This window comes from Mustela nivalis (assembly GCF_964662115.1).
Source record: "Mustela nivalis genome assembly, chromosome: 11".
In the NCBI taxonomy this organism is placed as follows: domain Eukaryota; kingdom Metazoa; phylum Chordata; class Mammalia; order Carnivora; family Mustelidae; genus Mustela; species Mustela nivalis.
The window spans coordinates 34,330,343-34,618,700 of NC_139030.1; positions in this window are offsets into that span (position 1 = coordinate 34,330,343).

Sequence of the window (288,358 nt, forward strand, 5' to 3'; positions counted from 1 at the left end):
CAAATTAATAGGCATTTTATTGAAATTTATGAGTTTGTGTCTTAACATAGGACAAAGTTCTAATTTTGCTTGTGCACCTATAAATGAAATTCAAATTCAGCATAAGGTGGAGTAGGAAAATTTAGGGGAAATTTAAGCTTACTTTCGTGCTTGAAAATCATCCAATAAATGATTGCTTATCTCATTTGTGGTGGATTTTCTCTTGCCAACTCAGCACCTTTACCACTTCCTTTTGAGGCTGGGAACTACATTTTCAAGAATGTTCAGCTTTTTGAATGGTTCTAGATTAGAGTCTTCCAAGTTCCAAAAGAACAACAGAAGCAGTTCTTTTACTGTTGACTGAGGAGGTTAGTTGCCATTTGGTTGAAGAACACATGATGAACTCTCCTGAAGTAATCACGTTTCTGCAAAATGTCAATCATCCTTAAAATTCAGTTCCACTTCTTATCATTTCTTCTAGACCTACAATTAGACAGAAAGCTCCATATGCCACAAGAAGATGGATACAAAATATGACCTGGGAAGAGATACCAAACTTGCCAAAACGATCACTATCTGCATATTTCTAAGCAAAGAGTCTGGGTTCAGTGTTGTCTTGAGTACCTGGGAGAGGCTCTCTGAGTTTGCTCAGTTGATTGACTAAACCTGAGTGGCTTTTGTCAGAGTCTGGGATTGATTTTACTATCCTAACACGCTAATAAGTTAGCCTGTTACAGTTTCATGGAATACATAAGACCCTTGTAATAAAGAGCTTTCTTACTGCATAACAAGCAGAATGGGCATAACTTTTGCATCATTATTTCCCCTGTTCTCAAAGTCTCAGAAGGATAATAGTCTCAGAGGGCACAAGTAGCTGATGTGCATGCTGTGGGTTTGTGTTCACGATGAGAAATGATGAGCTTGGGGAATCTACCTGTTCTGCGGCAAGTGTATGCTTTGGCTGATGGAGACATTACTTTATACCTGGAATGATTGCTGAAAACACAACCATGGGAAATGGCTTGGGTAAAGAGCAATCAGGGCCTTGTATTCATGGAACTGCCAAGAGCATGTGGTTTTGCTCAGAGTCCATGGTGGAATGCCTTTCCCATAAGTCTACTCGGTCCTACCTGTTCTTGGCAAAACTCAGATTTGCACATTTATATGCACTTCATTGATCATTCTGATTAATCTGAAGGATTGAGGCTGAGGCTAAATCCATTCAGTTTGTTTCAGAAAATATTTAATTAAGGATACTATCAACATAACTCCAAGCATCAGAATGCAGTATTGCGGTCCTGCAGTATTGACCTCCTCTCTGTCCCCCAAGGTCCTGGGCTCACTCAAGGGAGAGTAAGTCCCAGGAAGATCAGTCTCATTTCAGACTGGCAGGATGTAATCTAAGTCCAGTCTATTACCTATTATGACCCTTTTCAAAGGAATTTAGACTGACTTGCTGATCTTTGGTTTCATTGCTATTGGTACAGGGACAATAGATGGCACAAAGCCCATCCTCATTCCCAATGGAGAGACATTCTGTGGACCATTCTCTTCCACAGATAAACATAAAACTTGAAGAGCACTGTAACTTCAGTCAGTTTGGGATTTGTTGGTAAACCTGATTGAATGACAATTACCTTGCTTTGGTTTAACCACATGGGTCGTGTAATCAAGTAGTTACTGCCTTGTTTGCTACACAGCCCAACATAGTTGTATCAGTCTTGTGTTTGTAAACATATGAGGAGAGATAGGTATACTGAAGCTTATGTTGAGAGCACTGGGAATAAGAGAATGGTTACAGATCAGTCCTGTCCAAATGGATTTTTCTGCTTTTATCGCACATAGGGAGGGATGACAAACCTGGAAGCAAGTTAGATTGCCAGTTGCAGTTGCTGCTTGACTCAAAGCACAGTGATTGTTTAAAATGCACATACTCAGCAATTAGTGGGAATGCTCATATTGGTTCCCTGATTTATTTAGTCATGAGGAGGGTCCAGTGGAAGGCCCTGGAGCCGCTGCTTCTTGCCATCATAATAAAGTAGAGCTTTCCTACAGTGATTTCAGATATTTGTTGCACCATCACATACTTGAAAGAAGTAAGAATGGAGATTCAAGTTACATTCCTATTAAACATGTCTATCTTGTATAGAAGGCAACAGCACTTGGAGAAGGAATTATCAGGTAGTGGCTTCATTAGCAGGTAGTGTTCTGGATATGATTTCTTTACTTAAGCAAATTAACTTTGTCTGTAGTTCATAGGATACAGCTACTGATCATGCAAATGCCCTTTTTTCTTTATAACTTAATAACAAAGACAAATCAGAAACAATTGAATAAGAGGAAAAAGTCCACAAGAGAAATTTCAGAGGAGGGTACATTCCACGTAGAGACTAATTAATTACGGCTATAAACTGAGGCTGGCCTGGAACATACCAGGCAAGGTGGGGAGTGGCACAGGATAAGGTTGAAAAAGTAGGTTAGGGCTTGATGGTATAGGCTTCATTGGAAACAATTTAGGTAAAGCATTTTAGATTTTAAGAATAATAGGCAGGGCGTTAATATGATCTGATTAATAATTTAGAAAATTCCTTCAGCTGTCACAGATAATGGACTGAAGTGGGACAAGAGTGTCAGGCAGAAAGCAGCTAGAAGGCTGTTTGAGAGTGCAAGTGAGAGATGATTTTGGTTTGGATTGAGGTGGCGGTGGAGAGGCATTGAACTACATGGATTATGGAAATATTTTCAAAAGCAGGGTTAGGAGGATTTGATGATGGATTTGTAGGTAAGAAATCGGGGATGACTCTAGGTTTTTGGCTTGAGCAACTGAATGGTTAGTAGTGCAGTTCACTGAACCAGAGAAGACATGAGGAGTGAGGCCTATTTTCTTAGCATAATGCCCTCTAGGTTCATCCATGTTGGAAATAGAAGGATTTCTTTCTCTTTAAAGACTAAGTAATAGAGGCACTTGGGTGGCTAACTCAGTTGAGTGTCTGCCTTTGGTTCAGGTCATGATCCCACGGTCGTGGCAGGAGCCCCACACTGGGGTCCTTGCTCAGTGAGCTCCTTTCTCAGTGGGGAGCTTGTTTCTCTCTCTCTCCTTGCTGCTCCCCCTGCTTGTGCTCTCTTTCTGAGAAATAAATAAGCAAAATCTTAAAAAAACAAACAAACAAACAAACAAACCCAAAACTTGTCTTTAAGAAAGAAACTATGCAAAACACAAGTAGAGGTCCTGATTGAGCCCCATGTCAGGCTCCTGGCTCTGCAGAGAGTCAGTGTCTCCCTCTGCCTCTCTGCTGCATGGTGGTATTTCATTGTAGTTTTGATTCTTATTTCCCTGATGATTAGTGATGTTGAACACATTTTCATGTGCTTATTGGCCATTTGTATACCTTCTTTGAAATATCCATTCAGGTCCTTTGCCTATTTACTAATCAGATTATTTGTTCTTTTATTTTTGAGTTATAGGAATTACTTATACATTTTGGATATTAGCCCTTCATCAGATACATGGTTTGCAAATATTTCTCCCGTTCTGTAGATTGTCTTTCATTTTGTTAATAAACTAAGTTAAAGCTGTCCAAAGAGACAAAGAAGGTTATTATATATTAAGAAAAGGGTCACTTCAACAGGAAGGTATAACAGTTATAAATATATATGCACACAACTTCACAGCACCTAAATATATAAAGCAAACATTGACAGAGCTGAAGAGGAAATAGACAGTAACACAGTAATAGTAGAAGACTTCAAATATCCCACTTCCAATTCCTGATTCCAATAGTGGATAGATCAGGCAAAAAGGAACCAGCAGACTTGAACAACATGATAGACCAAATAGAGGAGGTAGCAAATTTCAGATACAGCTGAGACAGAGAAGTGGTCTCTGACATTGATAGAACAGGGATTACCGCGACTTTAGCAAATGGTGTGTTAGTGGTGTTGTAGGGATGGAAGTGGTAGAGACTGATGTGAGTTAAGAAGAAAACAAGAGGAGTTGAAAGATATGCATAAAACTTCATTAAAACAAAAAATGGAGTATACAACAGCCCCACAACAACAATAGCAAGAATAAAACAGAAACAGAGCACTTAGAAAAGCAAACAGAAAAACCAAAGCAACAAAATCCAAAACCTTTCTTCACGTTAAATACATCTTTGAACTATATCCTAATTTTCCTTTTACTACTTTTCTTTTCCCCAAAGTAACCTATATTCCAGCCACTCAGTTTTATCACCATGTCGCTCTAGTTTCTACGTCTCCCATTCCAGTAAACTGCTCTGTTCATGGTCATCAAGGACTGCATAGTTGTATTTCATTCTCCTCCTAAAACTTTCTCTTGATGTCCACAACCTTCTATTACATTGTTTCTCCCTTACTACATTTTTTCTCTCTTTTTTGGCTTGTCTCTCTTCTTTCCTTCCTCAGTCTGTACCTAACCTTTTTTTCCTTTAGTTTTTATACATTCTTCAATATTAATTGCCCACCTTATTATGGTTTCAATGACTTCAATTATCCTCTCAGCATGAGTGATTCATACATTTAAGTCTTAATCTAGTTTCACTCCCAGCCTCACACCAACATCTCTAACTTCCTTACCAACATCTTCACTTAGATAGCCTGCCAGCAGTGTGTTACAGACCTATTCCTCTTCCAAACTTCTATGCAGTGAAGAAGCAAGCTTTCATGAAGATAATATTTTTGCATGGAGTTGAAAGTTGTTCCAGGATCAAAATAAATTTTATAAGAATAAGAACTCCTTTGGAAATTTAGATCTTTAATGTTTAAATGTAAAATAGCTATTAGTAGGATTCCTACCAAATGCTAAGAGCCATTAGAAAGCATGCTTTTATAGAGAAATTAATCACATGTTTGGTAAGACATTAATGGTGCAAGGAGGGATTATCGGTATACGTTTTAATTAATGACAACACACTTCACACCAGAGTGGAAACGTGCTTTGGAATGTCTGATTAAACTCTTGAACATTGCGCATTTAGGTCACAGCATTTTCATTGTGTTTTAATGTAAGACACCATAATATATACATATGTATATAGCAAGTAATGTAATGATTATTATTTTAATGAAGTTATATTATAAAATATATTATAAATTATATTTGCCTCAAATATTTGGTTAATATTACATAGATATAATGGTTATTCAAAGTATTTTTGTTCATAGGTAAGCAGTTTTGCATTGGCAAAAGAAGACATTTTATTCATAATAAGATGAAGGCATCCTAAGGCAGGAGAAGCTTATGGGATATAAAATTATTTTTTATTTTTCACTCATTATATCAAATTGAGTATGAGCCACATAATGAAAAAATGCTTGGGATGGATTTATTTAAATACCAAAGATGTTATTAATCTTGCAAGAGAGGATCCATTTAACTTTTCTATTACATATACTTTTTTTTTAAAAGATTTTATTTATTTATTTGACAGGCAGAGAGAGAGAGGAGGAAGCAGGCTCCCCACTGAGCAGAGAGCCTGACGTGGGGCTCAATCCCAGGACCCTGGGATCACGACCTGAGCCGAAGGCAGAGGCTTTAACCCACTGAGCCACCCAGGCGCCCCTACATATGCGTTTTGAGTTCAGGGCTTCAGAGATCCTTTTTTTGCATGGTATACAAAGATGAATTCAAAGCTAGTAAATGATGGGTTGAAGGGAGGTTAAAGGTGGGTTGAAGGACATAGAAATACAGAATCAGGAGCAGTTTTAGGGAGGAAGTGATATTTAGGAGGCCTTGAAGCATGAGGAGAAGTTACACAAGAGGACATTGGAAAAATAAGTTCCAGAGAGAGAAAATAGAATAAGGACTGAAGTGGAAACTGAGTGTCTGCACGGAGCTGAGATTAATTTTCTTGTCGGAGTATCTCCGGGTATGATAAAGATGAAGATAAATTTGGGGAAAATATGAATAGATTTGAATACCTGGCTCTGAAGTTTGGACTTTTGGAGATAGTGGACAACCATAACATTCTTGAGTTGGGTGGGAAAATAAAGGGACTCAAGCTTTATAAAATATAATCTCACTAGTAGCAGGAGAGGGAAGAGATGGGTAACTGGTTTCCTTGCAGAATTAGGCTCTGTACATGGAGGGTACTGTGGCGTTACTGCATTCCACACGGCGGAAATAGCTGTACTTTGCTCAGACCTGAAACTCCCATTTCCTACGGCAATCCCATATGGGCTCAACTATGTGCCTCATTTTCTCTGTAGAGCCCTTTATATGCAAACTGTTTTCTTTGTGCATATTTAACTTCCTATTAATGACAAACCAACACAGCTTTCATTGATTTTAGCTTTCTCCTGTTGATGCCGAGACTTTGACCATCCTATTTTGCAAATTAGATTCGTGTATGAAAATGTTAATTTTCCAGGAATGTTGTTTTTTTCTGTGAGAAGAGGGCTTAAGAACTAAGCAGGTGTGTGTTTGACTTCCATTTCTTGCTGTTATTAGAAAAGTCACAATTCCCTGAGCTCCATCTCCTGACCGTGAGATGGGTGAAATAGTACACAACTCAAGGTTTTTGAGAATTGTCAATGAGATAAATTATGTGAAGAATTTAGCATACTGGCCTGTTCATAGGGACGATCAGTTGATGATGCTCGTTTTCCTCCTCATCTTAATTGACCTTTTGCGCAGTTCAGCATTACTGATGATTTATATTTTTAACTCTCGTTCGTCTTCTGTAACACCTCCTTTTCTTGGTTCTTCTCACACCCCTCTGACCTCTGCATACTCTGCTCTTTGATTAGCGTTGCCCTCTCCTGTGTACTGACCTTTCCTGGAGTCTCATTCTTCGTCCTCTTCTCTATGCTATTCCTAGGTGATCTCTCTGATGCCCACAGTTTCAACCAATTTCAGTAGAAGTTTTTATGTTTATTTAGTAGAATCTTTTTCTCTTTAGTTTCATATCCATTTTTCCTACATCAAGCTGAATGTACACGCCTGGATATTATTCCGCAAATATTTGAAATTTAACACGTCTAAAAGTTAGTGGGTTTTTGTCTTCCCTTCCTGGTGTATTTCTTCTTAAATTCTGAGTAGACGGTGTCACTGTTAACTGACTTTTCCTAGGACAAGCCAGTGTCCTAGGAATTTTTCTAGGTACTTCCCTCTGCCTTACCTTCTGCTTGTGATCAATTGTTACCTCTTAAATTGTTTTAAATATGCCTTTATTTTATTTTATTTTTTCCTGAAAGGGCTGTATTTCGGGCCCTCTTTGGATAGATTACTATAATATCCTTCTGACAGGTTTACTTGCCTCCTATCTTTTTTTCTCTGCAAATTATTTTAAGTCTTTTTCTTGAATGCAAATGTTATCCCCATATCCATCAGGATAAAACTCAAACTTCTTATCTTGACATACAAAACTGTTAGTGGTCAGACCGTGCCTACTTCTTTGGCTTCATCAGTCTCACTAAACTATTGCATCACTCAGGGTACAATATTAAAATGTTTTTGCAGAGATTGTTTTCTCTATTTAGCATAACCTTCCCTATCTTGTCTCTAAGTCTTTACATACAGATTAAGCTCTCAGCTCAAAATCAACTCATTTAATATTCAGAAATTCTTATTAAGCATCAGATCCTTATTAAGCATCAGGCACTGTGCTAGTCAATCCTTTGTGAGTAATTCCTTTATTACCAGGCACTTTTCATTCTGCTCTGTGCATGTCTTCATTATCAAACTGAATTGTCAAAATCTGTGTATTTATCTGCCTCTTTGACTGAACCATGTCCTTCCAGAGGGCAGGAAATCTGTCTTATTCTTCTAGGTGTCTTCAGCTCTTGACACACTCATAGATAATCATTAAATGTTGGACAAATAAATAAGTGGTTATTTTAAGCAAAATGTTAATAACATTTCTTAGGGATATTTGCAACAACATCATTTTCCTTGAGCTTGGTAGAACACAAATATTGTTTCCTGAAATTCTAAACCTACTGGGCTAGAAAATGAGTGTTTTAAAATAGATGGAACACCACAGCATTCTAGTTAATTGGCGTGAATAATTTCTGACAGAAGGTTGAATATCAAATAGCTATCTACTTTGCCTCTCTTTTGTATTTATCATATATATTTTCATAGAAATTAGCAATAAACCAAAGAGATGTTTATTCACAGATACCATTGCTTTTCATTTGGGGGTGGATAATGAAAACTAAGAAGGCAGGCAGGGTTTCCAGGGAGTAATTGATGTTGATGTTTTGTGCTACCATGTGGATATTCCAAAAAAAGAAGAGGCTCTAAACTGTCATTACATGCCTAATAGTTACAAGCAAGGGCCATGCGGATCAATGATTCTTTAATGAAATGCCGTGTAGCTCACACTGTCACTCTCTTATTCTTACAAATAAGAAGCAGGAATGAACTATTGAATTCATGGACAAGGAGGGCTGTTTGGATGGTATAATCCCAAATCCTCAAGGGAATGGAGGGTTGGTAGTGCTGAAGTATTAATTTTGAGGTGACATAGCTAAGTAGTATTAGAGGGAGGAAGAAGTCAGACATCCTACCTAAGATTTCTTTCAATCCTTTTAAGTTCTGTCAGAAGATCATACTCTGAACCATGTGGGAGCAAGGTTGATATTATATTCATTTTAAATAAGTACATTAATCAGTCATTAATTATATGTATTTATATCAAGTAACTCATAGTTGATGTTAATTTTATATCATAAACCAAGATTTCACTGATTTTATTCACAGGTTATTTCTTCATTAACTTAAAAAAATCAGATAATGTTAAGTTTTCCTTCAACTCTAGACAGGCAATGTAATGTAATGTAATGTAATGTAGTTACTGACAAATGTGAGGCTGGAAAGTTAGACCTGGAAAGGTGAATTGAATTCCTGCTTGTTATGGTAAGATACTGTGCTAGAAAACTTCAGTTATCTCACATAATCTCACAACTTCAGGTCTATCCTATTTTACATGCGAGGAAATGAGATGTGGTAGGATAAAGTTATGTGTCTGAGCTACCTACTTAATAATTGTCAGGACTAGGATTCAAACCCAGACTTAGTATCTTCTCTTGAGGAAGGAGGAAAAGCTCATGAAATGCTTCTAGGATGCTAGCTCACAACTAGCAAAGACTACCTTGAAACTTTAATCCTTCTTTGCAGGCTTATTCAAATGGCCCTATCAGGCCTGCCCTTAGGAGCTTAAAATGGTTTCTTACCGAGGGCCCTGGAGAAGGTCCTGAATGGTTTGAAGATTGAAAGATGGGAGGAAGTTCTTCTATTTGTATATTACCAGGAGCATAATAAGAGTGAGAAAGCTGATAGTAGAAATGACAATAATGTTGGACCTCCCAGAAATGCTAGAGTAATGGTTTTCCTTCTTTGGGTGCAAAAATCTGTGCATAAACAGGATGGGAAGTAGTCTCCAAATGAGATGGAGGGTGTGTGTTTGTGTGTACATGCCTGTGTGTGTGTGTGGTGGTGGTGGTGGTGGTGGTTGTAGAAGTGGCCTTGTTTATAAAACTGGGTTGGGATTTGAAGCTTTATATGATTAGGATTATAATTATACCTTAGATCTTGAATGTTCCAAAATAAGGTGTAACTTAGGAAGAAGATTAGTAGCAGATTAAATTGCATTGCACACATTTAAGCACATCCAAATGCTCAACACCCGCATTAAAAATATATTCTTTTAATTACAACTTAGAGTTTTTTTTAAAAAAGAAAAATGTTTTTATTATTTTCATTAAAAATGGAACAGTTTCATTATATATAAAGAACTAAATATGGACAATTACAAGGAAGAAAGTAAAAAAATAGCCATTATTTGACAGAACAGTCACTTTAAATATTTGCTGAATAGCACTGAATATATCTTTGTGTATATGTAGATAGAAAGATAGACACTTAGGTAAAAGTAATCTTGGAGCAGATGGGATAATTCTCTACTTGTAATTTTTTTTTTGAGATTTTATTTTTATTTATTTGGCAGAGATCACAAGTAGGCAGAAAGGCAGGCAGAGAGAGAGGGGGAAGCAGGCTCCCTGCTGAGCAGAGAGCCCAATGTGGGGCTCCATCCCTGGGATCATGACCTGAGCAGGAGGCAGAGGCTTAACCCGATGAGCGTGCCCCATCTACTTTAATTTTTAATTAAAATGTAACATTTCATATACATTTGATAAAAAGTCTTGAAACAGAAGTAATTTCTTAACTTCAGACTAAATATTTGTTTTTATTCACAAAGCTATATTAGGCCTTGAAGTATCTCTCTGGAATTAAAATAAATTCTAAAAAAAGTAAGAGATTGGGTCATTGTGTTTTGTTAAATATAGTTTTTCAACATTAGAAGGTAGCTACAGATTGTCAGCTGCAAATAAAGACATTAGCATATTTAGACTTTTCTTCCCACCCTTCATTTCCTTTTATCTGGTTTCTTCAGACACTCCTGAGCTGATTTTACTTTTGCTGTATTTTTCAAACAACTTTAAATTTCTGCTATAGTGTATGTATTTTTGCAAGCCACCCTTTTTCACATAGGAGCAAGGCAAAGTATAAATAAATCACAGGTAATTCAGAATGTTGATAATCGTGACTCATGATTTAGCAGTAATTTTTCTGTGTAAAGGTTTCTTCTGACATATCTTAATTACTGAAGGCGAGTTTAGAATAACACAGAAGTCTCTCTTTTTAAATCAGCATTCACCTGTTCACTAATAAGTCCCGTCATAAATTGTTGTGTCTCAATTTACCATTTATGAGCAGTACGAAAAAAATTTGCCTTTCTTTGCTTTGGTATTGAAATTATATGTTCTAGTATAGTGAGGCCATGAGGTGAGTGACTTCTGGCTTACTATTTTTTTAAATTATAGGTTGTTAAGTAAGATTTGTCAGGATCAGGTCCTAAAAATGAGTTATTTTTCACATATCAAAATCTAAGTTGAAACACTGGCTTGCTTGTTAAGATTAATTAACTAGAGGTAATACTTGCACATTGGCTCATTAAAAGAAGAAAAATTGGCTCACTCTAATCACTCACAGAATTTTAGTAGAAAAGTTAATGATGAATGTAAGCAAACCTCATATAAATACAACCCTTTTACTGTTTAGGAAAAAAACAAAACATGTTTTTTTTTCCCCTCCAAGGTAGAGGTAATTATCTAGTATGCAATTCTCCTGCAGCTGTTTTCTCATCTTTATATTACCTCTCTTTCCTAATGTTAGAGATCAGAAACTTAACTGTTTCTGATCTTGTATGCTTGAGCAGTTTTGGGTGTAATAATAGTGGTATTAGACATAAAGTGGCTCTGGCCTAAGTAGATTTAACTTGGACAAGTTTCTTAGCCCTATGAGCCTCAGTTTCATCTGAAAAAAAAAAAAAAAAAAAAAAAAAAAGATGGAGGTAAACTAGTGGGTCTCTCAGTATAAAATTTTTATTCTTAAGACAAGCTTAAATAAATGAGCCATGTTGAAAATATAAGAGCTCTTGGGTGTTCCTTGTGTCAAGTTGCAGTGCAACTATTTTAAAACATTCTTGAAACAAAACTATATTGACTTGCTTTAACTGGAGCTTTAAGTGGTTTTGTGGAATTGAGTGCCCAGTTTTAAGATGGAGGGTCATCACTGATGATATTTCTGTGATTAGCACCATCCTGCATCACTGAAGCCCTCTAGTACTTCTATTGGAGTGACGGTTAATCTTTTCCAATTCCCATTGTGGTGGGAGCAGGTGAAGCATTAATTGTGCAAAAAGAGGAATCTGGTTATTTGATCAAACAATAATCATGCCTATTCATGTCATAATTGGTATAAATCCTGGGACTTTCAGCTGGGGTACAAAACCAACAAAACCAAGTATTTTCTACCAACTTTTAGTATAATGTGGTAATTGCAGGTGTTTTTTTTTTTTTAAGCAATAATAAAGCTTGTCTTAATTTCTATTATGGTTATTAAGTCCCATATATCTTATAGTTTATGAAATTTATAGAACTGTCAATAGGTTGAATGTAAATATAAATTTTGCAATGTTGAGGTTCGTTCTTTCTTTCTTCTGTGCAAAAAGGTTTTTATTAAAGGGGACAGTATCCATGGGCAGAAAGAGCTGAACTGTGACCATGATGAGAAATTGATTATATACTTTTAAGTTGCGGTGGGTGGTAGAGATAATGGAAGTCTCTAGAGGGATTTTCCTCTGTTAAAGAAGACCCAGAATCCTGGAGGTGTGTCTACAGTGTTGAGTTTTCATATATATATTATTTGTCTTATATATTTCAGTGAGAATGTTGTGTTGCCCTCTTCTTAGGTGTTTCATATGTAGAAAACTAAGAGTTTCCAGTTAGATGCCATCTTAATCACAAAATCAAACCTATGAGTCTTAATTTCTCTCACTTGGTAGAAAATGTCAGACTAGATCATCTTTAAATGTCCCTTAACTCCAAACTACTGTATTTGTTTAATTTATGCTCAGAGTAATTGAGCCATCTTTATTTTTCTCAATTAGTGATAATGTCACTCATTCTGAGTTTATCCAAAATACTGCATGTACACACTATGTCTTTGCAACCACTTTAAGATTGCTTTAGAGATGTTGGTAGATGGATACAATTAGATGTAAACCATTTAAAATGATTGAAAATTACATGTCCTTAAGTCATTATTAGAAAAACAGTCTTTAAAAGTTTCGTTCATTATCTGAGTTTAGCAGCCATGGTTCTTGTGTCTACTTTGGGATTTCAGTGCTTTAAATCACTGCTTATCATGGGACCGAATATTATGCCCAATAGGATGTCTTTGTTTCTTCAAATGTCTTTGTTTCTTCACTGAAGACCGTGACAGCTTCTTCTGGCAATCTTAGTGCAAAGTGATTTCAAAATAATGTTTAGCCTGGAAAGCGATGTTCTTCCCTGCCTGGTGAGTGATGAAACGTGGGCATGTTTCTTCCTGCTGTCGCGTTGCTTCAGCAGAGCTCTCTCATTGTAAATAAGAGAAGGATTAATGAAATGGTGAAATCCGCATCTCATTTCAGAGATTACTTTTTCAAATGCAGTCTTTGTTCCAGAAGCTTAATATTTTTTTGGATTCTTTCTGTTGACAGAGCGGTGGTATGTGGCATATCAAAGAGCACAGATGGTTTTGAGTCCACGATAAATCTCTGTCTACCTCTGGTGCTCATTTTCTCCCTTTGCAAAATTTTGTAATACATGTAATTTTTTGAAAGGTGGCATAGTACTTACGAGGAAGGGCTTTTTGATTAGACAGGCTGATTTTGAATTTTGGCTCCAAACCTTAAGAACTGTGTGATCCCGTTTCGTTTACTTAATCTAAGACTCAGTTATTTCAATGGTGAAAATGGGGTTAATAGTACTTTATGCACTTGTTCTGAGCATTAAATTGGATAATCCATGTAAAATATTTAGCACAGTGCCTGGTACAAATACGTATTTATTAACTGTTGGCTATTATTATTAACTCTTACTAAACACAGTGCAGACCCACGTAGAAAGCACTCAAACTATTATGATTGAACAGGTAGGAGGCTCAGTAGGTGTACTCTTAAGCAGTAATTATAGTTAGTCTCTTTTCTTTGTGTATCTATTATCTAATATGTTCTGAGAAGATATTCCTGATAGGACATCTATTTAGGCATTAAATTATGGTGGAGATGACTCATGTTTGGCCTGTTCTGTTTTTCCACTCCACTGGATTCTGTGTGATTTTCTTGAAATTAAATTGCCTTTTTTATTTCCCAGCTGCACACCAGGTTGATGTATGGTGTCAGTATTTCTTAACCAAGAAATATCCAGTGAGTCTTTATTCTGATGAAGGAAAATCCTTAAAATTCTGTAGCAGTTCTCTTATCTGGGACATTTAACAAATTCTAATTGCAAAGGACATATGATACTGATTTCACAAGTAGTACAGATCTGAGAACAACTGTAATATAATAAAGAGGGCACTTCCTTGTTTTTCCTAGAAAATGAATGCAGTGTACAGGAAACTTTTCCCTGAGTGATGGGTGATTTCAATTAGTTAAAGCAAATGTTTTTCCATAAAATATACACAATAGTAACCAGTAACATAGATAAACAACCCACAATTTTGCTTATTTGTTTCATAGACTAATAGGTTTTTTTAAAGGTAAAGTCTGGTATAATATGTTTTTGGAAGGAACATTTATCAGAACAGTTCCTCTTATTACCGAATCAATGTGGTAAGTTAATTTTTTTCCCTAAGGCAAGGTGATTAAAATTTTCACAGTGTGTATGTATGTATATGTATATATATGTAATACATTAGAAAACATGAGGATTTGACTTTTAGTTATTTATTAAATATTTTATTTATTTGATAGAGAGAGAGAGAGGGAGAGAGAGTATAAGCAGGGGGATTTGCGGAGGGAGAAGCAAGCTCCCCACTGAGCAGGGAGCACTACTCTGGGCTCTATCCCAGGACACTGAGATCATGACCTGAGCCAAAGGCAGACACTTAACCAACTGAGCCACCCAGACACCCTGAGCATTTGACTTTTAAGAATGTGTTATTATCCATTTTTTTCAATTCTCACTATTAATGTGAGACCACAGTGTTGTATATACTGTCATTACAATGCACTATAGCATGGAGGTTGATAGAGAGCATTTCTAATTACTGTTGCATTAGAGATACAAATAATCACATTTTTTGATCTATGTACATAGAAAAATGAACTCATACAGTCACATATTTAGATATGTAAAACTTTCTTTAACTCCAACTTCTTTGGGAAAAAGTCCCTATTAGCTAATTTAGTGAGAGGGGCAGACCTAGAAATAGAGTTTGTGTGAGCTCAGGACTGCCAATCCCACAGTCTTATTCTTAAAGGGTCGCCTCCTCCATTCTTCTGCCCTCCAGTTCATCCTTTCTTTTTTCTTTTCTTTGGGAAGATATATAGGTGTATGACATACAAGTGGGCAGAACACTGTATCATGATTGTAGGATTCTCCTCAAACCCTGATCCTCTGGCTTAGTGGGCTAAGTGAGAACATGTTGAGGATCCTTTATATCAGAAGGATCCTAGAATCAAAGTGATCTTCTGTGTTATGTTTACTCTAAGTGTGATGGTCAGGTCGAAGATGTAGGGCTCCTGGATGAGCTCTAAGACCTAGATCAGGACTGACTTAGGTTCTGGAGACCTTTGTGGGAGTTGGAGCTCCCAGTAGGAGTTGATTCTTCTGTACCTGCATGGGAGTGCATACTCAGAGACTCCGAAAGGGAGCTGGGAAAGGAACACCAAACAGGTCCAGACCTTTACCTTCAGTACTCATGACTGTGAATATCACATCCTGTAGTACTGAGATCCACCCAAATGTGCTTGCTTTTCACACTGATCCTTCCTGGAGGGAGGTCTAGAGAAGGGAAGGGGCAAAGAGAGGTTCTTAAGATCCTTTCTGCAATCTGTAAGCCTCTGACATCCTTTTATGCATTCTGTTCTGTTTTGTAACTCTGCAGATTTCTTTTCTAAATACTATTTTAAAAGTTCAATGACATATTTGATATCATACATATATCATTATGACTTTGTTGTATAAAAATGAGCTTTTAAAGACTTTGTTATTAAAGATAAATCATTTTATGAAAAAAGGGGAAAAATACAGTAGTTGTTTATCTCTTTTAAATACTATAGATTTTTTTCACTTATTCCCTTACTTCTTGGTATTATAAAAATGAGAAGATCCTGCAATGTTCATGTTAATCTCTCATGGTTTCTCTTATGCCCTAGATTGTAGAATCAAATTTATCTTCTGTTTTAGATACATACAGAGTTATCTCTCTGGTCTTGGAATGTATTATTATTTCCCAGGGCAATAAATCAGGGAAGCTGACTGAAAGCTCTGAAATAACTAGATAACCAAGTTGTTGAGTCACTAACAAGCATATGCAATTCATCACTTAAATGATACATGCCACAACAGGTAAGACTTTGTGAATGATGTGCTATTGCCCTCTTTTTATTTATTTATTTTTAGTTTTATCAGGTAAGTCGCTAGGGCAGAGAATATGAAGAGGAGGATATAAAAGGGAGAGAAATAAAAAAGGAAAGCTTTATATTATTGATTTCAGAGGATAACAATTTGTTATTTATAGAGCTAGAAGGGGACATTCAGGCATTAGCTCTTTATAACATAGCACTGAAACTGTGCTAGGATGCTGTTTTAACCAAGAGTCAAGAGTAACACTTTTGACTGCTATTAACAAAGCACACGTGGGGCACCTGGGTGGCTCAGTTGGTTAAGCCTCTGCCTTTGACTCACGTCATGATCTCTGGTCCTGTGGTTCAGTGGCATCTGTCGTCCTGCTCCTCAGGGAGTCGGCTTCCCTCTCTCCCTCTGCCTCTCGCTCTTGCTTGTGTGCTTTCTCTCAAATAAATAAATAAAATCTTAAAAAAAAATAAGACACTTGTGATGTCTGTTTTGGTACATATTAAAAAATTCACCTCAGCCAATTGTTCTCAAACTTTCATTTGCATACACATCAAAGCAAGGCTGTTTAATATTCAGATTCTCAGGCTCCCTCTTAAGAGTCAGTACTTGATTCTGATTCACTTCTGGGGTGGGTTCCAGAAGCTGTGTTTTAAACTAGCATGCATGAGATTCAGTGTGGGTGGTTGGCACGTTTCTTTCTCGTCTGAGTCCTGCCAGAACTCTGGAATGTCTGTAAAGCAGGACAGTTGATCTTAACAAAGTACAAGTAACTACTATAAAATAATATCAACTTATGGCTTGGTACCATCTCCTACTTACTATTAAATCCTGGTGTTGTGATTGCTTGTGTAACTTTGATGGTGTCCTGTTTGAGGCATCTTGCTGTTCCTGTTTTTTGTGCCTTGGGGGTCTGTCTTTGTTGCTTAGAAACAAATCAATTGTGGTTAACTTAAGCAAAAGAAGAACTCTATTCAGAATAGAGCTCACAGAATTGTTGGGAGTCTGAAGGACCAGTTTTGGAAAGGGAGCAGGACTTAAGGCAGTTGTGGGTGGGGCTGGGGAGACGTGTCAGGAAGACCCACCTGTGAGGTGGCCCTGCGGGAAGAGTTTGGACCTTGTCTTGCAGTTGCCCGAGTCGCTGAGAAGAACATCAGTGCAAACAGCGCTGTCTGCCTTGCTCTAGAGTCAAAGTTTGGGGAGAGTGTTTGCAATTTATTCTGCTCCCCATTCCATGGCTGGTGGTACATAGACAGGAGGGAAATCCTAAAAGCAGAATTTTAGACTGTTTTGAAGACTTAAATCAAGCATCAGAGAGTACCTGATTTCTGCAGTTTTATTTCTTACAGTGAGGCTGATGAGAAAGCATAGATATCAACTCTGTGATTTATTACTCAAGCTGAATAGTACAGAGTGAGTGGAAAAAGCAAAATGTCATCTGTGTCCAGAAACTCAACTTTTAAATCAATCAATTACTTAATTTTTTAATTAAGTAATTAATTTACTTAATTAATTTCTCTATTTTAGAGAGAGGGAGAGAGAGAGAAGGTGCATGTGAGTGGGGGAGGGGCAGAGGCTGAGGGAGAGAATCTCAAGCTGACTCCCTGCTAAGCATGGAGCTGCACATCAGGTTTGATGTCAGGACCCTGAGATCATGACTCAAGCCGAAATCATGAGGTGCTGAAGCCGAGTTGCTTAAAGTGACAACCACCCAGCTGCCCCCAGAAACTCAACTTTTAATATTTTTCTTCATGTCATTATTCAAAACATAGAATTTCTCCTATTTTAAGATACATATTCATGCAAGTTTTTTTCCGTTCTATTCTGTGTTATGTGTGTCTTTTATAAGAATACGATGCCTAAAATGACTTATATGCAAGGAAAATGAATATATTACTAGCCATATTTATTTTGTTATTTCATACACTTCTCTGGATAGTACTGAATATATTTATCCTAGTTGAAGAAGCATGATCTTATGCTATCACTAAAAGTGTATGACTATTTTCTTTGCTTCTTCATTACATATAAATACACCAGTCAATTCATGAAATAGGCATTTAGAAAACAAAGTTTGTTCTCATTTGTTAAACAGAAATCCATTAAAAATTTTTAAAGCCTTGTTAATTTTTTTTTTGAAATATTTCTTGACTGAGACAATACTGGATGCATGAAATAATTGAATATTTTTTGGTTGATTAAAAAATGCAAGTTCCTTAAGATCTCTGGCTTTACAGAGGAAAGTAAACACTCCCTAAGGGCTTCTTCTTCTTCTTCTCCTTCTCCTTCTCCTTCTTCCTCTTCCTCTTCCTCTTCCTCTTCTTCTTCTCCTTCTTCTCCTTTTGTCCAGAGCTATGCAATGTGGGTCACCATCTCTGTCTTCCTTCCTGTCCAAGAGGCAGTCATTATGATTATGATCACATTTATTATGAATTACCTTTGCCTTTTCTAGATCTTCATGTAAGTGGAATTGTATATTATCTTTTGGATAAGACTCTTCCACTTAGCATAGTATTTTTGAAATTCATCTGTATTGTAGTGGATTTCAGTAATTTGTTCCTTTTTATTTCTGAGTAGTGTCCATTCTATGGATGCATCTCAGTTTGCTTATTAATTCTCCCTTTTATGAACACTCTGGCTGTTACCAGTCTTTGGCTATTATCAATGAAGTTATAATGAAAATTCTTATATAAGTCTCTGTGTGGACATTATCTTTTCTCTTTGGATTTCTTTCCCATTGGATTTCACGAGGATAGGAAGCAGCATTAGGGTAGCTTGTATTGTAGCCATACTTTGAAACTGTGTGTGTTTCTGTGAAGGCTTATTCATTGTGATGCAAAGGAATCTCTTTCAGCCTTATCTCATGAACTAGGAAGTCAGTCCTCAATGAGACATTAGGGAATGTAACTTTTAGGTTCTCTGGGAAGCAGTGCTGAGACAGTGAGGATTGCAAAGGGTTTGTTTTACTTAGGGTTGCCGTAACTAAATATCATAGGTTAGGTGGCTTAAACAGCAGAAATTTAGTTTCTTCAGTTCTTGAAGTCAGAAGTCCAAGATCAAGGTGCCAGCATGCTTGTTTTCTCCTGAGGCCTCTCCTTCATTTGCAGATGGCTGTCTTTCCTCTGTGTCTTCACATGGCCTTTTCTCCATACACACACAGCCCGGGTGTCTCTTCCTTTTCTTATAAGGACTTCAGCCCTTTTGGATTAGGGTCCCATCTTTATGAACTTATTTAACTATAATTACTTCCTTAAAGGTCCTTCTTATTTCCAAAGACAGTCACATTTAGGATTAGGTCTTCAACTTTTGAATTTTGAGGAGACAGAGGTCATAATTCAGTCAGAACAAGCTTTATTGAGAGGTTAACACCTGTGGAAGATAAAAGGGAGTGATGTATTAAATAGGCAAGAAGAGCTTTCAAGCTATGGTGAAAGTCTATGAAAGGAATGAGGGAAGAAAGCAGAAGATGGTGGGGGAAATGCCTTAGCCAGTAATATCAATCCTAGGAAACTGAATGGAGAACTTTGAAGCTAATGCTTGCCCGTTAGGACCTTGAATTGGGAAGAAATGGCTGGAACCTAGTACCTCTGCTATGGTCTTTGGCTGAAGGCTTTCTGGGTAGAATGTAACCTTTAGGTTATAAAATATATCCATTTTATAATCAGATGGTTACCTTGTTGATGTGAAATTTTCCTCTGTAACTCTATAGATCATTTGATTAATAATAAATATTACATATTAATATATTAATGTATTAATATTAATATATTAATAAATAATCCCAACTCATGTACATTCTCCTCAGAGTATTTCATAGATAAGGACTAATCTTATATCACATATAATTATTCTATTTTGTAGGCGATCTAATTGCCAACATTTTATAAGATCATTAGACCAGGACATATGCCTTCTTTCTTTCCCCAGAAGAATCACTGCTCTCCTACCAAAAGAGGAGGGAAATGAATCACAATCCAGTTGCTTTAACTTTCTTCAACCAATAGATTGTCTAATACTTAAAATCCAGTTCATATTATTATCTTAAATGCTTAGGAAAGACAAGTTCATAAGATAGAAAGTAAATTAGTGGTTTCCTTGGACTTGGAGTGGGAAAAGAGATTAACTTCATGGACATGAGAGATCTTATTGGTTGGATGAAATCTACCAAAACTAATTTTTGATGATGGTTGCACCACTTGGTGAAATTACTAAGATCACTGAATTGTAAACTTGAAATGGGTGAATTTTACTATATGTAAAATCATAAAGTTTTTTAAAAAACTGAATGCTGGAAGTAAAACACAAAGACAGATTAAAAATATGTGAGGTTTGGGAGAAAAAAACCTATCTGAATAATGTTTAATTAGTGCAATTCAGTATATCAACCTTGTAAATCACAAGCTGGCTTAATAAACAGTTTTATCTTAAGATAATTCAATCCAATTATATTATTATATGCTCTATAGTTTATAGGATAAATCATTTTCTTTAGTTGATCAAAAAGGTTATGAAAAATTGAAATGAGGGCTCTAATATCTTTGCCTTCCTGTCTCAAATAAACAATGATAAGGATATAGCAATTTGAAAAATCATCAAAGTAGGTCATTTTGAGAAAAATTGTAACAGGTATAAATAGCCTTTGAAATTCAAATTATAGCAGTGAGAGACATTTGGTATGTCATGATATACAATGGATTGAGGAAATGCTCTGGAAGTGTTCCACATGTAGTGCATATGGCATATATTTGAATCCTATATTGAGAGACTGTTCTACATTGTTGATAATAAATTGGATTGGTTAAGTAATTAAACTGTGAGTTTTTTGGAGGTGAAAGACATTGTTTTCATGACACGTTTTATTTGTACTGTTCTGTATATATTTAATAATAGTACGTTACTGAGCCAAATTCTCAAAGTAATTCAATTATGGTAAATGATAATACTCAACTAAGAGAGTCATTAATCACTTTTAATCTATCTCTTGCAGGCATAGGATTCTTTTTAGGGCATAGACTTTGTAATGATTTAGTTTTAGGCAATCATGTACAAGTATATTTAGTTTTAATAATTCATGAAGTACTAAAATATTGAACAACTTTAATCAGATCAACAATAAATTTATTAGCTGGGAAATATAGCATAGATTCACATATTTTAATTTGAGACTATAAAGTTTATGATATGGTAAGTGTTTGGAATGACTAATTTTCATTCACTGTTTGAATTTCTAGGCCTTGAGAGAAGTCTAGAGAGGCCCTGTTCTTTGTTACTTCTCCATTCATCTCTAGTAGCAAAAAGCATTTTTGTGGCATAGGGAGTTTTTCTTCCTCTTCACCTCCTTGCTTTACCTTATTCTTTTTATTACTATTATTATTATTATTAGTTTATGCCATTCCAGAATACTGGCTTCAGGTTTTTGCCCTTTGTCTCTCTTTCTCAAGGTTTGAGATTGGCACCAAGACCTTATTTCCTAGGCCTCCTGATGTTCTTCACTGGCTTTAGGGTCCAGGACAGGGAGCACTGGCAGGACCACCTGCATTAATTGTCTCCTGGTCTCCTCTGCAATCTGGGACTTACTGGTTCTGCCTTTTGGTACTGAATGTTTGAGAGAGACTAGAGTTAGGGGTTATAATAAAATGCATGGATACATCTGTACACATAAAAAGATATCAATTCATGATTGCTTGCCAGGCTTGATTGCTGGATATCTATGGGTTTCCCTGATCTTGTATTTTTTGTTTGGGGATCTTTAGACCTCTAATGGACCATAAATAAATCTTCATCATGGGCATAGTTATCTCTAGCCAAGTGTATTGGAGGGTAAAATCCTTCAATAAAATATGAAGAGATCCTTTGTTATGTGGCAATTAAAAAAGAAACGAACAGCCCAAGATATAGAAAAACATACTGATTCAGGAAGGAATATATATATATATATTCTTTCTTTTTTTTTTTTTAAAGAGAGGAATGGGGAGGGGCAGAGGGAGAAGAAGAGAGAATCTTAAGCAAGCTTCATGGCCAACATGGAGTATGATGTGTGGCTGGATCTCACAACCCTGAGCTCATGACCTGAGCTGAAATCAAGAGTTGGACGCATAGCTGACTGAGCCACCCAGGTCACCACCCCCCTTTTATTTTCACGAAGGAATATTTTAAAATCTGCTTGGAACATTCTGGATCTGAAAGCCGTATTTGCTCAGACATATTGAGAAACATTGGTTATATGGAAGTCTTAAGAAAATAGTGTGTTCAAAGGAAATTCTTACAGCGTGGAAGGCCAAAATGAAAACTGAAAAGTCAAGTTGAAATTAAAAAGCAAAACAAAACAAAAAACCTTGTCTTGGAACACCTGGATAGGTGGCTCAGTCAGTTGGTTAAGGATCTGCCTTCAGCTCAGGTCAGGGATTCAGTCCCACCTGGTTGGCGGGGTTGGGGGGCCCTGCTCAGCAGGGAGCCTGCTTCTGCCTCTGCCTTCTGCTGCCCCTTCTTGTGTGCTCTCTTTCTCTCTCTCTCTCTGACAAATAAATAAACTCTTAAAGAAACAAAAACAAAAACTTGTCTTTAAGAAAGAAACGATGGATAATACAAGTAGAGGTGGACAGAAATTGTATGAAGTAGAAATAGAATGAGCAAGGCCAAACTTGGGGACATTTTGATCATTTATAAAGCCAGCTGAACTTATGTAAAGTGAAGGCAGTGTGGCCAAATTTGAGGAAGGGAGATCTAGGTCTTGCATTATGGTTGCATGGGGTATTTGGGGAACCATCAAAATAGACAGGATACCCACGGTCAAGGAAAAGCAAACACTGAAAAAAGAATTTAGAAAATGGGAAGGGAGGCGAAGACTTTAAGGTAGATCTTAGAAGAAGGCATTTTTAAGAACAGCCTAATCCAACAATGCAGGGGCCAGTGTGGTGTTAGAGTATAAGAACGGGGAAGGACCCTTCTGTTGGGTAGCAGGAGCTGGAGGCAGAAGGAATTCCTGAGTAGGCAGTAGTGACAACAGTCAGGGTGACAGAAATCCAGTTTAAAAATCCTGACACACAAAAAGAGGAGGCAATGGGGAGTGAGAGGAAGGAGATTCTGTGAATGTATTTTAGGTAATTGCGTATTATTAAGAAGTATCTTTGTCAGAAAAAGAGCAAAGCTGTGTGTCTTGACTCAGTGCACATAATTTAGAATTGAGGTGAAGAAATATAAAAGTAGGGACGCCTGGGTGGCTCAGTTGGTTAAGCAGCTGCCTTCGGCTCAGGTCATGATCCCAGCGTCCTGGGATCGAGTCCCACATCGGGCTCTCTGCTCAGCAGGGAGCCTGCTTCTCCCTGTGACTCTGCCTTCCACTCTGTCTGCCTGTGCTCACTCTCGCTCGCTCTCTCTCTGACAAAATAAATAAATAAAATCTTAAAAAAAAAAAAAGAAATATAGGAGTAAAGGGGAGATGAGAGACTCTCAGACATATTGGAAGCTGAAGTTACATGTGTCAGTGCTCAGGTGGGAGAATTGGGGCCTGTAGTAACCATCATTACAAAAACGGAAATATTTTCAAAGTACATAGTCTTTCTAATGGCAGCCTCTAATCACATTTTAATTTGGGGAGCCCTAAGTGATTGAGAAAAATTCTTTCAAGACCCAGAGAAACCTGAAACCATGATGCTTTTCTCTTTTTCTTACCTTTTTGCCAATTTGTGTGATCCATCAATGAAACAAAGTGTGTTGTTGCATCAGATAATTGTATGTGACGATGTGACGTGTGAAAGACCTCATAGTAATGTTCATTTGGTTCTTGAATTTCATTCTGTTTTATCTTTACTGATAAACTATAAGTGAATATGAATCTTGTGTGTCATTTGTGCTTTGATATCAACCTTCCATCTACTCTAGGAATTCAGAAGTTGGGCTATTAGGAAATAACAGGTAAGAGTTGCTTACAAGAGGTTTTTTTTTTTTTTTTTTTTTTTAGAAGAAGCTTAAACTCTAATCAAATTCTGGAATGAAAGCCTTTTGGCTTTGACTAAACTGTGAAAGAAGAAAGGAGAGGACTTTCACTTCCCTGAATTAATCTATGGGAACAAAGGATTTAGAGTATTTTATTCACAAAGGAAAAATGATGTAGTGCCCCAAGTGTCAAAGAAAGAACGAGAAAGAGAAATTGAAGCATCTTGGCAAGCTTTCTCTCTTTTCCTTAGATCCTTTTCAGAGGAAGAGTTAGGATGTTTTAATAAAAGATCTCTTTTGCAGTTTTTGCTCATTTTTTTCTTTATTTACATATTAAAATAGTAAATACAATGTCAAATAATCCACTCTAATAATTCTCAGTTTTTTCTCATCAAACCCAACAACCTATTGCTCAGTGCCTAACGCAAGAACAGGCAAATAGGTAAACAGACAAAAGTTTACAGGTCAAAAAACTCTAGCAAATATGAAACATGATATCTTAACTCTTCATTACATGGTTTAAATGATGATTTGAAAATCATATTGTTGGTTTGTGTCTTCTCCTGGAAGAGCATTAAGGTATAAATAAAACTCCTACATTAGCAGCGTAGTCTGTTCAATATACTCATACTTGGTCTCTGTGGCAAGAGCACAGGCAGAGCTAACTCAAAATTCTCCTCAGGCTAAATATGTTCCCCTTTATATTCTTGTGCTCTGTCTCACTAAAAATTATTAAACATATAATTAGCTAAAGGATTTTAACAAGGTAAAAATGATGCTCTTAAATTGAGATTTAAATTGAAAGTTTAAATGAAATTATGAGTTGTCCTTCCTGGTGCAGGAGAGATGCTTTTACAAATGGAAATTTCCTTTATAATGTAAATTTCCTATAGAAGAAGGGAAATTTATGCTCTGTTTTTAGAGCTTTTCCTTCATCTGTTCTTCCTCAATTTCTTTCAGCTCAAAATAATCCTTACACCAAAGAAGCATATTTTGGGATGGCATATTTTGGTCCCTTTCAATATATTTAAGTATATTTTATTTATATATAAATATACATATACATATAAATATTATGATCCAGAATATGCATCTGTGCTCTCTACAGTCAAGCACATCCTTTCTGAAACATAAAGAAAATAAATCATTAAATAGTTCTTATCCTCTTCAAACTTCTTTTTTTTTTTGGTAGAGATTTTAAGAATTCTTAGGATAGCTTTTATCAAAGCAGAAATTGCACTGGACCAAGTTGAACAGGCAAAGATATTATTCAAGTCTGTTGCCGGTGGCAAATGGTAGCAGAACCAAAGGGCAGGAGGAGTTTTAAGCACTGAGATAGGCCAGTGGAAAACTGCTTGAGGCTGTTAGTTGGGGAGGTTGATCAATGGGGTGTGCTGAGCACATTCAGTTATTTCCTGAGTTTGCGAATGTTTTTTTTTCTCCGTGATTAGGCCATCTGTGTTTATGATTGGTACTGGCCAAAGAAGTGAGGCTCCTACCCTCCTAGAGACTGATGACCACATTTCAAAAAGGTTGGTTCCCAGGTCTTCGAGAAAGGTATTCTTGGGCTATAAAACTGTCAAGAGGCCTTTAGAAAGATTCACATCTCACAAAGGCAAAGAAATAATTTACAACTACAAGTTTGCTAAAGAAAATGCTCTAAGAAAAGAGAGGCCAGGCCCTAGAGTCAGGAGGACGACTTGGCTTAGACTGAGGGGATCAAGACTCTGGTTTCTTTGATCAGAACCCTTTGCTTATAAATATGAAGTTCCTAATTTCACAGACATTTCAGTATCGAAGAAGCATTACACATGTGTTTTGATCTTCGGTAACTTCTCTTCGTGTGCTGGACTAGAGGATACAAAATGTAACCAAATGGTAATTACTGATAATACTGGTAATGGTGGATAACTTTATGGGAACTTCATTAGTAATGAAAAATTTTTAGACTATTTCTACAGTGAAGTTTTGATATAGTAATCACTGAGGGTTTTTCCTTTGCCTTAGTGCTTTTTTTTTTTTTTGAGAAGTTTTGCTTCAGTTTTCACCAATTAAATATTTTTATTAGCATGTAGTTTAATACCTTTGTAGTTGTCATTGAGATAAATCGGTTGCTTTGATGTGAGAACTATTGAATTTCCTTTTATTAACCTACACAGATGGATTTAGCTAATACCAAAAGCTCTGAATTCTCTGAGCTTTTCAAACTCTGCTTCCCTACATCTAGTATATAACACATTAGTTCTAAAATTTTTGTTCTTGCCAGGACAAGTATATCACATTTACTCCACATTTAATAGACAAGAGACATTTCAGTGACTTAGTCTGATTGTTTTGCTCATTTTTCTTGTTTTAACGTGGCTCTTTCTTTCTCTCAACTCCAAGTTTATAACAGAAATGGATTTTTAAAAATATTAGTATATCTGAATCTTATTGGGAAAATATAATTAAAAATAAAATCTCCTGACAACCCAGTGAATCTTTTCCACAAAATGTAGATAGAAAAGAATGAAACAGTTTTATTATTGTATAGTCATTAAACCCAACTGTGGTGTGCATCACAGGCAATATGCTAAAGAGATTGCAAAAACAAAAAGAGCTACTACTTTTTATATAGCCCTGCAGACACAATCCATTACACACATGTTAATTGTCTTTATCCAAGGAAGAATAAAACTGCATTTATCTTCTTGACAACCAGGAAGTTACAACGTGGAGGCAGGCACCTAGTCTAAACTCCTACAGAGACAGAGAGATAGGGCTTTATCCTTCCAAATGTTCACATTTTAAAAGGACAGCTTAGGCACCCAACAGAGACCTTCCCGGGGTGCAAAACTGTCAAGAAACTCATTTAGCTTTTTTATTTTTTGAGGCTCATTTCACTTTTAAAAAGATTTGCATATATCTCTATCTCAAAGAGACAGAGAAAACATTTATCATTTTAAGTCTTTTAAAGTAAATGCTAAAGGTAAGGGAAGTCTCGAGAAGTGTAACCAAACCAATGTGAGTCTGTTCCTTGGAGAGTCAAGAGAAACTGCAGAGTGAGTGGCATAAAAAAAACTTTATTTGCAGCAAATAAGCAGATCACAGGGAATGGCTTCCAAAGCCCTAACTCCCTGAAAGAGGGTCAGTGGGCACCTTTTGTTTAGGGTTAGGATGGATATTTAGATAGTGAGGCCTTGTCATTGGATGTAGAGGTGGGTATGAAGTTACCCATCCACCTTAGGGAGACAAGCCTGTGCATACATTGTATGTTATGTAAATGAGGATGGGGTTCCTCCCTGCGTGGAAATTTTAGTATTATAATGAGCTGAAGGTAATGGTAGGTCATTTCAGAGGTCACTTCACTGTCCATCTCTGCCCCCTGACTGCTGGCTGTCTGGGGTTAAGTTCAAGGGTTTGGGAGGGCTGGACCAGCAGGAGGTCTCAGCAGGAAAGTCACCATCACCTGAGGGGTGGTTTCAGGTTCCGTTCACCCTACTTAAGAGGTAAACCACAAAGAAGAGCTTAAGGGAAGCTTTTAAATTTAAATATTTTAGATTTATGTCCACCCTTATAATCTGTGTGATATTCTTTGAAACTATTTTCTCCAACCTTAACCTTATGGAAATAAAGGTAATATATTTAGCCATATTTTAACAGATACAGGAGGTAAAACTCCCAAATCTAGTGTTTTCTTGACTAAAGGTATTCTTTGTGAATTATTGAGGCCACCTTTACATTTTATCAGAAATTATTTTTAAACTCACAAAGTCTGTTTCTTTAAAATGCAATAAAAGGAATTAGATGTATATCTAAATTTTTATAGTGATTTGCAAAAGTAATTCATCAAGAGAATTTTTATTTGCCACAGGACTCTTATTTATTCTAGCTGTACCCAAATTACACAGCAAGATTCTTACAGCTTCACATTTATTTATGAAATGGGAAAATTTGAATGGACAAGGACTTTCATTCATTCACAGATTATGTATTGAAGGTCTACTATATATAACTCACTATTCAGGGATCAGAGAAAGATTTAGTGAACAAAGGGACTAGATGTTTCCAGGTGCTAATATTTCCCATGATCTTAGAATGTTCAGGGAGTCAGGATCAAAATAATATTTGCATTTATATAATGTATTGGAAAGAAATATGTGTTCCTTAAGAAAAAATGTGAATAGATATTCATGCATTTTCGTATTTAAGGTTCCTCTGTTTGCAACTTTTGCAGATATATCCCCCTGAGGTGATCATTTGCAGTGTTGCTGAGGCATAGATTTGAATTTAAGGTGCTGCTAAACAGGAGTGCTTCAACAAGTAAATTACCTCGTAAGTGAAGTTATGATGTGCCACAAAAGCAGATCATAATTTGACTTTGTAATTCTCTACTTGTTAAGTGTGTATATAATAATTCTTGTGAAGTTATTTAGTTTTTGAATTTTGGAGTAAATTTATATCCATTATTTCCACATTTAAGAGAGTTATAGAACATATCATTTTGTAAGCTGAGATTTTCTTATGCTTCTGGTGTTTCATTGCCTCCTTTTTGTTTTTCACTTAGCATTTTTATAAAGCCTTTTTTGAAAATTTAAATGGTCAGATGGAAGGATAAGAATGTCCTTTGAGGGTTTTTTGTGTTGTTGTTTATTTTGAGGTTATTGATAGGTCAAAGCTGTAAAAACTTTAAGGAGTGAGCAGAGTTCGGAGTAACAATGGGATTGGCAGTACTGATAGGATAAAGGAAGCCCGTGGAGAAGCTCCACCAGGACTGGAATCATTGCTCAAAGGAAGATTATTATCTAGGAATAAAAGACTTAGAATTTGTGTGTGTGTTTTTTTTTTCTTTTGGCTTTTAATACAGGAGATCATGTACCATAAGCATAAAACATGCAAACTAGTAATTATTCTGAGAAAAAAGGCCATATAGTTTTATTTAAAATGGTTTTATTCTGTTCAATGAGTTCTTAAAATTTACACAAGGATAAGGAAGATTGGGTAGTTTTTTTAAAAAAAATATTGGCTGTCACTCTTTGGCTTTAGACCCTCTAGTCATTTTTCACTGCGGTTACAATGAAGTCCAAAGTCCCTAATGAGGAATGAAAGGCCTTCCATGGGGATAGCCCTTAGCCACCTCTTTCCACCTGCGCTGCTCAGTTTACTCTTCTCAGCATCACCCGCAGGCCTGCTGAACGTCCTGCAGTTCTCTGTGCCCTGCTGTTTCAGGCAGCTGCGACTTTGCTTATCCTTTCCCCATCCTGCCGTCCTGGGCGTGAGTCACACAGGAAAGGTTTCCTGGGTGATAGGACACCTTAGCCACAAAGTAGTTTAAAGAAGGGGTTCTCAAGCTCCAGAGTCTGGAGAGTGCTCCAGACTTTCCTGGTGAGCTCGCTTGTTGAACTACAGATTCCTAGGCTTCCAGGGAATTTCAGATTCAGCAGGTGGACCCCAGAAACCAGTATTTTAGCAAACACTGCGGGGGATTCGGTTCAGGTGGTTCGCGATTACACTTTGAAATAACCTGCCTTAGAAGATGAGTAACCCTCAGCTGGGCAGGAAGGAGTCTGGATAATGGAATAAAATGGCATTCCAGGTGCAGGAACACCTTGAACAAAGCCATAAAAAGCAGTGGTATGCTGGAACTTGCTCATATGGCTTGTGTGCTGCTTGTTAAACATGGACATTATTAAAATTAGATTTATATGAATTTGCAGTTAAATAAGTTACATTAAAAGCAACAGTAATAAACAGAAAACTCATCACTTTCTAATTACTTCACCACATTTACTAGTATCTATGCTTTGTTAAGTTTATTTATGTCTGTTGGTCCATGTGGTGGGACCGCTGTGTAATTATGTGTTACTGTGTTTGTTTTCCTAACGCCATGTTCAGTGACTCCATGTTAGTAGCTTGGAATAGGCTGTAACTGGGAGTACTTGCCATGTAGAAGTCCGCAAATGTTACAAATCAGGTTCTACCTACATCCCCTCCTTCCCCAAGCCCATTTTTACCACATCGCTGCATAAGAAGTCAAAAAAGAGGTGGCTGTATCTAGTACAATATAAACAGTGTGGTACTTCTGGAATTTTAGCTGGATGTAGCTAAATATGGAGCTCAAGAAACGGGTATTGCCGTATCACAGTGTGCATTGTAACCCAGTTTTGAGACATATGGACTTTATTCTATTGAAGACGGGAAACCATTGTTTCAGTTGAGACTACAGAGTGCTGTCATCACATTTAATTTTGAAAAGGTGGCTCTGTGGAGGATAATTTTGAAGCTGACAAAACTGAAGACCAGGAGACCATTCAGGAGGCCATATTCATTTAAGAGATGGTGATGAGGGGCGCCTGGGTGGCTCAGTGGTTAAGCCGCTGCCTTCGGCTCAGGTCATGATCTCAGGGTCCTGGGATCGAGTCCCGCATCGGGCTCTCTGCTCGGCAGGGAGCCTGCTTCCTCCTCTCTCTCTCTCTGCCTACTTGTGATTTCTCTCTGTCAAATAAATAAATAAAATCTTTAAAAAAAAAAAAAGAGATGGTGATGAATCAGACCATGGTATCGAGGAAATATTGAGAAGTTAAATTTAATAGTGATTAGGGAGATCATGAGAAAGAGGAAAGGGTAATGTATGACTGACTTTTCCAATGTAGGTGACTGAGTGGGTGTGGTAACAAGCCAGGGAGGTAGAGAATACAAGACCAAGAGCAAGTTTAGGTGAGGATTTGATGTTTACACTGGAGATTTGTTGTTAGACATATTAACTCTCATTGTGGTACATTCCAAATGTTTTCATGTTATGACACCTCCCAAGAACGATAATGTCGCATACAAGATAAAAGGAAGAGGCTGTTTATGGTTAGAGGCAACCAATTTCTGGAGGTTCTAGTCAGCCTGCCTCCTGCTTAGCTTGTGCTCAAAGCTGAGGAGATCTGTACTGTGGCCCACATATTACCTGCTGGAGACATATGATTTGGGAAACTTCCATATTATACTCATTGTCTTCTTGTATCTTTAAACTCATAAGAAAGATTAGGGCAGAGGGTTGAGGATGAATGTGCATGTGTATGTAGGTATGTTTGTATTACATGATATAATCCATGTTGTAAAATGCTCACAGAGGTTATGTAAGTTACATATTTAATATTGGTGTGACGTATTGGAAGGTGAGAGTTAAGAAAGAGACACATATAAATTAAGACCTTAGCATTTCTTTCAGATTTAGAGCAATTGCAGTCATTTTGATTGAGGGCTCTGTCACCACCATTGTAGCCTAGTGTTTCTTTGTTATCGCTGAAAAGGAGGAAAATGCAATTGAGAATTGAGTTCCTTTAAACTAATTGGGAGTGCAAAAGGAAGGAAGTTAATGTCTTTTTTCCAGATAATCTTAATTGGCAATTATAGTAAAAAGAAAATTGAATATTTTTAGTATAAATTGAGGGAGAAGACTGCCCAAGTTCTGGCTTATAGCTCGAAGACTTCTAACGGCAAGAAATACCCAAATGTCCCTTTCTTTTAAGGCCTGAGAAAGTTGTTTTTATTAACTATAAAGTACCACAGCATATGATTTAATTTTCTTTCTCAGACCCCTACACAGTTAAGTCTATGTGTGTCATCATATTTTCTATACTAAAAATGACGTGGTAGAATGCCTGGACTATTATTCTATACTTATGGCAACAGTGAGATAAACTGTATGATAAAATCATGTTGTATAGATACACTGTGTGATAAAATAAAAAATCCAGGTTGTATAGAAATAGTATCCACATGGCTATAAATTTAACATGTTGAGTAAAAACAAGAAATCATTTCATTCTTTAGAAGCTCCCTTTAGGAGTCAAAAAGCAGATTCTGGAGGAGAAGACAAGCACATAGACAGTGTGGTGGTAGTACAAATACGGCAGGTACAGAGTGTGGAGAAGACACTCCTTACTGACTGAGCCTGGAGGGGAATGGAGATGAGAAGTCCTAGGAATGTGAGTCGGGACTGAGTCTTCCAGGCACATGAGGGCATCAGAGAACATTGTTCCTATAAAGCTTCAAGTGGTGCTTTATCATTGGGTTTTATGAGATGATAGGATGTGAAATGGGATATGCAAACAAGCACCACAACATGGACGCCAGGAAAAAATTGCCAAAAAGTTTAGAATTCCTCCTGAAAACCAACTGAGACCCATTGGTGGATATTTTAAGGGGACAAATATGAATAGTTTTGAATTGTAGAAAGATTACCTAGACCAGAGAGGGGAGAATAGGGAGAGGGGAAAGACAGAGCCAGCAGGGCAGGAGACCAGTTGAGTGAAGAATCCTGTAAACCAAATTAAAGCAATGCTTGTATGGATACTGAAGAAGGGACAGATTCAGACCTGGTTAGGAAAGGGAGTTTGGAAACTAATTATGTGAGAAAATAAGAGAGAAGGGGCAAATTGAGATTCATTTGGTCTTATCTATTGGGTGCCTCATTGTACTTCTTGCAGGCAGAGATGATAAAGAGGTTGGCAAATCACAGTGCATTATATTGACTGCTGTCACTACCAATGCCTCCATTTCTAAAATATTGCCAATATGCAATCTTATGAGAAGTTAATTATTGATATCACATGACTGGAATAGTGATAAAACAAGAAAATTAATTTTGTATTTCTGATGAGAACTGAACATTTATATGAGGAAATATATGTAAATACTTAAGGTAACAAAGTTGTTACTTCTGCATATATTATTTTATTTTTATAGCTACAACTGATTGTACTCAGAATGACCAAATAAAAAGAAGTGGTACCATATAATGATATGTTCAATAAATTAGGGCAGTTTAGTTACATGAAGAATACATTTCAAAATAAACCAACATGTGAGAATGGGTAGGTTTATTTAACATGATGGACTTGTAGGAGTTAAAACCAGTTTTACCTGTAATTTTGAAATCTAGATGCACTTCACCATTTTCATATTGTGATGTATTGGACATCTTTTGGGTATTGCTAGTGATTGCCCAAGGAGTAGAGAAGTCAAATAAATACTGCAAAAGTTGTGCACATGTAGCTAAAAAAATTGGGAAAATATATAAATGATTATAGATGTACTGTGGCTATAATGCATACCCTAACACATTAGGCCTGTGAAACGTTTCTTCATTTTGTGATCTCATTTAAAATATACACATAGAAGATTCTAGAATGAATCCCTTGTTCCTTTTGCGGACCACTCAGTGAGGAATAAAAGCAATTTTTTTTTTGTTTCTAATCATTGCATATTTCATTTAGTAGATTTTAAAAAAATGTTATTGGTGTGAAAGAGTAAATATTTCTTTCCTAAAAATGGTTATGTTTACTTTTAATTTTGGACCAGAATATTTTTCTTTTTCTCATACTGGGTTAGAAACTAGGATATTCTTCATTAATTTCGATAAAATGTCAGAAATGTTATATTTTAAAAATCAGCAGTCTGTAGTTATGACTGCCAAGGTCAATGCAAAAACATAAGGATGATTAACAAGAAAAATCACACTAAAAACTTATACAGAAGTTTTTCTGTCTAAGAGCTGTGAAAACCTGAAGCCTAATGATATGTCAGACTACTCTTTTAACAAACCAGCACAGAATGCCTTTAAAGCAATGGGATGTTAGTATGAAGTAATTACTGAGAAGCAAGTTGAGGTGTTAAGTTTGATACATTGTGGTCTTTTCTAGCAGGTCCAATTTGCCTCCATGGTAACCGTTTCTACTTCTCTAGCCCGACTACCATCCAGATCTCAGCATTTTCTTTTAATGAGAGATGTTCTTTGGTTGGATGCAATTTCATTTGCCACCATTTAGTTGGATTTTTTTAAAAACAATAATGTAATGGTTAGTTGTATAAATTGTTGATATTCAGGGCATTGATCTATCAAGTTTATGTTTAGACTTGGATTTCTGGCCCCTTTCACTTTATCTATTTTACTGGAATATTAATTCAGTTAAAAAAATTTTCATAATAGCTTTGAACACTTTAGACAAAACAACTGTTTCTTGGTCATGCCATTGGTTTTATGAGTTACTGGTTCCAAATTTTGCTTCCAGAAAGCTGAGAGGACAAGAAGCTATGAAGAATATTGTTTATTTTTCATATTAACACACACTCAGTGTTTTCTTCTTTAATAAAATATCAATAAAATGTTTTTAAAGTTAATTTATAAATTTTCCTCTTGCATTTCCCCCAGATATTAAAAAAATTAGCATTTTTTTTTTTTTCTCTGTGAAAAGAAGCTACATTTTGGAGGCAGATAAGTGTGGTGTGAGTCTTGCCTTTGCCAGGTACCACTGTGGTCTCTGGTTAAGTTACCTAAAGTCTGTTTTTCACCTTCCTCATCTGCATTGTTTAGGATAATAAAATTTGTTCTATCAAATAATATGTGTGATAGCTTCTAGTACAAAGTAAGAAGTGAACACATGTTATAAAAAGGTAAGTCTATTTAAAAATTTTTTTTAAAGTTTATTTTTTAAAAGTAATCTCCACACCCATCGTGGGGCTCAAACTCTGGACCTCGAGACCAAGAATCTCATGCCCCTCCGACTGAACCAATCAGGCGCCCCATCTTTATTTTTGTTCAAAGGATGGGGAACAAAGTTATGATTATCCAGCATTCTTCAAAAATCATTGCATTCTATCCCAATTTGTATTTTTACCTTATTTTTAGAAACAAATTATTTGAAAAAATTTATGAACACATTACAATAATAACAAGTATTAAATTTTTTTACAAGGAGAATTATAGTTATACTTTCAAGATCTTACATGAAATTAAGAAAAGTATTATGTGACACAGTTAAACAGGAATTAAAATATAATAAAGTGATGCATGCAATATTCAGTTCTGAGAAGATTTTTTTTCTCTTAGAATATATAAAATCATGAATTTGAGTATTTTTATTACCATTATAAAGGTAAAACATGTGCTACATGATGCAAAAAAGAAATGAGAACCGTCATTGCCCATGCTTGTATGATCGAAAGAGAAATGACATTTAAATCTAGATGAATGTGAAGGGAATTTCAATTCTATACAAGTAAAGAAGAAAAGATTTTTTCCACTAGCTCAAAAGCTCTACATAGGAAACTTAAAAAGATTCAATTTTTTCACAGTAATTGAATGGCTATGTAATTTCAGTTTTACCCTATAACTACACAAGTGAACCTTGGTTATGGGATGGAAAAAACTGAAACTATTTAAATTTTACTTCTATCCATTTTCTTCTTCCACAGGCAATTATATAAAATGTATTTTTATGTTTCTATAGAGGAAAATGCAGTATTAACTTTTTTTGCAATATTAAAATTTAATCTTTATTCAATGCAATATTATACATAAAACTTATATTCTAATTCTATTAATTTAATTAAAATAGAAAATAGTTTATGTAGAATATATAACAAAATTCTTAAGGGGGTTAGAAAGTAGAAGAGAAAAAGCTCATTAATGTTTGTTAGTAAAAAATACTTTAGGTAACTGAATAGAGGAATAAGCATATTGATGCCTATTCTTTTAAAAAGATTTTATTTGTTTATTTGTCAGAGAGAGAGAGAATGAGCGAGAGCAAAAGCAGGGGTAGCCGCAGAGGGAGAGGTAGAAGTGGGCTCCCTGCCGAGCAAGGAGCCAGATGTGGGGCTCAATCCCAGGACCCTGGGATCATGACCTGAAGTGAAGGCAGACATTTAACTGACTGAACCACCCAGGCACCCCTGTTCTTGCATATCTTAAAATCATTAGTGTATCCTGTACTGCACTCTTGGTCTTCTTTGCAAAAATCCATCTGTTCTGCTTTGTTTTCTTTTTTAAAATGGAAACACCATCCATTTGTTTGCTTAAATCATAAATCTGTGTTATGTTAACTTCTTTCTCACCTCTCACATCCTATTAGTCTGGTTGTTAATCCCCCTCAGCCCCCCACCCCAAAACTTTTCCAGTCCTATTCACTTTTTTCTATTCCCACTGCCATTGCCCTAATTTAATTCCACTTTTTGGCTTTATGAATAATGCTGTTATGAACATTCATGCCCACATTTTTGCATGGCCATGTTCTCATTTCTTTAGGTATGTACCTAAGAGTAGAATTACTTTGTCATATGGTAACTATGTGTTGAACATTTTAAGAAACTGTCAGACTTACTCTAAAGAGATTGCACCATTTTGCATTCCCACTGCTAAGTATGGGATTTCCAGGTTTTCCCACGGCCTCATCAATGCTTGTTACTGTTTATTATAGCCATCCTCATAGGCATGGGAATGGCAGCTCTTTCTGATTTTGATAATGATGTTGAGCATCTTTTCATGTGCTTAATGGATACTTGTATAATGAATACTTCTTTGGAAAAATGTCTAAGTAGGGCTTACTCCTTTTCTTTTCTTCCTTTTTTTTTTTTTTGGAAGTAGGCTCCATGCCCAGCATGAAATCCAGTGCTGGGCTTGAACTCATAATCCTGAGATCAAGACCTGAGCGGAGATCAAGAGTCTGATGCTTAACTGACTGAGCCACCCAGGTGCTCCTAAGTAGGGCTTAATTCTTTTTTTTTTTTGTTTGTTTGTTTTTTTTTAGGGCTTAATTCTTAAATGTGAGTGTTTAACCGAGGATCTGTAGGTGTAGAGAAAAGCCTGATGCACAAGAATTGAGATAAATATAGAAAAAATGACCTTTGGAAAGCATAAAGAAATAAGCCAAGAAAATGTACTCTAATAAGCAACCTCAGAGATGTGTGAGATCTACTGAAGCCACAAAAGAGGTGCTCTGGAAAAGAAAGTTTGAGCAGCAAAGACTGTTTTGGGTATATAGTCGTAAACCCTCTCAGATCGGAGAGGAGAGCTCTGAGACGTGCAGCTGGAGGTGGGAGAGGCTTAGGACGACCTTCAGGCTGGAGTGGACCAGAAACATGTGCTTTCCAATTAATTTGTGTGTTAGTGTACAGATAGTTCATTACATCCTGTTTGTGATTAGCTAATCTTGGAGGCTGAGAGGACAGCCTGTATTTTGAGATTTTTCTTTTGCAGGATGTGGTTATAATTTTCTGTCTTTGAAATATAGAAATATATCTAATATTAATGTTAAGTAGTCAGCTAATAAACATGTTTTGGCTTAAAATGTAAAATTTATGAAAGTGAATATCGTAGGGGTGCCTGAGTGGCTCAGTTGGTTAAAGGTCTGACTCGATTTCAACTTGGGTTCCGGGATCGAGCTCTGCATCAGGCTCCATGCTCAGTGGGGAGTCTGCTTGAGATTCTCTCTCTCTTCCCTTCTCCCTCTAAAAAATAAATAAATCTTTAAAAAACAAAAGTGAATTTTGTACTAATCTGCACATTAATGAAATGAATGAATCCTCGGCTTTTAGAATAGCCTAATGGAAAGGGACTGGTGAAGATTTAGCCTTTTTCTGCTAGTCAGGTAATAACAGAAGGGGCACTCTTACTCAGGGGTTGGACCACTGTGGGACATTAACTTGTTTGATCATAAGTTGTTTAAATACCAAATATAGTTACTGGGGCATTTGCACTTCCTGTTTTCATATTTCCTCTCTGTGCTCCCATTCACTAATTTATCCTAGTCATTTAGCTAGCAGGAGTAAGGCTACGACTACAACCTTGGGAGTCTGATTCTAGTTCCTGTGTTCTTAGTATTCTTTTTTTTTTTTTTTGTTTTTGTTTTTTTTTTTTAACTTTTTATTTTTTATAAACATATATTTTTATCCCCAGGGGTACAGGTCTGTGAATCACCAGGCTTACACACTTCACAGCACTCACCAAAGCACATACCCTCCCCAATGTCCATAATACCACCCCCTTCTCCCAAACCCCCTCCCCCCAGCAACCCTCAGTTTGTTTTGTGAGATTAAGAGTCACTTATGGTTTGTCTCCCTCCCAATCCCATCTTGTTTCATTTATTCTTCTCCTACCCACTTAAGCCTCCATGTTGCATCACCACTTCCTCATATCAGGGAGATCATATGATAGTTGTCTTTCTCTGCTTGACTTATTTCGCTAAGCATGATATGCTCTAGTTCCATCCATGTTGTCGCAAATGGCAAGACTTCATTTCTTTTGATGGCTGCATAGTATTCCATTGTGTATATATACCACATCTTCTTGATCCATTCATCTGTGGATGGACATCTAGGTTCTTTCCATAGTTTGGCTATTGTGGACATTGCTGCTATAAACATTCGGGTGCATGTGCCCCTTTGGATCACTACGTTTGTATCTTTAGGGTAAATACCCAATAGTGCAATTGCTGGGTCATAGGGCAGTTCTATTTTCAACATTCTGAGGAACCTCCATGCTGTTTTCTTAGTATTCTGCTGCTTCTTTTTGAGGAAAAGCAACAGAACAATTAAAAGTGTTTTGTCTTTGTTTCAGAGTGTCCTTTAATGTCAACTTTTGCTAAGATACCTACCCTGTGGAAGAGTATCTGTTAAAGGTAGCAATGGAAATTGGGAGAAGGGCCATTGATTCCTCTGTGCTCTTTTTCTTTCTATTCACCACACACAGTTAATAGGTCTTTTCTCTTCTTTAGTGCCTGCTAGTATTGAGTGAACTTGGGAGAAATAAAAGGGAGCTCTGGAAAGTAAATAAGTCACCTCAGAAGTCATTTTCCAGCACTATGTGATAATGACTTCAGGCTCCTCAGAATCAGGAATATCTGTTTCCAGGGAAGGTTTTTATAGCTATTAAAGAACTAAAAGGAGGGCTGCCTGGGTGGCTCAGTCAGTTAAGCATCTGCCTTCAGCTCAGGTTATGATCCCAGGGTCCTGGGATCGAGCCCCACATTCAGGCTCCTTGCTTGGGGGGGAGGGGGAGCCTGATTCTTCCTCCACCTGCTGCTCCCCTGCTTGTGCTACTCCCCTCTCTCTGTCAAATAAATAAAATCTTTAAGAAACCAAAAAGAACTAAAAAGAGAGAACACTTGATTTTGCTGTATAAAACTAACACTAACGATAGTTATCAGTAAAAATAATGAAAACTGGGTATCATCTGTGGATAATTACCTTATGTGTAACACCTATGGTGAATATCATTAATATCTGTCAGATTATTCCTGTAGGTTTCATTTGATTACAACACTAAATTATGTTCAGATATGCCCAGGTTTTTTGGTTGAAATTTAAACTTGGATATCCCATTCTTTCATCACCATCTCCTTTCCTGCTAGGTTAATCATCTAGATCAAACTCATTTTAATTCTTTGAACCTGAGTTTGCCTATTAGGAAAATAAACTCTTTTATGAAGGGTTAATGTAAGAACCAAATAACATGTAGCCAAAGTGCTTGGTAGAGGCAGGCTCATTGGGTTCACTGTGTAAGTATTTTCATTTTTCCGTTTTTTTAGGTGTTCAGATTCTTGACCTTTCAAGTTTACTTCAGTTCCTCTCTTGCCTTTATCCCTAAGCTCCTCATCTCCTTGTCCTTCCTACAAATTACTTCATATTTCATGTAATCGGACTTCTCTGCTCCTATGCCTGAGTGCTCAGTGCAGCAAAGAAAATTACATGTTGATGGATTGGTCCCCCTACAAGTTCAGTTTCTGTATTGTTTGAACTCCCAATACCCTTTATCTATCCTTGCACTTTGTTTAGTTCCCTTTTATTTGCACCTACTTATTATTTCAAAAGTGCATGTCCTCTCAGAATCCCCAATCTAAGAGTCACACCTTATTATTCTGATATGGTTTGAATGTGTCTGTCCTCCAAAATTCATATGTTGAAATCCTAACCCCCAAAGATGATGGTATTGAAAGGTGAGCTTTTGGGAAGTGCTTGGCTCATGAGGATAGAGCTGAATTCTAAGTAATAAAACTGCCTTTTGTGCCTGAATTATCTACATATTTCCTAGAATGGCCCCCAAGTAACACAAGTATTTGCCTTTTCACCCTAAAAAGAAAGATGATGGGGCCCCTGGGTGACTCAGTCGTTAAGCGGCTGCCTTTGACTCAGGTCATGATCCTAGGGTCCTGGAATTGAGCCCCATTTCGGGCTCCCTGCTCAGTGGGGAGCCTGTTTCTTCCTCTCCTACTCCTCCTGCTTGTGTTTGCTCTCTCACTGTGTCTCTCTCTGTCAAATAAATAAATAAAAATCTTTAAAAAAGATTCATTTAAGAAAAAAGAAAGATGATAGAATTAATTAAGTTTGTTTTGGTCTTTTCTAAATGTAATTTATTCAAAATAGTTGTGTGATTACCAAATTTGAGAGAAAAGAAAGACAGATAAGTCAAAAGAAAGGTAGTCTTTTAAATTTAATTATGTATAAGTAAAAAGACTATTATAAATATACTTCAATGATTGTATGGCATTCTAGTTAAGGAAGCATACTCATGTTTATGCATAAATACTGGTACAATATCTATCCATAAAATAATTTTTTCTAGATCTCTTCAATCAGGGTTAATCATAGTACTTTATAATACAAAGTCCTAACAGTTTTTCAAAGGTTGACACTGTTCATAAGATGTTCTTATTTCTGGGGTGATCTTTTACTACATCCTTATAGATTAATTGTGTATTATAACTTACGATTCTACTCTTACATTCTATTAGTGCTGATTAAAATCATGCATTAGCCAGGGCTGTTAGTTTTATTACCATGGCAAGGATAAATTGACTAAATTTTAAAACCTGCACTGATGAGAAAATTTTAAAGGGACTGCCAAGAATGTTTTCTAGTCCCACTTCATTCCAACATAATCCTGGGGAAACTGGAACCGAAGCCTGGAGGAGGCTTTTCTGAGCACCTGCAAATATACTTCAAACATAGTTGCCTTCAGCAATGAGATACAGTGTTTTGGTTATTATAGACTTATTATAAGGATAGATTAAAGGTTTCTTTTGTTTGAAAGCCACAGCTTTAACAGAGGAAAAAGTGTTCCATGGCCTTATGCTTTCCATCTGGAAAATATCTGCCTATCTCTTTAGTGATTGTGGGACTCATTTTACAGTCCTATTCATTAAAAAATACTGCAGAGTCTTATCTATTAGCCAGAAACTGTATTAGTTCTTATAACCTACAGTCTTCTGGAAAAACTGAAAGGAAAAATGGCATTCTAAAATGCAAGCTTGCTAGATTCACTGAAGATCTTCGACTATCTTGGCTCTAGGTTCTCATTTGAGCCCTGATGACAATTAAATCTACTCTTTCAGGATCTCACAGGTTGTCTCTATTTGCACTGTGACAGCTCTCCTAATGAGTCTCAGTATCTCAGCTTCCATGATAGCCATCACCCTATATTATAGAGACATAGCTAAAATTGCTAAAGCAATATTCTCAGAATTATCATCAGCATGAGGGGAACTAAAAATATTTATAACTGAATGAAAAGGAAGGTACTGCATGTCAGTGTTTGCAAGGTAATGTTAAAATGGTGCTTAAGAGGAAAATTTAGAAACTCAATTGCATTTACTAAAAAGGGTAGAAAGGTATGTGTTGTCAAGAATCTAGAAAAGAACAATGTAAATAAAAAAGTAGAAGTAAGGGAAGTAATGATGTGAGTAGGAAAAAAATGACATAGAAATATTTTTGAAATAATAAGTTAAAAAACCAAAAGACAGTCATTGGAAAAAAATAATTGTGTATAAATCCTCAGTAAGAATGATCAAAGAATGAAGAGAAAAAGCACAAGTAAATTATAGTTTTGCCAAAAAAAGGCAATATGACCTGAAATATGTTAAGTTTAAAAGAAATCTTAGGAGATGTCTATGAACAATTTTATGCCAATACAGTTGAGTGGCTACAAATAGATAAATTTGTAGTAAATATAAATGAATTAGAAAAAAATAGAAATCCAAGTATATCAATAAAAGTTAAATAGATTGAATCTGTAATCAAAACCTTACTCAGTAAAGACACTATACTTTGATAGTCTTCAGGATAAATTTTATCCAACTTTCCAGAAAAGGATATTTCTTTTTTATATATGTAATATTTTAATTGAGATATAATTGACATATAACATTGTATAAATTTAAGATGTATGATGTATAGATTTGACAGACATATATTGCAGTATGATTACCACTGTATCATTAGTTAATGCATCCATTACCTCATATGATTATCATTTCTTTTTTGTGATGAAAATATTTAATATCTAGTCTCAGCGATTTTCAATATATAATACTGTGTTATAATGATAGTCACATTGCTGTGCATTAGATCCCCAGAACATATTTGTCTTCTAACTTCATGTTTGAAAAATATATTTGTAATATTTTTGTTATGAGTTTATATACAAATGTAGATGTATATATTTTTTCAGGGTTTAGAAACAGAAAAAACTATTCATTTTTATGAGGTAACTATTACTTTGGTATCAAAACTGAGAAATTATAGTGCAGGCAAGTAAGATTGTAGATCAAACTTATTTATGAACTCAAACAGTCAGATTCTAAGTTGTATACTCACAAATCAAGTTTAGCCTTATGTACAAATTAATATATCTTTTTTTTTTAAAAGATTTTATTTATTTATTTGACAGAGAGAGATCACAAGCAGGCAGAGAGGCAAGCAGAGAGAGAGAGGAGGAAGCAGGCTCCCTGCTGAGCAGAGAGCCCGATGTGGGGCTCGATCCCAGGACCCTGAGATCATGTCCTGAGTCGAAGGCAGCGGCTTAACCCACTGAGCCACCCATGTGCCCCCAAATTAATATATCTTAACCCGATAATACATACCAAAATGCAAGATTTCAATATCAATAGATTGAAGAGGGTGAAGGGTCACTTCTGTAAATGCAAAAAAAGGAATTTATAAGTTTACCATTCATCAAGAGAAAAACCATTAGCAAATTAAGAGTAGAAAGGAATTTCAATAACTTGAAAAACTATGTAAAATTTTTTTTATATCAAGTGTACCAGTGGTGAAACTATAAGCATGTAAAGTCAAGAGTAAAACAGAATTGCTTTCTATTATTTCTTCAACATTGGAATAGAGGTCCTAACCAATGCAATAAAAAAGCAAATGAGGTATGCTATTGGAACAGAATGTGTCCTCTTGTCTTCAGATCCTGTAATATTCCTGTCCACCAACAACTGCCAAACAGAATTTATACTGTATTATATTATTTATGTTATATAAAACTAAGTTATATAATGCTATATAGTATGTATACAATGTATAGTATATAGTAGTACTATAGTATAATACAGTATGGTTTAGCATAGTATATGTATTTCTCCTTGAGAGGTGACAGCCATTCCTAATTAACATGGGAGAGAAGTGGGTCAAGAGTAGATAATTCTGGAGATGACTGAAGTCAGGATCTTTCCTTACTAGTTATCAGACTATTTAAAACTATCGAAATTAAGATTGTATGTTGTTGTTATTGCAAGAATGGTCATAAAAATCCAATAATGAGAGACAAAAATCAGTACTATATAAAAACATGTATAAATAGATACAGATGTTGACAGATATAGATATAATGTCATAATGGCATAAGAAGAACCATAAATAAATGGAAAGAAGGTCATCTAATTATTTCATGCCTAGATAATTGATTACCCATGTTTTAAGAAAATGACACAGTTGTCTCAGGTTATAACAAAGGAATTTTCTAGGTGGGTTGAAGATCTTAGTGGGAATATTTTTTCTTAAAATTTTAAAATAAATGTTGGGGGAGTACCTGGGTGGCCCAGTGGGTTAAGTCTTTGCCTTGGGCTCAGGTCATGGTCTCAGGGTCCTGGGATCGAGCCTGGCATTGGTGGGGGGGGGTCCTCTGCTCAGCAGGGAGCCAGCTTCTCCCTCCCCCTGCCTGCCTCTCTGCCTACTTGTGATTCTCTCTCTCTCTGTCAAATAAATAAAATCTTAAAAAAAATAAAATAAATATCAGTAAATATCTTTGTGGCATCAAATTCTGGGGGATGGTTACCTCTGAAACAGATATAAAAATTTATGTGAAGAAACATACAGATCATTTCAAATAAGTTCATACTGTTGTATTTAAAAAAAAATTAATTTAAATTCCACTTAGTTAACATATAGTGTATTATTAGATTCATCATTTGCATGTAACATCCAGTGCTTATTGCATCATGTGTCCTCCCTAATGCCCATCACCTAATTACCCCATCCCCCCACTGACCACCCTTCCAGCAACTCCGAGTTTGTTCCCTACAGTTAAAGGTCTCATGGTTTGTATCCCTCTCTGATTTTTTTATTTTTCCTTCCCATCCCCTATGTTACTCTGGAATTTCTTAAATTCCACGTGAGTGAAATAATATGGTATTTGTCTTGCTCTGACTTATTTTACTTAGCATAGTACTCTGTAGCTCCATCCACATCATTGCAAATGGCAAGATTTCATTCTGTTTGATGACTGAGTAATATTCCATTGTGTATATATATATATATATATATATATATATATATATCATATCTTGTTTATCCATTTATCTGTTGATGGACATCTGGGCTCTTTATTTTGGCTATTGTGGACATTGCTGCTATAAACACTGAGGTACATATGCCCCTTTGAATCACTATTGTTGTAACCTTTGGATAAACACCTAGTAGTGCAATTGCTGTGTCATAGGGTAGCTCTATTTTCAACTTTTTGAGCAACCTCCATACTGTTTTCCAGAGTGGCTGCGCCAGCTTGCATTCCCACCAATGGTGTAGGGGGGTTCCTCTTTCTCCTCACCCTCACCAGCATCTGTTGTTTCCTGAGTTGTTAATTTTAGCCATTCTGACCAGTGTGAGATGGCATCTGACTGCTTTTTTTTTTATGTTTACCTGATGCCAAGTGATGTTGAGCATCGTTTCATGTGTCTGTTCATCACTTTTTAAAAAATTTTACATATTTATTTGAGAGACAGAAAGAGCATAAGTGGGGCAGGGGAAGAAGGAGAGGAAGAAGCAGACTTCCCACTGAGCAGAGCCCAATGTGGGGCTTGATCCCAGGACTCCGAGATCATGACCTGAGTTGAATGCAGATGCTTAACCAACTGAGCCACCTAAGCACTCATCTGTTAGCCATTTGTATGTCTCCTTTGGAGACATGTCTGTTTATTCCTTTTGCCCATTGCTTGACTGTCTTTTGGGTTTGATAAGTTCTGTATAGATTTTGAATACTAGCCCTTTATCTGATATGTCATTTGGGAATATCTTCTCCCATTCCATAGGTTGCCATTTAGTTTTGTTGATTGTTTCCTTTGCTGTGCAAAAGCTTTTTATCCTGAAGGAGTCCCAATATTTTGCTTTTGTTTACCTTGCCTCTGGAGACATGTTCAGCAAGCAGTTGCTGTGCCTGAGGTCACAGAGGTTTCTGCCTATGTTCTGCTCTAGTATTTTGATAGATTCCTGTCTCACATTTAGGTCTTTCATCCATTTTGAATTTATTTTTGTCTGTGGTATAAGAAAGTGATCCAGCTTCATTTTTCTGCATATGGGGTGTCCCATTTTCCCAACACCATTTTTTAAAGACACTGTCTTTTTCCCATTGGATATTCTTTCCTGCTTTGTCAAAGATTAGTTGACCATAGAGTTGAGAGTCCCTTTCTGGGTTCCCATTATGTTCAATTGATCTTTGTGTTTGTTTTTGGGCCAATACCATACTGTCTTGATGATTAAAGCTTTGTAGTACAGCTTGAAGTCTGGAATTGTGGTTCCTTCAGCTGTAGTTTTCCTTTTCAACATTCCTTTAGCTATTCAGGATCCTTTCTGGTTCCATACAAATTTTAGAATTGTTTGTTCCAGCTCTGTGAGAAATGCTGTGGTATTTTGATAGGGACTGTATTGAATGTATACATTCCTTTGGGTAGCATGGACATTTTAACGATATTTGTTCTTCCAATCCATTAGCATGGAATGTTTTTCCATTTCTTTGTGTCTTCCTCAATTTCTTTCATAAATGTTCTATAGTTTTCAGAGTGCAGATCTTCTACCTCTTTGGGTAGGTTTATTCCTAGATATCTTAGGGTTCTTGGTGCAATTATAAATGGTATCAATTCCTTGATTTCTCTTTCTGATGCTTCATTTTTATTGTATAGAAATGCAACAGACTTCCATGCATTGATTTTTTTATCCTGTGACTTTGCTGAATGCCTGTATCTGTTTTAGTAATTTTTTGGTGGAGTCTTGGAGGTTTTTTACGCAGCCTATCATGTCATCTTCGAAGAGTGAAAGTTTGACTTCTTTGTCAATTTGGATGCCTTTTTTGTTAATGTTGTTGTTTGATTGCTGAGGCTAGGACTTCTAGTCCTATGTTGAACAGCAGTGGTGAAAGTGAACATCCCTGTCATGTTTTTCCCTGTTGAAGATTATATTCTCTGTGGGTCTTTTGTAAATGGTCTTTGTAGTAAAACCATATACATCTTTTGTATATAGTCTTTATAGTAAGACCATATATACACTCACAGAGTATGTTCTCTCTGTTCATATATTGTGGAGAGTTTTTATTGTGTTGTATTTTGTTAAATGCATTTTTATTAAGAAAGGATGTTGTATTTTGTTAAATGAGGATCATATGGTTCTTATCCTTTCTTTTATTAATATCATGTATCACTGATTGATTTGCAAATATTCAATCATCCCTGTAGCTCAGGCATAAATCCCATATGATCATGGTGAATAATCCTTTCAATGTACTATTGGATCCTATTTGCTAGAATCTTGTTGAGAATTTTTGCATTTGTGTTCATCAGGGATATTGGTCTATAATTCTTTTTAGTTGGTTCTTATCTGGTTTTGGGATCAAGGTAATCCTAGCCTCATAGAATGAGTTTGGAAAATTTCCTTCCATTTCTATTTTTTGGAACAGTTTGAGAAGAATAGGTATTAACACTTCTTTAAATGTTCGGTAGCATTCCCCAGGGAAGTCATCCGACCCTGGACTGTATGTTGTTTGTTGGGAGATTTTTGATTACTGATACAATGTCATTCCTGGTTATGGGCCTGTTCAGGTTTTCTATTTCTTCCTGTTTCAGTTTTGGTAGTTTATATGTTTTTAAATGTATCCATTTCTTCCAGATTGTCTAATTGGTTGGCATATAATTGATCATAACATTCTCTTATAATTGTTTGTGTTTCTGTGGTGTTGGTTGTGATCTTTCCCCTCTCATTCATGATTTTATTTCTTTAGGTCCTTCCTCTATTCTTTTTGATAAGTTTGGCTAGGGGTTTATTAATCTTGTTCATTCTTTCAAAGAACCAATTCCTAGTTTCATTGATCTGTTCTACTGGTTTTTTTTTTTTTTTTTAAATTTCTACATTGTTGATTTCTGCTCTCATCTTTATTATTTCTCTCATCCTGCTGGGTTTAGGCTTTATGCTGTTCTTTTTATAGCTTGTTTAGGTGTAAGATTAGGTTTTTGTATTTGAGACCTTTTTTGTTTCTTGAGGAAGGCCTGTATTGCTATATGCTTCTCTCTTAGTATTATCTTTGCTGCATCCCAAAGGTTTTGAATTGTCATGTTTTCATTTTCATTTGCTTCCATGTATTTTTTTAATTTGTCTTCAATTTCCTGGTTGATCCATTCATTCTTCAGTAGGATTTTTTTTTTTAATTATTTATTTATTTATTTGACAGAGAGAGAGAGGACAAGCAGGCAGAGAGGCAGGCAGAGAGAAAGGAGGAAGCAGGCTCCCTGCTGAGCAGAGAGCCCGATGCCAGGCTCGACCCCAGGACCCTGGGATCATGACCTGAGCCGAAAGCAGCGGCTTAACCCACTGAGCCACCCAGGCGCCCCCAGTAGGATATTTTTTAACTTCCATGTATTTGTGAGCCTTCCAGATTTTTTTTCTTGTGGCTCACTTCAAGTTTCATAGCATTGTGCTCTGAAAATATGTATGGTATGATCTCAGTCTTTTTGTACTGTTTGAATCCTGATTTGTGACCTAGTTTGAATCCTGATTTGTGACCTAGGTCTATTCTGGAGAATGTTTTATGTGCATTCAAGAATGTGTATTCTGGGGTACCTGGGTGGCTCAGTGGGGTAAGCCTCTGCCTTCGGCTCAAGTCATGATCTCAGGGTCCTGGGATTAAGTTCTGCATCGGGCTTTCTGCTCAGCAGGGAGCCTGCTTCCCCCTGTCTCTGGCTGACTCTGCCTACTTGTGATCTCTCTCTCTCTTTCAAATAAATAAATAAAAGCTTAAAAAAAAAAAAAGAATGTGTATTCTACTGCTTTGGGATAAAATGCTCTGTCTTATCTGTGAAGTCCATCTGGTCCACTGTGTCATTCAAAGTCATTGTTTCCTTGTTAATTTCTGCTTAGATGATCTGTCCCCAGGTGTGAGTGGGGTGTTAAAATTCCCTACTATTATTTGATGATTATCAATGAATTTCTTTAAACTAGTTATTAATCGATTTATATATCTGGCTTCTCCTAAGTTAGGGGCATAAATATTTACAATTGTTAGATCTTCTTGTTGGGTAGACCCTTTAATTCTGATATAGAATTCTTCTTCACCTGGGGTGCCTGGGTGGCTCAGTTGGTTGGGCCGCTGCCTTCGGCTCGGGTCATGATCTCAGGGTCCTGGGATCGAGCCTGGCATCGGGCTCTCTGCTCAGCAGGGAGCCTGCTTCCCTTCCTCTCTCTCTGCCTGCCTCTCTGCCTACTTGTGATCTCTGTCAAATAAATAAATAAATAAAATCTTTAAAAAAAAAAGAATTCTTCTTCACCTTTTTCATCTCTTATTATAGTCTTTTTTTTTTTTTTAACATTTATTTATTTATTTGGCAGAGAGAGAGAGAGAGTGCACAAGAAGGTGTAGTGGCAGGCAGAGGAAGTGGGAGAAGCAGGCTCCTTACTTAGCAGAGAGCCCAATGTAGTGCTCTGTCCCAGGACCCTTGGTTCATGACTTGAGCTGAAGGCAGACACTTAACCAGCTGAGCCACCCAGGCACCCCTCTTTAAAGGTTTGAAATATATTTTGTCTGATATAAGGATGGCTACTCCAGCTTTATTTGCTGCCCATTTGCACAATAAATGATTCTCTGCTCCCTCACTTGCAATCTGGAGGTGTTTTTGGGTTTGAAATGAGTCTCTTGTAAGCAGCATATCCATGGGTCTTTTTTTTTTTTTTTTAATCCATTTTGATACCCTGTGTCTTTTGATTGGAGCCTTTAGTCCATACAGAATAATATTGAAAGATAAGAATTTAGTGCTGTTGTGTTACCTGTAAAGTTGCTGTTCCTGTAGATTGTCTCAGTTCCTTTCTAGTCATTATTACTTTTTGTCTTTCTTTCTACTCAGAGAGTCCCCTTTAGTATTTCTTGCAGGGCTGATTTAGTGTTCATGAATTTCTTTAGTTTTATTTGTCTTGGAAACTCTTTTTCTCTCCATCTATTCTGATTGACAGTCTTGCTGGATAAAGTATTCTTGGCTGCATATTTTTTCCACTTAGCACATTGAATATATCACGTCAGTCCTTTCTGGACTGCCAGATCTCTGTGATCAGGACTGGTGCCAGCTTTATGTGTCTACCCTTATAGGTTAAGAATATTTGTCCTGTGTTACTTTCAGGATTTTCTCTTTTTCTGTGTAATTTCTAATTTTCACTCTAATATATCATGGTATTGCCCTGCTTTTGTTGATTTTGGGGGGGGTTCTCTGTGCCCCTTGGACATGCATGCCTTTTTCCTTGCCCAGGTTAGGGAAGGTCTCAGCTCACATTTGTCCAAATAAGTCTTCTGCCCCTTTTTCCCTGCTCTTACTCTTCTGGGACTCCCATAATATGGCTATTATTTCTGTTATGAAATCCCTGAGTTCTCTACATCTACCTCCATGCTCTAGTAGTTTTCTTTCCCTGTTCTTTTCAACTTCATTTTTTTCCTTAATTTTGTCTTCTGTATCACTGATTTGATCTTCCAATTCTTTGCTCCTCATTTTCTTGTCCCTCTTTGGAATTGCATCTCCATTGTAGCATTTTAAATTTTGGTCTGACTAGATTTTAGTTCTTTTATCCCCATAGTAAGGGATTCTCTAGTGTCTTGTATGCTTTTTTCAAGCCTAGCTATTATCTTTATAATCATTGTTTTAAATTCTATTTCAGACATCTTACTTATATCCATATTGATGAAATCCCTGGTTGTACATACCACCTCCTTTCTTTTGGGGTGAATTTCTCCATGTTTTTATTTTTTCCAGAAAGGCAAAGAAGAAAGAACAAGAACAATAACAACAAGAATGAAAAAAACAAGACAAAAAGTAGATTCTGGGTGTGTTTTAGTATGCTTGTTAAAAGAAACTAGTTTCTAAATATAGAAAGAAAGAAATATATAAATAAAATACAATGAAAGAAAACAAACAAAAGGTTGATATCCAGGATCTATAAAGAACTCCTGAAACTCAACACACACAAAACAGACAATCATATAAAAAATGGGCAGAAGTATGAACAGACACTTCTCCAATGAAGACATACAAATGGCTATCAGACACATGAAAAAATGTTCATCATCACTAGCCATCAGGGAGATTCAAATGAAAACCACATTGAGATATCACCTTACACCAGTTAGAATGGCCAAAATTAACAAGACAGTAAACAACATGTGTTGGAGGGGATGTGGAGAAAGGGGAACCCTCTTACACTGTTGGTGGGAATGCAAGTTGGTGCAGCCTCTTTGGAGAACAGTGTGGAGATTCCTCAAGAAATTAAAAATAGAGCTTCCCTATGACCCTGCAATTGCACTACTGGGTATTTACCCCAGAGATAGAGATGTAGTGAAAAGAAGGGCCATCTGTACCCCAATGTTTATAGCAGCAATGCCACGGTCGCCAAACTGTGGAAAGAACCAAGATGCCCTTCAACGGACGAATGGATAAGGAAGATGTGGTCCATATATACTATGGAGTATTATGCCTCCATCAGAAAGGATGAATACCCAACTTTTGTAGCAACATGGACGGGACTGGAAGAGATTATGCTGAGTGAAATAGGTCAAGCTGAGAGAGTCAATTATAACATGGTTTCACTTATTTGTGGAGCATAACAAATAGCATGGAGGACAAGGGGAATTAGAGAGGAGAAGGGAGTTGAGGAAATTGGAAGGGGAAGTGAATGATGAGAGACTATGGACTCTGATAAACAATCTGAGGGTTTTGAAGGGGCGGGGGGTGGGAGGTTGGGGGATCCAGGTGGTGGGTATTGGAGAGAGCACAGATTGCATGGAGCACTGGGTGTGGTGCAAAAATTAAATCCTCCAATACTGTTGTATTTTTAAAAACACTTCAACTGATATATCTAACATCCAATTTGTAGATAAAGCTATAATATATTTCCATTATGTTATACACATTTTTTTTTCTTCCTGTGTGTTTCCTTTGAAACCCTTAAAACAACAAAATAAAGACCGGATCAATCTGGGATTGCTTCCTGGATAAGGAAAATAATTTTGCCTCTTCTACAATTATATAATTTTGTTTAATCAGTTAGATATAATTAAGGCAAAATGTGAACAAGTGTGTGGAAAGTGTAGCTTTAAAATAGTCAAATTGGATTTTTAATAGAACAAATAGTTATCTGTTGTATATTAGCTGCTTAAGGAAATTGTAGCATTGCCCTGATATCTGTCTTTAATCTAAACTATAGCTATTTTATTATATATTGAAAAGACAGAAGAAATACTGAATATTAGAAAAAGGTAAATGTGTGTTTTTTTTTAAAGATTTTATTTATTTATTTGACAGAGAGAAATCACAAGTAGATGGAGAGGCAGGCAGAGAGAGAGAGGGAAGCAGGCTCCCTGCCGAGCAGAGAGCCCGATGCGGGACTCGATCCCAGGACCCTGAGATCATAACCTGAGCTGAAGGCAGCAGCTTAACCCACTGAGCCACCCAGGCACCCGAAAAAGGTAAATGTTTTGAAGGAAATTATAGTAACAAAATTGAAATATAAGTACTTTACAATTCATAGCTTATAAATTATGTAGGCTGATGTTAGTCTATGAATTGTAACTCCATGAATACATTAATGTTTCCTCTGTCTTTTAACTCAGAAATTTAAGGTGAAATAATATTTTGTTTAGTATAAATTATATGTGCAGAACAGGGAAGTTAATTTTCTTTCCAACCATTTCCTCTGAAGTGGATAATAAAATCTACCTCATGAATTTTCTCCTTAAAATGTATTTCTCTGGGTCAAAAAGTATTTGATCCAAAAAATGTAGACATTAGCTATCTCAGATAAACATTATCCATTTAACAGTTTATTATACAGAAAAAATCAGTTTATTATACATTAAATTCTGTTGATAATCAGAATATTGGTAAGGATAAGAAAACAAATCAAATTTAGGATAATAATTACACAATCCAAGGATGGTGATAGTTACTGTACCACTTTTGTGTCTTCAAATTGAAGGAGCTAGATAAAAATCTGTATATACAAATACATATATTTTGGAAGTACATGGTTGGTGCAGCAAAAATTTGTGAAGACTCTGCTTTTTCTTTCCATTGGGTAGATGTGCAGTTTACGCTGTATGTTTTTGTCAGTTTATTTTCACCTTTTGTGTAAACAACTTTATCTGACTTGTCACCTAAAAAATATTTTACGGTTTGTATTTGTTTTCTATTGCTGTGTAACAAATTTCCACATGCTAGTGGCTTAAACTTCACACATTTACTATCTTATGAATTCTGTGGGTCAGGAATCCAGCACAGTTTCACTGGCCCTCTACTCCAGATCCCACAAGGCTGAAATCAAGGCATCAGTGCGAGTGGGTTCTATCTGGAACTCAGGGTCATCTTCCAATGTCATTCAAGTTAGTGATAGGATTCAGTTCATCACAGTTGTAGGACTCATGGCAATTTGTAGGAGTTGTAGGACTTATGTTTCCAACAGGAGAATTATGACTTCTGTCTTCTAAAATGAAGTTTTATGTAGCCTAATCAAAAGAGTGACATCCTGTCATGGTTACAAGTTCTACACACACTCAAGGGATAAGAATAATGTAGGGTGTGTACACTAGAGGCAGCCTTAGGATTCTGTATACCACAGGGTATTTTATATTCTGATCCTTATTTTAACTAATGTAAAAACAAAAACAACACTAACAATCTTTTTCTCCTCTCTTTCTGTTATTGTTCCTGAGCAATTTAAAAGACTGTTTTCTTATAATAACTTGTATGGCGAGTGGTGGGTGCATTTCTGGTCTCTAAATTAAATTTGGAGAAGCAGATAAGTATCTTGTGGCTCATGTTGCTTTAGCAATTTTGTGTAATGGTTTCTACATTTAGAGGTGCATGAAATGCTTTGAACCTTGTCTGTCAATAATAATAAATCACTTGATAAGGATTAATATTTATTGATGTAAGTAAAATTTGAACTTTTAAATAAAATTGTTAGTGACTATATTTGAAGAGCAAAATTAATGAAGTAAAATATTATGTTGTTTTGGAGATGTATAAAAAATGAGCTCTAAAATTTTATGGAATATTATAGTGAGAAACTTGGAGGAAACTCTTATTTTTAGATTAGAAGCCACAAAAATTTTGTTACTCTTCTTATTAAGTGATAATAATCTTCTTCTTCTTCTTCTTCTTTTTTTTTTTTTTTTACAAAATAATGAATGTGAAGAGTATTTGTCATGGAAATATAATACCTGTATGATTTTTCTCTTCCTTTTTTGAAGAGCAGAGAATTGAGTTTCATTTTCTAAACTAGAATAATTTGACCAATTGTAAAGTTGGTCGAGGTCACAAAATAGAGATATGTAAATAAAAATTCTGTATTTTGTATTGTTGCCCACTTTTAGGATCTGGTAAATTAATGGGGAGATTCTTCAAAGAAAAGAAAAAAACATTGAAGGGTGTATGAAGCAAATTTGGGTTCTTCAGACATAATCCTATAACAGATAGTACTGTCTGAAGAAATGGATTAAATAAAGGAAGCAGTTTAGACTTAAACTTTTTAGATTTAAACTAGTGAATCCAGGTACCAACTCTTGCCAATCTGGGTAGATTATAAATTATGTCACATTATGGAACCCATACAGTGCAACAAATGTGAAGTCTTCCTATGTCCAACATCCTGATGTCTTCCTCTTATTTCCAGGAGCGATTAAAACAGTTCAGATAAGAAATTCTAGATGTCATTCTACTGTCTTTTTAGATCTGCTTCAACTAATAGATTATGTGTTTAGTCCTGGAAGATTTCAAGTGTGAGATTGATGAACAAGAATTCGCAAGTGTTACTAAAAATAGCATAAAGAAGTTTAAGTAATGATTGCAGATCTGGCTTTCTGGAATTGTCCAAATTATATTTCTATTAGAGAAAACTTAAGTACACAGAAATGTAGACTTTCACAATTTGAGGCAGTTGCAATTGATGATATTAATCATTAATTATGTAATTTAGATCCTATTGCATTTAGTGACTTTTGCTTTAAAGCAAATTATAATTTTGATCTGAATTCTTCTTATTTTTAAGTAGCATTTATACTCAAACTGGCACGATTTTTAAGATTTACCTCTCAAAATGTATAGCTTACTTTTTGTAAGCAATAGAAGAATATCCATTATGGTTGACACAAAAAAGGCGTAGTACATGAGGAGGAAATGAGTAATTCTATCTGAATAAATTCCTGAGAGTTTGAGAAATACTATATTTTCCATTCTTATAACACTTTTTATAATGGATATTACCTATTTAGACTGTGTTCCATTTTTTTCTTTCACAAAGATTTAGATACTGAATTATTTTTGATGGTTATATATGTTTTTACTTTTCACTGTATAGAACCTGAATCAGAACTTTACTTTGGCACATCATTATAATTCTTTTTGGTACACAATTACAGTTAAATATTTTAGTTAATAGATAATATAGAACCAACTATAAACATTTATAAAGTCATGTTGGTGAAAATAAAGATGTCTCAAAGATTTTAGGAAAAATAATATCACTCACCTCTTACATCATGTTGGAATAACATTTAAACAATTTACCAGAAATATAGTAGGTGAAGTTATAGACTTCAGTCAATTATAAGCAATTGGGTTTAATTTTTTTAACAATGAGATTTGGTAAATGTATCATGTGTTTCCAGAAATTAGAAATAATGCCCTAAATTAAAACAAATTATTTTGAGATATATCATGTTAACAGGGAGACAGGGAATTAATATTTGAAATAAAGTGAAGATATTAAAATGTGCAGAGCTGAGTTTCAGTAAAAATAAGGAAAAAAAAGGGAATAATAAGAATACAACAAAGCGATTACTTTCCTGCATATTGAATAATATCTTCAGCAACCAAAACTAATTGGTTTAAGTAAAAAATGAGCTAATAAGTAGTTTAAAGATAGAATATAGAAATGTAGATAATTGCTCATGCTCCTTTGAAGTAGTTAAGTGGTATTCTTTTTCATGTTTTTCATTTCCAAAAGGAAATATGCAAGCTATTTATGTCTGATGAATTAATCTGAACTCAAAATTCATCAAGCTCCCCGCCCCCTTCTTAGTATATTCAGTTGCTAAGTGTAAATGACTGGAGTCAGTTTTTAAAATGGATTTGAAATGGGGAAAGTGGAGGAGTATTAATGATAGTGCAGTTGACTTTGATTAGGGCATAAGTTCAGAAGAAGAATAGCAAGGCCCTGAATTAAGTACTATAAATAGAATGTTTATATTAGCAAGCTGTAATCATTCTGAAACATACAACTCAAGGAAAGGATCTACAAGTTAAGATGTAGTCAACTTTTAAAATAGCAGTACAAGTTATTTCTAACGCCTTCATTCTCTATTTCACCACAGGCTCTGGTAGTTATATTTGACACTGCTTTATCCACCAAAGCACCCTCATCCCAATTTTCCTATCTTTATTTTATATATAGGACATCATTGCCAAGGTACTTTACAATAAATTTTCTTGTCAAGATTTTTTTTTCATGAAAAGTAGATATATTTCTGATTCTGTCACTTACCTGCTATGAGATGTTCAGGGAAACTTTCTTTGGTGAGATATTTGAGCTGAGACCTGAATGGTAAAAATCAGCCACGTCTACAAAGATCAGGATGAAATAGTTGTAAGATCGGAGGGAAGAGAAAAATGCAAAGGTGAGAGGGAACTTAGAGTGTTAATAGGTCTGTGTTACTGGTTACTGGAGTTGCGATGAGATGGGGAGAGTCCGGGGTGAGATGAAAGGAGAGGCAGGGCCTGATCATTTTGGCTTTTGTCCGTGAAAGTTAGATTCTGAATTTTATTCTTAGGGTAATGAGAAAGTCAGCCACGAAAAAGTCAGTACTTTTTTTTTTTTTTTATTGTGAAATACACCATACACACCAAAGAGTATGTATCTACAACTTAGCTTAAGAAATAGAATGCTACCTACATTATCAAATGACACTGAAGCCCACCTATTCCCTACCCTCCTTCCCACCAGCCTGAATTTGATGGTTTGTTTCCCCAGACGTTCTTTCTAGTTATTTCATACGCTGCAAATCGTCGTTTAGTTTTCTCTCTTTTGCACTGTAGATATTGAATTGATTCTATATATGTATTCTTTTCTGACTTGCTTTTTTGGCTCAGTATTGTGTACTTGTATTTCATTTGTTTTTCCTGCTGGATAGTAGTTGTTGTTTTATGACACCATAATTTCTTTATTCATTGAATTATTATTGATATTTGATTTATCCCTTCCTTTGTTTTTTGTTTTTGTTTTGTTTTGTTTTTGCTCTGAAGAAAAATGAATAAACTGTGAATAAACTATGCACTATGTACCAAATAAACTTTCACTGTATCCTGATGCTCACATGTAAGCGTTTTTCTAGAGAATTGTTGAATGTAGGGCATGGGCATTTCCACCTTTAGGAGGAAATACTGAATTGTTTTCCCAAATGATTTTATCAGTTTACATATGTTATCAGCAGAAGATGAGAGTCTCATTTTTCTATATTCTCTCCAGTACTTGGTATTGTCAAATTTTAACTTTTTACAATCAGTGAAACCAATCCAATAAAGTAGAATATTAACTCCTTATGGTTTTACAGTGGATTTCTCTGAATATCAGTAAGGTCAATCATATTTTAGTGTTTTCCTTTCTTTTAATTTTTGTCTTTTTTGGGGCTTCATTTTATTTTATTAATTTGTAAATGTGTGTGGTTTTAAGGCATATTCTAAATATGAGCCTCTTTAATTTTATTTGCTGCTGTCATCTTTCACTCTGGCTTTTCATTTTAATTCTCTCAATAATTTCTTTTGGTGAACATAAATTCTTAATTTTAATGTATTCTATTTATGACCCATTTCTTTTACAGTTAATGCTTTTGTAATCTTGTTAGAAAGACTTCTAACACCCCAAGTCATGAAATTTATTCTTCTATATAATGATTTATTTATTTTTAAAGATTATTTATTTATTTGTCAGAGAGAGAGAGAAAGAGTGAGTGAGCATAAGCAGGGAGAGCAGCAGACAGAGAACAAGGGAGAAGCAGGCTCCTCACTGAGCAGGGAGCCCGATGTGGGGCTCAATCCCAGGACCCTGGGATCATGACCTGAGCTGAAGGCAGAGATTTTAACCCACTGAGACACCCAGGCACCCCACCAAGCATTGAATTTCTAATATCTATGATTTAAAAATAATTCTAGATATATATATCTAGATTATTATTTTTTAAGCTGCCTAATATATGTTGATAATTTTTTATTCTTTGTCTTATTTTTCAATGTCTTTATTTCCTTAAACATGTTAAGTATATTTATTTTTTATATTTATTTTTTAAAGATTGTATTTATTAAGTATATTTATTTTACATCTCTCATAATTCCATTTTATGAATAGTTATCATGATCTTTATTTTGTATTGTGTGGCCTTTACTAACTCTTATTCATGATTTCTTGTTTCCTTGTTAATTTAGAAATTTTTAACCGTGAGTTTACATGTTAGGCAATATAATGGCCTTTAAAAATGTGTATGTACTAATTCCTGCTGCCTGTGGCTATGTTATTTTGCATGGGAAAGGGATTTTGCAAATGGTATTAACATTATGAACATTAAAATGGGGATATTATCCTGGTATATTTGGGTGGGCCAAGGCAAATCACATGAAATTTATAAACTGATGAAAAGGGAGGAGAGATGAAGCATGAGAAGGGATAGACCCAGCATTATTGGCTTTGAGGATGAAAGGGAACATTAACCAAGGAATTCCAGTGGCCTCTAGAAGTTGGGGAGTGACATCAAGGGCAGCAGCAAGGAACTGAGTCCTTGGTGCTAAAAGGATAACCACTATCCTGATTTGCATTTATATTTACTTAGGTTTTTAAAAGATATATTTATCTATATTGTGTTAAAAGTAAATTCTTTGATTTTAGTTCTGTTGGTTTTAATTTTTTAAAGATTTATTTACATATTCGTTTGAGAGGGAGCACATGAGCAAGGGGAGGGCAGAGTGAGATGTGGGGGGAAGAGAGAGAGAGAGAAAGAAGAAGACTTCCCACTGAGTGAGGAACCTGTTGGAGGGCTTGATCTCACCACTCTGAGTTCATGACCTGAGCTGAAACTAAGAGTCAGATGCTTAACCAACTTAGCCACACAGGTGCCCCTGGTTTTTAATTTTTAAGAAAAATATATAAGACTTCCAGTTTCTGCTCTGACTTGGGATTCATCACATCTAGCCTCACAACAAGAAAAACACTGAATAAACCAAAAATAGGTCCATCAGAAAATTGAAGTGGCAGATTTCTGCCCTGTAAAATGAGAGACAGGTGAATTCAGAGAATCAGCTTATGGGGAGTAGAAACCACAGTAATAACTGGTAGGAAAACATAAACAATAATTAACAGATTGCTGGAGAAATCACCCAACCAGCTCTCTTGGAGCTAAGAAGTGATTATAGCAACATTATCATATATAAGTTGTTAATATATGTCAATTACTTTTCTGGATACCAGTCATGAACAATGTGAATGTGAAGTAAAAAAAATAATACTACTTATAGTAGCACCAAAAATGAAATTTTTATATATATATATATATATATTTCATATATATATGAAAAACTTTAAAACTAATGAAAGGAGTCAAAGAAGATCTAAATAAATACAGAAGTATTCCATGTTCATGGATAGAAAGACTCAACATTGTTAAGGTATAAGTTATTCCCAGTTTGATCGATGGATTCAATAAAGTGCCAATCAAAACCTCAGCAGATTATCTTGTGGATATTGGAAACTGATACTAAAGTTTGTATAGAGGAGCAAAAGAACCAGAATAGCTAACACAACATTAAAGGAGAAGAATGAAGTTGAGGGACAGTTAGGTCTGATTTAAAAATTTCATGTAAAGCCATTTAAAGATTTCATGTAGCATGGAAGGACTAGACATAGATTAATGAGAACTGAGTAGAGTGCCCAGAAATAGAGTCACACAAATATAATGAACAGATCTTTAACAAAAGAAAAAAAGCAATTCAATGGAGAAAGGATAATCTTGATAATATGTAGTGCTGAAACTATTGATGCCTACATGCCAAAAGGAAAGAAAAAGGAAGGGAAGGGAGGGAATGGAAGGAAGGGAGGGAGGAAGGGAAGAATGAAGGAAAGAAAAGAGAAAGAGAAGAGAAAAAGAAAGAAAAGGAAGGAAGGAAGAAAGAAGAAAAATCTAGACACAGTCCTCACACCTTTCTAAAAACTTGATATGGGTCGTAGATTTCAATGTAAAACACAAAATTTATGAAACTTATAGAAAGTAACGAGAAAATCGAGGTGACTTTGGGTCAGTGATAATTTTTAGGTACAACACTGAAGTGAGATCCATGAAAGAAAAAAATAATTTGGACTTCATTAAAATTAAACACTTCTGCTCTGCAAAAGACAATGTTAATGGAATGAAAAGACAAATCACAGACTTGGGGAAAATATTTACAAAACATTTATTTGATAAAGGACTTGTATCCAAGTATACCAAAAAACTCAACAAGAAAACAAGTAATTCAATTTAAAAATAGTTTGCTAAAGATCTGAATCTCATTGTAGATGGTGAAATAATAACAAAGGAACATATGAAAAGACACTCAGCATCATCTGTCATTAGAGAATTGCACATGAAAACAACAATAAGATAACATTACATACCTATCGGGAAGGCTAAAATCCATAAAGATGACACAGCAAAATAATTGGCAAGAATGTGAAACCACAGGAATTCTCATTCATTGCTGGTGGAAACGCAAAATTGTACTGCTACTTTGGAAGATAGTTTGGCAGTTTCTCACAAAGCTAAACATAGTCTTACCATAGTCTTACCATCCAGCAGTTGCATTCCTAGGTATATACCCAAATTAGTTGAAAAACTTGTGTCAGTGCACAAATTTGCTTATGAATGCTTATGTAAGTTTTATTCATAATTGTCAAAAGCTGAAAGCAACCAAGATGTCCTTCAATAGAAGAATGGATAAACAAACTGGTAATCTATGCAATGTAGTATTATTTAGCAATAAAAATAAATGAGCTAGAAAGATAATTATCATATGATCTCACCTATATGAGGAATTTGAGAAACAAGACAGAGGATCATAGGGGAAGGGAGGGAAAAATGAAGCAAGATGAAACCAGAGAGGAAGACAAACCATAAGAGACTCTTAATTTCAGGAAACAAACTGACTTTGCTGGAGAGGTGGGCAGGATGGGATAACGGGGTGATGGACATTGGGGAGAGTATGTGCTATGGTGAGTGTTGTAGATTGTGTAAGATGGATGAATCACAGACCTGTACCCCTGAAATAAGTAATACATTCTTTGTTAACAAAATAAAATAACAAACAAACTATAAATGAGCCATCAAGCCATGAAAAGACATGAAAGAACTATGAATGCATATTGCTAAATGAAAGAAGCCAGTATGAAAAAGCTATGCACGGCATTATTCCAATATTCCGAAAAAAGAAAAGCTGTTGAGACAGTAAAAAGATTAGTAGTAGTTAGGGATTTGGGGGGAAGAAGAGAGGGAAGGAGAGAGGGAGAGAGAGATGAATAGGTTGAACACAGGGCACTTTTAGGGTGGAGAAACTATTCTGTATAGTACTGTATAGTACATTTGTTAAAACCCACAGAATTGTACAAAGAGTTAACCTAATTTAGTCTTGGACCTTAGTTAATAACAAAGTATCAGTATTGTTTCATCAATTGTAGGAAATATAACACACTAATCCATGATGTTAATAATAGGGAAAACTGCACAGGTGAAGGGATATGTGAAAATACTGCAGTATTTCCTCAATTTTTCTCAAAATCAAAAACTGTCCTGCAAAATAAAGTCTGTTGACAAAATAAAGAAAAAAAAAAAGAGTATCAGACTATGTCTTCTACGGTATTTTTACTCAATGTTTGGCAAATGAAAGCAATTAATTATTTTATATATTTATACATTTTATATTGTTTACATATTAGGTATGTTATATAATATTTCACTAATGACTAGATCACAATTTATTAATTCTTCTGTTGGTGTTCTTTGGATTACTTCAGGGATTTTTTATTATGTTCAGTGCCGCTATGAATGTTCTTGCACATGTCCCCTGGTCTACATTAATAAGAGTTCTCTATATTTAGAGTCAGTTCACTGTAATACTATTTTAACTTATGCTTCCACCAGCAAAGTGTAAGATACAGTATTTTTAATACCTGTAATGTTAGGCATCTTAATTTTTGCCAATCAAGTGATAAAAATGGGGTTTATTTTTTGTATTACCAGTCTACTAGTGGAAATGACAATATTTGTATACATTTATCACTATATGCTTTTTCCTCTTCTGTAAAATGCCAATTTATACCTTTTCTTCATTTCTAAATATGTTCTCTTTTTTGTAATGATTTGTTCTTAATGTGTCCTTAATATTACTTTTCCTCAGTTTTAAAAAGTATCTTTAAATTAATAATTCTAAATTTTAAATTGTTAAAATTAAATAGTTTAAAATTAAATTAAAATTAAATTAGTTAATATATCATATCACTCTTTTTTTAATAGATATCACCTTTTTATTTATTGAGAAAGCATGTGAACAGGGGTCCGGGGGAAAGGAGAGAGAGAAAGCAGAATTTGCAGTAAGTGTGGAGCCCCACTTGGAGCTCAGTCTCATGACCCTGAGATCATGACCACAGCCAAAATCAAGTCAAACACTCAACTGACTGAGGCACCCAGGAGCCCCAGTATATCAGGTCTCTTTTAGTTAGCACTCCTTTCTATCATGTTTTTTTTTTTTTAAATTAAAAAAAATTTTTTATAAACATATAATGTATTATTAGCCTCAGGGGTACACGTCTGTGAATTGCCAGGTTTACACATTTCACAGCACTCACCATAGCACATACCCTTCCCAATGCCCATAATCCCACCACCCTCTCCGCCCCCCACCCCGGCAACCCATAGTTTGTTTTGTGAGATTAAGAGTCACTTATGGTTTGTCTCCCTCCTGATCCCATCTTGTTTCATTTATTCTTTTCCTAGTCCCCTAGCCCCCCATGTTGAATCTCCACTTCCTCATATCAGGGAGATCATATGATAGTTGTGTTTCTCCACTTGAATTATTTCATTAAACATAATACCCTCTAGTTCCATCCACATCATTGCAAATGGCAAGATTTCATTTCTTTTGATGGCTGCATAGTATTCTGTTGTATATATATACCACATCTTCTTGATCCATTCATCTGTTGATGGACATCTAGGTTCTTTCCATAGTTTGGCTATTGTGGACATTGTTGCTATAAACATTCGGGTGCACGTGCCCCATTGGATCACTAGGTTTGTATCTTTAGGGTAAATACCCAGTAGTGCAATTGCTGGGTCATAGGGTAGCTCTATTTTCAACTTTTTGAGGAACCTCCATGCTGTTTTCCAGAGTGGTTGCACCAGCTTGCATTCCCACCAACAGTGTAGGAGGGTTCCCCTTTCTCTGCATCTTTTCCAGCATCTGTCATTTCCTGACTTGTTAATTTCAGCCATTCTGACTGGTGTGAGGTTTGTGGTTTTGATTTGTATTTCCCTGATGCTGAGTGATGTGGAGCACTTTTTCATGTGTCTTGGCCATCTGGATGTCTTCTTTGCAGAAATGTCTATTCATGTCCTCTGCCCATTTCTTGATTGGATTATTTGTTCTTTGGGTGTTGAGTTTGCTAAGCTCTTTATAGATTTTGGATACCAGCCCTTTGTCTGATATGTTGTTTGCAAATATCTTCTCCCATTCTGTCAATTGTCTTTTGGTTTTGTTAACTGTTTCCTTTGCTGTGAAAAAGGTTTTGATCTTGATGAAGACCCAGTAGTTCATTTTTGCCCTTGCTTCCCTTGCCTTTGGTGATGTTCCTAGGAAGAAGTTGCTGTGGCTGAGGTCAAAGAGGTTGCTGCCTGTGTTCTCCTCAAGGATTTTGATGGATTCCTTTCTCACATTGAGGTCCTTCATCCATTTTGAGTCTATTTTCATGTGGGGTGCAAGGAAATGGTCCAATTTCATTTTCCTGCATGTGGCCGTCCAATTTTCCCAGCAACCATTTATTGAAGAGGCTGTCTTTTTTTCCATTGGACATTCTTTGTCGAAGATTAGTTGACCATAGAGTTGAGCGTCTATTTCTGGGCTCTCTATTCTGTTCCATTGATCTATGTGTCTGTTTTTGTGCCAGTACCATACTATATTGATGATGACAGCTTTATAATAGAGCTTGAAGTCTGATGTATTTTCAGACCACAATGTTGATGATGACAGCTTTGTAATAGAGCTTGAAGTCTGGAATTGTGATGCCACCAACTTTGGCTTTCTTTTTCAATATTCCTTTGGCTATTTGAGGTCTTTTCTAGTTCCATATAAATTTTAGGATTATTTGTTCTATTTCTTTGAAAAAAATGGATCGTATTTTGATAGGGATTGCATTAAACATGTAGATTGCTTTAGATAGCATAGACATAGACATTTTCACAAAATTTGTTCTTCCAATCCATGAACATGGAACATTTTTCCATTTCTTTGTGTCTTCCTCAATTTCTTTCATGAGTACTTTATAGTTTTCTGAGTATAGATTCTTAGCCTCTTTGGTTAGGTTTATTCCTAGGTATCTTATGGTTTGGGGTGCAATTGTAAATGGGATTGACTCCTTAATTTCTCTTTCTTCTGTCTTGTTGTTGGTGTAGAGAAATGCAGCTGATTTCTGTGCATAGATTTTATAACCTGACACTTTACTGAATTCCTGTATAAGTTTTCGCAGTTTTGGAGTGGAGTTTTTTGGGTTTTCCACATATAGTAGCATAACATCTACAAAGAGTGATAGTTTGACTTCTTCTTTGCCAATTTGGATGCCTTTAATTTCTTTTTGTTGTCTGATTACTGAGGCTAGGACTTCTAGTACTATGTTGAATAGCAGTGGTGATAATGGACATCCCTGCTGTGTTCCTGACCTTAGCAGAAAAGCTCTCAGTTCTTCTCCATTAAGAATGATATTTGCAATGGGTTTTTCACAAATAGCTTTGAAGATATTGAGGTATGTGCCCTCTATCTCTACATTTTGAAGAGTTTTGATTAGGAAGGGATGCTGTACTTTGTCAAATGCTTTTTCAGCATCTATCGAGAGTATCATATGGTTCTTGTTCTTTCTTTTATTAATGTATTGTATCACATTGATTGATTTGTGGATGTTGAACCAACCTTGCAGCCCTGGAATAAATCCCACTTGGTCATGGTGAATAATCCTTTTAATGCACTGTTGGATCTTATTGGCTAGTATTTTGGTGAGAATTTTCACATCTGGGTTTATCAAGGATATTGGTCTGCAATGCTCTTTTTTGATGGGATCCTTGTCTGGTTTTGGGATCAAGGTGATGCTGGCCTCATAAAATGAGTTTGAAATTTTTCCTTCCATTTCTATTTTTTGGAACAGTTTCAGGAGAGTAGGAATTAATTCTTCTTTAAATGTTTGGTAGAATTCCTCTGGGAAGCCGTCTGGCCCTGGGCTTTTGTTTGGAGATTTTTGATGACTGTTTCACTCTCCTTACTGGTTTTGGGTCTGTTCAGGTTTTCTCTTTCTTCCTGGTTCAGTTGTGGTAGTTTATACATCTCTAGGAATGCATCCATTTCTTCCAGATTGTCAAATTTGTTGGCATAGAGGTGCTCATAGTATGTCCTCATAATTGTTTGTATTTCTTTGGTGTTGGTTGTGATCTCTCCTCTTTCATTCATAATTTTATTTATTTGGGTCCTTTCTCTTTTCTTTTTGCTAAGTCTGGCCAGGGGTTTATTAATCTTATTAATTCTTTCAAAGAACCAGTTCCTAGTTTCGTTAATTTGTTCTATTGTTTTTTGATTTCTATTTCATTGATTTCTGCTCTGATCTTTATGTTTTCTCTTCTCCTGCTGGCTCTAGGCTTTCTGTGTCATTCTTTCTCCAGCTCCTTTATGTGTAGGGTTAAGTTGTGTATTCAAGACCTTTCTTGTTTCTTGAGAAAGGCTTGTATCGCTATATATTTTCCTCTCAGGACTGCCTTTGCTGTGTCCCACAGATTTTGAACCATTGTGTTTTCATTATCACTTGTTTCCATAAATTTTTTCAAATCTTCTTTAATTTCCTGGTTGACCAATTTGTTCTTTAGAAGGATGCTCTTTAGTCTCCATGTATTTGGGTTCTTCCCAAATTTCCTCTTGTGATTGAGTTCTAGCTTCAGAACATTGTGGTCTGAAAATGCTCAGGGAATGATTCCAATCTTTTGGTCCCAGTTGAGACCCGATTTATGACCCAGGATGTAATCTATTCTGGAACATGTTTCATATGCACTAGAGAAGAATGTGTATTCTGTTGCTTTGGGATGGAATGTTCTGAATATATCCATGATGTCCATCTGGTCCAGTGTGTCATTTAAGGCCTTTATTTCCTTGTTGATCTTTTGCTTAGATGATCTGTCCATTTCAGTGATGGGGGTGTTAAAGTCACCTACTATTATTGTATTATTTTCAATGTGTTTCTTTGATTTTGTTATTAATTGGTTTATATAGTTGGCTGCTCCCATGGTAGAGGCATAGATATTTAAAACTGTTAGATCTTCTTGTTGGTCAGACCCTTTGAGTATGATATAGTGTCTTTCCTCATCTCTTATTATAGTCTTTGGCTTAAAATCTAATTGATCTGATATAAGGATTGCTACCCAGCTTTCTTTTGATGTACATTAGTATGGTAAATTGTTTTCTACTCCCTCACTTTAAATCTGGAGGTGTCTTTGTGTCTAAAATGAATTTCTTGTAGATAGCATATTGATGGTTTTTTTTTTTTAACCCATTCTGATACCCTATATCTTTTGACTGGGACATTTAGCCCATTTACATTCAGGGTAACTATTGAGAGATATGTATTTAGTGCCATTGTATTGCTTGTAAGATGACTGTTACTGTATATTGTCTCTGTTCCTTTCTGTTTTACTAGTTTTTTGGTCTCTCCTTGCTTAGAGGACCCCTTTCAATATTTCCTGTAGAGCTGATTTGGTGTTTGCAAATTCTTTCAGTTTTTGTTTTTCCGGAAGATTTTTATCTCTCCTTATATTTTCAGTGATAGCATAGCTAGATATAGTATTCTTGGCTGCATGTTTTTCTCGTTTAGTTCTCTGAATATATCATGCCAGTTCTTTCTGGTGTGCCAGGTCTCTGTGAATAAGTCCGCTGCCTATCTAATATTTTTACCATTGTATGTTACAGACTTCTTGTCCCAGGCTGCTTTCAGGATTTTTTCTTTGTCGCTAAGACTTGTAAATTTTACTATTAGATGACAGGGTGTGGACCTATTCTTTTTTATTTTAAGGGTGGTTCTCTTTGCCTCCTGGATTTTGATGCTTGTTCCCTTTGCCATATGAGGGAAATTCTCTCCAATAATTCTCTCCAATATACCTTCTGCTCCCCTCTGTCTCTCTTCTTCTTCTGGAATCCCAATTATTCTAATGTTGTTTTGTCTTATGGTGTCAGTTATCTCTCAAATTCTCCCCTCGTGGTCCAGTAGTTGGTTGTTTCTCTTTTGCTCAGCTTCTTTATTCTCTGTCATTTGGTCTTCTATATCACTATTTCTCTCTTTGGTCTCATTTATCCTAGCAGTAAGAGCCTCCATTTTTTATTGCACCTCATTAATAGCTTTTTTGATTTCAACTTGGTTGGATTTTAGTTCTTTTATTTCTCCAGAAAGGGCTTTTATTTCTACAGACACAGTTTCTCTAATATCGTCCATGCCTTTTTCAAGCCTGGCTAGCAGCTTGAGAATGGTCATTCTGAACTCTAGATCTGACATATTATCAATGTCTGTATTTATTAGGTCTCTAGACTTTGGTACTGCCTCTTGTTCTTTTATTTTGTGGTGAGTCTTTCCACTTTGTCATTTTGTCCAGATAAGAATATATGAAGGAGCAAATAAAATACTAAGAAGGTGGCAAAGACCCCAGGAAAATGTGCTTTAACCAAATAAGAAGAGTCCCCAAATTTTTTTTGGGGGGAAGAAAAGGGTAAAAAGAAGTTCAGAAAAAAAAATTTAAAAAAGAAAACAAATAAAGAAAAAATATAAAAAAGAATAAAAATATATATATTAGACTGGTGACTAGAACAGGGTCACCCACTTAATTTTGGGTGTATTTTGGCTTCTTAGAAGAAACTACTTCCCCAAATTTTAAAGAATGAAAAATATATATAAGGGTAAGCACAACAAAGGGATGGAATATGACTAAAAAGATGAAAAAAAATTTTTTTAATTCCTAAAAAAGTTGATAAGGTAAGTTGGTTGGGAGAATAGAGAAAAAGAAAGTGGAGAGAATTTACTCAAGCTGGGGACTAGAACAAGCCTGGTGCTAGATTTAGGGTGTATTTTGATCTATTAGAAGAAGTTGTACCCCAAATTTTTTAGAAGAAAAAACCCTATGTGTATACAAAAAAATAAAGTTAGATACAATGAAGGATAAAATATGACTATAATAATGAAGGTTCAAAAAAGTTTATTATTATTATTTTTTTATGAATGGTATTATTAATATAAACTAGTTAAAAAATGTTAAAAGATGAAAGGGTAAAAGTTAAAAAATATTAGCAGAAAAAAATATTTAAAAAGTTAATTAACTTTGCAAGGCTAAAGAATCATGGGGAGAAAGCCATGAATTCCATGCTTTGCTTCTCCTCCTCTTGAATTCTGCTGTTCTCCTTGGTAAGTGAACTTGGTCTTGGCTGGATTTCTTGCTGCTCTTCTGGGGGAGGGGCTTGTTGTAGTGATTCTCAAGTGTCTTTGCCCGAGGCAGAATTGCACCACCCTTACCAGGGGCCAGGCTAAGTAATCCGCTAGGGTTCGTTTGGGAGCTTTTGTTACCTGAACGCTTTTTGTAGAGTTCTGGAGGATGGGAATGAAAATGGCGGCCTCCCAATCTCTGGCCTGGTGTCACGGAGAGCTCAGGGCCCCACTCCTCAGTGTGCCCTCAGAGAAAAGTGCTCAATCACTCCCATCTCCCTGGCCTCCAGTTGCGCTGTGAGCTCACCCAGACTGTGACCAAGCATCTCTGTCTCTGGCACACAGCTCCACCTGGAGTCTCCAAACCCTGCAGATTCTGACCTCTTCCAGGGGGGGTCTCTCCGGATCTTGTGGGGACCCCACTCACAGAGTATTGGCCTGTGCCACGGATTATGGTTCAAGGTAACCCCGAGCTGAGAGCTCACTCCTCAGCTCCGTCTCTGTAGCCAGCTTCCCCACTCTAATACCTGCGAGGTCTCCAGCACTCAGACACCCCCAATCCTTCTGTGACTGCGTGGGACTTGGGGCCACATTGTCCCTGTGTGGGCTTCACCCTGATTTAGCCTCTGGAGTGATGTCCTTCAGCGGAGCAGACTTTTAAAAGTTCTGATTTTGTGTCCCGTTGTTCTGCCACTTGCTGGGAGCTGGCCCCTCCCGCCACGGTCTATCTTCCCATTACTTTGGATTCACTTATCCGCTGGTCTTACCTTTCAGAAAGTGGTCGATTTTCTGTTTCTAGAATTGTTGCTCTTCTTCTCTTCAATCTCCTGTTGGATTTGTAGGTGTTCGGAATGGTTTGACAAGCTATCTAGCTGACCTTCTTGCTACCTGACGTCATCTCAGCCTGCTACTTCTCCGCAGTCTTGACTCCTACCCTCTCCTTTCTATCATTTTTAAGAAATACTTCTGGGAACTCCTGGGTGGCTCAGCTGGTTAAGTGTTACCCTTGAATTTGGCTCAGGTCATGATCTCAGGGTTGTGAAATTGAGTCCTGTGCTGGGCTCTGCACTGGGCTCTCTGCTGGGCCTGGAGCCTGTTTAAAATTCTCTCCCTCTGCTTTTGCCCCTACTTCTGCCTCTCTTAAAAAAAAAAAAAAAGAAATACTCTGTATCACAAAAACAGAGATATTTACTTATTTTTTCTGCTAATAGTTTTAAAGCTTTGTTTTTGACATAAATAATTGGTTCATTTGGATTTTTTTTTGGTATTTAATATAAAATAGGAGTGCAATTTATCTTATTTTTCTCTTATTTAGATAACTTTTCCATCTCATTTATTTAATAAATACCTTCTTTTTCACCTATTTGGCAGAACATCTTAGTTACGTATCAAAGTTCTGTGTATGTGTATGTCTGCTTCTGGACCCTTTACTGCATTGTTTAATTTGTCTTTGTCTAAAGTAGTACAACAGTGTCTAATTACTACAGCAGAAGACACAGATTCTAACAGGGTGATTCTGTCTCTCTGTTCTTCTGTCATTGGTGTTTTACATGTCCATATAATTTTAAAATCATTTTATCAGTTCTAATTAGAGAATACCCCATTCAGATGCAGACTGAAATTGCACTGTAGCTAGAAATCAGCCTGGGGAGAATTTTATGTAGTAAGTGTTTCCATCCATTAAGACTCTATCACTTCCTTTAATTTCTTTATTTTATATTTTTCCCCATAGAGCTTATAAATATCTTCCACTAGATCTATTATCCATCAGTATTTGATCTTATTGTAAATAATATTTTATTTTTGCCTTTTAGGTGATTCTTACTTGTATTTAAAGATGCAATTGATTTTTGTGTTTTGATCATATGTCTAGGCATTTTGCTAAATTCTATATGCATTATATTGTGTGGAAATATGAATGAGTAAGTGTGCACAGAATGGGAAGCAGAGTAGAGGGAACTCCATTTTCTTGAAAAAGATACTTTTGAGGGTAGACTTTTTAAAAGCATTTTAAATTCTAAAAAAAAAAAAAAGGAAAGCTTATAAAAGTTCAAACTATAGTAAAGCACATATAGGAAGGGAACTCAATTCTGCCACCTCATCCTATGGTAATAATGATTATTTGCAGTGTATCCTTTTCAGACTTGTTGTTCTCTCTCTTATGACTCCCTTTATGTATATAGGTTGCTACTAAATAGGAATAATAATTTACATATTATTTTATTTCAAGTACTTTTTGGACTTTTAAAATGTCAAATTGATGTACACTTTTATTATAACTCTAAACTATTATCCATTCCCTCATTCAGAAGCACTCTAGTTTAAGGATCATAAGTTTTATTATGACCCATAATATGATTCATCATAAGTCTTAAATCATCTACTGTAGTGTCAACTTAGCCTAAAAAAAGAGAAAATGCTTTGGACAATAGCACCAGTCTCCTTGTCTGGGCTGATATATTGCGCACAGTTCAGCATAATATTATGAACCAGTTTATTTCATGGTAAAACCTTTTTTTTTTTTTTTTTTGATGTTATGTTCAAACAGTAACCTTGTCAAAAATAACATAGAGGGTTCGACTTATCTTAAGTCCAGCTTCAACCCTTACCGAACATACCTTTTGATGCTGGTAATTTCCACTGCATTATCTCCCACTGCAAATCCCATCTGATTTGCATCTACCATAACTAAACTGCTTCATGGTAGCCTAGTAGTGTTTCCTCTTCATTCATATTCCCTTTTTCAAAACTAGATTTACCTCATTCTAGCTTTTTCATTTCCTCCTACTGCGGATTTCATAGCTGGACTTTTCTTGCTTCAGTCTTTTTCTGTCAGTGTGATTTGAGTATTTTTATACTACTTTGCTTATGATCACTTGATGCAATCTAGCCCAGGTTTGTTCACTTTTATCCAAACTGATATAATTTTTAAAGACCTTTAAAATTAAGAAACACCAAATTGTATTATTTTAATTGTTTCCAAATAACCTTGATAATGAATTCTTCCAAATTGGTTTTTAAATACAAAACATTAAAAATATTAATTGTAGAATGATACTTAATTTTTTCTTCATTTGAGGCACTGAGATAGGAAAATCTTAATTTCTTTTTTTTTGTAAAAGAAGAGACCTTTAAAACATAACCTATGTTTATGTTTAGAAATATATGTAAACTTTTATTTCATGGGACACTAAGTGTCCTTATTTCCTGGCAAATATCAAGAAGTGAATTGAGAAAGAGAAAGATAAGTTATTTATGTGAGATATTTATCTTTGTTTTAGTGATTTTTTTCAGTTTCTGATTATTTGAGAGACTTGAATGACTTTTTATGATTTTTCTGATCTGATAAGAACCAATTTAATACAGAAATTAAAAGTTCACTTCAGGGGTGCCTGGGTGGCTCAGTGGGTTAAAGCCTCTGCCTTTAGCTTGGGTCATGATCCCAGGGTCCTGGGATTGAGCCCTGCATCGGGCTGGGCTCTCTGCTCAGCGGGGAGCCTGCTTGCCTCTTCTCTCTCTCTCTACCTGCCTCTCCCCCTGCTTACGATCTCTGTCTGTCAAATGAATGAATAAAATTCTTTAAAAAAAAAAGTTCACTTCAAGTTTATTGCTTTTATGCTCATAATAGCAATTCTTCTAATTTTAGAGAGCTCTAATCAATGCATTGTTTTTTTAATGACTACTACTTTGATATATGTGTATCACTCTATTTTTCTCTTCCTCTCCAGAAATAGATATTTATCTAGTCTTTGATTAATACATAAATTTATAATATTTGAGTGTTAATTATTCATGACCATTTACTAAAGTTTTCATTACTGGACTTTGCTTATAAATGTAGACTTGAATTATTTACAAATTGGTCCTTCTTAAATTTACCTTAATTATATAGCCTATCTGATAGATGATACTCCTGTATTTTAATCACAGTCGAGGTCTAACAATATAAAAAACACAACATGCCTTTATTTTTTCTTACTTCTTATAGATTAAATATAGGCTTGTGAAATATTTTGATGTCAGAAAATTTATTTGAATTAGTATATTAGCTTTTTCTGAGCTACCTGTTTCAGTCAGTTATTACCTCAGTAATATTGCCACAACTAAGTGACTTAAAAGGATACTTGTTCCTTACTTTAAACTCTGCATGTGTTATGTTTCTGGCTGTGGGTGTGTAAATCAGCTGAGGAAGTTCCTTTCAAATGTCTTTGGGTCCCCAAATTGGAGAGAAGTAGCTCCTTGGGGCCATTTTTAATTTTTATTTATTTTTTGGTTAACAGAAGGAGTGCAAAGCTCCCAAGGTGAGCAGTAATCTCTTATGCCCTGGGCTTGAAACTGACAATCTTTCCCTTCTGCCTACATTTCAATGGTCAAAGCAAGTCATATGACCAAGTCCAATACCCATGAGGTGGGAAAATGTACTTCCATGAATGTTTGAGATAAGGAATAAATATTTGCTGAAAATCATGTAATCTACCACATTGCCCTTCTACTATTGATTAATTACTACATTACTTACAATAAATGCAACTGGTATGCTTTTGTGACCAATAAAAATTTAAATTCAGAAAAAAATCCGATTATATATTCACAAAGAATAATTTGATCTGTGTTTGTTTGTGTTGATCCTTAGAACAAGTACTTTTTCTGAAATAATATGCACCAGGATTTTCTCTGAAAAATGTATACTATATATTTTTAACTTCAAATAGTCTGAATTTACAGCTTGATCTGTGAACTTTGTGCAGAGATTAAAATAGTCATGAAAATAAGATGAAATTATTAATGCTTAGTAAATATTGTGCAAAAGAAATTAGTTTTCTAATGTTTACAGGTCCTATCTTGGTTTGTAATCTCATACTAATTTGCTGGATGTAATTATAGACTCAACCAAATACATATTACTTATAACTTATACAGTGCAAGTCCTAAGCAGTATCATGTTGATAGACTATTTCATCATTGTTGTTTTTTTTTTTTATCATTGCTGTTTTGATGTGAATTCAGTCATATTAAGCAGCATTGTTGTTCTCCCTTATCCAAATTATCTAATTTATATAAGATTGTGTAGAAGAGAACAGTATTTCTTTCTTTTCTCCATCCCAATGATAAGATAAATTGAGTCCTACTTGAAAATGGAAAATGATGGCCTTTAATAGAAATCGTTCCAGAAATTCTCTGTACTCAGCTTTTAATTGTTGGTATTTCTCATGACTTTTTTGGAACTTCTCTTTGTAATTTCTCTGGGTAATATCACCACCTTCTTTGGCTTATCTTTGATAAATACCTTTCTGTGCGCTGATGACTCTAGTACATACAGATCACACCTCCTTCCCAAGTTCAAAATCTATATTTACAAAGATTTACCGATCATCTTAAATGAATATATTATAAACAATGCAAATTCAACATATTAAAAATTGCTTCAATTTCTTGGTTGAACACAGCGTTCCCTTTTAAATTCTGTTTAGGTCATGGCATTGCTGTTCACATAGTCTCTTAAGCAAGAAACTTTGTTGGTCCAGAAATAAACCCCCAGGCCACATCTGAACTTTGGGAAGAGTATCCCCTCTTCCTAACCACTCTGTGATTTACTTAATTCCACCGTAGTTCAGTTTCTTTAGTTATCAGCTAGTAAACCCTCTGTTTTCCCTAACGTTCTCTCCTAGTGAATTACTGATATGTACAAACTAACTCATAACTTAATGGCTCAAAACAATATTGTGTTATTATTGCTCAGGTTGATGGACTCAGTGAGATAGTTCTTACATGGATCCTCTGAAGCAGTTCCAGGCAGATGTTAGATGGAGTTGAAGTCTTCTAAAAGATTGCCTGGGCTGGATGTTCAGAAGACCCAGTCACATGGCTGACAGTTGATGTTTAGTGGGGGCTGTTAAGCAGAATGCCTACATGTGGCCTCTCCAGGTAACTTGGACTTTTCACAGCTTGGCAGGTGGGCTCTGAAAAGGAATGTCCCCAAAGCAATTTTTACAAAAGGTAGGAAGCAAAAACACCAGGGCAGGTGCGGGCTCTTCCTGCAAGCACCATAGTATAATTTCTGTCATATTACATTGGTCAAAGCATTCATAAGATGGTGGAAAAATAAACTCTGGTCCTCACTGGGGGCAAGTTCATTTTGTAGAAGAGCATAGAAGATGAGAGATGTTTTTGCAGCCATTTTTAGAAAATAGAATCTTCCACAACTTAAAAATCTGAGACTCTGGGTAAATTTATCCAAAGCTCAGAGGTTGAAAGATCAGTTAACCAAATGACTTGTATTTTATTTTGCCACTTTTACCAGTTCATCTAAAACTTACTTATTTAAGTAATTTTTAAAGTCTGCAGTAGTACTTAAAGGGCCATTGGATCTGAGGATTTTGGAAATTCAGGATTCTGGATCCATCAGACTCCTCCCTGGCCCTCAATCTTAACCCTTTATGCCCTCCTCTTTATCTCCTCCTCAATCTTTATGCCCTCCTCCCCCCTGCTCTCATGGTCTCCCTCTCTACCTTTCTTTTCTCATCTCCTATCCCTTCTGCTACTTTCTCTCACCTCTCAGCATTCCGTCTGGCATTCCTTACAGTGACATCTCAAGCTTATATGCTCAGTGTTGATCGTCTTTTCTGTCCTCCTCCCAGCAACTCCATTTACGATTTTTTTTTTTAGACATAACACTCCCATAGTACTTATCACATTGCTTATTTATATTATTTACTTTTTTTATGTCTCTTACTAGACAGAGCAACTGGAGGTCAAAGACAGTGTCTTATTCATCTTTATAGCTCCATTACCAGGCTTGACTCAGAGTAGGCCATCAATAAATGTTTGCCTATTGAATTACTTATGATTCAGAAACATCTTTGATAGCTTTTAGTGCAGGTCCAGAAAGAAGAAGATGAAATTTAACAGCAGTAAATATAAATTTCATTATTTAGGCTCAAATGGTTTGCTTTAGTGCATTTGTGAACGACTCTGCTTGTAGGCTATTCATGTGAAAAAATTCTCATGGGATTTTGGTAAATACAATTTCAATATTAGTCATGCATTAAAAAATATAGTACAATGTTAGGCATGATGAAGACCCTGGAAATAATTTCATTTAAGGAAATATAAAAAGGCATGAAAATATGTGACTTGAAGACTTCAAGAAAATTTGATCATTTTTTTTTTTTTTTCAAGCAACTGGTAAGCTAGCATGTGGGGACTCTGCTAGCTACTGAGTATGTCTGTTCTACTTATACATTCTGGAATGAGGGGAATAACCACAGGACAGATTCATGGACCCACTGAGTTCACTGTGAGATGGGTCTATGTTGAAACTCCAGTGGTCACCCAACCTTCATAAGACCCTACTCTAACCATGGACCACAGTGATGTTTTGGGTCCTCTGGAATTACTGTCAGTTCAGACAGTGGTCTCTGAAAGGTCTGAATATTTCTTTTGCCCCAATCTGAGCTTACTTTAGTAAAAGCTTATAGGTCACCTTGGGGAAGACTGGGAGAGTGATTACCAGTATAAATTTTTGGCAGTGTTCTAGGATCCTTCCTCAGAGGGAGGGCCTCCATTTCATTCATGGAATTCTGGGTCTGTAAAGTGGCTTAAATCAGGAAATTAATCGAGGGGCCATGACCCCTGTTTTTATGATTCAGGTTAGACTTTTGTTCACTTAACCTAGAACTTTTCTGCTTATACAGATCAAGTAAGAATTTAGTGGGCTTTTCCTTTCAGTTCTAAGGACACTATGATCAGTAAGCAAATGCCATACTAATTTGCTCACTCTGTGTAATCTTTTTTTTTTATAAAAGATTTTATTTATTTGACAGAGAGATCACAAGGTAGGCAGAGAGGAGGCAGAGAGATAGGAAGAAGCAGTATCCCTGCTGAGCAGAGAGCCCGATGCAGGGCTCGATCCCAGGGCCCTGGGGTCATGACCTGAGCCAAAGGCAGAGGCTTTAACCCACTGAACCACCCAGGCGCCCCATCTGTGTAATCTTTTAATCCATGTTTCAGTCAGTCAGCCAACAAAACTGTTAGAGACCCCTCTGTTATCCCCCTAATGGGACATTAGATGCCAAATCTGGTTCATGAGTCCATTCAGTAAATTCAGCCTGATCCAGTATGGAAAGTACATACTTTCCACCATTGTCCCATTCCCTTAATATCCATTCCCACACATGTTCCCTGGATTTTTGTCTGTTTTGAAAATTAAGCCATACTTTTGGAGTGTTAACACATCTTCTCATTGGTCACACTTTGTACCACTCGAGAGCCAAAGGTGTAGTTTTAGTCTGAATGCTAGCAAGTTCGAGACCCAGGAAGAGTAGATGTTTCAGTTTGAATCTGAAGGCAAGAAAAAAATAGATTCAGTGCTCAAAACACATTTCTTTAAGACTCAGTAAATTATTCAGAGGATGAGGACTTGTGCCTAGAACCTTTGAGATGCATGCCTATCATCAGCTAGTCCTTGTTTCCCCTAATAAACACCCAGCAATAAGTGCAAGATATACTTTATAAGAAAAACAATGTATTCTGCATTATTTTTACTTTTCATATGTTTGAGGATCATAGCCTAGAGGATCATGTAAAAGTTACAATGGCTTAAGTAATTTTAAGAGTCAAGACCAGAGGAGGGATGATAAGAGCACTTAATTGGAGGAGAAACTAAAAGGTGTATAAGATTCTTTCAAACTCCAAAGTTCTCAAAATGATATGGGAATGCCAACAAGCATGTTCATTGTAATGCTTATGGCTCATTTCTTAATTCCTTATAATAGGTAGACACTTTAATAAATACTCACTTTTGGAAACAAAACACCAATTTACTTCTAAGTCACAATATAAATGTGTTGCATTTATTAAAAAAACCCAATTTAACACCCCACCCAAAAAAACCAACCCACAAATAATTCAACTGAAAAATGGGCAGAAGACATGAACAGACATTTTTCCAAAGAAGAATTACATATAGCCAACAGACGTCTATACTCATCTTCAGGAAAATGCAAATCAAAATGATAGTCAGATATCACCTCACATGTCAGAATGGCTAACATAAACAATGCAAGAAGCAGGTGTTGGTGAGAATGTGGAGAAAAAGGAACCCCATGTACTGTTGGTGGGAATGTAAACTTGTGCAGCCACTGTGGAAAACAGTATGGAGTTACCTCAAAAAATTAAAAATAGAACTACCCTATGATTAAGTAATCATAGTACTGGGTATTTACCCAAAGAATACATTAATTCTGAAGGATGTAGGTACCACTGTGTTTATTGCAACATTATGTACAATATTATGCCAAATTATAGAAGCAGCCAAGTATCCATCAGTAGATGAATGGATAAAGAAGAGGTCACACACACACACACACACACACACACACACACACTGAAATATTATTCAGTCATAAAAAGGAACGAAATCTTGTCATTTGCAGCAACAGCATGGATGGAGCTAATGCTAAGCAAATAAGTCAGAGAAACACAAATACTGTGTGATCTCACTCATATGTGAAATTTAAGAACAAATGCACAAAGGAAAAGAAAGAGACAAACCAAAAAATAGACTTTAGAGAACAGATGGTTATGGGGGGGGTGAGTGTGGGTGGGAAGATGACTGAAAGAGGGGATGGGGATTAAAAGTACATTATCTTGATGAGCACTGAGTATTCTATAGAATTGTTGAATCACTATACTGAATACCTGAAACCAATTTAACACTGTATGTTAATTATACTTAAATTTAAAAAAACCCCTAACTCATTTTTTTAGGTCTACTTTTGATATATATTAGTGGGTTCAAGTATTTGCTTTCAGACAAAATATTTATGAAATTTTTAATTTTTTCCAGGTTTAATAATTTAAAAAAGTTAATTGAAAAAATGTGGATGAGAGGTGACTGAACTAAAAATCTTCAAAAAATTTTTTAAATAACTTTGGGTTATTCTGTCGTAGTTTCAAAATTTAACAATGGAAGGGTAATATTCAAATTTTTCTTCATTATTTAGGAATTAGAGCTGGCTGGTCAGAGAAAAGCCTGTAGACTAAGATTGGGAATTGGATTCTGTGAAAACAGTGATTGCAAATATTAAAATTGCAGTTAGGATGGTGGTTTGATAAAGAGCTTGTTTGCCCTTCTCAACCTCTGATGGAGTACTAATAAAGACAGAGAAAAGTAAAACATACATGAGCCCTGGAAAAAAAGGGGTAAGGGCTTACTACAAGAAAGAAAGTGATAATCCCATGTTTTTAAAAATTGAGGATGGCTTAAGAAACAGGACAAAACCTCCATCCTCTGAACCAAAACAAAGATTTTTCTGGAGAATAGGTGGGAGAATATCTCCATGGTTTTAACTAAAGGATAAAGAAAGAATCTAGGTAGCAGGTAGCGGATCAAAATGGAAGACTCAAGAATTAGAAGATATGAAAGGACTTGCGGGAGATAGCATCCTAAAGTGGAAACTGTCCTGGAATTAAAAGCACATTCTAGAAATTACTATTGAAAAGGAAGATTATGTTTTGAAAGGGAAGCATACTAACTATAATCTGAGTCTATGTTCCAAAATCAGTCAAGAGGAAAAAAAAGAAGGGAGTGAGGAGATAAAAGGCGTATCACCACTTCATCTTCTGTATGGTGCTGACAAGAGCAACTGCTTCATTTTTCACTTTATACTTAGAGAATATAGACTGTCATGAGTTTTTATTTATTTATTTATTTATTTATTATTTTTTTTAAAGATTTTATTTATTTATTTGACAGAGAGAGATCACAGTAGGAGAGAGGAAGGGAAGAGATCACAGAGAGAGAGGAAGGGAAGCAGGCCCCCTGCTGAGCAGAGAGCCCGATGTGGGACTCGATCCCAGGACCCTGAGATCATGACCTGAGCCGAAGGCAGTGGCTTAACCCACTGAGCCACCCAGGCGCCCCCTGTCATGAGTTTTTAAATGGACACCAAGAGTTACTTTTTTCCTCTTTTCAAGAGTTATATCCCACTGGTATGTACAAAACTGTGGAGTTTTTTTATTTGTCCTTCTTGATTGTCCACTTTTTAGTTTTCCTTATGGTAGCATACTCTTTCTATACCCACCATCTGTCTCCTTGTGGAACCCCATTTTACTTGATGTTGGTTGCTGAAAATTCATGAACACAGATGCCCCGGCCATATGCAACTCTATATTCCTTTACTCTGTTATATATTTATTCTCCACCATGGCCCCAAAGAGTTTGTCATTAAGGAATATTTCAGTGTAGGAGGGGAAGATTGAATCTGTATGCTGACTGTGATTGATTTACTGGAAAGCGCTCAAAAAGTAAGACCCTTTACCAGACGTTGCATTGGTCTTCTCCACTTCCTTGCCACAGTTGTCTTTGCTCAGATCTGGGCCTCACTGACAACAAAAAGAGAATCTCACACTGGTTTTTCAAAGATGTCCAAATGTAGTGACTGTAAAGTTATAAAGGAAGTTTGGAAGGCAAATAGGAGTCAAGAAAATTGGGGTATAAATTTAGCTTTGGACAACATGGAATTAATAGCGAAAACATATAGGACATAAAAAGATGTAGTATAGTTATGAACATATATGTGGGCAGTAAGATAGCTTTAACATAGAGCAAAACCTGACAGAACGACTAAAATAGATAAATGAGCCAACAACAAATGGAGGTGATTTTAAGATACTTCTCTGAGAAGTTGATACTAAGAAAGAAATAAGCAAAGGCACTTGAATAACGGAGGTAGTGTGCTTTTGCTTATGTATAAACTTATGCCCACCGAGGAGAGAGAGAGAGATATTCTTTCCAAGCACATAGGAGATATTTATAAAAATTGACAATAAACTCATTCAAAGAGAAGGGCTCAGTAAATACCCCAGATCAGTTCCATAAAGAGTACACTGTCACCAAGCCCAACACTGCTAAACAAACCTTGTTTTAAAAAGGAGCTGAGAAGAAGAGGGGCACCTGGGTGGCACATTGGGTTAGGTGTCCGGCTCTTGGTTATCGGCTCAGGTCATGAGCTTGTTGTCCTGGAATGGAGCCCCGCAGGGAGAGTCTGCTCAAGCCCTGTGTTGGGCTTGGGGCTCAGCGGGAAGTCTGCTTGACTCCCTCTTTTCTGCCCCTTCTGCGTGTGTTCTCTCTCCCAAATAAATAAATCTTAAAAAAGTAAAAAGGAATTGAGAAGAAGAGTTATGAAATTCCTAGAAGAATGAGGCATAGCTAAGTCAGCTTATATTTAGGATTTGTGCACTTTCTGTGCTTGTGTTCTATATCAGTAAACATGTATTTAAAGAACTAGAAATTGCCCGAAGTTTAAAAAAGTCAAATTAAATCCCACTGGAGTTTTGGTTGCAATTACATTAACCTTGCAAATGATTTGGAAAGATGAACATCTTTAAAAAGTAACATTTAACTTTATTTTGAAAAACTCAACCTTTCAACAGCAAATAGCTATTCAAAAACTTGTAGTTAATAGAAGCGATCTTAGAATGGCATTCTTATAACCATATAACTTGATTATTTTGTTTTCTTGATATTGGATCATTTAAAAGTTATTTTGGTTAATGCAACTGTTGAGATAGATCATGGTACAGATGAATTCAATGTTGTAGCTTTTATTGATCCATTCAAACTCATATGAATGGCAAGTCAATATTAACATTTTATTTACTGAATGTATTTGAGTAAAATAAGCCCACATGCTGTATCTAAAGACGAAACTTAATTTATATTTTCTGCATTTCTTACATGGAGAGGGGTTGATTTTATTGTCAACCAGATAATAGCCCCATACCCTTATAGTTTGCTTATTTTACTACTGACTTGAAGGAGATTTTGAATTTTAGAAAATGCCTGTCATAGGCATATCTATTCTATGAGGCTTATTTATTTCTTTACACAAAGAACATTTTTGAAAATGAGATTGGAAAACTGAGGAATAAAGCAATCACAATACCAGAAACAAGTGGCAGAGCTTTCACAGATTAGGTAGGAAATGAATTGATTGTTGATCTCTGTCACTTCTGAGAGTATAGTTTTTTTATTAATTCAGAAATACATTCAGCACGTAATCCTGATTATAATAGTAAATTCCTGTTAATCATAATAGCTTATTGCATCATTTAAAGGATACTTATTATTTATGGCTTGTTTTTTTGGTCAAATATGATTAGCAACTTCAGGTTACATAAATTCCTAAATTTCTAAATACAAAGAAGAAGAATGTAACCTGTGTTCTTTAATATATTTGTTAGCATGTAAAATGTTCATGGTCTGTTCTTTACAAATATCCTTTCAATGTACAGTAACAAGATTGTGAAAGGCTGTTATTACCAAGAGAGATACTAGCTTGATCCAGATGATAGGATAAATGTAATTAGTATAATTTTAATAATAAGATTCTTTGGTTTATTGTTATTTAAACCATTTTATATAACCCTGAGCTACATATTTTTTCTTCTTAGGAATTAAATTCTCTTTCTAAAATGTGCGACTGGAATTTATAATACTTATTGTTGTATTGCATTCATGACAGAACAAAGTTAATTCAATTTCTTTTAATTTTTCCCTTCTCTATTTTTACAAATAGTTGCTGATATGAAATTAAGTTTCCTTTAGTTTTTGGTTAGAATTTTCTGCTGTGGATTATTTAGTTTATTAATGATAAGTATATATATGGTACTTTCCATCTTTTCTAGGGAGAGAGGATAAGATGACTTGGAACTACTCAAGGCATCCTTCTGCATCCTTCCTTTATTGTCTTGAGAAAGGGGTTATAATATAAATATGTTATATTTAGATGCCCAATAATATAAGTATGTGGCATTTAGAAGCCCAATGCTTGGATCAATCCTCTTGAAAGGGACTGGGATGTTGGGTCCCTGAGGACCTGTCTAGACCCAGTGACGCTGTAGGATGGATGTCTACGCTAGGAGACAGTTACATTGGTGAAATGAGACGTTAGCATTGAGGAGAGTGCTTTAAGGCATCCTCAGGATTTCATGGTATTCTGCACAGGTGTAGACCCTTATGAAAAAGTTGGAGAGAAAAGGAGTGTGATTAATCTTAGGCTCTTCCCTCTCCTAGACCCTCTAAATCTCTTTTATCTCTCATTGAAAATAACCTAGAAATATATTATTGAATTTTTCTCTTTTTTTTATAATTTTCTCCAGTTGTCAGTGAGCTTTCCAGAAAATGAAATTTCTGTACATGGATGTTTAATTGTGTCAAGTGATTTTTTTAAGGTCAATTAGCTTTACATTTAACCTGTGTCTCAAATTTGTTTTGAAGAAATAAGTATCTGCTTTGCTATTGTGTTTTCTCTTAAAAAATTAAATTGTAATTTTGATGGTGTATATATAAAGCTGAGGTGCTTCTAATTCAGGAATATTTCATTAAGTATCTTTATGTAAAGAGGCATGTTTTGATGACAAGGTTGATGTGGTTTCAAAGCATTGTTCCAAATATCAAAATTCCAGCCAACCAGAAGATGTCACTATTGTGTACAGAATGTATAAAGAAAGAAGGAAAAAAGCCAGTAACTTTTGTACAGTTCCATTTTGTCTCTCCTAATCTTGCTAAATTTCCTCTGGAGCTCTTTGAAAGAAAACACTGGGGTGAAACATTGTCTTCAAGTTGACAGGCAGCGAAAAATTACTACCTTCATTGGACGGGCATGCCAGTCAGTCATACTCCTACATCTTTTCATTTGAAAAAAAGAAATTAAAGTACCTTGGCAGAAAAGTTCCACCTCAATTAATAATTTTGTGTGGTGCTAAGTGGGAATTAATAACCACACAGTGTATTTGTTTTACATCTAGCAAAAGAGTGTGTCTATCATAAGTAAATTTAGCAGACATTAATTAAGAAAAATCAAACTGTTTTGCAAATGTCTGTGATTAAAGTAATAGTTCATTTAAAGCAAAGAATAAGCTGCCAAAACATACATTTTAACTTAAGATTAATGAATGTCACTAGTAGAATGCATTCTTAAACAGTACACTAGTCTGTTAAATTAAAAAGTTCTTTCTATAATGAAAATGATGGCATCCCCGTACTTGCTGCTGTGTAAGACATTCACCATAGAAGTTTACTTCAGTTCTTGCAAAGTTATTTTTCTGTTCAGGCAAAGAACCAAGATTGGTCGGAGCTTGTTTGTGGGCATATTTACTGTAGGAGCAAACAGTGAGGGAAGGCAGGTAAACAAGAACTGGATCCCACTTGCCTGAAAGGTTTAGCAAAGTGATGTGATCTGAACAGCTGGATTTAATTCGGGTCACTGGTTGGTATGACAGGCAGGATATCAAAGGTAAGGCAATTAGGCAACATCAGAAATGTTTCCTACCGAGTTATTTATTTATTTATATATATTTCACAAAATGTTATGTTATTTTACCCTTCTCTTGATTTAGTCCCTAATCAAAGTCTGTCTACCATTAGTAAATGCATTTATGCACTGAGAAAGAGCGACTTGTATTTTCAGATTTCAAAAGTATTACCTTTTCTGTTTAAGTTGGTGAAAGCAATCACTAAATCTTTTTCTAAAAATACATAATATTTTCATTTATAGATAATTTATATTTAGCTAATAATGCTTATCAAGTGCTTGCTATGTATCCTGTATTATTTCAAGAGCATTATGTGGAGTACCTTCTCTTCACAAGTCTGTGAGGTGGGTTCTAGTATTATGGAAGCACCGAGGAGGCAGTCAGTCATCCAGTGCTACTGTGCTAATGAGAGGCAGAGCTGGCATTCAAACCCAGGTGGTCTGGCCTTAGAGAGCTGTTTTAGCCACAGTGTTCCATATTGTTTCATTCAAAAATGTGTGAAATAACACCATTTAGTTGTGGTTCTAACACCATTTAGTTGTGGTTCTGTCTGTATCATAAAACTTGTTGTTGCAATTTTCTTCTGAGAATTAAGGGCAAGTGGAAAGAAGAGTTTTCACCATCTTCCCTATCCCACCAACGTAGATGGATATAATTGATCCTGTTAAAATCTGGACACTGATTTTGTTTTTTTTTCTATTCATCTTAAACTATCTTGAGTATTTAGAAGAGCTAGCAGTTACTATTTCTTCAGGATATAATTTTCTATTCTTAAAAAAGATGGTAATTTTTTAAAGATTTTATTTATTTATTTAAGAGACAGTGAAAGCGAGAGAGATCACAGATGGAACAGGAGATGCAGAGTTGCTGCTGAGCAGAGAGCCCAATATGGGTCTTGATTCCAGCACCCTGAGATTTTGACCTAAGCTGAAGGCAGTCACTTAACCAACTGAGCCACCCAGGTGCCTCAGGGTGGTAATTTTGAATTATTTTGATACCTTTTTCTCCATTTCCTGTGGATATGATAGTAAAGGATGATAATTCCTTTGAATTGTGATCTCATTTCTGAAGAGAAGGATTTGAACTATTTTCAATTCTAGGTTTATGAACAACAGTACCCATTTGAAAGGCTGGGATCAAGGTGACTGTTTCAGCCCTAACTTATATTAATGTTTTAGCTCAATTAGAGTATTGCAAAATGTATTGACTCATGTATGACCTGGAACCTAACATGACAGGGAGCTACTTTATCAGTTTAAAGCTGAACTTAAAACAATGCATTCTAACATATATTTCTACAAATAATGTTTATTGTAAAAGAGAAAAGACATACCTTAAAATAAATATCTATGCTAATTTTTTGTGGCTTATTGATTCTAACAATAACGAGAATCTTTTGAGATTTCTTAATTGAGATTAGAGATTGAGATTAGAATAATTTATTACCCAGAGGACAAAGAATGCAATGGATTTTGTACTGACAGATATAATGGAGACTTTCAGAAGATAAAATCACTAGGCAGTTCACTTGAACCGTTTGCTTTATTTTTTTAATTTTTGTTTTTTATTGCAATATAATTGAGATATAACACTGTGCAAGTTTAAGGTATATATATATATAGTTGGTTGGTATGATAGATCTATATATTATAATATGATTACCACTATAAATACCTCTATCATGTAATTATAGTTTCTTTTTTTTTTGTGGTGAGAATATTTAAGATCTACCTAGACTCCACAACTTTGAAGTATAGAATACAGTATTGTTGACCATGATCATTGATACTCTGCATTAGATCTCCAGAACTTATTCACCTTCTAGTTGCTAAATTTATACCCTTTAACATATCCCCAATTCCCTGCCTCTCAGCCCCTGGTTACCACCAATCTACTATGAGTTTGGCTTTTTTTTTAGATCCTTACATGTAAGTGATAACCCTATAATATTTGTCCTTCTCTGTCTGACTTATTTCATTTAGCTTAATGACCTCAAGGCCCAAACATGTTGTTCCAAATCGCAGGTTTTCCTTCTTTTATGGCTGAATAATATTCCTGTGTGTGTGTGTGTGTGTGTGTGTGTGTGTGTGTATACATGTAGATTGTTTTCATATCTTGGCTATTGTGAATCATGCTGCAATAAACTTGGGCGTTTGGTTAGTTTTTTTATACTTTTTTCTCCATTTCCTGTGGATATGATAGAAGTGAGATTGCTGGGTTGTATGGTAGTTCAGTCTTTAATTTTTTCAGGAACTTCTATACTGTTTCTCATAGTGGCTGCACAAGGGTTCTTTTCTCCACATCTTTACTGATACCTGTTATCTCTTATCTTCTCAACGATAGCCTTTCCAATAGGTGTGGGGTGATATCTTACTGTTGTTTTGATTTGCATGTTTCTGATAATTAGTGATGGTGAGTTCACCCTTCCATAGCTTAGCTGGTAGAGTGGAGCACTGTAGACTGGACATGAGAGGCATTTGTTTTAATCATGTATAATGCTTTAGAGTATAGCAGGAAAATCCCAATTCAGAGTGCCTTACTTCTTAGGAAATTTATATATTTACAGAGTAATGTCATTTTAAATAAACAGATTAATACAACAAATACTTATTAGTCTTCTTATTATCAGGTCAAATAACTTAATGAGGGATATGTGACAGTAAAACTCCTGTTCTTATAAACCAGAATGGAAGGGGCAGGGATTGTGGCTAATTCTATCTTGTAAGTTTACAGAATATATAATTCTTATTGCTTCTTTCTGTTTTTAGAGTAGGTAATCTTGGGTAAGCAGTATAGTTCCTTATAGAATTTTTGGCCTAGTTGGGGAAACAAATCATAACTTTATTCTAGATTTATGAGAATATGATTAATTATCCAAGGCGGAAAAAAGATGAAACTAGATGAATTATATAGACAATCAGGTTTTTATGCATTCAGGGGTGAGGTAGAGCTTGCTGTGAACTAAGGAAATCTGGAACAACTTCATGGATGATAGGGAGCTTGCAGAATTGTTAAGGTTTAGAAAGAAGAAATAGCCAAAGGTGTCTTCCAGACAGATGCACATGGAGAGAGACAGCACTGAGTAGGGAAGGTGTTATAGCAATCTAGTAAAGTTAAACATTTCTGGGAGATAATTTTTGGTTGATTTAATGCAAACCAATTTTTATTGGTAGAAATTCTCTTTAGAGGACATGTGATGCTGGAAATAAGGTCTAGGATTGCATTGGATTAAAGAACTTCATATTAATTCCAATTCAGTATTACTGAAAGGAAAATTCTCTTTTTATTTCATTTTCCCATAGGAAAGGAATATATATTTCCTATCAATTAAATGACTCTGGTAATTGAATTTTATATATGTGCTCAATAATTTATAGTTACAGTATTTCTGGGATTACATTTGTGATAAAATTTGCTCTGAAATAGAATCCGCTAGAATGATCCCGGCTTAGGAATTGATAAGGCTAATGCTCTTCCCTCTGTATCAAGGATATTGTTTGAACGTTTCTTTTTGGAACTGGAGAAGATATTAGAGTAAAAAGTATGAACATATTTATGGAGTTGTCCTGAAAAATGCGATTCTACTAATCTAATACCACTCTTAAATACTATAATGAGAATAACATTCTCCAAATGAGGGAGAATTCTTGATATAATAATGGAATTAATCTAAGAACTAGGAAACAAATTTTCAACTCTGAGTTGAAGTTTGACATTTATTTTTCTGTCATAGGGAGCAGTTTCAATTTTATTTCATAGTTACATGATTAGAAATATGTGGTAGAAATAATTTTGATAAATGACAACATAGTGCTAGTTATAGTGCAGTTGCACATACTAAATATTAACGAATTGTTGTGAGCAGCTGATAAATTGAAATAATTTTAAAATAGGTGATTAAATAAAATAGTTTTTTTCGTCAAAATAATTCAAGATTTGGAAAGTGGTCTTTTTTGGTGGAGTAAAAAAATTTCATCTGGATCTCAAAAGTAAACTTTAACAAACTATTTTTCTCTGATAGTACGCAATAAAATTTAGTTATTTAGATGCTTAGATGAGAACTGCAATGAAGGTTACACAAAATGCCATATTTTGAGAAATTGGATAGTTTATCCCAGTTTAAGTATGATTACAAGAAAGTTGTGATTTTAAGCATATTTTTCTTAGCTAAGTATTTCTAGAAATATAAATATTCAAAAACTTTGGTCAGCATTCAGGCAGGAAGTTATTCCTACTTTAAGATAGTTGCTGTGATAAGTCACAGAACCAATTCTGTTAAATTATACTCCACGTAGGGCATTTTGATGGCCATTAAACAACTGTGGCATTTACAGAAAGTATCTTTTGGTGTTTCAGGAACTGTTACAGTCCTTGATGCTCAGCAGTCATACGAACAGAGATTTTGTAGGACCAGAAACAGAAATCCGATCACCACTGGCTGGAAAAATATAAAAAGGGTTTTTTGGAATCTTGTCTATTCTAAGAGTATTGTTTAAGCATACCCTCAATAAATACAGTATCTATTCCTCTAAAGTATAGCTTATTCTAACCTTTACTGAAATCTCTGTAAATTTTATGCCTGGTTAAATATTCTTTATTTTCTAAGATTTTTATTTGAAACTACGGACTCTCTTTCCCATCACACGTATATGGTTTGGATATATGGCCTGTGGTTTCTCTCTGTTCTCATATTTAATCATTTTCCTCAATCACATGGTTATTTGTTTTCCTCTATGCATAGTGTACAGGGGTTTCAATGAAAGTATTGAATATACTTTCTGTGGAAAGTTCCCTGGGAGAACAAAAGCATATACTGCATGCATATAAACATTGCCTTCCCTTATAAAATGGTTTACCAAATTTTGACTAAAAATAAAAACCTAAAACCACTTTGATTTTACTAGAAGTTGGTGATCCTAGGGACTTCCCCAATATTCAAGTAAGAATTATGAGGCACATATGTTTTATAGAGGAAAACCTCCATATTTTGGCCTTTTGTTTCCGTGTGGAGGGACTTCATGGAGTGTAAAATGGCCAATTTCTTTCTCACATATCATTCACTCCTCTGGCAGAGAATAACACAACTTAGTGAGTTTGGGAGAAGAAACTGAGCGACAGAGGTCTCTTGGTTCTTCAGTCTGACTGTCATGAAGTTCTTGAATTTGGGTCTTTTTCTGCCTTCTTTGGGCGCAAGCCTGAAACAGTCCTGCACTGCTTTTGCCTGAAGACCTGTTAGTAAAGTATCATGATAACCTGGCAAAAAACTGCAGGTCTAAAACCATTTTCTCCAGTCTTTTTCATTAGAAACAAAGGTTAATAGCATGAAACTTGAGTGTATCTCCCAGTTGTTTTCAAACCTAAGGGAGGAACAGCAGGTATTATTTATTTGACTCCTTTAAGCCCTGAACTATCATAACATGCCCCCGCCACACCGCCTCTTTTTGGTTTTGTTTCAGATGATAACCACTCAAGCTCTTATTTTCATCTCACTGGGAGAAATGTTTTGTTCTCTCAGCACTCCTTCCATGGTTCTAAATGGTGAACTTAACTTAGTAGAAATGAAGTACTATTAAAAATCCCTAATGGGGTGCCTGGGTGGCTCAGTGGGTTAAGCCTCTCCCTTCAACCCAGGTCATTATCTCAGGGTCCTGGAATTGAGCCCCGCCTCAAGCTCTCTGCTCAGCAGGGAGCCTGCTTCCTTCTCTCTCTCTGCCTGTCTCTCTGCCTACTTGTGATCACTCTCTCGGTCAAATAAATAAATAAAATCTTAAAAAAACAAACAAACCAGACTCTAATGTTTTGCCTCAGAAAATGAAGCAATTCAGTTTGGTCATTACCAAGTGAACAAAGAATGATTCTTTAAAAGTGATTTAAATTTTTTAGGATTTTATTAATATTTTGTGTTTACTATTAGTTCAACTCACAAGTAGTAGCAAAGTTTGTGCATGTAATTTCACAAAAAAGATTTTGGCCCTGAGACAAATCGAAAAGTGAGTATGATGAATTAAAATATTTTCCTTTCCTTTTTAACCACTCTTCATTTTCCTTTCTGCATTTCTGTCTGTATTTGTCTCACGGATAGAGATTTGAGGAATCTTCTTGTGCTTAAAAAATGTAGGCTAGCAGTAGAGTGGCTGTCACATATTTCACTTTGCCAGGTGTAGTTTTGGTATATGCTTGTTGTCTCAATATAATTAGTAGCAGTTCTCTTCACTCTGAAAATATTGCAGTTAGAGTGATAAATTATACAATCACCCCAAGAACAAGGTGCATAGTTAGTTACTGGTATTTGTGTGTGGAATCATACTTTTAGGTGCTTTAGTGTTAATTGTTTCATTCATTTATCTTCAGAATTTATCTTCAAAAAAGTTTCTGTTACCTTGAACTGGAATTTTTTGTTGTTTTTTAGCTTAGTTTTAATATTAATTTTTAAATTTTAAATCCCTTCAAATCAGTATTTTTGTATCTTTGGGTAAATATCTAGTAGTGCAATTGTTGGATTGTAGGGAACTCTTTAACTTTTAACTCTTTAACTCTTTTAACTCTTTAACTCTTTAACTTTCTGAGGAACCTCCATACAGTTTTCCAGATTGGCTGCACTAGTTCGCATTCCCACCAACAGTGTAAGAGGATTCCCCTTTCTCTGCATCCTCACTGACACCTGTTGTTTCCTATGTTGTTCATTTTAATAATTTTTACTGGTAATTTTGATTTGTGTTTCCCAGATGATGAGTGATGTTGGGCATCTTTTCATATGTCTATTAGACATCTCAGTGTCTTCTTTGGAAAAATGTCTATTCATGACTTCTGCCCATTTTTAAACCAGATCTTTTTTTTTTTTTTTTTTTTTTTTTTTGGATATTGAGTTTGATAAGTTCTTTGTAGATTTTGAATACTAATCCTTTACCAGTTATATCATTTGTAAATATCTTCTCCCATTCCATAGGTTGTCTTTTAGTTTTATTGATTATTTCCTTCACTGTGTAGAAAATTTTTATTTTGAGTCCCAATAGTTTATTTTTGCTTTTGTTTCCCTTGCTTCAGGAGCTATGTCTAGTAAGAAGTTGCTACAGCTGATGTTAAAGAGGTTGCTGCCCGTGTTCTCCTCTAGGATTTTGATGGTTTCATGTCTTATGCTTAGGTCTTAATCCTTTTTGAATTTACTTTTGGATATGGTGTAAGAAAATGGTCCAGTTTCATTCTTTTGCATGTTGTCCTCTAGCATCTTTTTTTTTTTTTTTTTTAAGATTTTATTTATTCACTCAACAGACAGAGATCACAAGTAGGCAGAGAGGCAGGCAGAGAGAGAAAGGAGAAAGCAGGCCCTCTGCAGAGCAGAGAGCCCGATGTGGGGCTCGATTCCAGGACCCTGGGATCATGACCTGAGCTGAAGGCAGAGGCTTTAACCCACTGAGCCACCCAGGCGCCCCCTCTAGCATCATTTTAAAATTTAATTTGTGGTGATGAAACTTTTTAATACAGATTTTGCGTTAGACTTAACCTGTAAGTAAGCCCTGCCATGCAATTTTAGTGCCCGATTTTTACTTGTGTCCAAAATTGCATTTTTATCAAGTGACCTCTAAAGTCTCTTGACTTTCTGGGGTACCTGGGTGGTGCAGTCATTTAAATGTCTTACTTGTGGTTTTGGTTCAGATTGTGATCTTAGGGTCATGAGATTGAGCCCTGTGTGGGCCTCCATGCTCAGCATGTTATCTGTTTGACATTCTCTGTCCCTCTCCCTTTGTCTCATCCACACTCGCTCTTTCTCTTTCTCTGGAATAGATGAATCTTTAAAAAAAGTCACTTGACTTTCAGAGTGTTGGTAAAAATATCTGACTCTTTTTGTTTTTTTTAAGATTTTATTTATGTCAGAGAGAGAGAGAGCGAGAGAGAGCACAAGCAGGGGATGCTGCTGGCAGAGGAGGCAGAGCAGGCAGAGGGTGGAAGCAGTCTCCCCCGCCACTCCCCATCCTCCACCCCCACCTCCAGCAACGAGCTGGATATGGGACTTGATCCCAGGACCCTGAGATCATGACCTGCACTGAAGGCAGATGTTTAACCAATTGAGCACCCAGGCATCCCCAAATCTGACTTTCAAGGTGGAATGTTCTGGTACCAAAATAACAAAAGTTATTCCATTTCTACACTTGTACTCATGATGAGTTCCTTTAGAAATTATTAAGAAAAAGATATTTTTTGCAGTTAGAAATCAAGTCACATTACATCTTAATATAAGTCTAAGTTTTTTGATAAACTATGGCTTTAAACTGGTAAGAAACTGACACAGAGTATTGGAGAAATGTGCTGCCTTTATTATTGTATAGTACTGAGAAAGAATAGTGGCAGAAGTTAATGCACAAATGATGTTTTGTAAAGAGAAGGTCAGTTTTCTTATTAGCCTCATTTATATATTTCACAGTAGTTCAAATAAAGAAATTTTGGAAGAATCAATTCGTCATGGCCTTTAAAACTCAGAAGAACCAACAATGTAATATGCATGTATATGTGTGTGTTTACTATATTTACATCTTGAGAAGATGTTGCCCCCAAATTCTGTCTTTATATATAATGACTTGAATCAAATAATTATTAATAAATGTTAAAATAAATAACAAGAAATTATTTTTTATTGATTTTTACTGTTAATTTGTATTCACTATTAAGTAGCCTATCAAAATAATGTGTTACTCGATCAACTTCACTGTTAAAAAAACATGATAACAATAATGTTGAATGAGATCCCAGCATGCCCCAAATCAAAGAAGTTAGTTTAGTGACATTTATGTGAAATCTGTGTTTGACAATGTAGCTTCAGAAGATGTTCAATATATCAAATCAATTTTTTTCAGTTTAGTTTTAATATTAATTTTAAAATTTGTTTTTTTATTAAGAGTTTATATTTTAATTTATGTGAGTCTATTTAAGACTCATGATAAAATTATTTGTCAAGAACAGGGTTTAGGGGTGCCTGGGCGGTTTAGTCGGTTAAGCATCTGCCTTCAGCTCAGGTCATGCTCCCAGGGTCCTGGGGTGGCATCAGCTCCCAGCTCAGCAAGGAGCCTGCTTCTTCCTCTCCCTTTGCCTTCTGCTCACCTGCTTGTGCGCACTCTTGCTCTCTCTCTCTCTGTCAAATAAATAAATAAAATATTTAAAAAAATACGATTTAGTAAATATTATTTCCTTTGACAAGAGTTCATTATATTATTGATATTTGATAAACTCTGCCCTGAAAGATATGGGATGACTTCTTACTAGAACTGAAATATACAGATTATATCTATCTGAATGACAATGATTCTGTCTTTTAGGGTAATGGTGTCGACTGCTTAAATTTAAATCTTAGTTCATTGCACAAATAGTTTTATAACCTTGATTAAATTACTTAACTCCTATAAACCTTATTTTCTTTGTCCATAAAATGTGACTATGTCATAGAACTGTCAGAAGATTGAATAACAACATGTATGTAGAACACCCAGCACAGTACTTAGCATACGGAAAGCTTTATATGTGGTAATTATTAATTTTAAAAGATATTATTTATTTATTTATTTTATAGAGCGAAAGAGCAAGAGCATGAGTGGGGGAGGGGCAGAGAGAGGGGGAGAGAGAGAATCTCAAACAGAGTCCCACATGGGGCTCAGTCCCACAAGCTTAACCAATTGAGCTACCCAGGTGCCCTCATGATAATTATCATCATCATTTTATTAGTAGTAATCATTTTAATTTATATCTCCGAGTTACAATTTTTTTTTTTTGTTCCATGTTTTTCTGACTATTTTGATCACGTCTTTGTCACCTCATTAGTGAGGGAAGGATTCTTACCCTCAGGTTATGGGGAAGGCCAAACAAGTGACACTAGACTCTGGAAAGATGAGATAACAGCAGTTTACCAGTGACATGTACTTACGATCTGCTGGAGCCGGATACAGAGAGAGGTGATCTCAAGATCAGTGGAACAAACAGAGGGCTAAGGGAGCAGACTTTGTAGAGACAAGAGGGTGAGATGACTCTGGGATCCTATGGGAGGATATGATTGGCTTGTTCAGTAATTCTGTGGGCTCGCGGGGAACTGAAAGCTGGGGTACAAGGGTAAGTAGGCATGGTCCCTGGTTTCCGTGATGGGTTTGCTTGGCTAGGGGATTTTGTCTCTGAGAGTAGAGTGGAGCAGGGAACTGTGGTTAGGCCATTTGAAGCCTTAGAATCAGAAGTCAAGGCAACACGCAATATTTATTTCAGGCCTTAAACCACAGTGACACTGGTTTAATGCCAGAACTGGATATTAAGAGGACTTAGATTATTAGTTTCAATACATCCACATTATAGCTAACATCAAATGATTTGGACAGTAGGAGGCTTCCAGATACAGATCTTCCAATTTGAATATAAGTTTTTTGCCTTCTTTTTTTAGTTTTGTTGTTGTTGTTATTGCTGTTGTTGTTGGGGGAGAGAGAAGGGCCCTCAATTCCTATCACAAGATGTACTATACTGAAATTAGTTTCTGTGGACTCAGGTGGGAGTTTTGGTGTAAAATCAAATTTCTGTCAGATTTGCAAAGGTTATTGTGTCTTTTTAAGAAATACATCAGTTACTCTTTACATTTTGTGCTTCTAAGCTTTGGGCTGATGAGGCCACAGTGTATTTTCGGTTTAAGTGTTTCTGGGTGTGATTACAAGGAAACACATTATACCAGTGTTCTATAATCTAAATGAATACCAACTAGCCGAAGTAAAATTTAAGATGGGTATTTTAGCTCCTTAAGTGCTATTTGGTTATCTCTTTTATGTACTTTCATTGCAGTTGTCATCACACAATATATATGGTGTGGTAAAATAGAGATTTAAAGAATACGATTCTTTGATAATTATTGTTTCTCTTAATTCCATATAGCCCCAGGTTATTGACTTAGAGTGGGTTTAATATATAAAATGCCAATTTTAAGCTCTTTTTGTAAATGCTTAAAGTTTTTCATTACTAGATATTGAATCTTAAATTTCTGATCTCAAAATTGCTTCCTCTGTTGGGTTTAGAAAGCTGAACTAAATCTGTTAATTATTGGAATACATTTTTGGTAAATGTTAGTGAAATTCTATAAGATACCTAATGTAGCCCCAGTTTATTAGATCCCATTATAACTGACAGTGGCAATTAACATACTTAACATAATTTAAAATTTGTAATATTTGAACTAACATATAATAATTGCACTAATAAAATGATGTGAGTTTTACAAAGTCCACAAGGATAATACCCAAGTATATAATTAGTAAATGTGAGCATTGACTGGTAATTTACCATATTTTTCCAGTTATTAAATTGTCCTTTCCTTGGACTTAAAAATAAAATGTTATAAAAAGGAAAAGAAATGGGAATAGTATTAAAATTCTCAGTCTGTCTGTGGGGTAGAAACTGTGTGCTACCTGCTCAATATTAATTTTCTCCTTTTTCTTTATTAATAGAGTCCTGGTTGTGTGTCTAACAAAAGTTTACGTCTTCCCACATTTCTTTGCAGCTAGAGATGACTAAAGATTTAAGGCAGAGGTGACCCAACTTTCTCATCATGGAACTCTTCATACCTTAGTAATTTTTTCATGGTGCCCTTAAGCCAAAAGAAATAACAGTTTTTTTAAAGTAGTTCCATCCAAACAACTTACTAAGTATCTATGTTTTAATAAGGTAGTAGTCATTTAAAAAATAATACAAGTAAATTAAGATCAAAGCTATTTTTATTACATTCTTGATGAATGAAATTATGCATAGTGGGAGGTTTGTGCCTTGAATGCTGTGCAACTTTTCAAATCTTGGAATCAGATTGTACCCTGTTGTCCTCAATTTCTGTTCAAAATTGATTTGCATATGATATTTGCTTTCTTTTTAACAATAGCACTGTCAAAATTACAGCTTTTCAAAGATAGGTCATTTCAATATACCAAGTTCAAATGTTGAACCCAAATTTGCTCAAGTTAGTTTTTCTCTTAGTCTGATAAATTGACTATTATCAGACTAATAATTGACTATTATGGTGCTTTCCTCAAAAACTTAAAATATCCTGTCATGTTCCCATGAATTAGCTTACGCTATGAGGTAGTTTGATACACAGCTTGGGAACTATGCTTTTCAAAGATAGGTCATTTCAATATACCAAGTTCAAATGTTGAACCCAAATTTGCTCAAGTTAGTTTTTCTCTTAGTCTGATAAATTGACTATTATCAGACTAATAATTGACTATTATGGTGCTTTCCTCAAAAACTTAAAATATCCTGTCATGTTCCCATGAATTAGCTTACGCTATGAGGTAGTTTGATACACAGCTTGGGAACTATGGGTATAAGGGAAAATTGTTGGAAGGGATTTCAGGGACTATTTGGAAATAGATGACACACAGCTGGTCTTTTGTCTTTTGCCCTCGATAGAGGCTTGGAATGCAGGTACAATATCTCAAGATGGAGTAGCCATCTAACAATTGCAAGAATGAAAGTGGCATCCTAAAGATGACACAGCAGTAAAATTAGAGGGAGACCGGGTCCTGGATAACTCTTCTGCCAGTCCAGTGGGTTCTGGGTTGATCACAGATGGACTCTTTTGTTCTGTAGGAACCACACTGTGGTAAGGTTTCTGTTGAATACTGCTCACTGCAGTCCTCACTGACTTCTAAATTTTTAGCTATGCTGTCCATCAATGTATCAGCCGTAGTTTAGGAGCTGAATTTAGAAAAGTTTGTTTATGCACCTTTAATGGATAATCTGACTAACTCTATTTATAACAACATTTCCAAACTTTTTTATGTAAGACAAGAAATTGCAGAGACATCAGGCTATTACCATTGAAATAAACAAAAATGCCAGTATCCCCACACATTCAATATTGGCAATCCTGCTTGTTTTCAGTTTCACTTTATGTCTTCCTTCCATGCTATCTTGCTGTCACCCAATATGAAAGGTCCAATGACAAATGCTCTCACTTTTATTTTAAAATTCATCCTTGAGTTTGACTTGAAAATTAATTGAAAAAGAACACTTAACTCACTTGCAGGCCAGTGGTAAAGGAACAGGAGTCAACTTTTTCAAACACAAAAACTCTCTTCACAGTTTATCAGTTTTTAAACACTTTAAGATGAGTATAGAAGGTCTTGCAAATGGGACTGATTCCTTGATTTCTCTTTCTGCCACTTCATTACTGGTGTATAAAAACGCAACAGAATTCTTTACATTGATTTTGTGTCCTGCGATTTTACTGAATTTGTGTGTCAGTTGGAGCAATTTTTTGGTGGAGTCTTTTTGGTTTTCTTTGTAGAGTAGTATGCTGTCTGCAAATAGTGAAAGTCTGACGTCTTCCTTGCTAATTTGGATGCCTTTTCTTTCCTTTTGTTGTCTGATTGCTGAAGCTAGGACTTCCAGTATGATGTTAAATAGCAGTAGTGAGAGTGGACATCCTGTCTTGTTCCTGACCTTAGAGGAAAAGCTCTCAGTTTCTCCCCACTGAGAATGATATTAACTGTGGGTATGTCATATGAGGGCTTTATGATGTTGAGAAATATTCCCGCTATCCCGACTTTGTTGAGGTTTTTTTTTTTTTTTTTTTTTTTAGTCAGGAAAGGATGCTGTACTTCGTCAAACTCTTTTTCTGCATCTATTAAGAGGATCATATGGTTCTTATCTTTTCCTTTATTAATGTCCTGTGTCACCTTGATTGATTTGCAAATATTCAACCAGCCCTATAGCCTAGGAATAAATCCCATGTGATTGTGGTGAATAATTTTTTTAATGTACTGTTGAATTCAATTTGCTAGTATCTTGTTGAGAATTTCTGCACCCATGTTCATCAGGGATATTGGCCTAGAATTCTCCTTTTTAGTGGGGTCTTTGTCTGGTTTTGGAATAAAGGTAATGCTGGCCTCATAGAATGAGTTTGGTAGTTTTCTTTCCATTTCTGTTTTTTGGAACAGTTTGAGAAGAGTAGGTATTAACTCTTCTTTAAATGTTTGGTATTATTCCCTTTCCAACCCAAACTTCAAAGACCATTTTATATCCTTACCTGTCCCTCCCACCTTTCTACATCCTCTCCCTCAGTCCAGACAAATAAATGCTTATTATTTCATTTATAAGGAACAGGGAAAGAACTTTGTTGCACAAGTTCAAAAAGTTTTTGATGTGTGTGACTTAATTATCACCTATCATTTAGACCCCTTTCTCCTTGTCATTGACCTTAAATGGAGAGCAGGAATCTTCACAAATTAAGGAAGGAAATTAATATTTACTCACACCTACTATGTGCCAAGTTCTGGTAAGTGCATTCACATATATTATTTTATTTATTATTTCAATTATTTCAGCATAACAATGAAAATATAAGGCCAGGTGGTGTGATGGGAGATTTGGGAGTCCAACGGACTGGGTTTGCATCCCAACTTGGTCATTTAGTAGCTAGTTAAACTTGCTCAGTACCTTGGTGGAGGTATTAATATTTCTGTGTTAAAGATAAAGAGACCGAGTCTCAGGAGGACTTTAGGTTTTAATTGTTTAATCTTTAATAGATGAGCTAAAATTTTTAACCAAACAACCTCACTGGCTGCTCAGATCCACATACTTCACTGAAACATAGTCTTTTGTAGTGCTAGTTTTCTGTTTTTGTAAGACTTCCATATGGGTTTTGGAATTTTATTCTACCATTAAGAATTGAGACCATTTGCATCCACTTTACTAAATAACTGTAAATGAGAATAGAGATTACTTGTGTCAACATGACTAAATATTGTTTCAGGAAATTCTTGCCCAGGAAGAGATTGCTAACCTGGGCAAATAACAAATGTATCAAAAAGTCCACTGAGGAAGGTGTGCTTCATCTTCATATGAAGAAAGAATGCAAAGTGTTCTCATGTGCCCATCAGTTCTAAGCTGTTATATCATGCGCTTGCCCGATTCAGAATTTGTTTCCTGCCTTGAAACACCAACCTTAAACTACCTCATCTTAGACCCCAAAACTCTATATCAGTAGCATTCTCTATTATCCTTTTCTTTTGAGGAAACTGCCATGACTTTGTTGATGGTAGTGTTCTTCTTTATTATAGTAAGTTTAAAGAGTTTAGATTTGTTTTCTCATGGCTTTATGAGAAATTACCAGTCAACATCATTGGTAATCATAATTTCTCTGTAGTAAAGAATTAACCTTACCCACCGAGAGATCTTACCTTTCTTCATGAGAGATAATTTCTAAGCCCTTTTATTAACCTGCCAATAAGAGTATTGTTGTTTATCTGTGGACCTTGGGTCACACTGAATAGTCTAATAATGTGAATTATGGTCTGGACTTTGGGCCACACAGCTCACTCTCCACAGGGGCTGACAATTAAAGGTCAGTCACATAGGTGGTCAGTCATGTCTGTGTGCCTAAGCCCTAATAAAGACTCTGAATACCATGGCTTGAGTATACTTTCCTACTTGGCAATATTTTATGAATATTGTCACACATCATTACCTAGAGAAGTTAGCACTGTCCACAACTTCATTGAGGGAGGACAGTTGGAAGTTAAAGATGTGGAAGTATTTTGGAGTATGTCCCTTCTGTCTCTTCTGTTGGTTAATTTTTGCCAGTATCCACCTCCTGTAAGATACCATGAGTATAATAGCTATCAGTGAATTCTGTGGCTCCCACTGGTAAATTATGGAACTTGAGGATGGTCTTGGGGACTTGTAATTGGTGTCAGAAATGAGGGCTATTTGGGGACCACTGTCCCAAAGTTTTGATGTCAGAATAATGGTAGTTCTAGGCACTCCTGAACTTTGTAAGCAGGTACTCAGTGATGACATAGCATTTTGATTATTACACTCAGCGATAATCCTAATACTTATTTTTCCTTCTCTTTCATGTTAAGAGAAAGAAAAGACATATTAAAGAGTTAGAGCATCCAGTTATGGCATTAATCTGTTAGGACCTAAATGAATATATTCTATATATTTAAAAATTAGAGAGTATAGAATAAAGTATAAGTAATAATAATATTATTACATTATATTTCTTCCTTTCTCATTCTCCAGGTTTTTTTCTTTCTTTCTTTTTCTTTTAGAGAGAGAGAGAGAAGGAGTGGGAGGGGCAAAGGGAGAAGGAAAGAGAGAATCTTAAGCAAGCCTCACACTTGACTCAGGGCTCAGTCTCACCACCCTGAGATGCTGACCTGAGCTGAAATCAAGAGTCAGACAGTTTAATCCACCAAGCCACTTGGCTGCCGCTGATTGCCCAGAATTTTTATAAGGAATCTTTACTTCACTAAAGATGAAATTTGGGCTCACATAGATGAAATATCCTTCTGAGACCCATAAAATTAATAGTCCTTACATCTAGGTTTCCTGATTAAAAATTCAGGGTTCCTTCTTTTTAAAATATATCATATCTTATCCTAGTTGCCTCCATAGAAAGCTACAGGTGCACAAAATCTTTTATGATACATATTGTTGTATAACCTCAGCATTATATCACTGTGCGATGAAAATTTTTGACACATTCTTAAGGGTTTTCTTTTGGTATATTCTCTCTACCCTTATCCCATTCAAGTAGATAATCAATTTTGTGACTTTTCTACCTTGGGAATTTCCTGGCTAGGTAGAAGTTCCGGCTGGGTGGAATAGAAATTGTATACCAGATATTTCTCTTGTTTCCTGTCTTTTGTTTCCAAAAGCTTAAGCCTACTGAAGACAATAGAGTCCAATGAAAGGGAGCTCTTAAAGGATATAGAGAGGGATTTCTACAGACTACAAAAATTTTCCTTGATTACCGGTGATGAGTGGAAGGTCTGGGGATTTAGTCATTAAAAAAAAGAAATCTAACTGATTAAAAAAATGCCTGGATTTGACATTCAGATGTGGAAGTCCACAGAGGGAATAGCCATTAGGAATGATCAGGAAAACTGATTTCAATCCAAGATATCCTAACCTCTTTAAGACTTGGTATCTAAAGTGTGTTTGCAAAAGTAATAGAGTACCTGACCTTAGCGGAAAAGCTTTCAGTTTTTCTCCATTGAGAATGATATTTGCGGTGGGTTTTTCATAGATGGCTTTGATGATATTGAGGTATGTGCCCTCTATCCCTACACTTTGAAGCGTTTTGATCAGGAAGGGATGCTGTGCTTTGTCAAATGCTTTTTCAGCATCTATCGAGAGTATCATATGGTTCTTGTTCTTTCTTTTATTAATGTATTGTATCACATTGATTGATTTGTGGATGTTGAACCAACCTTGCAGCCCTGGAATAAATCCCACTTGGTCATGGTGAATAATCCTTTTAATGTACTGTTGAATCCTATTGGCTAGTATTTTGTTGAGTATTTTCGCATCTGTGTTCATCAAGGATATTGGTCTATAGCTCTCTCTCTTTTTTTTTTTTGATGGGATCCTTGTCTGGTTTTGGGATCAAGGTGATGCTGGCCTCATAAAATGAGTTTGGAAGTTTTCCTTCCATTTCTATTTTTTGGAACAGTTTCAGGAGAATAGGAATTAGTTCTTCTTTAAATGTTTGGTAGAATTCCCCCGGGAAGCCGTCTGGCCCTGGGCTTTTGTTTGTTTGGAGATTTTTAATGACTGTTTCAATCTCCTTACTGGGTATGGTCTGTTCAGGCTTTCTATTTCTTCCTGGTTCAGTTGTGGTAGTTTATATGTTTCTAGGAATGCATCCATTTCTTCCAGATTGTCAAATTTGTTGGCGTAGAGTTGCTAATAGTATGTTCTTATAATAGTTTGTATTTCTTGGTGTTAGTTGTGATCTCTCCTCTTTCATTCATGATTTTATCTATTTGGGTCCTTTCTCTTTTCTTTTTGATAAGTCGGGCCAGGGGTTTATCAATTTTATTAATTCTTTCAAAGAACCAGCTCCTAGTTTTGTTGATTTGCTCTATTGTCTTTTTGGTTTCTATTTCATTGATTTCTGCTCTGATCTTTATGATTTCTCTTCTCCTGCTGGGCTTAGGGTTTCTTTCTTGTTCTTTCTCCAGCTCCTTTAGGTGTAGGGTTAGGTTGTGTACCTGAGACCTTTCTTGTTTCTTGAGAAAGGCTTGTACCGCTATATATTTTCCTCTCAGGACTGCCTTTGTTGTGTCCCACAGATTTTGAACCGTTGTATTTTCATTATCATTTGTTTCCATGATTTTTTTCAATTCTTCTTTAATTTCCCAGTTGACCCATTCATTCTTTAGAAGGATGCTGTTTAGTCTCCATGTATTTGGGTTCTTTCCAAACTTCCTTTTGTGGTTGAGTTCTAGCTTTAGAGCATTGTGGTCTGAAAATATGCAGGGAATGATCCCAATCTTTTGATACCGGTTGAGTTCTGATTTAGGACCGAGGATGTGATCTATTCTGGAGAATGTTCCATGTGCACTAGAGAAGAATGTGTATTCAGTTGCTTTGGGATGAAATGTTCTGAATATATCTGTGATGTCCATCTGGTCCAATGTGTCGCTTAAGGCCTTTATTTCCTTGCTGATCTTTGGCTTGGATGATCTGTCCATTTCAGTGAGGGGAGTGTTAAAGTCCCCTACTATTATTGTATTATTGTTGATGTGTTTCTTTGATTTTGTTATTAAATGGAATACTATGCAGCCATCAAAAGAAATGAAATCTTGCCATTTGCGACAACATGGATGGAACTAGAGCGTATCATGCTTAGCGAAATAAGTCAAGCAGAGAAAGACAACTATCATATGATCTCCCTGATATGAGGAAGTGGTGATGCAACATGGGGGCTTAAGTGGGTAGGAGAAGAATGAATGAAACAAGATGGGATTGGGAGGGAGACAAACCATGAGTGACTCTTAATCTCACAAAACAAACTGAGGGTTGCTGGGGGGAGGGGGTTTGGGAGAAGGGGGTGGGATTATGGACACTGAGGAGGGTATGTGCTTTGGTGAGTGCTGTGAAGTGTGTAAACCTGGTGATTCACAGACCTGTACCCCTGGGGATAAAAATATATGTTTATAAAAAATAAAAAATTATTAAAAAAAAAGTAATAGAGTAAATGATAGATCTGAAAGGTACATGTGGGCTGGAATAATAGAGGACTAAGTGATAATCAGTATAAACACATGATGACTAAAATGCTCTCCACCCCCCACCCCAATATCCTGGTGTTGACCAGGACCCCAAACTAGTTTACTAGTTTGCTAAGTTAAACCTTAGGTTAACCCTAAGGAGGCATCTCAGGAATTGCTGATGTTTGAATTTCCTTCGAGCTTAGAAAGATGTGAGCTTGGAATTTAAATACATTTACACAAAAATGTAATGAATCATTTAAAAATTGCTTATATGCCTAAGTTTGTGAACTCAATTTATATCTGCTTATCATTCCTTTTCTTTTCTTTTTTTTTTTTTTAAGATTTTATTTATTTATTTTTGAGAGAGAGAGAGAGAGAGACTATGAGAGGGGTGAGGTCAGAGGGAGAAGCAGACTACCCGCCAAGCAAGGAGCCTGATGTGGGACTTCATCCTAGGACTCCAGGATCATGACCTGAGCTGAAGGCAGTTGCTTAATCAACTGAGCCACCAGGTGCCTCTTCTTTTTTCTTTCTGATAAGGATTTCTTTAGTATATTTCAGACCTTTTGTTTATTTCAATCTTGTAAACAACAATTTAGTTTAGATGTATGTCTTAGGAACATATATTTCTTGATTTCTAACCAATTTAAGTGCTTCTGTCTTTTTAAAAGATTGTTATTTATTATTTCTCTTTATTCTATATATTTATTTTAAAAGTTTTGTTTATTCCTTTGAAAAAGAGAGAAAGTGAGCACGGGCGGGGGAAGGGAAGTGGGAGAAGACTCCCTGCTGAGCAGGAAGCCCGAAGTGGGGCTCCATCCCAGGACCAGGAGGTCATGACCTGAGAAGAAGGCAGATGCCCCACCATCTGAGCAACTCAGGTGCCCTTATTTTATTTTATTTTATTTTATTTTTTTTAGGGAGAGGGGGCTCGAGTGAGGAGGGGGAGGGGCAGAGGAAGAAGGAGAGAGAATCCTAAACAGGCTCCACACCCAGCAGTGTGGAACCCTACATGGGGATTGATCTCAAGACTCTGAAATCATAACTTGAGCTGAACTCAAGAGTCAGATGCTTAATGGACTATATCACCCAGACACCCCATAAGACTGTTCAGAGCAGATTTAGGTTGACAGCAAAATTTCAGAGAAAGGTACAGAGACTTCTCATATACTTTTTACCCCCATACATGGGTAGCATTTCCCACTATCAACATCATCCACTAGGGTGGTACATTTGTTATAATTTATGACCATACATTGACACATCATAATCATCCAAGGTCTTTGTTTACATTATGATTTGCTCTTGGTATTATCCATCCTGTGGGTTTGGACAAGTATATAATGACACGTATTCATCATTAGGATATCCTACAGAGGATAGACGACATTTAAAAGAATTGCATGTGTGGCTTTTAATGATCTACTGGTAAATTAAAGACCTTCAATCTAGTTATCTGTGACAGTGACTTTTATCACCTTTTGAAGAAATTTCAGTAGGAATACAAACTTTTCTAGTTCATATAAGAACCTTCTTATATTCGATGGGAATCCAAAGAAAAATAATTGATAATGAGAAAGAACCTTAAGAATATGTTATTTCTGTGTTTTCTCATCAGAAATTTGGTAAGAGATATAATTTTACTGGTTATTGAAACAAGAGCTAGTATTTTTTGAGAGTTTATTATATGCCAGGCCCTTTCTTTAGTGTTATACAAATAGTATATGAGTTAATCTTCAGAACACCTTTCTTAGATAGGATTTATCATCACTACAATTTTCGCTTTAAAGAAATGGAAGCATAGAGGGGTTCACCTTTTTGCTGATGTTGTTAAAGTTAGCACTGGCATATTAGAATCAGACTGCCATCTTCCTGAGATCTATCCTTCAGTAGTGCTTATTTTGTTAAGTCTTTGGAATTACAAAGATGAAACTCTGTTGTCTCTATTCTCAAGAAATTACAATATATTTCCATAAAAGGCAGTTGTTTTAAAGGTTGAATAGAAGTATAAGCATGAAAGTCTCCCTAGAACAGTCCGAGATTCACAGAAAAGGTAGAAAGAATTTGAGCAGAACCTTCTAGAATGAGTGAGAATTTTTCAGTTGCTAAAGCAAAGGTTGGTGTTCAGGTTGAAGAAATAGTGGGTAAAATTCTAAAGTCTTAGAGAGTTTTGTGTCTGAGAAAGAAAAATAATAGATATTAAAGTTTAGAAGCACAATAGCTCCCTTAAAAAAATATGGGAAGTTTCGACAGTTCTCTCTCTCTCTCTCGCTCTCTCTGTTTTACACACACACACACACACACACCCTCCCACACAAATAAAAGTTGCTTGAGAAAAGATATGTTCTAGTCTTCTAAATTACTGAGAAATGACACCTCTTTATTTTCTACTGTTGACAGCTTGACACTATTTCTTTCTGCTCAGCAAAATAATTTGGTCTTTATTGGACAGCCCTAAAGGTTTAGACTGTCCAGCAGAGCAACTTCAGTTTTCTCCTGTTTTCACTTATTTCCATCCTTAACAACACAATTACAAATAAATGGTGATTTCCCCAGCTGTTGCTGAGACTGGCATGAGGAAAAATATGGTAGCAACAGGTAGGCTTTAAAAGCATTTAAAACTGTGAGTTACCCAAGGTAAGGAATATCCAATTTCAGTAGAGTAGTTAATGAGTAATAACATTTTCAGTGGAAGATAAAATAGCTTTAGCATGGGAGAAAGCTAAACTGTATTGTCAATAGGTCATCTTTCCAAAGGGTCTTTATTTCTTTCTGTTTTAAGAAAATGAAAAACTAATGAGAGGACTGGTATATACAGATTCATATTTAGAAATCTCATAGTTGCATAGCTTTAGTAATTAGAATAATCATGGACCTATTGTATGTATACATTTTATCTCTAATTACATCCATATAGTTCAGATGTTCATGAGCAATGAAAATTGCAGTTTGTTTTCTAGTACAAAATAAAAATGTTATAAAATAAACTCCATATGAAGGGGAGAAGGGGGTGGGCAAAACAACATTTCTCATAGTCTTACTATCCAGAGAAGATTTGGTTAACATTTCGTGTTTTTTTGTTTTTTTTTTTCAATTTTTTTTGAATGAAGTTTGAATATTGCCATATTTCTCTTAATCTATTGTAAGTGGGCATTGATTTTAAAGATTATAACACTAATAACTTGATAATTAGTGGGCATAGATTTATAGGATTATAACACTAGTATCTTGGTAATTATAGTATCTTATTACACAACTCTATATAATTCTGATTTGAGTGGGTTGACAGTCATCATCAAATACATGGAATTTTGCTTGCAAAACTATCATATTTCACTCTCTGTGGCTCCTCTGAGATAAAGACAAAATGAGGTTTTAGTTTCTGATAAATAGCAAATACATTTGTATGTAGCACATGAGGTATCATTTTTTGATATGTAGGAAATGCGTGCCTGTTAACATTGGGTGGCTGTGTGATAGTTTTGGAAAACTAATGTAGCCTGATTATCAGCTGGGATTTTCCTGCCACTTCAGAAGTAGGTGGTCTAGGTTGACCCTCCATGGCATACTCTTTGAAGGTTCACAGTCCTCTGTGAAACTTATGGGAATTCCCCCATGACTTTCATTCTTCTTCTGAGCCCCTGGTTCTGTTGATTTGACGAGGGTTATGGATTATCTCACCTTCCTTAACAGAGTGCTTTGGTTACTCTCTGTTGCTGCAGACCTAGAATTCATCTCTGTTTCATGACTTACATCAAGTAAATGAACAAAAAACCCGTGTGCTTGCTTAGTTTTACAAGGGAGGTGTGTGACTACGTGAGTTTGGGGGCTATAATATTCCCACAAAATAATCGACTTTTAAAAAATATTTCCCGGGGCGCCTGGGTGGCTCAGTGGGTTAAGCCGCTGCCTTTGGCTCAGGTCATGATCCCAGGGTCCTGGGATCGAGCCCCGCATCGGGCTCTCTGCTCAGCAGGGAGCCTGCTTCCTCCTCTCTCTCTGCCTGCCTCTCTGCCTGCTTGTGATCTCTCTCTGTCAAATAAATAAATAAAATCTTAAAAAAAAAATATTTCCGTCTTAAAAGTTCTTCAGCTGCTCAGCAAATGGGGATGTTTCACTGACCATCTCACAATATAGCATTTCTGCCTTTTTACGAGTTTGTTAACGTCTTTCTCCCTTGCCTTACATTTTCCTTTTCCCCCTTTTCTGCATTTTTTGGAATATTCTAAGTAACCCCAACTTCGTCTCAATTTTTTTGTGGAGAAGTGAATTCATGTCTTTTACGACCTCTAATCTCAAAACATTGCATATGCAGAGTCACTGAAGAGCTCAGCAGAAGGGTGACTTTCATTTATTAATTCTAAGACAGCAGTATCATAAATACCATTATTTTCTCCATTGCACAAGTTTTAAAAACCAAATAATTCCCATTTTTTATAAAATACTGGCAACACCAAATATCTAGATCTAGCATTTAGAAAATGCAAACTTTCTTCTGTTTCCTTTTCCTTCTCCACCTCTTTCACTTCATTTTCATCTTCTTCCTTTTAGCTTTTCTTATACAAATGAATTTATAAAGGTATCTATATTTAAGTATTTCTAAAATATTCTGAAATTCAGTTTTGAGGTAAAATACAGAAAAAATTGTGTGGATTTTTTAAAAATATATAACTTTTTGGCCAGTAACTATGACTAGTTTAGTGTATTATGTAATACTGAACATTATATATGGTATAATTATTTTATAGTATCTCATTGTTCTTATGGATAAGATGGTTTAATGTGTGCTAAGGTCAGAAGGTAAAAGTTCCAGATCCAAAGGCAAAATTGGAAATTAGAAACAGAAATATGAAGTAATTTTAGCTGCAGTAAAAATAACTAAGATTGGGATAAGTTGAATGGTCATCAGACCTCTGAACTTATGTCTTAAAAGAATTCTATTAAGTTGTTATGTATCACACAGGGAATATTCTTTTTACACCAGCAGCTTGCAACATATGTTTTTATTTTCTTCTTTTTTAAAAACTATTCATAACTATTTTGAGGGTTCTAAAATGTGAGACATAATAAAAAATTTAGAGAAGTTTGAGTGGCTCAGTATGGCTGGAATATAGAATTAGATTAGGAATATGACAGAATTTGGGATTGAAGGTATGGGCAAGGAACAGATGAAAGAATCCAGATTATGGGGTTGGGTTTGCAGTTATAAAATTTATTAAAGAATGTGAACTTTATTCTGTAGACCGTGAGGACCTATAGAAAAATGTTAAGTTGAAAGTGATTTGGTCATTGTATTAGGAGGTGTTCTTAATTAATAATGCTGTTCATTTATTTTTCGGTTTGCCTTTTGTGAGAGAAAGAGCAGTGCCATTGGCTGGAATCACACCAAATCCATGATCCTTTTGCTGCTTGGACCTTTATTTTTTTTAATTCTTTTTTAAAGATTTTATTTATTTATTTGTCAGACAGAGATCATAAGTAGGCATAAAAGCAGGCAGAGAAAGAGGACGGGAAGCAGGCTCCCTGCTGATCAGAGAGCCTGATGTGGGGCTTGATCCCAGGATCTTGGGGTCATGACCTGAGCTGAAGGCAGAGGCTTAACCCACTGAGCCACCCAGGTGCCCCTACTACCTGGACCTTTAAAAGTGACCATTACTGAGATAATATTAATAGAGCTATGAATAAATTACTTTCCTACTTTATCTACATGCTTTTTTTATTTTGCAGTTTCTTTTTTTTTCCTGCAGTTTCATTAAAATATGATTGTATTCTTGTGAGCATCTTTCATTGTGTTCCCCAAAAGAAAAGTAGATTGAGAATGGCTCATGTAGAGAATGTGGAGAGAGGCCAGCAGAAATACCTGTTGGAGATGATCTCTGTCATCTTCTTGAGAGGTGATGTGATCTGAACTAAGGGTTTTTGTGGGTGGAGAAGACAGGATGCAGAAGAAAAATGTCAAGTGGTGTAATTAATAGAAAATGATCAACAATAGCATGTAGAAAGTTAAGGAGAGAAGAGAAGTTAGATAATTGCAGGTTTTTTTTTTTTTTTTTTTTTTTTTTTTTGGTGTGGCTGATTGTACACTGATATTCAGGGAAATTCAAATGGAGGATTAAATTTTGGTAAAAAATCAGTTGACTGGGGTGGGAGGAAGTTTGTTTTGAATATATCAAGTTGTAGGGGCACCTGGGTGGCTCAGTGGGTTAAGCCTCTGCCTTCAGCTCTGGTCATGATCCCAGTGTCCTGGGATTGAGCCCCGCATCCTGCTCTCTGCTCAGCAGGGAGCCTACTTCTCTTCCTCTCTCTGCCTGCCTCTCTGTCTACTTGTGATCTCTCTCTGTCAAATAAATAAAAATAATACAATGGTTTATGTTTTCATAACCCTCTGCCACTTGCTTTAAATTTATGTTGAATTGTCAATAGAGGAGGAAATTCCATCTTTACAATTTAGCAAAAGCAGAATGATATCTATGGTGATACAAAGAATAATTGCAAAGGTATAAGAATAGCTTTCAATTAACCTCTGCTTCTCAGTGACAGCTGGGAAAGAGCCTATGCCTCTATTCATTTGTCATTCTTACTTCTTAGCAGCATTATATTTATTAAGACATAAGATCTTATATCTGGTTTAAGAAACTAGATAACCTTAACAATGATAAAATTATAAAACTTAATTGTCATTAATTATAATTTTTCTCCAATTATTTTTATTACAGATATTTTTGAGTATATTAAAAATTAAAGATAAGTGCTTAATAAACCTCATGTACCCATTAAACAGCTTAAACAATTATTATGGCCAGTTTTTTTTTTTCAATCAATTCCCTCTCCTCATATTCCCTAGAGCACTAAAAACAAAGTAGCTTTATTGAGACATAAATTAAAAACTATAAAATTCACCTATTTTAGGTATAAAATTCAGTGACTTTTAGTAAATGTTCAGAGTTGTACTAACATCTCCACGTCCAGTTTGGAACATTTTTTTATCATCCCAAAGAGGTTCCTTGTACCCATTTCCGCTTGCCGTCTTTCCCACCCTGAAACCCCCATAACCACTGATCTACTTTCTGCCTTTACAAATTATAGCATTCTTTTCTTGGGAATGGGAATATTCACTGTAGAGCTGTTTTGTGGGAGTAAGTTTCTCAAACCCTATTTATATAATTTTGGTAACCCTATGATATAAGTAGTCATTATCCCCATTTTAGAGATAAGGAGACCAAGGATTAATTGTTATATACTCAAGATCACATCTTGGAGATGGTAAAGAAGTCACTCAATCCAAACCTGCACTGCTTTATTGCTTTTGCCATAGTGTTTACAAATGCTTTTATATATTCAGTTATCCATCATTTTCTGTATTTATGGTATCAAGATTTGGGCTGATGTTTGCTTATTAATTTTTGTTAAAAATCTGTTTCGGCCTTCCCTGTTTACTCTTAAACTGTGCTCTTGAAGAGTTTCAATATAGTATTTCAGTAACTTGATTTAAAAATTTTTAAAGGAATAGTAACTTTTAAAGGTACATGTAACTAAAATTTCCTACACCTCCTGGAATGTCACAGAATGAAGAAAAACAGTAATTCTCCTATTGTTAATAATATGACTCAGAAGCTTCTACAATTTCTTCCCTTTCTGGTTATGAAATAATGAAGTTTAGGAGGGGTGAGGTACAATGTAGTTAAATTTTACTGTCCTTTGTTTCCTCATTAATTCTTGTAGTTTTATAACAGATGATTTAAATGACCCAAACTAGTAGTTTTTGCTCTCATTGGCACTATTTTTTTACTTTTAAATCATTCCAAGTAATTCTAATGTGTAGTCAGAATTAAGTCATAACCCACAAATCCAACATAACATTTACTTGTGGATTTCTGAGCTCTATGACAAAGTCTCCTCCCCAACATTGTATTTATCTTACTATGTCCCGAGTTGCATGTAGATTTTTTTTTTTAGAGTACATATTATTTGATCATTTCAATTTGGCCTTTTGCAGGACACTTAACAGAGATACTTTTCATCTTTACTGTCAGATAACTGGTTTCTCAGTTTTTCCTATCTAGTGTCCAAACTGCCTAAATCATTCGACCTAGATCATTTCTGACTTCTGCAACAAAGCATTTCATTGCTATTCTAACTTACAAAATGCTATCCCGGAACCCACTTGACAAGTGTTACAGGTTTCACAGCAATCTGAAGGGATGTGTTTCCATTGATTCAACACCATTGCTTGCAGATTTTTTCACAGCTCACAACCAATGACAGCCCATTTCCAGTCAGTTAGAAAACAACTAGTCATTCTACTAGTATCAGAAAATAGAGATAGGGAAAGTATTTTTCTACAGAAATCATTAAAAGGATTTTTTTTTTTTAGGGACATATATCAAAACAAATGTACTGTGTGTGTGTGTGTGTGTGTGTGTGTGTGTGTGTAATGAAAGCACTAAGTTTCAATTATTGTAAGTATAAAAAATCTCTAAATGTCTACTTAAGTTTCATATTATGGTCAGTACAGCAGAGGTGAAGGTAAAAAGAAAAAGAGAGTATAAGAGGAAAAGAATAGGACAGAAAAAAGAGAGAAGTGGGAGGACAAAAAGAGGAGAGGAGTTCACTTGTATCAAAGGAAATGGAGTGTGCAGTTGCCTCATTTCATTCGATGGTGCACAGTGTCCCCCACCGACGGCCCCTGGAGAAGGGGGCACTAGAAATAAACCCCTGGTTTGCTCATTAATCTTCTGTGTCTAGGCACAGGGTTGCATGCTCCAAGCAAGGGACATCTTAAAAACGAACAAACGAACGAAACTTGTACAAAGTTACCTCTGCGTTTGCAGAAGTCTAGAGGAAGACACTAGAGAAAGAAGAAAATGAAGAAGAGCAAAGCATATGCCAGTGTTTCGGGTGGGGGGATGGGGAGAAGAGCTTCAGTAAGAAGGAAGAGGAGGGGAAAAAGAGAGAGAGAGAGGCAAGATAATGTCATCTTGTCTTCTTTACAGTGCTTCTCCTTCTCCCTGGAATGACCTTAGGCTCATCGTTCAACCCGTGAACACTTGTTCCTTAAGTGTTAACTTAAACATCATCTCTGAGGGGAGACCATTTGGGAGTCGCTAGGCAGAACTGATCACTCCTATACACACATATACATATACATTCTCATATATGTACTACATTGAATTGCCATATTTCCCATATACTTGTCATATTCTCCTATATATTTGAACAGATACTTTGAAATATTTGTTTATTTTGAACAATTCAAAATTATTCAGAATATTTGAACAAAGAATTCCTAGCCCACTAACATTTTTTACCACAGGATTATATATTATTAAGCATCAATCTTCCCATTTTACAGACATGATAATTTTCTTTATTTATGGGAACATTAGATTTTTCTGCCAGATAGGGGATAGAAGATACCACTTCAACATTTGATTTGTTTTCAAAATTCTGAAAAAAGCTTTTGTGAAAATTTATGACAAGAATTTCAAAAGAAAGTTATAAAACTGTATTAGACTATAATTTAATAAAGAAAAATGAATGTTAATGTTAGCAGTTAACCTCAACCAAGACAGCCAGCATTATAACTCAGTAAATCCAACTTAGTCTAGGATGAAATATTAGAGACACAAAAGGAAAAACCATATATGTTTTATTTGTTTGTTTGTTTGGGAAGTCTTGTCCCTAATTTGAACTCATTTGTCTCAAATATAAAATCCCAGGAAATGTAAGCCAACGGAAATTCCAATTCTTTTTCGGCCAACATTGTGGCACTGTGGAACAGCTGAAAACCACATTTTCATGTGTTTGTAATTTAATTCTCTTCTACCACCTGCATGTGGCAAACAGTTCTCTCACAGTTGCCAACTATAGATTTGCCAGCTGTTGTAAAAAATGGAGGATAAATTTAACTCTTTAAAACATTTGACTCACAAGTTACACTCAGATATCAATCACATATTCTGGTTGTCATTCTAATTGCTCATCTAGTATTTTGCCACTGCATAAGTGGAGTGGGTATTGTTGGTTCAGTCAGTTGGCATTGTACTGAGATAATTATTGTTATTTGAAGTTATTTATCAGAGCTGTGGAAACTAAGGGAAAAAGAGGGGGACACCTGTCTTAACTTCTGTGTCTGACAAGCTGAGAGAGTTAGGACAAAGGGAGTGGTTCAGCTGAATAAGTGGCTCAGCCACATAGGATTCGAATCCTGCTTCTTCCTCTTTCTTGCATTGTGACTTAGAAGCAAGTTTTGTTATCTCTCTAAATTACAGTTTCTGTATCTGTAATATAGGAATATATGTATCTTACATATTATGTACCAGGCACTGGTTAAGTGCTAGGGGTGCAATGGTGAGCAAAATGGCCATGGCTATTGATTTTATGGAGCTTATAGCATAGGGAGGGAGACACAAATTAAGAATAGCTACCAGGGTGCCTAGGTGGCTCAGTGGGCTAAAGCCTCTGCCTTCAGTTCAGCTCAAGATCCCGGCGTCCTGGGATCGAGCCCCGCGTCGGGCTCTCTGCTTAGGAGGGAGCCTGCTTCTTCCTCTCTCTCTCTTGCTCTGTCTGCCTGCCTCTCTGCCTACTTGTCATCTCTGTCTTCTGGGTAAATAAATAAAATCTTAAAAAAAAAGAGAGAGAGAGAATAGCTACAAATAAATCCATTATTTCAAATTGCAAAACTATTGTGAAGGCTAATATTGTAAACTGTAAAAGATCATAATGTGAGAATCCAATTTAAATCGAATAGTTAGTGAAGGCTTTTCTAAAAGAATTCTGATTGATTTGAGATTGATATAATGAATAGGAGATCCTTTGTAAAAGAATAGGAGCAAAGGAGGAAAATAGGTATTTTAGTAATAGGAAACAGCACATGCAAAGGTCCCGCACTTTCAAGGCACTGATGACAGAAGGAGTGATAATGGTGCGAGTTGAGGCTAGAGATAGAAGCTTTAGAGGAACTTGGACATGCAGGGAATTTGAAATACCATCTTGAAAGCTCTATGCATTTGCTGAAGAAGAGTTAAAGCAGAAGAATGATAAAACCAGATTTGCTTTTTTTTAATGCTGGCAATTTTAAAAGATCACTTCATGTACTGTTTTGAGAATGGCCTGGGGAAGGGAGACAGTAGACAAAGAGAGAATGTCATAAGTTGGGTGGCTTGCTGTGGTCTTGGGGAAACAATGATGGCAGCTTTTAATCTTGTTGAGATGAAAAGAAGGGATGGAGTTCATAGATAAAGAACACATCTTTAGACTTGGCAGTTGATAGGGTATAGAGTAAGGGGTGGTAAAGGAGAGAGTTGTCAATGTTGACCCTTTTCAGTCTTGAGGAACTAGGTATATGTTTGTACCATACAGTGTACAAGGAACCTTCAAAGATTACCTCTGAAAAAGACCTCTGGGACATGTTGAATTTGAAGTGAGTTTGATACATTTGATACACCAAGGAGACCTTCTAATACAGACATCTGAAGCTGTAGAAGAGATTAAAAATGAGGATGTAAAATTGGGAATTATCTGATTGGTTAGATTGCCTGGGGAAAAAGTAGAGTGGAGTATAGGAAAGTTGATTATAAGAAGGGAAGAGGGCAATCACTGAACCTTTAGGGATATCAATAGGAGTAGTCTAAATAAAACATTAGATGCAGATGTGGGTGATTTAGGAGTGCCTGACAATTTGGGAAGAATGTGGCTTCATTGGGCAATATATATTCAACTTGGTAAGAAACTGTTAAGCTATTTTTTTTTTTTTAAGATTTATTTATTTTAGAGGGAGAGAGAAGAGGGGCAGAGGGAGTCTAAGGTAGATTCCAAAGCAGACTCTGAACTAAGTGCAGAGCCTTTGCTGGCCTTGATCTTAAGGACCCTAAGATCTTGACCTGAGCCAAACTGAGAGTCAGATGCTTAACCAACTGCACCACCCAGGTGCCCCAGTTAAACTGTTTTTAAGAGTATCTGTAATGATTTTGCATTTCTACCAGTGAAATATGTGAGTTACAGTTTCTCCACAATCTTGACAGAACCAGGTAGTGTCAGTATTTAGCCTTAAATGTTTTGTTTTATTTTGTTTCAGATTGTATTAGATGTGTATTGTGGTATCTCATTGTGGTTTTCATTTGCATTTCCTTAATGGCTAACAAAGTTGAAACTTTCTTCATGTGCTTGTTACCTGTATATTTTCAGAATATTTTCTGTTCACCTTTTTTAGTGAAGTATTTGTTCAAATATTTTTCCCATTGAAAAAAATGGAAAAAATGGAGAGGAGAAGTGACTTGGGGGAATTTGGAGAGAGAGAAGAACCATAAGAGACTGTGGACTCTGAGAAACAAACAGGGTTTTGGAGGGGAGGGCGGGGGGGTTGGGTGAGCCTGGTGGTGGGTATTATGGAGGGCAGGTATTGCATGGAGCACTGGGTGTGGTGCATAAACAATGAATTCTGGAACACCGAAAAGAACTTTAAAAAATGGATTGTGAAATACAAAAAAAAATTGTATGCCAAAAACACTAAATAATCATTAAACTTTGTTACTATTAAAAAATTGGGATATTTATTTTCTTACAGCTGAGTTTTGAGAGTTCTTTATTTATTTTGGATATAAACCTTTTTGTATAGGTAATTTATAAGTATTTTTCCCAGCCCACATAGTTCGTTTTTTGTTTTTTGTTCTTTCCCTTTCCTTAATAATATATTTTGCAGAGGAAAAGTTTTCGATTTTGATAATATCCTGTTTACCATTTTTGTCTGTTATAGATAATACTTTTGATATTTTAGCTAAGAACTTTTTGGAAAAACCGTGATTTCTACACTAAATTTCCTTTGTACCTTTGTAAAAATCAATTATCCATATATGTATGGGTTTGTTTCTGGATTCTCTCTTCTGTTTCACTCATTTGTTTTTTGATCTTGAGCTCAATGCCACAGAGAACTTTATATTAGATCTCAAAAGCAGGTTGCATAGCATTAGCTTTCCAACTTTGTTCTTCATTACCAAAATTGTTTTGGCATATCTAGGTCCTTTCCATTTCCATGTGAATTTTAGAATCAGCTTTCCAGTTTCTACATAAAAGCCTGCTGGAATTTTGTTTGGGGTTGGGTTGACTCTCTAGAAAAACTTAGGGAGAAATGGGAAAGAACAAGCTTCAGTGGGGGAAGAAGTAAAATTCACGTTTTGTCTCCAATGGGTATGTCATTGAGTGCTGGTGTTTGGACTAGTGGGCAAAAGAAAATGTGGAGTATGCTTTATAGAAGACAGAGAAAAAAAGAATGTTTGGCTATTAGGAATGAAAATCCTAGTAGAATCAATGAATGATTATTAATTATTTTGGATTCAATATAGATGTAGAAGACATTGAAAAGATACTGGGTGATTTAAACTTGAGAGAATGCATACTATATTCACATAAAAGGAATATTTAGGACTTAATGATTGCCCTAGTGGATGCAAAGCAGAGTAGTTATTTTAGCTGGGAGAGGGGAGAGATTATAAGAGAAGAGTTGAACTGAATTTTTGCGCACTGTAATTTATGTCTTAAATAAAATAACAGTAACCACTGTGATGCTATCCGTTTCCCTAACTCAAATGTCTATAATTAAGCAGCTCAATTCACCCATCCCTACTTATTATGAGTGTCAGTTTTTAAACCTTAAGTAGCTTTTACAGTGCTCCTCAACTGAACAAAATTTAACAAAATAGAATAAAAATATCTCAGGGATATCCAAGAACTAATGAATAGATGGCTTGTTTCCTTGCTGTCTAGTCTTTGTTAATAGATACAAAGAAAACTGTATATTAGGTGACTTTCCTCATAGACCTTAAAGTTGTTCCTTTCTTACCATATTTATTTCTCTTACTACTTTAGTACTGGATACCATTTGAAGTATTTAGAGAACTGCCTTAAGAGGTATGTAATGATACAGAGACTAAGAAATAAGGGACTGGATAGGAATTAGTGTAGGAAGACTGGATGTACAAATAAAACCCTTACTTGATAACATGAAAGTGTTTCCAAGCAGGTTTTGAGGTTTTGTTGGCTTATCAACACCTCTACCTTGAGCAATAACAAAATAGGAGTTAACATTCCAATGTTGGTATGTAAGAGACATGTTGTTAAGGTCGGATCTAACTGAGAAACACTAATTGCTTTGTTTCCCTGCATTTCTCAAGGTCAGTGTGGTTATGTGTAACAGTTAAAATCAGATGAAGTTGAGTCTACACTCTGCAATAATCATTCTCCAAATAGGAGCAATTTTCTGGAAGGGGAGTTTTTAAAGGTCTGACATCATCATTTAATCAAGGACTTAAAATTTTGTGGAAAATATATAGACTTGTAGGGTAGATAATTTGATCTTACTTCCTAGAAAATGCATCTTGTATGCCATCTCTTTAACACATCTGTGTTATATCAGGATGGGGTTTTGAGCTTTTCAGTTTGTGAGTGTTGAATATATGGAATAAATGGTAGAATTAGGAGTAGGATCTTAGTGCCCTTAATTACTAGTTTTCTATTCTATTTACTTTAAGAGTAAAATTTTAGCTCCAACAGATTCGACACAGTAAATAAATTTTCTTATAGGAATCTGGTTTACAGGTGTTGCAAAACAACAACAACAAACCCCAAAACCCCTGATAAGCGCCCAAACAACACTGCAGGCAGGTATCTTGAAGCCTTACTATCCTTAAAAGTTTGGAGGACTAGCTGATGATATTCTGCTAAGACTTTACCAATTGACAAGTTTCCTTCCTCTTACTTAGAATAGCTTCTGCATTGACTCACCCTGACACCACTATCGCATTAGCCTGCTTTACAAATGGGTAATGGAGAGATAAGAGGATTAAAACTTTTGGAGACATATTTGGCAATAAACAATATTAAATCTTTCACTAGGCTACCGACAGCATTTGGACAACACACAGATCAAATCTTGAGGCACTTTGAGTCCCAAAATTGAATTAAAGGATCCAAGAAGCAATGTGAAATGAAACTTTGGAATTTAACACACCTGGGACTTTCTGGTGTCTAAGCATACAAGTCTGTACTTTTTTGAGCACAAAAAATTCTAAATGTCAGCATCAAGACAATGTGAAAGTCTCAAAGATAGAGCTGGTTATAGCACAGGAGCTCATTAAAAAGAATATATGAAAGAGTTTTTTGAATTTTATTTCAGTCTGTATTTTTATAAATTCTCAAAGCTCTTCAGGGTCTGTCTGTCATCACAATTTTTAAGAGTTGTTAAATAGATTTTTTTTTTTTTAATGTCAGTTGTGGATAGTTGTTCATATACCATGAGAGATTGTAACATTCAACAAGCAGTGGAGACTTCCTATGGAGTGTTGCATTTCCCTTTATAATTAAAAATATTTTAAAATTAAATAAATACCTAATTATGGTTTAAAATGTCAAATAATGCTTAGTGTTACTAAAAATGGTCAATCCTACCACTTTTCCAACAGAATCTTCTGGTGTTCTGTTTGTTTCTTCTGGCATTTGCCTCCATGTGTATAAACAATTAAATACTGCAGTATTTTGCTTTGTCATTTTTGAATGTTATCTATTGGCTTCTTCTTGTAATAACTGTAGACTTTACCTCTTTCCTGCTTATATCCCTATTTCCTTATATCTCTTTTATTTTCCTCTTTCTTGCTTCCTTAACTGTGTACAGTGTTATTACATTTTTTTATTAAATCCATAGTTATTCTTTTCATTAATATGATTATGTAGAAAAGGTTAACTACCAAGCCGAATTGTACATCTTATTTACCTTTCTGTTTTTTTTTTTTTTTAAAGATTTTATTTACTTATTTATTTGAAAGAGAGAGAGGGAGAGGGATTGAGAAAGAGAGAGCATAAGCAGGGGGAGCGGCGGGCAGAGGGAGAGATAGAAGCAGGCTCCCGATTTAGCAGAGAGCCCAAGGCAAGGCTCAATCCCAGGACTCCAGGATCAGGACCTGAGCCAAAGGCAGACGGTCAACTGATTGAGCCACTCATGTGCCCCTATATTTCTGTTCTTTTTTTTTTTTTTTTCCTTTTTAAAGATTTTATTTATTTATTTGACAGAGACAGATCACAAGTAGGCAGAGAGGCAGGGAGAGAAAGAGAGAGAGAGAGAGAGGGAAGCAGGCTCCCTGCTGAGCAGAGAGCCAGATGCGGGACTGGATTCCAGGACTTTGAGATCATGACCTGAGCCAAAGGCAGTGGCTTAATCCACTGGGCCACCCAGGCGCCCCTATATTTCTGTTCTTGTACAACATTTTATCTTTCAGCTAAGAATCATTATTTCTTTTCTGCTTTGAGAATTACCTCATTTTATTATATTGTGGTTTTTGTTTGTTTTTCTTTCATTTGCTTAATTTTCTTGAATCTATGACATCTTGGTTCCTTTAACCTCTCCAAGAGCTCAGTAAAATTTTTATTAGTTTTCCACAAAGTCAATCTTATCAGTTAATGTATTTGCTCCTAGGTTTTCTTCAATAAATTGGTCATCTGTCTGACAAAACTCCTTTCTTCTCTGTAAAGGATTTGTGACAGCTGCAGAAGTGCTGTTTTGGAAATTCCTTTGACCTCTCCTCTTCGATCTCTAAGTTTTCCAAGTTCCGTGTCTCTCTTTTCCTTGCTGTATTCCCTCTGGCAGTGTCATGATACCGAATACCCAAAAGATAAAATTATGACATTCTGAATGTCAGAAAATATCTTTTTCTCTGCCCATTTTTGAGTAATAATTTAGATAGACTTACACATTTATCTTAGAAATAATTTGGTCTTAGAAATTAAGAGTTTTTTGAATTTTATTTCAGTCTGTATTTTTATAAATTCTCAAAGCTCTTCAGGGTCTGTCTGTCATCACAATTTTTAAGAGTTGTGTTACTTCTAGCCCTCATGCTGATGTGCTTCTTTTTATATGGCCTAGTCCTTTTTAGGATCCTCTCTTCTTTCCTGTTGTCTTAAAATTGTATAAGGATAAGCTTTGGTGTAGATTGTTTTACATACATTTTGCAGGTGCTGTTTAAAAGAGATTCATTTCATTCTGTTCTAGAAAATCTTTGGGGTGCCCGGGTGGATCAGTTAAGCATCTGCCTTCAGTCCTAGGTCGTAATCCCAGCCTCCTAGGATTGAGTCCCGCATTGGGCTCCCTGCTTATCGGGAAGCCTGCTTCTTCCTCTTCCACTCCCCGTGCTTTGTGTCCCCCCCCACCTCTGTCAAATAAATAAAATCTTTAAAAAAAAAATCTTCTTATAGTTTTTGTTTAAAATAATTTTCTTTCATCCACTTCTCTGTTCTTTTTTTTCTAGAAATGCTTCCCTCTCCCAGACCTATTGATATACAGTTGACATATAACATTTTGTAAATTTAAGGTTGCAGTGTGATAATTTGATATATGTATATATTGAGAAATGATTACCACAATAGAACTTCTGGAAATTCTTTAATTCACCTTTGCACTTCCTTGTTCTATCCCCTAGTCCCTCCGTTCCTTTATTCCCTCTCCTGTTCTCTTCCTTTCTTGCCCCTCCCAGCCCCTTCCTCCTCTTCCCCTTTGGTATCTTCCTCAGCTATTACTTTCTCTCTTTCACTGCTTTCTTTACGAGACTTTGACTTTATCATATAACCTTTCTGTAATCATTAAAAAGGAAAACAAACTTCATATTTTTAATTCCCAAGAATATTTTCTTGCTCTGTATTTATTTTAATCCTTGTATTTTTTTCTTTAATAGATGTGTTATCATCCTTTATCTGAGGGTATTATTGTAACTTAGAGTAAAGTTTATTCTGTTCTCTTCATTCTCTCTGTATCATCTGAGTTTCTTTGTTGGTTTTGGTATGTATTTCCCTGTGGAGCTTTTGCTTGTATGTTTGGTATTTCTTGTCTTATCATTCAATTTAAGAGTGAGTCACTAAAACTTTGCTGGGAATTATATGCATTGGTGGGTGTTGTTGAATCATGGGTTCTCTCTAGGATAATCTGGTAACCATCAATTTTTTTTCTTTTTTCTTCCTTTTTTTTTTTTTTTTTCAAAACTTTGGATCTTCATATGTCATTATATAAAATCAGAGATTGGCTAATTTTCTTTTTTTCTATAGAGGACCAGATAGGAAACATTTTAGGCTTTATGGGGCATATACAGTCATTGGCATAACAATTCAATTCTTCCCTTAGAGCGAAGGAGCCATCGACAATGGGTAATTGAATGGGCGTGGCTCTGTTCCAATAAAACTTTATTTGTTGGGAAAAAAAAAATTGGTGAACTGAATTTGTCCTGAAGGCTCTAGCTTGCTGACCCTTTCTAAAAGCATTACTCTTAGGGGTTTGATTTCTCTAGAAATGATTTCTCCAGATTTTTACCAAGAGTAGAGTGTAAGGCAGAAAATCAGTCTGCTGGTGTTCTGGAGCTGAGTCGGGAAAGAAGCCGAGGGTTGTACCATTTAATATGGAGATCATCACTTAGCATAGTCTAGTATCTCACCTTTTGCTTCTTCTGCTTGATATTCCCAAATCTATGCTCCTAGACTTCATTTTGTTGATAACAGTGTTTTTCACATTAATGTGCATAAAAAATATTTAGGGATCTTAATGAAAGCAAGTTCAATTTTACCAGGTTTAAACCTGGGCTGGAAAGTCTATATTTCTCATACGCTTCTGAGTGATGCTGGTGCTGCTGGTCCTAGAAAAACACCTTGAATAGGAAGAACATGTGAATACCAACCACTCTTCTGTAGATAGAAGAGAGGAAATGTCTATTCTCTCTAGAGACTTTCAAACATCCCAATGTCTTCAGCTTCATTTCTCACTCTTGCCTTGCGTGGCTCAGATCCCCAGGTTTTCTAGTCTTTTGTGGGGAAATTGACTGCCTTTTGCCCATGTCCTCTGTAGACAGCTAGAATTAAAAATCTTTATCTAAGTCATGTTCAATTTTTTTGTATGTATAATATATATATGTATATATATAACATACATATATATATATACAGACATACATAAATATATGTTTGGTGTTCCTTTCTTAGGTTTTTAACAAAGATGGAGTTATGCTTTGGATTTTTAAAAAGCATTTGGAGAATTTTTTGAGAGAATAAAAAGGAGAACATATTTGAAGTTGAAATTGAATTAGAAAGTAAACAATCATAAAATATTTTCTTGAACTATATTGTGGCACTCCAACTTAATAACAAACTGATTTTTTTCTTATATCCACCCTGAAATGGCATAGGAAGAAGGAATAAACTCCACTTCTGGAATAGTACTTTAAAATGTTTGCTGAGGAAGTGGCCATCATGGTTATTCATTATTGGACTTTGGATTTTTTTCAGTTTTCAATTTGGTATTCAAAGGATCTTTAAGAAGAGCTTCATTCCTGTCATTTCCATTATCTTAATTTATTCATTGAAATCTTTATATTAATAATAAGATGAATTAAAAAATAAACAAACCATTTTGTAATGTAATAACTCATGGCCAGCCTGAGGCACAACTGCAAGGTAGGTGAAATTTGTTTTCACTATCCTAATTCCTAGCGTGCCTTTACTTATCTTTGACGTTTCATCTTTGCCTGAAAAACTTTCCCTCTACCTTTTAACTCAGTGTTCCATGTCTAGATCCTTTCTCTTTATCACTCTTTTGTGTCCTTACTCATAAATAGTAAACACTGAATCATAATTTACCAGTTTGGTATATTATAAATAGGACATGTAAAATAATCGATCTTTACATGGTGTTTGAGGAGTTATGGTATTCCTAGTAGTGGCATATTATTCTCTGGCCCAGAAGTATCTGAATGCTTTGAGTCATTATACATAATCTGTTTTGTCTTAAGGAGTACTGGGTTGGAAGTCACAAAGATTGCCATAAAGAATAAGATATTGGATAAGTTACTAAATTTCTCTAAAGTAGGGTATTGGGTTAGATTCATTTTGAAAATATATGCTATTCTACATTATATGCTTCTAATAATTTTTTAAATATTTATTTATTTATTTTGAAGATTTTGTCTATTTATTTAACAGACAGAGATCACAAGCAGGCAAGATCAGAGAAGCAGGCAGAGAGAGAGGAGGAAGCAGGCTCCCTGCTTCCTCCTCTCCAGGATCACAACCTGAGCCGAAGGCAGAGGCTTTAACCCACTGAGCCACCCAGGTGCCCTGTATGCTTCTAAATATCATACTGTATTAGTTAGTCATGTTAAGGATTAATATATTTAGCCATTGTTCTTGGAAGAACAAAAATTAAATTGTATTCAGATGTAAATTCTTCCTGAGGAATATGTGATTATTGTGTATATTGGGTCAGGGTATATCTTAAAAATTATACTTTACATGCAAAAATTTCTTAAGAAAGTATTACTACTTTAAAATATTTTATTTTTGTGAACTAAAGCTATGGAGAACTGAGATTACTTGTGATATATTTCAAAGAAAACAAGTGACCCAAAGTCTTTTTATTTTCTCAGATTACCTTTATTTCTCTTGGTAATAAAATTAATGCATTCTTATAAAAATTCCAACAATATGGATGATTATTTGTAAGGTGGAATCTATCCTTCCAGAAGTTTTATACATATAAAATACCTATGTATAAATTTATTTACTTCAATATTAAAGGATAACACCATACATAGCATTTTGTAATTTGATTCCATAGTTCTTTGAATTATAGGTAATAATGAATTCTGTGGAGAGCAGTAAAATATTTTACATTATAGAATCTGATTTCATAGTCATATCTATAAAACTCTTGTTAGCTATAGCAATGTTACGCCCTAATGAGTAAAAGGAATGCCTAATAAAATATTTCACTGAGCATCTAATTTATCTCTTATTTTGACAAGCATATTTTAATTTTAGTTATTTATGAATTTTTGTAAAAGCAAACTAGTGAATGGAATAATATTTCTTAAAAGTTATTGCCTTAATATTATGAGATTGTATTATAATTGTGCAGTTTTTGATGAAATGTCTGAAGATGACTTTAGTGAAATTATTATACTGTAGAGTAGTAAAAATTCATTATATATGTGAGCATTGATAGAATCTTATAGTTTGAACAAAGATGTTTCTGCATCTTTGTGCAATGGAACCACTTTTCATTTTATTGGAAATGTATGAAAAGTTTTATTGGCGCTCCTGAGGGGGATGAAAAATTAGGAGCTGAAAGTGAATGGCAAAGGAAGTGGTTATGTTGTCTGTACATCATCCCATTGATTGGGAATCCCAGGAATCCACAGAGAAAATTGAAATTATCCAGAAGATCCCATCTTCCACTTTGGGGGTTCTAGTTGAGCAGTGGACTGGTGACCAGTGCCCAATCTCCCCTGCCCTTACTTCTGTGGGGTTGTTCTTTTTGAAGAGTTAAAATAGCATGCTTGAGAAGAAGCAAAGTATATGTTAAAATTTAAACCTCTTGGGACAACTGGGTGGCTCAGTTGGTTAAGCATCTGGCTTCTGCTCAGGTCATGATCCAGGGTCCTGGGATTGAGTTCCACATTAGGCTCCTTGCTCAGCTGGGAGCCTGCTTCTCCCTCTGCCTGCAGCTCCCCTTTTTTGTGCTTGTTCTCTCTGACAAATAAATAAGATAAAAATCTATAAAAAGAATTTAAGCCTCTTGGAAACATCTGGAAAATATTTCTTATCTGCTAATTTCTCTTACCTCCCCATCCAGACCTTCCTCATCAGACTCCACCTTCAACAAAGAATAGAGAAAGGGTAGTATTTACTGGAATCCAATTCCCAAAGAATTGATGGCATGTTTTCACAGCAATGTTCCATACTGGATATGTAGAAGCTACAGAATTGACTCTAAGATTTGACTTCATGTTACTTTCAATAACATTTTTCATGGTTATCCTCTGACTGTAGAATAGAGGGGCAGACATCTTCAAACATTTGCTGATGGTTTGTGAATTGGTCTCTTTGGGTCCTTATAGCATCTAGTCCTACACATTCAGGACTTCATGGCAGGAGAGCTATGCATATGTGCCAAACAGACAATGGAAAGTCCAAGTCAGGGTTGGCAATTTTGCAGCACTGATATTTCTATCCTCAGCTCCTGCACCCATGGTAGACATTCCTCCCAAAATAGCATTCTTTCTCACTGGGCTTAAATGTCACTTTAGAATTTTTCCCCATAGAGTATTTAAGAATATAGTCCCAAGTTTTGAAGTTTGTAAATAAAATGAAAAGGAATTTGTTCTTATGTCCAAGCCAAGAATGAAACTCAAAACAAATAAAGATCAATTCCTTTGAGACTTATCATGTCAATGTGAGTTTTATTTCTTTATTTTTAAAAGATTTATTTATTTTATATACAGAGAGTGAGTGCGTGCATGAGTAGGGGAAGGGGCAGAGGATCAGGGGAGAGAAGCAGACTCCCCACTGAAAGAGGAACCTGGGGCAGGGCTCTACCTTAGAACCCTGAGATCATGATCTGAGCTGAAATCAAGGGTTGGCTTAGCCAACTGAGCCACCCAGGCACCCCTCAGCATGAGCTTTTAGTGGCCTTCTCTTTCCTGGGTCTTGATGTTGTCCTCATGGTAGATTTTCATATGCTTTTCTCTCTTGGTTTTGGTTACTGCGTTGATCCAAGTATGCCTCTCTGTGGAAGAGTATTGTGCTAGTAGTTCACAAATGGTTTAATAGGTTTGAGTCCTGACTCTGCCCTTTTTAAGCTATGCTATTTAAACTTTTCAAGTCTTGGTTTCTTCCTTTCTCAAATAAGTGCTGTTACACAGGATGTATGAGATAATCTGTGTGAAAGCATGATTTAACTTAATGTTACATAAATGTTGGGTATGTTTATTACTGATGAGGATTCCATGTCAGTCTTCAGCTAAACAGTGGAAACTATACAGAAGTTATGTGAAGAAGACAAAGTTATATTCAGCAAGATTTTGAGTGTACCTGTTCTTGTTAGCCAGGTAGATTAAATTTAAAATACTTCAACAAAATAAGATAGTCTTATCATCTTAAGTGACATGAAACTACATAAAGACATACTAAAATTGATCACTAAACTCAGTAAATCCTGGACTTCTGCTTAAACAAAGCAATAAATGCTTAAAGAGTCAGTCTTCTGATTTCTTTAAGCTTAATTGCTATGCTACTATTTAGACACTAGGTAGAAATATGCAAATATTATTGGAGAAATGTCTCTCCTTTTCCTTAAATGATAAATTTGGAAAAGTGAGAGTAAATTAGCTTGATTTTCACATATCCACATTAAAGTTGAGTTCCCAGTAAGCGTTGAAGAGTTTGAATTGGTATTACAAAAACTCACTTGACTTCATTCCAAGACAAGGTTTGTTGTGGAATGCCTTATTAAAATAGTCATTCAAAATAATATATTTATATATGGCATAATAAGGATGTCAGTTAAAACTTGCCCGCATACACAGTTATCCTTGATAAAACACATTTCACACAGTCCTTTCTATCTTAGTGGCTGTTTTTGTACCTCAAGATCCTATCTTCTGGCTATAGTGAAGTGGACTGGCAATGAAAACTGATGGTGAGAATAGTACAGCCATTAGATTGGCTTAGCAGCAGCCTGTGACTTGTTCTGCTGTAAACAGGTGAACTGGGTCAGTCAGATTCTCACTCTCAGAATTTTAATTGGAAACACAGCGTCCATTAGCAATAAGCATGCAGCCAAAAGATGCTTTAGGTAGTTAATACACAGAAATAATGTACCAACTGAAGTTATGAGGGAGCAAAAATTGGATGACTGGAGGAAACCACATAGTAAACATGAATGACATAGATAAAGAGAAAGAACCATGACACTAAGAAGGCCAATTTTGTTCGTGATAGAGGGGTTAGCCCACCATTAGAGCTGATGCTGGTCCAGGTCCTATATCCTTACAAGAAACTTCCTTTAACTGATATAAATTAAGTGGATCTCTTTTCCTTGCCTAACAAAACCATGTGATAATAAACATGACATATTTCAATTTTGCCTTGTAGTCACACTTGGTTTTGATGATTATTTTGAATATTTCCTTGTAAGAAATATCTAAGGATGTGGACATGAAACAAAGTTTTACTAAGATCCATAACTTTTAACACTTTACTGTTATATTAATATTTGATAAATTTATGGTGGCAATTGTGCCGGAAAGATTAGAAAAATTACTTTTGTTTCATTATAAATAACTCCAGAGAAGTAGTTTTTCTATGGCAAATCTAGAAAGTGCTAGGCACCAATTTTTGAAGTGAAGCTGGGGCAGATATTAGGAATGCTACAACATGATGAGGAATATATATTCATTTAAGAATAGCATGGGGTCTGGATGAAAGGGCGTTAGAGCAATAAAATAGATATGGGGAACAAATTAAAGGTGCTGATGGGGTATCTTGAAATGTCAAGAAGTTACCATGGTTTAATATTGTACTTTTTAAAAATTGTTATCCAGAAAGAGTAATTTATTTTTTTGTCAATAGCAAAGATCAGAAATTGAAAATACCAGGTATGTTACATTCAGGATATTTCCAAGAATATGTTGCAGCTTTGCTTTACTTTCTAAATATATTGCAAAAAAGATATTTAAAAAAGGGAACAGGCTTCTATGAAAGCATGCAAACATATGTGTAAAAGTAAGCAGCTATCAAGAGATATATTCTGACTACAATACCAGGCATGTGCATATATTTATATTTTTCAACATCTTGGATGTGATTTAAAGGATGTTATGCACTGTACTTTGAAATGTAAATTGTTCTGTCTTCTCTAAAGATAGCTTATCTTCTCTAAAATCCTTCATTCACAATATTTATTACTGATTTTATCACATCTGATTTATGTTATTTTCATAAATTGTTTCTTGGGGTAAAATTGTACTCAGTTAAATAGTAATTTAAAATCTGTCTTCCAAGACTATAACAGAACTGTGCTGGCATGACATATTTTTAAAAGTGTGTTTTACTTGAGGACTATCATATTTTTGAGACTGGCAGTTCTAAATGAAATAACTGTTTAAACTGCTTGCTGGTAGAGAGTTTACCTGGTAAGAAAAATATTGGAACTAGCCAAGCAGGAAAGTGTTTTAATTTATATTTCATTACAGCTACAAAAATGTGTTTTGCTCTCTTAGGAATATTTCTTTTCTATATTGCCTTCTCCCAAGTTTGAGTCACTTGCTTGCTTTATGGAGCCATAACCCTATGGAACTATTGGTCCATTTAATTCCCTATAACTGATGAAAATTGAGAAAGATGAATGCATCAACTTGTTAAAATTACACATTAATTGATTTTATAAAAGTCAGGAAAAAAAGAACTCAAATATAATATTCTGTAAACTGCCACCTTAATAAAGATGGTAAAATATATAGCAGTTTTGCTTTTCTTTTACCTATATATAAATAATAAAGTCAGAAAATAAATAATTAATCTGTTACTTTAACTGATGTACTGATGAAATTTAAAAAGCTATTTGGCTAAAGAAAACATGTTTTTGTGCTCGCTTAGGCAGCACATATACTAAAATTGGAACGATACAGAGAAGATTAGCATGGCCCCTGCGCAAGGATGACACGCAAATTCGTGAAGCGTTCCATATTTTTACTCTTATCTGGATAAAATGACAAGACGGAAAAATTCACCACAAAAAAAAGAACAAGAGTCAGTACCGAAGGCTAGGGACCAAATGAATACAGACATTGGTAATATGTCAGATCTAGAGTTCAGAATGACAATTCTCAAGGTTCTAGCTGGGCTCGAAAAAGGCATGGAAGATATTAGAGAAACCCTCTCAGGAGATATAAAAGCCCTTTCTGGAGAAATAAAAGAACTAAAATCTAACCAAGTTGAAATAAAAAAAGCTATTAATGAGGTGCAATCAAAGATGGAGGCTCTCACTGCTAGGATAAATGAGGCAGAATAAAGAATTAGTGATATAGAAGACCAAATGACAGAGAATAAAGAAGCTGAGCAAAAGAGGGACAAACAGCTACTGGACCACGAGGGGAGAATTTGAGAGATAAGTGACACCATAAGACGAAACAACATTAGAATAATTGGGATTCCAGAAGAAGAAGAAAGAGAGAGGGGAGCAGAAGGTATACTGGAGAGAATTATTGGGGAGAATTTCCCCAATATGGCAAAGGGAACGAGCCTCAAAATTCAGGAAGTTCAGAGAACGCCCCTCAAAATCAATAAGAATAGACCCACACCCCGTCACCTAATAGTAAAATTTACAAGTCTCAGTGACAAAGAGAAAATCCTGAAAGCAGCCCGGGAAAAGAAGTCTGTAACATACAATGGTAAAAATATTAGATTGGCAGCTGACTTATCCACAGAGACCTGGCAGGCCAGAAAGAGCTGGCATGATATTTTCAGAGCACTAAACGAGAAAAACATGGAGCCAAGAATACTATATCCAGCTAGGCTATCATTGAAAATAGAAGGAGAGATTAAAAGCTTCCAGGACAAACAACAACTGAAAGAATTTGCAAACACCAAACCAGCTCTACAGGAAATCTTGAAAGGGGTCCTCTAAGCAAAGAGAGAGCCTACAAGTGGTAGATCAGAAAGGAACAGAGACCATATACAGTAACAGTCACCTTACAGGCAATAAATGGCACTAAATTTATATCTCTCAATAGTTACCCTGAATGTGAATGGGCTAAATGCCCCTGTCAAAAGACACAGGGTATCAGAATGGATAAAAAAACAAAACCCATCTATATGTTGCCTCCAAGAAACTCATTTTAAGCCCGAAGACACCTCCAGATTTAAAGTGAGGGGGTGGAAAAGAATTTACCATGCTAATGGACATCAGAAGAAAGCAGGAGTGGCAATCCTTATATCAGATCAATTAGATTTTAAGCCAAAGACTATAATAAGAGATGAGGAAGAACACTATATCATACTCAAAGGGTCTGTCCAACAAGAAGATTTAACAATTTTAAATATCTATGCCCCCAACGTGGGAGCAGCCAACTATATAAACCAATTAATAACAAAATCAAAGAAACGCATCAACAATAATACAATAATAGTAGGGGACTTTAACACTCCCCTCACTGAAATGGACAGATCATCCAAGCCAAAGATCAGCAAGGAAATAAAGGCCTTAAACGACACACTGGACCAGATGGACATCACAGATATATTCAGAACATTTCATCCCAAAGCAACAGAATACACATTCTTCTCTAGTGCACATGGAACATTCTCCAGAATAGATCACATCCTCGGTCCTAAATCAGAACTCACCGGTATCAAAAGATTGGGATCATTCCCTGCATATTTTCAGACCACAATGCTCTAAAGCTAGAACTCAACCACAAAAGGAAGTTTGGAAAGAACCCAAATACATGGAGACTAAACAGCATCCTTCTAAAGAATGAATGGGTCAACCGGGAAATTAAAGAAGAATTGAAAAAAATCATGGAAACAAATGATAATGAAAATACAAGGGTTCAAAATCTGTGGGACACAACAAAGGCAGTCCTGAGAGGAAAATATATAGCGGTACAAGCCTTTCTCAAGAAACAAGAAAGGTCTCAGGTACACAACCTAACCCTACACCCCTACACCTAAAGGAGCTGGAGAAAGAACAAGAAAGAAACCCTAAGCCCAGCAGGAGAAGAGAAATCATAAAGATCAGAGCAGAAATCAATGAAATAGAAACCAAAAAGACAATAGAACAAATCAACGAAACTAGGAGCTGGTTCTTTGAAAGAATCAATAAAATTGATAAACCCCTGGCCCGACTTATCAAAAAGAAAAGAGAAAGGACCCAAATAGATAAAATCATGAATGAAAGAGGAGAGATCACAACTAACACCAAAGAAATACAAACTATTATAAGAACATACTATGAGCAACTCTACGCCAACAAATTTGACAATCTGGAAGAAATGGATGCATTCCTAGAAACATATAAACTACCACAACTGAACCAGGAAGAAATAGAAAGCCTGAACAGACCCATAACCAGTAAGGAGATTGAAACAGTCATTAAAAATCTCCAAACAAACAAAAGCCCAGGGCCAAACGGCTTCCCGGGGGAATTCTACCAAACATTTAAAGAAGAACTAATTCCTATTCTCCTGAAACTGTTCCAAAAAATAGAAATGGAAGGAAAACTTCCAAACTCATTTTATGAGGACAGCATCACCTTGATCCCAAAACCAGACAAGGATCCCATCAAAAAAAAAAAAAAAAAAAAAAAAAAAAAAAAAAGTGAGAGCTATAGACCAATATCCTTGATGAACACAGATGCGAAAATACTCAACAAAATACTAGCCAATAGGATTCAACAGTACATTAAAAGGATTATTCACCACGACCAAGTGGGATTTATTCCAGGGCTGCAAGGTTGGTTCAACATCCGCAAATCAGTCAATGTGATACAACACATCAATAAAAGAAAGAACAAGAACCATATGATACTCTCAATAGATTCTGAAAAGGCATTTGACAAAGTACAGCATTCCTTCCTGATCAAAACTCTTCAAAGTGTAGGGATAGAGGGCACATACCTCAATATCATCAAAGCCATCTATGAAAAACCCACCGCAAATATCATTCTCAATGGAGAAAAACTGAAAGCTTTTCCGCTAAGGTTAGGAACACGGCAGGGATGTCCATTATCACCACATAGTACTAGAGGTCCTAGCCTCAGCAATCAGACAACAAAAGGAAATTAAAGGCATCCAAATCGGCAAAGAAGAAGTCAAATTATTACTCTTCGCAGATGATATGATACTATATGTGGAAAACCCAAAAGACTCCACTCCAAAACTCCTAGAACTTGTACAGGAATGCAGTAAAGTGTCAGGATATAAAATCAATGCACAGAAATCAGCTGCATTTCTCTACACCAACAACAAGACAGAAAAAAGAGAAATTAAGGAGTCAATCCCATTTACAATTGCACCCAAAGCCATAAGATACCTAGGAATAAACCTAACCAAAGAGGCAAAGAATCTATACTCAGAAAACTATAAAGTACTCATGAAAGAAATTGAGGAAGACACAAAGAAATGGAAAAATGTTCCATGCTCCTGGATTGGAAGAATAAACATTGTGAAAATGTCTATGCTACCTAAAGCAATCTACACATTTAATGCAATGCCTATCAAAGTACCATCCATCTTTTTCAAAGAAATGGAACAAATAATTCTAAAATTTATATGGAACCAGAAAAGACCTCGAATAGCCAAAGGGATATTGAAAAAGAAAGCCAACGTTGGTGGCATCACAATTCCGGATTTCAAGCTCTGTTACAAAGCTGTCATCATCAAGACAGCATGGTACTGGCACAAAAACAGACACATCGATCAATGGAGCAGAATAGAGAGCCCAGAAATAGACCCTCAACTCTACAGTCAACTAATCTTCGACAAAGCAGGAAAGAATGTCCAATGGAAAATAGACTGCCTCTTCAATAAATGGTGCTGGGAAAATTGGACAGCCACATTCAGAAAAATGAAATTGTACCACTTCCTTACACCACACACAAAAATAGACTCAAAATGGATGAAGGACCTCAATGTGCGAAAGGAATCCATCAAAATCCTTGAGGAGAACACAGGCAGCAACCTCTTCGACCTCTGCCGCAGCAACATCTTCCTAGGAACAACGCAAAAGGCAAGGGAAGCAAGGGAAAAAATGAACTATTGGGATTTCATCAAGATCAAAAGCTTTTGCACAGCAGAGGAAACAGTTAACAAAATCAAAAGACAACTGACAGAATGGGAGAAGATATTTGCAAACGACATATCAGATAAAGGACTAGTGTCCAAAATCTATAAAGAACTTAGCAAACTCAACACCCAAAGAACAAATAATCCAATCAAGAAATGGGCAGAGGACATGAACAGACGTTTCTGCAAAGAAGACATCCAGATGGCCAACAGACACATGAAAAAGTGCTCCATATCACTCGGCATCAGGGAAATACAAATCAAAACCACAATGAGATATCACCTCACACCAGTTAGAATGGCTAAAATTAACAAGTCAGGAAATGACAGATGCTGGCGAGGATGTGGAGAAAGGGGAACCCTCCTACACTGTTTGGTGGGAATGCAAGCTGGTGCAACCACTCTGGAAAACAGCCTGGAGGTTCCTCAAAATGTTGAAAATAGAACTGCCTTATGACCCAGCAATTGTACTACTGGGTATTTACCCTAAAGATACAAACGTAATGATCCAAAGGGGCACGTGCACCCGAATGTTTATAGCAGCAATGTCCACAATAGCCAAACTATGGAAAGAACCTAGATGTCCATCAACAGATGAATGGATCAAGAAGATGTGGTATATATACACAATGGAATACTATGCAGCCATCAAAAGAAATGAAATCTTGCTATTTGCGACAACATGGATGGAACTAGAGCGTATCATGCTTAGCGAAATAAGTCAAGTAGAGAAAGACAACTATCATATGATCTCCCTGATATGAGGAAGTGGTGATGCAACATGGGGGCTTAAGTGGGTAGGAGAAGAATAAATGAAACAAGATGGGATTGGGAGGGAGACAAATCATAAGTGACTCTTAATCTCACAAAACAAACTGAGGGTTGCTGGGGGGAGGGGGTTTGGGAGAAGGGGGTGGGATTATGGATATTAGGGTGGGTATGTGCTTTGGTGAGTGCTGTGAAGTGTGTAAACCTGGTGATTCACAGATCTGTACCCCTGGGGATAAAAATACATGTTTATAAAAAATAAAAAATTATAAATAAAAAAAATTTAGACTCTTATTTTGACAAAATGTTTTTTTTTAACTGTATATCAGGCTAACAACTCTTTTGCTTATAATATTTAAAATCAGTTGATTAATCATTGAAGGATGCTTCCTTTTCAACATAAAGATATTTTTCCATATATAATTTCTTCTATATTTTGTTATATTTCTTGGTAATGAAGTTATGAAATTATTTTCATGGCTCAGCAGCTTTTTAAAAATACTGTGGGGTGCTAGTGATGAATATAACAGAACTACTTTGAGTTCCATTTTACCCACCTTTTGATTCAGATCTTATTTCCACCAACTTATGATTATGATTATGAAGAAATAATAACAGCTGTACTGATATAGACATTATGGCATATAAAGTTCTTGGGATAAATTGTATGATTTGATCATTAAAATTTAATCAAGATGATGGGAAATACATTCCCACTAGTGAATAATGAACAATTATATAGTTCGTTCAGAAATATGGGTTCATGGAACTGGACTAAATGCAGTGTTTTGGGTTCAGATTCAATTTTGTTTTCCTAGAGATTGCTGTCTCTTAACAAGGACTGAAGAAGGCATGTTCAGGTAAAATACTTATTTTCTTTGCTGGAGAGTAATGTGAACCAAAAAACCAAGGATTGCCTCAAATAAAAGATATTTTAAATGTCATTAAATATAGAAAAGAGCAATTCAGTAGAAATCATATATCTTAATATAAACTAATTTTTAAGTTGATCAAGATTCCTAATTCCTGCACTAATACATAAAATCAGTGTCTTATGCACAGCAGCAAAGTTTTGACTAAATATTAAAATTGTGTTGATATCTTTTAGTACTTTGACACATCAGCCCTTTATGAGAAAAATTCTGAGAATTAACTATTACTCCTTCTGCAATTAATTCTAAATAGGGGAAGATGTAGGAAGCAGGTGGGTCAAAGTTTCTTTCTAGTTGAACATAGTCCTTTATTTGCAATAAATATGTTTATGTTATGAGGCAAAAAAGTATCTTGAACAAGAATCCTGCCCTTTGATAAATTGGACCATTTAGTCAAGAGAAGCAGTTCCAAGAAAAGTTCAGAAAGAAATTTATTTTTAGAGTACTCATCTCACCATTAGCAAGAATAATAAAATGAGTGAATCATATAATGCAATTGGAGCCTGGTCCTGGCAATTATGCAGCCATTTACCCCTTAGTGACAACTTGGGAGCTAGAGCTTCAGTACATTCTGGGTGTTGATTTCCTACAGGGAAATGTTTATGTTGTAGATGAAGCACAGGCTGCTTGGAGGACTTCAGATGGTTCTATTGGGTTGAGGATTAATGAGGTTAAATTAACTCAGTCACTTAATGCACATTTTATTGAAGTTCAAGCTGTTCAGACTGTTGCAGTTAATATGAGTAACCCAGAATGTTGCCAGTTAAATGTAAGTTACACATCAGGGATACCAGGGTCATTACTGACAGGAAGAAAGCAATTTTATTTGGTTATGACATTTATCATAAAGGCATTCTCATGTTTTTAAAGATATCTACATCTCTGTAACTATCTATATCTATGCATAAAGAGAGTTATATCTATAGATAGATGTAGATAGCTCTAAAAACACAAGAATGATTTTATAAAATATATATATATGAAGTATACATTTTATATATATATACACCATATATATGCTAGAAGAATACTATAGTATACTTCATATATATATGTATATACATGTATATGCGTATATACATACATATGTATACACACACGTGCACGCGCGCACACACACACACACACACACACATATATATATATATATTTTCTCCAAAATGTTGTTCATTTCATTTAGGAGTTTGATTGTCACCCAGGGAAGATTTATGATCTTAATTCTACTTTTGTCCTGATTTTAGACAGCAAAATGCTGACTTAAGAAGAATAAGTGAAATGAACAATATTTTCTTTCCCCATGAGTAGTACTTATGAGGAACATGTTGGGATGGCTGTTTAATCTTAAGTCATTATGATATGTTAAAAACTACATCTTGAAAATCTCCTATGTTAGACTTTGAGTCAGACACATAAGGCAAAGCCCTACCATTCACTCATTGACTAGGTCATTCATTCATTGTTTAGTGAGCACCTAATATATGCTACCACTTATGCTATTGCTAGGGATACAATAGTTCTAGCTACTTTAGGTTTAGTATTTTTATTAGCTTCTGTATTTAAGTATGTTTATGTTTCCAAGGGCTTTGTGGCTTCCCGTGGAGCATCCCTAGGTATCCCTATTGACTTAAAATAGTCATTTTCAGATGCTTATAAACTAAATAAATACTTTAGGAGATGGGATCAAATGTTCACATAAACTGCTCCATTTTACTCTAGAAAACACAGGGAGGCTTAGAATACTTTAAATGACAACATGGTCTTTTAACAAAGTGCCCCAAATGGATGGTTTTCTAACCTTTCATACAAAGTACTACAGACGTTTTATATAGAATCTCATTACTGATTCTATTTCCTGTAGGCTGAGCTATTACTTGAAATGTCCTTTTAACTTTCAGGCCATGCATAATGACATTGGAAAAAATAGTCCAGAGTGGCTACAGAAAAGGATTCAGGAGCTCCTGGCAAGGTACCAGGCATCCGTGGGCATGCTTGCCCTGCACAACGAGTGCACTGTGTGTTGCCACTTCTCTGCACCCTGTAGCCCTGTGCCCCCTGCTTGAGAAGTAAGGTTTTGCCATCCCTACTGAGTACAGGGCACTGAGAAGCGATTGCTAGAGGGAGGAAACAGAGTTGCCAACCACTGCTGCAGTTTTATTGCTTTCCTTGTCATTTCCCTCCTGTTATTTTCCAATATCTCTCCAGCTTAAAGTCACAAATAGTTTTTATTTAATACAACAAAATTGTTATTAACTGCCAACTGCTTTGTAGTTTTCTTTAAAGACTATACCTGAAGGACTCAGGCCCTTTAGGCATTTGGGGGTGGGAAGAAAAAGAGAGAAAAGTCAAAGAAAATCATAGGGTGATGCAAAATAGTATTTAATGAGATAGCCAAAGCACACATACATTATGGCTCCTGGCTCACAGGTATGCAACACATTTTAATTTCTTCTTTGCTTGTCTTCCATATATGCTTTGAGTAGGCTTCAAGTATATATAGGACTTTGAAAAACAGCCAGAGTATTTGTCTTTAACTTGGTTAGCTATTAGGAATTACCGCAGTTTATTTTCCCTAAGGAAATAGAACCAGTGGATACCAACATAAATTCAGAATACTGTTATGAAGCGGTGGGATTCATCCCTGGGCTACAAGGATGGTTCAACATTCACAAGTCAATCAATGTGATAGAACAAATTAATAAGAGAAGAGAGAAGAACCACATGGTCCTCTCAATTGATGCAGAAAAAGCATTTGACAAAATCCAGCATCTGTTCCTGATTAAAACACTTCAAAGTATAGGGATAGAGGGAACATTCCTGAACTTCATCAAATCTATCTATGAAAGACCCACAGCAATTATCATCCTCAATGGGAAAAAGCTTGCAGCCTTCCCGTTGAGATCAGGAACAAGACAAGGATGCCCACTTTCACTACTCTTACTTCTAGTATTAGAAGTCCTAGCAACAGCAATCAGACAACAAAGAGAAATAAAAGGTATCCAAATTGGCAATGAAGAAGTCAAACTCTCTCTCTTCTCAGATGACATGATTCTTTATATGGAAAACCCAAAAGACTCCACCCCCAAACCACTAGAACTCATACAGCAATTCAGCAACGTGGCAGGATACAAAGTCAATGTTCAGAAATCAGTGGCTTTCTTATACACTAACAATGAAAATACAGAAAGGGAAATTAGAGAATCAATTCCATTTACTATAGCACTAAGAACCATAAGATACCTGGGAATAAACCTAACCAAAGAGGTAAAGGATCTGTACTCAAGGAACTACAGAACACTCATGAAAGAAATTGAAGAAGACACAAAAAGATGAAAGACCATTCCATGCTCTTGGATCGGAAGAATAAACATTGTTAAAATGTCTATACTGCCTAGAGCAATCTATACTTTTAATGCCATTCTGATCAAAATTCCACCGGTATTCTTCAAAGAGCTGGAGCAAATAATCCAGAAATTTGTATGGAACCAGAAGAGACCCCGAATCACTAAGGAAATGTTGAAAAACAAAAATAAAACTGGGGGCATCATGCTACCTGATTTCAAGCTTTATTACAAAGCTGTGGTCACCAAGACAGCATGGTACTGGCATAAAAACAGACACATAGACCAGTGGAACAGAGTAGAGAGCCCAGATATGCACCCTCAACTCTATGGTCAATTAATCTTTGACAAAACAGGAAAAAATATATAGTGGAAAAAAGACAGTCTCTTCAATAAATGGTGCTGGGAAAACTGGACAGCTATATGTAGAAGAATGAAACTCGACCATTCTCTTACACCATACACAAAGATAAACTCAAAATGGATAAAAGACCTCAACATGAGACAGGAATCCATCAGAGTCCTACAGGAGAACATAGGCAGTAATCTCTTTGATATCAGAGCATATGTGATATATAAACTCGAATTTAAAATATGCCTGGAGGGGTGCTTGGGTGGTACATTCAGTTAGGTGATCACCTCTTGGTTTCCTCTCAGGTCATGATCTCAGGGTCCTGAGATTAAGCACCATCTCAGGCACCGCGCTGAGGGCATTCTTTCTCCCTCTGCCCTTCCCCCCACCAAATAAACAAATAAACCTTTAAACATGCCTGGAGATGTTAAATGCTGAGGTTTTTTTTTTTTTTTTTTTTTTTTTTTTGCACATTCTGTGTGTTTAAACTTAAGGTTAATACCTCTAGATGTGTTATTCATTAAGAATGAAAAGACATATTTATTCAAGTTTCGGTATGCATTAGAATTAAGAAAAACTAAGTTTGTTATAAAGCTAAGATGAAAAGAATCTAAAATAGGAACAAAAAGAAAAATGACCAGGTTTTGTTGAAAATTTCGCTTTCAGAGTGCGATAGAAATAAGATAAATAGACATGTGTTGATGTGTTCAATTTTTAGAATGAAATACTGAAGTATGTTATAAACGTAATAATAGTAGATATGATAGCTCTTCAGCACGCTAGAATATACTGTGAGGAAACTTAGACATACCAAGATCCAGGAACAAGGTCAGAAGATTTATAAGTCTGTGTTACCTTGATATGGCAGAAGTACTCTTTATCATTTTATATGGAGCCAAAATAGAGCCTTGAAAGAAATAGCATGTGTTCCTTAATATCTAAGGTTGTTTTCAATGAATGTATATAAAAATAAAGGAATTAGTTTTTTCCTTTTACATATAGTACATTATGTACATTCTAAAAATAAGTAGAAATATTTGTTTTTTATTATGCATAAGTGATATTTATGAACTTATCTCATTGTTAGGAGAGTATGGACTATGAGCAGAGTGTTTTGTTAGAAAATAATTTAATTGAAAGGAATAAAAGAATTAAAAGAATTAAAAAAGAATAAAAGAATTTAAAAAAGCAAGTTAGGAAGAAGTAAATTATTTAGTATAGGTTAAGTTGAAAATTTCATTATGGCTTAGGTTTTCAGAAGACATTACTATCTCCTACCTTGTCTCTTCAGTCACCTCTGTTCTGTTAAGTATTTTGCTATAGTTAGCTGGATTGTTCATGTCAGTCGACACTTGTGATGCAGAGAACAAAGGCAAAATAAATGTAGATAAAATTAAATCTCCTCATGATGTATAGCCCATTGACAAGTACTTGGGACAGTCAGAGTGACCTTCCTCAAGGAGATTAGCTGCCTGATAATATTTTGCTAGAGGCAAAAGGCAACCTTATTTTAGTATTAAGCTAACCTCCAGGATCCTGTAAGTTTACTTTAATATATGAAAATCCCTTCAGAAACTTCTTCTGTCTTCACTTCCCCCAAATGCTAAGTATATACTCAGCCATTTATTACCACCTCAATGCAGCTCTTTCTGCCCACAGGTCCTGTCCCCGTGCTACAATAAAAACACCTTTTTGCACCAAAAAGTTCTCAGTGTTGCAGGATTTCTTTTCCTTCAGTGCCCATGGTTCTTGGTCACGCTGCTTCAAACAATGAAGAGGTAGGCCAGATGAGGAGTGGCAGGCAGCAAAGCAAAATTTATTGTGTGATAGTACAAAGCTCCTGAAGTGGGACCGGACCAGAGAGGGTTGCCACAGGAGTTTCTAAGTCTAGGGGTTTTTATGGGCTTGTTGGCTGGGTGTTCACATAGGAAAGGGTGAAGGGCTCCTTCCAGGGTGGTGTAAAATCCTTTTAAGGGTGGTTACCTTTTAGGGTGGAGTCCCCTTGTCCCTGTCTTCCTGCCTTCCAACTATCCTTCATCATTGTCAACAATACCGAGTAAATGCAGATCACATCAGATATTTTACTAAAAGAACCCAGTACATTTTCATCTTCGTAGTTCTGTATCACACCTGCATGTAACAGGACAATTCTATTTCTACTAGAATACACAGGCTTTCAGCTTTGTCATATGTATCATTCAATATTATACTGTGAATTTTATGTTATAGTTCTAAAAATTAACAGCTGAAATTCTTGGTAAATTATTTTTCTTTGTACTAGTGATGCGGTTTGGAGTGGGATCCATGAGCTAATGGTGAAGAAAGAGTTTTTGGTAATGAAGGAGAGTCGGAAGAAAGGCAGTCAGGGACAAGGGGTCCCCACTTGAGGTGGGCTCATGGACCCCACTTTGCTATTGTTCAGTAAACTTTGCTTTGCTGCCTGCCACTCTGTCTGGTCTACCTCTTTACTCTTTGAAGCAGCATGACCAAGAACCATGGGCACCGATGGAAAAAAATCATGTAACAATAACAGAACCTTGACAAAAGAAAATCTTAAGTAGGGAAAGTGGTATACTAAATATAAAGGATAGATTGAAAACAAATTGCTTTGGTAGCTCTTCATATAATTTCAGATTTTTATGGTTTTGAGTATAAAGATAAATTTTATGGTAATGTTACAGATATTCATGTTCTTTTTTTCCCCCTTTCCTGTCCTAAAGAACTTAAAACTAAAAAAAAAAAAAATCATATTAGAAAAGAGCCTTATAGGGTCAAGACCCTCGAGTATGAAGCATTCCAGTGGTACTAAGAAATGAGTTAAGAGGAATAGAATAAAAGCTTCAAAATATGATTAAAATCTGGAAGCTAAACTATGCCCAGAGTGTACTATTTCCTGTGTTCAGGAATGATAATGTTGCAGGATTTCTTTTCCTTTGGAGGGTTTTTTGTCATGCAGCTTTGAAGAATGAAGAGGTAGACCAGAGGTAGAGTGGTGGGCAGCAAGGTTTATTGAGGGAGAGTACAAACCTCTGAAAGGGTTGTTGATTTGGTATTTAGTTCTAGGGGTTTTTATGGGCTCCTTGGTGGGCTGTTTCAATCTGATTAACCCCCCATGAACCTGTTACCCAATCAGGTTTTTGTCTCCTGTATCACGTGGGAAAGGGGAGAGGGCTCCTTGTTCAGGGTGGTGTAAAATCCTTTTAAGAGTGGTTTCCTTTCTGGTTTTGGGGGGGGGGTGGGGATAGCTCATCCCTACCTGCCTTTCTTCCAGCTATCCTTCATTAATAATAACTACAAGGTGCCCAAATGTGAATTTTTCTAGGCTAATTTATGTTGTCAGAGGAATTGTGAGCCTTCATTTTTATTTCTTCCTTCATTAATGAAATTAATAGCTACCTGTTAAGTTCCTACTGTGTGCCAAGCACTATGCTAGGCACGGGGGAAAGTAATACATGAAGTAATGAAGAGTAAATAATAAGTAAAAGTATAGATGTGATAATTCTTGAGAAGAAAAGATTTGTGGTATAGAGAGTAGGTAATAGAGGAACTTGACTTACAGTCTGTACCAGGGAAATTTTCCCTGTGGAAGTAACACTGGAGTTGAGACTGAAGGATAAATAAGAGTCAATGAAGCAAGGGAGGGAAACATGTTTGTTGTAGAGGGAACAGCATACACAGTCTTGGCTGTTGCAGGTTGTAGGTTTAGTTGTGTCCCCTAAACGATATATTGAAGTCCTAATTCACGGTACCTCAGATTGTTAGTTGGAAATAAGATCACTGGAGATATAATTAGCTGTTAAGATGAGGTCATACAGGAATAGAATGGGTCCTTAATCTGGTATGACACCTATACTAATAAGAAGAGGAGAGAGACCAGACATAGGAGGAGAGAATATGATGTGACTCTGAGGGCAGGGATTGAAGCCCTAAGGGTGCACACCAGGGATCACCAAGGCTCCTGGAAACCACCAGGAGCCAGGAGGGATTCTCCCACACAAGTTTTAGAAGTTTCAGATGGGTCTGTCGAATACTTCATTTCAGATTTCTAGCCTTCAGAACCGTTTGATGAAATTTCTGTTAAACAGTGCAGTTTGTGGTACCTTGTTACAGCAGCCGTAGGAAACTAATACAGGTATGTTAGAGAAAATGAGCAAAAACTATGTGTCTGGAGATGGATAGCTTATATGATTTTTTTTCTATTGGTGCCCATAGTTCTTGGTCATGCCACTTCAGAGAATGAAGAGGTAGACCAGACAGAGTGAAGGGAATCAAAACAAGGTTTTTGAGTAATGGTAGAAAGCTCCCAAGGAGGGAGGGGACTTGAGAGGGTTGTTGTGGGAATTGCTAAATTCAGGGGGTTTTCCGGGCTTGTTGACAGGCTGCTTTAATCTGATTAGCTCTCCCTGCACCTTATGATCCAATCAGGTTTTTGTCACCTATCTATCAAATGGGAAAGGATGGGGGCTCCTTCCATGGTGGGTATAAAATCTTTTTAAGGGTGGTTTCCTCTTGGTGAGGGGGCTTGTCCCTGAATGCCTGCCTTCCAGCTATCTTTCTTCAGACACTAAGGAGCAGGGGTAGTAGAAAGCATGCCTGATCAGATCATACCTCAATATGAATATGGTATATCATGTTAAGGATTTTAATTTGTAAGGTCAATAAGAAATCATTGAATGATTTTAAGCAAGTGGTTGACTTGATTTAATTTGTGTTTTGCAATATTAGATTGCAGTGGGGGCAAAATTAAGTGTTGGGAAACTACTTAGAAGGTTATTCATTAGATCCATTAAGAGATAATGAAAAAGTGACTGTTAGGGACTGATGTTTGTAGACCACCCACCTAATCCTTCATATGTTAAAGCCTTGATGTTATTAGGTGGTAGGAGCCTTTGGGAGGTAATTATGTTTAAATAAGGTATTGAGGGTGGAGTTCCCAGAAGGAATTGAGTTCTTTAAAGAAGAGGGAAAGATAGGAACTCCCCCACCCCCAACCCATGAGTGCATATACATTGAGGGAAGGCCTTTTGCAGGCCAGGTAGGGGGTTTTCACAAGACACTGAATCTGCTGGTGCCTTGATCTTAGACTTACCAGCTTTCAGAACTGTGAGAAATAAATATCTCGTTTGAGTCACCTAGTCTCTGGTATTTCATTATAACATCCTGAGTTAAGACCTAGGGAGATTGCAGTGTAGGTAATCTAAAACATTTACAAAATAAATTTGCTAGATCAGATGAAGAATTGAACAACAGGAAAGAGGGTGGTATCAAGCATAACTTCTAATTCTGTGTTACCTGTAGATGGACAGGTAACACAGATGACAAAGGGAATACTGGAAAGGGATTATAAATTTCAGGGAGAATGTTATAATTTAGTCATATTTAATTTAAAGTGCCTTTGAAATATCAAAGAAGAGATGGATGCAGTTGAGATAAGGTCTGGAGCTGCAATTTCCCAGTTTGTTTGGGACTGTCCTGATTTACAATTGCTCTGCTAGCTTAATTAGTAGCATATACTTTTACTTTCACAGGTACCCTGGTTTGGGCAATAAGCTATATGATTACCCTGTTTGTAACTGATTAATTTCTCCACTTAGAACCTGAAGGATATCAGTGTATGTCATCCTAAAATACGCTTTTTTGATATAAAAATTATTTTGAGTTGAAGGCAATGAAGCAGCAGCAAATGCCAGAAAAGCTCTTGTCTACCCACCCCACCCCCCGCTTTTTGCCTAAAGGCAGGAAGTCTCTTGACTCTCATTAGCCTAGAGATGGTGGGATATGCAAACAAACCTTACTCTCATCTATTTTCTTCCCACAGTTTGCCACATTTGAAACCTAACGCGCACTTTCCTTTGTCTTGTCATTTCTCTACAAATGTACTGATCTTTGTTGCAGATGCTATATAAGCTGAAGTACTAAGCCACCCCTTTGAGTTTTTCATTCACTGGGTTTCTTACATGAAAGTATGAGATATACATATTAATAAACATATGGTTGTTTTTCTGTTAATTTATCACAGAGGCCCTAAATGAGAACTTGGAAGGATAGAAGTAAAAGAATTTCTCTGTTCCCCTCCTTACAAACTCTTTCCAAATCTCTTATTTTGTGGTTTGTAGGACTATCTTGCACAGCAGTTGTCCGAGTATAGGTAGACAGTATTTGAAGGCGTGAAACCAGATGAAAGGTAGCGACTGCGAATAAGGAAGAGCTGCAAGGACTGAGCCCTGGAGCCATCCAACATCAAGACGTGGGAGAGAAGAAGATGAAGGCACAATAGATTCAGAGAGGAGCACGTAAGTGAGGCAGGAGGAACATCAGGGTACTAGGATGACCTGGAATCCAAATGAATCAAGTCTTTGCAGGAGTGAGTGATTAAATCTACCAAATGATGCCCACAGGTCAAGTAAGTAGGTAACTAAGGACAGATAACTGAATCAGCCATATGGGAGTTGTCCTCTAATTGAATTTCCATGACTGTTGGAAAGAAAGTCTCACTGAGTGGTCTTTAAAAAAGATGGAAGGATAAGAATTTGAGACTGCAAATATAGACAAATACTTCCAGGAACACAGCTTTTAGGGGAGAGAAAAATGGTGGGATGAAAAGTAAAGTGAAGTCAAGGGGATATTTAGGATTCAAAAAATCATTATTTTTTCTGTTTACTCTGTTTAGTCATTCTCCTATGGTGTTTATTCTGTTTATTTATTCTCCTATGATGAGCATATATGTTGTTTCTAATATTAAACATTGTTAAACAGTGTTGCAGTCAATAACCTTGTGCGTGTTTTTGTAGTCCATCAGTTTGCATTCTTGAAGACAGCCAATTTTTTAAAACCGAGGAAGATTTATCATGTTTATCTATCTGTAAATCTGTCATATACAACTAGCAACATGTATAAGCTCCAATTAGTTTAAAGAAAATATTTCATGGTTTAAAAGAGAGCAAACACTTTCTGCTTTGTTCCCAGGAGAACAAAGAAACATTTAAGCACAGCTAAAGAAAAGAAAAGAAGAGATGAGAAAAGAAAAGAAATAGACATGGATTAGCAAAGAAGTGGGAGGATAATGATGAGAGATAAGAAATATGGAAAGGAAAACTAGGATTGTTATTTCTAAAATATTTACTTTGTTTAACTGAAGATTTATTGATTTTTCTTCCTTTTTTTCCCCCTCACTTCCCAGTTCCTGTATGTTGGTAGCTGAAATCTCTTCCCAAATAAACCTCTTAGACTTAAATTTTACCTCAGATCAAAGTTTGATGAGGCACAAGAGAACACACACACAAATTGAAATTCATTAAAAGGGTTTTCTCGGGGCACCTGGGCGGCTTAGTGGGTTAACCCTCTGCCTTCAACTCAGGCCATGATCTCAGGGTCCTGGCATTGAGGCCCGCATCGGGCTCTCTGCTCAGCAGGGATCCTACTTCCTCCTCTCTCTGCCTGCTGCTCTGCCTACTTGTGATCTCTCTCTCTCTGTCAAATAAATAAATAAAATATTTTTTTTTAAAAAAAAGGATTTTCGGGACGCTTGGGTGGCTCAGTTGGTTAAGCAGCTGCCTTCGGCTCAGGTCATGATCCCAGTGTCCTGGGATCGAGTCCCACATCGGGCGCCTTGCTCAGCAGGGAGCCTGCTTCTGCCTCTGCCTCTGCCTCTGCCTGCCATTCTGTCTGCTTGTGATCGCTCTTTCCCTCTCTCTCTCTGATAAATAAATAAAATCTTAAAAAAAAATTAAAAAAAAAAATTAAAAAAAGGATTTTCTCTCTGTGCAATTATTACAGGTCATGGTAGAAAATAAAAATCCAACTGTATTCTTCTCTTTTTAAAATAAGAATGAGATTCTGGACATCCTACTTATTTGGAGGGGAAATACTGGTTCCAGTGGATATATCATAATATACTTGGGATTAGAAAACAGAGCTCCATCCATTTCTTGTACTTTTCAGATTTTTAGTGTTTAAATTAGAATTTAGATCCCATATGTTATATGCAACCTTCTAAAAATAGTAGTGAAGTCTATGAAGGATGTCATACACCTTATATTAAATATGTACATTTAACATTACAATATATTGAGACTGTCAGTGTTGGCCATTTGAAGTGGACATCAGGGAACCTCTTCAAAAATCGAAGAAATAAGTACTTTTTGAGAGTGAGTGAGGGAGAGAGAGATTTGATTCATATAGTCTTAAAATGCCTTGGCATTATGGGAATATATTATTTCAAAATGTATGAATCTGAAAGATGATGCTATTTGTTGGCAAAACAGTGTGTCTTATGTTATATTTAAGTTTAATTCTATTTGACTCACCCAAAGTTGAACTTTAAGAACTTAAGTATCAACAAATTCTAAGTCTATTCTCTTTTTTCCTCTTTTAGTTTTTTGCAGTATTTATTTCTGTTAGATTGTCTAGTTGCACCATGTTTTTAGAGTGTTCTTTTATGGAATTCAGCATTTTGTGAATTTTCTTTGAGCTTGGTATGTGGCTGACTTTTGAGAATATTATAAAGGCCTATCGTCAGCCAACATTCTGGTTATGTTTATTTCTGTTTAAAAATATAAATTCATCTTTTTCTATTTCTTGTAGTATTCTTCATACAAATCCTACTTTCAACCAAAGGATGCATTATTCATGCAAGAACTATCTAAAAAGATTTAGTACGTTATGTGCCAAGACCTTTCTGAAACATTGGTAGTACAAAGACATATATGCCACCGTCAAAATGGAAGAACTCTATTTTAAAATTGTGTGTATCTAAACAGGTCTATTTTATTTTATTTTTAAATTTTTTACTTTTTAAATTTTTATAAAGATTTTATTTATTTGACACACAGAGATCACAAGTAGGCAGAGAGATAGGCAGAGAGAAAGAGAGGGAAGCAGGCCCCCCACTGAGCAGTGAGCCGGATCCTGAGATCCTGACCTGAGCTAAAGTCAGATGCTTAACCCACTGAGCCACCCAGGCGCCCCTACTTTTTAAATTTTTAAACATTTTATTTAAATTCATTTAATTAACACATAGTGTGTTATTAGTTTCAGAGGTAGAGTTCAGTGATTCATCAGTTGCAAATAACACCCAGTATTCATTACAGTCAAGTTCTCTACTTAATGCCCATCACCGAGTTACCCCCATCCACCTCCACTCTAGCAACCCACCTCCCCTCCAGCAACCCTGTTTGTTTCCTATAGTTTAAGAGTCTCTTAGGTTTTGTCTCCTTCTCTGATTTTGTCTTATTTTATTTTTCCTTCCCTTCCCCTATGATCCTCTGTTTTGTTTCTTAAATTCCACATATGAGTGAGATCATATGATATTTGGCTTTCTCTGACTGACTTATATCACTTGGCATAATATCCTCTAGTTCCATCTGTGTTGTTGCAAATGGTAACATTTCATTGTTTCTTGATGGCAGAACAGTATTCAATTGTGTGTGTGTGTGTGTGTGTACATATACACACACCACGTCTTCTTTATTCATTCATCTGCTGTTGGACACTTGGGCTCTATCCACACTTTGGCTGTTGTGGACATTGCTGGTATATATCACCACATTGGAATCTTTGGGACAAACTCCTAGTAGCACAATTGTTGGGTCATAGGGTAGCTCTGTTTTTAACTTTTGGAGGAACCTCAGTACCGTTTTCCAGAGCGGCGTACCAGTGCATTCCCACCAATAGGCTAAAAAGTTCCCTTCTCCACATCCTCACCAACATTTGTTGTTTTCTGACTTGTTAATTTTAGCCATTCTGACCTGTATAAGGTAGTATATTTCACTATGGTTTTAATTTGTATTTCCATGATGCTGAGTGATGCTGAGCATTTTTTCATTTGTCTACAACAGGTCTATTTTAAACTGTAATCAATTAAGTCTGTTAGATGGGTAAGAAACTGTCAGTGCCCTGCTCATATCCCTTCAACCCACCTGAAAGGTAACATGGAAATGACCATGCTAAATACTAATGTTTCTATCTGGGAGGCAGGGAGTTAAATTGACAAGAGTTACTCATAATCAGTGAGGAATGGGAATTGGTGGATAGATGCCACAGCCCCTCCATAGGCAAGTTCTGAGATGCATTCTATATGGCCTTCAGAGAGGGTCCCGCAGGAACTGGGACCCAGTTGCCACATTAGCAACATACATCTTTATTGATTCTTCCTATTTCTTGTTCATTGGGATCACTTCCCAAATAAACCACTTGCACTTAAATCCTAAGAATCTGCTTTTGGGAACTCACACTAAGCTATTATTTAAATAAACTATAAAGAGCATAGGTATTTCTATTTTCAAGTGTTTCTTATTTTGATTTTTAAAAAAGATTTTATTTATTTATTAGATCGAGAGAGAGCGCACACACAAATTGGGGGTAGAGATAGACAGAGAATCTCAAGCATACTCTGAACTGAGCGTGGACCCCGAGATGGAGCTTGATCTTATGACTCATGAGATCATGACCTGAGCTGAATCCAAGAGTCAGATGTAACTGACTGAGCCACCCAGGCACCCTCAACTCTTTTTTTTCCAGAACAATTTCAAAATGAGAAATTTTGTTGACTCTCTGAAAATTTTTTTTCATTATCTGAATCAGGGCTTCTTTCTGCCTTCTTTCTGTGAATTGACAAATCACTGTTCCTGAAGGGCCAGTAGTCACCCAAGGTAAAACATCAATTAACATTTTGTTGCCTTTACTGTATGTCTGTATGTCTGCTTCAGGGAGGTACCAGACTGGAAGGGATGACTGTCGTGATTTCTGAAACAATAAAGCCAAGATTGTTATTTTATAAGGTTATGTAACATGTGTGGGTTTGTTTTTCTAGATCTTTCCTTCTTTCAGATTTTGTTCTAGTAGCAAACTTCCTTTGATACCAACCATTTTGTCCTTAGTTGTTATCTTTTTGGAAATCTGTGTATATCTATATTTACATATGAAATGGAAATGAATACAAGTAAGGAAAAGTGAAGAAATACAATGCATATTACAGTTTCAGTTTCATTTTCCTGTCATTGAAGCCTGTGTTAGATCTGGCCCCAAATATAATGGAGTTTCCAGTTATTGGAAGAATATTAAAATGCCTATTTTAGTCTCAAAGATCTTCTTCCATAATCTTTCCAAGTTGCTTAACAATCTCATGAGTATCTTATAATTTGGAACTTATTAAAAAACATCTTATGAGTATCTTATAATTTGGAAGTTATTAAAAAAGAGTATTTGATCAAGTACAAAGAAAATACAGTTCTTTCTTATATTTCCTCAAAAGATGCTCTAACAAATGGTTCTGACTATATTAAATTACATACACTTACTATTTTAAAGTACATTCTAATGAATGTAATTTCATTGTCTGCATGTTCAGAATCAGCTAGTTAATGTATTAGCATGAGCAAAGCATAGAGTGACAGACTCACTGGCTCCTACTTCAGCTCTCAGAGGTCTGGGGACTCCTAGGAGGCAGCCATCACTGGAGGTGGAGTCAATGTCAGGAGCTTAGGATGGGGCCATGACATTATTCTAAGGGGTGAAAATAATTGAGTGAGGGAGATGATATCAGAGATTTAGGAAAAAGAAAAGAAGAGTGGAAGATATAAATATCATAAATTGTTGAAAACAAATCTCAACCAAGCCTGATGAGAGATTAAAGTAATCATATAAAGAGGGGTGATTATAGTGAAGAAAAGGAAATATGAAATGTTGGGACTCATGATATAGATATCATTTTTTTTCCCCAAACTCCCTTCTTTTCTGTTATCTCTTACCTTTTCTCTTCCTCCTCCTCTTTTCCTCCTTTTGCCCTCCCTATTCCTCTTTCTCTCCTTTCTTTCTGTTTCTTTTTCTTTCTTTAATATTTATAAACTTTTAAATATACTCACATTATTTTTAATTTTAATTTTTAATTATAATTTTTAATACCGAAAGGGAATAGAGACAACTGGAAGTTCTAAAATGCCAAGTACCTGTAAAAAGTGTAATGAAACTTTATCTGATCAACTAATAGTTATTCCCAACTTTAATGAAAGAATTTAAGAAGTCACACATAACTACTTAATATTAAATAAAGAAAAAACAAAATTTACAGTTAACTTATGAGAAGATTTTGGGAGGAATTGTCACTCAGGTCATGACTAGTGGAATTTGCCCACGTCATCTGTGCTTTACCACCGGGACAGAGCCAAACTGTCAATTTGAAGGAAGGTGGAAATATGCTTTCTTTCCTGACCTAGGTAGAAAAATCCAAAGTTTATACTAACTGAAAACTTCTTTCTCCTGCGTGAATGTTATTTTTCTGAGGTAGAGAAACTAAAAACATTTAAAATTAATATTGTTTTTCTCAAAAAAAAAAAAAAATCAAACAACCCCCCACCAAAAAAACCAAACCCAAACAAAAAACCCCACCAAAACTGTTTTTCTTTCTATCTTGTCAGAGACCCAAAAGTTTCAGGGAAACTTTTACTCTACAGTAACAGAATTGTGAGAGCAGCAATGATTTGTGGATCCTGGAGGTGGGATCTCCCCAGTAATGGAGTATAGGTGGGAGCTTTGTATTTGTTCATGTACTCTGTTCCAAGTGTTAAATAACTGGTAGGTGGGTATAGGAGATGATCCCAATCTAGAACGATATCCCCAGTCTTGGTGAACACTCCAAGAGAGAATTGGAATTGGGTTGAAAGCTGAGCATATCAATCTGCCATCCTACTGTAGATTGTAGAATATGATTCAACTGGACATCAAATTATCAATGATCAGGGTTAAAGACAAAGTACACATTCCTCATTAGCAAACCTTGAATATAGATAGAAATCTCCTCATTCAGGGGCACATAAAAATGTACTGCCAGTTCCTTTGGTTATATATTGCTGTATAATAAACCACTGTAAAAGCTCAGTAACCGAAAAACAACAGTTTTATTATTTATCTTTTGTTGACTTTGCGCCATGTATATTGGCTGCCATATAAGGGCTTGACTGGGTTGGAACATCCAAGATGGCTCACTCACGTGGTTGGCAGTTGATGCCAACTACTTTCTTCTACACTGCATAGTGATCATAGGCTTTTGGTGGCTTCATCTCACCCCTGGGATCCATAGAAGGAATCATAGGAAACCCTACCTCCCTTGCCAAGTACTGGGTTAGGCCTAAGCCAAGCCAATTAATTAATGACTTCCATTTGGATTATGGTGATTAGTTGAGGGATGGTTTAAGAGAAGTGATGACTGAGTATGTTCATCAGAAGGTTGAGGGAAATAACCTTCTCTCCCTTTCCTTGGATAAATTGTGTTTGCTGAACATAAACTTCTCATAATCATGAAGGAAGCCAGCTTAAGTAGGGAACAACCAAGAGACGAGTGTAGAAATGAAGGAACTGCAGAGAAATGAAGCTGGAGGCCTGATCAAACAATTCCTGAATTTCCTCTACCTCTAAATCTTCAGGAACTGAGGCATTAAATCCACTTAATTGTTTAAGCTAGTGGGAGTTCGATTTTATGATACTTGCAAGAGGAAGCATTCTAACTGAAAGACACAGCTAAAAAATGATAGAAAAAGTACAAAATTAAAGGATGGGCATAGTGGTGGGGGGAAAAGAAATAAACCTGTGGAAATGTAATCAGTGAAGAAAAAAAAGTAGAGAAAAGTATTTTAAAAAGGTGATAAGATCTATGCGGAGACATTTGTATCTCAGGAAAGAATAATAATAGCAAAAACAATAATAACAAAGACTATTTGAGTGCATACTGTGTGATTCTAAGAGTTTAGCATGTTTTAACTCTTTTAGTTAGCCCTTATTAAAAACACTATAAAGTAATAACTGTTTTAATTTTTTTTCTTTCTTTTTAATTTATCAGAGAGAGAGGGGGAGAGAGCGAGCACAGGCAGACAGAATGGCAGGCAGAGGCAGAGGAAGAATCAGGCTCCCTGCCGAGCAAGGAGCCCGATGTGGGACTCGATCCCAGGATGCTGGGATCATGACCTGAGCCGAAGGCAGCTGCTTAACCAACTGAGCCACCCAGGTGTCCCAAGTAATCACTGTTTTAAAGCTTACTTCAATGATCAGAATTATGAGGCAAAAAGAAGTTTAGTGACTTATGTAAGTCATGTTAATAGAACCCATGTTTCATTATGTGTAATTTAATGAAAATGCTTTGAAATTCTTGATGAATGGAGAGATATTATTGGATTATTTATATTGCTAAAATCGATTCAAGAGAAAAGGGAACACTTAGACTAATAATTGTGGAAGAAATTTAAAATTACTATAGTAATATTTCCAAAAAAAGTATGGGATAAGATGGTTTTATTGGTGATTTATTATAGAAAACAGATAATACATTTACAAAGTTAATTAATTTATGTTATAATGACACCATAATTCTGTTGCAAAAGCTGACATCATGCAATCATAGACTATTTGATGAATGTAGTTACAGTATCCTAAATGAAATACTTTCAAATTATGTTTACCTTTACATTTAAATAAATTGGCAGTACCAAATGGTAAACTTTCTCTTCTGTATCTAGTTTATGTTGATGTCTTTTCTTTCCTTATTATTTTGTATTAAAAATATTTCTAGTTTTAGGATTATTTGCTTACATTTCTCAAATGTAATCCACCTTGATTTTAAGCAGTGACTCCCACTACAGTAGCTATGGTCAATGAATTCACAATGAAAGCATGGCACTGGAAGATATAACACAAAAGGGAAATGTATCTGCAAAGGGAAAATAATCTTTCTTGGTGAGCAATTCCACAGTCTTCCACTGATCCAAGAGCAGTAGTGCTCTTATCTTGAACTTCAGTAGGTAGTATAACTCCAATGGAGATGCAATGGAAATGGGAAAACCTTCACAATCTATGAATATTGTTATACCCCATGTGAATGATTCAGAAATAGGCTCCCAGGGTCACCAAATGGAAGTGACTTTTTACTATTCCAAATATAATAATTTAATTTGAATTTGTCTTTATATATAGATATAAACATGAATTTTATGAAAATGCTATGTATTATGATATTTGAGCCATTAATAAAAATATGTCCTAGAGAAATGCCTAGGTAATTTCCTTGATATAATCATCTCATTGAGTAATATCTGAACAATGAGCAATCGTTAATTACTCCTCTAAGATTATGATCTAAACCGTATTTTACTATCATGTTTATGAGTATGAGAGTCACAGTCAAAAGCCTTGTGAAGCCAAGATCTATGGCTTCATTTGTTCCTCCACATTTATAAGGCTGTCACTGGGTAAAAGGGAATTCGATTGAACTGACATGATTTGTTGTCCACCAAGTCATGTTGGTTATTACCCTGCCTCCTGTACTTTCTAGAGCTTTGCAAATTGCTTGCTAGGGGATTTGTTCCAATATCAAGAAAGATATTGAAGTTAAAGCAAACTGATCTCTAATTTCAAAAATATTGTCATATCCTGCCTCACGTTTCAGCTGTTCACTGTCTAACCTCCTCAGCCCTTTAGAAAAAAGTGATGTATTTCACCTGTTCCAGTTTAAGGTTATTGGGTTATGGTTCCTCAAAACATACATAGCTCAGCTGTTACAATTTTAGTAAAATCCTTAGTTACTCTAAATCATATGCTACCAATAGTTCCTATTTCAGAGCTCTTGGCTTTTTGAAGTAATTATGGTCCATCTTCCTCTGTATTTTGTTATAGCACAGATAATTGGCAGAGATTTCAGTCTTTTTTAAGTAATTGTGATTGACCTTAGGCAATTTTGTTTTGGTTTGGAAATGCTTTTGAAACTCATTCTAAAATTTATGACTTTGGGTCAAGAAATATTCGTTGTCACAATCCTGACCCACCCATCTTGGCTTGAAGGAGTTGACCATATGTAAAATTACTAAAGGTAGCTCATTTTCAAATGCAGAGAAAAGCGTTCTTTTTTTTTTTTTTAATTTTATTTTTTTATCAGAGAGAGAGAGGGAAAGAGAGAGAGCACAGGCAGACAGAATGGCAGGCAGAGGCAGAGGGAGAAGCAGGCTCCCTGCTGAGCAAGGAGCCCAATGTGGGACTCGATCCCAGGATGCTGGGATCATGACCTGAGCTGAAGGCAGCTGCTTAACCAACTGAGCCACCCAGGCGTCCCGAGAAAAGTGTTCTTATTCTCTAGTTGTTCTTACCTCTGTTTTCGATTCTTGAAACTTGTCCTGATGCCTTAGCTGAATTTTCATTCTCCTCCTTCTTATGTTTCTTTCTCTACCTTCCCTACTGCCTTCATCTCCTTTTTCTTTTCCTATTTTCTCCTTTATATTACAATGATTATTAGCATTCCTGTTACTATTTTTCATTATAACTTGTATTAACATTTTTCACTGTGCCATATACAGTTTGTCTTCATTTTGCAGATCCGATATTTATGACATGTTATAGATCTCTTGGTGCTTCTGTGTTTTTATTAGTAGTTAAGCTCCTCATGGTCATTCTCATTATTCCTATATCAAATTTAACTTATACTAAATTTATCTCTAAATATAAATTTTGTATTTATTTTTTCTCATTATTTTTTACCCATTTCTCAACAGAATAAAAGGAGCATTGAGCTTTTTTTACATGCTTTTTTACAATGCATGTGTGATACATACTCATAATATCTTTATCATGTAATTGTGAATTCATTAATGATTGATGAATTGATGTCTTGATTAAGAACAAAGAATCATTCTAATGTATGGACCACTGAGTGAAATAATAGGAAGGGTAGGAAAGAAGGTTTCATGCTGGGACGCCTGGGAGTCTCAGTTGGTTAAACATCTGCCTTTGGCTCAGGTCATGATCCCAGGGTCCTGGAATCAAGTTCCACATTGAGGTCCTTGCTCAGCAAGGCACTTGCTTTGCCCTCTGCCTCCTGCTCCCTGCTGCTTGTACTCTCTCTGATAAATAAATAAAATATTTAAGAAAAAAAAAAAAAGAAAGTATCATGCTAATGCTTCATTATTCAAAGTAATAAGATGTATAAAGAATTAAATCAGGAAACTGTAGTAGAAGAAATGGCATTGTCTCATGGATGAAGAAGCTGTCTGTAGCTCCTGCTATTGTCTGAGTGTATTTGGAATCCAAAACAGCTTAGAGTTTATGGATGGTTGTGAAGATAAACATAACAAAATAAAGATAAATAATATTTATATCCTGCATTTGTCTGTATAATCTGTGTCCTGTATAATTCTTCTCTACATGTAAACCATTATGAACTAAAACTCCATACCACCCTAATTTTATTAAGGGAATAGTTTTGGAAATCAGAATCTATTTGCGGCTAGTGCGACTCATTGCTGATGGATAAGATGAAGCCTTTCACAGATCATATAGTGACTCCAATAAAATAAACCAGAAACAGGAAGGAGTCAAATGCTTCTAACACACTAAAATTAGGGATTTCTTTAAAAGAAGCATGGATAATTCACAACAAAATGAGGAAGACACTTTCCTCACACAAGAACTGTCCTTGGTGTGTAGAATTTCTAGATCATATGGAAATTCTATTTTTTAAAAGATTTTATTTAGTATTTATTTATTTTGAGAGAGAGAGAGACAGAACGAGTGAGGGGAGGACAGAGAGAGAGAGGGAGAAGCAGACTCCCTACTGAGCAGAGAGCCTGACATGGGACTCAATTCCAGGACCCTGAGATCCTGACTTGAGCTGCAGGCAGACACTTAACTGACTGAGACACCCAGGTGCCCCAGTAATTATATTTTGAATCTTGTGAGGAACCTTTATATTATTTTCCATAGTGGCTGCAGTATTTTACATTCCCATTAATAGTGCACAAACGTTCCAAATTGTCCACATCCTCACCAACACTTATTATTTTTCTTTTTTTCTTTGTATGGTAGTAGTAGCCACCTAATGTGTGTATGATTTTCTATCATAAATTTCTTAAATTCCAAAATGAACGTTTTACCTGTTATGTATTTTAAAGTGTTTTTTTTTTTTTTTAGGCTCTTTCTTGTCTTTGAACTATATATGTAAGTTTTAATATTTATTGTAGCCACATTGGTCAATTTTTTAAAAAATGATTTGTGGGGCGCCTGGGTGGCTCAGTGGGTTAAGCCACTGCCTTCGGCTCAGGTCATGATCTCAGGGTCCTGGGATCGAGTCCCGCATCCAGCTCTCTGCTCAGCAGGGAGCCTGCTTCCCTCTCTCTCTCTCTCTCTGCCTGCCTCTCCATCTACTTGTGATTTCTCTCTGTCAAATAAATAAATAAAATCTTTAAAAAAATGATTTGGACTGGTGTCTTACTTAGAGGGACATGTTTGCACTAACCTTAAGATTATTAAAGAAGAAAGACCTCGTATGTTTATTAGATGCAAAAGTCAGAGTTGATAATCTTTTTTCAGGCCTAGAAATATTTTATTACCTCCTTTTGGCCCCATTGTTTCTGGTGAGACTTTTTTTTATAGATAAAGCTTTTCTTATAGATAAAGTGTCTTTTCTCTGTCATTGTTTTCAAGATTTTTTTCTTTGTAATTGGTTTTTCAAAAGTTTGACTGTGGTGTGCATTGGGGCAAATTTCTTTGGGCTTATCCTGTTAAGATTTCTTGAACCTATACGTTTGTGCCTTTTGTAAAATTTAGGAAATTTTTACCCATTATTTCTTTGGATACCTTTTAGCCCTATCCTTTTCCTCCTCTTCTTTTGGGAGTCCTATGGTGGAAATGTTAAATCTTTTATTTTAGCTCCATAGACCCTTGAGGCTTCTGTCCCCAATTTATTTTCTCTCTGTTGGTCACTTCTATTTTTCTATGTTCAAGTCAGTGATTCCTCTGTTCCCCACATTTTGCTGTTGAGCCCATCTGTCAAATGCTTTAATTTTGGTTATTGTTGAGTGCTTTATTTTATTTATTTATTTTTAATTTTATTTATTTATTTATTTGACAGAGAGAGAGAGAGAAATCACAAGTAGGTAGAGAGGCAGGCAGAGAGAGAGAGGAACGCAGGCTCTCCGAGCAGAGAGCCTGATTTGGGGCTCTCTCTCAGGACCCTGAGATCATGACCTGAGCTGAAGGCAGAGGCTCAACCCACGGAGCCACTCAGTCACCCTGAGTGTTTTATTTTGAAATTCAAAATTTCAATTTGATTTTTATTTGCTGAAATTTTCTATTTCTTTGTTTTGGTGAGATTTTCTTTTTTCTTTTCTTTTCTTTCTTTTTTTTTTTTTTTTTTTTAGTTGTGTTAGGTCAGTTGTTTGCAATATTGTGTTCAAATATTTTTTATGATTGCTGCTTTAAAAACATTGTCATATAATTCTGACATCTGTGCCATCTGATTGTTGGCCTCTGTTGAATGTATATTCTCATTCAAGTTGAAATTTTTCTGGTTGCTGGTGTGATGATGATATTTGATAAAAACTTAGATATTTGGGGTATTGAGTTTTAAGAATCTGGATCTTATTTAAACTTCATTTTTAGTAGGTCTTCTCTGATACTACATTGATGGCGGAAGACGGATGGCACCTTATTGCTGCCAGATAAGGATGGGAATCCAGGTTTCCCACATCACTTTTGTCGATGCCTGGGATGCAGGGGTGATGCTCCTCATTATTGTTGAGTGGGGGCAGAAATTTAGACTTCCTAATAGACTTCCAGTGATATCACTTTGCCTAGGAAAGTACCTTGTTACTCTTCTCCACCTAGCCTCCACTGACTCCAGAATGCTGGTGGTGGTGGAAAGTAGAGTGCTATCATTTTCATTTCTGACTCCCCACTAGGCCTTCTCTGATACTACTCCTAGCGAGGAGGGAGAGCACCAACTCCTTAAATGGGGTGTGGGAGAATGTCCAAGCTTGCCATGTGGTCTCCATGGACCCTGGGAAGGTAGAGTCCTCTTAGCTCCCTACGTGTCATTCTGTGACACCGCCCCATTTGCTTCCTTATGGCCTAACAAAGATAGAAATCTAGACTCTCCAACTCAGCCTTTGCTGCTGTGGGTGGACATGGTGTCACAGCTTTTTCTGTGATATTTGGTTAGTATAGAATGTTATTGGCTAAAAATTTTTTGACTTGCTGGGCTATCCCTGTCTTTGCCCTTCAGTTAGTGAGAACAGGCTTTTCTTGAGGCTTTTTTGGTCTATGCCTATTGGCATTTTCAAGTTACCCACCAACTCCTAGTGTGGGATATATAAGGCAAAAGGAAGACAAAGTCACTGCAACATCTTTCTTTGGGTCCTGAGTTCCTTAGCTTTCTTCTTTCTACTTTTCAGCATGTTATGTTGTTTTATAGATAGTGTCCAGGTTACAGATTGTTTATTGTAGAGGAATAGAAAAAAATACAATTGATTCTTGTTATCCATGGTTATTATGTCCTAAAAGTTACTGTGAACAGTGAATTAGCACATACTGAACCATTATTCCTACAGGAAATACAGGATTATGGCTCTGTGAGCCTCTGGTCTCAATATTTTCATCAACTGATCAACATATAACCTTGTTTTGTGTTTAAAATCATCTTACTTAATATATGGTGATTCATTAACATTTGGCTTATAGCCAACATCTCTGTAACTCATACCTGAACCAAGCTTGTCTAATGTGTTTGCTTTGTGAGTCATATCATAGTTTTCTTGAACTTAGGAATAGTAGGCAACACTTCAGCCCTACACTTGAGAGCCATTGTAAGGGAAATTACCAAAATACGTGTCACTAAATGGACTGTGAGAAAGACGTTTGTGTACAGTGTGAGAGTTAAAACAGAGCACCATCTTTTTTGATCTCAGCTAGAAATGTGTACAGTAGGTGACTCAAATTTTTGCCTGCTCTGTACACATCTGCAAATGACCACAAAAGTGCCTTGAGTATTGATTTGGGGTTACAGATAAATTTGAAAGAGTAGACCAATTCATAAACACAGAATTGGCAAACAGTGTGGATCAATTGTGTATCTATTTCATCTAACCAGAAGTGAACGTTAACCATCACTTTTATAATACTGAATTTACATTTAGTTCCTTAAGCCGTTAGAATTCTTAATGTTGTGATTCTAATTTTATTTACTTTTTTTTATAGAGAGCTAGTTGACTTATAACTTCTTATAATGAAGGCTGTCTATGACAGATATTTCACGCTGTTCTCTAATATCTTCTCACTTGTCTTCTTTGTAGCAGAAGCTTCATTAAATTTTAGTAGAACACATAGCAGCTTAGTGTAAGACTGTGTGTCCTAGTCTTCCAGTTAAAATGCTGGTGAATATTAGGCAGAAATTTTATAGTTACCTTTTTAGATGTTAACTTAAAGGTACATCCTTTTTCATCGATCTTGGGCTGTGGATGAGAAGTTTATGCTGGGCACAACAGAGCAGCAAGAGAGAAAGGCCATGGTCCCTCTTGATCTGATGAAGATCTTGTATAAGTTTCTGACTGCCTGCTTCAAATTCCTTTTATGTGTAAGAAAAATTAGCTTTTATCTTATTAAAGGCACTGTTGCTTTGGATTTATCACTTACAGCCAGACCTGAATTAATGCTCTATCCTCTGTATAATGATTTAAAACAAAACAATTTTTTTTATTATACTGAAGTCCACAATATATATGGGGTAGTTTCTGAACTTTCTATACTGTTACATTAATGATTTTGTAAATTCACAAATATGACACTGTTTAAGAACCTTTATATTTATAATATATTTTTAAAAATTCACACAATATTTCCTCTCAGTATTTCCGTGGCTAGATTTGTGAAATTTCTTTTCATAAATTTTGGAAACTGCTTGACTAATTTTTAGAAGAATAGAAGGATATATATTCTTATATCAGGTGACCATGTGTTCACCTAAAAGGGAATGAAGCTTTGGTTAGATTACATTGAATTTGTAAAATCAAATTAAATTGACACTTCACAAAATTTTCCCATTGAGTAAATATATTTCTTTGTCTATTAGGGCCTTCATTTTTTGCCCTTTTTAGATTTCTTTATTGTAGCTCTTACCCAATTCTAATCAGGTTTCCTATGTATTTTTTAGTTTTGATTGATGTTGTCCATGGGATAGTTTTCTCATGATCTTTCTAATTATGTATTCATAGAACACAAGATAGCTAACAGTTTTTGTGTGTTGAATATGTACTTAGGAATCTTACTCAGTTTTCTTACACCAGTAGTTTTTCATTTATGTTTCAAATACAAATAGTGACCATCTTGTTTCTTTAATTTTGTTTATTTGCATTTGTTTATTTTTTTGGAGTTAGAACATTCATTGGGATTTTCTATTGATACTTTGTGTGCCATGCCCTGCACTAAGTATTTTATACAAAGTATCTTACTTAATCTTAACACATGCCCCTGGACAGAAACTGAGATTATTCTGTTTTACAAGTGAGTTAATAGAAGGGACTTGCCCAGGAGGAGACAGTTTGCTCAGTTGGCTCAGCAGGCATGTGAAAGTGGAATTTTCAATGCACTTGAAGACTTAGCATGAAAGTGGGAGTCACTGTTTGACTTCTCACTTTAATGGATCTATGTGAAGGTTTCTCTGTATACCTGGGAATTGCAGTAAATAAAAATGATTAACTTTAATACATTCTATTACACTACTCTTAAAAAAATATTCAAATGAACATAAGATCCCATTGATTTTTGCACATTTGATGGGTGTAATGTGTTATCTTTTATCATTTTAGTTTATATTTTTTGATACCTAATGAGTATCTTTCCATATTTTGCTTAACATTCTGAGTTCCTCCTGTGGGTTTCTAGTTTATATATGTGACCTGTTTTTTTCCAGTTCTGTTATCTTTTTAATGCCAATTGGTTGGCTTTCTTTGTTCTAAAGTAAATTCATGTCAGTTTTAGATACTGCAAATATCTTTTTTTCAAGGTGTAACCTGCCTCTTAAATTTATTTATAGAAGAGTTTCTCAACTCTGATCTCGCAATTGCTTCACAGTCTAAAAATTTCTTCAACGCTCCAAAAAGTTTTTACTTATGTGGCTTCTATTTATTAAATATGTACTTACTATTTTAGAAACTTAAATGGGGTTTAAAAACATTTATTTATTAACTTGTTTTAAGATAAATTACATTTTAGCATTCTTTATAAAAACTGTTTTCCAGAACAAACAAAAATCATTAAGAGTAACATTGCTTTATTTCTATTTGATTTAATTTCTATTAAATTTCTTATTTAGTTTATTTCTGTAAATTTCTTTAATATTTGGCTTAATAAAAGACAGCTGGAAAACTATAAACTCCCAAAATTGAACCAGGAAGAAATTGATAACCTGAATAGACCGATATCTAGTAACGAGATTGAAGCAGTGATCAAAACCTCCCAAGAAACAAGAGCCCAGGACCTGACGGATTCCCTGCGGAATTCTACCAAACTTTCAAAGAAGAAATAACACCTATTCTCCTGAAGCTGTTTCAAAAAATTGAAGTAGAAGGAAAACTTCCAGACTCTTTCTGTGAAGCCAGCATTACCCTGATCCCCAAACCAGGCAAAGACCGTACCAAAAAGGAGAATTTCAGACCAATATCATTGATGAATATGGATGCTAAGATTCTCAACAAGACCCTAGCAAACAGGATCCAACAGCACATTAAAAAGATTATCCAGGGGGAGCCTGGGTGGCTCAGTGGGTTAAGCTGCTGCCTTCGGCTCAGGTCATGATCTCAGGGTTCTGGGATCGAGTCCCATATTGGGCTCTCTGCTCAGCAGGGGGTCTGCTTCCCTTCCTCTCTCTCTGCCTGCCTCTCTGCCTACTTGTGATCTCTCTCTGTCAAATAAATAAATAAAATCTTAAAAAAAAATTATCTATCATGACCAGACGGGATTCATCCCTGGGCTACAAGGATGGTTCGACATTCGCAAATCAATCAATGTGATAGAACAAATTAATATGAGAAGAGAGAAGAACCACATGGTCCTCTCAATTGATGCAGAAAAAGCATTTGACAAAATCCAGCATCCATTCCTGATTAAAATGCTTCAAAGTATAGGGATAGAGGAAACATTCCTGAACTTCATCAAATCTATCTATGAAAGACCCACAGCAAATATCATCCTCAATGGGAAAAAGCTTGCAGCCTTCCCGTTGAGATCAGAAACAAGACAAGGATGCCCACTCTCACCACTCTTGTTCAACATAGTATTAGAAGTCCTAGCAACAGCAATCAGACAACAAAGAGAAATAAAAGATATCCAAATTGGCAATGAATAAGTCAAATTCTCTCTCCTCACAGATGACATGATTCTTTATATGGAAAACCCAAAAGACTCCACCCCCAAACTACTAGAACTCATACAGCAATTCAGCAACGTGGCAGGATACAAAGTCAATGTACAGAAATCAGTGATTTTCTTATACACTAACAATGAAAATACTGAAAGGGAAATTAGAGAATCAATTCCATTTACTATAGCACCAAGAACCATAAGATACCTGGGAATAAACCTAACCAAAGAGGTAAAGGATCTGTATTCGAGGAACTAGAGAACACTCATGAAAGAAATTGAAGAAGACACAAAAAGATGAAAGACCATTCCATGCTCTTGGATCGGAAGAATAAACATTGTTAAAATGTCTATACTGCCTAGAGCAATCTATACTTTTAATGACATTCTGATCAAAATTCCACCGGTATTCTTCAAAGAGCTGGAGCAAATAATCCAGAAATTTGTATGGAACCAGAAGAGACCCCGAATTGCTAAGGAAATGTTGAAAAACAAAAATAAAACTGGGGATATCACGCTACCTGATTTCAAACTTTACTACAAAGCTGTGATCGCCAAGAGAGCATGGTACTGGCATAAAAACAGACACATAGACCAGTGGAACAGAGTAGAGAGCCCAGATATGGACCCTCAACTCTATGGGCAAATAATCTTCGACAAAACAGGAAAAAATATACAGTGGAAAAAAGACAGATTTTTTTATCTCATTCTGCATTCAGTATATTGTCATGTGTTAATTTAGTTAAAGTATCAGAACAAAGTCTGGTTTCCCAGAGATATGTATTAGTGAAAGAGCAGAGTATTTGTAGTGTTTCAGGTCATTATTGATATTACTTTTGATACTATACTTTTGATACTATACCAAATCTTGACAATAAAGTTTGTTTTTTTATTATTTTTAAAATTTTATTAACATTTAATGTAGTATTTGCTTCAGGGGTACAGGTCTGTGAATTGTCAGTCTTACACAATTCATAGCATGCACCATAGCACATAAACTCCCCTATATCCATCACCCAGCCACCCTATCCCTTCCTCCACATCTTCCCCACAACCCACAAGCAATAGTCAGTTCATTTCCTGAGATTAAGAATCTCTTATGGTTTGTCTCCCTCCCTGGTCTTGTCTTATTTCATTTTTTCTCTTCCTTCTCCCCATGACCTGCCCCCCCCCGCCCACCTCTCAAATTCTTCATATCTGTGAGATCATATGATAGTTGTCTTTCTCTTATTGACTTATTTTGGTTAGAATAATACCCTCTAGTTCCATCCACATTTTTGCAAATGGCAAGATTTCGTTTATTTGATGGCTGCATAGTATTCCATTGTATATATACACCACCTGTTCTTTATCCATTTATCTGTTGATGGACATCTAGGTTCCGTCCATCGTTTGGCTATTGTGGACATTGCTGCTATAAACATTCATGAGCATGTGCCCCTTCGGATCCCTCATTTGTATCTTTAGGGTAAATACCCAGTAGTGCGATTGCTGGGTTATCAGGTAGCTCTATTTTCAACATTTTGAGGAACCTCCATACTGTTTTCCAGAGTGGCTGCACCAGCTTGCATTCCCACCAACAGTGGAGGAGGGTTCCTCTTCCTCCACATCCTTGCCAACATCTGTCATTTCTTGATTTGTTAATTTTAACCATTCTGACTGGTGTGAGGTGGTACATTGCCAAAGGCAAGGAAAGCAAGGGAAAAAAATGAACTATTGGGACTTCATCAAGCTCAAAACCTTTTGCCCAACAAAGAAAACAGCCAACAAAACCAAAAGACAGCTGGCAGAATGGGAGAAGGTATTTGCAAATGACATATCAGATAAAGGGCTATTATCCAAAATCTATAAAGAACTTATCAAACTCCACACCCAAAGAACAAATAATCCAATTAAGAAATGAGTGAAGACATGAACAGACATTTCTGCAAAGAAGACATCCAAATGACCAAGAGACACATGAAAAAGTGCTCAACATCACTCAGCATCCCGGAAATACAAATCGAAACCACAATAGAGTTTCTTAAAGGTATGTTGCAATGTGAAATCTGAAACCATACTAATGAATGCTTTGCACTCTTTTTTTTTTTTAAGATTTTATTTATTTATATATTTGACAGACAGAGATCACAAGTAGGCAGATAGAGAGAGGAGGAAGCAGGCTCCCCACTGAGCAGAGAGCCTGATGCAGGGCTCAATCCCAGGACCCTGTGATCACGACCTGAGCCGAAGGCAGAGGCTTTAACACACTGAGCCACCCAGGCGCCCCATGCTTTGCACTCTCTTTTATTAAAATTCAGTGATTTAACTTGCACTTAGAATCAATCTTTTACCCATGCATGATATATTGATCACTTGCAAAATATTGATAAACTGAATAAGGTGAGTCTTCCAAATGCTGATTTATTCCTTATAAAATATCCAAAAATGGATTTTTCTAAAATCACCAATAATCTTATCAGACTATTGGGAATCCAACATTTGCTTGAAATCTTTTATAATTGGTAACAATTACTGTTAGTTATTTTTTTTAAAGTGAAGGCTTATTTAGTTAATTTTTAAAAAGATGTCTATCAAATACTGCTGTCAGAGTAGCTATAATTACTGTTTGTTCTATGAAAAGAACAATAATTTAGCTCACAACTCTAACAGTCAAACAAATACTTTTTCTTTTTTTTTTTTTTTTAAGATTTTATTTATTTATTTGACAGAGAGAGATCACAGTAGGAGAGAGGAAGGGAAGAGATCACAGAGAGAGGAAGGGAAGCAGGCCCCCTGCTGAGCAGAGAGCCCGATGTGGGACTCGATCCCAGGACCCTGAGATCATGACTTGAGCCGAAGGCAGTGGCTTAACCCACTGAGCCACCCAGGCGCCCAAACAAATACTTTTTCTTGAGATCAACATTATATCTTGGTGTGTAGCTGAAGTGCTTTATACACACTCCCTATTTAGCCATGAGAAGAATTTAAAGGAGGTGTACACAAATAGGAAAGATTTAGAGAAAAGCTTAAAAATCTTATTTTTAGTGTAAGTCATATTCTTATTTTCTGTGTATCCTTTCATGCTGCATAGTGGGAGAGTGGAAATCAATGTACATGTGTTTCCTTGGTGATACAGTGGGAGGATTTTCCAGTTCCTCAGATAAAGTCATCAATAGTTGATTTCCCACAATTCTTCACACAGTGGGCTTAAAATATGGTGTTGTTTTAAGGTGACTTTTTGTGTTGAGTCAAATTAGTGCATTTAAATGATTATCATTACCAGTGGTCTTCATTTATGAACTATATAAACTTCTCTCATTCCACATTTTAAAAGAGTTGCCTCTAAGCTGAAGCTTAATTGCAACTTGAAAAATACAAGGACATTTTTATAATGCTTTTGGGAAGGTGGTTGTGAATTAAAAGTAAATAAATAATGCTGCTAAATAAATATAAACATGCACTTATTTCTTTTATTTGTATAATAACTTTCTGAGGAGCTCAGATTTATATATTGCTAAATTCTAATCCTCAGAAGATACTTATACAAGAGGAATTTTAATTTTCAATCTATAAGGGAACAAATGTGAGAATGGAGATTATAAAGCAATTCATTCTCTACCAAGGATATCCTCAATGACCTCTACACTGCCAAAAACAGTGGATTTGTGATCAGTCTTATCTTACTGGATCATTCTGTGACATTTGACAAGATTCACTGGTGATTCATTGAAACTCTCTTCAACCTCAGCTTTTGTATAACTTTAAAAAAATATATTTTTTTCATAATTACTTTTTATTATTTATTTTTTTAAAAATATTTTATTTACTTATTTATTTGGCACAGAGAGAGCTTGAGAGAGCAGAAGCAGGGGGAGCAGTAGAGGGAGAAGCAGGCTCCCTGCTGAGCAGTAAGCCCAATGTGGGGACTCGATCCCAGGACCCTGGGATCATGGCCGGAGCTGAAGGTAGATGCTTAACCAACTTAGCCACCCAGGCACCCCTCCTTTTTAGTATTCTTGGCATCTTTTAAGAAAATCATCTTTCCAAGTGTCTGTGGTCTTAAGTTCTCCGTTCCTGAAATTATGCTCCTTTGAATCTACGTACTCTTTTTGTGTAACCTCATTTGGAACTCTTACGTTGCCAGTGACCTGTTACTTGACGATGGTTCCCATGTTTATGTCTCCAGGTCAGAACACCTGACCTTTAAAGTACTTTTTGAATACCTACATATGATCATCCCATAGGTATTTCAAATTTCTCATATCCCAAGCTGAACTTATTATTTCCTTCTAAACTTGTTCATCCCTAGTATTCCCTGTCTTAGTGAATGATGTGGAGATTTATCAACTGCCTAAGTTGGAACACTTATCCTAAACTCAAGGTTAACAAGCCCTTTTGATTTTACATTCGTAATCTCTCTCTATTCCCATTGCCATTGCTCTTTCTTTCTTTCTATTTTTTAAAAGATTTTATTTATTTATTTGACAGAGATCACAAGTAGGCAGAGGCAGACAGAGAGAGGGGAAACAGGCTCCATGCTGAGCAGAGAGCTGGACTCGGGGCTTGATCCCAGAACCCTGGGGTCATGACCTGAGCTGAAGGCAGAGGCTTTAACCCACTGAGCCACCTAGGCGCCCCCAGCCATTGCTCTTTCTGTTCACATGATTACCATCTAGAGTATTATTAATAATGTTCTCATAATAATACTTATATTTGCAGAATAATAGTTATATTTGGAAAACTTTACATGTATCATTTAAGTGTCACAATGACCTCATGGTCTGGGTACTATTATTATTCCCATTTTCCGAATGAAAAAAGCCAAACCTCAAAGAGGTCATGTTATTTGTTCAAGTCACACAAGTAAGTTTGCCAAGTAGGTGACAAACCCAGGATTTCATGCTGGATCTGTAAATGCATGAAGGTCCAACCGATTACCCAGCCTGATGGTTGGCATCTTTCTGCTTTGTAGGAACTGAGTCTAACCTACCTTCTACCCTACTACACAGAGAAGATGAAAAGCAACCACAGCATGATTAAAACCTCCAAAGAGTCCTTTTAATCCTAAGACAAACATAATTTCTCATGATATGATTCTTGTGCTCATTGGTAACATTACTTTCAGTTATTCATTGTTGTATACGTGTTCCTCCAGCCATACTAAGTCCTAGGGGATCCCTGAATGTGCAGTGCCATTTTACACTTCTTTTCCCCTTCTAACCTGCTATTTCCTCTACCTGGAATATCCTTTCCTTGTTGACTAGCTAATGTCTGTTCATTCCTCAGAGCTCAACTCGTATATCACTTCTGGAAAGCTTTCTTTGACAACCTCTCCCCACCCTTTAGATGACTCTCTTGTTTCTAGTATATTCTTAGTATTTACCACCTGGTATGTAATAGTTGATGGACAAGGGCAGGAATCATATTTGTTGTACATTTACATTTATTTTACACTTATCCCTAGGGCCTAGTGCAGTAAAATATTGACATAAGGCACTAAAATCTTTTTTTTTTTTGAATGAATGAATGAATGATTGAAATTATTTTAGGATTACCTAGTTTATCTTCACATATTTTGAACAAATTTTAAATAATTGAATTGGAGTTGGAGTTTAAAATCCATTAAATTTTCATTTATAAACTTATTCTTCTGCTTTGCTCTTCATCTCACTTTTAATAATCTGTTTCATAAAGAAAATGTAAAAACAAGTACAAGTGTAAAAGTTTGAGTTGGGGGGAAATAGAGATGGGTCAGAGACAGTGCAGCAAGTAATAATAATTAGATAAGAGAATTTTTAAAAATTGGGTACATATGAACTTTTCCTCAAAAATAGCTGTCGTGATGTTTTTAGGAAGATAATATAATATAATATAATATAATATAATTAATTATTAATATTATATAAATATAATATTTTAACAATAATATAATAATATTTTAATAATAATATAATAATATTTTATTACAGGAGAAGACTAAAGTTGCAGGGCAATAAATCTAGGTCTCTTTCCAGATTGATTAGCTATCTGAAAACCTTGTGATTTCTCACAGGCAGAGAAGTGCAAGAGTGTATTGAACAAAACAATAAATAAAACCACAGAAACAAATAAATAAAGCATATGTTTTATTTGCCTAGTACCCAGAATAGAATAAATTTATAAAAGTTTAGTTTTGTCATTATGAAGTAATGCAAGAAATGCAAGAAAATGGTCTCTCACTTTAATCATATTGAAGGATCCACAGATTTGTCATTTGGAGGCCTGAATCTGCCTTAGGTTATGATTTGTTGGCTGGCACAATGTTTAGAACCCAGTTTGTAAAGAAGGCATTCTGACTGTGCGTGGAGTCTCCCGTTCAATGAGAGATCACATCACTTTCACCTAGACTCTTTCATGCATTATATTACATCCTTGCTTATTAGGGACATTTGGTTTAGAGTCTTAAGCTTGACTAAACAACTAGCTCTCTGCTTTGGAAATAGAATCCTTAATTGGCATGAGGTAGATGAACTGGAGGATGGTGGTACAAATTTGTGTTTGTTTGATTGGTTGTTTTTACCAGAGGGTCAGGTTTGGATCTGGCTTTCCATCTTGCTACAAACATTCTTTAACTGCTCTATAACTTAATTTAAAAATTTACTAACATGAAGGTTATTATTCATGGTTAATTATGAGTAAACAGTTACAGAAATTCTGTGTTGTAAGCTATAAATTATTTTTAAATTAAGAACTGTTTTCAGTTCTAACAGAATTCCTGGGACCAAGTGCTTAATAACTGTTGAACAGAATTACATATCAATGAAAACCCATTTTCACTTCTTTATATAAATTCTCTGACCAAAGTTGTATCATTTTTAAAAAGCAACTCAGTCTTCATTATATAGGTTACTGTTTTAATTTGTTATAGATGCTATGACAAATTACTACAGACTGGATGATTAAGCAACACAAATTTATTTTCTCACAATTCTGGAGCTGAAAGTCCAAGATCAAGATGGTGATAGGATTGGCTTTTCCTAATGTCTCTCTCTGCAGACAACTGCCTTCCTGCTGTGCTCTCACATTGTTTTTTCTCTTTGTATGCACATTCTTGGAGCTCCTTCCTCTTCTAATAACGACAGTAGTTCTTTTGGGTTAGGGCCACACCTTATGACCACATTTGAATTTAATTGCCTTTTTTTAGACCTATCTTCAAAGACAGTCATTGGGATTTAGGTGTTCAGCATATGAATTTGTTGGGGGGGGGGCACAGTTCAGTCCATTAACAGTTACTATAGTTTAATGCTTAAATAAGAGGTGATAAAGATTCAAAATAAAATGTGAACTCTGCCAAATTCCTGAGATGAAGGAGAGAGTCTGATGTATAAACATCAAAATATGCCGATTGTTTTTTTTTCTTTTTTAGATTTTTATTTATTTATTTGACAGAGAGAGACAATCAGAGAGAGAGAGAGGGAGAAGCAGGGCTCCTGCTGGGCAGGGAGCCCTGTGTGCTGCTCAGTTCCAGGATCCTGGGATCCCTGCTCAGTCAGCTCTGCTTTGACTTAAGTACTGAACTCAAATGTAACCTAAACTTCTCTCTGGGATCCTCTCTGTCTTGCTCATAACTCTGTCAGTGCATGGACCACATTGCTTGGTCACTTTCCTTTCATCATGAGGCTGGGATTTTCTTCATCTGCTGTTTCCTGATGGTCTGGTATAGAGTATTGTATTTCATGAAAGTGCTCAAGTAATGTCAAACACATGGATGAACTGTAGGAGTTGGAAATCCCTTTCATGAACCTTGTTTTTTAGGACAGGGTTTTGTTTTTTTTTGGGGGGGGGGTTGCTTGAAGTCATAATAGAAGGGAAACTCATTGGACATCAGAAAGGCAAATGACAAGTGATGAGAACTAAGCCCAACATAGTTAAGAAGGGAAGTGCTAGCCTATGAAAATTGCAAGCATGTGCTGTGTATCTAGACTAGTGGCCTAAAGTGGTTGGGGTGTGCAGCAATTTGATGGAAAAAAAGGTACAGAAAAAAGAAGCTTCTAAATTTATAAGATTGAGGAGAAGAAGAAAGTAAACTTTTAATGATGTATAGCTGGAGCACTGGAACTAGACAGAACGAATACAAAGTGTTAAATACAGTGAAAAATACAAAATTATGTAAAAAGAAAAAAGAACAAAGACATTTGCAAGGTCTAAGGAAGATTAATCATGACACTTAGGAAGTCATTAATTCCTTAGTGCATGCATATGGATTCAGTGCCGTTAGGCGCTAGTTTTCTACATGCTGAAGTTACCATGGTGAAGATGACAAAAAAGGTTCCCACCCTAGCTGCGCTTACAATCTAGTTGAGTTAGACACATTAACAAATAATATTTAAAAAGGTATTATTTCCAATAGTGATATTGAAGGTAGAAAAAAATACAATGAAATACAAATAAACTGGATGCATGGCTAATTTAAATGGGTGAAGGGTGAAGCCCTCATGGAAGCGTTGAGATGTGAATATGATAGAGTTGTCAAGGACTGGGAATAGTTTGGAATTTAACCCTACTTGTCAGCTTACAATTTAGTTTGGCATCGTCTCATGGATGCTAGCAGAAGTCATGAAGTTCTTGGGTCAGAAACAAAAGACTTTATCTCTCACAGCAGACAGAGCAAGCAGAGTATCTTGCATGTTTGTGTTGGTCGTCTTTGACCCGGCATCCTGTGGGGGCGTGCAGAGTGGCTAGAACACTTCAGTGTTATGTAACGGCCTGTAAACAAGCCTGCTCAAACTGTACCCCAGGGGAAGACATAATCTTTAGTTCACTAGCACAGTAAATAAATATGTTCTTGGCCCTGGAGGGAGACACTTTACGAATATCCTTGAAAAGAGTCATAAACATGCAGAACCGTGAGAAACCCATGGAGTGCTGTCTGTCAGCAGAGCAGAGTGAAGGAAAGATGTGGTTCAAGACCTTTCCAGGCAAAAAGAACAGAGAGAGACACAAGCCTGGCGTGGTTGAGGATTGAAAATTCTCCAATATGGGTGGAGTGTAGTGAGATGGGAGCAGCGTGGTCAAAGAGGAGGTCCAAAAGGTAGACAAGGCCAGGTCTTAAAGGATTTTCTAGCCATGTTATTGTATTAAAAACCAATCCAAGAGTGTCTGGCTAGAAAGGGTTAGCTATTTTTAAAAATTTATATTCAATTAGCCAACACATAGGACATCATTAGTTTCATATGTAGCATTGAACTGTTCATCAGTTCCATATACCACTGTGCTCATCACATCATGGGCCCTCCTCAGGACTTAGCTAATTTACTGTAAGAAGAGGATTTGTTTCAAAAAAATAAATGTGTAGTGGGTTTGAAATTATTTGTAGTTCTACAAATTTGCTTCACTATGTATATATATATATATATTTTAAAGATTTTATTTATTTATTTGACAGAGAGAAATCACAAGTAGACGGAGAGGCAGGCAGAGAGAGAGAGAGAGGGAAGCAGGCTCCCCGCTGAGCAGAGAGTCCAATGTGGGACTAGATCCCAGGATCCCGAGATCACAACCCAAGCCAAAGGCAGCGGCCCAACCCACTGAGCCACCCAGGCGCCCCTGTATTTATATTTTATATTTAAATTTTTCTCAAGAAAAATCTACTTATGTTATATATAAAATTTAATATATATGTTGATAGAATTATACATATACAATTTATAATTGAGAAAATCAAAGATATTAACTGTATTTAAATATATTTAAATCATGATGTTCCATTACATAATTATCTTACCCATGAGAAAAGGAGTATTTCATGATTTTGTACCCCAAATGTATTTCTTTTACATATAAATATGTAATCCTGATAATCCTGCTATATAAAAGACACTGTCCATGGCATCCGTTTTCCTCACATCCTTAAACTGTTTTTCAGATAAAGTTTTGTTACTAATACTTGCACATTCATGTGCAGTGTCTGAAAAGAGTAACTGCCAACTATCTTTCCCAAATCGCCTGTAGCTTTGAAAACTAAGCATAGCTTTATGGATGTCTGGGTTCTTGGAGTTACAAAGAAACTGAAAGATAATTTGCTTGACACCTCCTTTCAAGTACATGAATATTTTCTGAAGAATTTATTCATTCATTCATTTAACAAAGAGTCAAAAGGGCCTGTTGTGTCAAGCAATTTGTTAGACACCAGGGATGATATCAAGATGTAAAAAATCTCAGTTCTGTTTAGTAAACAGATTTTACACAGTACATCACAGGGAGGAAATACAATAATCAAGGTGTGAATAAAGTCCCAGAGAAATACAGAGAATATTAGTATCACCACCTCCTTCTTCTTTCTCCTCCTCCTCCTCTCTCTTCTGCCTTCTTCTTCTCCCCTTTCTCCCCCTCCCCTCTTCTTCCACCTTATTCTTATTGAAAGATTCTGGAAGACATCAAAATAAACTAATAGTTGTTTTTTTCCCTCAGAGACAGCTTGTTCTACTGATGGAAAACACCAGTTAATATTGTTTGTTCTAAATATTAAGCTATATTATGCCTTCCTTTTAAATTTTACTCATTGAACAAAATTTGGCTCTCCAAAGCATCATAAAGTATATATTACTCCTTCCATCCCAATAATGTCCATCCCCATGGTAGCCCTTCTAATTAATATCTGGTTCCCTTTATATTTGATTTTTGTCTCACTTATAAAGCTATATAGCATTTTCTTAAACTTTGTTTTTTCTTCTTTTCTACAACACTTGAATCTTTGCTCACAATAAAAATTTATTGCTGTAGTTTGTTTTACTTTTATATATTTTGGGCCAGCCTTCTGATAAATACTTTCTTATGTGTTTCTCCCCCAGAGCCACAGTTTGTAAATACTTAGAGTATAGCAATGAGTGCTTAGTCCTACCCTGTAAACCGGAGGTAAATGAAATAAAATGGTCATACAGTAACAAACAGTGTGCAGAGTTAGAGGGAATCAAAATAAGTGAAGAAACTTGAGCTATATAGCCAGACAAGACTTAGTCAGAATCTAAGTGGTCTCTTTCAATAGTGGGTCAACTGTTACATAGAAACAAAATAATTAGACATGTTCTTCAAGGTCCTTTCAGCACCCATATTAATCTGTGTGTCAAGAGGGGATAGAAGAATTGAAATTACTGATGAGCTCTTGTAAGGTTTATGAAGATGATTAGGCCCATGAACAGGAACTTAGCATTAACCCAAAGGATGAGGCAGACTAGAGAGACTTGGGAAAAGAAATGCTGCAGTCAGCTTTTAAGATTTATTTAGTATTTGTGTTTGAGTTGCATTTGTGGTAAAGGAGCAGTCATATATTATGGAAAAATTAGTTTTAGCTTGGCTAGGTCGATAAGCTTTGAGTTGTGGAACCAGACAACAGAAGGCTCAGGTGGATTACATATGAAGCAGCTTAGGCACAGAGGTAAGTAATGTGCCCACGATTAAATAGTGTGCAGTTGAGTTAGAATTTGAATTTAGGATGGATGATTCTAAAATCTAGGCTCTTAAGAATAACACTATGCAAATAATAATAATAACAGTACATTGTTAAATTAAAAAACTAGGTTTCAAAAACCAATATTGAACTTTTGTAAATGAATTCTATGTATATGCCTGATATGCCTAAAAATGTTAGTACTAATGATCTTCAGGCAGTTTGATTTGGGGCGTTTAAAAAATTTCATCCTTGTGCTTTTAAGTTTTCAAAAAAGCAAGTATTTTAGAAAATCTTTTATGTGCTAAATGAAACTGTCTGCCAACCTGTAATTATATACTAAGAAAAAAATGTCTTTCAAGAATGAGAGCAAAATGAAGACATTTATAGAAATATAGAAACAGAGTTTGTGTTAAGAGACTCTTTCCAAGTTTTCTATTCTGCCCACTTATCTGGTAATATCTGTCTGTAACAGATGAAGATAGATAGATTTTTAAAATATGTGGTCTGGTGCAATGGGTTATCTACAGGTGTTAATATCTCTAGGATTCCAAGCTTATATCCTACAGAAAAAAATCAACTGCAGGGGTATTTTTTAATCTAGATGTGAAGAGCAAAACTAAAAATTTTAGAAGGTAACAGAAGGAATATCGTCATGACCTTTGGGGTAAGGAAAGATTTAATTCACACAAAGAATGATAACTTAAATGAAAACATGATGAATTCATCTACATTAATATTCAGAACTTCTGTTCTTAAAAATATAAAGAGAATGAAAAAGGCATGGCAAGCCAGAATCTTTGCCATATATATTCAACTATGGAACAGTATTTGCTATATATAAAGACTCCTAAAATTCACTAAGAAAAAAGACCTAAATCAAAAATTATGTGGAAGACTTAGGTACTACCCGAAAGAGAAAATCAGATGGTCAATATATGAAAAAACACTCAGCCTTAGGCAGAATTAGATGTGTAGTAGAGAATTTAACCTTGCCTTCAGAGAGGCCTGGCTTCTGGCCTTAGATCCTGGGAGTTAATCTCTAAGCTCCAGGACTGTTGTGGCAGTAGAAGTGTCTTTTTTGTCTAGCACAATAGCTGGGTAGCCTGACAATGTCATTTTGGGGTAGGAACTGGCTAAACGAGATAATAACAGTGTGATGTAAAGACCACAAGTGGAGCCAGGTGATGACAGTATGGTTTAAGGTGGGTCTTTGAGTCCTGAAGCTGGACCTCTGCAGGAGAGGAGTCTGGGATCAGCCAGTGGGAAGTCAACTGTTGTGATGGGGCGGAACACAAGTAAAGACGCCTGACGCCAAGGCTTGGTTGAGCTCCCTTGGTTGGTGACATTCCCTGCATATTGCCATGTATCAGCACTGGGCAGAAACACTGTCCTCACTCCAGAGAAGACAGCAGAAGCTTTGTACTTGGTATATTTTCCTGGATTCTGTTACAGGTGCTTTTTCTCTTGCCTGATTTTAATCTGTATCCTTTGCCTGCAATAACATATAATCAGGCATATAAGAGTTTTCAGTGAGTTCTGTGAGTCCTTCTGGAGAATTATCAAACCTGAGGTGGTTTTGAGAACCCTCAAGCTCTCAGTTGGTGTCAGAAGTGAGGTCAATTTTGTGGACTAATCTCACAGTCGTCTAACTTCAACACTATGGAACCAAAATTTAAAAAGAATATGAGTGTTTATTATATACCCACTTAATTGGAAAAGATTTACAATATCAACCTTTGATGAAAATTGGTAATAATTTGGAAAACGGTAAGGATGAAAATAAAGTCAGGATTGTGATTACAGCTGTGGTGGAGCAAGATAGTTGTACCAGATCTGGGAGTGGTGTACAGGTTTTATGCAGTGTTTTCCTGTAAGTATATCTTACAATGTAAAGATGAGAATTTAAATAAAATTTGAAAAGCCTGGATTGATAATAACATCACAATGTTAACAGTGAGGTGATAGAAAATTTAAAAGCTTTTCTTTGTGCCTTTCCATTTTTACCCTTAAATTGTATGATTTTTAAAATAAAAATTATAATAGAGGAATTTTTGAGAAACAATAAGTGCTAGGTAACTATGGTTCAAAAGTTTAAAAAAAATTGACACAATGTCACAGAAGATAAAGAACTGGCTACTCATAGTGTCCAATTGAAGGAACAATGGTTCAGGGTCTGGTCACCAGTTTTGGGGCCCAGAAAATTAGTTTTGTGAGTGCTGTCAAATCTCATCTACCAGTTGGGAGTAACGGGCTTGCATTGGGAATTCAATTTGTTTTATTTATAATTGGGGATATATCTGTACTTTTTCACCTATCAGAACGCTTCCTTCCCTAAATAGGAGAACAGGGACAGCAGAATGGATTATCAGAAAATAGCTCTGGAATTCATCCTGTGGGCTGTGGCAAAGCTTGATGACTTGTTTCTCTAAGTAGAGATCTCCAGGTATAGGTTGCCACTACCCTGGATAAACTCTGGCAAAATCCTTCTGGGATCCCCTAAGGCCTTATGTAGGATCCTCTAAGTTATAAGTGACTTTGTTTCCCTTTTCTTCTTCTTCACACAGTCCTTCCATTGATTAAATTGATAATGTTTTTCAATCCTATTAGACATAATTATATTTGTAGGCTCTGGTCTTCCTATTTTGTCCTAGGCAGCATCCCTTCTTATTAGGAGGCTCTGAAGATGGCTAATGCCGGTCATTATGTACTGATTTCAGAAGGTTAGCTCTCAAAGGGCTAGGTCCTGTTCTTTTTTCTTACTTATGCACTCTATCTCTTTCCCTTCTCACTGTATGTGATATGTGATTTTTAAAATTCTCCTTTAGCAGGGTAGGATAAAGCACTTGTTAAAATACCTTCTCCCTAAATGGGATTTATTACTGAATGAGAAAAATGGAATTGATGTTATCATTTCTGCCCTATGTTCCTATAAAGAACATTTTTCTTTTGTGTTAGCAAAAAAAAAAAAAAAAAAAAAAAAAAAGTAACTTGGTTTCCTTGCAGCCTTTTTTGTCACCAAAATATTTTCTAGGCTACACTAATATGAAGATTTTTTAAGCAATTTACAGAAATGGTGCTTCCGAGCATGCATTTTCCCTTTTACTACTGAAAGGAAACCATGGGAACATAGCATCCAATTTTGCTTGACAGAATCCTGGTTAGCAGACCACATGTGGTGTGTTTTTGTTTTGTTCTATAGTTGTTTCCACTGTGTCGTGTAATTCATCACAAGGATTCTGGGAATGGAAAATGTCACATACCAAATATACAAAATTAATGAGTAGTTTACTCCATTGCAAAGGGCAGGTAGTGAACAGTCAGACAGAACAAAAGCAACAAGAATCCCTGGGCATAAAGCTATTTCACCTAATGAAGTTCAGGGTTCTGTGTGTAATAAGATGCTGTTAGGCACTGATAAGCATCTTGCTTAATTTTTAAATCTGTGAAAGTCATAAAGATGACCTTTGCATCCACTTTGCATCTTATTGGTTAAAGATGTTTAAATCGGTTAAACATGTTTAACCACTAATTGGTTAAACATGTTTAAAGCAAGTAGGAAAAATAATAGCAAAGACAGATACTGGTATTTACAGAGCAATTTTATTTTTTAATTTTTTTAAAGATTTTATTTATTTATTTGAGAGAGACAGGGAGAGAGAGCATGAGTGAGGAGAAGGGCAGAGAGAGAAGCAGACTCCCCGTGGAGCTGGGAGCCCAATGCGGGACTGGATCCCAGGACTCCGAGATCATGACCTGAGCCGAAGGCAGTCGTCCAACCAACTGAGCCACCCAGGCGTCCCTACAGAGCAATTTTAGAATGAACTTTTTACTAGCAGATTCAGTTCCAGTGAGTCCTGTGTGCCTGTGACAACGTATAAAATATAGCGCCCAGGTTCCCATATACTTTGGAGCCCATGGTGTTATGATCATGTTCACAAAAAAGTGAGGGGGCTTAGTTATGGATACCTTTCACTTAGCTCATTTTGGCCAAATCGTGTAGATAAAAGGAGGGAAATAATAATCAGAAACCCTTGAATTCCAAACTCCTACCTTGTCACTAATTGCAGCATTTCATGTTTCTCTCCTGATTTCCTTACCCTTCCATTACCAAGACAACCACGGCTATGTCTAAGGTAAAATTTACCTCTGAGTTGTGTACTTCAAATTCAGAAGTGTTTGCGCCCAAAGATCTCTTCTTATACTCTTCAGTAACTTGAAGCTACCATCCATAAACTGTGAAAGATTGAGCTTCAGCCATTTACGGTGGCACGAAAGATGCCTCCTGAGCTTTTCTTCATATCCAGAGTCAGTGGATCACATTAAAACTTAGTTGCTAAATTCCTACATCCGATTAAGAAAGGATGACACATTTTAGGACAAGAGAAACACAGGACATAGCATCTTTTGAAAAAATAAGGAAATTCAGAATGAAATATGGGGGAAATATCTTAATTTCCCTTTATTTCCACCCCACCCAACTGTCTTCTGGGCAGACTGACTGACTTTGCCGCCCAGAGATTTCCCTGTCCTCTGGCTTCCAGTCAGATTTGGCCATGGTGAGTTCCAGCAGAAAATAGGGAAGCTGAAGGGTGAGGTCTGGGCATTGATTCTTCTGACTCCCTCCCAGGGTTGGGCACATCCCCTAGACAAGGATTCTTGTTCCTTCCAGGTCACCTGTTCTGCATGAATTTCTGTTTCAGGTTTTTGTAATTTCTTCCCTTGCTTCCTGAGGCTGAGCTCTGCTGCTGCTAGCCCCCGGTCCGTGCTATCCACCTGTGGTTCCCTATATCCTATCATTCTTTGATAATTAGTCTCTTTTTAGTAAACTCAAGAAATTTTGAGTTATGTCATTTGAGTATGCAGTCTTTTCACTGTTGAGACACTGACTGAAATATCAGAAATAATAATAATATCCAATTCTGAAAAGAAAATAAAAGAAATAATAACAAGAACAGTAAAGATTCCAAACTCTTGTTCTTTTAAATAGGGAATCAAAAATATTTCTTCCAGTTGTACGGACCTACCCTCAATTGGACAAGTAAAAAAAGGGATGACTAAAAAAGTGAAGGCTAACAACAACAACAAAAATCTATAAATGTGCATGGAGTTCTTTTTTCCTCTAGAACTTTCCTTCTCAGAGCTGTGTATTATCCTGTTCAAAATTGGATCCATGCCCCCAAGCCCCTGCACAGATGCTACCCCAGGACTTCCGCTTTCCTTGAATGGACCCACTGCTTCCCATATTTTATGTCTTTGGTCTTTTTACTGTTTTTACTTCATTCTGTTTCATTCTGACATGGTGAGAAGACAGGTTTTCTGAGACACTGGAAAATAGTAGGCAGCAGTATTTTTTAGGGACACCTGGGTCCTGACTCTGCTTGCCTCTGGGGGTGGGGGAGAAACCTTTCTAATATTAAGTTTCGTTCAAAATCTAAGAAAGCTTAGTTTTTCTAAAGGTTTTCTTTAACAGAAGTGCATGGGTGGTTAGGTTAAGGTCTGGAATGGAAATGAAATTATAGTATAAAAGAACAGTGGCTTAGCAGGAATTTGGAGTTTTACCAGCAGCCACTTGCCCCATAGGGATGTGGGGTCTAGGAAAAAGCCACGCAGAGATATGTATCTTTTCTGTGTGGACACTTCTGCTAAATTATGTTTCCTTTGCCACAGAAATGAAAAACTTCCAGTTGGTCTGAGTCTGTGGTTTATTTCTGTTGATCCTTAACCCAACCTACATGTTGCTATAATATCCACACTTCCTAAGGAGCATCTAAGAAAAGGTATATGAAAAAGAATTTATTGAGCCTTTGTACATCTGAAAATGCCTTCACTCTTGATGAATATATTGTGTAAACATTGCGGTTGGTTTCCTCTATATTTTCAAGCTTATGTCTCTATTTTTTCCTTAACATTTTTTAAATGAGATATGGTTTCTAGTCTGATCTTCATTCTTTTGTAGGAATTACTAAAATATTTTCTTTATGTTTATTATGACTTAAAATTTCATAGGCAAGTATTAAGACTTGTCTTTTTTTTATAGCTCATTTTAGTTTGAAGCCTTATTTTTCTTTAGTACTGAGAAATAATCCCCTATTATATCTATATTTTCTATCTGTTCTTTCTGTCTTTAGAATTTTTATAAATGAATGTTGACCTCCCTGAATTAATCCTCTATGTAATTTTCTTCATGTTTTGTCTCTTTTTGTCTTTTTGTTCTGAGATGTTTTCTTGGATTTTCTTCTAGTCTCCTTCTGACATTTTACATTTTAGGTACCATAGCTCCCTTCAGATTCTTTCTTATTTTATGACTATTTTTCTTATTATTATTATCATCCCATTCTTAATTTATAGAAATAATATTTTCTCAACTTTCTTTGAGAATATTAACTGTACATTCCTTTCTCTTTCCTTCCTCTGGAATTTTTCATTTTGTTTATCTTGGTCTTCGTCTTGTATGATTTTGGTTTTCCTCAGTACTAATGACTCCTCCTTGTCTATTCATATCAGAAAAGAAAAAGAAGATAGGATTTACTCTTTTTTAAAATTATTTTTATTAACATATAATGTATTATTTGTCCCAGGGGTACAGGTCTGTGAATCATCAGGCTTACACATTTCACAGCACTCACCCTGGCCCATACCCTCCCCCATTTACTCTGTTTGTTTAAATAGTGTATATTTGTTTATATGTATACACACACACACACACACACACACATATATATATATATATATATACACTCTCACAGTTTGTATATGTTTCACATTGGTTTTATTTTATGAGTTGGGATTTTGACTGTTGAGTTAGGTTTATGACTTGAATGAGGCATAGGGACAATCACGTTTTGCCTTCAGATGTGGGGCCCCAAATGCTAGGAGGAGCAGAGCTTTACTTTGGGGTGCCACTATTTATAATAGAAGCATTAGAGTTCCTCAGATGATCTCTGCATTTCTTTAAAGATGAGTCCTCTATTCCTCAATGGGGTTCCTGTGTGGCTCAGTCAATTAAGCATCCAACTCTTGATTTTAGTTCAGGTCATGATCTTAGTGTGGTGAGATTGAATCCTGTGTTGGGTTCTGCACTGGGCATGGAGACTGCTAAAAATTCTTTCTTTCCTTCTGCCCCTCACCTTTTCCTCACATACTCATTCTCATAAATAAATAAATAAATAAATAAAGATGAGCCCTCTGTATTTTGTCTGGTGGTTCATGACAGAGGGTGGGATTTCTAAGAGCTAAGATAGCTTTTTCCTTCAGTGTCTTTCCTAAAGTCCCCAGAGCATCCCATCCTAAGCCTAGGTTAGGTGATTCAGCACTCATGTTTCCAGATGCAATGTTTGGATTCTGTTGTCATTTATCTATTGATATGTCTCTTCCTTGCATTAGCCCATAAATTCTTGAAGGACAAGCCCATATATTATTAATCTCTCTATCACCCATTTTTCTATTCCTGCACTGTTAGAAAGGAGGAAGTTCTGTGACAAACACATTTCTCATTGTTGTGAAGATAGATATTTTACCATATAAATTAATATTTATTAAGAAACTGAAATTATGTTTTAATTGAATAATTCTGTTAATTATTTCCTGTGCTATATTTTTCAAAATTCAGCATCTTAGATAAAGCAAGTATTCCTTGATTTTATTAATATCTTCTTTGCAGGTGATTTTCTTTGTCAATTCAGTCAACTTTATGTGGCTCTATGCATTTCATTTATGATCAGCTTTGGGGAAAAATAATATAAAATACATTTTTTCCTCATTTTTTTTCACTTTGAAGGAAAATAAATATAAATTATCTTTATAATATGAAGTCCTAGACAGGGATTCCTTTGGGGAACTGATTTTTGGTCCTGGTGCAGTAGACACAAGGGACACACAGCCCAGGTCCTCAAAAGAAGACTTACTGTCCAGATGCAGGGGTGCGTGAGGAGACAGCCTCTGGCTTTCACTGAAGCTGATCTCACCATCTGACTGGGCTATAGAGAGTGGCCTTATTCTACTTGAGTCACACCCTTCCTGAGCACCCATATTCCTTGACTAAGTAAGACAGACAGGCAAGCCCAGCCATTTCAATCTGTCCTGGGAGTCTTTGATAGTTGGTACTTGCTCCAGACTAGAGCTGGCTTTGTGGCACTTACACTGTGGTTTTGCTTTTTCCCCTGCTGAATACTGCTTTCTCCTCATTCTTTTTGTAGATGTTAATCCCCAATAAGCCATCTTTCACTCCAACTCCTTTACAAAGCACCTGCTTCTGGTGAGCCCAACCTGTGACAATTATACTCTTAGAGTCTCCATTTCCTTCCGATCATAAAATGATGGATTTAGACTTTATTCTTTATTCTGTAAACTTATATTATCATGGTAATCATGATCAAATTTTAGGTAAAAAAAAAAAAAAAAGATACAATTTTGTGTCTGTAGACATGATAGATTGCTTGGCTCCTTGCCTCTTAACATTCTAATCCCCGTATGTGAAGTCTCCTTGTGTTTGGGCCAAGAGCCCAGTTCTGCTCATGGCCAAGAAAACTATAAAGGACATGGTCTTAGTCATTGAACAGCTTAACAACAACAACAACAAAAAAGTTGCCTTCTTTGTTTTTTTCATACCAAATACTGAGTCTGTTCTTGTGTCTGTCAGCCTCCCCCTTCAGCAACTGCTACTGGGATTTTGCCTGAACACCTGCTCTATTAGCCTGCCTTATCTCTGAACTCAGGTCCAAATAATTGAAACTAATAGACTGACTAAATTAGTTGATTTTTTTTTTCATGATGCTGATTCACACTGAAATTTGTCATTTTCTTATTTGTAGTTTTTTTGCTTCTAATACTTATTGAAATTTACATACCCCCCCCACAGAAGCTTTTTGCCAAATTTTTATGCATAAGGAAAAGCTTATAAAAGTCTGACAGAAAGCCTATATATCTCAAAAAGAACTAACAAATTGCAAAGTGCGTGCAAATAACATCTTTACCCCCACACTCAATTCCCTGAGCACTACTGTGCTCTGTTTCTCTGTAATCCATCCATGTCCTTATGCTTGAATTCCTGAGACTTATCTAGAATTCAAGAGATAAAGTAAAATCTTCCTTGTTTTTTTCTCCTTCTTTTGTACTCTTGTTTCTGCCTCCTGATTCTTTTTATGGTGTGTTTTTTAAACAAAACCAGAACAAAATACCCAAATATTTTTTTAATGAAAGCCAAGTCTCATGAAAAGTAATTTATTGTCAAATTCAACATTTTTTAAATGAAAAATACTTTATATAATTGAGAAATTAAGGATTACAGTGTAAATGAAAAAGAGATAAAATTATTTTTTGCTTTACTTATTGAAATAAAAACAATGCAAATTAATCTTTATCAATTTTCCAGCTAATTAATGTCTAGACATTTATAGTAAAAAGATAATTGAAGTACTAAATAGTTCATCATTACAATACAAAAATGTTCTAAAAGAGATGGTTCATAGACTAAATAAAATTTACATCTAAACAACCTTTTGGATCATAAAATGTGATCTTTGTATAAAGTGAATGTTCTGTCGGCTGAAGCAGAATATTTAAAGCCCAACCACTTCACTTCCAGGTTTCTTTCTGCTCTACTGATGTTAAAGGTTACCTTTTCTTCCTAGTCATGAAATCTATTATTCCCTGATGGTAGGAAAAACACTAACTGGTTAGTTCCAGTACAAGTATATTCGACAGCACCAGTTTTGTTTTTTGTTTTTTTGAAGGTTTTATTTAAAATCCAGTTAGTTGACATTCAGTGTAATATTAGTCTCAGGTGTATAATTTAATGAGTTAACACTTACATATAATACCCATTGCTCATCACAAGTGCCCTCCTTAATTCCTATCACCCACTAAAACCATACCCCGGCCACCTCCCCTCTGGTAACTGTCAGTTTGTTCTCTAGAGTTAAGTCTTTTTCTTGGTTTGCCTCTCCAGTTTTTTCCTCATAATAGCATATCTATCTTTCTTATGCCATTCCTCAGAGAAGTCATCACAGGGATTTTGAGGTATCAATAAAAAACAAATATAGTAGTCTATCTAGAATCACAGCAAAGATGGAAACCTGAAAGGATCTTGCTAGGTAATTTTCTGGAGATATTTGCTTTTGAAATTTTAGTGTAAGAAATGTTGGAGCCTGGAATGCTTGAGCTTCTGGTATATCTCAAATAACAAAATTCAGTACTTCTGTAAGGTAGCAAATGACTATGATAAAGCCTAAATCTTAGCAAACTAGTTGTTTGTCTTCATTGACACTCCTAGGATACTGGTCAGTTATCCTCTGGCTAGGGAACACTATGGTGGGAGAAAAGAGGGAGTATTTTAACACCTCCTCCAATGTGTGAACGCTAAGCACTAGGATGGAAGGTAGTCTAGGGGCTTCACAGGGCTTTAATCAGGAAAAAGGGATTTTAATTAGTTAGATACGTACTTTAGGAGACTGGTTCATTTATATTTGATTACATTCTCAACAATTCATATAACTACTATTAATAAAAAGGGTAATGCCAAGTTATAGGCTAGAGAAGACCTTTAAATTTTCCTCACTTTGGCTAATTGAATTTAAATTATAAAAAGAAAGAAAGAAAAAAAAGAAATTTTCCTCACTTACTTCCATCATATAAATATGAATATATAACTTTGGTACTTTGATAGGAATTGCATGAGTTTACATGTACATGTAGTTATAAGTACAGACAATACTCTTTAAATCATAAAGTCCTAGATTTAGAAAGACTATTAGAGATTCTCTATTATAACTTGCTATTTGCTATGGAAAATTCTTTCTTCTGAAAGATGTTAAATAGACATTTAAAAAGACTGACTTAGTGAAGGGATAAATAAATAAGGCATGATCTCCTTGTTTTTAGAACATAAAACTTAGGTGGACTTGGAGCAAGATATAGAAGATAACAAATTGTACCCTCAAAATTATGGAGTTTTTTTTTTTTTTTTGTCTTATAATTGATGCTCTAAGAAGATATTGATGTTTAGCTCTGTTAACCCTCAATTACAGATTTGATTCTCTTAGGGAATTGATGATTTTTTGAGAAAGTATATCAGGAAGCTTGAACCTTCTGCTTTCAGAAGAAGGCATTGACAGGACATCACCTCTGCTAAGGTGGACTTTCTATGCTTTTCAAACTTTAATGTACAAAAAATCATGCAAAATATAGATTCTAATTTAGCGAGTTGGAGTGGGGCCTGAAACAGCATTTCTGATGAAACCCTTAGATATCAACTTTGCTCTTCAGAGGGCCATTTTGAATAGCAGGGCTCTTGAGCTTTTCTATTTACCCAGTTATTATATTGAATGAATATATTCAAAAGAAAGATAATGGTAGTGATAAAATTCTAGTCCCTCAGTGGCTTCTCCAATCAGGGAAAATCAAACCTGATTCTAGTATCCTAGTCAGTTCTATTATTGCTTTTAAAGTTTTATAATTGATTTATAACTTGTGGGAACACCTTAAATTCCCATTCAGATGTTCTGGTCTTTTAACCTCTCAAGCACTGATAGTTTCCAATTTAGTTTTCTGTGAAAGGCAGATAGTTTCCCATTTCCTTTTTAAAGGACTAGATTATGGAATTTAAAAGCTTAGACACTTGTAACAAGGATATATTTAATACATGGTTATTGATTTAAAAAAAGGATTTCAATATGTCAGATATTATTAATTTTTTTTAATTTTTTAATTTTTTTTATAAACATATATTCTTATCCTCAGGGTACAAGTCTGTGAATCACCAGGTTTACACACTTCACAGCACACACCAAAGCACATACCCTCCCCAATGTCCATAATCCCACCCCCTTCTCCCAAACCCCTTCCCCCCAGCAACCCTCAGTTTGTTTTGTGAGATTAAGAGTCACTTATGGTTTGTCTCCCTCCCAATTCCATCTTGTTTCATTGATTCTTCTTCTACCCACTTAAGCCCCCATGTTGCATCACCACTTCCTCATATCAGGGAGATCATATGATAGTTGTCTTTCTCTGCTTGACTTATTTCGCGAAGCATGATACGCTCTAGTTCCATCCATGTTGTTGCAAATGGCAAGATTTCATTTCTTTTGATGGCTGCATAGTATTCCATTGTGTATATATATAACATCTTCTTGATCCATTCATCTGTTGATGGACATCTAGGTTCTTTCCATAGTTTGGCTATTGTAGACATTGGTGCTATAAACATTCAAGTGCACGTGCCCCTTTGGATCACTATGTTTGTATCTTTAGGGTAAATACCCAGTAGTGCAATTGCTGGGTCATAGGACAGTTCTATATTCAACATTTTGAGGAACCTCCATGCTGTTTTCCAGAGTGGCTGCACCAGCTTGCATTCCCACCAACAGTGTAGGAGGGTTCCCCTTTCTCCGCATCCTCGCCAGCATCTGTCATTTCCTGACTTGTTAATTTTAGCCATTCTGACTGGTGTGAGGTGATATCTCATTGTGGTTTTGATTTGTATTTCCCTGATGCCGAGTGATATGGAGCACTTTTTCATGTGTCTGTTGGCCATCTGGATGTCTTCTTTGCAGAAATGTCTGTTCATGTCCTCTGCCCATTTCTTGATTGGATTATTTGTTCTTTGGGTGTTGAGTTTGCTAAGTTCTTTATAGATTTTGGACACTAGTCCTTTATCTGATATGTCGTTTGCAAATATCTTCTCCCATTCTGTCAGTTGTCTTTTGATTTTTTTAACTGTTTCCTTTGCTGTGCAAAAGCTTTTGATCTTGATGAAATCCCAATAGTTCATTTTTGCCCTTGCTTCCCTTGCCTTTGGCGATGTTCCTAGGAAGGTGTTGCTGCGGCTGAGGTCGAAGAGGTTGCTGCCTGTGTTCTCCTCAAGGATTTTGATGGATTCCTTTCGCACATTGAGGTCCTTCATCCATTTCGAGTCTATTTTCGTGTGTGGTGTAAGGAAATGGCCCAATTTCATTTTTCTGCATGTGGCTGTCCAATTTTCCCAGCACCATTTATTGAAGAGGCTGTCTTTTTTCCATTGGACATTCTTTCCTGCTTTGTTGAAGATTAGTTGACCATAGAGTTGAGGGTCTATTTCTGGGCTCTCTATTCTGTTCCATTGATCTATGGGTCTGTTTTTGTGCCAGTACCATGCTGTCTTGATGATGACAGCTTTGTAATAGAGCTTGAGGTCCGGAATTGTGATGCCACCAATGTTGGCTTTCTTTTTCAATATCCCTTTGTCTATTCGAGGTCTTTTCTGGTTCCATATAAATTTTAGCATTATTTGTTCCATTTCTTTGAAAAAGATGGATGGTACTTTGACAGGAATTGCATTAAATGTGTAGATTGCTTTAGGTAGCATAGACATTTTCACAATATTTATTCTTCCAATCCAGGAGCATGGAACATTTTTCCATTTCTTTGTGTCTTCCTCAATTTCTTTCATGAGTACTTTATAGTTTTCTGAGTATAGATTCTGTGCCTCTTTGGTTAGGTTTATTCCTAGGTATCTTATGGCTTTGGGTGCAATTGTAAATGGGATTGACTCCTTAATATCTCTTTCTTCTGTCTTGTTGTTGGTGTAGAGAAATGCAGCTGATTTCTGTGCATTGATTTTATATCCTGACACTTACTGAATTCCTGTATAAGTTCTAGCAGTTTTGGAGTGGAGTCTTTTGGGTTTTCCACATATAGTATCATATCATCTGCGAAGAGTGATAATTTGACTTCTTCTTTGCCGATTTGGATGCCTTTAATTTCCTTTTGTTGTCTGATTGCTGAGGCTAGGACCTCTAGTACTATGCTGAATAGCAGTGGTGATAATGGACATCCCTGCCGTGTTCCTGACCTTAGCAGAAAAGCTTTCAGTTTTTCTCCATTGAGAATGATATTTGCGGTGGGTTTTCATAGATGGCTTTGATGATATTGAGGTATGTGCCCTCTAACCTTACACTTTGAAGAGTTTTGATCAGGAAGGGATGCTGTACTTTGTCAAATGCTTTTCAGCATCTATTGAGAGTATCATATGATACTCTCAGGAACCATACAAGAACAGATATTATGAATTTTTAAAAATTAATTGCTTTTTATACCTTAGATTGTCTCATTGGTGTCTACCTGCCTTTTAACATGGTATTAATTTTAATCTTCATATAGTTCTGAATTATTGCACACATTTAAAAAAAAGAAGCACTTGTTTGTTAGGTGGAGAAAGAATTCCACCACTATTGCTGCTTCTTACCATGTCAAGGAAGCTCCACTTGGGTAAACCTTCTATCTTCTCCCCACACCATCACTCATTACTCTGCAAGAGAGGATGAACACTTATTTCATTTCATTCATAATTTAAGATAAATTATCTTAAATAATTTAAGTCAAGCCCTTTCCTCTTTTCTTCCTCCTTGTTAGCTGAGAGCACATAATCTGCAGAGAGCACATAATCTGCTTTGTCTATATATGGCATGAGATTTACAGGATCATGGCCTTCTTATCATACATATGTGATTAGATGGATATTTGTCTAATTGTGGAGATCGGTATCATAGAGCTCACTTGGCCAAAGATATGAGTTATTTCCTCCAACCTTTGCAGATTGTTAATAAAGTTGATATATTAATTTCCATAAACTGATTACTTTGACTCTCAATTGGTTCAGATTCAAGTGGAAAAAGAGGCACATTTAAAACAAAATCTTGTCCTACTATATAATATTATGATATGCCTTTCATTTATTTAAGACATTCATGAATAAAAAAAATACAAGACAAAAACTAGTTGCTATAGAAAACAAAATCACTAGCTTGAAAAGATCTCTGTATACCCATGTTCATTGCAGCATTATATACTATAGCCAAGATATGCAAACAACTTAAATGTCCTTTGACAGATGAATAAAGAAAACACGGTATGTATATACAATAGAATATTTTTGGCCATAAAAAAGAATGAAATCTTGCCATTTGTGACAACATGGATGGACCTTCGGGGCTCTATGCTAAGTTAAGTAAATCAGACAGAGGAAGATGAATTCCTTATGATCTCACTTACATGTGAAATCTTAAACAAACCAACCAACCCCGATACAGAGGAACAGATAGGTGGTTGTCAGAGGTAGGGAGTGATGAGTGGGCAAAATGGGCTGAAGGGAGTCAAAAGGTACAGAGTTGCAGTTATAAAACAAATTTTAAGTCATGAGAACATAATATAAGGCATGGTGAGTATCATTAGTAATGCTGTATTGCATATTTGAAAGTTGCTAAGAGAATAGATCTTTAAAGTTCCCATCACAAGAAAAAAATTTTGTAATTCTGTATAGTGATAGATGTTGACTAAAATTATTGTGGTGATCTTTTTACAATATACACAAATATAGAATCATTATGTGGTACACTGGAAACTAATGTATTGTTGTATGTCAATTATACCTCAATTAAAAAAATAATTGCTATAAAACAGAAATGAGAGATAACTTTTGGGTGGGGGGAGAATTAATGCAAAATTGAATTGGACCTTAAAAATAGTCTTTAATAATTTTAAAAGGTAATACTAAAAAGTCATAATATTTCAAAGGAGATAATTACATGAGAAATTGCAGAAATACCAAAGAACTAATTTAAAGAATGATAGCCTGATTCGGCTAAAACATAAATGATGTGCAGAGTGTATGTGTTAAGGGCTGATTTTGGGAAAAGAAAAATTATACTTAAGAGGTATCTTAAGTTTGCTAAAAAGTTTACTTGGAAGAACCATTGAAAATCTGAGTAAGAATATGTTTTGATTTGAGCAATATTTATAGGAAATAATTCTAGAAACTTTGGTTTGTCAGAAATAAAGTGTGGGAGAGAAAAGACCGATTAGAAATAAGAATTAGAACAGGTAAAAAGCAAAAAGTCTGACTGAGGGCCACAGAAATGGTAGTATATAGGAAGAAATGTTCATGAGAGACATTGAAAAAAGTAAAATCTTTACTGCTTAGCCCCTGGCTGAATGGGGGAAAAGTGAGGAAAAATGATGACCATAAATAAAATTTTATGTCTAGTGAAGGGTGGGGTTGGAATCAAAAGGAAATGAGATTTCAGAAAGAATGTCAAGTTTAATGGAAAAGGTGATTTTCGTTTTAGGTGTGCTGAACTTTTAGGACTGGAGACATTGGGGGCAATCTATAGAAGTGGTAGCCGAGTGACACTTCAGAGTTTTGGATTCTGAGAATTATTGGTAGTGGTGGGTGAAGCTGTAGAGGTAATGACTCATAAGTGGAAAATGTATTAACAAAATAGTAGAAAGGATTAGGAAATAATCTTTACTTGAGTGATTGGATTAGGAAGAGATACATAAATATGGGCTGTACACATTTGCCTATATAATTAATGAAATTTGAGGTTGATGTTTATATAAGAGACTTCTAAATGTTACTCAAACTTTATGAATTACCAAATATTATGGGTAAGTGGAAAAGACCACTTCTTCATATCTCAGACAAAAACACTGAATTCATTGCTTGATAAGGAATAAAGAGCTAAAACTTGGAGGGTTCAGTTTCCTCCCCAAAATCAACAGCTGACTTCATATAGCGTTTGGGGGAGTGTAGATTTAGCAGCCTGACAAACATTAAAAAACAAAACAAAACAGGAGTGTTTGCAAATTGACTGATATTTAAAATTTTCAATTTGGAAATTATCACTATGGTTATGTGAGTGAAAATATTGCTAATTGACTTTTAGTAGTGTGATCACTGTAGGCTGTACAGGTGGCTTGATTTTATAGGTATGGGAACTGATGTAAAATGGTCTGAAATTGATTCTGGGTCAACATAAGGTTGTTGCCAAATAATAATCACTAGTTTCTTCTGGCATTTGGAGGTAAGAATCTGTTGTTTTAAAATTTAAAAAAAAGTCAAAATCTAACTTTCTCTGTATAATATTTTGTTTCAAGATTAATCATTTTTGAAGAATTAAAGTAATGATGGTTAATTAAATGTAAGTCTGTCCAGAATTTTTCACAAATTATAGGGAACAACAAAAAGAGCAAATAAACTACCCAAATATGTAAATCACAAATTTTTGTAAGTATTAAAAACCACAGTTTCCATTAGAACTACTTCTTCAGCTCACACTTCAAGGTCCTATATAGAGCTGGGGAGTACAAAGAATGTCACTGCAAGAAAGAATAGGAAATTGAGACTAAAATAACCCCAGAGAAAAAGAAAGTCAACTCAAAGTGTAAAATATTGAAAGAGTTTTGAAAGATCAGTAATAACTAAGACAGGGATTTAAAAGTGCATGTGTGTGTGGAGGGATGGTAGTGACATCAGCATCATGACTAAATAAGATGTCCTTGTTCATATTTTCCCCTCCGCCCTTCCCCAGTGATAAAAAAATAAAAGTGTCTTTTTGGATACTGTAGGACCCAGCACCATATTCCGAGAGACCTGGGAGTCTTCATCAACCCCTGTATTGGATAATAGGCATATAGACCTCAGTCCTGACTGTGGACTTTGAAGTGGCCTATGAACTAGCCCATCTCAGCCATGGTCCATTTTCGATTTTCCATGGAAAATATTGCCTTAATAATCACCCCTATAATAGACTTTGTGAAAGGTTTCCAGTGGAAAAGTTCCAGAACACCCCTGGAGCAAGAAATTTAGACTCTTTGGAGAGGGTGAGAGGAACAGTATAACTTTACTGGCATCACTCTTTTCCCACGACGGCACAGCTTAGGACCAAAGGAGATCTTTTTGGCCTATGATTTCTCCCCTGGGGAAAGCAAGAGTATGTGAGTGACTCCAGGCTTCTCATGCTCTGTGGAATACTGTCAAAGCAGCTCATCATTTTCACCCTATCCTGAGTACTGATTTATGAGCTTCAATACTAGGCAGTGGGAAGGGGCAGGGAGGGTGGTAGGTAGGATTCTCAAAGGGCATTGAAAGGAGGCACAGATCCTGCTAACTGTATCAATAACTCCATCAAGAAGTCTACTTACAAGCCACTGGGGATTCCTTGCCTACAGACTCAGCCAACTTGCCCACAGACATCCCAAGTACTTTGCATACCTCACTTACGCACCCTCCCAATCTGTGGCAGGCTCCTTGTTGGTGTTCCAAATGGTGGTCATGAGAGTAAGTTTTGGGCAGACAGCTAATGAACACCCACAGAATGCTGGCAGTAATCTGCAGGCTTGGGAGACCACAAACGTGAGCACTTGCAGCACTCAAAATCATAGTAGGATTGAGAGCAGGCATAGAAGCTTAAAAATTCTGCCGCGAGAGGGAGCAAGAATTATAGATCAGGATATCCATGATAGATCTGAGAAAGCATCAAAATGCCAAGCAGGGATGATGCAAGGTATTTCTCTCTAGAGACAGATAGTAAAGAGTGGAGGAGGTGACTGCTACTGCAAGTGTGAGGAGAGCCATGCAAAACTTTAAGAAACATGAAAAGTCAAGGAAACATGACACCAAAGGGTCACAATAATCTTTCAGTCACCAATTCCAAAAACATGGAAATCTGTGATTTATGTAATAAAGAATTCAAATAACTGTTTTAAGGAGTGAGCTCCAAGTTGGAGCTCACTCTTGGAGCTCAGTGAGCTCCAAGAAAATGGAGGAAGGTAATTCAGCACCATCAGGAAAACGATACAGACACACAAGGAGAAGATAGAATCATAAAAAAGAACCAAACAGAAGCTGAAGAATAAGATGGATGAAATGAAAAAATGCGGTAGAAAACATCAAAAGAATGAATCGGGCAGAAGAAATCATCTTTGAGTAGGAAGACAAGAACTTTGAAAGGAAGGAGAACAATGAAAAATAGAAAAAGAATAAAAGAGTAAGGAAAGCCTGTGTGATCTATGTGATACCTGCACAAGAAATAGTGTGCTGATTATTAGAGTTTGAGGAGAAGAGAGAAAGAAGGGGACTGAATAGAAATAATGGCTCACAACTTCCCAAATCTGGGGAGAGGTTTAGATACCTGGTTCAAGAAACTCATAGGTCACTAAACAATGAAGGGAATGGTTTAGCATATAGAAATGGTTTTGCATATAGAAATATATGCAAAGGAATGGAAAGCAAGATATCAAGAAGATACCTACATTCCATGTTCATTATTCATAATAGGTCAAGATATGGAAACAAACTAAATGTCCATCTGTGGATGAGTCGATAAAGAAGATATTAGATACACACACACACACACACACACACACACACACGCACTGCAACGGCAGATGATGGTTGCCTGGATTTGGGGCCTGGGGGAAATAGGGAGGTGTTGGTCTAAGGGTACAAACTTCCAGTTAAAAATGAACAAATTCTGGGGATCTAATGTACAGCATGATAATTATCGTTAACAATACTGTATTATATACGTGAAAGTTGGAAAGAGGGTTTATCTCTAATGTTCAACCATAGAAGAAATAATAATTATATGACATGATGGTGATGGTAGTGTTAGCAAATGCCACTGTGGTCTTTATTTTATCAACATGTTGTATAACTTAAGCTTACACAATGTTATATGTCAGTTGTATTCCAGTAAAGCTGGAGAAAATAGTGCAAATGAGAGTTGAGGAAGAAGTTTTGGAGACAGGAAGGTAAAAATGAATAAAAAGGGGACTGCATTTAAAAGAAGAGAAATCTGGGGAAAATTTTAGCTTTGTGGAAGTCAAAAGTAAACAAAAGAAATTTGAAGGGCACACACATACACTTCTCAAAAGGCCATCTGATAAAGGAAGTGCAGTTTACTGCATTAACAGAACAGGTTTCTCTTGAAATAAGAGTCTTGTCAGCTACTCCAAACCACCACTATTGTTTATCAAGCAGAGACAGAAGCAGTCTCCACAGAACCCCACCAAATGCTACTGAAAAAAACTGAGGAGAGTCACAATATTTTATCTGAAAAACATTCCCTCCCCCAGAAAGCATCTATGAAGCAGAGGGATCCTGTGACACAAAATACCAAGCTAAATTAAATGTGCCCAAACATACATTTGGGGATACAAAAGTAACCAGAATTGAACTGTGAGTCAAATATTTAACAACTGAGAAGGAAAATGGACAAAAACAGGAAAAAATTAAACAGAAATTTTATACTCTGGAGAGAAATAGAAAATCCTAGCAGATTTGAAAAATTAATTAGAGATGCTCAAAGAAAACATATGTCGGTAAAATTTTAATAATGACTTTAAAGAAGAAGAAAAAAAAACCCTACTGTGACCATGTGGGCTCAGTCTTGTTTTGTAGAGTCTTTAAGGAAAGACTTCTCCTCTGCAGTATACAGGCCCATTGGTTCTTTGCTCATGTGAAGAAAGAGCAGTCACCCTGTAGCATTTCAAATTCCATGCCCTTAAAAGATGCTGACTCTCTAGGACCCTACAGAATGACTTTGCTGCTGCTGTTGTCTTTGCCTCTGTTGCCAAAAAGTATCCTCATATTCAGGATCAAAGGGGAAAGAAAGCACTGAAGGTACTCCTATGGCGTTGTCATTCAATGAAGCCAGCAGACACCTGTGGTTCTTAAGCCCAGTGAAGCTATGGGGATACCTTTAATCTTGATTATACTTATTTTAGACTCTCTGGAGAAAGAAATATAAATATTAGCAGTATAGAGTAAATCCTATTGATTAGTTGACATTTATAAACACTCTGTTCCCCAATAGTAGAATATGTAAGGAAAAAATACTAAGACAATATTCTGGGCCGTGGTGCACAGCTCCACACATATTAAATTATTCAATTCATAAAAAGTATGTTCTTTGAATATAGTGGAATTAAATTAGAAATCAGTAGTAAAAATATCTAGAAACTACCAAAATATTTGGAAATTAAAGTACATAATTCTGAAAAACCCATGGGCAAGGGAAGGAACAAAAGAAATTTTAACGTATTTTAAGTTGAATGAAAAAAAGATCTGTGCAATGCAGCTCAAGAGTTTTTACATAGGAATTTATACCACTGAATCCTTAGAATCAAAGATAGATCTCAAGACAGTAATATAAACTTTCAGCTTAAGAAGTTAGATAAAAAAAAAATTAGACCCCAAAGTAATCACAAGACAGGAGACAATGAAGATCAGAGTAGATATCAATTGAATAGAAAAAAAAACAAAAACAAAAACAAAAGAAAAAACTGAAGAGACAAAAATCTTGGGAAGATTAATTAATTAATTAATATTAATCTTGGGAAGATTAAAGTGATAAGTGTCTGTTACAACTAATGAGGAAAAAACTAAATAAGACAAATTTCCCATGTCATCAATGAGAGGGAGGACATTACTACAGATTCTGCAGTTTTTAAGAAGGGAAATAAAGGAAACATGAATTATTTTACAAAAATAAATTTGGCAATTTTTATAAAAAGGACAAATTTTTTGAAGGATAGAAACTATCAAATCTCATGCAAGAAGAAATAGATAGCCTGAAAAGCCCCATATATATTAAAGAAGATAAATATGTGGTTAAAATGCTTCAAGCAAAAGAAATTCCAGGCCTAGGTGTCTTCAATGGTTAATTCTACTAACGATTTAAGGGAACAGTAACAAACAGTGCAGGATTCTTTTATATGAGGTACTTAAAATAGTCAAATTATAGAAGCAGAAAATAAAATGTTGGTTACCAGGGGACTGGAGGAGGGGGAAATTGGGAGTTTTTATTGTTTTTATTCAGTGGTTACTAAGTTATACAAGATGAATAATCTCTAGAAGTCTGTTTTACACCACAGTGCCTATAATTAACAATACAATATTGTGCACTTAAAAATTTAAAAGAGTAATCTCATGTTAAGCGCTCTTACCCTGGGAATAAAACTATACTGCCGCCAAAAAAAACCCCAAAAGGACTCAAGGAAACTTTTGGAGATGGTAGATGTGTTCATTACCTTAACTGTGGTGATGGTTCACAGTTGCAGACATGTGTCCAAATTCAACAAATTATATACATTAAACTTGCAGTTAAAAAAAATACTAGTTATACCTCAATGAAGTTGTAACCTTGTATTTCTATATACTGGCATTAAAAAATCAGAAATAAAAATAAAAGAAATACCATTTACAAAAGCATCAGCTGGAGAAAAATTAGAAAAATATATGCAACACTAAAAACTATAAAACAGGATCTTAGAACCCTGGGATCACGACCTGAGTCTAAGGCAGACGCTTAATGGCTACGCCACCCAGGCACTCTGAAAGGAAATGAATTCTGGTACTTGAAAACATTTTTATTCTGTTTTTATTCTATGTTCACTCATAGATAAATTTATTTTGTACACAACCTGCATCTTCTTCAGTGTTAATGTATCTTTCCTCACAAACAAAAGCACTGTTTTCTTTTCTTTTAATGGATTTTAGAGCAAATTGTATTTATGTATTTCTCTTATGAACTGTCATTTTTTCTTCATTCTAATCCTCTCTCCCTTCTTTCCCCTTCCTTGCTCTTTCTTTCTTTTCCTTATGATATTTCTGATCTTAAGTGTGTGAGAAAGGAAAATTAGACAAAGACTGTAGTATTGCATATTTTGTGATTACAAAAGGAAAATACTCAGCTGTACTACATTGATACTGGTGGATGTCACTAATAAAATGTTGCAGCCACACAGTGTTGATGTTTTTCTAATGAGCGTAAGAGTCCTTTAACTTTGAAGCAGCTTTAAGGTATAAGAACTCACAAAATAAAAATTATCAGACTACCACATAGCACACTTCTACATAGTGGGTGATAATACTGGAAAACAATCCAAGTCACAATGTGAACATAATAATACTTAATTGTACATCTCTGGACATTTCTTAATCTGTTTCCTGGGAAGAAGTTGAAATACTGGACTGTTTGTTAAAAAATAGATAACTACCAATCTTACTTTCTGAATGGGCCAATCTTACTTATTACTAATTATATTATTACCAATCTTACCTATTACTGAATGGGCCACATCTGCAGAGGACTTCGATTTTTGGGATCTGGAGTTCAAAGGAGCTCTGATATCATTACCTGACCCCTGCTCAACTCACTGAATAAATTTTGCTCACATACTCTTCCTAGTTTATCTTTTGATCTGCAAATGGCATGGTCATCTGCTTTAAAATTTAAAAAACATCAGAAAGAACATTGGTCCTACGTGGCTCTCTGAATTTGGTCAGGGTCCATCTGGTATAATTTGCAAATGGATAGGTTTCCACATATTGGCTCTAATACTCGTGAAAGCCAACCTGTAGATGATTTTACAGTCTGCAGATGGGAAATCCAATTATTGCCACCTGTTCTTATCTACAGCATAATTCTTAATGAAATATTTCTCTGAATACTTGAGACTTTTTAAAAACTTTTATTTAATGGCTATTTGCTAACTGTACTGTTGTTTTTATTCCAAGAGGACTATTTCATTAATAACATATGCATAAGTATTCTACCATTTATATATAATCAGATCAATTCAAATATTTCTTTTTAAAATAATTGTAGTAGTATGTCCTGGCTTATTTAAAACTTAGGTAAAAAGCCATCATGTAACTATGGAATTCTCTTTGTTAATATAAACTCAAAGAAATTCCTGGAATAACTGGTAATTTATTCAGGATTCCAGTCAAGCAAATATTATAAAGACACTGGATGATGAAAAGTGCAAATGATAGCAAAATTGTCAATAGTGCTGGTATCAATAGAATTCATTCAACATTTTCCCCTAAATATACCAGAAGATGTTTCAAACTGTTTTTAAAAAATGTAGAACACCGTATTTAGAAACAATATTTAAAAACTCAGTAAGTAAAATAGATGAGTGAAACCCACAGTCTTCCCAAATCACACTTTCCATTTCACCTAGAGGTAACACCGTGCTATTCCTAATGTTTAGTGTAGTCTTAGGTTAAAATTATGACACAAGGTCAGGGTGAGAAACGGAGATTATTCTGTCATGTTGTGTAGTGGCAATTATATGTAGTGTTTTAGAGCACGATATCCTCAAGTCACCTTTTCAGTATCCCACTGAGTACCAGGAGTGTTGTGAGAAATACAGAGACCCTGGCAAAGTACCTTAGGGATTACGTTCTATGAGTCTAGGATGGTGAGAGAGACATCACTGTAGTCTGCAGTGCTACAGCCCTGGTGGCATCAAGAAACAACAGTGTTGGGGAAGCAGACAGCAAGGCTGAAGTCATAGGGAACCCCATACACAAGCTGCTCAGTCTTGAATAGAGTGAACTATCCCAGATATTAAGGTAATTTATAGAGATGTAAAATATTTAAATAGACAATACTAAAATTTCTGCTCATCTGGCATATGAAGAATCAAGCTGCTTTCAGCTTAATCTGATGAAATAAAAGAGATATGATCATGCATGCAGTTAAGTTTATGAAGCAGTTCATACCTAATTGTACCAGAAGACTTTCTAAATGTCTTATAGCAGCAGATAAACTGGGTTTATTTTTAGAAATTCAAATGATTGAGGAATAGTTCTTTCTGTGATAATTCATAGTAATAGGAAAGCACCTCAATTTGTGAAGTCACAGATTCACAGGTTTAAATTTTGTCATCACTGAATCAGTAAAGTGGTGAAATAATCCAGTAACAAAAGATCTTGCATATTTGTTTTCTTGAATTCCCATTTCTATTCATGGCCAGGATCATACTTTTTATTCTATATTTTGCTTTCAGATTGTGATTCAGGACAAACAAACTTAAAAAAAAAAAAAAGCAGTTGCCCTTTTGATGTAATTTAAATATTTTAGATTTCTTGATAAGTTGCTTTGGAGCTCTTTCAAGTGCATAAAGACTGCTTTCCTTCTAGCCAACAAAATACCTAGTCGGTTCTTTCTCTGCCGCTGGAAAAAGCAGAAGGTATATAACAACCAGAGAACACTGAGTGCCTTCTATTCCTCACCACACATTCCCTCGTATCGTTCTTGCCTCAGTTGCAGTGTTAACTGTTTCAAGCAGTTGAGGGGAGGAAGACAGGCTTGGGAGGATCTTGATTTTTGCCTAGGTGCTCTTCAAGCGTTGCTTCAGATCATTTGGCAATGAACACACACCTTACAGCAGTTATATTAGTGCATTGTGAATATTCAGGCAGCTGAAAACTATGTCTTGTGGGGGTCTGTAATAAACACTGGAGTAAGTCACCTGCAGTTCTAGTCAATTAAGTTTCCTGAAGTCTTTCTCTATTGTGTTTTCCACTGTGAATCATACATTACACTGTCACAAAGTTATGTAGTACAGTTTCAAATCTCTGAATAACCACTGAACAAAACGGCAGGGTTCCTTGTTATGAATCACGAAAATGATTTCTTGCCCGGGGATAGTACTTCTTGTGAGGTAAGACATGTTGTTAAATAATATTGAAACTGTGAGGTGATTAATGATGGGGAAGATTTGCTATTTGATGTTTTCATGCAGGATTTCTTTTTGTTTGTTTATTTGTAAGGATTATAGGTTTAATATTCTAGATTTGAATATTTTCATGTAAAAATATAAAAGACTATAAACAGTGACTTTAATACTTAAGAAAGGCATAGCATCAAAACTTTAGGTCATAGCAGTATTAAAAAATGAACTTCCATCTCTATAGCAATCTAAAAAGATGCAAGGTAGCTAAGAATATCAGACGTTTATATTGGCATATGTCACTGCAGAAACATATGTTACAGCAGAAAATGGTCACACAATTTCCCATTCATTCAGTTGGTCATGTATTGGTTCAGTAAATACTTACAATATATGATGGTAGTAGTATTAGAAATTGAAACAAAGAATAGATAGGGTCATAGCTGTGGATTTTTAAGGAGAGAAATGCAGCGAATGATATCGCAGTCAACTGTATTTCTTAACTAAGAAAAGTAGCTCTCTTATGAATACAGGAAAGCAGATGGTTGGCTAGCTCACTATCTCCTTAGAATGTGAGTTGTATTTTTATACAAATTTAATTGCTTCTATCTGTGAATTAAAACTCTATTAATGATTCTAAAATTAGTATAATAGAAGAAAAAAAATAAAGTAGTGCCAGTGATGAGAGTAAAACTTTGGCTTTCATCTTGAGGGGATACTGGAGCATTATACAATGTCAGGAGTGGATTCAGAAGATGTGTGGGGGGGGATTGTCCAGTCCACTGGGGAGTGTTAGTGAATCTGGATAGTAGATAACCTTGTGCAGTTAGCTGATTTGAAGCCCCATCACATCTTTTTTATGTTGTATAAATGACTCTTACTTTTCTAAAATTCAACTCAAACCAAAAGGTGCTTTTCATAGAAATATACAATTTCAAAATTTTTGGCAGAAATGGACTGAAGACTATCTAGTAAACTCTGTTAAAGCAAAAATTGCACTAGTTTAAACAGGCAAGGATGACTTTATCTAAGACTATTGCAGTAGGGGAGGAGAGCAGAATGTAGTCTGAATTCAAATCCACTAGAGCAAATGGCAGAATTTTAATATTTGCTAAGTGGCCTTACTCAAAGGAAAAGTACACTTTTTCATATCTTTCTGACAGGAGGTGGTTTCACAACTTGGAGCAAGTCACCCATGAAGATAGGCTCCTAACTTTCCACAGAGATTGGGAAATAGGGGTGCTATCCTCCTTAATAAATAAATTTCAGAGATGGCTCCTAGGTTCTTGAGAACATTTCTGAACTCTAAACTGGCAAGAAGCTTTTAAAAATATATATATCTCAAAGGGGCAGAGAAAGAATTTATGGCTAAAGTCTTCTATAGTAGACGTTCTGAGAGGAGGAAGTGGAAGAGGAGACCACCGTTGTCTTAGGTTATCTAAGAGCCCAGATGAGAGGGAGGTCAAGGTGAGTAGAGGCAGGAGGAAGCCTGTCTAAAGTTTAGTCAGGCTGAGGGAAAAGTTAAGGTCATCTTGGTCAGCCTCTTTAACTTTGAAATTAAAAATAATGAGAACCAAAGTAGGAGGGGAGTGTCCTGGTCATGATCTAGGACAATTGGTATAAAAGACTGAGGATAAACCCAAGACTCCAGTTTCATAGTAATGGGACTCAGTTGATTTTAAAATTCAGTACTATGAAGTTCATAGAAAGGAAAAATGAAAACCCCCAAGAAATTGTTTAGAATTATGGAATCAGAATGGAAAGTTATCTTGAATATTCTCTTGTTTTTAGCAAAGTCATACCTAAGCAATTCTAGAAATAGAAGTTTCTGCTTCTTTAAAATAATTCAAAGAAGTTGTGGTGGCTCAGTCGGTTAAGTGTATGCATTTGCTCAGATCATGATCCCAGGGTCCTGGCATTGAGTCCCACATCAGGCTCCTTGCTCAGTGGGGACACTGCTTCTCCCTCTGCCTGCCGCTCCCCCTGCTTGTGTGCTTTCTCTCTCTCTCTCTGACAAATAAATAAATAAAATCTTTAAAAAAAATCCAAATATATTCTCCCATTCTGTCATTGTCTTTTGGTTTTGTTAACTGTTTCCTTTGCTGTGCAAAAGCTTTTGATCTTGATAAAATCCCAATAGTTCATTTTTGCCCTTGCTTCCCTTGCCTTTGGCGATGTTCCTAGGAAGGTGTTGCTGCGGCTGAGGTCGAAGAGGTTGCTGCCTGTGTTCTCCTCAAGGATTTTGATGGATTCCTTTCTCACATTGAAGTCCTTCATCCATTTCGAGTCTATTTTCGTGTGTGGTGTAAGGAAATAGTCCAATTTCATTTTTCTGCATGTGGCTGTCCAATTTTCCCAACACCATTTATTGAAGAAGCTGTCTTTTTTCCATTGGACATTCTTTCCTGCTTTGTTGAAGATTAGTTGACCATAGAGTTGAGGGTCTATTTCTGGGCTCTCTATTCTGTTCCATTGAACTATGTGTCTGTTTTTGTGCCAGTACCATGCTGTCTTGATGATGAGAGCTTTGTAATAGAGCTTGAAGTCCGGAATTGTGATGCCACCAACTTTGGCTTTCTTTTTCAATATTCCTTTGGTTATTTGAGGTCTTTTCTGCTTCCATATAAATTTCAGGATTATTTGTTCTATTTCTTTGAAAAAGATGAATGGTTTTTGATAGGAATTGCATTAAATGTGTAGATTGCTTTAGGTAGCATAGACATTTTCACAATGTTTATTCTTCCAATCCAGGAGCATGGAACATTTTTCCATTTCTTTGTGTCTTCCTCAATTTCTTTCATGAGTACTTTATAGTTTTCTGAGTATAGATTCTTTGCCTCTTTGGTTAGGTTTATTCCTAGGTATCTTATGGCTTTGGGTGCAATTGTAAATGGGATTGACTCATTAATTTCTCTTTTTTCTGTCTTGTTGTTGGTATAGAGAAATGTGACTGATTTCTGTGCATTGATTTTATATCCTGACACTTTACTGAATTCCTGTACAAGTTCTAGCAGTTTTGGAGTGGAGTCTTTTGGGTTTTCCACATATAGTATCATATCATCTACAAAGAGTGATGGTTTGACTTCTTCTTTGCCGATTTGGATGCCTTTAATTTCCTTTTGTTGTCTGATTGCTGAGGCTAGGACTTCTAGTAGTATCTTGAATAGCAGTGGTGATAATGGACATCCCTGTTGTGTTCCTGACCTTCACGGAAAAGCTTTCAGTTTTTGCAAACGACATATCAGATAAAGGACTAGTGTCCAAAATCTATAAAGAATTTAGCAAACTCACACCCAAAGTACAAATAATCCAATCAAGAAATGGGCAGAGGACATGAACAGACGTTTCTGCAAAGAAGACATCCAGATGGCCAACAGACACATGAAAAAGTGCTCCATATCACTCGGCATCAGGGAAATACAAATCAAAACCACAATGAGATATCACCTCACACCAGTCAGAATGGCTAAAATCAACAAGTCAGGAAATGACAGATGCTGGCGAGGATGCGGAGAAAGGGGAACCCTCCTACACTGTTGGTGGGAATGCAAGCTGGTGCAGCCACTCTGGAAAGCAGCATGGAGGTTCCTCAAAATTTACCCTAAAGATACGAACATAGTGATCTGAAGGGGCATGTGCACTCGAATGTTTATAGCAGCAATGTCCACAATAGCCAAACTATGGAAAGAACCTAGATGTCCATCAACAGATGAATGGATCAAGAAGATGTGGTATATATACACAATGGAATACTATGCAGCGATCAAAAGTAATGAAATCTTGCCATTTGTGATGACGTGGAAGGAACTAGAGTGTATCATGCTTAGCGAAATAAGTCAAGTGGAGAAAGACAACTGTCATATGATCTCCCTGATATGAGGAAGTGGTGATGCAACATGGGGGGTTTAGGGGGTAGGAGAAGAATAAATGAAACAAGATGGGATTGGGAGGGAGAAAAACCGTAAGTGACTCTTAATCTCACAAAACAAACTGAGGGTTGCTGGGGGGAGGGGAGCTGGGAGAAGGGGGATGGGCTTATGGACATTGGGGAGGGTATGTGCTATGGTGAGTGCTGTGAAGTGTGTAAACCTGGCGATTCACAGACCTGTAGCCTGGGGGATAAAATATATATTATATGATTATAAAAAATTAAAAATTAAAAAATTAAAAAAAATCCAAGAAGTGAGATTCAAAGATTCTTTTGTAGTCTATTTAATTCATAAACACTGTTTTCCAGTAAAGTTAACTTTATTTGTTTCATGTTGATGATTATATCCTTTTTTACTCATAAAAATAGAAAATAGTTACTCAGTGATCTATACTTAAAAATTTCAGATTTGAAAATAACCCTTTTCTCTCTGAGGTATCTGAATAGATAGAATAGAATTTTTAAATTTACACAAGAAATTGTGGACAGAGGCTTGAATACAGATATGCTGCTGTATTAAGAAAACATATGTATGTATTATTTCAGAGCCTTTCTCATGAATTCATTGAGTCAGGCAGAATTAAGCAGATGAGAAGCAAGGGAAAAATGAACAACTCTGAACTTATCCTATCCTACCTGTTCCTCATGGCCAACTACAAGAAGTGAAAGAAATAAAACCCTTGGTTATCTACAACAAAACTATGTAGCATATATAATATGTCCCATCCCTTAGCTAAGGTAATCCTTTAATCAGCAGAGAAGCTTATTTGAGGCTACCTCTAGGTTACTCTAGTAGGTATTTAAGTAGCATGTAGTTCCTTTTCAGCATTTGGTTGTAACTGAAAAAAAATTAACAAAAACTATGCATATAATTCTTAAGATCTTGCTTCTAATACTCATAATAGTTTAAAAAAATCACAATTTTAGTAATGCCTTTGAAAATATCACAATATCACTGGCCATTATGCACTATGAAATCTGTATAGTAAAGATCTTATAACTCACTGATGGTAGAAATAAAAGAGCAGCTAATTTGAAATTATTCCCTAGTTCCTGGACAGTGTAAACTTTGTGATAAAAATAAGCAAGCAATTTTTATAAACAGCATAGAAATATTCATCTTTGACTTTTATGTCCTCAGAAAGTATAAATAAAATGCTTTAGCTGGGCACTAAGATGCAGATCCACTTAGCAGCCATGACCTCTGTTGTGAGCTACGACTTCAGTTGCAGTTTGAGCAACCGGAAAATTCTTTGGCTAGCTCTCTTCGAAGTTCGATTATAAAGCATTTTTTTTACAACCCACAAGAACGACCCTTTCAACCTGGCCATTTGTTTGAAGGCTATTAAATTCTCAAAGGCCAAGATACTTGTTTGCACAACTACTTGTATCTAAGGAATTAAATGGAGAACCATTATACATGAAAAAGCCTGGAAATTTGTGAATTGCTCATAACGGAGACTGAAGTATCGCGGTTGCAGTAGAGGTTTGAGAGGGTGTTGAGAGCATTCTAAAGCATTTCGAGAAATTCTCGGAATTGTGTGGAATAGTCTTGCTTATGCTGCATAAAAAAAGTCAAAACTCTAATGCCTTCATAAAACAAAGATTTATTTCTCACTCTTGCAAAGTTTGATGACATTTGGGTGACCGGTCTCTATCTTAACAACCAGGTCATCTGGAGCACATAGCCCCGAAAGCCGCTGTAGTTGGATAAAAAGTTGTAAGATTGTTCAGGAAGTTGGTTTTCTGTTTGTTTGTTTGTTTGTTAATACAGAGACTGAATGTGTGTGCACAGCGGGGAGAGGGGCTGAGGGAGGGAGAGAATGGATCGCAGGACTTCAGGACCATGCCCCGAGGCGAAGGCAGTTCCTTAACCAACTGAGGCACCCAGGCACCCAAATATGGTCTTTTTATGTGCCTAGGAGGAGATTACAGATCATGAACTGCCACTGAATCTGCCATCATCTCCCACAATGATACTCTTCCTTTAATTCACCTCCCAAATTGTGTCACAAACAAGTATTCATTAAAAATTCAGCGTATTTGTGTAAATATGTTCCGCGTACATAGACTTATGTACATGTGTACTTATAAAATATAATTTATTGAGTTTTTCCAGCACTACTATGAAACTATTTATTAAATCAGCCTCTTTCTCGTAAATATCAGGTTCTGTAATAAGCTGTTGCAAACACTCAGTTGAATTCAATTCATCGTTGAACTCAAGGATGAATACTATAATAATAATCAATATCCTGGGTCATTATTTAAGGATGAGTTAGTGTATACATGCCGAATATGCAGCTAGTAAGAATGACATGCTCCTATGACAGTGTGTTAAATCTAACAGTGGTCCATCCCACTATGTTATAAGTAGGGCATCATTTTCCACATAAAAATAGTTTCCAGTTATATGTTCTAGTTTGTAACTTCCAAATACATAATTTCTGGATATGTGAAATATAATCTCAAAAAATAATGATTGCCTTCTGGAATAAAAGTGTGACTCTCACATTTAAAAGCCATTTTTTTAGGGGCGGTTTACTGTCTTAGATGACTTGTGAGTAATTTATTTCCTTTCTTCCTACTACTTCCAGTAATCACTCACTGGAAGGTCTGCATAGTTACTACAAGCCCCAGATATCTTATTTAATACCCTTAGGGGGAGATGTAATTGTGAATTCAGAATTCTTTCTATTTTGGGGGGACTTCCCAGCTTTTCCAGTCCTACAAATGTATATTATAGATATACTATCCTGTCCACTGTTTTACCTTTCACTTAAATGTCAAACTCTGGGTGTTTGGGGACATTACTAAGCATAAGTATTTTTGTTCTTCTATGAATATATGTATGTATTAATAATAGTATTTTGTTCTTGCTCTTTGGGAATAAGTTCACAGATAGCATGAACTTATCACATCGCAGACTGTTTTGCATAAGTTGCCTTTTCCATGCTATTTCCATTGTGTCACAAGATGCAGTGCAAATGCGGTATGAGGTTCTATTCAATTACCCTTTTAACTCAAGTTGCATGAAATGTACAGTGACATAGTAATAAAAACTCTCAACAGCATTCATCTTTTGGGATTCAGTTCAGTAGGTGGACCTAAAATGTACCACATGAGCCTAATTATTAATCTGAATAATCTCCAAAGTGGATGCTGTGGTTTCCTAGGCTCCTGTCCCAAGGGCTGTGAGTACGTCTTTCTCTCCATTCTCTGTTTTCATGCGTGCGTGCTTTGACAGGCTTCCTGGGATTCACCACGGCAGCAGATGTTCGATGCACAGTTCCCTCAAGCATAAAACATTTCTGCACTTGTTGTAGGGACCTTAAATTGCACACTGTTCTATCTGATTATTTTCAAAACCAGGATTTGCTGTAGGAAATGAAATAAAAACTATTTGCATGAAAGAATTGAGAGCATAAGTTAATGAGTTAAAGGGGCAAATACTTGGGTCGAAACTAAGTCTTATGTAAAAGTCACTTGCACTGGTTTTTTTTTGTTGTTGTTGTTTTGTTTTGCTTAGCATTATTTTTCCATGGACCTCTGATAATATTAGGCAGTGCTTGAGATGTGCTTATTTATTAAACCAAAAAAAATAAGTATGAGGGCTTCCTCCTTCTTTCTCAAGTAGAATAATATACCTAAGTACAAATACTTACCTTCTAATCTTAAAGTTCATGTGATTCATGAAGAGACCAACAAGAGGTAATTAAAACTGTTGTAAAACCATAATCTTTAAATTGATATTTAATCTATTTGTTGCAGTAATTTGTACACAAATTTGTTCGGGGAGTTATTTCTGCCCAGATCTTGCAATAATAGCAGGGCTAGGTTTGGGGTGGTTTAAAGAGCTTTGTATTCAAAGGAAATAGTTCCCAAAGCTTTGAAAGGGGGATGTATAAAACTGGGCCTCAACAGATTGTTTAATTTGGATTTTCTACTTTGCTCTCCATTTCTCGCCTTTAATTTCTCACTCTTTCAAAGTACTTTGAAATGGAGTAATGTGTTAGCCATGTAGAAAAATTGGCTTAGAAAGTTGGCTTCTGCAAAGAAATTATTTCCAGGGGAATAGAGAGTTGTTTTAGAAATGTTTAAGAAAATGTTTTAGAAAGGGGGAGAAGAGTAGGTAACGGGAAGGGGAGCAGTGAACACCACTCAAGTTTGAATCCTGGCCTGATAGCCCTCCTCTAAGTGCAAGGCCACGCCCCATCAAAGGACTTGGCTTTTGGGTCTTTTCCCTTTCACTGTAGCATGTGGGAATTCCCACAACAAAACACATGGCTTAATGAGTCTTCTTTGAGTTCTTCACAACTTTTGCAAGGAATGTGATGGAAGAAAGGATTTTCAGTTTAATTAATCATCTAGATTTCACAGATACAATTTTGACTACTAATGGTGATGGTCTGTATAAATTTGGCGAGTGGTCATTTAGGTCGGCTTATAAAAAGTTCTAAGAAGATATGACAATATCTTTATAATACCTAGAAATTAACTTCTGCCAACTACTTTTTATATTTTCTATTTGTTTTTGTTTTCTGACTAAATTTAGTCAAGGTTGAAGTGGGCACTTATAATCTGGGTCTGTGCTAATGTACTAGCTTCTAGCAACCTGTGACTATTTACAATTAATTATTTAAATGAAATAAAATTAAAAATCCAGTTCCTTGGTAGCTCTAGCCATATTTCATATGCAACATAACTGCAAGTGGCCAGTGGATACTATATTGGACAGTTCAGAATGAACATTTCCATCATCACAGAAGGTTCTGTTGGACCTAGTCCAGATACCAAATACTGAGGTTTAGTTCTCTTTTTTCACAGAAAAACACCTGAATAAGTCCTTCTTATTAGTTCATAGTTCTATTTATTCATGGTTCATAGTACTACTTCATAGTAGTTCATAGTTCTATTTATTATGGAACTCACTGAGTGTAATCTTGGGAGAAATGTTGTAAAATTCTTATCAGATGGCATTGGTTTTTGATTTTTAAAATATTCTGATAGTGCACCAAGTTAGTTTAAATGGGTCAACTCTTTTGCCTAATTTGTAATTTTGTTATACTTTGTTACAATCTCATCATTTATTTTACAATAGAATCTTTGCTGTATTTGGAATAAATCTAGTACTTGTGGGATGGCAAAATGATCTGTCCTCTAAAGAAATTCACCAAAAGGTGACTTAGAGACAGAGTAACTAGGAAAATTTTAAGCTAGTCATCTCTCCCATCTCCTCTCTCCTATACCTGGAAAACTCTCTGCATTTCTAGGAAACACACAGAGATCTCACTGCAATGGGGGTGGATTTAAAGATGAAATTAATTTGCATCCTTTAATTTTTCTCCCTTTATCTTCAATAAGATTTTCGGTTAGAAAAGTAACTTACTGTAAAACATTTACTCATTTCTGCAGCTAAGTACTATTTTATTTTTCTCATTCTTTTCATAGCCCTATAATATACTTTTAGAGTTGCTATTAAATATTTTCTCATGATTGTAGTAATATCAGCTTTGCTATTTAACAATATTAGGCACACATATAGTAAGTTTAATTTGCTCAAAGATAATTTACAAGTCTAAGATCCTCAAGATGGAATTCAAAGATCTCCATCAAATGAACCTGCTTTACCTCTCTAGCTATTTTCTTCATAGTGCCTCCAATCTTCCATCCTAATGTCACTGTTTAAATCATCATTTTCCTCTGATTGTACTCAAGTTTTTCCTATGCCAAAGACTAAAGGACGACTAACTGGAGCCATGGAAGCACATGGAGATCCTCATACCCTTTGCTCAGTCTACTCTGTTCTTTGATGTCTGGCAGCCTTAATTTTTCACCCCTCTTTAGAAATCACTAGGCAAACTCAAAGTTTGAGAACCCATGTCTGTTTTTTGGACAGATTCTAATATTATGGGGAGTGGAATAGGGATTGGTCTTGGTGGAAGTTTCGGTGAGGTATGTATTATTGTTTGACAGGGGAGTTAGAAGATAAAATGTTTGCCACCAAGATATCCATCTTTATACATCTCATATATTGACCGCTAATATTTCAGTATGTGTGGAAAATACCAACTGTTGCTTTTACATTTTTCTATAATCATTAATTTTTTTGTAGAGCAAGGTATTTTCAAAAGCATATAAGACAGTAAAGAGAATAATAAACCACCATAGGTTTGCCACCCAGTTCTATCAGAACCTAATGTTTTCATTGCTGGCCTCTTGTTTGGTTCAAAGGTTTTTTCTTGTTTTTGTTTATCTTAAAAAAAAATGAACAATATAGACAGCAGTTAAATTCCCCTATTAACCTCTTCCAATAACTTTCTCATCATCTCTAGGAATAATCCCTAGTTTCAATATGGTGTTTATCAAGTTTAGGCCTCGTTTGAGTGGGTGGCACTAAACAAGGATTCTAAGGAAGTTTCTGTGGCTGTTGGATTTAAAAACATTATTCCAGTATATTTTCTGAGGTCTCTTGTTTTACAACAGAATCACATGTTTAATCACTCTTCTCATGAAAGTTTGTTGATCTTATTATTTTGCTCTTGCTTTTAAATGATATGCTACCTGGAAACAAAATTATACACTGACAAGTTTTCTCTTCTTGGCAATTTGAAGTCAGAACCTTATAGATTTATGGCTTCTAATAATAGATTAAAAGGCTTATATAATATTTAGGGCTATTTTAAAAAAATAAGGTTTCTTTTTTCTGCCTGGTAGTTTGTAAGTTTTGTTCTACATCCTTGATCTGTAGTTTTACTACAATGTGATGAGCTATAGATTTGTATTTATTTATCTATTTAATTTTTCTGCTTGACACTGAGAATATTCTATTTTTTACTGCTAAGCACATGCACATTTATGCAAAATTATTAACCATTGCCCATCATTCCTTCATTTTTTCCCCATAACACCTATTAATATCCCTTGTTTCTTACTTATTTATAACACTTATGTCTTTATCTCTCTGTGTTGTATTTTGAGTGATTTTTTTTCAATTCTAATTTTACTTTGTCGATTCTCTTTTTGATTGTTCTGTCTGTATTTATTTATTATTTTATTTTATTTTATTTTTATTTTATTATTATTTTATTTTATTTTATTTATTTTATTGTTATATTATTTTATCCCCACTGAGCGGGAGCCTGGTGTGGCGCCAATTCCAGGACCCTGGGATCATGACCTGGGTCGAAGGCAGACGCTTAATCAAATGAACCACCCAGGCGACCCTCCACACAAATTTATTTTCTCATGGTTCTGGATCTGGAAACCCAAGATCAAGATGGTGATAGGACTGGCTTTTCCTGAAGTCTCTCTCTGCAGTGTTTTTAAGTCTTTCCCTGGTCATGGAGCTTAATTGTCCTTTGTCCTTTTGCTTTCAGCTTTTTCTGTGTTAGTTACATTCAGCAGGCTGAAAAGTTTAGACTAGCCTTCTTTATGGAGGATGCTGCTCCAATTATAAGACTTCCCACCTCCTGGCATCAGATCTTGAGCCAGACTCCAGTCCATCCCCTTCCTAGAAAATATCAATGTGCATTACTACACCAGAGCCAAACTTGAGGCATTGCTTATCTCTGGATCCACAGTGTCAGACACCTGCTGCTTTGCTCCCACTAGCCAGCTAAGTATTACTGTGTTACTGGCTTTCAAAAATATTCATTTTGTATCTGATCCTAGTATGATACTTTAATTTTATATTTTTATATTTTACCTATTATTATTATTATTATTATTATTGTAGTGGAGAAGTAGGTACCTTAAAGCATAAATTCCCTGCTATCTTGACTGAAATTTGCCCTTTTAACATCTATTCATCTCAAAGTATTGCATTTTAAAAGTGTTATAAAGTGTGTAAATTGGTAAGTATAATAAGAAAGTTATACTCCTTTTACTCTCCCTATATGTGCAAGGTGGGAAGTATAATATCTTTTTCTTTTTTTTTTTTTTTTGGTTTAAAACAGCACACATTCATTCTCCTACAGTTCAGCACGTGGTATCCTTTTAACAGATGATAAAACAGACTCAAAGTGTTATTGTTACCGAGCCCAAATTCTATAAATTGCCAGACTCAGAATTTAAACACGTTGATTTGATTTCAATAACCATGCCTTTTCTCCTAAAAATGAAAATCACCCTTCTTTATGTTAATTTAATTTAGAAAAGGATTAGCATATTATGTCCATGGATCAAGCTTGGTCACCACCAGTATTTTTTAAAAAAGTTTTTTTGTTATCCAGCGACACTCTTCATTTGTGGATTGTGTATGGCTGCTTTTATGCTACAGTGACAGAGTTAAGTAGTGGCAGAGTTGCATAATTGTGACAGGGACCATGTGGCCTGCAATGCCAAAAATATTTACTAACTGGCCCCTGTATGGAAAAAGTTTGTTAACGCCAAGTTTAGAATAATCAATTACCTAAGTCAGTAGATTCATGGCAAAGGAAATTTACCCCATAAAATGAGGATGAATGTGAATCAAATTTTCTTCATTATTCTTTGGAGCTTGAAATTCAAAACAAATTATTTTGGAGAGAATAATGCATTAGTACTTTACTGGGTACATGCCTAAAGAGCTGAAAACCCTAGGGAATTGGACAGCAGCTTTCCTAATAAAAGGGGAGGAATTCTTTTTTGTTCTTGAAGTATAATTGATATTCAATGTTCTATTACCTTCAGGTGTACTGCATATTAATTCAACAATTCTGTATATTACTCAGTGCTCACCATGATAAGTTTAGTCACTGTCACCATATTGTGTTATCACAATATTATTGACTATATTCCCTATACTGTACTTTTCATCTCTGTGGCTTATTTTATAACTGCAAGTTTGTGCCTCTTAATCCCCTTTACCTATTTCACCCATCCCTCCATCCACCTCTCCTCTGACAACCACTACTTTGTTCCCTCTATTTACGCCTTTTGCTTTTCGTTTGTTTATTTGTTTTTTTTCTTAGATTCCATGTGTAAGTGAAATCATATGGTGTTTGTCTTTGACTTATTTCACTTACCATAATACCCTTTAGGTCCACCCATGTTGTGACAAACAGCAAGATATCATTTTTCTGGCTGTATAGTATTCCATTGTGTGTATGTTTGTGGGTGTCTGTGTGTATACACACACACTGCATCTTCTTTATCTGTTCATCTACTGATGAACAGACACATGGGTTGCTCTCCTATACTTTGCCTATTCTAAATAATGCTATAGTAAACATAATGTAGCAATTGTCTTTTTGAAGTAGTGTTTCATTTTCTTTGGATAAATATCCACTAGTGGAATTATTGGATCATATGTTGTTTCTATTTTTAATTTTTCGAGAAATCTCCATACTGGTTTCCACAGCAGCTGCACCAACTTACATTCCCACCAACAATGCAAGGGATCCCTTTTTTCCATGTCCTCACCAACACTTCTTATTTTTTGTCTTTTTGATTGTAACCATTCTGACAGATGTGAGGTGGTATCTCTTTGTGGTTTTCATTTGCATTTCCCTGATGATTAGTGAAGTTAAGCATCTTTTCATGTGTCTCTTGGCCATTTGTATGCCTTTGGCAAAATGTCTACTCGGGAAGGTAAGTCCTCTGCCCATTATTTAATTGGATTTTTTGTTTTTCAGTGTTCAGTTGTACCAGTTCTTTATATATTGTGGGTTAGTATCCCATTATCTTCTCCCATTCACAGGGTTGCCCTTTTGTTAGTTGATGGTTTCCTTTGTTGTGCAAAAGCTTTCTATTTTGATGTAATCTTAATAGTTTATTTTTTTGGTTACCCTTGCCTGAGGAGACATTGCTATAAATATGTTGCTAACACCAATGTCAATGAGATTACCACCTATGTTTTCTTTTAGGAGTTTAATGGTTTTACATCTCACATTTAGGTATTTAATCCATTTTGTATTTTTTTGTGTGTGTATAGTATAAGAATGTAGTCTAGTTTCATTCTTTTGAATGTAGATGTTCAGTTTCCCAACACCATTTATTGAAAATACAGTCTTTTCCTCATTGTATATTCTTGCCTTCTTTATCATGGATTGATTGACCATATATGCATACATTTATTTCGCCAAAGTATTTTTGAATGATCCAGATTGGGGGAAAGACTACCAAAGCCCATTGATGATGGTCTGCATGGCTAAATTCTGAGAATTAGTCTGCTAAGTGATGTGAAACAAAGTCATTGGGCATTTGGCTGGGTGAGAAGAAAGTATTGGTGAGTAGTATTGGGTAAATATAAAAGTTTAGCTACTTGATAATCTTGGTATAAACTACTAATTTTAATTTTGATATTGAGTCAGCATTTGCTTATTTAAATAGAGAAATATTTTGGTAAAGAGTAAGTACTGATGGCTTTTGAAAAATAACCATAAAACTGACTCAAAAATGGTCTTTCAGTGGCTTCTTCAAGAAACAGTATTATTTTTCAAGATGGAAAATCTCTGAGAAAGTTTATAAATATATTTGGTGCTTAAACATTCTTCAGCTAGTATGTATCTTACCTGAATAGCACAAAATCTGTGCTAAACTTATATTTTCATCAGCTTGTAAACTTTGGTATTAAAAGCTTTAGTACTTTCCCATCTCTTCCCCTGAGTAATGGAAAAACTAAAGGGATAATGTGCACCCTCACTATTGTATCTTATAGTAAGGGTACTTAATGCCAGATTAATTAAAATGGCACATCAAATCAGAAAGTAATTAAAAGGCATGTCACTGTTATGCTATTCTTAGCTCTCTACTAAAGCAAAATTAAATGAAGATGCTAGGATGCTAATTCTTTAGACCTCGAAAAGACAGACTTTTAAGAACATGAAATAGTACAAATATTTCATTCTAATAATTCTCATTTTTCTTTCTTGGCATAGTCTCAGTTAACCAAAAGGTTATTGCCAGTTCTCTTTGTGAAGCTTTCATTCATTCCTTTACTTCTGATATAAAAGATCTAAGAAAAAAATGGAACTTGGTTAAATAGGAAGGGTAATAAACTAAAATTACTGAAGAGTTTGTAGTCTTTTTCACTTATTCTGGTCCCTATCTTTCTTAGAAGAGGTTTATTTGTGCTGCCAGAAAAGCCCAGATTTCTCTATATAATAAATAGTCAGCAGGATAATTGAATAAGAAATGAGAAGGATGGGTTATTAGCTGGAGGTAGAATTAAGATTATTTTAGGCAGAGAAGAATGAGAAAAGATACTAGAGCAGTTATACTGTTGAGGGAGTTTTTAGGGGCACAGTTGCAACAAGCAGATTTCTTTTCACAAGTTTTTCTGTGTATAGTAGTGTTATTCTCAATATTCAGTAAAGCTTCCGAGTCAGACGTTTTATGCAATTATATTATCATGTCTTATAAGCCATGATAAATGTTAAGAAGACTATGTACAGAGTGTTTTCTACAATTTCACATGAATATATATCCCAGACTTTATATCCAAAGTTATAATACATCATAAGGGCTACCTTTAATATATATATTGGCCTATGTAATTTGCCAAAGTATTGTGAGGAACTGTAACTGACCCTTTCAAACAACATGGGTTTGAAAGGCATGGGTCCACTTAGATGCAGATTTTTTTTTGCAATAAATATTATACAATACTGTAAATGTATTTTCTTTTCCTTATGATTTTGTTAATATCATTTTCTTTTTTCTAGGTTAATTTGTTGTAAGAATGTAGTGTGTCATACAGAGCACACAAAATATGTATTAATTGACTGTATGTTATTGGTAAGGCTTCTGGTCAACAGTAGGCTATTAGTAGTTTGGTTTTGAGGGGGTCAAAAGTTATATGTGGATTTCAACTGCACGGACATTTCTTTACCCCCAATGCCAGTGTTGTTCAAGGGCCAACTGTGTGTAAAAGCTGCATAAATGAATTTCTCATAGAGAGGCAGTGGCAAATTAAATGTGAAATTTTTATCAAAAGTTGGAGAGTTACATTTGTGGACACCTGCATCCTGTATTTCAAGTCAAATTTGGTGGTAATATCTTTTTTTTTTTTTTAAGATTTTATTTATTTATCAGAGAGAGAGAGGGGGAGAGAGTGAGCACAGGCAGACAGAATGGCAGGCAGAGGCAGAAGGAGAAGCAGGCTCCCCGCTGAGCAAGGAGCCCGATGTGGGACTCGATCCCAGGACGCTGGGATCATGACCTGAGCCGAAGGCAGCTGCTTAACCAACTGAGCCACCCAGGCGTCCCTGGTGGTAATATCTTGATAATGAAGTTTGAGAATGTAGTATCTGCATTAGGTATCAGCATGTTTTTTTTAAAGCAGCTGCACAAAGATTCTCATCCAAGCAGAAAGACAATGCCAAAGTTTTAAACTGAAAGCTGAGCAGCTAAAGGAAGAGAAGCACTTCACAGAAGGTAGGCAGGCATGCTTTCAGGACCGAGTAAGCATTATGTGGAAACAATATAGGGAAGATGATACTATCTGGAAACATACTGTCCAGTATCATAATTAGTTTTGGAGTATTATGAAATGAAAAGGGGACACAGATTCCAAGAAGACTAGAATGAAAAGCTCCATGCTTACCTTGGCAGCTGGTAGTCACAAGGACATATTAAGCATTGTTAAGAATGGAGATGGAACTATGTGATTTTTGAATAGCATTTTAACACATAGCTAAAATCAGATAAATTCCTAAATTACTGTCTTTTTTGTAATCCTTTATTTTCTATTAGATAAAGTATTTTCTATCAGATTAAGGCCTCTTCAAGGCCTTCCATAATGTGCTCTAAACCATCTCTGACATTTCTCTTTAAACTTTATGACCTCCATCTTGCCAAACTTCTTGTAATTTTTGAAACTTATTTTGTGCTTTCCTCATCGTTTTATAAAAATGTCCCTTTAACGTTTTATTCTTTGCCCATCATTCAAGGTCCACTTTGAAATTTTATGGAGTTTTTTTTTTTTTGATCCATATCTAAATGAATATGCTCTCCCTTTTTAAAACCTCTCCAGCATTTTGTGTCTTTTTCATCATATCTTTAGTACGTGTTTAGCATCTACAGTGAGAAACTGCATACAGAAATTGTAAGTAAATTAGCCCATAGACTTAAACTTTAAAATCACTGCTGACGAATCAAGTGCAGAGTTAGAAGGGCATCTAAAAGAGGAAAAATCGTTCCCAGTTCTAAGCCTTGATCATAGTGTGATTGAGCACATTAATGTCTTGCAAGAATGAATGAGATAATCATATTAAATCAGACTTGGATGGAGTAGTGAAGAGAAGTTGCCAGAGGACAACTTTAATCCACAAGAACAAATGAAGAAATTATAAGAAAGTTAATATAATGAAAGCTATAAATATATGTTCGTTCTCTTTTCTCTCAGATTCTTTAAAAGACATGAAGTTATATAAATTAATAACTTTGTATTGTTGGTTTTGCATTATTTATAGATGTGATATGTGTAACAATAATATCACAAAAAAGGGAAAAGGGAATAGCACTTTGTGGGAGTAACATTTCTATGATTCACTGGAATTATATTAGCACGTCTGAAGCTGATTTTGATAAATTAAGTTGTATAATGAAAGGCATAGAGCAACCACTAAAGAAATAACTCAAAAAAGGTAGTGAAAATACCACTAAAAAATTTAAATGCAACACCAGAAATTATTCACTTAATTCAAAATAAAGCAATAAAAGAGGAATAGAGGAACAAAGAGCCATGGGACTCATAGAGACAAAAAATAAAATGGCAGACAGACAACTATTATTCCCCTGTAAAAAGAAGTGAAGTGCCAAGACACGCTACAGCATGGATAGACTTCAAAACAATATTAAGACAATCGCAAAGACCACATATATGATTCCATTTACCAGAATGCCTAGAAAAAGGCAAATCTATACAGACAGGAAGAAAATGAGTGGTTTCTTAGGACTGGGGTAGGGATGGGGGTATAAGGGTATGATAGCTAACCAGTACAGTGTTTATTCTGAGATGACGAAAATGTTCTAAAATTGATTGAGGTAATGGTTGTACATATCTGTGAATATAATAAAAACCGTTGAATTATACCTTTTATATTGTGCAGTATAAATAGGCAAATTATATCTCTCTATGTTATATAGGTCTACGAATTACATCTCAGTAAAGCCTTAAAAAAATTATCCTACCTGATTGGTGAGGATGATTAGACTTTCATAATCAATTCCCAAGAGTCATTTGTGAGAGCTATTTCCAGTGGCGGTTAACTCCTTGGCTTATCCAGCTCTTGCTGCTGGGCAAAGCCGCCTCCCCACACTTTTGTAAGTAGACTTTCATTATAGAGATCAGGACACCAAACTGGAATTTTTCTGTAGCATGCTACGTTCAGGTCTCAGGTTAAGTGGAGCCTTATGTCCCTTCTAGTTCACCCTTTATACCACTTCAATCTACCCACATATTACACTGAGTTCACTACAGCTTGTGATTATTTCTTCAAGATGCTGTTTGGCTACACTTGATTTAGCCAACTGACCAAATAAACCTTGAAAGTGGGGGATTTGTTGTGGAGCACGAGTCATCCTGCAGCAGTTGCTACTGAAGCTGCCATGGATAATTGTTTCCCCATCACCTGATGTACATTCCTTCCATTCTTGGGGAGCACTCTGCTGTTCTAGATTTACTTTCTTGGTTGGGTTAATATGATCAGTATCTAAGCTGCTGATGACTCTATCAGGTTGCAGTGGCTGTAAATGTCAATTTAGAGTTAACATTGGTTGTAGAAACACCAAAAGTCACCCCAGCAAATCTCAGATCCAGGCATTCTCATGTCTGTCCTGTATTATGGAATAATAACCTAACCTATTACATATTCAGAAACCCCTAGAAATGCCATTGTTTATTAGCCATGGCCAAGTATTCATGTGAGTATAGGTCACCGATTACCATTCTGAATTTGCTTCCTTTATGGTAATTAGGTCCACTTACCTCTAATGGTTATCTGCCTCTCAGAGTCTACTGCTATTCCAACATCCTGTCATTGCCAATCATATTAAGTAGCTTAGAGCCATCATAGTCTTCCCTACTGTCAATCACGGTCTGCAGGAGACAGCCACAAGGGAGCCTTTCACATGTGCCAGTGCCGCCATCACTGATCACTTATTGTTTGATTAAAGCGTCCTCTGGAACTTCAAAAGGAACACAGTCAACTGGGGTTTTTCTGGTGATATGTATGAATGTATTCTAGCACACCTACCCTTTACCAGTACTCCACAAGGCAGTTCTGGCATCCCTATCTGATTTACTGCATGCCATATAATAAATAAGTGTGTGTGTGTGTGTGTATACATAATATATATTATGTATATATACACATAATATATATTTATAATATATATAAAATAATATATATATTAAATAAGCTACCATTTAAAACAGGTGGCATTCTTATTTTCATGTACCTAAATTTGGGTTAATAAATTCCATTCTTAGGGTTAACTTTCAGTTGTCTTTGTAGCAAATTTTAGATACAAGTTACCAGCCTCCTACCAAGGAACAGATGGTAGGTATATGGATCACCTTCCCCTCTGTCAGTTAATATGTGTTTTTAGACTCTAAAATCATGCTGGCATTAGTCTTCGTAGTGAATATGGATGTCTATTTCATGCACATATATATTTAATGTAAAGATATTAATTCATGAACTTCTAAGTTAAATATGGTTGATATTTCAATGTTATGCTAATTTAAAACATCTGTGAATGCATTCCTTAATTTCTCCACTGGAACATGTAAATGAGAGTTGACTATTACATTTATATTACAACTCTTTTTTTTTTTTTCAGTGCTTTGTCATTTATAAATGTTCTATTTATATAGAAAATAATAAAATCATCCAGCATCACAAATTTTGAAATAAGTACTGTAATTGGCAACAATATCTCAGGATAAATCAGTCAGTATGTGTCCTTAGTTTCTTTTAGCCAGTTGGTTCCTCACATGTGGCTAACTTGTAGATCAGCAGGCAGTATGCAATGCAAGGCTATTGTGCCAAGAGTCCTTTTTGTCTAGAAAGAGGGAAACTGCTTGTGTCTTCAAAGTCCTGAGCAGTCTGATTTTTAACATTTTGGCTTTCTTTTTGTATCAGGTGAAGTAGGAAGCTGTGTATAAGTCACGGAATTGAATGTTGAATAGTTAAAGTCACTGCTATTTAAAAAAAATTAAAGAACCCCCCCAAAATCTGCTCCAGTTGAATGTGAGTATTGATTTTAGAGGAGTTAAAAGCTCTGTTACCAAAATAGCATTTACTAAAGTTAGTGATAAAACCTCACAGGAGTAATACAAACTTAAATTGTAGAAACTAGTTCAGACTTCAAAAGTGAGATTCCATAAGAGGAATTACTCATACTGTAAAATGGCATCATTTTTTTAAAATCTATATATAACTGTCAAATTTCTAGCCATGTAACATATGATGCCCAAAGCCAAATGTCCATTTCTAACATTTAATGAAACAGTTAAAACTTAAAAGTGCCAGGGTAAATTTAAAATGGAAAGTATTTCTGAAATTTCGAGTTGAAAAACATGAGAAGAGTCAAATGAAAACTATTTTTTGTAGCTTTAAATTTTTACTGTGTAACATCACCATCCTAAACCTTACATAGGATATCTTATTATTTTTGGTGCAATTGTAAATGGGTTTGTTTTCTTAATTTCTCTTTCTGCTGCTTCATTATTAGTGTATAGAAATGCAACAGATTTCTGCACATTGATTTTATATGCTGTGACTACTAAATTCGTTGATCAGCTCTAGTAGTTTTCTGGTGGGGTTTTTAGAGTTTTATATATATAATATCATATTATCTGCAAATAGTGAAAGTTTTACTTCCTCCTCAACAATTTGAATGCCTTTTATTTCTTTTTGTTACCTGATTGCTCTGGATAAGAATAAAGGTGAATTAAAAGGTGTTAGATAGCATGAGCCAGACACAGCACCAAAGCTGTGGAAATAGACTCATGGATTGAGAAGTAAAGGGGTTTGAGCAGGGAGAAGGTGTTGATATTCCTTGAGGCAATGGATGAGAGAGAAGTCTTTTTCTGGAACACTAGGGCTTTAGTTTGTTGGAAACTTTAGATATTACATGACTATATGGCTTGTGTCTTTTTTTTAAATTTTTAATTATTTATTTGAGAGAGAGAGAGTGTGAGTGGAGAGGTCAGAGGGAGAGCAGATTCCTCGAGGAGCAGGGAGCCCGATGTGGGACCGGATCCTGGGACTCCAGGATCATGACCCAAGCCGAAGGCAGTTGCCCAAGCAACTGAGCCACCCAGGCGCCCTGACTTGTAACTTTTTGAAGGTCGAGGCCTCCAATGCTATTCTAGGCTCAAAAACTAGAAACGTTTATTATTTTTGGTATATAATATGTAATTCTCATTTATCATTAAGTCCTTATTTTTATTTAAAAATATTTTAAACATACAAAACTAACATAGTAAACAGCCGTGTATTCACCATGTTAATGTTTTGACACTGACTTCACTCCAATATTTTTTTAATTTAGCATCATAGATACAGTAACACTATAATTTTCTCTCCCTTTATTAGTTACATGAGTTAAAAGCTAAGGTGATAATCAAAATAATACACACCACTTTGCTAATGCAGAATAATAACAGTTAAGGCTCTCTTCTAGATTATCCAGAAGTCTGAGAGCTCCAGAGGGAGCTGGGAAGGCTAGAAAGAAGCAGTCTTAGGGGAGCTCAGAACAACTGCTATTAATCATATGGTGCTGAATTATTTCAGATATAGCTCTGAATTTCCCAGTGCATAATGGCTGAAGATCAGCCTTGGTTATAAATATCTGCCCCCAGTCTGGCTGCCTTTTTATTTTGTTAATGGTGTATTTTGTGCATTTATTTTGGTTTTGGTGTGTAGAAGCTTTTATATTAAATGTCATCAATATAGTCCTCTTTTTCTTTATAATCAATGCCTTTTCTATTCTGGCTAAGAAATTATGTTAAAATATTTCCTTTTAAAATGTATGGTAGTGCTCTTTATTTTTTTGTTTTTTTTTTTTTAATAAATTTTTTTTAAACATATAATGTATTTTTATCCCCAGGGGTACAGGTTTGTGAATCGCCAGGTTTACACACTTCACAAGTAAGTGCTCTTTATTTTTTGATAGATCCATGTAAAGTTTATTTTTCTTTTGTGAGATGTAGGGATTTAACATTATCTTTTACTACATGAATGTGCTGCCACTTATTAGCAGGGTGTCTTTGTCCAAAGGTAAAGTATGTCTGTATAAGCTCTCTGTGCCTTAATTTCATCATCAATGAAATGGGATTCATGATAGTCTTTACCTCATAAATTATTGAAGAGATTAAATAAAGAATAAAGGGGCGCCTGGGTGGCTCAGTGGGTTAAGCCGCTGCCTTCGGCTCAGGTCATGATCTCAGGGTCCTGGGATCGAGTCCCGCATCGGGCTCTCTCCTCAGCAGGAAGCCTGCTTCCTCCTCCTCTGTCTCTCTGCCTGTCTCTCTGCCTACTTGTGATCTCTCTCTGTCAAATAAATAAATAAAATCTTTAAAACAAACAAATAAATAAATAAATAAATAAATAAATAAATAAAGAATAGATATGAAATAACAGTGCTGCTATGTAATGCCCACCATGCAATTAATTAGCTGATAGACCTAGCCACTTGTTTAGTAAAATTTCACCTATTGGTTTGACATACCTCATTTCTAAGCTCTCTCTTATGTTTCTTGATATATTTAGCCCTCTTTGCACTAATATCCAAACTTTTGGTTGCCATAATTTTATAGCAATTCTTGGTATCTGGTGGAGTGAATGCCCCCTACATATTTTTCAGAATTGTTTTTACTCTTGTGTATGAATTTTATGTTAACATTTATTTTTTATTTCCATGAAAATGACTGTTGGAATTTTCATGGGAGCTGTATAGTCTGCAAGTTCTTTTGGGGGAAAACTGTCATCTTGACAATATGGATTCTTCTTATCGTTAAACATAAAACATTATTCTGTTGGTTTAAGTCTTTTTAATTTATTATTTCAAAACCCATTTGTATTAACTAATTATATCAGGAGGACAGGGATACTTTGGATACTTACATAGGCTGCTTTTTCTCCACACTCCAGAAACCGAGGGGCTAGGAGTCAGGTTTGCCATAATTAGAGTTGTTGACATATCTCCTCCCTGCTTAATATTCTTACATATTCTCCTACAACTCTTCAGATTTTCAAACTCTTTCAAATCACCCCATGATTTCCAGATTTATATCTCTAGTTCAGGCTTCCTCACTCACAGGTCAAACTGTTATATCCATCTGCTTGCTTGCCTTTTCTATTGGTTTTCTAAGAGATACTGGGAATTGAACTCAGCATCTCCTTGTACACATTATATTCTCATAGACTACAAAAGCTCATTAACTGGCATTACTTTTCACTTAGTGATTCAGGATAAAAACCTTAAAGTCATTCTTGACTTTCCTTTTACCCTTATATTCTAAATCATTTCATCGTCTTGTTGGTACTTACTTCAAAGGATATCCTGAATCCAACCCTTTCTGCCTACCCCCCACAGCTACCATGCTAAACCAAGTGTAATCAGTTCTAACCTGGTTTAGTGAAGAAAACTGGAAACTTTTTTCCCTCTTCTACTCTTTTTGCTCCCTTCTGATCAGTTCCCCGCATGATAGCCCAAGCACTCTTAAATAAAATTATATCACTTGCATGCTCAGAACTGTCCTATGGCTTCCCATTATACTTAGAGATAAAAACTCTGTTCATGCCAAGGAAGCATTCAAGTTCTGGCCTGTGCTTCCTCTCAAATCTCATTTCTGATCACTCTGCCTCTTGAGCAATCCACTCTGGACATACTGGTCTTCTTCCATCCCCTAATCAAATAGACTTATTCCTGCCTCAGGATCTTTGAACTGTCTGTTCTTTCTGCCTATAATGTTCTTGGAAGCAGTTATATTATTGGCAGAGAGTCTTATTAGTGAGAGGTAAGAAAATGCACATCAGTAATTTGGTGCTGAGATCGTTTTCTGTTTTTGGTTTGTATTTTTACTAGCTTTACAAAATAAATCGTAATGCTTTCACTTAAAACTGTTTGTAAGAGTTTCTAAAGCACAAGACCTAGTTTGCTTTCTTTATTTTATGGTGGAAATTTCAAAGCATAAACAAATGTGTGCAGAATTTAATGTAATGAATCTCATGTAATTATCAACGTCATTAAATATCCAGTGTACATATTTACTCAGCTATCTAGTACTTTGAACAGTGTATTTGTTTTTTTTTTAATTTTTTATTTTTTGTAAACATATATTTTTATCCCCAGGGGTACAGGTCTGTGAATCACCAGGTTTACACACTTCACAGCACTCACCAAAGCACATACCCTCCCCAATGTCCATAATCCCACCCCTTTCTCCCCAACCCCCTCCCCCCAGCAACCCTCAGTTTGTTTTGTGAGATTAAGAGTCACTTATAGTTTGTCTCCCTCCCAATCAAAATCCTTGTGGAGAACACAGGCAGCAACCTCTTCGACCTCAGCCGCAGCAACATCTTCCTAGGAACAACGCCAAAGGCAAGGGAAGCAAGGGCAAAAATGAACTATTGGGATTTCATCAAGATCAAAAGCTTTTGCACAGCAAAGGAAACAGTTAACAAAATCAAAAGACAACTGACAGAATGGGAGAAGATATTTGCAAACGACATATCAGATAAAGGACTAGTGTCCAGGATCTATAAAGAACTCAGCAAACTCAACACCCAAAGAACAAGTAATCCAATCAAGAAATGGGCAGAGGACATGAACAGACGTTTCTGCAAAGAAATCATCCAGATGGCCAACAGACACATGAAAAAGTGCTCCATATCACTCGGCATCAGGGAAATACAAATCAAAACCACAATGAGATATCACCTCACACCAGTCAGAATGGCTAAAATTAACAAGTCAGGAAATGACAGATGCTGGCGAGGATGCGGAGAAAGGGGAACCCTCCTACACTGTTGGTGGGAATGCAAGCTGGTGCAGCCACTCTGGAAAACAGCATGGAGGTTCCTCAAAATTTTGAAAATAGAACTGCCCTATGACCCAGCAATTGCACTATTGGGTATTTACCCTAAAGATACAAACGTAGTGATCCAAAGGGGCACGTGCACCCGAATGTTTATAGCAGCAATGTCCACAATAGCCAAACTATGGAAAGAACCTAGATGTCCATCAACAGATGAATGAATCAAGAAGATGTGGTATATATACACAATGGAATACTATGCAGCCATGAAAAGAAATGAAATCTTACCATTTGCGACAACATGGATGGAACTAGAGCGTATCATGCTTAGCGAAATAAGTCAAGCAGAGAAAGACAACTATCATATGATCTCCCTGATATGAGGAAGTGGTGATGCAACATGGGGGCTTAAGTGGGTAGGAGAACAGTGTATTTGTTTAAATCAGAGATGAATAATATCCATTTATTGTATTTGCCTAATATATCTCATTTATCTTAATATACCTCTTATTTTTCCTTATACTTTAATTGTTGAAGAAATTGGGTCATTTTTTTCTTGTATAGTTTTTGTTTAACATAATTTCATTTCTTTTTTTAAGATTTTATTTATATATTTGTCAGAGAGAGAGAGAGCACAAGCAGGCAGAGTGACAGGCAGAGGCAGAGAGAGAGAGAAGCAGGCTCCCCGCTGAGCAAGGAGCCCAATGCAGGACTCCATCCCAGGATTCTGGGATCATGACCCGAGCCCATGACAATGGCTTAACCGACTGAGACACCAAGGTGTCCCTTAACATATTTTCTTAACTGTTATTTCCTGTTCCTGAAGACAGATTCTTAGTTGAAGATAGAAGCTGGATCAGATTCAAGTTCTGTTTTTCTTTTTTGTTTTGTTTTTCTACTTTGAAGATAGCCTGGTGTGCTTGTAATAGAAGTACAAAATGTATTTTCTTCTTCTTGTTATCGCCTATTGATCATCACTGCCTAGATCTATTATTCAATCAAGGGTTGCAAATATGGTAATATTCTAATTACATAAAGCTTTCATGAAAGGCATTTTCTCATAGTAGCAATTTGGCTATTTTGAGATACTTTTATAGAAAAGACAGATAAAATGATTTTTCCCTGTATTTAGCAATTAATAGTAAAATATGTTGGTTAAATAGCATTCTCCAAGGATGGCTAATACCTATTTTTTAATTCATCTACATCATCTAATAATTTTTCAATATAGTAGCACTGATTGAGAAGGAATTAGCTTACCAATAAAGGTGAAATCTTAATATGAGATTAAGAGTCACTTATGGTTGATGGGAAAGATTATCAGATTTAAATACGTAAAAATACAGTGTTTATGTTATGAAATATTCTAATGAGTTAAAGATCTGAAGAATAGACTAAAGAATTTATTTTCAACACACGTGGCCTACAATAAGAAAACAGTTCCTGGACTAATTTCAGTTGGCCTTTTTAAATTCTCCCAATTTATCTTTATGACTCAGTCAGATTAAATGCTTCAAAACATTAAAAAGGAAAATAAATGTCTATGGGGATGAAATTATTTAATAAAAAGTGAAAAAATTGGAGCATGTGTATGTTGGGGAGTTCCAGAGTGTAGATAACTGTTTAAGAGGGTCCAATATATATATATATATATATATATATATATATATATATATATATATTTTTTTTTTTTTTTTTTTTTCTTCCTTAAGAGCCTATTAGAGTAGTGGAGTTGTACTTACAATTGCATCAACTTTTAACAAAGTCTTTGTTAGGGAGGGAGATTTAATAAACCAGAATCTTCTGCCTGGTTGGTGTTGATGTGTACAAGGGTATATTTGCTTCATGAAATATTTTAGGTCTAAGCACACTCACTTTCTAACATCTACTTGTTTGTATTGCTCTCTCTTTTCCAATGGAAGAAAAATCAATACAATTCTATGTGAGGAATTTTCCGTACAAAGCCTGACATTTGTTTTATTTTTGGATCAAAAACCCACAGATTTTGATGATCGCAGACTGAATTTTGAAAGAACTAAAATTACCTTATCTTTCAGTGTTTATTCAGGAGAATTTTATCATCATTATTTTTATGGTATTGCTATTTTCTGTTATTTTATTGTCTAAGGAAGAAAGGGCTCTCTAGACCAAAAGTTTGCCAAAAGTCCAAATACTTAATCTCGTTTTCAGTTCACCTGGGGAAGAATTAAGTCAACTTCATTGGTAGAAAAATATCAGGAACACACTTTAATGTGCATTGCTGTTAGTCCAACCTAAGACCATGTTCATCTGTTACAGTTATATTAGACTCATGTACTATCAAATCTATCTCTTTTGACTGGTTTTATGACACTTACATGAAGAAAGCTACATGAAAAACTGTAATCTCTAAAACACACTGATGGCACTGAGCTTTCCAGCTTGCATTCCATTTCAAAGTTTTATGTTTGGTGTCTACACTTGCGCAGAATGCTCTGAACTTCATCCATCACCCTTCCCCTGTATACTTTTCTCACCACTTTCCTGGGAGAATGCACTTTGAACGGATATAGAAATAGAAGATAAAAGTAACTATAGAAGAAGTTGGGTGACCAGATCTCACGTTGTTTGAAAGCAATGAAAGAGATGACCAGTTTTATTTACAACTTTTGCGTTTTTCTGCTTGGGAAATATTGGGAGTACACAAGAAAATGTCCTCCTAACATTGATTTTGACTTGCAGCTTTGCTCAGTTTTTGGCAAATAGGATGAATGATGCCCAGTCCAATTAATCACATCTTGGTATAAATTCCTTTCAGATTATTGCTGTAAAGTGATTTTTGGTTCTAGTTTTTGAGGTGGTTGGGGTTCTTTTTCAAGTCCTAGTGTCTTTTACCTTGGGGTGCTCAAAGATTCCACATCAGGGACAACTCGTGGCGAGTTCACATTTTGAAACAAAAATACTTCTTGTTGCTTTCTGACAATAAATTTTTTTTTGAAAATTCACTTTTCTTTATACTGTCTCGACTTTATTTTTCTTTCTTATATTTCCCCCAAGGGCCCAATTATGAAGCCCTAGTAGGCCTTTTCTGAGCACTACTAGTGGTTAAATTTTGGTGAGCTATTTGTTAGTGCTCTTCCCAGTTGGCTGGAAAGAAGCTCTCTACTTCCTCGTTCGTGTCTTCCTACTTCACCTGTGTGAAACAAACCATATTTATGTATTTTTCCTTTCTTTAAGTAAAACATACAAAATGTGGGACTTACACTGAAGTGACTTGTTTGGTTAATTCTTAAATGCTTTTAGATCTAATAGACTCTTTATGTTTGTCAGTGTTGACCAATCAAGATTTATAAAGCTCAAGATGGAATTTAGATATATATTCTTGATAATATGGTATCTATCTCCCTGATAGTAGCTTAGGTATGCATTGCAAGGACTGAAAGTTTCAATGACAGTAAATGGAACTCTTTTTTTCCAGTTTTTGCTGTCAGCATCATTGTGCCCTGCACAAGGGGATGATATTCAGAAACAAAAGAACTGTAAAACATCTGGAAAATCCCAATATGATCTGGTACTCTAAGTAAGGAGTGTTGAAAATTGAAGAGTCTCTAAATACGAGAGTTCTGTATTGTTGGTGTGCCTGTGGTGTTTTCTTTTTGGGAATGTGCAGGGGAAGGAGAAATAAATAATTCTGTACAATGGCCTTGCTCCACTGAGCATGGGTTTCATACTGAGACAAGACTAAGAATAGCAACCACTAGTCTAGAAAGCATCCAATGTCCCAGGCTGTTCTTTCCTACAGTGAACCACTTTTGTCTGCTATTTTCCCACAAAGACCCACACTTTGACTGCTACATTGCACATCTTGCTCAGAAGTGTAGTGACTTTATTATGCCGTTATCCTTTCTCACGTATTTGACCTGCCTGTCAAAACAGCTGTGGGAATGAGCAATACTTTGTGCACGTCAACCTCTCACTGCACCTCTCATGGGTGAAGGGCCTCTTTCTGAGTGAAGTCATGGCTAATATGCTCTGTCGTAAAAATAATAGACGAATTGCCTACCCTCACTCAGGAACTTCTGGTATTGCACAAAGCAAACCGAAGGAACAATGTAACCCCTTATTTAAAATTTAATGTCTTTTACAGCCTGCTGTCTGAGGCAGTTCCTCTATGAATCTGCTGACTTTTTAAATTCGGCTTTGGAAATTTCCTCTCTATTTCAAATATATGCTCGGCTCAAAATTTTATACAAAGTTATCCCCTCCACACACTATCAATGTGAAAGTTCTTCCTTTCTTTCTTTCCTAAGGCATTCTAAGTCACTTTAGTAACCAGCTCCCTTAAGAGAAAACCACTAAATCTTGCTGCTTACACAGCAGCCCCAAATCTTACCATGGTGCTTGTCAAAGAGTGAGAAATATTTTCAGAGTAAGCTCCTGCAAGGTTCACAGGCTTACTAGATTGTGCTTTCTAGCTAATAGGAAAGAAAAGAAAACTGCAGAAGCCCCTAGAGAACCTTCTGGCAGAAGGTAGATAACACAAAATAAAATCACTGTTTTATTTTATTAAGGACCTTTGTGAAGGTTCATTTGAGACAATTTAGTCTGTCTAACATAATTAAGTCACTAAGCAGCATCAGATAGTAACCAGTTACAGTGTTGGATTAATAATGTTTAATTCATTTATAATCACTCTAATACATGTCTAGGAAGCATACACAGAATTTTCTAAAATGCAGTATAATGAGTAAGGACAGTTGAATGATGAATCACAAAATAGATTGAATTGTAGTCATTTGAGCTGTTATTTGAAGTTTATGGCTGCCAGCTGGTAACCAGAGTTTTTCGTGGTTTTTTTTTTTTTTTGATAAATTAAATAAGTTCAATAAAGCTATCCAGATAGAAAAATCTAGAGCTGGAATATGAGAATTATTTCTCTTTAGCTTTTACCAGAAATGTTTTTTTGAGACAGGAACTCTAAAGAATGTTTAGACAGGGTCACTGTAGGAGTAATACTGTGTCCAGTGAGATTTACTCTGGTAAATTGTCAGCCCATTGGCTCTTAATAATTGATAATCTTCAGCTAGGATTGAACTGAGTGTGATCATTTGGAGTAGGAGAGAAGGATAAGTAAGTGTCAAATTTAGATAGAAGATTTTTGCTACAGTATAGATTGAAAGTGATTACAGTTTGAACTGGGATTATTAAAAGGATTAAGGAACATTGTGGATGAATATGTGCCCTATTTCTGTCTTTGCACTTGAAATTTAAAGGTTTTTTTTTTTTTTTCTCTCTAAAATTTAGGTGGAAAAACCCTGCTTGAGTATAGTAGATCTTATAGGTTTTTGTTGTTGTTTTAAGGGTGAAATTGGAAGGGGCAGTAGAGGGAGAGAGAGAATCCAAAACAGGCTCTATGCCTAGTGAGAGCTGACATGGGGCTTGATCTAATCACCCCAAGATCATACCCTGAGCCAAAATTAAGAGTTGGATGCTCAACCACTTGAGCCACCCAGGTGCCCCAGAATCTTATAGCCTTTGTGATAAGAAAGCAAATTAGGTCATTGCAACTTTTAATTGACTAGATTCAGAATTAAATTTCAAAGTAATTCTAGCGTCTGCAAATTTTTAATCTCTAAATTCCAGAACGTACAAACATGTAGAACAACTTCTGGATTGCTGAATTCTTACTGATATACTCAACAGGGTTAAAGTTGTAAATAAGTTTCATCTACTTGTTTAGAGTCTGCATTACAGTTATTGGTTTAAAGTTGTTTAAATGTGTTTTGTAATAAATTGTTATGAACATAACATAGATGTTACATATTTTTTCCAGATCACATGGATTTGAATTTATTTGATTTATTTGCCTATACATTGCCCCCCACCCTGAACCCTGAGGCCTAAAACTGACAGTACTAGAGTCTGCTATTTTGTAGCATGTTGAAAAATAAGATAAAATACTGAAAATAACTTCATTTTTACAAGTAATAGAAATTTGGATGATACTAGTACTTCTGGGTATGTGAAAATTGGAAAGAGTCAAGGACTTCTGGGAAGAAATAATCCTGGGATTTAAAAATATTTGGGTAAAGGTAACAGATGGAGATTACTGTAAAAAGAAGTTATATGATTGCTCTAAGTTACAGATGTTGTTTGCTTATTTGACAAATGTTAATGAGCTATGTGCCAGGTACTGATTGAGTGTTCGTAATATGTCAGTGAAAGAACAGAAAAAGGCTCTGACCTAATTTGGACTGAAACTGAGAATACATAATGCCTTGACAAATAGTTTCATAATTGATGGAGGAGGGACCAAGAAGCCAAAAATGCCAATAAAAGTAATGGAACTGAAATTTACTTTGAAACCATATGAACATTGGGAAGCATAGGGGTGCATGATTTATATTTTCAGGGTTCAACCAGTGTTTGAGGCATCATACAAGGATTCATTTATAAGAACAAATATTTTTTTCTCATAAACACTATAAATTTCATTATCCTATCTGCAGTGGATGGTGAGAAGATCAGGAATAAATTTGAGGCTAACATTAAGCAATCCAGAGGGAAATGGGTGTGTGTTTTTGTTAGTATCGTTACTTCAGGCTCATAGAATCTAGTTTTGGAAAGAAATAGGAAATTAAACACAGATAAAAATCAGTAGTTACATTCATAGATCCATTTGTAAATCCAGCTGAGGCTTTTCAGAGCACTGGCAACATATCAGTCTTCTCAGTAGTTAAGAGGACTTAAGCCTGCCACTGCAGTGCCATTTCTTCAGTGTTTTAAAAAAGTCTTTATTAAGTTCCGTATCCAGGTCCCAAAAGAATATGTGTTCCATTCATTGAATAAAATCAGTTTAAAGCACTGTCTGTCAATGATGACAGAGGTCAATGGCAAAAATGATGTGGGGGTGGAAGATGGCACTTTTGAAGGACATCTTGAGGGAGAGTTTCATTTGAAGCAAGTAAGAGCACTGGGAAACAGAAGCAGAAAATCAGCCAGTCACCATCCCAAATATCTGCAAATTCTGCAGTATCATTTGGTATCTCAAAGCCAGACACCTCTTTTATGCAGTGTGGAAAGAAATAATCCTGGTAATAGATATCTTTGGGTGAAAGTAACGAATGGAGATTGACACTATGGAGAAGTAATATGATTGCTCTGAGATATACATGTTATTTGTTCATCCAGCAAATAGCATCACAAATATCTGTGACTGGCAGTAGCATTTTATTTGGAATCAAAATGTAATGGTAGAATTTAAAGATGTCTTGAGCTTCTTTTATGTACTTAAGAGCTGCAGTGGTAGGAAATATAGTTGAAAAGAACAATTTCCCTTGGGAATTTTGTAATCTACTACTGTGAAGTCAGCATGAACAGAGAGAATTAAATAGAAAATTCCTGTATTTTATAAATTTGTTATTCATTGTGTTCAAGTTAAAAACCATAAAGAAAATACTTTCCTACATAATTGGATTCAACTTTTTTTTTTTTTCCCTAAAGAATCAGTGGACGCTCTAGTTATCATGACTCCATGACCCCTAGACTGAAAATTCTACTTCTCCAGCTTCAGTATATGCCTTGAACATAGGAAATATATTCAATAAACAATAGTTCCAGTTATGATTTTTCTCAGGTGAATACTAACAGAAGCAGCATCTGGTGGCTAAGGTGGTGGTTGAACTGTCTGTCACCTTTCTCTTTTGCCATCAATGGGGGTGGCAAGCAGAGGCCAGAAGAGGTATTTTGCATCCTCTGGTAATTTACCAGCATCTTATAAAGCAGCCCCTTGGCCAGCTCTGAGCTGTGTTTACTGCCAGCTAACATAAGATTTAGAATGAGTATAATTTTCAGCTTTTGTAAAGATTATCAAATGATAAATAGAGTAATCAGATCTTTGCCTGAATTGCTTACTGCAGTGAAACTTGGATTAAATGTGTAGTAAAAATATCAGTTAATCTGTCCAAGAAACTAGATTTATTCATTTGCTTTCTTTTGATCCAGCTTAGTTGTCTCATTGGAAAAGAAGGGAAAAGAGAAATGATGTCCTAATTATTTATATGTTTACAAGTTTTTCCCCCCTTGGGCTGCTGTTAAGCTGCCACACTACATACACTCTGTGCCACAGCAATTTAATATTTTATTAAAAAAGCATTAATGATGGCTCCAGTGAATTTCTCCCATGCTCCACAATGATAGCAATTCAAGTGAGTGTTAGTCTCTCAGTGGTGCACATGAAGACAAAGCCAAAGGGACAGAGTGTTGCTTGTATTCCTTGCGCCTTTAGGTAAAGTTGGAGAGCTGGGTGCTGAATGGTACCTTCTAATTTAGTTAGAGAGAGGAGAATGTCTCATTTATACTTTATTAAATGTATTTATTATAGCAATAAATAAGTTGCTATAGTAGATATGTCCCATTTATACTCAATCTCTTCGTACTAGATTGAACAATTGGTATAATGCTGGCTTTTTGGGAAGAGTTTCCAAACACAACACTTCTTTGCTTCTGGTTTTAATTTAAAAACAAAAGCAAAGTTACTCCATGAGAAAATACCTTGTTGCCTTGGAAACATTTGATCATTTACCTAATGAAATAATAAATATCTATTAAATATTTTCAAGTTACTATGTGTTTTCAAGTTTCTATGTTCTGCATTTCAAAGGAGAGGAACAGTTCTTATTCATAAGGATATGTTTTTCTTTCAATTTGGGGAAAAATACAAATAAAAATGAAAACATAAATACCAGTAAAATGTTAAATGCTGAGTGTCAAATGATTGGATCTTTTAAGACATTAAGTTTGTTCTGTATAAAAGAGAATTATTTCCAGCTAATGTAATTAAGAAATTTATACAGTGGTGGAATTTAATTGTAAAATAATTCAGAGGTGTAATTTTCCTAGTCTGAAAATGCAGGGTATATAGAGAGAGTGGGAATTTTATTTCATGGAGCAGTTTAAGAAGAAGTGCAAAAATGATGTTGGAAACATACTGTAGAGGTCACTTGAATTTTAAATTCTAGGTAATTAATTTTATTACACTAGTCATACAAAACAGCAATCATAAAAATAATGTTGAATTTAAAAAGAAAAGAAAAAAATAACTTGTTCCTGAGTCCCTCTCCCAAGCAAGTGATTTATTTTCATTTTTCTGTGTTCTCGGTCGCTGGAGATTTTTGAGCAGTGAAATGACATGATGGAAAATGTGTTGTAGGTCTTTTAGGAAGATTAATCTATCAATAGGAAGCAAGATGGAGAGTGAAGAGAAGAGTCTGAATCCTCGAGACCAATTATAATTCTAGTGAAGTAATCCAGGTGAGAAGTGATAGGGGCCTGAGCATCAATGGAAAGAAATGGGAAGCTGTAAGAGGCATTGAAATGGAAAAGTCACTGATTGGATATGGCACATTAGAGAAAGGTAATCATTAGAGACAACTGGAGCCTGAGTTAACAGCAAGAGTTCCAGAGATAGAAAGCGGAAGCAGAATGATTAGAACAGGTGTCTGGCTATGGAAAACGATTTACCTACTTTTTTGGTAACCTATTATATCTGAACAAATATGGTTACATAAAAATGACGTTAATATATTAAAAGATGGAAAATTGGGATATATGTGCATATTCCTAATCCTGAGATCTTTTCCAAATTCCAAGCCTCCTTAATCACATAAAAAATGGGGACGGTTGAAATCATAGGTGTGAATTAAGTCTAATGTGTAAAGGAAGCCGAGTAGATTTTTAATAACTTTTTTTGAGAAAAGGAGAAGAATTCAGTGAGGAAAGAAATGATCAGTGAAGTAGATTGAGAACCTGCATTAAAATTAGAGAGGAGAGAAAGATAAAGAAAACTGAAAAAGAAACATTTAAAATAGTAGTATAAGGAGAACAAGGAGAATGAAAACTGAGAAAGGGGCATTATATTTCATAATTAAGAGGGCATTGATGATGGATGGAAATAAAACCACCATCTGGATGGTTACTTTTTCCTTTGACACATTTCTTAGTGAAAAGGAGAACGGAAAAGCAATGGTAGCTATTAGGTGGTGAAATTAAGCAAGATTTGTTTCCTTCCTGACACTACACACTCTCCCCCCAAATTTTTTTTTTAAAGTTTGTTCTCTTTTCAAACCTGAGTAAAGGTATCAACAGGTAAGTCAGAGAATAGATATGTGAGCATTGTAAGAATCTATAGGGACACACCAAAGGCTAAGTGGACAGTAAAGTAAGAGGCCAAGTTAGAAACTGGTTCGGTGGTCCTAGCAAGAGATGTTGGTGGCTTGAATTAGGGCTGTAGTTGTGGAGGTAAAGGTTATCGGTTGGATCCAACTTATATTTTGAAGATAGAGCTAACCTGACTTGGTCATGAAGAAGATATGAAGTGCGAAAGCAGAAGAGACATACAAAATGACATTGTTTATTGCCTTAAACAACTGAAAGAATGGTGGTGTCTTTTCCTGAGGTGAGGGAGATTGAGGAAGATGCAGGACTTTCTTACATTTTAATGTTTTAAGTCTGGTTTACTCTTAGGCATCCAAGTGGTGATTTGTCTAGAGAGTTAGCTACATGAGTCTTGAACTAAGAGTAAAGTTCAGAACATGTAAGTCTGATATTCATCTCTTTATTAATGATATGATCCATAAAATTGTGAGATTGAACGAGAGTACCTCATGAGTGATGAGAGAGACCAAAGGAGAATATCAAGAACCGGGGGCTGAGTCATTCTGGATTCTAAAGATCTGGAAACACGGAGGAACTAGGTGTGAAGAGTGAGAGGTCTGGAGAGGGTGGTGTCTGCAAAAACAAAAGAAAACGTGTTTCAAAAAAAGGCATACTCAGTTGTGTCAAACAAAGCCTAAAGTGATATAGAGTAAGACGTGTACACATACTTAAATAGGAGAAATTTGCATTCTGGTAATATCTGATGTAAACAAGATCAAGATTAGCCATGCTGATCATTGAGGGAAAGGTAGTTAATCAACTCCAATTGGATATTTTCCTTGGAACTGCTTTTTTTTTTTAAGGCAGTTGTCAGAGATGAGGCTCAAGGTGTTTTGACATGGAAGCATGGTGGTCTGTTGGAGTGGAGCCACAAACAATGGAGGGGTGACATTAGAATTGGCAGCTGTGGGACTGGTCTTTCCTTAATATAGGTCTCTTTGGGGATCCTAGTTACTTTAAAGGGAGCATTAGGTGGTATTCCTGCTGAATGATTCAGGGGCCTGCCATGAATCTTGGTGAGGAGGGTATCAGGACAGTATAGAGCGGTTGGACTGATGAGGAACACTTGGAGATCTGTAGTGTTGACTTAAATAAAGGACATCATTTCCTCCTTATCACTTTTATGTAAGTGCAAAATACAAAGGGTAGCATTTTAGATATGGGTACAGAATAAAGATGTTACAGCAAACATAGAAGACAGGAATTCCAATAAAACTCAATAATTATTTTCTTTTGGTGTCTCTAACACCTAAGTAGACACCAAAAGAGGATGAGGGTTTTCCTTGAGGATGAAAGAAATTTGTGCATCTTCTCTTATACTCTTACACTTTTTCATATCCTTTCTGCTTATGGTCATGTAAATATTTTTCTTGGAGCACCTGGGTGACTCAGTTGGTTAAGCGGCTACCTTTGGTCAAATCATGAGCCCAGAGTCCCAGGATAGAGCCCCACATCAAGCTCCCTACTCAGCGGGAAGTTTGCTTCTCCTTCTGACCCTCCTCCGTCTTGTGCTCTCTCTCATTCACTCTCTCTCAAATAAATGAATAAAAGGAATCTTGTCTTATTTTACATTATGAAACCTTCAAAGTCAGAGAATTAACAAGACAATTGCCAATAGGTGCCATGTAAAGAAAACCAAAGATAATTAGATTTGTCTTCTTAACAGTATTATTGCCAGAAATAGCAGTTTCCTGTTTTATCTTCAGTACATATTTCTAAAGGAGAGGAGCAAGTTCTTTAAAAAATGAAAAATTGTCCTATTTATTTTCATTCATTATGCCTACTATTTATCTTTTGTTTCTTTACCTTCTCTTGCTTTCTCAATAAATGACAGAAATCAACAAGTCCAATGAAATTTCATCTGTGTATTACATCTTAAGTCTTAAAACTTATTTTTGTCCTTTAATTTTGCAGCTTTGCTAAATATAAATACATATGAACATAATGGATTCTACTTAGAGAACTACTAATTGTATAATCTCATTATAATAATGATTATTATAATTTAGCTGCAAAGCAGGAAAGACAAAGTGGGCAGGATAATAAATATTTTTACTTGATTATGAGCAAGTATGCTACTATTTAAAAATAGATTCCTTTGGGGAATGCCCGGGTGGCTCAGTCAGTTAAGCATCTTGGTTTCCGCTCAGGTCAAGATCTCAGGGTCTTGGATTGAGCCCTCAGTTGGGCTCCACACTCAGAAAAGTCTGCTTTAGACTATGTCTCCCAGTCCCTTTGCCCCCCTCCTCATGCTTTCTCTCTTGCTCTGAAATAAATACATAAATCTTTAAAAAATGGATTTTGTTCCTTACTTATTATTTTCTAGTGTTATGGAATTACTGATAAACTCATTGACACTCTCTATATTATTTGGGGGGCGCATTTGCCATTTCTAATATTCCCACATTTTGTATGTTACCACTAGTCTGAATATTTACTATAGACATAAAATACCTGCCTTTCCTACAAATTTGTGTCCCTGTCATTGTATTTCCCAGGCTTTCCTTCCTCTTCTCTATTTATGAATGGCCTATTTATTCTTCAAGTTCAACCTCAAATTTATCTTTCCTTGTAAAAGTTAACTGATGAGAGTAATCAGGCTATTTCATCAACTCTTGTTTATACATATCTGAGAATTATTCTGTTTGGGTGCATGGTTATGTAAATGCTTTATCTTTTTATTGCTTGAGGGATGTCATATTTTATACATTTTGTCTTCCAAATTTTTCTGTACATGCCAGCAGTTCAATGAAGAGTGAATTTTTTTTTTAAAGATTTTATTTATTTATTTGACAGAGAGAAATCACAAGTAGGCAGAGAGGCAGGCAGAGAGAGAGAGAGGAGGAAGCAGGCTCCCTGCTGAGCAGAGAGCCCGATGCGGGACTCAATCCCAGGACCCTGAGATCATGACCTGAGCCGAAGGCAGCGGCTTAACCACTGAGCCACCCAGGCGCCCAATGAAGAGTGAATTTAATTGAGTCTGTGTTCGAGCTCTTTTCGGTTTCCATAAGATGGTTGATACTACCCTTTTCCACACACATCATGCCTGCCTGTGTTTGTAGTCTTTTCTGATAAAAATAATGGCTACTATTTGGAGGGTTAACTGTATGCTGAGTATTGACTTTTCACACTGTACACAAATTAATTCATTTAATCTTCATAAGAAAAGAGTTATCAGGATAATCCCCATTTTAAGAGATGAGGAAATTGAGGCACGGAAAATTTAAGTGATTCATCTAGAGTCAGCTGATGGGAGAGTCAGCTTTCAGATCCAGATTGTTTGACATTAGTGCCTTTGCTCTCAAACACTGCTCTGTACTCTCCAGGTGCCAGCTGCTACTCGGGGATTATTGTTGATAGTGCCAGCAAGGCTTGCCTAAAAAAAAAAAAAAAAAGAAGAAAAAAAGAAAAAACTTTTTAAGTCAAAAGAAAAAAAATTGCTGTTGTATTGCTTAACTCCCTTGTGGATTTATGTCCATGGCTTCCATTTTATTAGCTATAACTCATTCCAGCCTCATTTGTAGAATTACTTGTTTAAGTATTAAAAATAATTGCATTGTACGATATGACTTTCTTTACTGTATTTCTTTCTTTAGCTGGCATAAATATAGAGTAGTGTTTTGAATATAGAATATCAATGGAGTAGATTTTGTACATGGTATTTGAATGGTTCCATTCTTATCAAGTGCCTGAAAACAGGAAGAACACTTTAAGATTGTAACTTCCTTAAAATCATCAATTTAGGAACAAAATTTACCACCATCATATGCATGCCATTGATATTTTGATAGACATTGTGTTAATCTGTAGATCACTTTGTGTTAATCTGTAGATTGCTTTGGGTAGTATGACATTTTAAAAATATTCTTTCTGAGCTCATGAGCATGAAGTATCTTTCCATTTGTGGATTTATTTATTTTTCAGTATGCAGATCTTTCACTTCCTTGGTTGAATTTATTCCTATGCATTTTATTGTTCTTGTTATTATTGTAAATGGGATTGTTTTCTTTTTCTTTTTCTTAGTGGGATTATTAATTTTTCTTTACGATAGTTTGTTATCATTGTGAAGAAATGCAACTGATTTTTGCATATTGACTTTGTATTTTGCAAGTTATTGAATTATTAGTTCTGGCAAGTTTTTTTGTTTTGTTTTGTGTTTTGTTGTTGTTGTTGTTTTAAGGAGTCCTTAGTATTTTCTATGTATAACACCATGTCTTTGGCAACATGTTTTACTTCTCTGATTTGTCCTTCGTTCCTTCCTTCTAACCACAATGGTATGAAACTAGAAATTATTAACAGAAAGAAAACTGGAAAATCACAAATATGTGGAAATTAACATAATCCTGAACAACCAGTGGGTTAAAAATGAACTCAAAGGAAAATCAGAAAATATCTTGAGACAAATGTAAACAAAAATAAAATATATCAACACATCTATGGTTAGGAAAAGAAACCTGGTATGATTTCAGTATTTATCTTTAAACTATTCTCAGCAATGGCTGTAGTAGTGGGTCTATAGTGGCAAATGGGAGGGGCAGGTCCCTGACCTAATGAGGGAAATAGATGAAAAGCAAAATAATTTTAATTTGTGTTATCTGCTGAGACGTCATAAGGTAGGAGATAACAGAGGATGGGATGGGAAGAAGCTTCATGTTCCAGAAGAAGAAGAGGAGAAAAGAAAAAACATTCCAGTGACAGAAAACTCAAGGTGCAGAGGCTTGGGTGAGGAAGGAGATATTTCCTTCTGTTTTTCGTTGTTAGCATGTTCTTTGTAATTTATTCATATTGCCATAGTGCCCTTTAGGATTAAACTATAATAAAATTAAGGAAATAGCCACATGGTCTCATTAATATGTTATCAGTATTATATATTATAATAGTTCTTTAATCATTTAAAAATACATTCACTATTCTGTTTTTTAATATTAATTGTCCCTGAGACTTGAAATATTCAGTTTCATTTCTCTATATTAACTTCCTGATTTTGCAAAAAGTAAAAAACAAACAAACAAAAAAAAATTAATTGCCATATTTTGGCTTATGGAAGAAATGTAATTTTAGGTAAAGTGTGCATTTGAAAAATTTCATCACTACCTTAAACATGGAAAGATCTAAATATATATGAACTACACAATTATTTAGCTATTTTCTCCCTTCAGGGATTGAATACAGGTATCATATATTCTAAAAAATATAAATACTATTTTTAAAATGTCTTATATGAAGGAAAGTGAAATTATATTAAACCACTGACCTTTTGCATCTTGGCTTTAAATTGGGTCTTGAAAGGCAATGAAAATAGAGGCTTTCATTGCTAAGAATAAACTTCTCATTTGAAGTTGAGGGAAAATAAAAGCCCTGGCAAACCAGACAGAGTTAAAGGTTCTCATTTTGGAGTAAAAATGTGTCCATGTATCCAAGGGCAAAAATGTCCCAAACCTCAGAGGCAGAGAGTGCAACAGTGAGCCTTGCTAGTCCCACTGAGTCTGAGTCCTTTACTTCATTATGTACACTCAGTCCATTTCCTTCATCCAGTATTTTAAGGCTGTGGATGGATGCTTTTATTAATTTCAGGCTGTTAAGTTTGTCACCTTTAAACTGGATCTATATGAAAATATTTCCTGAGGGGAAGCATTTTATTGAGCAGCATTTGAATGTGAAAGGTTTATTTATTTATTTATTTTTAAAAAGATTTTATTTATTTGTTAGAGAGCACGCACAAGCAAGGGGAGCAGCAGGCAGAGGGAGAAGAAGGCTCCTGCTGAGCAAAAAGCCCCACGCTGGGACCACAGGATCATGAGATCATGACCTGAGCTGAAGGCAGACACATAACCAGCTGAGCCACCCAGGCATCCCTGAATGTAAAAGCTTTAAAGGATGAATATTCCTACCTTAGTTCATTTGTGTTCAATCTCTTCTTTTTTTCTTCTTCTCACCCAAATTAGGGAAAACACATACATGAGAAAAATAGATTGAAATGTGTTTTCCTTCTTTTCTAACGCTTTGATGAAAAGCACATTTTCTCGTTTTTGTCTTCACAAAATGACTGTTAAATCACTCATTCTTCCATCCTTTAGTTTACCACTCAGAGCTCTTCTCAGCTCTTTCAGCTGGAAATACTACCTCTCTTCTTTTTATTTCTGTGGAATATATTGTCTATAGAAGGAATTTACAAATATAGTTTTTTATATCTTTTCTTCATCCCCTAAAAGGAACCCTTTTCCCAATTTTGATTATAATCTTGAGATTAGAGATTGCACAGCATTTCTTGTGTATATATCCACAGAATTTACCACAGTGCCTTGTGCAAGTGACTATTTCTTGTACTATTTTTATTCCTGTTACACATAACAAGAGATACTTTTTTATTGTTCTTATCCATCTTAACAAATTCAATTCATTATGGATTTTGATTTTCTTACGGTGTTCTTAGGTGTCCCTTGCCAATGGCTTATAATAAATAATTCTTGGTTGTGTGTGTTTTCTCCTTTTAACTGCTAATCAGATAACTACCTTATCAGAATCTCTTAACATTTTAATGGCAGAATTTTGTTTTTTGAAAATATCTACTCTATTATGACCAATTGTCCTTTTCAGGAACAAAGAACATGGAATCATTCCTACCTTTATTGATTAAATCAGCAAATATGTACTGAATGCCTACCAGTTGGCTGGCCTGAATAAGATAGAGTCTGTGGAGGAGATACATAGAGAAAATGTTGAGCTGATAAATGCTGTGATGATGGTAGGTGCAAAGTGTTGTGGGTGCTTTTGGAGGGGGCACAAAACAGTTTTAGGGGTTTAGGAATCAAAATCATGATTAGGAATTAGCCTGGGGAAGACAGGGAAAGAAAGAACTTGGCACTTTCAAAAGAATGTGCTCTGTTAGTTTTTATTTGCTTATTTTGATGTTTTGCTCTGATCAGGTTACTGGTTTTAACTATGGTGATTATGAATACTTTCAGATCATTTGATCACATTTTCTGAATGCAGCTTCCCATCTATCTTCTTTTTTAGGCATTTCTTCTCTCTGGGTCAAAATTAAATGGAGAGAATCAGTTTCCTTGGCTTCTTAAGGATGATTTTTTGATTGTTTGTTTTTTGTTTGTTATTGCAAAGCATATTAAGAATATAATGCCCATGTCACAGATTTCCCAAAGATAATATTTTAATACTTCTTATATCTTGTAATTCTAGTTTGAGGATATCACGTGATAGAGTTATATGAGCTTGTATTTTCCCTAAACTACTTCTGTTTCTCTGTGAACAGTTCTACTATCAGATGCTTTGCGCAAAGGTAAACTGATTGAAAGTAGATGGGTAAAAATCCAGCAGATTTCACAGACGCTTCACTTTCCTTAACTTCTAACATGCCACCTTCTACCTCCATACCTGTCACCTTTTAAAATTTTATTTTACAATGGTAAAGAACACTTAACAAAATTCTATCCTCTTAACAAATATTTCAGTGTATAATATATTGTTGTTGACCATATGTATAATGTACAGCAGATCTCCTGAGTTTATTCATTTTGCTTAACTTAAACTTTATATCCAGTGCTATTATCATCTTTTGATGGGCTTTTAAAAATAGCCCTCTGTCTCCCAGCTTCCAGATTTATTTTCTGACAGTTATTATCCCACAAGGTACTTGAAAGATGCTTCCAGAACACATGTATGATCATTTCACTTTCTAACTGAAAATCCTATAGTAGTCTCCTTTCGCCTTTTGGATGTGTGGTATACAAAGATTCCTTTCTGCTTTTCCCAACTGTTATCTGACACTGTCAGATAGTAGAATACAGAAAGTTTCAACATTACACCATCCATTTATTCAACAAAGCCTGAATTACTCACAGGAATCTCTCAATGAGTGGCCTTAAACTAAATAATAACCAAGTAAAGTGAATAGATCTTGTCAAGATATTGAAAATTGTGGAGCTTTCCTATAGGCAATACAGTAAAATTTTATAGTCATAGAACCAACAATTCCTATACCAGCAGCTTTGTGAAGGTGTTCTCAACTGGAGGCAGTGAACATGGCTTGGAGTCCTAGAGAACAATGCTACCAGCTGAAAGCTGTGCAGGGTGTCAGTTACCAGTAGTCACTTGTAGAGGTCAGTTAGAGGAATATCTGTTGTACTACCCAAAGGAAAAAAAAATATGCCCCTTAATGTAAATATTAGGCATCATCTTTAAGTAATAGTTTAATTTCTTCTCTTTCAAACTTAAGCTTTCTTATCATATATCCACTTCAGTTTAGTTCAACAAATGATTATTGATTACCTGCTGTATTTCAGGCTAGTTGAGAATACAAAAATGAATAGGGCGTCCATTCCTTTTTCAACAGTCAAGGTAGGGAGACCAAAAGGATACTTTTGCAATCATGTGATAAATTCAGAAATAAAAGTATATATAGAGTGCTGTGGTCATATTGCTGAGAAGACAGGCATAAATAATGCAGACTTTTCTGTAAACCCCTTGGAATTTAAAAATGAAGGAAAGATAAATCAGGAAAAGAAATGGACAAACACTCAAATTCTTGGTGTTGAAAAGACCTATTGTCTGTCAAACTGTGATTATAAAAAGACTTCATATTTAAGTACATCTGATGAGATTTCAGAACTCTAGATCTAAAGATAAATGATTTAAGCTTATGCAGAAGAAAACCCACAACCAAATTAGTGAAACTGAGAATGACTTCAGATTATGTATCAACAACACTGGACTGGAAAATGCAATGTTTTAAAGGAAATTGAATTTGAATTTATAATTCAGTCCATAGTCCAAAAGGGCAGAAAATTAGAATCAGCAATGAAGAGCAGCTAAGTATGATTTGAAAGAAGTAAAGCGAGTTACCAGTAATTCCACTGTGAATCACTGGACCTTGATGCTTAAAGCACTTGCCTTTCAGTAGGAAGTTTGGGGTTAGGTGGAATACAGCTAAATTTCCTAATAACAATGTTTGCTTCTCTAGTACATAATAAGCAGAGTATTACAATGACTATTTTATCATTTTTAAAATTGTGGAACTTTTCCATAGCCACAACTGTAGAAATCTTATAGTTACAGGACAAAAATTAATTGTATAGCTGACAAAAAGCTAAATGATGAAGAAGTAAAAAGTAGGTACTCAAGTTTTCTAGATCAGCCAGTAGGTCTAGCTTAGGGGTGATGGAGCAGGAGGTAGAGGTTTAAATAAATTATTTAATATTATAAATATGACCATGATGACAGCTACAAATGATAAGTAACACATATCTTGAGCTGGTGGGGAAAAAAGAGGGTTTATGAGGAAAATTATAAATTGTTATTTTTTAAGAAGTCGGATAGTGGGAAATGGAAAAGAGAAACTCAAAAGTGGTTATATTTATTTACTTGAAGCATTACTGTATATTTTACTTTTTTCCTCCATGTGAAGACACTGCTTTAGGAAAAAAAGACAATGTATGGCAAAAGGGGGGAAATACTGAAATACTGCTGGTTGAGCATTTTGAGAATGATTCCTTTTTCTCCTTAGGTATTATTTTTTTCTCTGCAATTTTCTATATACAATACTTCATGACCTAATGATTTGTAAAATAAATTTCATGTTTAAAAAGTGGTAACATCTGGTGTAGTGCAATGTATCTCAAATAGGGATGCAAGTTACTGGGAAAAGCTCAGATACACACTCTCCAAGTCCAGGCTTTTCATGTATGTTAAGATTACCTACGATCGAGATGCAGTGCAACTGCTGACTTTGGTTTTTAATATTTTAAGTTCTGACTCACGTCCTATGCATCACAGATAAAATGACAATTCCAAAAAATTAAGCTGTAAAGAAAAATGCCCTGTTACTACATAGAAAACAATTTGATAGAATTAAATGAGTCATTCAACCGTGCCACACAAATTTATAGCCATTATCTGTAGAGAAATAGAGTTAGCACTGACATTAAATGTACCGTTTGATTCCTTTATTATGAATTTCATGTTCTGCTCAAATTCTTTAACCACTACCATATGGTTTTCATTATGTTTGTTGCCATCTGTTATGCCCCGATAAGTTGAAAACTTTATTATATATCGATTTACTGTTGTGAATGCCTGAAAACCCTTGTGCTTTCAACACCATCATTGATCAGATATCAATTGTTTTTTACTCTCAGACCACAGAACATATTAAATTGATTCTGGATATATCTGGTACATGCTAAAGGGCCTGACCCCAATTTTTCTGTTAAAGGCCTTTTAGCTTCAGTTTTAAGAGCAATTTTGTTTCTTACAATATTGTAGTGCGCTTGACTAGGAATCTCACTTTGTCATTTATTTGGCTGGAAAGCGGGACTAAAACAGTGTTTCAGATAATTTGTAGAGGTTTTGTGGCTGCTGTTCTTGATTTAATCAGTGTCAATAAAAATGATTTAGAAACATCTTATTTGGAAGATGAGCTGCTGTACAGGTGGTCATAAATTAAAGTGATTTAAAAAAATATACCAGTTAAAAAGAATGAATGCTTATATCCCACCCTAGATTCTGTTACATGTGATTTTAGTATGCTTTCATATTTATAGAATAGCACTATCTAAAGTATGATAAAATGCAGCTCAATTTGCAAGATAATTTTCTGATTTTTTTCTATTTTTCAATATGCCTTGAGAAGCCTAATCAATTATCTGATACATAAATGAAAATAAATACAATATTCTAGGCTCAGAAAAATAAAAAACAATATATAAATATTTAAAACTTTAATCATTGTAAGTTATAGAATATAAAGTGAACTACATAAATAAGTTAATATCAAATCCTTTTTAAAACATGATTTGGTGACTCCGTTAAAATTTTTCTAAAAATTCTATTAAGCGACATTTTAGTCTTCATGAGTAAAACTTCTATATAGACAGATATTAGTTTTTTATGCTATATGCAAATTAAGGATGTTAAAAAAAGAAGAAAATTAGGGATGTTGAAAAAAATTTTTAAGTCTAAATTCTGAAGTTAGGCAGACTTGATTTTGAAACGAAGTTTTACCTATTGAATTTACTACCTATTGAGACACATTGCTTTCCTCATCTGAATTGAGGATTAAAGAAATTGATGGGTATTTGAATATGTGAAAAGTTCCTGGTACTTAATCTATAATAAAGGAAACAAAGTTGTCAAATATTTAATGAGATTGATTTACACTATGAGTGTGTAAGTACCTCAATGTATCTACCTTTCCTTAATTAATTGATTGACAGATAGAAATCTGATATACCAAGAAAATAGTTAAAAGTTTTCTTATTTAGAAATGATAATTCTGGAATTGCCACATGCTATTTTGAAGCTAGTAAATTTGATTCCTTTCAGCTGTGTGTTTTTCTTGTGGATTTCAGTTGCTTTTAGGGCATTGCTTCTTGAACTTTTAATGTGCATATGAATCACCTGGAGATATTACAGAAATCCAGATACTTGGTCAGATGGTCTTGGGTAAGGTCTGGGATTCTGAAATTCTAAAAGTTTAGTGATGGTGATGCCAAAGCTATTGGACAAGTGTGTGTGTGTGTGTGTGTGTGTGTGTGTGTAATGTGTACATATGTGAGTAGTTGGAGTAGCAAGGTGATAGGTCATAAGTGCTACATAATATATCCTTCTGTTCTTTCTTACACATGCTTGCATAGCACATATGCAAAACCATTTGGTTTTGGTAATACAATCTTTTAATCTTGTGCTTCCTTCAATATATTGTAGGCTCTATGAGAATGTGTCTTCTTTTACTCTTTGCTGTGCTCCCAGAGTAGCACAGTGCCTGGAACTTAGCAATGAAGGCTAATTAGCAAAGTATGGGTGAACTACGTGCCAAAAATGATGTCCATGGCTGAAAAAATAATAGGATGCCACAGATTGAAAGTGTCTTCATAATAGCTATGTTATAATATAGTTTTGCCAAATGAACTAATTCTCACACTCATTGACTTAGTTAAATTTCCTCCTCCCAGAAATGTGTGTGTGTGTGTGTGTGTGTGTGTGTGTGTGTGTAGTGGGTCTAGTGGGCATAGTCAAAATTGCTATTTGGAAAAGATATTGTGTATCATTCTGGTAATTAGATAGAACATAAGTAAATTTGCTGTTCTGTAAATTTACTTTGATCTTGATTCAAGAAGCTGCATTTGAAAGGAGTAACTGAAAACAAAGTCACATGGGGACTGGGTCACTAAGATTCTCTAGAGCCAGGATGCTGCCTCTAGTAGAGTTTTGGGAAGGTGTAATACTGTCTTGTACACCAGATATTTGCTAAGAGAGTAGATTTAAGTGTTCTCACCACACTAGAAAGAAAAAAAAAAGTAATTATGGAAGGTTATGGATGCGTGAATTAACTCGGTTGTCATAATTATTTTGCAACTTAAACCTATATCAAACCATCATATTGTATATTTTAAATATATACCATTTTTTACTAGTCAGTTATATCTCAGTAAAGCTGCAAAAAATAGGTAATAGAAATAGCTACAGGAGAAGACGACTGCATGAGTTGACCCAGACATTGTTAGGCATTTTGTGACAAAGTAATATTAAAGAATACTCTTTACTTTCCTGGCGCTGTTGGTCAAACTGTAAATTTCTCATAGGATTAAGTTCAGTACACTTAGAGTGATGCTACATTTTAAGGCAAAATTGTGTTCATTTTTTATCCTTTTAGGGTAATGATCCTTTTGGCATCAGGTAAAGGCAGCATTTTCAACCTATGGGATGTTTTACCTCAATGTCATAATCTTTTTACAGGAACTCAGAGTATTCATTTTTGTTTTCTTATGGTCCTCACTGTGGCACCCCATCAGAATGAAGTGAGTCTTCTCTAAATGTATCTTCAGCCTTTATAAAAATATTGTGATGAGGAGTCAGATATATAAATGTATGCTCATGCATTACCTAACAACCATAGATCATGAGAATCACAATGTCTTAACTTTAGAGAGTGAATGGAATCATGAGAATCGGAGGCCAGGATCAATTTGATCTTTTTTCATAACATTTCTATATAATCTATGTTCAGATGAAACTAATTCAGAACATAAGAGTTAAAAATTCATTATTCCTTTGTATCTGAAGAATAATGTGGAGAAGATAAATATATTGAAAAAATGCTTATCAGTAAATGCAACTTCACAAGGGTTCCCGTACAAAAATTTTCATGTTTGTGTTTACAGAAAATGGGAGAAGTGATAATGATTATTGAAGTCTGTTGTATGTTTTCTACCTTTTATATGAAATTCCTCTGTCACAATTCTAAAACTCTAAATACTTATCATAAATGTTCTCTCTTAAGCTTAACAGACTTAAGCTTTGCCAAAAGCTTAAGATTTGCCAAAATACTAAGCAAGAAGCACAGAGTTCCCATATACCCTCTTGTCCCTCACCCAGCCCTTAGCCCTCAGTTTCCCTTAGTAGCATCTTGGATTAGTTAAAACGGTTTATAAACAAATAAATAAATTACTATTGTAAATATTGTGCAGTTGTAAAGTTGTACAATCAGCTTAGAGAAAGTTTACATTTTAAGGTTGATACTATCCAGGCATTAATTTATCTGCAGGATATATGAAAAAATAAAATTATGAACTAAAAGTTCTGATGTGTTGTTTTGTAGGGTATAGGAGTTGCTGATGAATATAAAATTTTGGTTTTTTCATACAAGTTAACTTTTAATTATCATTTTATATGTGGGTATTAAAGTATACACATTCATATTACTTGACAATAGCATACACAATATTCATGTGAGCTATAACATTAGCCTATCAAATATTTAACTCTCGTTTTCTCAGTAGGTCCTTACAAGTACCAGTGAATTAATAGGGAGTAGGATGGAGAACACCAGTGCTGATTTGTGTCTCCTGGAGTTTTCTTCTTGTGTGAGCTTTCATAAAAGGTTATTTATGCATGCAGAGACATGCCCAAAAAGAAATTTCAAATTGTTCTAGTCAATTATATCAGACTCCTGTGTTGAACCACTTCATTTTTTCTTGTTCTCACTGTCTGTGGGGCAGCTGGCCACTTTTCCGACAGCAATTCACACTGTGGAAACTGAATATGTGACTCTGGTCAGCTTCAGGCAAACACACTTGGCTACGTTCAGCACTTCTTACATTCTGTCACTTGGGATTAATCACTGAACCAAGGAGACTGGAATAGGAGATAAACATAATCAGAATCATAGTGTTACTATTTCAGTAAAATCTCAAATATTGCAAATATTAATGTAGCATAGGTAGTGATAGGAAAATACAAAGAAACAAAATAGAAATTTGAGTAGCTATTTCCTAAATTCCCTATCAGGACCATCATGAAACAAATTATAGTATTTTATACATTTTCATGTAAGATAAAATAGAAATATTCTTACATTTTATATGTCACAATTTTTAATCTGTTTTTATTTGATAATTATATTAGAATGCAAAAATGTATATATACACACACACATATCTTCATAAAAATTTATTAATAAAATTTTAAGAAAATTCTCCCCCAAAACTCCCTCAGACACTTTTTTGGGAAGTTTGGTTTTTGTTGTTGTTGTTATCATTTTTGTTGATTCACTTCTCATCGCAGGTGTCTGAGCAGAATGTGAGGTTTAGGGAATTGATTGCATTTCACACATTAAAGATGAAGAAACCCCAGAAACTCAGAGGTTTTTACTATTACTTTTATTGCTTTTAGATAGACGAGGAGTATGAAAGGTTAGATATCCTTAGTTAATCTTAGGGAATTAAATCTATCTGAGTAAAACCAATTGGAAAGGATTTTTTATTTCGAGCTATGGGCCTTTGTTCTGCAATAACTGCAGCCATTTAAAGTAAATTGTCCATTAAAGTACCACTTTGGCTTTTGACAAATTGCATCAAACTGTTTTCTTCCTCCAGGGAAACACAAACCTGAGAACGGTGGTTTTATTTTTTCTGCTTGACATATAGGTTGCCTGAACCAGAGGGCTAAAATGCTTTTAGGTGCTCTATAAGACAATCCAAAGAGGTTATCTATGGTCCAGTAGAGCCCAAGTGAAGACATTGAATACCATCAGCTTATCTTGCAAAATGACAAATAATTGGTCATGCTCCTGCATCATTTATCATTTTGAAAGCCGTTCTCACTTTTTAATCATGTCATATAAGAACAATATAACAGACCTGACAAATGCTATAAATCCTACTTTTTGACTAAAAATTGGTCATTGAGCTATATGGAAATAATTCAGATGACTGCCAAGGTACAAATTCAATGCACTGATGCCACTTACTTGAGGAAAATTCAAGTTGCTAATTATAACTGAATAAAAAGTAAATTTTGATGGAAATATTCTTTCAAAAATTAAATTAGCTATGTTCACAGATTCAAAGATAATAATACAGCTGTGGTTTAGATATTAATGGAATTAATTTGTTTTGCATTTTAAACTTAGAGTACTTTAGCTATGTGAAAATAATATATGAATTGTTATTATCAGTAGTAAAAATAGTTACAATATTCTGCCTTTGCAGTATGTAGTAAAGGAAAAAAAACATTGCTTGTGTTTCTAAAACAGAGCTATTCAATTTAGCTTTGAGAGTTGCTATGTGTAGTCATGTAATTTGTTAATTAAAAAAATTTGATTGTGAACTAAGTGTTCTAATTCACAAACATGAAAAGAAGGACATAATGCTAAATAATAACTGATAAATAATAACTAAATACTAACTGATTTTAGGGATCAGTTTCTGATCTACCCCATTTTGTAGAGTGTATAAAATTTACTATCTCATACTGGATCAATAGCCTAGAAAGTTCTGAGTGTGCCAGTTTCCTTGACTTCCACAACTTAGACACTTTTAAAGATAGTAGGTGTGTTATTTTATGGACTATCCCCTGAATTTGGGTTTGTCTGATGTTTTCTATTGATTAGTTTCTCTGGTTATGTTTACTGAGAATTATCACAGACTGTCTTCCTGTCAGGGGGCACATGATTTTGATTTGCCTCATTATTCACAGTGTTAACTTTGTGTATTTAAGGTCATGTCTGCCAGACTGCTACCTTGTAAAATTATTCATTTTTGTTTTGTAATGAAAAATAATTTCATGGAGAGCTGGGGATTGTGTAAACATTTCATTCTTTACTACATTTTTTATTCCCTCATTTATTTTTTAGTAAGTTTACTTACTTTGATGTCCAAATTGTCCTACATTTGGCAAAGTGACAAAAGGGCTTTTGTATCCTTTTGACATGTCTGAATCATTCTTTAAGTACTTTATTTCTGGCACAGTAAGATTTTCCAGGCCTATTTTCTCCTTCCTGACCCAGTCAGCTATTTCTTCAAAGATTCTTAATTTCTGATAGTGATGAATGATGTTTAGAAACGAAGATCTGGTAGCACTTCTTAATACGGGGCACTTGGGTCTGCTGGAGTGCCAGTGTTCCCTGGCTGTCTCAGCAGAGAGAGCTAAGGAGTGTGTGTACGTATGTACCTGCATATATACATATATTTATATCTATTCAGTACTGTATTTCTACACACACATTTGTATCTTTATTTCTTTGTCTCTCTGTCTCTGTCTCTCTTGCTCTGTGTATATTAAAATATATGAGTCAACATCAGTACCTTCAATTCTATTGCAACACTCAGGATTCATCCTTGTTTTCTTCCTTACTGTAGGCCATTCTCCGAGTGCGAGAAACCTAACTCTAGCCAGCTTTAATGTCTGTACTTATTTGGTCAATCCTTCTGTATATAACCAGTCTCCTGTGGCCACGACTGCCCCTGCCCTGCATGGATGCTTGCCTTTGGCTGCTCAGGCTCAAATATGTGGTGCCAACTCATTCCTTTGCAAGGATCCTCCATTAACTGCTCATGTACCAGCTGGAGTGGGGCCACCGCTTCTCCTCCACCGGGACATTCTCTCACACATCTGGACTCTGGATTCTGCACTATACCCCAATAGCTTCCGCTTACCCTTGTGACAACCCTATTTCCTTTGATATACTACACACACCTTCCTGGATTTCTGCTATCTTTGTTCTACTTACATTTCTTTTCCTGACTGTTCTCTAAATGTTTGATTCCTTAGAGCTTATTCCTTCTTGCTTACAGGATTTCAATCTGTCTCATGGTTTTAACAGTCTTCTCCATGTCGGTAACTCCCAAATCAGTATCTGCTGAGTGCAAAGCTGATATACCTAACTACCTATTTGACATCTAGGCTTGGATCTCATGCATTCAAACATAAAATGTACAAATGAGAACTTTTAATTCTTCTTTTCCTAATCTTCTTCCTCAATAAATAACACCACTATTGTGCAAGCCAGAATTTAGGAATAGTCTTTTACTTACCCACACAGATGAAATATATTAGCAAATCCAACTTTTATTCAAAATGGTTTCCTTATCTGTTGATTTCTGTTAATCTCCATTGCTGCCACCTTAGTCTAGGCCATACTCCTATCTCACTAGACAGTTGTACTGGCCTATTCTTTCTACTTCTGTTCTTGCTTCTATAACTAATCTATTCTTCTGTAATTTATATTATTTTAAAGGGGGTAGAATTATCTTTTAAAATTAAATAGAGCATATCATCTCTCAACAGAAATCCTCTTGGTTTTTATTGTACTTATAGTGAAATGCAAACTTGCTGCTTTGTCTACAGTGATCCCTCCATGAACAGGCTGTAATTTATCTCTGTCCTGCCATGTTCCACCACTTTCCCTTCTGGTTTACAAGGATCTATATTGTCCTTCATGTTCTATAACAGGCCAAGTTTTTCCCAACTCAGGCATTTGGATTTGTTGTCTAGAATGTACTTTCTCCAGATCTTCATTTAGCTGACTCCTTCGTGCTTGAATCTCATGGAAATATTGTCTTCTCAGACAGATAAAATAAATTGACCAATTTCTCAGAAAACTCTGGAGTTTCTTAGTGGGGTTCTCGGTGTAGCAAGACACTTAACGATCATTTTTTAAGAGGCTGAGAAGGGTCTTGGAAGGTGGTTTGGAGTCCTAGAGGGATGGCTCATTGAATGCAGCTGAGATTCCATGAATGATGAGAAGATTTAGGAGTGTTGAGAAAACCCATGGAATGGAGGGAGCCAAAAGATGAAGAATCTCTGATGGGTATGTAGGGTCTTTATGGTTTAGACTGTAGACTTTAGCAATGGTCACAAATACTCACGAGTATCATAAAACCATCTACAGTATAAGAGGCATTAAAGTCAGGGATCCAGGACTGGAGCTACCTAGCAACCAGCCTTAGAGAGATTTCTGAAACCCCTCAAGGAGAACTCAAAGAGAACTCCTTTCTCGGTAGAAGGAAGACCTATAAATATCTTGCATAGATGCTTAGGCATTGCTTTGAGGGAAGGGATTGGTGATGAGGGAAGTGCTGAAAGACCTAATCAGTTGCTTAAAAGACAGATGTAACCTTAAAAAAATATAACTGAAAGATATTTAGTTTGTGTCTATTTGGAAAGTTTAACAAATCTTAGCCAACCTTAGTTTCCCAGTGGAGTAAGTGTAAATGGGCCATAAGAGCATGTGCATGTGAATATAAATGTCATGTGCCGATTATTTTTAACCACACATTGATGGTCAACAACATTAAGGAGTTTATGTATATTTGTGTGCATGGATTTATAAACTGATTCAAGGACTAAAAACAGATTAATACTGCCCTGAAGGGAAGGATATTTATTTGAGAAACTGTTCTCATCTTTCATTGCTCATTTTATTTAATGGAGGTAGCTTTAAAAGAACAAATGTCTAAATCTACCCTCAAGAAATTCTGATTTAATTGGCCCAGAGTGTGGGCAGGGGATCATGATTTTTAAAAATTTTTCCAGGTGCTTCTAATGTGCAGCCAAGGTTGACAGATTGAAAATCAGTGTTTTACACTAAGATAATCTCTTTCTATATACATTTCCAGTGATACACCACCATTTCCTATATGCTAATACCTCCTGATATGAGTGAGATTTAGCTAGGACCCCTAATCCCTGGCTCTACCTAAAGCTTGTGATTCAAAAAGTTTCCAAGGGGTATAGGTACAAAAAAATACTCCTAAAAAATGAATTATTTTACACAGTTAGTTAGTTTAGAGAATTGTATCAGCTTGAGGCCTCTTTTGGCTTCAGTGGATTCTGGAATTAAATCAAGTGACTTCCTTGGAATTTTTCCTTCAGGGTCATATCAGCACCTTCAACTTCAACTTTTGTATATAATTACCCTCATCTTGAGAGGAAATGTGGAAAAATCAACTTAGTCAGGTTTCTTCTTCCCAAAGGCTTAAAGCAGAGCTGACCTTCACCTCATTTTCTTTTTCTTTTCCTTTCTCTTAGGTTCTGTCAGCAATCATTCTCATGGTCAAGAGCAGTTCAAAGTTTCCCATTTTCATGTATTTGGCAGAATTGCCTGGTTATTCCTACTTAAGCAAATAAACAATAATAACAATAGAAAAGCAGGTCCTTCGGCTCCAACCCACCTAGTCTAAAAAACACCACTGGTCAGCGTAAGATTAATGGGGCTCTGGAGAGCACTGTAGTAAAGACTGCTAACCCAGCAGTCTTTTGAAATATGCCATGATCTCCTCAGCAATGACATCTCCATAATGAGTTTCATGAGGGTATATATTGAGTCTAATGAACTTTTGTTAGCTCTGCTGTTTCTCACTCTGTTCCTTTTGCAGCTGCTAAAATGGGAAAGATTGAAATCAGCAAGTTTCTGACTGTGAGTAAGCTAAAAGAGGCTTTGAATAATTTTTTCCGCCTGCTTAGCGAATTTCTCATGTGACAGTTGGATGTTATTTGGGGTTCATCCTAGGAGGAAGAAGTGCACACATATTTCCGTCATTTTTGAGAATAAATACTCTCTGTATATATATTTGTAGTTGTCATTTTTTTTCTTGAGGTTTATGATTGATCCATGGCATGTGGCCCCTTGTGTATTGCTCTACTGAAAACAGCCTAAAAAGAATTTTCCAAGAGTTTTGTGGCACTTCTCTTTAGTTACAATTCTACTTTTTTTTTTTTCCTTACTAGAGTATCTGTCTTCAGAGAATCAGCATAACAGAAGAATAGATACAAATAAATGCAAAAATATCTAGAGAAGATCAATTAGATTTGTGAAAGCACCTTTAAAGTAATTTTCTACTGAAAAATTTAATCAAATTTATTAATCATATCTCTCTGCTTACCGGTGTTAAATAAAAATTTAAAAGGTAGCAATCAATAAACAGAGATAAAAGCTTCTTAAGAATAAATGAAAGGAAGTAATAAAAAGACTTGCGAAGCTGAAGTGCCTCCTATCAACAGCAGCTGATAAAATATTAAAAGATTTGCCTTGTGTAATGTCTCTGGAGAGCCGTCTTGCTGATGTACCAGCTCATGATTGACAACTTTGAGACCTTGCTGGAAGCCACAAAAGTATATCTATAATACTATGCTCAATTGCATAGATCTTTCTTCCTAAATGGAGCTGGAAATAACATATCACTGGGTGATTGGCTTTTAAAAATTTGAACACTCCTCAGTTCTAGCTGAAGTTTAATTTGCTTAGAATTAGATACTATGTGGTATCTAGAATCTGAAAAACAAAAATGAAAACATATCATTGTACCTGAAGACATGTGAAACTGTTTTGGATGAGTCACGAAATAACTGGAGGAAATTTTATGGGTGGAGTGATTTCACTGTCGGAATAAATAATTAGTAATATTACTGTTGTATTCCATGTGCCTGATACTAAGCTAAGTGATTTAAGTGATTTTGGTGCATGTTTTTCAACTAAGCCTCACAAAAAAAGCCTCACCTGTATGACAAGTGATGATACTTTCATCTTTCTTGAGATAAGGAATTGAAACAAAAAGGCTAGGGAACTTGCCCAAGGTCATAGTAAATAAGTGGCTTATCTTGTATTTGAATCCAAGTCAACTTAACTCCAAATAGCACAATGACAGGCGGGGATTCTGACTAACCACTATACTAACCAGGAGCCATTCCAAATAGCATGACAAACTGAAATTGACCAGGAGGTTGGTGACATCCTAGGCCTCTGCTCATGGAAGCAATGATTATAACTTAAGTCAAAAATATTGGATAGATAGGCACATACTAGAGGGACAGGAAAGAACCCAAAACACAGGACAGTGTAATTTTATTTCCTCACTTAGTTTTAGGAAGTCGGTCTAATAATGGGTAGGATAAAATTAGATAGAAGCCTGAATATGCTTAGAAGCATAAACAGTGTGACTTCAGACACCGAACCACACAGTGTTTGGGAGTGGAACACTTTTCTTGTTTATTCGGGCATCATGGCATGGTTTATTGTGCAGTCAGAACTGGTGTATCCTGTGGTGACCTAAGGCGTGTTAGGGCTTTGGGTACACCTGGCAGGCAGTGGGTTATCCCTTCACAGAAGGTGGGAGTAGGGATGATAGCAAAGTGCCTCCATAGACATCATGCAGGACCTGAAATATGAAAAACTGAAAAGTACAACATTATACCTAAGCATGTGTGAGACAGTTTTGGGGGAGTTTGAGAAACCCCTGTGTGGGGAACTGGTTTCTCTTCCAGAAGACAGTGATTAAAAAGCAATCAAACTCTTTAACGATGGGCATGAACATAATTTTGTGGGCTTAGTAGATGATACCTGGGGAATTTAGAGTTATATATGATTATTTATACAACATAAAAATAAGAATCCTTAAATAATCACAGATTGAACATTTACTTATTTCCACATAAGTGGCAACAATTACCAAAAGCAGCATCAAGTTAAAGTTTAATTGGTAAAACTGGTTTATGTACGCGAGAACTTCCAAAGCTGTCTTCTCAGCTCTCCCATTAGCTTGAGGATCTTAAATTGGCTTTGATAAGAGGCTGCGCTTTCCATTTTACCTTTAAAGTTAAGGCATAATTGAACAAGTCCATCAAAAATGTTTTATGAGTGATAAGAGAGCCCTTTCTAAGAATAAGATTACATGTGACAAAAAAGAATAAAGAGAACACCGAGTCACTGAGTATTTTAGGAGAGGTAATGTAATCCACAGGGAAAACTCGGAAAATAGGGGATTGAAAACCTCAAGATATACTTCAAAACCTGTGCATAGCGGAAGATCTTATGGTCACCACCTTAACCAAGTAATCAAATCTAGCACCGCTGATAGCATCTTGTGATTGACACTCTGCCTGTTCTGCATCACCAATGAAATACTCATACCAAAAAAAATCATCCTGAATTGAAGTGAAAGCAAGATTTTATACAAAAACTTCAGAGAAAATTATAAAAAAAAAAATGGAAGAACACAGCAAACAATAGAGCAAACAGAAAAATAATGGTTTGTGCTTAATAAAGGTAATTCAGATATTGGGACCCATGAAATGGAGTTCACCCCAGTCACCCAACTGTCACTGGTGTCAGCTTGCACTTAACAGAAATACCTCACTGTCAAGAAAACCTAACAGACCCGATGAGAATCCTCCAACTTAGCTGTAAGTAGTTTACCGTACCCTAGAAAGCAGGACCTGGTCACCTTACCAGGAAATTCCTGACTTCCTAACCAATTATGCCCTGTTTGGTGTTGCTTTTTCTAAGCTCTCGAAAGCATTTTCTTGTCCAAAATCTCTCAGGAAGAGTCCTCCATTGCTTGTAAGGCATTGCACTCCTCCAATTCCTTGATTGTTTTTCCTCAAATAAAGGAATCAAACTTGTTACTAAATTGTGTTATTTTTCATTTGACACACTCTTTAAAAAGATAACAGCCTGGAAAAAAAGGTATATGTATCTATATGTGTGTGCAGTGCAGGAACTTTACCAAAATAAAAAAAAAATGACATACATATAATGACAGATGCAATGCTTGAAAGTTGATTTGATCTTGTCTTATAAAAATTACTGTGAAGAAATTTGGGGGAAAATTAGAGAATTAGAGAATGGACTGAAATTAGCAGATGTTAAAGGTTAAATATGTTTTTGATAAGTTTTAAATGAGGGTTTAAAAAAAAATTTTTTTTTATAAACATATAATGTATTGTTAGCCCCAGGGGTACAGGTCTGTGAATCACCAGGTTTACACACTTCACAGCACTCACCATAGCACATACCCTGCCCAATGTCCATAATCCCACCACCCTTTCCCTATACTCCCTCCCCCCGCCCCAACCCTCAGTTTGTTTTGTGAGATTAAGGGTCTCTTATGGTTTGTCTCCCTCCCGATCCCCCCTTGTTTCTTTTCCTCGCCCCCAAACCCCTCACGTTGCATCTCCACTTCCTCATATCAGGGAGATCATATGATAGTTGTCTTTCTCTGATTGACTTATTTTACTAAGCATAATACCCTCTAGTTCCATCCACGTCATTGCAAATGGCAAGATTTCATTTCTTTTGATGGCTGCAGAGTTTAAATGAGTTTTTTGATAGGATATTTTAATATAGCATCCTTATTTATAGGAGATACATGTTAAATTATTTAGAGGTGTTCTGGTACCTGAAATGTACCTTCAGAAGCATGAAAAGAATAGCTAGAAAGATTTTAAATATTGGAAAATGTTAATATTTTAAAATCTATTTTGTAGATATTTAGGAAATAATTTTTTTTAGCTTTTCTGTATTTGGCATTTTTCATAATGAAATTTAGGAAGAAAAAAGGTAACTTTACAAAACTTATCATTTCGTTTTATCTTGGATCTACCTAAATACCTGCAAAATGGTAACTCCTACCGTAAGACAGTAAGCTGCTTCATTATTTGATATTCCCTAAGAATAAAGATTATATTTAGGTTGTTTATTATCTACTACCTATAAAATTCTCTTTCATATAGTATTATGAGTAAATGAATGATTGATAACCCATTTGTAGTACTTATGTCAATTGTTTTAATAAAAATCTAAACTATTACATAAAGCTAGGTTTTACTTCTCTCCATTCAGATTACAGCAATTTGGCTGTTTCTCTTTTCAGTTGTGTTTGGTTTTTACTTTATGTATTTTGGAGTTCTGTTAGTGGGTTCATGCACAGTTAGGACTCTTTCGTTGTCCCGTTGAGTTAACCCCTTCATCATTAAATGCTCATATATATTCCTGATAATATTCCCTGTTCTAAAACTTCGTATGTCTTATGTTACTGTCTACACTACTTTTTGATGAATTTTGGCATGATGTATCTTTTTCTATCTTTTTACTTTTAATGAATTTGTCTTAATATTTAAAATAAATTTCTTATAGACATAATATAGTTGGATCTTGCTTTTTAAAAATCAACCCAAAGAATTTATGTCTCTTGAGTATACTGTTAGGCCATTTAAAAAAAAAAGATTTTATTTATTTATTTGAAAGAGCGAGAGAGAGCACAAATGGGGTGAGAGGCAGAGTGAAAAGCAGGCTCTCCCCTGAGCAGGGATCCCAATGCTGGGCTCGATCCCAGGACTCCAGGATCATGACCCCAGCGGACAGCAAACCCTTAACGAACTGAACCACCAAGGTGTCCCTGCTATTTGTTTTCTGTTTGTACTATCTATTCTGTATTTCTGCCTTTCTGCTTTCTTTTGGATTAATGAAGTAATTTTTTGCCTACCATGTTATCTCTACTCTTGGCTTAGTGACTGTATGTCGTCTTGTATTTCTGTAGTGGTGGCTGTTAGGTTTATTACATACAGCATTATCATATCTAAGTTTACCTTCAGAAAGTTTCTACCACTTTGTGAATGTAATATTATTAGACCACATTTCCATTTTATTCCGTGTTGTAATTGGTGCTGTTTTGTAACACATTCTACTTTTACATATATTATAAACCCCACATAAGTTTTTAAAATTTTTGATGTACACAAGATTTTTCTTTGAAGAAATTAAAAATGAAAAAGTATTTTTTATTTACCAACATGTTTACTATGTCTTCTGATTTTTTATTTCTTTGCATAAAATCCTCATTTCTATCTGTAATCATTTTTATTCTTCCAAAGAATTTTTATTAACATTTCTTATGGAGTTATGCTGCTGGCAAAGAATTCTCTCAGCTTCTGTTTTTCTGGAACAGTTTTTATTTTGCTCTTTTTATTTTTTTTGAAGGTCATTTTTTATGTGAATATAGAATTCTATGTTAACAAGATTTAAAAAAAAAATTCTGCATATAATGATGTAATTTCATGATTTCTGACTTACATAGTTTCTAATTAGAAGTCTGTGTTAATCCTTACCTTTATCTTCTCTATATAGTATTTCCTTTATTTCCTTAAGAAATGCAGGAAATGAAAGGCATCAGAGCAGAAGGCACTGATGCTTTTTTCCCCTTTATTCTTCACTGTTACAGTCTCAAGTTCAATGATCTTTTCCTTTTCAGTGTTATCTCATCCAGAGGTAATTCCATTTCAGATAATGTATTTTTCATCTTTAGAATTTCCATTTTTTTTGGTTGTTCCTGTTTCTCTCCTTTTCATATTTATCTGTTTCTCTACCTTCTTGAGCATAAGGAACATATTTAAAATACTTTTTTTGAATGCCCTCATCTGCTAATGTAATCATCTCTATAATTCCTTACTCTGTTTCTATTGGATGTTTTCTTCAGGGAGTAAGTTATACTGTTCTGTTTTTGGACATGTGTAGTAATTTTTTACCATATGTTTGACATTGTCAGTTACCTTTTTCAGTGTAGGGATTTTGTTGTCTTCCTTTAAAAAGTATTTTTCTTTGCTTAAACAGGGATTTAAGTTTTATAGATTATTTTGTTCCCTTTAAATCTAGTTCCTTAGATCTGCTAGGGTAGGTCCAGAATAGGCTCACTCAAGGGATACTTGAAATGTACTACTAAACCTTGACCCTATTAGACCCTTGTAAGTAGTTTAAACTTCACTATTTTCTTAACTCAACTAGACCACCAAGATTTGTTTGGGTTCCCCCTCCATGATTTCATGGCTTGAAAACTGCCTCTGGGTCGAAAACCATGATAATTTTATGCTTTATCTCATTTGTTTCCCTTGTCTCAGGAATCACAGCTCTGAATTGCCTCTTTTCCAGTCTCTGAAAACAATTTTTAAATAATTTTCTAAATATCCAGGTTTTTCAGAGGAGGTTTTGCCTAGGTTATTACTCTTTAGTTTGCAGCAACAGTTAGTAGATGTTTTTTAAGGAAATGTGTATTAAGCAAAGGCCTAGTACTGAACAAGGAGACCATGTTTATGCCTGTGTGAAATATATTAATTTTAATCTCATAGGAATGCAGAAGATATAACAATAAATCCAAATAGTGTATTAAATAATAGATTTCATGAACATGCAAGAACTTTAAGAAGTCATTTGACCAAGTTGTGTAAATACTTGACATTGGCAAAAGTCATTAAGATTGACTAAGAATTAGAATTGGCTTGATATATTACAGTAATCCATATGAACAATTTCTTATCAACATGATCAAAGTAAGTTTCTTTAATGTTGCCTCTTTTTATACATATGGCCTTTATACTGCTTATGCCTTTTTATCATTGTATATTGTCAAAAGACATGTAGTATGGTGCCCTATCCACCAAGGTGTCAGATAAATGCCTCACCAACTGAATATATCACTTGTATTCAACTTCCTGGAATTAAGTTCTTATTTAATTTTCTTATTAATTTTTAAATTTTGAGTTATTTGGTACAATCATATAACATTGTTCATGAAACTGTCTCTTTGTAAGAAAAATCTGATATGGTAAAATAACTAACAAGTATTATACATTGTTGCAAGGAAAAGGGCACATCCTCTTTAGAAACTGTGCAGGTTTCAATAACAGGTTCATTGACTGTCAATAAAAGAGGAATTAGCTTTGCAAATTTTGCAAAAGCAATTTATATAAGGACCCCAGAGCTCTTAGGAAACAGAAAAAGAAAGAGCAAATCTGCTGAAAGAAGGGTTGATGAACTTCTGAGGCCTGTAATTTTTTAAAAGAAGAACACATCTACTGATAACTCAGTTTGGAAATGACATTTTTAACCAGTATTTCATATTTCATTTCCTATAATCAATTTGAAGTGATGGTTTTGGTTTACTTTAGTGGGGCATTAAATGATAGAATTCCTCTTTATAATGTCAAATTATTGCATCTCTCCCTGTAGAGTCCATTTAAAAAAATAAGTTTCTGAAACTTACTTTTTTTTTTTTTTAAATATACTTTCCTTATAGAGCAGTTTTAGGTTCAAAAGTTGAACAGAAAGTGCTCTTCTCATATACCCTGTGCTTCCATACGTATGTGGCATACCCAACTATTAACATGCCATGCTCAAGTTGTATGATTGTTACAACCAACGAATCTACATTAGCATTTCAGTATCACCCCAAATCCCTAGTTTACATTAGGGTTTACTCTTGCTGTTGTATATACTATAGGTTTTGGCAAGTGTATAATGGTATGTATCCACTATTACTAGATTGCACAAAATAATGTCACTGCCCCAAATCTTCCATGCAGCGCCTACTCATTCTCCCCACTCAGCTCCAGTAGTCATGTCTCAATACCTTTTTCAGAATGACATATAGTTGGAGTCATACAGTATATATTAGCCTCTTTTACTTATGTATAATATGCATTTAGGGTCCCTCCATGGCTTTTCACAGCTATGTAGCTCACTTGTTTTTACTGTTAAATTATATTCCATTGTCTGAATGTACAACAGTTTACCCATTCACTTACTGAAAGACATTTTGGTTGCTTCTGACTTTATGCATTTATAAATAAATCTTCAATAAACATCCATTTGTAGATGTTTGTGTGAACGTTAAGTTTTCAGCTCATTTTGGTAAATACCAAGGAGCACAGTTACTGGATTGTATGATAAGAATATGTTTAGCTTAGGGCACCTGGGTGGCTCAGTGGGTTAAAGCCTCTGCCTTTGGCTCAGGTCATGGTCCCAGGGTCCTGGAATCGAGCCCCGCATCGGGCTCTCTGCTCAGCGGTGAGCCTGCTTCCTCCTCTCTCTCTGCATGCCTCTCTGCCTACTTGTGATCTCTTGTCTGTCAAATAAATAAATAAAATCTTAAAAAAAAAGAATATGTTTAGCTTTGTAAAAAACTGCAAAAATGTCTTTCAAAGTGGCTGTATCATTTTTCATTCTCACTAAAAACTCTATAAAAAAATAAGAAATATCCAGAGAACAAGAGGTAATTCTACAGAATATATAATCTTTTCATAGAAATTCTCTTTGGAACTTAAGTTTCATATTTTCACTTGGACTGTGTCGTGTCTACCTGGAACAACGTGGCCAAAACAGAACTGTTGATACCCCCATGCTTCACATAATCAGTCTTCAGCATGTTTCACTATCTCAGTAAATGCAATCATCCACCCAGATTTCTACCTTGTTCTCACCATTCACATCCTGTTCTTCAGCAAACACAGTCATCTCTTTAAAATATGTCTTATATTTGTCTACTCTTATCTAATAATATTCACTATATTCAGTTTTATTATTCATCATACTGACATTATCTTTTTCATTGATAAGTAGACACTATGAGGGCGGAAATCTTGCTTTTTTTGTTCTTGGTTTTATTTCTGATGTCTAATACCCAGTACCGGGAGCATGGTGGGCTTTCAATCAATATTCACATATATATCAAAATAAATGATCAATATAATAGACATTTTGAATGCTCATATAATATTTGATGAACTTTCCTCATCCTCCATTCTCTTCATACAGACTCTCATTTTGTTCAGCTAACCCACAGCTTTTCAAGGCGCTGGGTTTCATATAACCAGTTAGTGTAACACCATTCCATTTGCTAATATTGCTCTTTTGAACAGTCGTATGACATTTTTCTGGACATAGGATGTGAGGTGAGACATGCTGATTGGCTTCTAAGACCTATTTCCTTACTCTTTATAGAAAACATGTCTTATTCCCTACAGTCATCCTATCTGCAGGGACTCTTGGGCCCATGGAAGCTGCCCTGTGACCATCAGGGAAATTAGCCAAGAACACACTCAGGGAATAGCTGAGGAAAACCATAGAAAGAACATGGGTACTTGAATGTTGAAATACCAAAACTTGAGTTGGTATATTTTGTTATGCAGAGTATTACATCTTCCTCATTGTTATCCAGTTGAGTTAAAATTCTACTTGCCCCCCAAACCATCACAGTCAATACATTTACGCTGAAAAATGTATTCCAGGGGCACCTCAGTGACACAGTCAGTTAAGTGATCTCCTCTTGGTTTTGGGTTAGGTTGTGATCCCAGGGTTATGAGATCAAGCCCTGTGTTGGGCTCCAGGCTCAGTGCAGAGGCTGAGTGAGACTCTTTCTGCCCTTCCCCACAAATAAATAAATAAACTCTCAAATAAATAAACAATATTTTTTTAAAAAGTGTATACAAGATATAAACAAATCTGATCTATCATCTATCTATCTTTTTAAAAAATGTATGTAAGATATGAGCAAATCTAATCTACCTATCATCTATCTATTTATCTATCTATTTATCTGGGGATATAAATCTATTTTTTACCTTCATTATAAGGAGTGCTAAAACACAGGTAAATGGTGAGGTGAGACAGAATGTCTGATTTTGTTTTGTTGTTACATTAATAGTCATGTGTACTTATTGATCCAATAATTTAAAAATAAGTAACACTGGGACAAATTCTGAGATATTTGTTTAAAGTTTTCTTGTTTTAGAACCTGGATAAACTTCTAGGGCAAGAATAGACTAAATGCCTGAATTTTTGGTTTTCTTTATAATTGTTCTTTCTCTTATTGCTTGTCTTTTAATGTCAAAAATGTATTCTTCATCTCATTTAAATATTTTTACCTATCTGAATAGATATTTAGAGGGTATATATGTCTTTTGAAAAAGGTACCTTTGGGCCTACTTTCAGGAACAATGAAGACATTTGGAAGTTTGCAAATTTTGTTATTTTCTGAATTACTTTTAAGCTTTGGCACTGACTTGGGGTTTAGTATATACTCTGAATGGATTGAACCTATTGTACTTATTGACTGGTCGTATACTTGGAGACTTAGACATTCCCTGAATGAATTTTTCTGTAATGTTGTTATTATTAGTGAATACCTCCCACAAATGTGAATTATGGCTTAAAATTTTTGTCCCAGGGACTCTTCTATGCCACTTTCTATTCTTAAATCTTCTAAAATAGCTATCTCTTGTATAGTAATTGAAATGTGTTGCCAAAAATGAAAGAAGAAAAATGAATGTTAAGTCATTATATGCTTTAGAATAAGAGTGGTCATAATTAATCCACCATGTCATTGTATCCTATAATTTAAGATAAATAATTTTTATTGGATGATCTGTGCTTGTTAAATTCAGCAGATACTATGACAACCTATTTCCCTGGTAGAACAAATATCCAAGAAAAAAGAAAAATCTTTGATTTACAAAAATGCTCCCATAGAATTAGATGAAACACCTATTTGCTTTCTTAGAAAGTCAATTGAAATGTTTATAATAACTGTATCATTAACATTTCTAAAATTAAATATAGAATAGATCGGAAAATATAGAGAAATAAACTGGCTTTAGAGGAATGTCTTTTGAGTCAATGGGACCATATGCAACTGGAACAAGAAGTTAGTTTTAGAGGCTTTGAAGTAAGTCTTCAGAACTAAATGGGGTAATGAAATTGTCAGAGTTAAAGTGTATTAAGTTCATCAATTCATTTATTCGACAAATAGTTTCTAAGTGCATACTATGTGATAAACATTGTTCTCCACCCTGCAAAGTATAGGAAAATGTTTTGGCACTCATCACTCACAATACTTAGTCGAGGAAAAGGGAAAAGAAATATATAAAAACAAGTAGTGTACACTATGGGAATAATGAGCAGAGTAGATTGTGAGTATGGGGTACTCTAGGTATGTTCTCTGGCAGTTTAAAATATGATAAAGCAGTCTTTGAAAGCGGTATTGTTCAGTTTGTATCAGATACATCATTATACTTTAGAACAATTCAACAATAAAAGTCATACTGATCTTCCAGGCAAATACATTATGGAAAAGTGAACTTTATAATACCTTATATGTGTATGATAATGTTTACACACACTGTTACTCAATATATATGATAAGGTTGCTACTATTAGTCCATTACATGTGATGTATCATAGACTAAGTTTAAGTGACTTGCTTGAATTCAAGTAACTAGTTCTTTGAGCTCTAAAATATTTCTTTAAATCAAGTTAGATAATGGTAACTCACTCTTAAGTTGTTCAGGACTCATAATATATATTTTTAGCCTACTGGATGGCCATTGTGAGAGACTACAATTTATAACTTTCAAAGTTGTTTCAGTTTTCTTTTTGTAAGAACAATGAAGTGCGACTTAAGAAGAGTCAGGATGTCATTATTACTATTATTTTGACTGTAGAGATTCATTTTTTATAAACCACTGATTTCTTTACCATTGAATGTGCTGATTATATTAATAAGGCTTGGCATAGATAACCCATTTAATTGGCACTGTTAAATGTCAGTGTAGGTATAGAAGCAAGGCAAGTTTTCTTTTGATTAAATTGTACAGGATTCACCAAACAGAGTCAAGTGTCAGATATAATAACAATTTCAGATTTCTGACTTACTGGCCTATGAATATTATTTAATAGCTTGTCGAAATTAATTTAAATAAACTGATTTGAAAAATGGCATTCAGTACAGATTATTCATGTAGAAAGCAACATTTAATTGGAGCAATAAGTGTTTTTGTTTTGTTACACTTCATGAGTGACTCTATGTAAGTTCCTCTACAAGGTCTTATTAAAAATGCTCAGTTTTGATTGTTAGGTGTTTAGCATGATTTTCTGAAATATACGAAATAGGAGCTGTCTTGAAGATTATAATTATTTGATACCACACAATCATCACATAGTATCTGACAACCAGAAAATATATATTTTGTTTTTAAATTACAACTCAAGAAAGCAACGATGTGAAATTCATTTTCTAAGGTTTGTAAGAGAGCTTTTGATGACCTTTCTGTAACATGTACCTGGTAATCATGTCTTATATGTGATGTAGGATATAAAAATTAAGAATCAAGTCTTCTATCTTACATTAATAAAAAGTACTAGTCAAAAATTATTAGTGAGAGAAATGCATTGAGTATGAGACAGAATGTTCAAGATTGTGTGAGAACAGAGAAAGGTGGGAATCTGACCCTACAGAGCCTTGAAACAATGTCAGAAAGTTTCACATTTGCTTTAAAAGCAGAGAAAAGTCACTGAACAGGAGTATGACATAATCGGATTTAAATTCAGACAAGATCCCTCTGTCTTCAGTGTTACAAATAAATTTAGAAGACATTCAAGTAGGAAGGCCATTTAGACTGGAATTAGCAAACGAGGAATCTGTGGACCAAATCCAACCCATCACATCTATCTATCTATCTATCTATCTACCCATTATTTAATCTATCTATCATCTATCTAATTTTTTAAAGCTCATTAAATGAAAATTGTTGTTGCATTTTTAAACAATTGAAAGAAAATCAAAGAAGGAAAAATCTTATGTTAGATGAAAATTATATGAAGTTCAAATTCTAGTGTCCGTAAATAAAGCTTTATAGGACCGTAATTTGTGCTCATACATTTATGTACTGTCTATGGCTGCTAATGTCACTACACCTCAGAGTTAAGTAGTTGCAACAGAAGTCACAAAGCTCAAAAAGTCTGTAATATTTATTTTAGAAAAGAAAAGAGGGGTTCCTGGGTGGCTCAGTGGGTTAAGCCTCTTTCTTTGGCTCAGGTCATGGTCTCAGGGTCCTGGGATTGAGCCCTGCATTGGCCTCTCTGCTGGGCGGTGGGGGGAGACTGCTTCTCCCTCTCTCTGCCTGCCTCTTTGCCTACTTATGGTCTCTGTCTGTCAAATAAATAAATAAAATATTTAAAAAGAAAAGAAAAGAAAAACTTTACTGACTCCCGACTTTTGCTATTTCAGTGATCCAGGTAATTGCTAATGGCAGCTTACAAAAATGAAGAGAAATTGGTGAATCCGGTAGGTATAACTATACTTCTATTCCATAATGCATTGAGATTGCAAAGATAGCTCCTAAATTTCTGAATCTCAGGTGCATGTTGATAGCATTCACTAAGTTAGTTAATATTGATAGACAGTCATCTTGAAGAGAGGGAAGGAAAGAAAGAACAGTTTTGTACATACTGAGTTTCAGGTGACTTTGAGGTTATAAGTAGGTGCATCAAGTAGATAGTTGAATATATAGGAGGCTCAGGTGAGTGATTTGGGTTGGAGATATAAAGATATGAGTAAATCAATGAGCCCCACATAGTGGTTAAATTCATTAATATGGTCAAGGCATCCAAGGGTGAGTATAAAAAAGATGTGGGGAGGCATCCTGATACATTTCAAATCTTAAAGAATTGCAATATTTACTCTCAGATAAAGTAGATGGAATTATGAAGAAAATAGAAGAGTGGGGAAAGAGGGGAAAGAGGAAAACCAGAAGACTATATTAATATGGGAACAAAGAAAACATTTCAAGAAAGGAATGCTCAGCCATATATGTGCTGCCAAGATACAAGAAAGATGACTGATAAAACCCCCACTGATCTAGCCAACTTTAATCCTGTTTTTTCTTTTTCCTTTTCCTTTTTATTTATTTTTTATTTTTTAAGATTCTATTTATTTATTTGACAGACAGAGGTCACAAGTAGGCAGAGAAGCAGGCAGAGAGAGAGAGAAGGAAGCCCGATGTGGGGCTCGATCCCAGGACCCTGGGATCATGACTTGAGCCAAAGGCAGAGGCTTTAACCCACTGAGCCACCCAGGTGCTCCCCTGCTTTTTATTTTTAATAAATATTTACTTTGTTATCTGTAATAGTCTGATTTGTGATCAGGCTACAGAAGTCAATAACAGAAAATCCTCAATAGTTTGAATGACAAATATGTTTAAAACTTCTGAAAACTAAAAAGCAAATACCAAATCAAGGAAAATGAAAAACTAGAAAAAATATTGCCAATGCATATGATAAATATTTATAAAACAAAATTATTTTAAATCAATAATAAAATGCTGACAAGTGCAACAAACAGTGGGGCAAAAATTGAATAGGCAGTTCAGAAAAATTGTGATGCATATGAGTGATAAACTTGGAAAAAATGCTCAGGAATGAACATCTCATTTCTGTGCCTGTAAGGTTGAGAACTAGAACCTGGGAGGTAGTGACCCTTTCTCATCTAGAAAAGGTATCTTCTGGCACCCAAACTAATACTAGTTAATTAACTGTACATTTGGGTTTTATAGGGTGAAATTTACAAACAGCAATAACATCTGATTGGAAGGGAAAATTTTTTTGACTGATCTTAACATTCCAAAAAAATTATTGAATAGCCACAAAAGCATGCCATTATTCAGTGTTACAAGGTAGAATTAAGGGAAAGCTAGAATGTCTCTTTTTCTTACCAACCAGAAGAAATGAATAAAAATGAATGCAAAATAAAAATGAAAGCAGTGGCTTAGGAGTGAAGACTTCACTGTGTGGTTCTAGGCTTGTAAGTAACATCTCTTATATTCCTTCCTATCAAGAGAGTTGTTATGAGAAATAAGTACGTTGTTTTAATGGAGAAAATTATTATACATTTATGGTTTTTCTCTGGGATCAAATTGAATGTTGGTGTCTACATTATTTACACATTGCTAATTTTTAGGAATCTTCTCCCATGTACATGGAGATATAAAAGGAGTATCAGTATTGACATTAAAAATGTGTTATCTTTATTAATAGAGGTTTATGCTATTTTAGTATTGTCAGAATGATGAATAGCATGTAATTCAGAGAAGATGGCTTGGAGCAGATATACAGAATTTACATAGAATGGGTTCATCTGGCAATAAAGCAAATAAAAACTTCACTTTTATGGTCTTAACGTTTCAAGTATCTAGTCCTAATTTACAGTTTATTTGCATGATTTGAACAGTTGAACTTTTATTTAATGCCAAATTATGTCATTTTAACATAAATGACTACCATTTTTTGTATTATTAAGAGATTAAAGTTTCTCATGTATAGTTTGGAAAGGTACTTTTGACACTGAGATAAATGCACGTTTCCAAAAGAAACATTTTGCAATAATTCCAATGTCCTGTTTCTCTCCCTATTCATTCACTAGTTTTAAACATAATGCAGACATTTGATACATTCCTTTGAAAGCATGCTTAAGTATTATTTACATTTATGTGTCCAGTATAAATAAGGAAATCCAAAATCTCTGCAGTATTGGGTTACTGTCTTCTTTTTCCTTTATATTTTCTTATAACACATCATATAGTGCAGTGGTTTTCAACCCTGGCTGAGCATCAAAATGATCTGTGAAGCTTTTAAAAATATAGTGAGAGAGGTCAGCATCTCCATCCATTTCCACTTAGTCTACAGCTGAGACTTAATCTCCTGGGGTGGGCCCTGTCATTTTTATTTTGAAAAGTCTTTACAGATGATAATTAAGACTCTTTAGGTTATAAATTTAAAAACAACAACAACAACAACAACAACAAACACAACAACCAAACTCCTTTTGAGTTATCTTGTAAAAAAGGCATTTATTTTAAGGATTCAGTCCTTTCTCACGGAACCAAGCAAGGGTTTGGCGAGGCCCCAGGAATGGACAAGAGCCAGGGCCTTGGAGGAAGAAAAGGTGCCTCACAGGGGGCTTCTCTTGAAGTCTGCTTTCCTATCTCTTTTTGTCTTTGCACATCAGCTTCATTCATTTCTATCCTCACAGGCAAGCATCGGCTGTTTCCCAGCTTCTCAGCTTACTTTTCTCCTTTTGAGAAAGTAGATTGATTCTTTAATCTCTTAGTTCCAGAAATAAGTTACCCAGAGGAGGAGTTCATTTGGTGAGTTGTCAAGATGATGGGAGGGAGCTGGGCAGACAGATCTGCAAGGTCCATTGTAAAGGTGTGGCTAGGACTCAGGATCACTGGATCCTCTGCTTAAATAACAAACATTTACAGGTTCACAACAGGTGTCCCACTGGGTTGGAAATACTAAATTAAACAGGATACATATGGTCCCTGCTTTATAAGATGCTTAAAATATTCTGTTTAATTCTTGATGATGTTTAGAAAGTTATGTTCAATTATAGATTGACTGAACATGTAGTCGGACCAGATGTTGAGAAGGGAAGATTAGGGATATTGAAAGGCTGGGTTTTCTTTGTAAAAATACAGTAATCTTCTCTTTTATTTTAGTGTCAGTGAAAAGCAGATAGGGACAGTGGTGTGTGTGTGTGTGTGTGTGTGTGTGTGTGTGTATGTGTGTGTGTGTACCTTCACACTACTCTTGGAGAAAAAGAGACAGGGAGAGAGACAAGAGGAGATAGAAAGGAAGGGGGAAAGAGGAAAGGGAAGAAGGAATGGAATTTTATGTGCATTGCTAAATTTTTCAGCATTTCTAGTACTTCTTATACTCTAAATTGTTCTCATGGTGATGTAGAGCTCTTTCCTGCATTTTAGTTGCTCACTCCCCAGGGCTGTGCTCAGGGCCATAAGCTATAAGGATCCTGAAGGACAATGACCTTTGTTAGTACCCCCAGGCACTGATGCCTGGAGACTTAAGAAACTTAAGAAATTATAGATTTCACATTGTCATCATTTATTCTTATTTTGCAGACTATTCATACTGATTCCCTATTGCCAAGACTGTATAACCTAAGACTCTGTACACTAACTACTCTATGTGACATTAAAACAATTTTATCTGTGGTGAAAAGGTTTCCCCAGGTGTAGAAACTGACAAAATACAATGTGTAATGACTGAAGAGTTCATGAAAATCCACATCGCCAAAAAAAAAAAAAAAAAAACCCACAAAACCAACTCTTTTTGGTGCATTCCAAAATTGCCTTTTTATGTGGTCTTATTCCTGAGATTCCAATTTCAGATATCACTTCTATTGGATTTGAACTAATAACTGATTAAACTGAAAGTGTGTCACAACTGTCCAAGGTTCTCTTTAACAATCTAAAACGTAAACCTCTGTTGGTTAACTCTCATTCAGAGTGAGGGATTTGTGTACGTATGTGTGTATGCATGCCCGCAAGGGCGTTCACACTGTCCCTTTGTTGACAGCATGTTTGGGATGGACAGGCATTACCTTAGACCATGTGTTGGAGGTGAGTCTAAGGATTATGAAGAGCCTTTCTACCATGTCTAAGAGCCTCTTTAACATGTCTAACACATCTCAGATATGTGGAAATGACCATCTTTCCCTGTAGTAGGGTGATTCATACCATTACATTAATAGTTTAATATGGGACACACAGGGTAAGACCTGTAAAAGTAGATTTGACTTATGATTATATTTTATTTTCTGTTTATTTGGTGGGAATATCTAGAATCCTATCGTGGTAAATAGTTCAAGTAATCCACTTACCTTGCTCCTGTGACATTCAAAGCAAGAGCAGCTTTGTTAGAGGCATGGAAATAAGAACTTACTGGCTCGTGGTATTCAGAGAGTTCGTGAAGGCATTATCAACTAAATAAGACAACAGCATCAGAAATAAAATACTTCAAAAAGTACCTTTTAAGAGTATTTTAAAAAGATAATATAGTTTCTGTTTTTTTAGATTCAAGTTTTTAATTTAGATTCCAGTTAGTTAACATACAGCGTAATATTAGTTTTAGGAGTAGAATTTAGTGATTTCATCATTTATGTATGATAGCTGGTGCTCATCAAATGTGCCCTCCCTGATCCCTATAACTGATTTAACCCATCTTTCCATCCATGTCCCTCCGGCAAACTTCAGTTTGTTCTCTATAGTTAAGAGTCTGTTTAATGGTTTGCTTCTCTCTCTCTCTCTCTCTCTCTCTTTGCCTATGTTCATTGGTTTTGTTACTTAAATTCCACATATGAGTGAAATCATATGGTATTTTTCTTTTTCTGACTTATTTTACTTCGCATAATACTGTCTAGCTCCATCCACGTCATTGCAAATGGCAAGATTTCATTCTTTTCACAGCTGAGTAATATTTCATTGTATGTACATACCACTTCTTCTTTACCCATTCATCAGTCGATGGACCTTTGGGCTCTCCATGGTTTGGCAATTGTTGATATTGTTGCTATAAATATATGAGTGCACGTATCCCTGCAAATCAGTATTTTAGATATTAGCCTGTAATTCTCTCTCTCTCTTTTTTAGGCTCCATGCCTTATATGGAGCTGAACATGGGGCTTGAATTCATAAGAGATCAAGACTTGAGATCAAGACTTGAGCTGAGATCAAGAGTCAGACACTTAACCTACTGAGCCTGATCTGTTTTATTGTTGTTGTTTCTTTATCATTTATTTCTGTGATAATCTTTATTATTTCCTTTTTTCTGCTTGCTTTAGGCTTCACTCGATTTTTCCTAGGTGTAAGGTTAGGTTGTATATTTGAGATTTTTCTTGCTTCTTCATGTAGGCCTGTATTGCTGTATACTTCCCTCTTTGGATCACTTTTGCTGCATTCCAAAGGTTTTGGACCATCGTGTTTTCATTTTCATTTTTTCCCATGTATTTTTTTTCTTCTTTAATTTCCGCATCGACCCATTTATTCTTTAGTAGGATATTCTTTAATTTCCATGTATTTGTGGCCTTTCCAATTTTTTTCTTATTGTTAACTTCCAAGTTTCATAATGTTGTGGTCAGAAAATATGCATGGTATGATCTCAGTTGTGTTGTACTTGTTGAGACCTGATTTGTTACCTAATACGTGATCAATTTTGGAGAATGTCACACATGCAAACAGAATGTATATTCTGCTGCTGTAGGATAAAATGTTCGTAATATATCTGTTAAGTCCATCTTGTCTAGTGTGTTATTCAAAACCATTGTTTCCTTATTGGTTTTCTGCTTAGATCTGTGCATTCCTGTGAGTGGAGTGTTAAAGTCCCCTATTATTATTGTACTTTTATCAATGAGTTTCTTTATGTTTGTTATTGTTTCATGTATTTGGGTGCTCCCATAAATATTTACAATTTACAATTGTTAGTCTTGTTTAGAGCCAGTGTCCAGGTTATCCATTCTCAACAAGTATCTCTGCACCTATAGTGTGGGGCAGGGGACAGTAATGATGCGCATTGGCACTTTTGTACCCAGAGAGGCAATGCCATCTTCTCAGATGCACCCCAAGAAGGGGGGCCTTCTCTCTCAGTGCATCCCAGAGGACCTGCAGATCACCTCTACTCATGGGATATCCCCCCTCCTCCACAAGAACACTACCATGTCCTCAGGGATTCACACTGGCCTTGCCTCAGTCCTCTAAAGATCAAGTCTTTGAGCACTGTTGGTTGTAAAAATAGGAAAATCAGCCCCTCTCAGCCCCAGTCAACAGCTTTGTGGAAGTGTTTTCCTTGCATAATCCCTGTGCACTCTATTCTTTCTCTCTCTCTCTCTTCCCTTTCTGTGTGGGCTCCCTTCTTACTGCAGCACCTGCACCCAGATCATATCTCTGCATCTCTTACTTTCAATGATGTGACCTCTTCTCTCTTTGTAGTGCAGTTTGTTCTGTCAGTCCTCCGATCGATTTCTTGGTACTGAGAATGATTGAAATTTATCTAGTTGTGTTTGAAGGAGAAGGTAAGCCAAGGTTCTCCTACTACTCTGACAATTTAGCTCCTCCTTCAAAGATAATAATTTTTAAAATTAGAATTTTGAAATTAATGATATCTATCCTGTTACTATTTTAAATAAAATTATATGGATATAAATACTAACCAATTTAATAAATTGGATTTATGAATTTCACTAACATATTTTACATTGATGTAGAACACTCTCAAGAGCAAATAATTTTTAAATTTTTTAATGCATTTCATTGTTTTTAAAAATTAATTTATTTTTTAAAAAATTTCAGTATAATTAACATATAGTGTTGTGTTATTTTCAGGTGTACAGTATAGTGATTCAACAATTCTATACATTACTCAGTACTCACCATAAGGTAATGCCTATCACCTATTTTATCCATCATCTATCCACCTTCCCTCTGATAACCATTAGTTCTTTTCTCTATAGCTAAGAGTCTGGTTTTATTTTGTTTGTTTGTTTGTCCTTTTTGCTGTTTGTTCATTTGTGTTGTGTCTTAAATTTCACATATGAGTGAAATCATATGGTGTTTGTCTTTTTTGACTGACTTATTTCACTTAGGGTTATACACTTAAGATCCATCCATGTTGTTGCAAATGGAAGGACTTCATTATTTTTTTATGACTGAGTGATATTCCATTGTGTGTGTGTGTGTGTATGGGATATATCACATCTTCTTTACCAGTTCATCTATTGATGGACAGTTGGGTTGCTTTCTTTCACATTTTGGCTATTATAAATAACACAATAAACATAGGAATACAATTATCTTTTTGAATTAGTGTTTTTGTATTCTTTGGATAAATACCCAATTATGGAATTATTCAATCATATGATGATTCTATTTTTTTATTTTCTGAGGAATTCTGGACTGTTTTCCACAGTGGCTACACAATAGTTTGCATTCCTACCAATAGTGCACAAGAGTTCATTGTTCTCTTCATAGTCACTAATATTTGTTCCTTGTGTTTTTGATTTTAGTCACTCTGACAGGTGTGAGGTAGTTATTTCATTGAAGTTTTGATTTGTGTTTCTCTGATTATTAGTGATGTTGAGCATCTTTTTGTGTGGCTTTTGGCCATTTTTGTGTCTTTGGAGAACTGTGTCTTCATGTTTTCTGCTCATTTTTTGTTTTGTTTATTTATTCGACAGACAGAGATCACAAGTAGGCAGAGAGGCAGGCAGAGAAAGGGGAGGAAGCAGCCTCCCTGCTGAGCAGAGAGCCCAATGCGGGGCTCGATCCCAAGACCCTGGGATCACGACCTGAGCCGAAGGCAGAGGCTTTAACCCACTGAGCCACCCAGGCGCCCTTCTGCCCATTTTTTTAATTGGATATTTTTGGTATTGATAATGCATTCATTATTTGATCAGTCTATCAAAAAGTCCTCCATTTCTTTTGTATGTATTATCTTCTCTCTGATATCCCACATCCTCTTCTTGCATCCCAATATCCAATAAAGGGCTATATTAGCCTCCTTGGGCTGCTGTAACAAAATATCATGGACTAGGTTGTTTAAACAATCGTTATCTCCCATAGTTCTGGAGGCTGCAAACTCCAAGATCAAGATGCTTACCAGCTAGGTTTCATTCCAAGGCATCTTTGAGTGTGTAGGCAACTACCATTTTTCTGTGTGTTCACAGGATTTCTCTTTTGTGGGCTTGTGAAAAGAGAGCAATAGAGCTCTCTGGTGTGTATTCTTGTAAGGACACTACTTCTATCAAATCAGGGCCCTGCCTACATGACCTCATTTAACCTTAGGTACTTCCTCAGAAACCCCATCTTCACATACAGCCATAATGTCTGTGTGTTGTTATGTCCACAGCCCAAATGCTACAACCTCTTTGAAGTCTCATTTTTTTTTAAATTTCTATATAGCTTGCCTAAGAAAAATTTCTGCCAACCTGAAATAAAATATGTTTAGAAAAGGCCTATGACTTTTGAGCCACAGAATAAATCAAAGACGTTGTTGTAAAAGACCTTGATTAAATGAACAAAAGTATTCCAAATTCAAATAGATGGAGAACAGTTAAAGTAATGCTTAAGTATAAATTTCTATTAAATGTTTATCTTAATAAGTAGTAAGCTCACTTTACTCAAAATTATGCAAATTAATGTGAAAATCTGGTTGGAATGGGTAAATTTTTAGGATAAGATAAAATGCATGTGCCAAAATCCAAACAGAGCACTTCCTGTATGAAAAAAGGGAAAAAAGAGAAAAAAAAGGGAAAAGCCATTTGTAAAATAATACTTCTCAAGACATTTTCAAAGATTCATTCAAACCAAAAAAAGACATAAAGGAAGAAATAATTTTTTTTTTAAGATTTTATTTATGTATTTGACAGACAGAGACCACAAGTAGGCAGAGAGGCAGGTAGAGAGAGGAAGAAGCAGGGTCCATGCTGAGCAGAGAGCCTGATGCGGGGGCTCCATCCCAGGACCATGGGATCATTAACCCACTGAGCCACCCAGGTGCCCCAGGAAGAAAGAATATTTTAAAAAAGAAACATTTCCAAATTCTTTGTAAATACCAAGGCCTATGAAAGATAGTACCATATAAGAAAACCGGAAACCAAGCTAATTTTTTGAATTCTGCTACACAAATGAAAAAAAAAAAAAAAAAAAAAGCACCTGAAAGAATAATAATATTGAGCAAGTTAAGTTTATTAACTGATGAAAAGATGATACATATTAGGAAATCATCAGTCATCTCCATTAGTGCCAATAATATATTTGATTACATTTAATGAAATTGGAATACCTGGATGTTTATTTAAATGTGATAAAATATACACATGGCCCATCCAAAACCCACAAATGTACTTAATGCAAAATAATAGATATATTTCTATTAAGTTAGGAATGTAAAATTTATGCTTATTTGGAATATCTAAGAGAATAGATTTATCAAGATGCTGGGTATAATATTAATGTTAAGAAATCAATTTTATCTTGTACTTGAAAGCTCCAATCACAGTAACAATATGCTAAATAAAGTACACAATCACAGCATATCTTGTCAGTTACAAGATAGTGGATATTTTCTCTGTCATTTCATTTTTTTATGGGCTTAATCTTTTTTTACTGTTAAACAAGGACAAAACCAAATATAACATGAAGTAGATAGAACTATAAGATGAACCTCAATTCACCTTTCACTGAGCTTTAATAATAATTTATGGTCAATCTCCTTTGATCCAAACTCTAATCCATTCCTCATGCTTCACTGGATTTCTTTTGACTTAAATCTTTAACATCATATAATTTTATATGTAAATACTTCAGCATATATTTCTAAAAATTTCAGAAACTTAGTTTGAAATAATTATAGTAATACTATTATGTGTAAAATATAGTTAACAATAATTCCTTAATGTCATCAATGTTCAAATCCTCGTGATTGTGTATATACTTCTCTCTTTTATTTTCTCAATTTATTTATTAAAAAAAAACAGCTTTGTTTGTGCTATCGTTCCTTTTGTTTGAATTTAGTGGATCATATCTTCAACATCATTTAATGTGTTCCTATAAATTTGTAAGTTAGTGGTTGGATCTAGTGACTATATAATTCAGGTTTACGGGCGCCTGGGTGGCTCAGTGGGTTAAGCTGCTGCCTTCGGCTCAGGTCATGATCCCGGGGTCCTGGGATCGAGTCCCGCATCGGGCTCTCTGCTCAGCAGGGAGCCTGCTTCCTCCTCTCTCTCTCTGCCTGCCTCTCTGCCTACTTGTGATCTCTGTCTGTCAAATAAATAAATAAATAATCTTTTAAAAAAAAGACAGTTTGTCATTATAAAAAAAATAATAATTCAGGTTTACATATTTATTTTTTTAGGAAAGTACTTCAAAGATGCTGTTGGGTACTTTCATCAGGAAGCACATATATCTGGTTGTCTCTTTTTGTAATGTTCACAGCTGTTGATGATCATTGCTTAGACCATTTTATTTTCATTATGAATCACAAAATGGGGATATTCCAATTTTATCAATCCATTTTGATTAGATAGGTTAAATGATGTTTATTGAACAACAGAAACACTACTTTATTGCCCAAATTCTCAGTATTTTTATAGCTTTCATTTTTTTGTTGTTGTGTTAGAAGACATATCCTTAACTTCATTATTCTAAAGTTTATCATTATTTGGTATTTCCATACTCTTTCCAGCCACAATTGCCTGGCACATTTTAACAATGTGCTAAAAAATACTCAACTTAATCATGTAATTTTGTACTATGTTATGTTGAATTATTCCAATATAAGACTCTGAGGCAGAAATTTTTATGCAGGAGATCTTATAGGAGTGTTTTGGGGGAAAATAGCTCTGAAAATAAGAGAAGCAGAATTGGGAAGAAAAGATATTAAACTGATGCAAAAAAAATATATGGGGAGCCAATTATATAGAGGTGGATGATTTGCAGAGTTGTCCTGGATCAGTGAAAGAAGGTCTGATCTTAGTATGATGCTGAAACCAATCACTGGGTATAGGAAGAAGGAAAGGGAAGCCATCTGTGTTGAGGGCAACTTGGAGAGGTGTGATGTCAGCAAACAATATCCCTTGTAATTGAGGCCTCAGGCCTGAAGGACAGTTTTGTTGGTGCATCTTATCATTTAGTATAATCTTACCTGTGCTATTCAAGTCCATTTGCATCATGTAGTAAGTTCAGCCCATCAAAAATACCTTCGCTAGGATAAAGGGAACATCCGCAAAGAGTAGCTAGTGGAAAGAACTCAGCTTCCAATATTTGCAACTGGTCTTGAGGATACAAGTGATGCTCATTATCTCTCATCTATGACTCATTCTAAATTCCCTAACCCTCAGCTAGGATCTCTTCTAATCTAGATGACTTATAAAATGGGGTGACCCAGGCCTCCATACCTGGGGGATCTGAACTCCTATTTGCCATGGTCTTTTCAGCCTGGGGCTGCTGCACTTGTTTATTTGCTGCCCCAAATAGGCAAGGTGGGAGTACTAAGAAAACATCCCAGTGGGTTCCAGGGAGACACTGTATTCTCTCCTGCCTCCAGTATATAATAGCATTCTTATCTCCTCTTGTTATCAAGGTTAAATCACTAGCTAATATGGTGACTCCTTTCCTTGCTTGTTCTTCTCTTGGCACAAAGTACCTGAAGTAACTATCAACAGCCACCACTAATGAGAATTTTTCTGTTTCCTGTGGTGTGAATAATATCTTTTTGGAAACCAGGACCTCTAAATCAACATTACCAAGAATGGGAAGCACAAATTTTCCAGTATCTTGGCATGGCAAACAAGGCCACTTTTATCCCTCTGTTTTATAACCCTAGATGTCTCCTCCGGCAGTTAAGTGTCTGCCTTTGGCCAGGTCATGACCCCAGGGTCCTGGGTTTGAGGCTCACATTGGGCTCCTTGCTTGGTGGGGAGCTTGCTTCTTTCTGAGCCTGCTTCTCCCTTTGCCTGCCACTCCCCCGTTTGTGTTCTCTCTCTCTCTGACAAATAATGAAAATCTTAAAAAAAAATTATCTAAGCAAGTAGTAACCAGAAGATAGATGGCTGTAGTTAAGGTGTATAGAGTTTGTTCTTTTTAAAAAAAAATTGAAAAACATTCTTTATGACTACATGGTGCTTTAGCAATTTAAGCACAAGAAAAAATATTGGGAATAAAACTACAGACTATCCCCTTTTTAATAGACACTTTTCTCCTTATATGTATTTAAGAAACATTTTAAATTAGTAGTTTGGGGAAGTCAATAAATGCCATCCCAAAACACTGAATAAAATGAAATTATTTATCAAAGTATATGGTAGAATAATTTCTATGATGAGTTGACATTGGATATGGACCACAGAACTATGTATTATTTTTCACAAAGTGAAAGGCATGAGAACATGATAAATTTTGCTAAATACAATTGTCATTCTCGATATCATGAAACAGTAATGGAAGAGGAAACTTTATCACATGTAAAAATATATAATTTAATAGAGAGAAAAGCAACCAGGTGAGCTTTATTCCCATTCCACTGTGTATAAGTGGGTCACCTTGGTCCAACCTCTGAAGGTAGAGTTTATAGGAGACCATATGATATTCCAAGTAGTTAGGTAATTTCTGGAATATATTATAGAGCCACTGTAGTATAATTACATTTGCAGATGTGAAATCTTCATTTTTCTTATTTAAAAAGTATTTTAGTTTCTTATCCTTTTTATTTCTTTTGCAATATTCAACCTACTATCCTTTCAATTTGGAGTGATTTTCCTTTATTAAATGGCTTTAATTTATTACTGTGTTATAGCTTATGAATCAAGAAACCAGAATAAAAAATTATAATAACTGGAAATTCCACAAAGTTAGATATGTTGTAGTTAGAAAAATGAGGCGATTCTGTGACTACTTTCTATAAACTGTGAGTGTCTATAAAACAAAGGTTAGACATAAGAACTTATCATTTATTACCAAGTCAACCCTAGGATTGAATCCTCCTTTCTATGGTGGAGTTACAAGCAGGAAATTTAAACACATCTTATTTTGGCAGGATTTCCTCATTGGTAACTCAGTCATAAAGATGTCTATATATAACATAATATCTGCAGTTTAGCAGTATTCCTACATAGGACATATTAATACCCCATAACATATCCAAATTGCTGCTTTAAACAGTATTTGCACAGGACATAATTTATAGTTTTGATTGCTTCATGAGATTATGTACTCATAGCAGCTTTTTAAAAAACAGAACATTTCTACTTGCAAGGATATGATGTCCCTTTTATTTTTTTAAACAATCAGAGAAAAGTTTGTTTTATTTCCTTCATTGGATATCCTCCAATGTCCTTAACTTTGACATGCTTCCAATTTTCTTGGCATGCTGAGAACACTGAAGCCAAGCTTTTTATCACTCTAATACGTATCTTGGGTTCCTGTGGATGAAAAAATTTCCCTTGAAATCAAAATGTCACAATAAGATTGGTTAAAATTACAAGGTTTTATTTTAAGGCAACTCATTTTCATCAAAGCCTTCTGCATTTTTTTTTTAAATTTTCTAGTTCTGTCTACTGAAGCATAATACAAACCTTGTCATTTATATGTACAGATTTCATATTAACCTATGTTGTACTTCTTTGAAAAAAATTATTACCTTTCAGAGGCTTTTTATACTTTTTACTTTCTTAATTCTCTTTTCATTTTATAAAGTGCCTTTAAAAAAAAATTCAGTAGAGCAAATATTTTCTCCCATCTAGTAGGTTGTCTATATACTTTCTTGTGGTATGTTTTAAAGTGCAAAACTTTAAAATTTTGACAAAGTCCTATTTGCCCATTTTTTTGGTTAACTTTTATTTTTTTGAGTCATGTCTAAGATTGTAATACCATTGCTGGATTCAAAGACACAAAAATTTACTGCTGTATTTTGTTCTATGAGTAATATATTTTTAGAACTTATATTTAGGTTTCTGATTCATTTTAACTTTTATATATAGAATGAGATAGGGAACCCTCTTCATTCTTTTGCACGTGGATATCCAATGTCATGGGTCCACTTGTTGAAAATCATATTCTTTACCCACTGGATGGTCTTGACATCCTTCTTGTAATCAATTGACTATAAATGTAAGAGTTTTTATTTCTAGTCTGTCTCAGTTCTATTCCATCATCCTGTATGGCCATTCTCTGCAGTACCACAAGGTCTGTAAGTTTTGAAAATGGAAAGTATGAGTTGTCAACTTTGCTCTTTTGCAAGATTGTTTTGGTGCTTTTCTGAGTCATATGTTACTATTTATGTGCATGTGTTGTAGTTTGTTTTGTTGGAAAGTGTACATCTTAGATAACATATTGGAACAGCTCTGCATATGGATACCCATCCCCTCTCCTTGTGACTTGTATTTTTAAATTAAATTTTATAATTATTTATTCATGTAGTGAATCACTATTAGCTTATAATCTGTATTTACATTGTATATAAACACCCTTCTGAAATTGTGTTCTTTCTACATATATTTTTAATGAACATGTGGATTTCTAGGATAATTTTTAAAATTTAAGTTCAATTAATTAACATATAATCTATAATTAGTTTCACAGATAAAGTACAGTGATTATATAATACCCAATGCTCATTACATCATACATCTTTCTTAATGTCCATCATCCAATTACCCCATCTGCCTATTCCCCTCTCCTCCCAGCACCCCTAAGCTTGTTTCCTATGATTAAGAGTCTCTTATGGGTTGTCTCCCTTTTTGAATTCATCTTGTTTTATTTCTCTCTCCCTTTCTGATCCTGTTTTGTATTTTAAACTCCACATATGGGTAAGGTCATATGATAATTATCTTTCTCTGATTGACTTATTTTGCCTAACATAATGCGCTCTAGTTCTATCCATGTTTTTGCAAATGTCAATATTTCTTTTTTTTATGGCTCAGTAGTATTCCATTGTATATATATACTACATCTTCTTTATCCCCTCATCTGTAGATGGATACCTGGGCTCTATCCATACTTTGGCTATTGTGGACATTGCTGCTATACACAATGGGGTGCAGATGCCCCTTTGAATCACTACATTTGTATCTTTGGGGTAAAACCGTAGTACTGCAATTATTGGGTCATAGGGTAGCTCTTATTTCCAAATTTTTTGAGGAAACTTCACACTGTTTTCCAGAGTGGCTGTACCAGCTTGCATTCCCAGAAACAGTGTAAGAGGGGTCCTGTTTCTCTGCATCTTCGCTAAAATCTGTCATTTCCTGAGTGGTTAAATTTAGCCATTCTCACCATTGTGAGGTGGTATCTCATTATAGTTTTGATTTGTATTACCCTGATTCCAAGTGATGTGGAGCATTTTTCATGTGTTTGTTGGCCATTTGGATGTCTTATTTGAAAAAAAAATGTCTGTTCATGTCCTCTGCCCATTTCTTGATTGGGTTATTTGTTCTTTGGGTGCTGAGTTTGGTAAGTTCTTTATAGATTTTGGATACCAGCCCTCTATCTGAAAAGACATTTGCAGATATCTTCTCCCATTCTGTAGGTTGTCTTTTGGTTTTGTCAGCTGTTTCCTTTGTTGTGCAAAAGCTTTTTATCTTGATGAAGTCCCAATAGTTCATTTTGATTTTGTTTCCTTGCCTTTGGAAATGTGTCTAGCAAGTTGCTGCAGCTGAGGTAACAGAGGTTGCTGCTAGTGATCTCCTCTAGGATTTTGATGGATTCCTGTCTCACATTCAGGTTTTTCATTCATTTTGAGTCTATTTTCATGTATGGTGTAAGGAGATGGTCCAGTTTCATTCTTCTGCATGTTGCTGTCCAATTTTCCCAACACTATTTGTTGAAGAGACTGTCTTATTTCCATTGGATATTTCTTCCTGCTTTGTCAAAGAATAGTTGATCATAGAGTTGAGGGTCTATTTCTGGGTTATCTATTCTGTTCCACTGATCTATGTGTCTGTTTTTGTGCCAGAACCATACTGTCTTGATTATAGATTTGTAATATAGCTTCAAGTCTGGCATTGTGATGCCATCAGCTTTGGTTTTCTTTTCAATATTCCTTTAGCCAAAGGATTTTTTTTTTTTAAGATTTTTGCTTTTTTTTTTCCCCTGAAGACTTTATTTATCTGACAAAGAGAGATCACAAGTAGGCAGACAGACAGAGGGAGGGGGGGGAAAGCAGGCTCCCTGCTGAGCAGAGAGCCCGATGCGGGGCTCGATCCCAGGACTCTGAGACCATGACCTGAGCCAAAGGCAGAGGCTTAACCCACTGAGCCACCCAGGTGCCCAAGGAATTTTTTTTTAAATATATATTCTCACCATTTATTTTCTTATCTGCCGAAGCAATCACTAGCATATCTGAGCCGTGAGAACTCCCAAGCATCAGCATATCTCAGAGAAACTACAAAGCCATTCTTTCCACCTCCACTCAGTGAGAATTCCACATAAACCCATACAGCTGGCAGGTGACCATTGACTATCCCATCTCCAGAAATGGTGGCTAAGATTCAAGTGTTGGAGAAAGACTCCAGGTCACATCCTGTCTATGCTTTCTCTGCTGTGTGACCCTGGGAAAATCACGTAAGCTATTGGGAGTCTTTTCTGGTTCCAAACGAATTTTAGGATTATTTGTTCCAGCTTTGGTATTTTGATAGAGATTGCATTGAATGTATAGATTGCTCTAGGTAGCATAGACATTGTCACAATATTTGTTGTTCCAATCCATAAGCACAGATTTTTCCATTTCTTTGTGTCTTCTTCAGTTTCTTTCATGGGTGTTCTATAGTTTTCTGAGTACAGATCCTATGTGTCTTTGGTTAGGTTTGTTACTATTTATCTTATGGTTTTTGGTGCAATTATAAGTGGGATCGACTCTGTAATTTTTCTTTTTCTGTTTTATTGTTAGTGTATAGGAATGCAACAGATTTCTGTTCATTGATTTTATATCCTGCCACTTTGGTGAATTTCTGTATGAGTTCTAGCAATTTTGGGGTGGAGTCTTTTGGGTGTTCCACACTGAGTATCATATCACCTGTAAAGAGTGAGAATTCAAATTCTTCTTTGCTGATTTGAATGCCTTTTGTTTCTTTATTTTATCTTATTGTTGAGGCTAGGACTTCTAGAATGATGTTGAACAGTGGTAAAAGTGGACATCCATGCTGTGTTCCTGATGAATGATATTTGCTGTGGGCTTTCCTGTATGGCTTTTAAGACATTGAAGTATGTTCCCTCTATCCCTACACTCTACATAGAGTATCATGTCATCTGCTAAGAGTGAAAGTTTGAATTCTTCTTGGATAGTGGACATCCCTTGCTATGTTCCAGATGGATGATACTATATCCATACACAGTGAAGAGTTTTAATCAAGAAAGGATGGTGTACTTTGTTAAATGATTTTTTGCATTTATTGAGAGGATCATATGATTTTTGTCCTTTCCTTTATTAATGTAGTGTATTACATTCATTGATTTGCAGATGTTTAACCACTCTTGCATTCCAGGAATAAAGCCCACTCGGTTGTGGTAAATAATCCTTTTAATGTACTGCTCTATCCTGTTGGTTAGTATCTTGGTGAGTATTTTTGCATCCATGTTCATCAGGGATATTGGTCTATAATTCTTATTTGTAGGGTCTTTTCTGGTTTGGGGATCAAGGCAATGCTGGCCTCATAGAATGAGTTTGGAAGTTTCCCGTCCATTTCTATTTTTTGGAACAGTCTCAGAAGAATAGGTTTCAATTCTTCTTTAAATGTTTGGTAGAATTCTCCTGGGAAGCCATCCAGTCCTGGACTCTTGTTTGTTGGGAGATTTTTGCTCCAATTTCCTCACTGGTTATGGATCTATTCAGGTTTTCTATTTCTTTCTGTTTCAGTTTTGGTAGTTTATAAGTCTCTAGGAATCCATTACATTTCTTTCTGATGACCTATTGTTTTTGGCATATAATTGTTCATAAAATGTTCTTATAATTGTTTGTATTTCTTCTGTGTGAGTTTTGATCTCTCCTCTTTCATTCATGATTTTATTTATTTAGGTTCTTTCTCTTTTCTTTTTGATAAGTCTAGCCAAGGGTTTATTAATCTTACTCTTTCAAAGAACCAGGTCCTAGTTTCATTGAGCTGTTCTACTGTTCTTTTGATTGCTATTTTATTAATTTCTGTTCCAATCCTTATTAATTTTCTTCTCCTGCTGGGTTTAGGCTTTATTTCTTGTTCTTTCTCCAGCTCCTTTAATTATAAGGTGAGGTTGTGTATTCAAAATCTTTTTTATTTCTTGAGAAAGGCTTGTGTTGCTATAAACATCCTGCTTAGGACCATCTTTGCTGCATCCCAAAGGTTTTGAACAGTTGTGTTTTCATTTTTGTTTGTTTTCATTAATTTTTAAAATTCTTATTTAATTTCCTCATTGACCCATTCATTCTTTAGTAGGATGCTATTTGCCTCCTTGTAATTGAGTTCTTTCCACATTTCCTCTTATGATTGAGTTTCAGTTTCAAAGTATGGTGCTCTGAAAATATGCAGAGAATGATCCCAGTCTTTTGGTACCAGCTGAGACATGATTTGTAACCCAGTATGTGATCTCTTCTGGAGAATATTCCATGTGCACTCAAGAAGAACATGTATTCTGTTGCTTTAGGATGGAATGCTGTGAATATATCTGTGAAGTCCATTTGGTATAGTGTGTCATTCAAAGCCTTTGTTTCCTTGTTGATCTTCTGCTTAAATGATCTGTCCATTGCAGTGAGTGGGCTGTTAAAGTCCCCTATTATAATTGTAATATTATCAATGAGTTTCTTTAAGCTTGTTATTAATTGGTTTATATAATTGGCTGCCCCCATGTTAGGAGCATAAATATTTACAATTCTTAGATCTTCTTGCTGAATAGACCCTTTAATTATGATATAGTGTCTTTCCTGATCTCTTATTACAGTCTTTGGTTTAAAATCTAATTTGTCTGATACAAAGATTGGTATCCTACCTTACTTTTGAAATCCATTAGCATGGTAAATTGTTTTCCACCCCCTCACTTTAAATCTGGAGGTGCCTTTGGGTCTAAGATGACTCTCTTGCAGACAGGATATTGATGGGTCTTGCTTTTTTACCCAATCTGATACCCTGTATCTTTTGTTTGGGGCATTTAGCCCACTTACATTCTGAGTAACTATTGAAAGATATTAATTTAGTGCATTGTATTACTATAAAGTCACTGTTTCTATATATTGTCTTCATTCCTTTCTGTTGTATGATACTTTGAGTTCTCTCTTCATTTAAAGGATCCCTTTTAATATTACTTGGAGGGGTGGTTTAGTGATCAGAAATTGTCCTAGTTTCTGTTTGTCCTGGGAGCTTTTTATTTCTGCTTTTATTTTGAATGACATCCTGGCTGGATAAAGTATTCTTGGCTTCATCTTTTTCTCATTTAGCACCCTAGTCTTTTCAAGCTAGCCTTTTCTGGCCTACCAGGTCTCTGTGGATAGGTCTGTTGTCACTCTAATGTTTCTACTCTTGTAGGTTATAGACTTCTTGTCTAAGCTGCTTTCAGGATTTTCTCCTTGTTTCTGAGATTTGCAAGTTTCACTGTTATATGTCAGGGTGTTGACCTATTTTTATTGATTTTGAGGGGTGTTTTCCCTGCTTCCTGGACTTGAATGCCTGTTTCTTTCCCCACATTAGGTGGGTTCTTAGTTATAATTTCTCCAATACATTCTGCCCCCTTCTCTCTCTTTCTTCTCTTTCTGGTATCCCAATTATTCTGATATTGTTTTGTTTAATGATATCACTTATCTTTTGAATGCTCCCCCTACAATCCGGTAGTTGTTTATCTCTCTTTTTCGCAGCTCCTTTATTCTCCATCATTTTGTCTTCTGTATCACTAATTCTCTCTTCTGCCTTATTTATCCTAGTAGTTAGAGCTTCCATTTTTTATTGTATCTCCTTAATGGCCATTTTGATTGACTTTATTAGATTTTAGTTGTTTTACTTCTCCAGAAAGGGACTTTCTTGTGTCTTCTGTGCTTTTTTCAAGCCAAGCCAATCTAGTATCTTTGTAATTGTTATTCTGAACCCTATTTCTGACCTGTTACTTATATCCAAACTGATAGGTAGGTCCCTGGCAGTCAGTACTCCCTCTTGTTCTCTTTTTTGAAGTGAGTTTTCTGTCATGTCATTCTTCCCACAGAATGATAGATGAATGGGAAAACAAAATGCCTAAATGACAACAATGACCCTAGAGACATATACAGTAAACAAATCAGAGGATACCCAAAACAGAAAAAATAAATTAAAAAAAAGAATATAATCATACAGTTGAACAGAATGGAGAAATACACTGGATTCTTGGTGTATTTTGGTCTGTTTGTTAGAAAACTGATCCCAAAATTGTAAAGGAAGAGAAACTTATGTATGTCCAAACACAAAATTAAATATAATGACAAGATAGAATGTTCATGTAAAAATATAAGTTAAAAGATAAAAAAAAAAACTATATAAACAGACAGGTGAACATAACAGAAGAATACATTATATCCTGAGTGTATTATGGTCCATTTATTAGAAAAAACTACATCTCTGAATTGTAAATGGGGAAAAAACATATATATAGACAAAAATAAAATTAAATACATTGCAAGGATAGAATGTAACTGTAAAAATGAAAATAAAAAAAGGCTAAAAAAGTTGATAAAATAAGAAGTTAGTTGAAAAATGAAAGAGAAAAAATTTAAGATTGAAAGACTAAGTAATGATGGGGAAAAAAATAATAAATTCTACATACTATTTTCTCCTGTGCTGGAGTTTTGCAGTTCTTTATGATCTGTAAACTTGGTCTTAGCTGGATGTTCTTTCTGATCTTCTGGGGGAGGAGCCTGTCATGCTGATTCTCAGGTGTCTTTGTCCCAAGCTGAACTGCACCATGTTTGCCAGAAAGCTAGGCTAATCTAGGCTAGGTAACTAGCTAAGGCTAGCTAGCTAATCCACAGCTGTGGATTACTCTGTGTGGCTTTTGTTCTCTGAAGGCTCTCCTCCATAGCTTTAGAGGATGCGAATGAAAACTGTGGCCTCCCAATCTCCAGCCCCAGAGTTGAGAGCCCAGTTCCTCACTCCTCAGTGGGCCCTCAGGGGAAAGCAGTCAATTACTTCTATCTCCCTTGTCTCCATCTGCACTCTGTGCTTTCCCAGCCTGTGACCTGGTGTTTCTGTCTCAGGCATGTGACCCTATTTCAAGTCTTCAAACCCTGCAGACTCCTGCAGTGTGCACCTGCGCTGCTCTGCCCCTGAGAATCTTGCCACGGTTCTGCTGCTCTCTGGGCCCTATTCTCTCTTCTTCATTGAAGCAAGAAGCCTGCAAAATACACTCTCCAGAGTTGCGTATCATCTGACTTCTGATTGGCTTGTGCCAGTGAGAACATACAGATGAAAGATTAAAAGGCAGAAAGAAGGCAGAGGCTATTTATATTCTGCTTCTATCAGTGATTGCCAGCAGTAGTAGCAGCAGGTGACTGAAAATAGGATCCATGTTCCCTCAGGATCAGGGTAATTCCAATAGCATCAATAAAACTGAGGGCTTCTGAATTGACAGCAGTCCAGTTTTAAATGCAGCAGGAGCAAAGGCATCACTTCTGGCATTTCAGTGACACATGCAGTCTTATTACTTCCAGCCTGAAGGAGGAAGCAGCTTCCAGATCTCTTTTTCCCCCTTTGCTCTCCATTCCCTCATGATTTTTTTCTTTTACCTCTGCTCCTCTAGTCCCTTATCCAATTCCTTGTAATATGTGTCTCTTGCTTGAAATATCTAGAGAGGTTTCTCTTTCTTGATGGGATACTAAATAAATCATTAATTCAGAGTAAGAAACACAAAGCATAAACTAGCACTTTCGGAGACTGTATGCACATTGCAAATAATCTAGGTGAATAAGTTGCAAAAAATAAACATGGTCTTTAAGTAGAATTATAAGGAATTACATTTTCTCAAGGATGTATGTTTATTTCATGGAGCCTGGGTTGTATTTCCTATTGCTGCTGAAATCAGGTAGTTTAACGGTATTTACTACACAACATAGTCTGATGATCCTAAATAAAAAAAAAATTTCTAGATCTGA